This window comes from Mytilus edulis, chromosome 4 (assembly GCF_963676685.1).
Source record: "Mytilus edulis chromosome 4, xbMytEdul2.2, whole genome shotgun sequence".
NCBI classification, from domain to species: domain Eukaryota; kingdom Metazoa; phylum Mollusca; class Bivalvia; order Mytilida; family Mytilidae; genus Mytilus; species Mytilus edulis.
The window spans coordinates 20,900,791-21,189,148 of NC_092347.1; the positions used below are offsets into that span (position 1 = coordinate 20,900,791).

The window sequence follows — 288,358 nt, forward strand, 5'->3', positions numbered from 1 at the left end:
AGGTGTAATTAGTAAACAAATATACTGATTGAGAAAGTAACCAAACATATCAAATCAATATCTCAATGTTAATATATATATAATCAAATGAGAGCTGGCTTCTCAGTTTCAAAGTAATTAACTTTTCAAAACACTAGCATAAATTGATAGGGAATTAATAAAGGAATCAAAAGAGCAAAAAAAATATATAGGTCACCGTGCTTGTTTTCAAGATATTAGCCATTGAAATTTTGGCGGAAAAATGTTCTCTCTTGACTTTCCATAGATTTATCATTGACAAGTTTAAGTCTTCAAAAACTATTAAAAAGTAATTAAAATTTTATAAGACTTTAACAGACAGCTTATAATCATACATGTTAAAGAATTATAAAAAGAAAAAATGGGGGTCACCGGGCAAATTTTGTTAAGACATTCAAATGGGTAAAACCAGAGGATTCCGAAAATCTGACAAAAATTCCAAAACATGACAAGCGAGCTTCCTTAAAAAAGAGGGATGAAAGATATCATAAATTTAGTCAAACTCATAGATCGAAAATAAACCGACAACGCAATGGCGAACAATGAAAAAAGACAAAAAGACAAATAATAGTACACAAGACATAACATAGAAAACTAAAGACAAAGTAACATGAACACCACCAAAAACTGGGGTGATCTCAGGTGTTCCGGAAGGGTTAGCAAATCCTGCTGCACATGTGGCACCTGTCGTGTTGCTCATATTATTCCAAACCCGGTAAATAGTCTGATTCGGTAGGTCACATTCGTGTTAACCATTTTTGTTTTGAATTCATAAAACTTATTACTATATTATTACTAGTCAGTGACGTTCAGATCAAAAATATATATAAAGCTAAACAAGTACAAAAAAGTTGTGCAAAATACGTTTTTTTAGAATACGACTGAAATGCTAAAAACTATTCTTGCTGAGTTCAAACATCCACTTGCTTATCTTATTGTTCTACTAAGAGACATCTCAGTCTGTCTGTTTGAATACCGATAATCCAAATTCTTATTATTGCATATCTAGAGTCTCATTGTCTGAAACATTTTAAAATTTCAACTTTGTGTTGGTGCCGTCTTCATGTCTATATGCTTTGTTTTGTTCAAATTTTAAAATCGAAATTAATTGAAACGTCATATATAAGTGAAAGGTTTTGTCTGCTATAAAACCAGATTTTAACCGCCTTGTCCTACATACGGAAATTTCTGTACAGAGTCCAGAACATGAGTTGTTTTCAATTTGTTTGATGTGTTTTAGCTGTTGATTTTGCCATTTGGCAAGGGTCTTTTCTATTTTAACTGTATGTGTAAAAGTATGAGGAATACAAGTTCAACAAAACTGAAATGTAATACGAAACGCGCGTCTGGCGTATAAAATTATAATCCTGGTACTTTTGGTAATCGTGAATTTTCTTATACTTTACAATGTTTGAGAGTGTCAATTGTTGAAAATGCACTTTTACCTTAGTGCGCGATACAAGCAAATAATGGTACAATTTCAACAAAATATTTCACATGTATCTTATCAACACTTATAATCATTTCAAACCTCTCTTAACGTCTGTAAAAAAATGTAAGTGTACTAAAGAAGTTTATATAACAATCTTCTACAAATTTTATGACAGTTTCGGACATGGGTTATTAGATTCTAGAACTGTTTTTGACAGTTCTAACCTACAATGTAGAACAAGTTTTGGATAACTTAAAACAAATTATGATACTCTATCACTAGTTCTTTTAGACATGCTTACCATAGAACACTTTGGAACATATTTACCTTAAACAAGTTATGACGGTTCTGTGTGTCCAAGAACATATTTTTGACAGTTCTATCCTACTACAAAATATTTGAGTTATACCCTAGAACAATTTTTGTAGTTATACCTTTTCACATATTTTGACAGTTCAATTCTAGACAAAATAGATAGTTCCTTCATAAAACAGGTTTGACCAACTCTATTATATAAAAGATCCTCACAGTATACCATAAAAAAAGGGCAACCACATAAACCATTTTTAACATTCCTAATAGTTTTATACATTTCTACCCTACAACATTTGTGAATAATTCTACTCTAGAATAGTTTTTGTCAAGTTCTTACATAAAACAGGTTTTGACAGTTCTATCCAGATCCGTTTTTGACTAAATTAGATTCCTACAGTTCTACCCATTATCAGGTTCAAAATCCTCCTATCTGTAGAAGAGTTTTGGACAACTATGTTTATCTATCGGTTTATTTGTTTACACTTAGTAATTTATGTATCTGTTTTATTTATCTGTCGGTAAATAGATAGATCTTTATTCTCATTATCTGATTTACATAGTTACAGCGATTAAATGTATACAAAATAACAGATTAAACATATGTATTTCATACCAGTTTTACACTCGGGGAACTAACTTAATTTCAATCATCAAATAAGGGGGAAGTCATTAAAAATATAACAACAACACTATCATGATACACGTGTTTACATATATACTATCACATCTCAATTTTTCAAGAGGTTATGCGGAAATCATATCTTCCTGTCATTAAGTATCTTCAATTATATGAGACGGAACCATTACAGATATGAAACGGTAAGATAATATTCAGCAGATATTTATTATTCATGTACGCGTAACATTCAGTTTTATGATTTTCATGATTATCAAACACTATTTGCAGCATATATTACATATTTATATCATCACAATTTAAGATGGGTAGAATTCTTAATCGCATCTGGTAGAAGGTAAATATGATCATTCAAACCTATGGCAGCGAAACACATTCTCAGATCTATTTGATCTTCACAAAATGCAAGCATGTTATGGAAAGCAATATATTAAGCAAATGACTATGACAGAAGTAAAATGAAACTACAACCAGGTATTTATTAAAGCTATTGGATTACGCCATCTGTCCGTCTTTTCAGAACCATTTTTAATATCTGCGCTGAAACCAATTAAGAGACCGAGTGTTGCCAAAATGTCATGGAATGTAGTATGAAATATGAACCGCATCGAAGAACGTGGCCAAGATGCTAAAATTAGAACAGGTCTCCTTTTTCTGATGTTTCATTATAAAGCTAATAGACAAAAAACCATGCGTTGTGATAGATGATCAGAAGATTAGCTTTCTCCTACGGAATTTTCATATCTCGGAGTAATTGCTCTGAAGGTCACTAGTTAACCAATTTCTCTTTTGTTAGAATGCTCGTAACAATACATTAAAACTTAAAATAGAATTAATTGAAAAATAAATCTATGTTGTTTTCCTCACCCTGTGTTGGATTGATGCCATGTGTATCCGTATCCGTAAATATGGACACAGCTGCTTACAGTTGACCCTAAGTTAAAAGTCAGACAAGAACATTTCTAAGGTGTTGACATGAATATGAATTATATGGTCAATTTTAAAAATTCCTTGTTTACAAAGCTATGAATTTTTCGACAAACTAAAAACTAAGGATTTTCTTATCCCAGACCTAGATTACCTTAGCCGTATTTTGCACAACTTTTTGGAATTTTGGGTTATCAACGCTCTTCATTTTTTTTTTATACTTGTTTGGCTTTATATATATTTGTGATCTGAGCGTCACTGATGAGTCTTTTGTAGCGTCTGGCGTATAAAATCATACTCCTGGTATCTTTGGTACTTATTTACACCACTGGGTCGATGAAGATGTCGGTGGACGTTTCGTCCCCGAGGGTATTACCAGCCAAGTAGTTAAGATTTCGGCGTTGACCTGAATATCAATTATATCGCCATTTTCATAACTTTTCTGTTTACAAAATTATGATTTTTTCGACAAACTAAGGATTTTCTTATCCAAGGCATAGATTACCGTAACCGTATTTTACACAACTTTTTGGAATTTTGGGTCCTCATAATCTGCAACTTTGTACTAGTTTGGCTTTATAACTATTTTGGTCTGAGCTTCATTGATGAGTCTTATGTAGATAAACCGCGCGTCTGGCGTATACAGTTATAATCCTGGTACATTTGATACTTAACTACAACTTCGTTCAGAGGTATTATCCCTAAAATACCATATATAAAAGTTTTGGCTTATATCTAAAACTTCATAAAGGAGCAATAGCGACCTGATAAAAAAGTTAGTAGACCAAAGTGTATCTCCTATGAAATAGTCAGAATAATAAACAACCCGATTACTTTGAAGTTATTGCCCCGGAAATGTTGAGGTTGATACCTTAAAGTGGTCAGTCAAAATAAGATTTATAGATAATTCAGCATAGACGAAATTGTAAAAAAATCAAGATTGTTCTGGAGGTAATCTAGAAGGATTATACATAACCATGGAAAGTTCACAATTCGGGTCTAATTCAGCTCTTTTGTCGTTATATGTTTGTCCCGAACCTACCTTTATTGTTATTTTTTTTCCATATATTTTGAGAAATGAGTCGGATACAATGCTCTCCTATGCTTGTAGCCTGTTATATTTTTCTTGCATGAATAGATAATTCTCGTATCACACTGCACGGAGTGTGTCCAAAAAGTATACGAAAATTTGCGTGAATGTGATTTGCTTATCTAGTACACTGTATCACACGATGATATTGCAGCGTTTAAATTAAAGATAACAGAAATGTATTTTAAGCTTGGCTTTATAAAACGTAGATTTGTGTGTTTAGCTTACCTAGCGACGCAGATATCTGCGACAGTAAAATCAAGTGTCTATCCACTCTCGACAGTTACAATTAAAGATATGTTAAGCCAGCCGCGTGTTTTGAATTTGAAAATTTAACTGTCTCGAGTTAATAAACGTATTTACGTGTATATGTAACACAATTGCGTGTTTGATATTTTGATCCGTTCCACCTGTTTAGGATTAATTTATATTTAATTTCATAAGAAATATATCCTACATCTTCACAGGAATCTGGATGTAAATAAATTCATTCAGTCGAATTTCTATTTCAGATTATTAATTTTCGTTTGGACGATGGACTTGCATATCCTTTCATCAGTAATACTTTTTCAAACTAACATTTACATCAGCTATAGTATAACAGCTCCACTGATAATGAATAACGACAAACTCAAACAAAGGTGTGATGAACGTAGGGTGACGACAGCTGTATATGTGGACTGTTCAAACAGAAATTTGACATCTATTCCGCCATTACCAAAATTGGCTACGTCTGTAGATTTGACAAATAATCTATTACGTATGATTTTGTTTCGGAATCCGTTTCAGGGAATGTCCGATTTACGAGAAATAAATTTATCGGATAATCCATTGGAATATGTTTCCGTCAACTTATTTACCGGATTGTTTAACCTCTCAAAACTTATAATCAGAAATTCCCTTTTATACAAGCAAACAACGCTTGTACTAGATTCGTTACTAGCAGGATTATATAATTTGAAAGAATTCTCGTTAACTTTTGAAATACCAAAGAATAGAAAATTCAGCCCTGTCCCGTGTTCTTTCAGGTACAAAAGTCAACCGTTTGAAAACATTGATGCTATCGGATTTGCTGAAATCTTAGAGATAGACACAGCATTGTTAAAATGGCAAACGAATGAAACATTTAAAAAGGTTATATATCAAACCAAATCACTACACCTTATAAACGGTTTTGTGTGCTTTTATGGTACATTAACAAATCGGCAATTTTATTATATGCCTTTTCTGGAAATGATAAAAATAGACAATATTTTTTTAACAAGTAAACTTACTGATAATTTTATTACCACACAGAAACATTTACAACATCTTGCGATATATGGTCCGAACACACCATATGGATACGCCATTGATCTAATATACAATGTGTCGGTTTCAATTTCTGATTTGTACAAATTAAAAACACTGCTTTTAAACGGGATCTCAAATGATTTAAGACTGAAGTTCCATTGTAGTCTAGGATTACATAACCTTAGTGCACTAAATTCTCTTCAAACTGTGTCAATAATTGGAAACAGTTTATCGTTTAATTCCGCAGAAGAATGTGACAACTTTCCAAAATCTTTGCAACATCTTGATTTACAGGATAACTGTTTTTCGAGTTACGATATAAATTACAGTGTTCTTTTTTTCAATAAGCAAATCAAGACCCTAAATGCAAGCAACCAGAACAGATGCTCGTTTAAGTCCCTGCACAAGGAATGGAAACAAACACAGTTTCCTACACAACCTGCCGTTGAAACCAAAAATGTGTATGATTTAGAATGGTTTGTTTTGACAAATTCCAAAGAGCCGTTGGATTTTGGAGAATCCAATGATTTCTATCCGAACCTAACATACATGGATTTATCATCTAACTTCAAAGTCAACAACAAAATTCCTTCCTTCTTTTCTTCATGTCGTCCTAGTATGATATTTTTTAATATGTCAAAATGTAAACTTTCAGAAATAGAAGAATATTCATTGTCTAATCTCAGTAAATTAGAAACACTGGATCTGTCATCTAATATGCTTGGAAGTATCGGTTGTGTCCTCAGTGATAGATTGAGCAATCTTGTATCTCTAGAAGTACTTAATATTGCAGATAATCAAATAAATTGTTTCAACTCCGTGAGGTCCATGAGAAACTTGCAAAGATTAAATATGTCCAACAATCAATTGCAAAGCTTCGATGCATCCCTGGAGTATAATTTAAACCTAGAATACATTGATCTCTCAAATAATAGAATATCAAAACTTTCAGAAGACAATATGAGGGATTTAACTGCAATTGCTGGACAACACAATGTGGAAGTAATTCTATCAGGAAACGTTTTGTTGTGCACGTGTGACACACTACAGATACTGGAATGGATGATAAAGACAAAAGTTAAATTAGTGAAGCGTAACGAGTATCTATGTTCTTACAGTAATGGGAGTATTTCCACTCTGAAAGAAATATCTCACATATATAGTAGTCTAAACAACGAATGTTCACATAAATCAACTTTGATCATTTTTATTAGTGTCATTATTGCTTTTTTTCTTGTAATGGTAAGTGGAATACTTATGTACAAATTCCGATGGCAAATACGGTATTGGTACTACAAAAATAAAATTAAGATTCCGTACAAACCAACGTCCTACGGTTACGAACAAATATTTGAATACGATGTATTCATTTCGTATGCATCTGAAGATTATGAAATAGCTAGATCTGGGACTCTGAATGAGCTAGAAACTAAACGTGGCGTACATGCCTGCATTCATGAAAGAGATTTTCAACCGGGAGAATCGATAGCTCTGAATATTTCAAAAGGAATACGAAATAGTAGGCGAACTATTTTATTTGTATCTGATAGTTTTCTCAAGAGTGAATGGTGTATGTATGAATTAAATATAGCCCGGATGGAATCACTGCATTCAAAACGTAAACTGATATTAACTGTGATGATTGAGACAATTCCATATGCATCTATTCCATTTGATGTGTTAGATATCATAAACACTTATACGTACCTAAAATATCCGGCAAATAAAAATGACAAAGATATAAATGTGTTTTGGAACAAATGTGCTGAATTTGTACTTGAATCCTGAATTACGAAATATATTATGTTCATCTTTAACTGTCACATGGAGTAATCTCTTGCTACAAGTATTTCAGGATCAGGTCTGAGTTCATAATTTGACATTCTTTGATCAGTTAATCATCGTAATATGTTCTGTAAGAAGTGTATGATGTTGGGATCACCATTAAAAGAACAATGTCAGTAGAAAATTGTCATTATTAAAGATATTATACTGTGATCATGAAGGGGAAAATTATAGGGTCAGTTTCCATAAAGGTCTGTACGTACTAATATAAATCTATATTTGCAAAGTGCCAAATTCCAATTCGTACTAAATTCAGAACGTAATAAAACGTAGCAAGAAACTCGATAAGTTTATTTTGGTGTAGATTCTGTTTTCCGTTTAGCATTGTTCATACTTTTGAAAAATCTGTTCTTGCTTTGCGAATCTGAATACCTAAATATTCAAAATCTATTCTCTTTGCAACGGTGCAAATCTCAACTACATCTACATCATGTGTTTCGTGTGCACTGAATTCTTATTTGTTGTTTTATGCAGTCTTATATGGTTAAAGAGTAATTTTCTTAGAAAGTTGAACCTGAAGCTCAATCGTGTAATAGTCATGGATCAATTTATTTAAACGTTTTCTCTTGATGGGAGCTTGTACTGGAGCAAGATATGATTTCCTTTTCCAGATTCTTTTGTGGAAAATGTTGCTCAATCTTTAGATTTACTTGTAGTGTTTTTGCAATTGTTATCTTTATTTTCTTCGACTTATTGTGATTATCGCCTTCATCTTTTTCTTTTATTAAAAGATCAATAGTTGCCTACTTTTTTGCAAAATTTTAACATCAATTTTCCAGTCACAAATAATGAAATATAATGTCACACGAGTGAGAGGTTTCGCTAGCTATAAAACCAGGTTTAATCCACCATTTTCTGTCTACATACAAAAATACCTGTCCAAGGTCAGGAATATGACTGATTTTTTTTTTCGTTGGATGTGTTAGAGGGTGTCTTCCTTGAATGCCAACATTTTATATATTACCTATTCTTTGAACGCCAACACAAATATTTCAATAGCTGTTTATATATCAATAGGTGTTTTTATAACTATTTAAATGTATTTAACTGTTAAAAAAATCATTAGTTAATTTTATAAATTGCAACATTTTATCACTTTTTCAGTAGAAAAAATTGTAGCTTTTGGGGTTTAAATAATTATGAATTAATACATGACATATTAGAAATTTTAAAGAAGTTTTAGTAAAATATTCAAATAAAAAAAGGGATACTAGAGATTTATTTAATTCAACATCATTTCAATCAATTTATTAGTTAAAATAAGAACTTATAATAAAAAAAATGTTATATTATAACCTGAACAACTGAACAAAATAAAACATAGTAATCTAACACGAGATACAAAGTTTCATGGAATTACATTAATTAATATGGGAGGATAAATAAACTCATCATAGATACCAGGACCAAATTTTGTAAATACGCCATCACGCCAGACTCATCAGTGACGCTATTACAGATCACACAACTATAGAAAGATTGAAAAGAAACATCAAAGTTCAAAGAGTCTTATGTAGAATTTGTGCAAAATGGCATTCCTGACAATATGCACATTTTGACTTTGTGATGTAACACTTTTCAAAGTTTCATATTGGTTCAAACAGTAACACCAAAAAATGATTTTCAACAACTTGACAAACATAAACATTTTTTGTGGTGTAATATTTAAAAGAAGATAGATTTAGCTACATGTAATTTAGCTACAGTATCTGTTTAATAAGTAGGATTGTTTTGATAAGCATGCACTTTGTAAAAACTACCTACACCTATTCCTCGAATGCCAACATAAATTTACAGGTAAATTGTCGGTAGATCAAATGATGTTGGCAATCAAGGAATAAACCTGTTAGAGCTGTAAACTTTGTCATTTGATAAGGAACTTTCCGTTTTGAATTTTTCCATGATGTTGTCTGTTTATTTCGACATTTGAGTTTGAATTGGCCCTTCGTCGGTATCTTTCGCTTCTTTTTTTCGGATCAAAATGTAATGCCTGGTATAACAATATGAAACATCAACAAACTACCCTGTTTTACAAAGGATTTCACAATCATAGGTACTATTTTCTCGCCAAATACTTGCTAATGGATAAGGTTTTATGTCATATATATATAATTGAATGCATGCTTTTTAATTTTTACATTTACTATTTAGTATATGACATTCTTTGCTTTCCGTACAGTTCAATTTTTGCTTAATATCGTATTCTTATTTCTCAGACATGCTAAGGTACCAGTGCCGTAGTTAAACATATCTTGTCATTTTTGAAAATGTTAACGAAGTAGGTATGATTTAAAAATGAGATGCTGATAAGGTTTTTGAATTGCAAAAGTCCGAATAGGAATGCATTTCAATAAGGTAAAACAAGCAGTTTAACATTGGTTAAATGAATTATTAGCCTGCATTTCTGAATAATCTTTAAAGTAAAAATTCAAAATGAACAAATAAATTATACAAATGTATTTACACAAACTATTATAACGCTTAAACATCATCCATCATAACGTATGCCCTCCATTTATTTTTACATGTATTCACCATCCATCATAACGTATATAAACCTTCAATTATAACGCATTTGTACTGAATCTGTTGCCGTATGTACATCATTATTTAAAGCGTATATAAACCATCCTTTATAAGATATTTATACCATCAATTTTAACATCATTTATAACATATGTATACAATACCATGTAACGTATGTATAACATCACTTGTAACGTAAGTTTTCATCTCTTATAACGTATGTATGCTATTACTTATAACATGTGTTTCCAACCGATTTAACGTATTTAGGTGCTTATACAGTTTCACTATTAAAGAATGTACACCATCACTTACAATGTGTGTACACCATCACACATAACGCATGTACACCATCACTTATAACGTATGTACAACATCACCAATAAAGCATGTACACTATCAAAAATAAAATATGCACATTATCACCAATAACGCATGTACACCATCGTTTATAACGTATGTACACCATCACCATTAACTCATGTACACCACCGCTAATAACGTATGTACACCATCACCAATAACGCATGGACACCGTCACGTAAAACGTATGCACAGTTACTGTATGACCTTTTGTCAAGACAATCTTCTTATATTTTGATAGTCGTTTACTGCAATTAAGAAATGAAATATTGTAAATAAAAATCATCTAGATATTTCTTATTATTCAAAGCTTGGTAACTCCTTTATGTGTTTGATGAACAGTACAACACACACATATATAATTTTTTAAAGTATCATTTGTGATTGTCATATTTTCTTTTAATAAATATTTGAGATCTGAAGAAAAAACAATCAAGAATAAAGCTTCTTACCTTTTACATCGAGGGTACTTTGTGGTTGGGTTTGTTCTGTAGTAGATACTGAATGACTTCCATCAAAACGTGCAATGCGTCCTAGGATATTATCTTCTGTAACGCTATCATAATGATTAGTAGTCTCTTGTCTAGAAATTGTGGAAACATGAGGTGGTGCAAAAGGTCTTTCATCTAAAAGAAAAATGCGATAATTGAAATTCAAACGAGACTGTAAATATCAAGATGTAAAATCACAAAAATATTAAACTTAGAGGAAAATCAATTCGGAAAGTCCATAATCACATGGCAAAATCAAATAACAATCGCATCAAAAACGAATGGACAAGAACTGTCATATTCCTGACTTGGTACAGGCATTTTCAAATGTAGAAAATGGTGGATTAAACCTGGTTCTATAGCGCTAACCCTCTCACTTTAATGACAGTCTCATCAAATTCCGTTATATTTACATTGATGCGTTAAATAAACAGACACAATAAATAAATTAGTCAAAATATGGGTACATCAGTTATCATCGTATAACAATTTTAAAAGGAACAATTAAACAGAACACAAAAATATCTACTATCTACGAACATATTGATTGATTTGAGTGTCTGACGTCAGAAAAATGTATACGTCACAAAAATTTGTCGTTCAATGTGCAAACAAACAATTTTAAAATTTACATAGGCAATGTTAGCATACAGGGTTAAAAAATCAAAAGTGTGTAAGAATAAATTTCAGAAATAGACCGAGATTTAATCTGGTCCAAAAGTTATATATAGAATTTATAAGAATCCAAAAATAGTTAATTCCACTACGCGATTGAATGATTTTGACGTTTGTGGTTCAACGTATATAGTAATTCATAATAGAAATATATCATAATGACATATAATAGAACAATATCATACTGACGGGATCTTTTAAAGTACAGAGTCACGTTATAAGAACAAAAGAGATACAAAAAGTCGCATATACAAAACAAACCACCAAAAAATGAAAACCAATTCAAACACATTGACGAGATGTACCGAGTACCGAGTCACGTCAAACGGATATCACATAAAACTATTCAACAGTAAAAGTAATATTAATAATAGAACAAAGACAAATGAAGAACAATAATAAAAAACGGTGTTAAGATGATAAACAACATCAGTACGCAGAATCATTACATCAAGACCATCGTGTATTATTTGAGAAGTTGGTACGGAATATTCATCAACAAGGTCTTTGTACCTTCCGATGAACTTTTCTAGAAAAAGGACGATACGTTCTTTGACATACCCCTGGTTCATCAACTTTATACTCAGACACTGATGACGTTTTATAAAGTCTGAGTAGAGCTGCAAGCTCTCGAATATCGAATAAGTTGGGAAATATATATCCAATATGCAGGTGAAGTTGGTATATTGCTACTAAGGTGGGGGAAATTTATAATTTCAAAATTAAAATCGTCTCGTTTGTCATAGATTCTGGTACTGAGATGACTGTGTAAGTCAAATTCGAGATATAAGTCTAAAAATGAGGCGGAGGAAGCCGTGTTTGTTGTTTATTTTATCTCTAGTTCTGGGGGATATATTAATGGAACCCAATCAGAAAAGTTCGGATTGTTTATGGAAAGGAGTTGTGGTGTGATTGTCGATGAGACAACTCTCCACTACAGACCACAATACACAGAAATCAAGCCTTTTGGTAGGAAACTTTTGATTCATTTCAACGAACACCATCATCACAGAATACTGCTACATCATAGAAAGAAGTAAAATAACAAAAATACTGAATTTAGTCTTAGATGCATGATTTTTTTATTAGTCGTTTGTGGCTTTGAACTAGCTGTCAAATAACTGCAAGTACTCTCAGATCTGTTCCGAATGTCTTTTTGTACAAGTACCCGGCCACGTCCTATTGGGTTTTTGTCCATCTGATGCCTTTTTTAACTGATTTTTATAGTTCGTTCTTATGTTGTACTGTTATGCCACAGTCCCAGGTTAGGGGGAGTGTTGGGATCCCGCTAACCTGTTTAGCCCCGCAACATTCTGTATGTATGTGCCTGTCCAAATTCAGGAGCATGTAATTCAGTGGTTGTCATTTGTTGATGTGCAACATTTTGTTTTTCGTTCATTTTTGTACATAAATTAGGCGGTTAGTTTATTCGTTTGATTCTTTTTACATTTATCATTTCTGGGCCTTTTATAGCTGACTATGCGGTATGGGCTTTGCTCATTGTTGAAGGCCATATGGTGATCTATAGTTGTTAATTTCTGTGTCATTTTGGTCTCTTATGGAGAGTTGTCTCATTGGCAATCATACCACATCTTCTTTTTTATATGAACTTAGAGGAAAATAAAATCGGAAAGTCCCTAATCATGGCAAAATTCAAATGACAAAACACATCAAAAACGAATGGACAACAACTGTCATATTCCTGACCTGGTACAGGCATTTTCAAATGTAGAAAATTGTGGATTAAACCTGGTTTTATAGCGCTAAACCTCTCACTTTGTATGACAGTCTCATCAAAATTCCGTTATATTTACAGTGATGCGTGAACTAAACGACATAATAAATAATATAGTCAAAATATGGGTACAACAGTCATCATCGTGTTACAATTTTAAAAGGAGTAATTGCTTCGCGTGTCTGACGTCAGAAAATTCTATACGTCACATATTTTTGTCGTTAAATGTTTATACAAACAATTTTATACTTTCACATGGGCAATGTTAGCATTTAGGGTTAAAAAAATCGAAAGTATGTAAGAATAAATTTCAGAAATAGACCGAGATTTAAAATAGTCCAAACGTTCTATAGAATTTATAAGAATCCACAACTGGTTCATTCCACTACGTGATTAAATAGTTTTGACGTTTGTGGTTCAACGTATTTTCTAATTTATAATAGAAACATAACAAAATGACATATTATAGAACAATAACACACTGACAGGGTCTATTAAAGTACAGAGTCACGCCACAAGAACCAAAGAAACACAAAAGGTCGTATATACAAAACAGAATCAACTCTTTATGCTCTATTCAAGAACTTGATGTACGGGTTTGATAAAAGATAGTGCTCTAGAACTTTAAGCCTGCTCTAAATTTTCAGGCGGCCATCCCTTAGTGTAACTGAACGGAGTGGCAATGTTGTTAAAACGAGATGAACGTACAACCAATTGACTTGCCATACTTTGAGCTTAATAGATAAGTGATATAACTTGCTGTGATAGGGTGTCAATTACAAACTCACTGGGTCCGTTGGATGCACGTTCATTTGGTCCATACAGACCTAGCTCGACGTCAGTACGTTCTTTGCATGTCTTTATTCAGTTTGAATACGATCAAAATTTTTAATAAAAAAACTGACAAAAATTGTTTTGTTTTTACACAATATTATAAGTTTGCTTTGTGTTCTTATGAACATCTCCTTTTGGTAACGTTTGTTGCGTGATTATGCAGTTTTTAACATGTACATACAATGTGCTATACAATAAGACAAAGTTTGGTATACAAACTAACTGGTTGATCTTTTTTTCGTTTGGTTGCATACTCAGAAACATAAATAACTTTATAGTTCTGGGGGCTGTGAGTAAATCCCGGACTTTTGATAACCATTGTGATGTGACTGAAACTTTACAGTTTTAATATTTATAATGACGATGTTGATTCAAAACAACTTACAGTGAAGGTCGTCTGTGGAAAGCCCATTGCGAATCGATAAATCATCAAATGTAGCTCTGTTCTGGTATGTGTGATGAATATTAGAACGGTTGCTTGGATTTATGTTCTGTAATCCCATGTAACTGCTTGGGACATTCAAGTGAACGGAGATATATGTGTGATCTGAAAGGTCATCTGTTGATATATTTGTTTCTGACTCTAACTGATTCTGCCTAAAATGAAATTGTCAACGAGTTTTTTTGTATGGTTGATAAGACAAGTTGTAAAGGTAAACTTCTCGTAAACTTCTCGCTACATGCCTATTATTTGTATATGTTTGTATCTAGACTACAGGAGTGAAGGGGACACATCCAAAGATAAAGAATTTATGGAACAGTTCGAAAACTACTGAGATGAAAGATATTTAACTTCTTTATGTCAACGATTATTTTCTAAACAAATTTTATGCATAAGCAGCAAATATTAACATTTGTTTAGATTTTAGTGTCACAAGCTTCTCGTGCAATTATCTCGATAAATACTGAAATATTACATCGTGTACAAACATGTTATGTACATTTCTCATAGCACAGTTCTTCAAATAAATTCTTTAAAATGTAAGATAAATGTTTAGAATAACTTTTCACCGGCGATGTATTAAAATGAATGCTCTTTTGTTCTCAATTTCCACATTTTTCACTGTGTACATTTCCATTATACTCTATCCCAACATAATTAAACAAAAAGGGAGGATATATTTCCCTTTATATTAATTTCACTAACAATGATATTGTTTTTTATTTAGATTAGACCGTCGGCTGTTATACACTAGTTATTTTGGGCCCTTTATAGCTTGTTGTTCTGTGTGAGCCAAGTCTCTATGTGGAATACCGTACTTCAACCTAAAATGGTTTACTTTTACAAATTGTGACTTGGATGGAGAGTTGTCTTATTGGCATTCATACCACATCTTCTCATACCTAATTATATGTCTTAAGGGGAGTAACATTGTTGGACATGTTTTATTTGTAAAATAACGTACGCTCTACAAGCAATACGAACATAAGTGTTCGGGATCGAATTACACATAATACAATTTGATATGTTCATAGATTGATTGCTTTATTTATTGATTAGTTGACTTCGAATGACAATTTATTCCTTTATATTCAGAACCATACAACATACAACAATGGTCATAGCTATACAGTCTTGATAATATATCATACCTCACCGCTCTGCTTCTTTTTCGTCTTCCTTAAAAAATACAAACCACTTCAAAATCAAAAATGGCAATTTAATAGTTTCAATAAAAAAGGCACTTTACACGCGCTATTCAAAAGCACATATTTTTATTAATGCTCATTAAATGAATTATATGCGGAATCATCATCACTTTTTATCAGAAAGATTTTAGAAACATAACAATTGTAACTTCGTAGTTGCCTTGTGTCCCTCTTTGACGTCTTATAGTATTTTTAAAATATAATTTTTTTTTTTGTGTTTTTAAAACATTAATACAACATTTTCTTAAATATCAACCGTCTTATAATAACAAGACCTTTTTAAAAAAAATTGAAGACGTTACCTCTTCTCTTGCAATGTACAATAACTGCAGTTAACGCAATAATTGATACAATAATGAACGCAGCGACACCAGCAGTTATAAATATATAGAAGTTGTCCCAGCTGTCGTTTTTTCCTGTAAGTATATTTAAAATATTCACATATTATAAACAGGTAAACATAATATTTTGCAATGAAATTTCATCTTGTAATATGTAAACACAATAGATAATAATAATAAGGGGACAAAATATTTCTGAAACACGTCTTTGTGGTTCTTCTATTTTAATCATGAACAACTAAGCACAAAGCTATGCAATTCGTTAGTATTCATCAGACTTATGAGTAAATATAAATAGAAGAACCGGGATATTGTATTATAAAAACTCATCATAGATACCAGGATTGAAATTTTGTGTTTGCGCCAGACACAATCATAAGTAATTTCCAATGCTATGAATATATGTTTTATCATTTGGAATCCGTGTTTCTTTTGACTTGTATGTTGGACTTGTTGAATGTGATATTAAGAGTAAAATGTGCTTTAAATGATTTAGTATTCTGAAGTAAAAAGAACCCGAGAATGAATGAAAAGAATATCGTTGGCTGTACCAATTAACAATGCAAAATACTGTATAGATTAAATTTTTATCAAAATTATTGACAAATTTCTCATTTAATTACTGAAGAGAATGAAAGATGTATGAAAAAGCAAATTTAGAAATGTATATAAAATAACTCATCATAGATAACAGGATTAAAATTTTATATTAACGCCAGACGCGCGTTTCGTCTACTAAAGACTCATCAGTGACGCTCGAATCAAAAAATGTTTAAAAGGCCAAATAAAGTATGAAGTTAAAGAGCATTGAGGACCAAAAATTCCTAAAAGTTTGGCCAAATAAAGCTAAGGTAATCTATTCCTGAGGTAGAAAAGCCTTAGTACTTCAAATATTCAAAGTTTTGTTAACAGTTAATTTATATTTATAAACATATCAATGATATCGCTAGTCAACACGGAAGTGCTGACTACTGGGCTTGTGATACCCTCGGGGAAATAGATCTCCACCAGCAGTGGCATCGACCCAGTGGTTGAAAATAAACTCATCATAGATACCAGGATTAAATTTTTATATTTACGTATATTTATGTACCTGTAATAAGTGTCAAGCAAAGTTGTAAACATACCTGGGTACTTAGGAATTGAAATGTCATTCTTCTGGCAGAAATGATGTCCTGAAAACAGTTTAAATCCATTATTAATCTAAAATGTATTAAATTATGGAAATTTCATTTGTATAGATATCTGTTTCAAGAGAACATTTTTATATAACGGTTTTTATAACCAAATCCAAAGGCCTCAAACAAAACAGCCAAATCAACTTTGTCTGAAAATGTTACAACCTTATAAAGTAAAATAACATAATTCATTCACTGACAATTTATCGTCATACTGAGTCGTGCAAATAAGAAGTTTTGGGACTGTTCAGACCATTCTTCTATAGACTATAAGTCCACAAGAAGAACCAATACCAGTGGTCGAAATACGAACGTTGAAATAATTTGGAGATCCATAAAATAAGGCAAAAGTAGTAAACCGATATTATAATTTTATTAATCGACAACACATTTGTGAAAAAAAACCTTAAAAACCCGACCTTACTGAAAAATGTTCTTTATTCGATTATTTAAAGTTGTGCCTTCATTCTCTCAACCTTAATCGTCAATGTTCATCATTATCTGTCTGCCTGTGTTATATCTGTTTGAATTTCCTTTTTTTATATTATTACATGATGCATATCTGTTCACTTCAGTACACGCATATCAAATTTTGCTAAACTGACGACAAAAATTGGTTAATGTCAATCCCTAGTTTAAGGTGGTAATAAAATATTTAGATAAATTTTGCTCGTTTAATTTTCATAAAATTTTGACAAAGTATTTACTTTGACCCTTTGACAAAAATATAAAAATTTCAAAACATCTGAACCAACTATTTTATCAGAAAAAGTACACTGGTTATATAGCAGGTTGACAAACACTAATTTTGATCATTTAGAAGCTTAGTATTCCCTTAACAACACACTGTAATTAAAACGTTTAGCTGATTTTACAGAGTTATCTCCCTGTATTGTAAGGTACCACCTTAAGAGATCTGTGATAACTTGGAAAACATGTCATGCATGTTCTTTTATATTTCATTGAGAGTAGAAAGACGATTTCAAAAGTGTTGCGAGAACAGCTGGATTACTAGAACGCTTGTGTTCACCTTTTTTTTGGGCTCATTTAGTTTGTGTTCTGTGTATTGTTTTGAGAACCATTCTCCGTCTTTTATCTTTACATGTATTATCTTGAGAATAGTGTTATTAGTATTTCTTCAATTGATTCCACCCTATTCAATCTATCTATATTATGTTTGATATTAATTCTGCAATTAAGAAATTAATTAAAACTGAAAAATTGAACGTCTATGAGTTTGACTGTCCCTTTGGTATCTTTGGTCCCCCTTTGAGAATGCTCTGAGTGTGAAGTATATTAAGTATGAATTGGTTCTCCCTCTTTACTATCGATGTGCTTTTTGTAACTAAAACATGAAATATCACTGACTTACGAATTCTGCAGCCTTGACATACAGTTGTTGAGCATTGGGTTACTTCCCCTGATGTTCCTCTAACCTTTGCAGTATAGTTCCCGTAATCACTTGGCAGAAATGATACCGGGAACACCAATACTGAATTAACATTTTGTATACATTCGGACGTTACAGGAACAACGAATTTTGAAGGAGTAGTCGTAAAGCCCTCATTTGGGTGAATCATAACACCTTCATGGAACCATACAATATTTAAATTGTAAACAATCTGTGATGAACAAAATGTAAAAGTCAAATTGCAATTGATATCTTGTAAAAAGCTGCATCTTTCAGATTGTTTTAACTGGCAACAATTCGAAGCTGAAAAATATAATTATATCTATTGATAAACAGTCAAATTGAACAAGACAATATCTTCTCATAATGTTTTTAAACAACATGTGCGTCTGCAATATACATTCTATAATAGTAAAATAACGAGGTCCAATTTGTCAGCCGTCATGGAGAAAAAACGACAAATCAAAGAATTCAACTTTATATATAGCTAATATAGGACAGTGTTGTAGATTAAAAATTACACCACTCCAGACCCTTTTGGTTTCCACATAATTAAAATTGCCAATAATTAACAAGTTCCGGGTCGAATCCGATACCGATACCAGAAGTATTTTCATCTGTTACCTATTACCTTATCTGTACGTTCCGCTTTTGACAGGCGCACCACCAAACGCTGTATTTAGGGTTTTGCTATATACACGGGTCATAATCACAGCACAGGGTTGACACTACTAAATTCAATCATTGTCAAATTGTTCCCTATTGTAGTATTTTAATCAGTAGGACTTTTTAAGATAACAATACGAATACTAAAAATCTGGACTTAAAATAAGGCGTATAGATACAGTTTTCAATTTGTTAGCGGGCATGATGTAAAATAGCGAATCAAAGAATTCAACTTTATTTATAATTAATATAGGACAATGCTGTTGATTAAAACTTACTCCATTCCAGGATCTTTTGTTTTCCAAATAATTAATATTATCAATAATTGATAAGTTCCAGGTAGACGGGTTCAAACAGAAATCAGAGAAAACTGTGCATCTTATAATCGGCATCACTTTATCATATGACAATACTTATACTTAATTAAGGCTTACGCATAGTTATATACTTTAATTCAGTCACGGACCCGCGATATCACGGGTGCGTTCTAGTATATATATAAAATCGAAGAAACGTAATTTACATCGAGGTCCGTTGAATTTAGGGAAAAAAACTTTTCGAGATTAAATAATTTTGAATATTAACTTTTCATGAAAACTGTAACTGTATTATTATACTGAATTACATGTAGAGAAAGATAAAGTTATTGTTTGGCCAAATCTTGAGTCGACAACCCTATTTTCCAGACGTCAATAAACTATTTGACGTAACTGGCTAGTTTTATTTTGAATTAAAATGAGAAAAGATTTTCGAAAAAGTTATTTTTGCTACGTTGATATTCCCGAACAGCTAATTTGCCTAAGCACATTTCTCCAAACAGTTATTTGCCTATGTACATATTAACAAATAATTATTTTGCATATGCGGTATCTGCCCTGTGAATAGGGTATATTCTTCATGATGGGAATAAAAAAAAAACATACGGTAATATCTCAATACTTTATTAGAGGTTGCTAAAGGTGTGTATGATAATAATGAATACATAAGGCTCTCCATTACAAACCAAATGTATCCAACGTCAAGATTAAAATGTAAAAGAAATAATTGTAGCGATATTTCATGTTATCGACAAATTTCAAAAGTTTGAAAGATGCAGCAGTAATCTACATCAAATCCACATATGAATTATTAGTAAAAAAACAAAATGAAAACGTCTTCTATTGGTTGTGAAAACAAAAATAAAATTAATCCAGAGGTTAATTAAATAAAAATACAAAAAACAACGGAAGAGGCGAATTATTAAGAAGAATTGTGAATTATGAATGGAGTTATGAACTCGAAGTTAGATTAACTTTAATAATGTTTGGAGTCATTTGAAGTTGTGGGTAACAGAAGATTTAAATGCAAAGACTACTATTTATATATATGTAATAGGCATTCAGATTTTGAAATGGTCAGATTTAGAATAATTTTAAGGGGTTTAATTGGCCAATTTGTTTAAAATCTACTTGAGCCTATGACAATTGGTTAAGCCACTAATCTTAACACCAATTATTGGTTTAGGTATAATACAGTATTTGTTTTACAACACGATTTTGTATTGAATTATCATGTTTACGTTGCAATTAATTCATCATATCATAATGAACAGAGTCACAGGAAGTAAATCCACTTATCTTTTACCACAGATAACACAACATCTTTTCATTATATTTTTATATACAAGGAAGTTATGACAAGCAATATACTAAAAGGCATCAAATTATTAAGTGATTTTTATCAAACTTTATTCACACATAGTTCATTGAGTAGTTGAAACCATTATAACTGTTTTCTTTTAAAGTATACACTGTTGTTTGTTCTCTATTAAAAAAAACACTATCAGTTGAATGGAGCTTCCACACCATCGAAAAATAATAACACACTAATAGACAAACAATATTCAAAAAGCAAATGAATAGTGTGATTAATATTAAAACCTGTGCGAAAATGCGGGAAAAACTCTAGAATTCCCAGACAAAATTAGTCTATATTTACTTCTTTCGATATAAATTATAAGATATAAATAATGCGATGATTTTTTTTAACCTTTTTTCTCATACATAGATTAAGAGATTGGTTTAAAATTAGCAAATTAAGATAGTTGCAAATAGTCATATAATTGTTAAGATTATACAGCATTTAAATTTTATATTGTTTTGCATTGTGAGTTTTTTTTTTCTTATAGGTTACAAATATTTTCGTTATCAAAGTATTACAGCAACCAAAGGAATTTTTACAGATTTCAATTCAATTTACCAGTATCAAAACATAAAAACAACTTGCATATATTTACTTACATGACATATCTGGAAACGTCAATGCAAATATAATGGACATTATCCAAACTTTCTTCATTATACGTGCTAAAATAAATAATGTGTTAATAAATGTATTGTCATACAGAAAACTAACATATCATAGCATGTTGGATGCTCCAAATGCGTATGGATTTTTCCGCTTGATTAATCAAAGTTTTTGTACATTTTGTAAAATGGAAAATTAATTAAGGATATGAGTTATTACATACACGACTCCTACATTCAATAAACATTCATGAAACTCAATAAATAAAGATGATCTTAAGTTTACCTTTGTTCTTGATAAGAGGCACCCGTCTTAATTATAATATTCGTATTAGTTTGTATTTTGGTCTTCAATTGTTTCAATGGAACCAATCGGTCGCCCAATATACAATTCATACAATCGACTAAAACGACCACTTTATATTATTGGAGTTTGATGCGACTGTCTTATAAGTGAGAGGTTTAGCTACCTTTAAAACCAGGCTTAATCCAACATTTTCAACATAAAAGATGCCTGTACCAAGTCAGGAACATGACAGTTGTATGGAACGCCACAGCTGTCTTATGTGGAACTCTGATATAACTTTATGTTACATAATGATAATTTGATATAACTCAATATGGACTTGTCATTACTTAATAATGTTTCGATATTACACGATATGGTTTTGTATTGACTTGATATAGTTTTGTCATTACTCAATATGGTTTTGTCATTACTCAATATGGTTTTGTCATTACTCGTTGTGGTTGTGTCATTAGTCAATGTGGTTTTAACATTACTTGATGTGAATGTGACTTAACGTTATGTAGTTGTTTCATTACATGATGTGGTTTTGTTATTTCGTAATGATGATTTGCCTATTCTTTATATGGTTTTAACATTACGTAATGATGTTTCAAAATTTGACGATTTTACACTAATTGATTATTGTTTCATTATTTGATGTGGTCGTGTCCTTCTTTGATGTGGTTATCCCATTACTTGATGAGGTAAAACCACGTGACAAATTAGGAAAAATGGGGTTTGTGTTGCTTATTCTTTAGTTTTCTATATTGTGTCATGTGTACTTTTGTTTGTCTGTTTGTCTTTTTCATTTTTAGCCATGGCGTTGTCAGTTTATTTTCGATTTATGAGTTTGACTGTCCCTCTTGTATCTTTTGTCCTTCTTTTGTTTGATGTGCTTTGGATGGGAATCGCTATCCATTGAGTCAAAGTTCAAATTTAAGTTCGAGTGGTTGTTCAGAGTTATTTGGTATAAAAAAAGGGGAACGGCAGACAATGAAAGGAAAAAAAGTACTGAAAAAATTACATTATTTCGGACATAGTTGGGATATCCCCAAACAACTTGGTCCTGCCGTTTTTTTTTCTCTCTTAGTTTTAAAATGGAAGCAGTATTATAGTAAATTTGTAAAATATTCCGCGGAACCCAGTGTCTCGCCTGATATTGTTGATTTCAGTGCAAAAGCGTAATGTTGACCGGCTGTACATTTATCGATACATTTATCGGTAAAAACAAAATAAAAAAAGTTTTTCGTAGATGCTTTTCTTGATATTGAGAACACAAATCAAGACTTGTACTTTATTGTTTTCAAACAAATTAGACACTTTAAATCAACTCACACTAAATTATCGGGACATGAAGGAGGGGGGTGTCAGGCTCGGACTAAGCGACAAAGCATCAATACTATAAAATAACAATTCTCCGATGTTTTTTTAGTGTGAACGATCATTTGAACATATACAAATATCAATCTTTTATTTTTAGCAATTGAATTTTCTGATCTACCTCGCACTAATTGAAAAAAACCTGTTTGAAATATCTATTTCAAATGTGACGACGGATATGTTTCAGTTGTCGTAACCTAAATACTGTCATATTTTCCTCCAATGTGAACTACCAAATAAAACCAAATCAATGGGTTTGTATTTTCCAAAATAACCCGACGGTTGCCACTCGTTGAGCAAAATCTTCTTCTAACCTTTCTTGAGCACCCGATATCCCCCCCCTCCCCGATGAATTTGTATTACCCCGTCCTATCGATCTGTTGACTCAGCCAATTGAAACTTTTTTTTATGCCCCTGTAACTGAAAGTTGGGGGCATATGGTTTACCCCTGTCCGTCCATCCGACCTATTATGGGTATATAGTTATTACGCATACTAGTAACTCCTCGTACAGTTCGATTCATAGGAAGTTTTCTCTTTACTGTCTGTTTGTTCATATATTGAAGGTGTGCATGTGGTCGGGTTTTTTTTTTATAAATATTTGCTCTTTTGGGAAATAGTTGAACTTTGTCATTTTTTTGGAAAAGGAGTAGGTTCGATAAGGCCCTAATATGACCCCTGTTTTTGGCTTTAATTCTAAATTAGGATTTATCGGCCAATATCACAATGAATTATTGCTAATACATTTGACTAGATAGAAAATATGTCTTTTTGTTGAAAAAATTACGTTCCTGCGTTTCATTCATGACGTCACAAATAGTACTCAGTTTGATTTTTAACGAAAAATCAATGAAAATGTCTAAATTTCCATTGATTAGTGGGACAGGAAACATAGAGCGTATACGTCGACAAATAAAGATCTTTGAAATTAATGTGTGTTATGACATTTTACATGTCATACTTGAATATTTAGTTTGTCGACGCCTGCGCTCTATGTTTCCTGTCCTAAATTTGGCTGAAATTCGGTCAATTTTGTTAAATTTCGCCAAAATCCCTTGTTTTGTCCTAATTGGGATGTAAAAATCAACGCTTTAGAATAAAACTTTGACAGAGATAGTTATATATAACTTTCTCATATGTCTTTAAGTCAACTTCTTTTATCTTGCGACATTGAATTTTAAAATCGGGGCGAAAAAGGACCCTTACCTAACTTACTCCTTTACTTGCATTAAAGGAACATTTCCAGATAACTTCTCCAATAGTTTGAATCCTAGGCAGTTTTCACTCTGCTGGCTGTTTGTACATATATTGAAGGCGTGCATGTGGTGAAGGTTTTAAATTTAAATAATTTTTGCTCTTTTCGGAGATAATTGAACTTTGTCATTTTTGGGTTATAAGCGGTTAAATGTTATAGTTATTTTAAAATATCACTATGCATCTGCGGGGGCATCAATTGTGTCTCCCAGGCAGAATTTTATGTCAGAAAAAGTCCTAAATTGACTATGTTATAATACAGCTACTTTAGAGAGGAAAGCGGGGGGGGCATCACTTTATCTAGTTTACATATTTTTCTCATGTTGTGCTGTTACACTACTGTAACAGTCCGATGTTAGGTTAGAATTTATCGGTCACATACATGTTAAACACGTTCAATTGTCGTCGTTGTATCATGTGTGTCATATTTGTTTCATTTTTGAAGATTTTGTTTATTTATAAATTATACCGTAAGTTTTTTCGTTTGATTTTCTTCACATGGTGAATGGTTTTTTTTTTTTTTTGTACCTGACTATACGCTGTGTTAAAGGCTGTACCGATGGTTGCCTATACATGATTTCTTATATCCAATGCATTTAAACTCTGGTGGATAGTTGTCTAATTGGAAATTACACCACATCTAACTTCATTTCAATTTCTATGTTGCGTTTTGTATACTGTTACATTGTTTATCTTTGTACGCATACCCCAGAGCCCTCTTTTCGGAAGCCCGAGCAAAAGCCATTGTCCGCGATAGAAAAATTAATTACAACTTAGGTAGCTCGAATTCAACTCGAAATCTTAACTAATCTACATGAGAATTAAATTCAAATCTCACACAAACTCTACCTCAAAAAGTGACTCAAATTCAAAGTTGTAACTAGAAATCTACCTTTAAATGTGACTCTAACTCGAAGTCCAACTCGAAACTCAATGCCAAGTAGAACTTTAATTATAATAACGGCCTGAATTCGAAATCGAAGACTAACTCAAAGTTTAACTCGAACAGTAACTCGAACTTTAAATTGAACTCTAATTTGATGGATAGCCGTAATCATTCAAGGCACATACAACATGGTAATCGATCTAAAAATAGAATAGGTTTTTCCTAATTGGTCACGTGGTTTTACCTCATCAAGTAATGGGATAACCACATCAAAGAATGACACGACCACATCAAATAATGAAACAAACACATCAAGTAGTGTAAAATCGTCAAACTTTGAAACATCATTACGTAATGTTAAAACCATATAAAAAATAGGCAAATCATCATTACGAAATAACAAAACCACATCATGTAATGAAACAACTACATAACATAAAGTCACATACACATCAAGTAATGTTAAATCCATATTGACTAATGACACAACCACATCGAGTAATGACAAAATCATATTGAGTAATGACAAAATCATATTGAGTAATGACAAAACCATATTGAGTAATGACAAAACTATATCAAGTCAATACGAAATCATAACGTGTAATATCGAAATATCATCAAGTAATGTCAAAACCATATTAACTAAAGACAAAGTATCATCAAGTAATAGTAAAACAACATAAAGTAATATCAGAGTTCCACATAAGACAGCTGTGGCGTTCCATACAGTTGTTATCTATTCGTTTGATGTGTTTGAACTTTTGATTTTGCCATTTGATTAGGGACTTTCCGTTTTGAATTTTCCTCGGATTTCAGTATTTTTTTAAATTTTACTTTGAATATAAATCAAGTTGACTTTGATTTCATCTGTTTATTCAAACCGAAGAGGATTTCATTACAGGGATAGTTTTGTTGGATAACAAATACAAATCCTATCAAATATTAAATGATACTCAGTGCTTTAAAATATATTTTTCAAAATCTTCGAAAATTCCTCTTTATATATATAATGCTGATTTTATTGCCGTATATAATATTTGAAAATTACACTTCTAAAAGTTTGTGCCTTCGAATCTATAATTAGTGATTTTTGTTTTATAAATTGTTTACACAGGTGATTGATAACGAAATTTGATAGTTTTGATGGAAAAATATTAAATATGAAAAAATTGATAATTCAATCTTACCCTGATCAGCAATTTTGTATCTATATTTCATTTCTTTTTACTTTATGATAAGTAATACCGCCGGAAAGCCTATCAATAATAAAAACCTTTCTTCCGACTGTCTCTTAATATGAAGTGTTCTTAAACACATTTACGCATGACAAATCTGAAGAACACACTTCACATATTTTATGAATAAATGGTATGGACACTTGGAAAAATAGGTTACTTGTATTTTACGTCAAAGGTGATGGTTTTAAACTATTTGACAGTGTGTAATTTGAATGTAATAGTTTTTATATCTGTTACTTATATATGATAAAATTCATAAACAGAAATTAGTAGCTGCAATGATAACAATAAGCAATGAAACCATGGAATGAAAAACATTGTGACGCTAGCTGTGATAATCTTGAATATTAAGGCATGTAAATCTGTAGTCCCGTCCTTTTTGGAGTTTATGCGATTTCCTCATCATTTGTTTGTTACACGGATACGTATCTTCTTTGTCGACTTGTCAGATTCAAACTGCTGGTTTTTTAAATAGTTTCGTGTAAAAATCTCATAAATCAACATTGGTGAAAAATATTATACAGTGGCAATTATTAAATGTTTTGGTCTACCCGAAGACAGTTATTTACTTAAAAAAAAGAGAAACAAATACATTCTTTTACTGGCTCATATGCATTATGATATTGAATCCATGCTATTTTTGCCATGGTAATTGGTGTTTTATTTGTGACTTTTCATTGGTATGGCTGTATTGTTACATTTATGATGGTGCTGTTCATTTCTTTCAACAAATCAATGAGTTGATGTGATTTAGATGTTTTGGGAGATATTTCCTCTCTCTCCTGAATTTCGAGCCTTGTTATTTAAAATTTAAAAGAAATTAATGATTAGTATCATTCTTTGATAAGTGATTAACGAGGACAAAATGAGTCAATTGTGGTGTACCACAAATTTAACGTATCCTCGTCATAATGTTGCCCTCTTAACGTGACTGTTTGATGATCTATTGCCTTCTGATTGCCATTCACTTTATATTACTCTTTATGTTAATCATTATATGTTACAAAATTTTGCAAATTATTAACAATTAAGAAATGAATCTCACTCATGCAAAGCTCTGATTCCCTGTCAAGTTTTGGCTATATTTTTTCCCCCTTTTTTAGTTTATAGCTCATCATGTTTTAATAATCTTTAATCTTTCAAATATGTCAGCCTCGAGCATCACTAAAGAGACATTGATGATCAAAATGCGCATCTGGTGCAGAAAGTTGGTACTATGTATGGTATATAGGCCAAGGCCAATCCGTTCTACTTTTAAACATAGCTGTATAGCACAACATAAGGTACTGATGAAATCTCCAGAGAGGTAACACGGATAATGATAGTCCCATTAGATGTTACAATAAGCAGAAAGGAGAGGGGTTAAAATGAACATCTTCGTAGTGAACTGGTAGCTTTTCAATATTGGTCATAAGGAATTTCAAAGTACTTATTCAATTTTATTTTGGAACAAAAGGTTTGGTCGTTGTTAACAGCATTTTTTTTAAAGTTCAGTATGCCTTTCCAAAGCTTACTTATAGTTGATATCGTTATTTAGAAACATCTCACAACAGTTTACAGCCTCATATAAAGTAAAAACCGACTACAGCTGTTGATAGCTTTATAAACCGTTAGTTTACATAACTTGCTCCATACTAATTGTTTGTAAAAGAAGATATCAATTAAAGTGATCCCTGCTATTACGAATTGATAACAACTCATGTGTACCGATGATGCTTGCAGATAACAACTGATATGAACTGTTTGGCAATGATGTAATCAAATACTGCGAGCCGTATCTTCATGTTGATTTTAACTCCTGTGAGCCGTATGTCAACGAGAGTACTACTAATTTCTATGTTGTTTTTGTCCATGAGCAACACTAGTGTTAGTTGTCCATTCTGGTAATTACTGCTATAGATGAATTAGGTTGATCGGGTTTTGGTTTCAGATCTGTCGTTTTAAAGGTTATACAGATAAGGTCATGTTTTGATCGGGTTTTTTTTATATTTGTTGGTGGTAAAGGAAGTACATGTGCTGTCCAGATGATAATGCATGTAACATATAATAAATGTTGTAATTTTCTTACTTTTTCTTCATTTTTATTAGAAACGTTATATGATTGTCGACTTCGTATTGTTTTGGCCTTTATTACTTTTTGTATTTGTCACTGATGGGTTTTTTTTTTGTAGACTCCACACCATAGTTTGTCCTTAAATGGTAAAAATATACCTATAAGTAAAACTCATAAACATCTGGGAGTTAATTTTAGCAGTGACGAAAAATGGAACAACCATATTGAAAGTTTAATTACAAGTATAGAGAAACACTTAAATGTAAATACCGGCTACCTCGAAACAGTTTAAGAAACTATACTTAGTTTTCTATTCAACCCATTTCTTAATATGCCACGGAAGTGTGGGATAATTGTAGGATAGGCTACTCACATAAATTAGAAAATTTGCAATTAGAGGCTGCCAGAATAGTAATCGATCTACCAATGTTTACTTAAACTGAAACTATGTTCTGAGGTTGGCTGGGAATCTCTTTTTGAGAGAAGAAAATTACAGATGTTTTATAACATGAACCAAAGGCATGCACAAGAGTACCTATTTAATCTTGTTCCTCGATGTGTACAAAGTACAACCAACTATCCGTTGCAAAATGGTCATGATAGTATTGATCCATTTTGTAGACTTTCCCTTACTACTGAAGCGTTTATTCCCTTATTCTTTTAACAGTTAGATACAAAAATGTTAATTTGCGGACACTTGGAACTTTCAAACAAACAAAATATTCAAATGCTCGAACATGTTCAAAATTTAATAAATGATCAAACAGATTTTATGCCTTGATAGATCGTTATTGGTACTTGCACGGAACATCATCGTCATCATCAACACATACGTCATCATCATAGAATTAGATGACTTTTCAAACTTTTTTCTTTCTCTTCTCTTTTTACCTTTGAAAGAAAGTAATATATTCTATAAATGGTTTGCTTTTTATGCATGTCCATTAGTATATTATTGTAATTTTATATTGTATTATGGAGAAGACTTCATAAGTATGATTTACTTGTGTCTTATCCATTTTGCTTTCAGCAAATAAAATATGTTTAAACTAGTCTTTTGTAGGCGCGTCACTGAAGAGTCTTTTGAAGCGCAAATACAAAATTTCAATCCTGGTATAACTTTATTTGTGAGTTAATAGTAAAAACTAAATCAATGTATGTGAAATAGATAGGTTTCAGCACAATGTTGTGGTCTTGGCATCAGTTTTATTATTATATTATTATTATTTTGAATCAACTTCATTTTTCTAAAATAAATGAAATACAGTAGGAAGGTTCTTTTAAGGTAAAAAAAAAAAGTACGAATAACAAACAAATATCAAAATACGATTTATGACTATTAGTACAAAATAACAATAAAATAAAATAAAAAAGTACAATTCATTGATAAATATATACAAATAATTTATTTTGTAAAAACATATTGAGAGTCATATGTTTGCATACAAATGATAGATATAGGAAGATGTTGTGAGTGCCAATGAGACAACTCTCCGTCCAAATAACAATTTAAAAAAAAGTAAACCATTATAGGTCAATGTACGGCCTTCAACACGGAGCCTTGGCTCACACCGAACAACAAGCTATAAAGGGCCCAAAATTACTAATGAAAAACCATTCAAACGGGAAAACCAACGGTCTATTCTATATAAAATTTAAAAAAACGAGAAACACGTATAAATTACATAAACAAACGACAAGTACTGTACATCAGATTCCTGACTTAGGACAGGTGCAAACATTTGCAGCGGGATTCAACGTTTTAATGGATCCAAACCTTTTCTTTTTTCTGAAACAATAGCATAACTTCCCAACATAGAAAAACACACGGTAAAATTATTGGCATGTTTAACTCAATCAAAACACGTACATTAATACACTATAAACGAATAAATTTGATCTGCGATATCTGAATGCAAATGCACAATTAATAAAATATTAGGGACAAACATTCAAGGCCAAAAAGCAAAAAAACAAGTCCAAACAAAGCCATAGCAAGTCATCACTGCGAAATATTTAACCCTTCGAAAATATTCACTTTAGAAAAAAACCGGTTTTAAAAAAATACAGGTAAATCTTGAAGTTTATACAAATGTAGTAAGAAGAAGTGAAAGATAGTATTGTATACTATTATATGTTATATGCAAAAAAGAAGATGTGCTATTATCTCCAATGAGAAACTCTCCACACTATACCAAATGACACAGAAACAACTATTGGTCAGCGTACGGGCTCTTGAAATGAATAAAACTCATACCTGATATTCAGCTTAAAAAGGCTCTAAAATCAAAATGTTAATCAATTCAAACAAGAAAATTAACGGCCTGAATTATGTACAAAATAATGACAGAAAAACAAATATAATAAACAACAACAAACTACAACCACTGAATTCTATGGTCTATTAATCTTTTCTTTGAGCTTTTGAATATGCACTTTTCTGTTATTCCTTCTTTCAATAACATCACAGAAAATGTGTCACGACATGAAATGAAAGTGTGTTTTACTTTTCCAACGTTGTTGATATGATGCCACAGTATCATGTAAGTCTCTTTGTTCTCCTGATATTCAGGTATGTGACTGTATCATGTAAGTCTCCTTGTTCTTCTGATATTCTGGTAATCGTGTACTAAAAACAAAAACAGAAATGTTCTTGTTTATATTTTGAGTGGAAGACAATCTTTATACAAATAAAGAAAAACACAAAAGTTGAATGAGAATATATTTAATACTGAAATCTTTTATTTTTCTCAACAAAAAGAAACTTCATATAAAACAGTTTTGTTTGGGTTCGTATGTCTCAATTCTTATTTCTTTTAGTTCAGATTTAAGGATTTTTTTTCTTCATTGTGGTTAATTTGTTTTCATCCTTTGAACTGCGCATGATAAATTGCATCTGTAATCTTGAGTTCAATATATTTATTTTTTAATCAATATAAAAATCCGTTTAAAGACAGACATTTGAGAGTAACAGTTTGTTCAAGACAAAGATTGGTGTAGAGTTTTGCGGATTTATTTACACTTGTAAGTATTGTTGACCCCCTGATATATTGCAATATATTTTTAATTATGGCACCAATTGTCCAAGGATCCCATGTCCCTTATCGTAATACTTGTCAATTCGAAAAAACGTGGGTGTGCTTAACTGTTTTCTTTGTGTATAGTTAGTATGAAATGGTTAATAGATATATGCTACACATCAAATTATACCTATATAACATGACCTCCCGTCTTTTACAGGTCCTAATAATGAATCAACAAATGTAGTTTGTTTAAAAAGATACAGTATATGTAAAACGGTGAATCATGCATTACGTGTTCATTTGTCGGTCATCTGGTTGATAATATTTATTGCAACTGGCATATGATTTAACTGTTCACTTGTATATCAGTACTGGAACGGTGAATAGTAATAACTGGTAGTATATTATTACAAAAAAGGGAAAAGCCATACCTAGTAAATTAGGCAGACTCTGGTTAGTTTGAATCTGCTCTAATCTTGATACTAGTATATTGATTGGTGTGCGCGTCAGTTGTGGTTCCTCTGTTCTTTCTGTTTGGTGGTTGTCGTCGTTCTGGTCAGAACTTAAAATAGTAAGTGCCGAAGCAAAAGCTGAATCCCCTTGACTCTCATCTACAAAAATACGATTTTCTGGTAATGTACAATTTTTATTTAAACTAGAACACACCCGTGATATCGCGGATCCGTGACTGAATTAAAGTATATAACTATGCGCAAGCCTTATTTTAGTAGTATTTTTTATCTGATAAAGTCATGCCGATAATAAGATACACAGTTTTCTCTGCTTTCAAATCTTTCTGTTTGAACCCGTCGAACTGGAACTTATCAATTATTGGTAATATTAATTATTTGGATAACAAAAGGTCCTGGAATGGAGTAATTTTTAATCAACAGCATTGTCCAATGTTAGTTATAAATAAAGTTGAATTATTTGATTCACTGTTTTATGTGTAATATTAAAAGAGGGACGAAAGATACCAAAGGGACAGTCAAACTCATAAATCTAAAACAAACTGACAACGCCATGGCTAAAAATAAAAAAGACAAACAGAAAAACAATAGTACACACGACACAACATAGAAAACTAAAGAATAAACAACATGAACCCCACCAAAAACTAGGGGTGATCTCAGGTGCTCCGGAAGGGTAAGCAGATCCTGCTCCACATGTGGCACCCGTCGTGTTGCTTAAGTGATTACAAATCCGGTAAATAGTCTAATTCGGTAGGTCATATTCATGAAAGGGAAGGGGATTGTAGTTACGACGTAAGGAACATATCCGATATCATTTGTGAAACGGTTATTCCATAACGGTCAACCAACTCGTGATGGCGTCCGTAAAATTTACGAAGGGATGATTTCAACTTCACCATTTGGAACTCTTGGTTTAATAGCTTCCTTGTGAGCAGCAAACCTCTATCAAGAAAATCATGATAGGAAATGCAAGCACGGGAATATCGTATCAATTGGGAGATATATACCCCGTATGCAGGTGCTGCTGGAATGTTGCTACTTAGAAATGGAAAGTTCACAATTGGAAAGCTGAAATCATCTCTTTTGTCGTAAAGTTTTGTTTTCAACCGACCCTCATTGTCAATTTCTAGATGTAAGTCAAGATATGAAGCCGACTTAACTGTATCTGTAGTATTTAATTATTGGATAACAAAAGGTCCTGGAATGGAGTAATTTTTAATCAACATCATTGTCCTATGTTAGTTATAAATAAAGTTGAATTATTTGATTCACTGTTTTATGTCATGCCCGCTAACAAATTGAAAACGGTTCCTATATACACCTTATTTTTAGTCCAGATTTTTAGTATTCGTATTGTTATCTTAGAAGGTCTTACTGATTAAAATACTACAATAGGTAACAATTTGACAATGATTGAATTTAGTAGTGTCAACCCTGTGATTATGATCCGTGTATATAGCATAATCCTAAATACACCGTTTGGTGGTGCACCTGTTAGATGCGGAACGTACAGATAAGGTAATAGGTAACAGGTGAATATACTATTGGTATCGATATCGGACTCGACCCGGAACTTCTTAATTTTTGGCAAAATTAATTACGTGGAAAACAAAAGGGCCTGGAGTGGTGTAATTTTTAATCTACACCTTTGTACTATATTAGTTATATATAAAGCTGAATTCTTTGATTCGTCGTTCTTACGTGATGACGGCTGACAAATTGGACCTCGTAATTTTAGTATTATAGATATCATGCTGTCAATAGAAATTTGAATATTACTTGAATATATCTTAGAAGCAAAAGGAAAATTTATGGACAGCAAAAAATGTTACAAAAAGAACTTATCAAAGAAACTAGTTCGCTATGGACAATCAAAAACTATTAAAGACACAAGCTATCGCAAAATTAACAGATACCTTTCCAAAGTATATTTTGGAATAACCAACAACATTAAATAAAGGCAACAGTAGTATACCGCTGTTCAAAAGTCATAATAAATCGATTGAGAGAAAACAAATCCGGGTTACAAACTAAAACCGAGGGAAACACATCAACAACTAGAAGAAAACAACGAAACAACAGAAACACTGATGTGCAACAAAAAAACCAAAAGACAATGTTTCCATCTCCTATTCAAAATCGCCATCAATAAAAAAAAAATTAAAACATATCGCCATTTCCTTTCCTATTGTTCATTTTTCTTTTAAGCATGGATATGGATATTATATTGCGTTCTAACAATATTTTAACAACTGAATACCTCAACATTATGATTCGTTTATCATAACTTTATGTTAGTTTACCAAGTGTAAGAGTAAATTCGGATGTACATGTATCTCTAATTTTGCTTGAATTAATGAAATTCATTGCACATCAGCTGTATATACTTAATAAGTAAATAAAACATAGATAAAAAGACTTATTTTTCCTCGTTTCAACCTTTCGAAAATAAACTCTTTCTTATCTAGAAATTGTAGAGAAAACAATTACACAGTATAGTGTTGTGTGTTCACTACAAGATCCCATTTAATTTAACATATTTAACATATCTATATATAATCAGACATAGATACATGCATCAAAATTTACAATGCACCAGTTGATACAGTTGCCAAAGTAAGATATAAGAAAGCCATATTTGACTGGTGAGTGGGAAATAATGTACCAAACTAACTTCTGTGTCCCTACTACCATGGTATCTTTTTACAAATGTCGCATTGGTCAAGCAAAATGGCTACTTTATTTCATTATTTGACATACATTCACCGCAGCTTTAAATCATGCGCGTCAATATCATGATAACCGTTTAACATTCAATTCACCTAACTTACTCTTCCTTAATAAAATACCATAATTGTTAAAACTAACATAACAACTTGCTTTAAATCACCTTGAATATCTTGAAATCTTGGGTTATTGTAGTGATGTCGACTGACGTTTCTTGATAGTAACCCCTGGTATCTACTGGGGACACTTAATTGGACAGAAGCATATGTGTGATTTGATACAGCTACTGATGGCTCGTCAGCGGATACTTGGTCATTAGATATAATACTTGTAGGTCTGAAAATATAATACTTTACGGTCTGAAAATATAATACTTGTAAATCTGAAAAATATATTACTTACGGTCTGAAAATATAATACTTGTAGGTCTGAAAATATAATACTTGACGGTCTAAAATATAATACTTTACGGTCTGAAAATATAATACTTGTAGGTCTGAAAATATAATACTTGACGGTCTAAAATATAATACTTTACGGTCTGAAAATATAATACTTGACGGTCTGAAAATATAATACTTGTAGGTTTGAAAATATAATACTTGTAGGTCTGAAAATATAATACTTGACGGTCTGAAAATATATCATTTGACGGTCTAAAATATAATACTTGATATAATACTCGTAGGTCTGAAAATATAATACTTGAAAAATGAATTAAAACAATTAAAATACAACCATATCGAATTGATAATCTTTTTATATAAAATGGTAATAACTGATCTTCTGATACTTTGATGGATTGTTCTATTTTCAAACTTTTTATTTGAACGACAAGTATCTTTTTAATACTCTTTTTAATTACACAGAGGCCAATTTGTATAAATTAACAGATTATAAGCACCCATTGTTTTATACATATTTGAAAACAAAGGCATACAATACCTCGTAGGAATCTGTACAGGTCTTCTCCCGGCTGTAAAAGAATAACGATTGAACACATGTGTGTCAGTTAAAAAAAACTCATAAATTATGATTGTAATACACAAGTTTTCAAATATTTGCTCATTATGAAATGTGTTTTTGCATATTCAAAAGTTTTTCACGTGAAGTGACTCGCGAATCACTTAAAAGTGCAATCTATTATTACGTGCAGATATCATGTTAAAATATTTCAAATATACGTGCTCTTTCATAAAATATACAATACGGTATTCTTAACATTAGTCGACTTACTTCCCCTTGTGTGTTAGTCGTCTCAAGAACTTAAATACAGACGAAACGTGCGTATGGCGTACAATATATATGTGTCTTGGTATCTATGATAAATTTATTATTATAAGCTTTCGTAGATCAAATGTTGCTATCAGTCTTTTCTAGTTATATTGTGTTGCTCGGTTTGGGTCTCGTCTTCCCATCTCTTTTAATTAGTATCCATCGTAAAACGATAACGTTTGCAAATTGGCGTTGGGTATGTGATACCGATTCCAGTGCATAAATGTCTCATTGAGTTTGCCCGAGAAAAAAAACCAACTGTAATCGTATATGTAAATTCAAAACTCATCGAAACCAAAACGATATCTAACAGAAATACAAATTGAAGGGAAACTTTATCTGTGATAAAATACGGATAATTACTTTTTTATATAACAAGTTTGTAATTGTAAGACATTTTAAACAACTAATCTATGATATGTTATTGTTTTATTTCTTACCTTTCTTCCTTACTACATGTAATACAATCGTACAACTAATTATAACTGTCATCAAAATTAAAACACTACCAGCGATGATATAAATGTAGATATTGTTTGTTGTATCTGTTAAACAAATGAAAGAAAAATACATATAAAATGAGTTTTTATATGAACTATATAGCAAACAAATACTTTTGGCCAGGTACTGTAGTTGCAGATAAATATTGTGATATTTAGATAACAACCATTGAGACGAGTAAATAGATCAATGTTTTTGTAAATTGAGCAATTCAAGCAATATTTTTTAAATGTTTTCTGTAAGGTTTTATACATTAAGTTGCTCTGCAATAATATGTATTTGTATTGTCTTTGAAGTCTTGGTTAGTTTCATAGTTGTGCTTGTTGGGTGTGCTAGTTGGATTTTTGTATTTGATATTATTGAGACAACTAACGTGTTAATTGACTCATTAGAAGGTCACCAAGGACAAAACAACTACATTGTTACATAAAAACAAAAAGACTATTGATACCGAATCAAGACTATTATATATTTGTATTGTAAAGTAGCATATTTGTAGAACAAAGCATTTATTTAAATGTTACCACTGTAAGACAATTAGTTAGAAGTTTAGCTAACTATAAAACCAGGTTCAATTTACCATTTTGTACATAAGAAAATGTCTGTACCAAGTCAGGAGGAATATGACGGTTGTTATCCTTTCGTTTAATGTGTTTGAGCTTTTGATTTTGCCATTTGATTATTGAATTTTCCTCGGAGTTCAGTATTTTTGAGATTTTACTTTTTACAATTATAGTGTACTATGTGTTTCTAAAATTGAGCCATGTGATTTACAGTATGATTAACCACTACATGTCAATCACCAACCGTATATTTCACATATATATAATATATAATGTATGTACCAGTTGATACTGTATGATCTTCTTCCTCTTGCTGATCATCTGAATAATAAATAACAAAAGTGAATAATGATATGTTGCATTGTATAGAATTGCAGAGTTTAATTCTTCCGTTTTCCAGATAATCGAAGACCAAATTAAGTATGACTGTCTCTTCGTCTTTGAACATATTTATCGTTTGATTCCCTTCTTATGTGTATTGTTTAACACAATTAAACGTTTACTTTTCGTGCTCTCTTATGACCTTTTATGCTAATTGCTTTTTTATAATGCGAATACCATCTTCTCAATGTTATTATTATATAAGGAATGCTATAAATTGTTGCACATAGGAGCCTTTATTAATTACGGTGACAATACTGACCTATGATACAATTTTTACAAACTGGCGTAGAACACTGCACTTGTTCCCTGTCGTTGTACAGTTTTACTGTATACATGCCATAGGCTTCGGTAGTACGGGGTAATTTTAATGTAGCTTTCACCATCATTGCACAAATTGATCGAGACATACAAGGGCCTTTGTATTCAACTTCTGTAAAATTACTATTTGTTTTGGTACCATTTATTCTCCAGTAAATGAGGTACTCTCCTTTAACAAGAGACTTTGACAAATGAAAAGTAACATGTAAAGAACATTGAGTTAAGGTATTACATCCAATCGATGACCTCACCTTACAGGAATCTGGAACTAAAAAAGATAGCAAGATAATGTAAATGCATATGCAATTGAAATCGAGCGTTAATATAAATTAAGGCAACAGCATTTCCCAATGTTCAAATCTCGATAATAAATTGAGAAGACAAAAAAAGGTGACGAAAACAAATAAGGAAGTTTACATTTTTTCCATAAACAAAATAGAGGTGTTGAAGTTTATAAATACCCGTAGAAAACAGAAAGTGGACAAACATTACAAAAATAAGAAAGAATGTGCGACTTTTGGCATATAGAAATTGGCACTGAATTGTGTAACTTTTGTTACGCGTATGTTATGTGTCTCAGCGGCATGAGTGATGAAATAAAGTCTAGTCAGTCCAAAAGGTACCGAAATCAGGACTAGGTTTGTCGACAGTGTTAGCATCACTCTCCTGTTGTGTATTCTTTACTCGCAGTGCGATTTAAAACTCAATCAAAATGTCACAATTATAAACATTTGATATTCATATGATGAAGACATAATCTTTCAATCAGTTTAATTGAGGTTTGGAGCTGGCATGTCAGTTAACTGCTAGTAGTCTGTTGTTATTTATGTATTATTGTCATTTTATTTATTTTATTTTCTTACATCTTCTGACATCGGACTCGGACTTCACTTGAACTGACTTTTTATGTGCGTATTGTTATGCGTTTACTTTTCTACATTGGCTAGAGGTATAGGGAAGGGTTGAGAACTCATAAACATGTTTAACCCCGCCGCAATTTTGCGCCTGTCCCAAGTCAGGAGCCTCTGGCCTTTGTTAGTCTTGTATTATTTTTAATTTTAGTTTCTTGTGTATAATTCGGAGTTTATTATGACGTCCATTATCACTGTACTAGTAAACATATTTTTTAAGAGGCCAGCTGAAGGACGCCTACGGGTGCGGGAGTTTCTCGCTACATTGAAGACCCATTGTTGGCCTTCGGCTGTTGTCTGCTCTATAGTCAGGTTGTTGTCGCTTTGACACATTCCGCATTTCCTTTCTCAATTTTATTTGAAATAAGTTCATAATATGAATTCACAATACATTTATACCAGTTGCTTCTTGAACGTCAAGTGGCATATTCACAATGCTCTATTTATAAATATCAACAAGACACACACTCCGGAAAGTGTGAGCAACATCATGTAGTATTCTACTTGACTAATATTTGTAATTTGACAATATATGTTGATTATATGGGACTACTGGAAATAAAATCTTAATAATATCAATCAAATTGTGTTTATAAATAGTATCATCATCAATATTAGATTGCGTGAAATGCTTGCCACTGGACGTTTTACATTTGTCATTTAGATGTCATTTACAATCTGACTATGCGGTATGGGTTTTATTCATTGTTGAAGAACGTATGGTGACCTATATTTGTTAATTTCTGTTTCATTTGTTTTCTTGTGGAAAGCTGTCTCATTGGCAATCCTACCACATCTTTTTACTTTCATATTCTTTTATTTTCTGCAAATTCAATTTTTATTTTGATATTCTGCCTCTATAATAAAAAGCTAAATATAGGTCCAGAACTTATGTATTTACCCATTGTGCCGCATGATTTGAGAGACAAACTTTAATGAAAATAACTTACGAATTCTCGTTGTAACAGTACATTCTAAAGCAAAGATGGTCAGCAACTGTAAAAGTTTCTTCATTATACAATCTGAAACACATTAGAAACAGTAAATTGTTACTACTGTATAACAAATATTCACCTGGATATAGATAAAGAATAAGCCTTATGCTGTTACTTTCAAACTCTATAAAATTGGATCTTTTTATTTTGGGAATAGTTTCTTGATTTTTTTTACTTTAAAGATGACGTAAGTTAAAAATAAAATTTAAAAAATGCCGAACACCGAGGAATATTCAAAACGGAAGGTCCGTAATCAAATGACAAAATCAAAAGCTCAAACACATCAAACGAATAGATACAATATAACAACTGTCATATTCCTTACTTGGTACAAGCATTTTCTTGAGGCGCTTTAGCAGATTATAGTTCACTGTCTTTGTGTCGACATCCCTGCATGGGAAATGTCAAACACCAAGTATTTCATTGGATTTGAAGTCAGTCTAAAAAAATAAACAACTTGATCAATTTTAAATTGATACCTCTGGTAATGTTGACTTGATTTAAAAACAATCTGTACCAAAGTTTATTTTACATATCCGGCTGTCTAAAGAAACTAGCCGAAAAAGTCTTCGATATTCCTTCATTCAATATCATTGTCTTTTTTTTTTTTATTGTTGTCCGTTAACTTATTCATTGTTTTACTGTTAGTCAACATATTGATTCCTAATTTGGATATATTATATGGATAATGTATGTTGGTCACATTGATGATCAATGACATTTCAACGAAATAAAATTAGCATCCACCAAATTCTTGAATATTTGAATAAATTACGGAGAAACAGAACCGTTTCACAAAGATCAATCATTCCCCTAACAATATGTAATTTAAAAAGAAATGAATAGAAAAGATGTGAACACTTACCCTAAGTTTATAATAATATTAGTAATTTAAAGTGTGAAGGTTAACTGATTTAACCGGAAAACCCATCGATACAGATGGGGTTATTTCTTCCGACTGTCAACGAGTACATGTAAGACTGTCGTGAGGATAGTCAACACTTAAAAAACAAAAACTTGTTCTTTGTAGTTATTAAGTGTCCGACCAGTGTATCCTTAAACTATACCGATCTATTAGTCATAATTTCCTGTTATACATAAAGAAACTTTTGCTTTATTAAGACAGTCTCTTCATTTTTCATATAATCAGACGTTTTATTTTGCATGAACCCCTTTCAACAAGTGACAAAACGTGCTTACTTTTCAAGATTTCTGCGTGAAAAAAAAATCTATGACTACTTATATGTTCATTTCATTCAAAGTCATATTTTGCCAGTTTTATTGGGGAATCGTTAATAAGATCGTATTCATTTTCATCTTCGCAGACGCTAGTAGCTTAATACCATGTCGTACAAAAGCAAATGTGGCTTGTATGTTTAATTTGATTTGATTTTTGGTGTTTTAACGCCACTTTTAAGCACCGCATCTCGGCTGTTTCGTGGCGGCCAGTTTTTATTGGTGTAGAAAGTCGGAGTACCCGGAGATAACCACCGACCTGCGATCGGAAAACTGACAATCCTAGTCGAGTGCACGAGCGGGGTCAAACTCACGACCTCAGTGTTGACTGGCTAGTGATTACAGAAGTAACTACTTAGACCAATCGGCCACCGAGGTACCTCGTATGTCAAAAGAAATTAACAAGATTCCAAGGTGGCAATAACTTCAAGCCTTTTTGTGTTTTCGATGTGCGTTTTATACAGAACTTTTAATTGAGAACAGGATGGGTTAATTATCGTACCTACCTTTTGATTTTACTGTATGCAAAACTGACATTTTTATTTTTTTTTTTGTTAACCGTGAACACACAATTTACATTCCTGCTTTTCGCTAGCCGGGCTTAATTTTCTTAGTTTCATTTCAAACCAGCTTTTTCATTAGCGATATCTTAACATAACTAAATAACAAACACTCTCAAGTTGTGGTCACATTGGTGTGTTAAATGAAATATCAGAAGGTGTGACACAGCAGGTCATGAAATATAAAATATGAAGTAGTTAAGTACTAATGCAGGAAAGATAACCCAATTATAATTTCATATATTAAATGACATTCAGCATATTTTACGCATTTTCTAGTTTTATTCGCCTTTTGCTTTTGTATGTATGAGACACCAGTGTTTTCTTCTTTTCTCAAAGCTTATTTCATTTTACATTGTATTAGTACTATTTTGCACGGGGAACATTGCTAAGTTGCTATATACATCCTAAAGCATATCTCGAGGATTCTCAATTATGCTATGATTGCTTTGATTTTCTAAATGTTCCAGTCGTTTGACAGACTATATATAGTAGTTAATAGAATAACTATCGCCGGAGGTTTTTAAGCTCGTCACTATTAGCGAGCTTCAGCATTCTAGAGCTGCCTTTTTTGGTTGCGTTCTTCCATTTTCTTCATACTTTCTACATATGCATATATTTGGATATCTAACAATTCCCAATATTTTCTTTCAGTCTATTTCTTTCTATTTTTTTTAAGACTTAAGCGTTTATTTCTGTATCGCTCATAGTTGAAATGCTACTATGATCTTTTTATGTCCGTTTGCTTTGTTCACAAATCGTTCTAGATATAAGGAAATTTTATGCGACTATCATACAATCCACCGTTTTCTACGTTTACAAATGCCTGTACGAAGTCAGGAATATTGCAGGTGTTATCCATTCGTTTGATGTTTTCATTTGAGCTTTAGATATTAACGTTGGGTAAGCGGGACTTCTGTTTTAAATTGCCAAAGGAGTTCGATATATTTGTTGTTTTACTTTTTTTTAAACATACGTTGATGTTTATATTGTAATGGCATCACTTTTTCCAAATATATTCAATTTGTTCAGATGAGCAATCTGAGAATCTATATTAATATTTCCACACTCTGTATAGAGCAACATAACTCGATCTGATTTTACACTAGAAATGTAAGAACAATATAATATCTTAACAAAATACATATCATATGGTATGTTGACTGGGAATCCACTTCCTTTACAAAACAACATGTAACAAAACCCTGGTATTTTTTTCAATGGGAAACAACTATTCAAGGAGAAGATAGAGTTTGTATAAGTTGCAATCTGAGGACGAATATTACTTTGTTTTATCATGTCCAGCGTATAGAACTTTTACCTATCTGTTACTATTCTTTGCCAAATCAACTAGATTTATCATTAAGCAGAATAAATCAAACATCAACAAGTAACATATTAGTAGGTGGTGATTTCAATCTAGGCCACATTGACTGGTCTGTCCCTGAAGTAACACCTGGGAAACCAGATCAAGAACAGAATAACTCACTCTTAGAACTATTAAACGATCACAGTTTACATCAAATACTGAACATACCAACACGGAAAGAAAGAATTTTAGATTTAGTACTAGTCAATAATCCATCCAACATTAACAAGGTTAGTACACTACCACCAATAGGCCTTAGTGACCACGATCTTGTCTATGTAGAATTTGACATCTGGTTGCGCAGGGTGAGAGAAAAACATAGAAAAATATTGAAATACAACGGAGCTAACTGAAGTAACATCAAATCAGATCTAGAAAAAACATACAAAGATCTACTAAACCTAGAGGACAAAACAAATGTAAATAACATGTGGAACACATTTAAAACAAATCTCACAAAATCAGTGGAAAACAACATTCCTCATAAGTTCCTAACATACAAAAACAGACTACCTTGGATTCACAACAATCTAAGGAAAATGATAAATAGAAAAAACAAGCTATATTATAAAAAGAAACAAGACACCAAGTATGCTGAAAAGTACAGACATCTAAAAAAACAAGTACAAAAAGAACAAAGAAATGCATACTGGGGTTATATTGAAAAAATGATACTAGACCTACTGATAAAAGAACCAGACCAACAGTGCAACAATCAATCTAAACCTAAAAAGCTATTAAATCACTGCACACAGATAACATCGGTGTCGCACCACTCGAAAAAGAAGGACAGTTAATAACTGACACAAAGCAAAAGGCAGACATCCTCAACACACAATTCCAATCAGTGTTTACAACTGAATCAAATAACACCATTCCAGACAAAGGTCCTAGCTCACACCCTGTGATAACACCACTTGAAATATCTTTACCTGGTGTCAAGAAACTCCTACACAATATAAACCCACAAAAGGCAACCGGCCCAGACAACATCAGCGGCAGAATACTTAAAGAACTCAATGACCAAACAGCTCCAATTCTCACACTTATCTTCAAAACATCACTTGAAACTGGCATTACACCATCAGACTGGAAACACGCCAACGTAGCACCAGTATTTAAAAAAGGGGAAAAATATAAACCAGAAAATTACCGTCCAATATCATTGACATGTATTTCCTGTAAACTTATGGAGCATATCATCATTAAACACATCATCAACCATCTTGAAAAGAATAATATACTGTATGACCTCCAGCATGGCTTCCGTCAGTCTAGATCTTGCGAAACTCAACTCATTTCATTCACCCAAGAACTTGCAGCTAATAATAACAACAATACTCAAATAGACTTAATTATAATGGACTTTGCCAAAGCCTTTGACAAAGTCCCTCATAAAAGATTACTCTATAAATTACACTATTACGGTATCCAAAATGAAACTTTAAACTGGGTCTCTGCCTTCTTAAATGACAGAACACAAACAGTTGTCCTGGATGGAGAGTCATCTGACCTAGCCCCAGTCACCTCATGTGTCCCTCAAGGCACAGTTCTGGGCCCAGTATTATTCTTGGTATACATTAATGACCTACCAGAATACCTATCATCCAGTAAGCTCAGACTGTTTGCCGATGACAGTATCATCTACAAAACTATCAAATCTCAAAGTGACTGTGATGCACTACAGTTAGATTTAGATGCAGCTGTTAGGTGGGAGCAAGACTGGTTGATGGCTTCCCATCCAGACAAATGTACAGTCCTTACAGTCTCAGAGAAGAAAAACCCATTAAACATGACTATATCCTCCACAATTACAAACTGGAACTTGTCTCTTCGGCTAAATATCTGGGCATTACACTTCAAGCAAACTTAAAATGGTCAAAACATACAGACAACATTATAGCTAATGGCAACAAATCTCTGGGCTTTTTAAAAAGAAACTTAAAAACATCATGTCAGAACATCAAAACTCAGGCATATCTGGCACTAGTCCGTCCTAAACTGGAATATTCATGTTCAATATGGGACCCTCACACAGTTGAACAAACCTCCAAGATCGAGATGGTCCAAAGGCGAGCTGCCAGATATGTCTGTAACAGATACCATATTATAAATAAACAAACAAATAAATTATTTTTTCTACACATTAATTAATTTTATATTTTGTAAATAGTATTTTCGGAAAGAGTGTGGACACCTGTGGTGTAACAACTTCTTGTGTACCAGGTGTCAAATAAAACTCTTTTTAACAGGTTGTGATTTACCTGACCATCGAATAATTCAAGCCTAATATACATGTCACACTGTGAAATTATGGGAGAGATCTGTTTGCGCCAAAAATGCCTCCTTTTGCGCCACAACTTTTTTTCTACAATATTGATCAATATTACATTTGCGCCACCTGTTTTAAAATTACATGGGATCATTACGCCAAAAATAAAACATACGATTGTGCCAATAAGAAGAAACATGATTTCCCTCCTCCTTTATTTGGACTTGGAACAGGCAGTTTACACGGCAAATGTTTCCTTTTCTGAAACATACTTTCTTCTTACTGCTGCTACATGGGTACGTCATCCCAATTTAATGTAAGTAGTAGCTTGTAACTTCACTTTATTGTCCAAAAAGACAAACATTAAAGGATGAAATGCATAAAACAGTTCAGAATAATTCCTGTGGAATACTTCTGTTCCATAATATCTCAGATCCGGACATCCTGGCATTTACATTTTTCAGGGGGTGATGGGAACAGGAATCCTCTAGACTTTTCATCTATTTGAAGGTGATTACTGATTATTTATATTGCCAATTATTTTTTAACCAGAGGTTATAGTATGTTAAAAATCAAAATGGAGATATTATAAAGTGTCTTTAACAATATTAAAAGAGTAAAATTACTATATTGAACTGATAACAATATATATCAATTAAATTAATTTGCATTGAAGTATATGGAAAGTCTAGAGGATTCTTATTTGCATCACCTCTCAACATTGTTTATATTACACAAATTCTAATCATTGATTGGTCAGTTACATGTTGTGATGTCACTGCAGATCTGAGACCATATACGGATGATGGGAACACAGCACTGTGTCATCAACATATCCCATGTGGCTAAAACATAATCAGCAAAAAGCATCTATTTTCTTCTTTTTTGACACATCTTGTATTTTATACCCAGCAAAGCAATAAGTTTTCTTCTCACTCTGTACGTGGACTGTCTAATGCACTTTAAGTCATTTCTCTCTAGATGCTCATCTCAAGGATTTGTATACTATACAAATCCTTGCTCATCTTCATAGTGAAATATCTCGGAACATGTGATACCTTTTACGCTTAAGACAAACATAATACGGGATTTCGCTGAGTTGCCAATCTCTTGTATTATATGTCTCTGATAAAAGCAATCAATCAATCATTTACCAATCAATCAATCAATTAATCAATCGGGCAACCAATCAATCAACTGATTTTTGTCTTTGGTACAGTTATAAATCAACAAGCTTATAAGAATTGATAAGTTTCCACATGTTTTACATGTATCATGCTCAGACTGCATTTTTTCATTCTTTAATATTAGATTTTTCTGGCGAATCTTGGGACGATCTTGGACTGAAAACTGAAACTGATCGATTGTGTTGCAATCTTTCGAAGCAAAATTATCTCCCTTGTAAAAATTGACCCATTATGGCGACGACTGAGGAGGAGTTTCGATGATTACATATTTACATGCTAAACATGTGATGTTAACTCAAAAGAAGTAGACAAACATGAACCGGCATCAGGTCCTAACGGGTGCATGTAATCCTGGTGATCAGTGCTATGCTGTAGGAAGCGTTGAAGGCATACATTTCACGGTAAATGTTTGTAAACATGACTTGTATCAGGAAGCGATCCTGATCACGACCAGCCAGTGTCACCTGATCATAACATTCTAAATTTTGCCGTCGTGTAAATAGATTTCTGCAAATATTTTACAAGCTCATTAACCAAGAAAAAAGCAATAAAACGCTGTTCATTTGATTTAAATTGTCATCATTTCCTGACACCTGTTACACATAACATGTGTAATAAACAGACTGGATAAATAAATTAATATTTGGCCATTTAAATTAAGACCCCATACTATCAACTTTTGTAGCAATACTATGCAGTTGAGGACCAATACTCAAGCTCAACAACAAAGTTTTGAAATGTTAAAAAGCTAAATTGCCTATAAAAATAATTCTCATAAAGTTGGAAACATAAACCCTTCCACCAATTAGGCATCATATATATATTTTATATTCTAAAAGTGAAAGTATGAAGCACATTCAAGTTGATTGTGTGTCATACAACAGGGAAGTAATTGTGTATTGTTTCATCCAGATTTCTGTATTCACGCTATTTCTGTCTGAATACAACTTCATTCTAATGCGCAATAACCATGATAACCATAACAACTAAAGTTTTACACTTATCGCTATTTGTCCGCCATAACTAATAATTTCAACTGTTCCCATAAGATTTTGACGTCACAATGCAAAATATTTAACACCACAATGGAAAAGATGTTGTATGACATCGATAGTTCAAGCAGGGCAGATTCTCAGGTCAACCGGGACAGATTTCCAAATAGAGATAGGTGTATTGGAAAAGTTTAGTATTTTTCTGTGTTAAATACATGTACTTGTCCATAAATATAAACATTTACATGAATTGCCAACAATACAGGAAAGTTAGAAAGTATGTCAGGAGTCGGTTTCACAAAAAAACTTACGACTAAGATTGGTCTTAAGTCATGAACAAATCAGTATACTTACGATCAATAAGTCGTTATTTATTATGTAAAATCGACTGCAGACCATTAATATAATATTGCGGCTACATGTACAAACACATGACTCCCATGAAAAAAATCTGTATACAGTCAGTGGAATCCCCTGTGCCTTTGACGTATGTTGAGCTGGTGATATTGCAAATAACCTGCAACAATTATAAATAGAATTGTTCTTGAAATGTTTCAGTCTCCAGAATGGTCAGAAGAGGTTAAAAATAATAAGTGTAAACATAAATTGATATTATCATGATTATATTTTTAATCAAAATAATGATTTTTTTTTATGAAAATACACTTACCCATGGGATAGTTATACCTTACAATTTTACTTTCACTCACTAGTTTTTACTTTCAAGTGGACAGACACCTGGTATTTCTATGTCCCCCTAAACATGTTACACAGCCAGGACAGGAGACAAAAATTAATTTACATTTTGTATTTCAATCATTTAATTCTAAATGTAAGAGTTTCTTACCTAATCTTGTTGACTCATTGTCCATTTATTTGTCTACAATGTACCAATGAAATATTGTTGTACATACTATCAAGTTTGTCGATACAATTCTCAATGTTCCCCCCTTTTCTGTACATTTACATCATTTACTTTTAAATACATGTATGTATGTTATCATGTTACATTTGTACATGTATGACAACAGTTTTGTTTCGAAGCATTATGGTAATACATATTTCCCATTCCAAAAACAATAAATCTTTAGATTAATTAATAATCTTAGGGTAGAGTCGTTATAGTTGTAATAGTCATCCTGATTGTTGAATGTTTTCAACTACATTGTTAATTTGTATAAATAGTAAATGAGGTCAATATCTACATAAAAAAATAACATAAGATACTTGAAACTTGTACACAATGCACAAATATGCTTATTACCACAAATAACAGATCTATCTAGTTTGAATTTTGGGGTTGTCACAAATCCTAGAGTTATGCTCATTTACAAAAATAAAATTTGCATCAATCAAATTTTATGGACCATACACCATGATACACATTTCTTATAACCACAAAACTCAGATCAAGTACAAATTGTTGTACGTTCACTTCTGTTGTTCCTTTACTATATATAAATAACACATAGCTGAGAGAGTGATAGAGCAGATTGTTACCCCGAGAAAACATTGTCAACTGAGGCGACATTTAGTCATAAAAGGACAAGTTTTGATATATTTAGATTCCAGACTAGTAGATGTAAAAGTTTTTGGTGCAAACTGTGAATACAGTAAATGTGAACAACAAAGAGGAATACAATCCAAGATCCATAAATCTTGAAATGACCAAAACCATCAATTGACTCTTTACACATGTCAGAGTTATTGCCCCTTGACTTCACATTATTCTGAACTTTTGATTATTTTAGATGTGATGCTGGATTGATTATAAGCAACTAAATATAATTTCAGTAGTATTTTATATTTTGATGACTGTTAATGGTTGTCCATGGTTTTGGAAATTTTTGAGAATATAATTTATGGTCTCAGTCATGCTTCAATGACCATGATGACATTGAAGTTTTCTACTGTCATAGTGAAATTAAAGCTTTAATATGAATTTATGTGAAGAAGATGTTTTTTTGATTGCCAATTTCTCCACCAGAAACCAAATTTGTCACTGTAGAAGTTATTGACTATGATCACCATACAACTACAAACATGACAAATATATCAACAAACGAGCAAAGCCCATACCATATATATATCAGGTATCAGGTAGTAAACTATAAACATGATAAAAAAACCTGAAATTACAAATTTTGAATAATTTAAACAAAAACAGGCTTATTTATGTACATGTACAATGTATGTAATAAGATACATGTATTATAAATGAAAAACAATTATGATTTACAGCAATAATAGCTATACTGAATATTAAAAGATTTGTTATAGATCATCATCAATAAGACCTAACCTAAATCCAGATCAAATTGATAATTTTTATCATGTTTATGTACATTGTATTTTTATTAACCGGATTTTTGTGACAAAAATTTCGGTTATTGATTTGGGGATGTACGGCAGGCTGGCGGGCGGGCGGCTGGCGGGCGGGCGGGCAGTCGGTCGGTCAGGCGGGCGGCAATCAAATGTTGTCCGTGCATTAACTCATGAACCGTTCAACCAAAGCTTTTAAAATTTTAATATGTTGTTACTGACAACTAAATGAAGGTCAAGTTCAATAATGGCGATTTTGACTTTTACCTTTCAGGAGTTACGGTTCTTGAAAGATTGAAAAATGGAGTTTCCAGTCGTGTCCATGCATTTAAGCATGAACTGTTCTACCTAAGCTTCCCAAATTTTAATATGTTGTTACTGATGACAAAATGGAGGTCAATAGATATAGGAAGATGTGGTGTAAGTGCCAATGAGACAATTCTCCATACAAATAACAATTTAAAAAGTAAACCATTATAGGTTAAAGTACGGCCTTCAACACAGAGCCTTGGCTCACACCGAACAACAATAATGGCGATTTTGACTTTTACCGTTCAGGAGTTATGGTTCTTGAAAGATTGAAAAATGGAGTTTCCAGTCGTGTCCGTGCATTTTCTCATGAACCATTCAAAGCTTTTGAAATTTTTATATGTTGTTACTGATGGCAAATTAGAGGTCAAGTTCAATAATGACGATTTTGAGTTTTACCGTTCAGGAGTTATGGTTCTTGAAAGATTGTGAAATGGCGTTTCCATTCACGCTGTTGCATTTACTCATGAACCATTCAATCTAAGCTTTTCAAATTTTAAGATGTTGATACTGATGACAAAATGGAGGTCAAATTTGATATTGATGATTTTCACTTTCACCATTCATCAGTAATGGTTCTTGTGATATTGCCAGGACACAAATAAATATTAATAAATCCAGTTTGCTGTCGTTGTGACAGCCTCTTGTATTACTTTAATCCAAATTTGTAAATAGTTGAATTTGGTATGATTGCCAATAAGACAACTATCCACAAGCTTTCATAATATTACATTCATAAATTTCTGTTCTTTTGCTTTAGTTAGTATACTTTTCCTAGTTGAATGCATGATTTATAAAGAATAGAACTACATGTATATACAGAATTAATAAATGACAGCTGCAAAATTGGAAATGGTTTAATATTTTTTTCTCTTGAATGTTTAATAATATCCAAATTGCAATTAAATTCTCTGTTTTGTGTAAGAGAATAGCCTACATGGCCTATGGCTATGTTGATGATAATATTTGGTTTGCTGCAGTATTAGACTAGTATTTTGTTATAGTTTTATAGATTATAAATGTTTATTGACTCCATTAGTTAAGGTTAGGTAGCTGTAGAGTTATTACAATGACCAATTTACTGATTAATAAAAGGCTCTGTAAGCTGTAGACAAATGATTAATGATTAGACGCCTACAATCAGAATTCTAATACAAGGACACTGTTTTCATGATGCCACATTTTTAATGATACTAAAATTTCTCTTTACTTTTCATTTTGCTTTTTGACATATACACATGATATATTTTACAACTCTAGCTATGTCATGTATGTTTATATATTACATGTAGTTGAATTTGATTTCTGTATTACTTTGGAATTTCACTATAATTTCACCAGTCCATAATAAAGACTTTTAAATCCCTAGTTCGTGATGTCCAAATCCATGAAATCTCTCTGAAGCCTGATAGAAATGTGAATTATAAACATTTGTATACCAAACTGTCAGCTGACATGTTGATTTCTAGAATTAGTTAGAAATATGAGAAGAAATTGAGGGACATTTGATAGCAAGAAAAGAATTAATGATACAAGACAGGCAAAAGTAAATATCTTTATTGAATTTTACCAATAAATTATTTAAGAAATGTCTTGTATTGTCAGGCTGTTTTAAAGCCTTTCACTCTGTACGTTGATTGATTTCTTCTCATCACAGTGAAAGTTTTTTTTCTTCTGTAGAATTGATTATTGAATATTGAATATAGTCAGTTTAATATGTAAATATTTGATGAAAGTGTATTGTATTTTACTAAATTTTATGCATACATGTAAATATTAAGTGATACATCCTCATAAAGGTAAACCTTTATAGAACTAAAAGTAGAGTTGCTAGATTTTCTATAGTCAGATTCTAGTGCAGTACCACATGTATCTCAAATATTTGTATGAGAATCAGTTCATAGGCTTTGACTCAAAAGTTTTCAGTGTATTTTATCAATATGAAGTATCAATGTGTCAAGCTGTTATGTATCAGTCTTGTTGTCATCGTCAGTTTTATTCCATGAAATAATTCAGTCCTTCTGTTATGATTATATAAAATCAGATTCCTCAGAAATGTTGAGATCATATATGCTATGAATCAAGATCAGTCATGTTTTGTGCTGAGTCATCAGTATTTCTAATTCATTTATTGTGATGTTTCATACCTAATGTGTCATGATTTGTGCCATGTTGGTTTTTAATTTCTTTTCCGTCATATTTACATTGTTGTGTCCCTTTTTGTGGTTTGTGTCATGTTGTGTTTCTTTTCCATGATTTGTGTCATGTTCGAATTCATGTTTCTTTTTCATGATTTTGTGTCATGTTGTGTTTTTAAGTCATGATTTGTGTCATCATGGTCATGTTGTGCTTCTAAGTCATAATTTAGCAAAAAAGTTTAGATCATGTTGTGTTTGTTCCATGAATTGTGTCTTTGTGTCATGTTGTGATATATTACCATGATTTGTGATTTCCATGATTTGTGTCATATTGTGTTTCTTTTCCCTGATTTGTGTCATATTGTGTTTCTTTTCCCTGATTTGTGTCATATTGTGTTTCTTTTCCCTGATTTGTGTCATATTGTGTCCCTGATTTGTGCCATATTGTGTTTCTTTTCCCTGATTTGTGTCATATTGTGTTTCTTTTCCCTGATTTGTGTCATATTGTGTTTCTTTTCCGTGATTTGTGTCATATTGTGTTTCTTTTCCGTGATTTGTGTCATATTGTGTTTCTTTTCCGTGATTTGTGTCATATTGTGTTTCTTTTCCGTGATTTGTGTCATATTGTGTTTCTTTTCCATGATTTGTGTCATATTGTGTTTCTTTTCCATGATTTGTGGCATATTGTGTTTCTTTTCCATGATTTGTGTCATATTGTGTTTCTTTTCCGTGATTTGTGTCATATTGTGCCTGACTTGTTTTGAGTCATCTTTATATCTTTGATTTTTAATATAAGAGGGACAGAAAATATATATAATATTAGGACACACAATAATAATTGATTTTGGATTTCTATTATGGTTTTATTTGATTTTTATCCTGAACATGCATGAAATATTTGCCACTGGATTTTAATTAAACAACCAACAATCAATTGATTCCTTATTAAATTGCATTAGTGGAAGAATTACACCTTTGATCTTTGTATCTTGAATATGTACCAGTAATTAATATGAGATTTGTGGTTCCAAGAACTTCTATGACAAAGGGTATTTTAATTTGATCTATTGGTGAAATATTGATCATCAGTAATGGCTTAGATCAAATTCCTATTTTGTTCCATAAGTAAAGGAGACTTTTTGTTTTTGATGCAAAATATTTAGTACTATTAATTTGTCAATAATTGATTTCAACAATTCCTTTATTATCTGCTAATAAATTGCTTAGAAAGTTACATTTAAGATCAATCTTGTTGACATATCTATTGTTAATTGAAACTAAATCAGTTTATAAAACATTTTACATTGATAGGAAATGAATTTGAGGAGGGGTCCTGATCCCGAAATCCCGGGTTTAAAAACATGAAATCCCAAAATCCCGGGCTTAAAAATACAAAATCCTGAGGTCCTGAAATTAGAAAATAAGAATTCCCAGATCCCGAAAGGGTCAATCCCGAAATCCCAAGCTTAAAAACACCCGATCCCGGAATCCCGATAAAGGTCCTATCCCCCCTCAAATTTGTAAGCTTAAGGTTAAAGTTAAGTTTCATGCTACAAAAAACTATTCCAGCCCTAAATTTTATGTTTTGATAGTGAAATCTGTTTGTTTTATATATCCCAACCTACTAATTAATAAAGAAGATAGAGAGAACAATTAACAGAAAAAAATATCAGCACTGAAAGATCAACAAACGAGATTTTTGTCATAAATTCTATTCTTAAACTACTTAACTAATCTATAATGTTGGACAGTGGCCATAAGTAAAAGATGTGCATAACCCTAAGGGTCCAATAACTTTACTGTTTTGTGGACAAAAAAAGGATTAACTGCATGCAAGAGAACTTTAAGTCGCCTCGTACAAATAGTTTAAAGCTTAGTACTCCTGAAAACATTGAATTAGCCATACAAATGTATGACATATCTGGTATTAAGAAGGACATGTACAGTTATAATAGAGTGATAAATTTCACATGCAGTTTATAAAGGTATAATTGTTTTCTTGCCTTTCTGCTGTAAATTTAAAAAGTAATTGACATGTATACATGTACATGTTTGTGTGTTTCTAGGGAATCTTGAACAACCATTAATATTACAATGTCATGAATGTTAAATGATATAAAACATTTATAACTGAGTGGAAAAGCAGTGTGATGTACACACATGTTGTTATACAATATTACTTTCCAAATTAAAAACTAGTTTCAATTATTGCATTGGTCATCCCGTTGATTTTTTTGCATTTAAAATTTTTTTTCTTGGAAGCTCATTTCAACACACAAATCATATAGATTCTCCTGGCTACTAATTAAGTGCTTATTTTCTACAGCTGACCAGAAGTCATTTGTTAATCAATACTTTACTTCATTGTCACTTGTGTGTCATACAAAAAAAATAGCCGTAGACTTAGTCAATACATTAATCCATTGATGTAAACAGGATAAAATATTATTTCAATGTCAGAAACCCTAAGGGGAGTATCGGTGGAGATACACTCATGGGAAATGAAGAACTGTTTAGCTCATAGACATCATAGTGTGGTAATGACATAAACTCTAACGTCTTTGGGAAGAGTGAACACATTGAATCAGTAGAATAGACTGAATGCTACCAGCTGATACTTTATTGGAATATTTGTTTCACACTGGTTAAGCTTTTAAGAATAAGGAAATGTGGTATAATTTCCAATGAGACAACTATCCATCAAAGACATAAGTACAAGATCTTAAGAAACAACTTACTACATGTCACCATACAGCCTTTAAGGTATAGAACCACTAATTTAGGCCCGGTTGGAAAGAACATACAAGATAGTAGTACATATTTTAAACAAACCTTAACAATGAGCAAAAAACAATGATGTGAAAATAAAATCATGGTCAATTGAAATCTATTTCTCTTAAACAGTAAGCAATGTCAGTATCTGTAATGTGCTGGTCAAAAATAACTGTTCAATATGTCTTGAAATTAAGAGAATTTATTGCAGAAATCTTAATTTATAACAGATTTAAAACATTAATTTCAAACAATATTTTTCATGAGTGTACTACATGATCAAGGCAGCTATTTTATACTACCCATTTTATTCAGTATGATAAGACAACTTATTTACAAATGTAGAAGATACCAGTCTGATTTCATTACACTCCCTTTTATTTTAATACACTACCATTTAGGATCTTTATTTTCTTCTATAGGTGTTTAAAAACAGATTTATTACCTAAAAGTACAAGTTTATACATTTTGTAAAATTTTATCGCATATAAAACATGAAACATCATCCCATGATGATGATGATGATATATGATGATATATCTGTTTCTATTGCCTTTCACTAAATGAAAAAATTCAATTAAACATTCCTTACAATTGTCAGAATAAAATATTTAAATCTTTGGAATTTTTGAGTTTATTAAATCTTTAGAGGTTTTGAGTTGACATGTAATTTCCTGAATATTCACAAATGGATTTTGAAGCCTAAAACCTCTCTTATAAGTACAGTTATTGGGTATGTCTTGATTAAAATTGAGATCAATAATTTATTGAAATTCAACAGCAATGAAGCTGAGAACAATTACAACATCCTAACATCAATCATCTTCTTAACAGAACATTAGTGTTATAAAATTAAACTAAAAACTGATAACCTTGGAAATGTTGGAGGTTGAAACTAGATTAGTGTAATAATCTAATTAAACTTAAAACTGATTCTTTCATTTTGACCTTGGAGGGTTGAGACTGCTAATAATCTGTTCATTTAGTATTGGATAAGGCATAATGACTTATTTGCATTTTGATACAAAACCATATTCATTTTGTAGATACTTTAAAGACTTTCATAATGTTATATTTATAAGAGTGACAAAAGATACATTTTTTTGTACCAAAGGGACATTCAAACTCATAAGTTGAAATCAACCAACAACAACTTGGCAAAAAACGGAAAAAAGACCAAAAGTCAAACAACAGCAACAAAACACAACATTGAAAACTAAAGACTGAGCACCACTAACCAGTCCAAAGTCACTGAAAAGAATACTGTAAATTCAAAAATTATTGTGTATATTTATTAATGTGATTTTGTCATTTAAGACTAAAATGACATTATAATTTTTGCGAAATTGAGAAAAATCTGCCGCATTTTTCGCAATGATAAAATAGATTTACAGTATTTTCATTTAACACATTTCATGATGTCCACTAAACACCTATTAATTACAAAGCTTTTGATCAGAAACAGTCATGTGTAAAGAAAAAATGTATCAATCATGTATTTCACCACCATTTGTAATATAACACTGCAAAGAGTTCCTGAATGTCATTTCATTTGGGGCAAAATTATATTTGTGACTAAAGATTTTATTTTATAGTGTTACTATGCCAGGCAACTTGAGTTCTAAAGATGAGTTATTTGTGAATTTTCAGGCCTATGCTGCTGGATGTGATATTGTTATTCTAGCCAGTGATTTCCAGAGAGTACAGATTATTCCTGGTGTCACCCATGGCAACATAAAGGTCAACTGTATAGATTGTTCCACAGATTCAGGGAAGGTAAATGACCAATGACAACTATATACAAACTATATACAAACAGATTGTTGTACAGATCGAGAAGGGGACTGTAAAATGCATTAAAAAACCATAAAACATATTAGATCATAATGGGGTTACCATGATTTAATAAATGTCTCAATACAGTGTTTCTCAGTTTGAAAGCATATTACTTTTGACTTGTGCAGCTATTACTAGGGGTTGTTTAACAACCTTGATGACCAATGAGGGTCTCAAGGTCAGTTCTTGTGCAACAAAAGTTTTATCAAATTAAATCTAAGCTAATTTTATAATTTCATTTTGACACAGGTATAGCTGTTATATTTGATCTTTGTTTTAGCAATTAAAAGTCATTGATAACATATATATGTACAACAGCATACTTGTACAAATCATTGATAACATATGTACACCAGCATACTTGTACAAGTCATTGATAACATATGTACAACAACATACTTGTACAAGTCATTGATAACATGTGTACAACAGCATACTTGTACAAATTATTGATAACATGTGTACAACAGCATACTTGTACAAATCATTGATAACATGTGTACAACAGCATACTTGTACAAGTCATTGATAACATGTGTACAACAGCATACTTGTACAAATCATTGATAACATGTGTACAACAGCATACTTGTACAAATCATTGATAACATGTGTACAACAGCATACTTGTACAAATCATTGATAACATGTGTACAACAGCATACTTGTACAAATCATTGATAACATATGTACAACAGCATACTTGTACAAATCATTGATAACATATGTACAACAGCATACTTGTACAAATCATTGATAACATTTGTACAACAGCATATTTGTACAAATCATTGATAATATATGTACAACAGCATACTTGTACAAGTCATTGATAACATGTGTACAACAACATACTTGTACAAATCATTGATAACATATGTACATCATATTTGTACAAGTCATTGATAACATATATACAACAGCATACTTGTACAAGTCATTGATAATATGTGTACAACAGCATACTTGTACAAGTCATTGATAACATATGTACAACAGCATACTTGTATAAATCATCTGATTTTGATTTTAAATGAATAAAATTGAGAAGGGAAATAGGGCATGTGTCAAAGAGACAACAACATGACTAAAGATCAAAACAGCTGAAGGCCACCAATGGGTCTTCAATTCAGCAAGAAAATCCCTCACCCGGAGGCGTACCTAGCTAGGTTGCATGAATGAAAAAGAGCTAAGATGGTCATCAGGACTTTTAAAAGAAATTACAGGGATTGGACCGATGATTTTTTGAAAGAAAGAAAAATGAAGTTAGGACAATGTAGGACATCAAACCAGTAACAAAACAAAAGAGATTTTGATTAACAAAGAGAAGTGTGTTATCTAAATGTACAAATTTAAAAAAAAAAAAAAAGGGAATAGTTGTGCTTGGAAAGAGTACCTGATAAAAGTACATATTGATCATGGAACTATGTTGGTTATTTTGTAGATTGCAGCATCATATAAAAGTAAAGTGTACATCTTTGAACCAACACCACTATTACACCATGAAAGTACACATGTAAGTGTTCTGACATTTAGATGATCTATATTGCTTGTACACATAAAACTTTCATACATTTTATTCTCTTTGTGTTTGCATAACTTTCTTTAATACCTTTGAGCTTTATTTTTATGTTAAAATCACTCGTAGAATTTGATTTAGTTTCTAATCTATAAACCTGTGACTGCTCTAACATATTTATACATTTTATCTGTCGCTAAGAATCAACCTCTTATTTCCAAAAACAGCAACACACAGTTAACTCTTGGCAACAATGGTTTTCAAAGAATTATGCCCCCAGAATATTCTATGTTAAGGATCTATGTTAGTTTTCTGCATCTTGTTTAAAAAAAAATGAGGTAAAATCATGCTTCTTTGAAGATCAATTAGCTGATCTTTGAAACCAAACAAAAAATCATGTCCATGATTGCATTTCTTTTTTTTTTTTTCCTTTAGATAAGCAATCTTTTTTTCTGCTTTTGTCATTTCTATATAGTAAATTTAGATGAAACAAATCCCACTCAATAATTTTTTTTAGACTGAAGTTAAATTATTGTGTAAATACATGTATACTGAAGAATTTATTCACATACATAAATCAAGCATGTAACTAATTTAGTTGATTATTGGAAATCATTCCCAAACTAAGTCTAGCAGTAATTATCTATTACATAATTCTTTATGAGAATTCATGGGCTGATTCCTTTACTAGTAGTTCATATAAATAAATTTACATAACTTTCAGTATTCATTCACTGATACTTTAAGCAATATTTTATGTAAATAAATTTACATATATTTCATTTACATGTATTTCATAAGTATTTTGAGTTCACCTAATTAATAAATTTTTGTGTTGGTTTCAGCATCTAATGTCTTGTATCTATATATATTTTCTTATTTCTTAGTACTAGTTTTACTTTTTTAGTTGTACTTATATTTTAGGAAGAGGATGAGTGCACTATTCATCCACATGTAATTATGACTTCGTGATATTTTGATCACGACCTAACATTTTACTAACATAGCGTATTTGGCATGTTGACCCTTGATATATAATTTAATTAGATATGGTATGCCTGTAATACATGTACAGCCTTAATTGGAATGATGTTGGTAATAGGTATCATATATATAGTCCATGGTGGTATGGAGGTTAATGGCTATAACATATATTTAGGTATTGGAGGTAAATTAAATTCATTACCGATTTGAAGATTTCTAGAACTACCGTGGATTCATCTATTTTCGTGGGTACCAATTTTGTGGATCAATGAAAACTTGCATATTTATGGATATTTAATTTCGTTAAAAGTCTGCAAACATTCCTTTTGAAAATTTGTAATTCATGATAAATTTTAATTCGTGGTTCACCTGTTCCCACAAAATCCACAAAAATTAATATCCAATGAATATTATAAATCCAGTCCCCAGTATGATGTACCGGTATGTTTTTTTTTGTGATATCTTTTTTTCCGGAATTGAAATGACATCTTTTACCATACATCTTTTTTCATATTGCTTGAAATATAGCAAATAGATGAACTTTAAAAACAAAAGCACGAACAGTTTACTTAGTTTTAAAATAACAATAATTTTTTTTTTTTTAAATTGATTGGAAAGCATGAAATTTATGGAAGAAATAAATGTTTAAATGGATAAAAGTATTTAATATAAATGATTATGAAATACTTAATAGGTATTAGTTTATTACTCCTATTTATCTTGTTAACATTAGCCAGTCCATACATTGTTAACTGGACTAGGACAGTAGGCCCTTGGTTATAGATATCATAGGTGAATATTAGTATATAAAAAAACTTTTTGAAAATGAATTGAAATTTGTATTCAGGTCTATAACTGGTACAATATTTCTACAAAGCTATTTATAAAAATTCATAGCAATTTTTGTGGAACCTGTTTTTAAAAATATTAAATATTTGTGCGAGTAGAATATTATACTTGTACATAAATTTATAAAACATATTTTTGTTATAAGGTTAAAATGAAACCTATCCATTTTGTTTAATAACTTTGAACACTTCTCAGTAATAAATGCAAAATAAAACATCACTTCTGGTTAAATATCAGTTTGAGTATATATACTCTTCCGATTATCCTCCCTAGACTATATGGACAAAGTGAATTTAAGGAAGATATGTCCATGTACTTTCAAGGAGTTGGCTGTCCAGTCCATTAGCTGTCATCAAAATTTGATAATTTGGACTAAGTAATCATACGGCAAGAAATATTTCAGATGCATGACTGCATGAGCTTATGTTTTTATGCATTATAATATATAATCAGTATAAAATGTCAGTTTTTCATTATAATACATTCAAAAATGTATCATTTAAGCAGTTCAGTAATTAATTCCCTCAAGTTAACCTGATATTAAACAATTATCAAAAAGAGCTTCTTTTGTATAACAATTTGATTATATTTATACAGAATCATCGTTTGGGAAAGGTTTGTAAATCACTGGCTAGACCATGCTTTGATTCTTAGCTATGATGTCATAGCTATAAATAGCTAGATTATGCTTTGACACTTAGCTGTATTTGGCAAGGGTCAGTTTTGTCTTCGTTATAACTTGTATGACTAAACACTGAATGCTTTACTTTGCCTCACCACAACTCTTTTGTATGACTAGGCTATTCATCAGTTGTTTGAGCAAAACAAGGATTTAATTTTTGCCACTGGACCTTTAAGGAAACACCAATTCAATTTCTGGAACAATTCTCATACAGAACTAACTTTCACCATTCAAGAAAATTCTTGATTCTACATTTTGAACAGCACTAGCATGTAAACAATGATTAATTTATACAATTCTCAGTTTCCTAAAAAATTGTTTTTAACCGGATTTTTGTGTCAAAAATGACAGTTATTGATTTGGGGATGTACGGCAGGCGGGCGGGCGGCAACCAAATGTTGTCCATGCATTTACTCATGAAGCGTTCAACCAAACCTTTTAAAATTTTAAAAGTTGTTACTGACAACAAAATGGAGGTCAAGTTCAAAAATAACGATTTTGACTTTTACCGTTCAGGAGTTACAGTTCTTGAAAGTTTAAAAAATGTCGTGTCCATGCATTTACTCATGAACCAGTCAACCAAACCTTTTAAAATTTTAATATGTTGTTACTGACAACAAAATGGAGGTCAAGTTTAATAATGACGATTTTTACTTTTACCGTTCAGGAGTTACGGTTCTTGAAAGTTTAAAAAATGTTGTGTCCGTGCATTTACTCATGAACCGTTCAACCCAAATTTCCTATTAGAAGTTTTGGTCCTTGTAATATTGATAAATGCCAGAACACAAATAAATGTTAAAGAATCTCATTTATTTTGTATGAAATTCTGACACCATTAGAAACATGCTAAATAAAATTATTTTCAAATTTTATATTTTCCAATTTTTAAATATTCTTTAATTATGAATATTTGGATTTAAATTCTTAATTCTACTAACTTGGTTCCTCAACTAAAATGGTCTCAAGGGACAAAAATAAAACAGAATGGTACAAGATTTTATATTCCTTAAATTCATAAAAGCCATAGAAAAACTGATCAGCATAAAATCTTCAGAATGACAAGAAAGAAAAAAAATCGTTGACAATTAGCAATACGGATACCAGATCTTCAAAAAGCATGTAACTGTAAATTGACCCCTGATAGTAGTTACTGCCCTTAAAAAATTTCCCCCTGAATTTTCCAATGATATATTTTTTTCCATAAGAGAAATTCCGATTTCTTGGTGCCTTAGATTTATATATTTTTTTTACCTGTATCTATAGAATACATGGTGAAAGTGTTTAGATAAGATTTAAGGATGCAAAATATGTTTTTATGTATATATATATATATATGCTATGCTACTATTATAGCAATGAAATTTCTGCATACAATTTGTTATGAATAAAAGGAGAAAGGGGTATACATGTACATCATCAATGAAACAGTAAACCAACAACTAAAATAACCAAAAGACATCTAGAGAAAAATTTACATATTTAAGCAATAAACAGGTGTCTACACTTTAGTATTAAACGTCATTTTAAAATGGACGAAGTTACTCACAAACATATCATAAAAATGATATGTTTGTGAGTGACTTCGTCCAGTTTATACACCAATAAATTCCTTTAAAAAGGTGTTTAATCCTTATAATTTGTTCAGATTGGAGATTGGGAATATATTTTTCCACACTCGTTACCTCTATTACACGTAAATTGTATATTTATGTCACTGAATAAGCCTGGCGCATGAATATATTTGTTGGTTAACGCAAAAATATGTACTCACCGAAATTTGCTATCTGATAAAAAGCAAACTGCAAAAACTCTTATCATTCAAACAAATGTTTTGTGTGTTATTTTATTTTATTATATACTTAGTAGTAAATACAGATAAATTGTATGTGTAATACAATCGATGGCAAGCGTGCTGTATCAGCCAACCGTGATGATATCGATATCAGCACGGTTGCAAAAGCTTTATCACACCTTTAATCTGTATGACGTCACATCATCGATTGCAGTCACTGTTGCAAAGTTTTATCAAATCCCTAATCTGTATGACCTCATGTCAAACTTATAATCTGTATGACGTCATTTCAAAACTCCTTATATATCTGTATGACGTCATGTCACATAAAAAAAACCATCTGCTTGAGGTAAATGTATATAATAAAGTGTATATGATATGGCCTTTTCAATATCGCATCCGTATCAACCCCGAGACACCAATATAATCCCAAGAGCTCTGCTCGTTACCTCTATTACACGTAAATTGTATATTTATGTCACTGAATAAGCCTGGCGCATGAATATATTTGTTGGTTAACGCCAAAATATGTACTCACCGAAATTTGCTATCTGAAAAAAAGCAAACTGCAAAAACTCTTATTATCATTCAAACAAATGTTTTGTGTGTTATTTTATTGAACAATTAACTTGCAGTGAAAATAAATTTTGTTGACGTCGTTGTTATTATCGCCGCCATCTTGTTTACAATGGTAACAAAAAGAAGTTCGGTCAACGTCGTCTATCGAAAAATAACCAACGTCAAGATCAACTACCGGAAGTTCTCTCGACCAATAATATCAACATATTCCTTAATATGCAAATCATAATAGAATTATAATATGACAAACTCTGTATAATCCAGTTTTACTTGAACTATCATTTATGACTTCTGTAAAAGAAGATCATTAAAATTTATTAACACATACTCTTCTTTAATTTATTCAATTGATCAAATGTCTGACTTAGGAATGTTAACTTTTGTTTCATAAATGAATTCAAAACTATGGTGACTTTTCATCTAGTTTATAATCAGTTGTTGGCCTTTTATATCATTTAATTCATAAGAACATTATGTTGACAATATTAATAAATTTTATATCGAGTATAATTAGCAAACTTGACAACCTTTAAGTATATTTTAATAACTCCAACTTTGTTTTGGGCAAATTAAAGTGTTTTTTTAACAAGATTTTTTTTAGACTAAATATTTTTTGATAAACAGATCAGTTTGTTAGATTTGAGTAGGGTACATAGTGAGTAACAATTTGAAATATGTCATTGTCTTTAAATTGTTTATTTGTAGAAATTGGACTATCAGTGGTATCAGACAGCATCTTTTGAAGCAGAAAGTTTGATTAACTGTCTAAGCTGGAATCTTGAAGGTAAAGTAATTATAATTTTTACAGTTACAAAATATTGGTCCTCTTTTTATTGCCATTATTTGACTGTTTCATATGTAACCAATCATGCCAATTGCAAAAACAGAAACTCTTGTCATAAAGTTATTACTAGAAGATGCATTTGAAATCTAGGTATAACTTGACAAGTGACGAAACAAAGAGTGTGGACACAGTAATAAGGTGGACACAGCATAGATTTAGTTAAATGCATTTATTTCTTTTAAAGAATTGAAAATTAGGAAATTTATGCAAAAGACCCAATTTGAATAATGCAGCAGTACGTCTGAGCATGCAAAAAAGCCTTTAAGACACTGATCGATAACATTCTCGGATTTATATATTTTCTCAAAAATATGCATTGTTTGTTGAAACAAAGAAAAATTTCAAAAACAAATTTATAAAGCACAAAACACTACATTTATAGATACTATTACAAGTATTTAAATTTTTGTATGGTTTCAGAAGAGTTGTGGCTCAATGGAATCGGTTTCTTCCTTAAGTAGTACTCATAGATAAATAAAATTCACATTGTTCTCCAATGCTCCACTCATCTCAAAAGATGAACAAATCTTATAAAATATCTTAATCTGAATTTTCTTTTTATCTGTGTGCAGGGTCGCGTCTCCTGACAGGAGGTGATGTTATCCAGATATGGCACCTAGATCATGAGCAGCATGATGAAGAAAATAAGGGTGTCAAGTTTTCTGTGGGAGACCATGAGGAGGAGGGGAAGGTACACCATCTTTATGATGAAGATTCACTACCAGTGTGGGACTGCATCTGGAGAATCAAGTAAGTTTTCCTTGGGAGACCACGAGGAGGAGGGGAAGGTACACCATCTTTATGATGAGGTTTCCTTACCAGTGTGGGACTGTATCTGGAAAATTAAGTAAGTTTTCTGTGGGAGACCATGAGGAGGAGGGGAAGGTACACCATCTTTATGATGAAGATTCACTAGAAGTGTGGGACTGCATCTAGAGAATCAAGTAAGTTTTATTTTGGAGTCTACAAGGAGGAGGGGAAGGTACACCATCTTTATGATGAAGATTCATTTCCTGTGTGGGACTGCATCTGGTGACTCAGGTAAGTTTTCTGTGGGAGACCACGAGGAGGAGGGGAAGGTACACCATCTTTATGATGAGGTATCCTTACCAGTGTGGGACTGTATCTGGAGAATCAATAAAGTTTTCTGTGGGAGACCACAAGGAGGAGGGGAAGGTACACCATCTTTATGATGAAGATTCACTACCAGTGTGGGACTGCATCTGGAGAATCAAGTAAGTTTTCTTTGGGAGTCCATAAGGAGGAGGGGAAGGTACACCATCTTTATGATGAAGATTCATTACCTGTGTGGGACTGCATCTGGAGAATCAGGTAAGTTTTCTGTGGGAGACCACGAGGAGGAGGGGAAGGTACACCATCTGTATGATGAGGTTTCCTTACCAGTGTTGGCTTGCATCTGGAGAATCAAGTAATTTTTCTGTGGCAGACCATGAGGAGGAGGGGAAAGTTACAATCTTTATGATGCAGATTCACTACCAGTGTGGGACTGCATCTGGAGAATGAAGTAAGTTTTCTGTTGGAGACCACAAGGAGGAGGGGAAGGTACGCCATCTTTATGATGAAATTCACTACCAGTGTGGGATTGCATCTGGAGAATCAAGTAAGTTTTCTGTGGGAGACCACGAGGAGGACGGGAAAAGTACACCATCTTTATGATGAAGACTGACTTCCAGTGTGGGACTGCATCTGGAGAATCAAGTAAGAAATATCTTGGTGATCTGATTTGGAGACTGCTAGGAGTGTGTCTTGAGTATCTATTTTAAATTAGATTTTATCATCTGTTGTAGTGATTTGTATGAATATATACATGTATAAGTTTATCATAATAAAATTCGGAACTATAGTACTGTATATCCTACAGGGGTGTATCTGGAGAAATACAGTTTTGTATTCACCATGATCCTTTGGGCACATTGACAATGAATATATAGATACATTGTATTTAAAAAGAAACAGGATACCGACAAGTTATTTAGCTAGTTAATTAAGAAAGTCAAATTTCCACGTTAATTTTGGAGAAATTGCTTATAAAAAATATTATACAAAATGTATTTACAGGTATATAAGTAAAAGGTAAATCTTGATCAGAGTCTTTAAAAAATGGAGTCATCAAATCTTGTAAATGTGACTCAGGATTTGATAATTAAGGGTACTCCAATAGTTATTCACTAGCTAGCTTCTTTTAAATGATGTAAATGTTTTGCACTATAAAGTAGGTTCAACTAATCTTAAAATGTACTTGTACACTTGTATATATTTACAGACCAGCTACTCCTGTATATTTCCTGAAGTACTCACATGATGGACTGTTGTTTGCCTCTGCTGGACAGGTCAGTACTACAATATGTAGACACTTCTATTTAAGAAGACAGTTTTAAAATATGGGTTTCTGTCTACTGCAGTGTTCTCACCAGATATTTCATTAAGCATCCTGGTCAACAGGTGAAATTGAAATACCATCTTGTTTCTAAAAATTATAGCATCACATCCATAACATAATCTATAAGAAAACCTCTTCAGATAGCATCTCATTTAAGATTATAGCAACACATTACCTTGATGCTAATAGGCCCTGGGGAAAACACTGTTAGCTGGGATGCACCACAATATGTAATCAATGTACTGATAGATTTAAAAGGGTTTTCTTTACATAGCATATTCCACTACCTGTGCAATAACTTTTGGATAGTTAAACAGATGATATGATAGCAAAAACATTTAACAATTTGCAATAACTTTCATAAAAATGACATAAACTAGATAAACAATGACAATGAGACTGGTGCAAACTTCTCCTGTTTGTCATGCCTTTATATTAAATTATCAAATAGTCTTTGTATTGCAAACTTAAAAGAAATATGAAAGCTCTGGTTATCTTTATCATGTTTATTTACCCTCACTTCACTTAAGAATCTTAACTATTAGCTACAATGCATATGCTGTTAAAATCTTAATATGCTTCACATGCTATTGAGTTTTTTTTATGTCTTTAAAAGGTTTTTACATTATAGAAATATTTACAAATTCATTAAGTAGCCTACTATTGGTTCAGCAGAGAACCATACAATGTTTTTAAGTATTTATGAAACTGTCTTGGTAAGAGGTCTATCTTGGTCTGTGAGGGACTACAGAAATATTATATTTAAGAATATATATTTTCTTACAGAATGATCGTCTAGTGAAGATTTGGTATGAGGACAGAAAAAGTGAGTATATATAATTATGTTTAACATGAGTGAATTATTACATTACTATAAATATGTTTTACATGGTAATTTTAATTGGCAGAAATCAATCATTAGGCATTATAGAATTATATTTTCCCCCAAATAGAATGTAACATTAACATGATTAAAGGTGTTTGCGTGTCTAAATCAATTTTTTTTCTCATATATAAGATTTTGCTGTTCATTTTTATAAATGAACTTTATCATATCCTTAATAGAAAAATGAAATAAAAAAATCGAGTCAACATTCATTTAAGCTCACAATCTGCCTCCAAAGGAGCTTACATTTTTGTTAATGTCCTTTTTTTTCTGTTGAACTTATAGGAGAAATAGAGGTAATATCGAAATAAAAAAAGAACTAAATTACAGAAATTGCTAATATTTTACAATTATTTAGTTTATGTACAGCTTATTTGAATATAATAATAAAAAGTATAGGTCACCGATGAATAAAAAGATATTTCAATTTTAAAGCCAAAAAATGGCACCAAAAGGAGATGATTTGCTTCCTTTTACTACGTCACAAGGGTAAAAGGTTAAAGATCTGGTTTGGTGTGTTTATTTAGTTAAAAAAAAAAGTTTTATGCATACACATTTACATCATTTCATTCTGATATGTTTGTAAAACTTGCCATAAAAGTACATTGTTGTCAGAAAATGACATGAATATTTATCAGTAAAACAACTTATACAAAATCTACTGAAATATCAAATACAGCTATCCTTTGATATTTTGTTGGTCTTTATATTTCATGACTTAGAAAATTCTAAACATTAATTTTTACTGGTGAAAATGATAGGAAATGCATTACTAATTTAAATATGTCTTTTTACAGTATCATTTCCATCGACCTTAACAAGAGGAGACAGTTTGATAAGTCCTAAGAAAGAAGAGCTCCATTATTCCTTTGTATATGTGGCACACCCTAGGACAGTGACAGGATTCTCTTGGAGAAAAACTAGCAAATTTATGCCAAGGTTTGTACATGTATTACTTTGTTCTAGTAGTCATTATAATTTGAGCTTACATGTATGTCAAATTATCGCTAGTCAAAAATGGACCATCTATGAAGAAATACTATCTATACTAACTGAAAATCTACACAAAATATTGAAAATTTTTTTAAACTAGAAAAAAAAAATTCTACATGCAAAATTGAATATTGACTGTCATCATGGTCATTTATTTTGTATTTCCATTAAGAAACTTGAATGACTTAATGCATGTTGGTAGTCAACATATTTGTTTTGTCGATATGTTTTTGATTTCATTATAAAAAAAAGGAAATAAAGAAAAAGGAAACACATATCTATATAATATCTTTATTTGATATAGATAATGTAAAATTAGCAGAAAAAAATGTTTTATATTTGTTCATACAGAAATATACATTTCAGGGGATCTGTAGCTAACATGTTGGTATCGTCTTGTGCTGACAATGTCTGTCGACTGTGGATAGAGACAGTGCTCCCTGATGATGGATTAGTGGATTTAGAACAGTTTGATCCCAGTGCATCATTTGATCCTAAATACCATACACACAGACATAAGAAACGTTTCATGCAAAGATTAAAAACAATCAGGTTTGTAGATACTAAAAGTTCATTTCATCTGTCAAATAAAACTGATAGAGTATAAATAACATTTAAACCGATAGGCTATTTTCATATTACCGACTTTCAACTCAAGATTATATAATTTTTTGACAGGTACCTTACTCTGGGGTAGGACGTATTTGCTTATATGTGACCAAATACCAGGATGTCCAAACACAGAGAAGGTGACATGTGGAAAAATCATAATCTCTGGAGTAAAAAGTTGGTAATATGAAAATGATCTATTCAGAAAATATTTTTATGTAGATTGCATTGTATGTGCTAACAAGGTTTTAAGGATTTTGAGTGAGCAGATAATTGCTTTATATTCATTTAGCCAGGTAGTTGGTTTTGATAGGATATGTTGTGAATTTTTGCTGGGAAAGTTTTGCTTTGTAGAACTAACAATTTATTATTTAGCTAATAACCCATACAAACATGATTGAGTTTATATTTTACTAACTAACTATTATATTTATAAATTCTGCTTTGGTACATTTTACTAATATACAATGAGACCTTTTAATTTCCTATGTTACTAACAAAACTATTACATATCAAAACATTCAGCTTCACATTGCTATACATTAATCTTACATGCAGTGTTACTCACATTATTTATGCCTCCACCTTAGTGGAAGGGGCATTAAATTTTACCCTTGATTAGGAAATTCTAAATAATTATGGTCACTTTAATATAGATTAAAAGGATGATATGAATTAGTTGGGTTACATGTCACATTGCCTATTGAAGATAATTTGTTCAAGAACTGAGCTAGAAGGTCAATTTATCAGACACTTGGTCCATTGCATTGGCTATTTGTAAAAAGTTTTAGTGTTAAATCAGTGACCTTCATTGGTATGTTTAAGTATTTCATTACTGTGTACAGTTTTTCAAGGTTCGAAATAAAGTCCAGAATATTTAGTGAAACATTTGAAGGAATGCAATTTCTATTTAGTTTTAAAAACATCTCCATATTGAATGATTATATTTTTTGAATTTTACAATGTATTTTATCCACCAGCTTAGTTATTTAGCATGTTTTAATATTAAGGTAGGTTATTTTGTTTGTATGTCTGTTTATTACAGAAGCAGTTCAAAGTTCACACTTAATAAAATTAGAGAGGTAGCAAAAAGTGTCAAACCAGAAAAGATACCAGACATGTCTTCTATTGCTGAAACAATTTCTGACAGCGATAGTTATATTTGTATATCCGAGCCTGATTCTCACGACAGTGCCGATAATCAGTCGGTGTTCAGTGACACATCCACAACACCATTATCACCAAACAGAAAATCATCAATGGATTTGCCGACTTCTCCTAATCAGATAACATCAATAAACTCCGACTATGTTGTTGAGCAAAATAAATCTGACATTTCTGATTCCACAAAACTGTTTAGAATTAGACCTAAAAGGAGTTCCTCTGCTGACTCTAAAAAAAGATTATCAATTGATTCAAAGAGGAAGTCAGCTGACTTTTCTGATACCTTCACTCAAAAGACTTGGTCTCAAGGCAACAGGGCTAGGCTGTCATTAGGAAATTTTGAACAGGGGGACTCAAGTACACCCCAGTATTCAATGTCAGCCAGGAGCTTGTTCCTCAGTAAAACTGAAGCCACAATGTCAAGGTTTTAATTTTGTTCATTGCTAGTTTTTGCAGCCTTCTTTTATTTGAGAAGACTCTTATACACTATCTCTTTCCCATACCTTGTATTAAATCCTACAATTACCTTTTGCCATTATGTATCTATTAAGTACTATGGTGTTAGAAGCTAGACTATTTTTATTTTTATGATTGAAAGGAGTTTGAATATCATATTTTAAAGACATTTACTATGATCAATATCTTCTAGTTTTATTTGAAGGGGAACTATGCCATTTATTATGAAACTTGTCAGAATTCATGGAAGTGCTTTTTGTTAACAGGCTGTCGTAATAATTGCAAGCCTTAGAAATACAATTGCGATCAATGAAAATAATGCTCAACATGTTGCTTTGGTACCTTGATTCCTTCCAAGAATTCTACATTTCAGACTGGGAATCTAATTGTAAACATTTATTGACTTGAGAAAATATTATTTTTGTTGAAAAAAGTAGTTTTGATACTTTTCACCTTTATTAGATTTCTTCATATTTCATTGAAATTTTCCATTTAGCTGAACAGATCTTAATTTTCATCTGTCAGTCTGTCAGGCATTTTGTGATTACAAATCAGCTATTTCTTTGAAAAAGTTATCCATAGCTAGGCCTCAGATGCAATTTTCTTATAACCGACCACATCCTTTCCATTCTGAAAAAAGTATCCTAACTCTACAATACTTTGTCTTTTAATGTAATAAGAGGCCAGTCAAACTGTGTTGTATCATTACCTGAATACTGTCTGAATGAGCAGAATGTTTAATTTAAATTCTGCCATTTGTTAAAAATGTTCAAACAAAGGTAATGATACAAAAAAACTTTGATTGTCTGTAGTGCAGGTGTTGGTGCACTGCTTTTACCCATTCTATTACCATAGAATCTGCATATACCAGGATATCACAAGTTAAAATTTAGCAATCAGGTCAGCTAGTAATGTAATTCTACTGGGTAGTGGCCAGACCTAAACATGATAACAATAAAATCACTGCTTACTACACAGCCTCAGTATGGATATTGAAATAATTGTAAATAATTGTGTTACTTTCACTTTCAGATAAATAAGTTAGTGTATATAGTCATGTTTAGTTGATGTCAAATTCAATGTTACAATCCTGATTTTCATTTTCAGCTAGAAATATTATATAGTTACTATAATCAGAAAACACTAAAAATTGTGTCAAGTCAATAGATACCCATTTTATATATCAGATAGAAATCGACCTTATGCAAGTGCACCTATGCATGTAAATGTGTAAAACTTTGATTGATTTTGCAACATTCAAATACAAAATTTAAGATGAACTTTGATATGTTTTGTAGGGTTCTTATACATGTTATAATGACTCAATGTTCAAACAGTTACAGACTTTTACATAGAGATTTTTCATTCTGAAATAGGTCAACTGTTGTACAGTATTGACCTTCATGTTCATAAGTTTGATTTCTATCTGATTTCTATCTTATGCAGCTCATATATATTGAAATGGTGAATTTTCTTTTCACAGGATATTTTTTTAATTTGCTTTTCACAAGATATTTTTTTAATTTGAAATAGGGTGACTTTGGTATTCAAATTTAAAGTATTTTGGATAATCTTTGATGAATATATCAAATAATCTATTATCCTTAAGATAAACTGGTGTTAATCAGACAAGGGAGACAATCTGTTGCATACTGTTCTTCTATGCCTTTCCATTTGAAAATAAATGTAATATTATCTTCTTCCTTCTTTTGGTTTACATCACATTAGTGTAAAATCATATAGAAGGAGTTTATCAACAAAGTAGCTTTCTTTATAAAGTTGCTTTAGACAAGCTTGAAATTAATTAAACTAATGATAAAAATTATATGGTTTCAGACATGCTATTCACAAGAGAAGGAAGCACCACAAGTTTGGACCAGAAACAGTAATGAGTGTACCACACTTAGACAGTATGGGTAGTTCTCAAAGTGTCCATGACTTTCACAAGTTCGCCATTCATCAGAATGGAGTGTGTCCTACTCTCCATTTCCATTTAGCAGGCAGTATTAACCCAGAAACAGGTAAGCCTAACATGTGCACACTCATCTAGATATTATAAGTTCTTTAAATTTCTTTATACCAATTTTCGTGGATTGAGGAAAATTTTGTTTTTGTGGATATTTGGTTTTGTGGTTTGAAAAAAACAGTAATAATTAAACTCATCAAAGATACCAGGATTGAAATTTTGCATTTGCGCCAGGCGCGTGTTTCGTCTACAAAAGACTCCTCAATGACACTTAAATCAAAAATACTTTTATATTTATGGTGCATGTTTACCCACAAAATTAACAATAATTCATATCATTATTGACAATTTGCAAAACCCATACTGGAAATTAGCAAGCTATATAAGACCCCAAAATGACATTTGAAAACAACTTATTGTTATGGTACATTAAGATATACAACTTTTGTCAGATGTCATGATAACTAATTTTATCGCCATTTTGTGCATTTTGCCTTTGATCTTTTTTTTGTGATAATTTTTCATATTGTGCTACTCGCTTGAGATGGAAAATTATTGCTAGAAACTAAGAAGGCATGTGGCATTGCTAATGAAATTGACAAGAAATTGACAACGTCATCATAAGTAAAATAGCGATAAACAGATTATCATTGGTCATCTCAACTCGATTGGTTTTCTCCCTTTTTCCGTGCGGACTCAAGCGAGAAAACCAATCTCGCTCAGATTATCAACAATAATCCATAAATATTATTATTGTTTTCGTAGATATACCACTTTTACCAGTTGTCAATACAGACGGTGATGTCCAACACAACTTTCAGCTTCACTGGTTGAACAACAAAGAATTACAGTTTACAATGGAGGCTGAAACCATACTCCAGGAAATGCATAAAGGCACCATGTATGAGGGACAGATGGATAATCATGAGTTTAACATTGGGTCAGATAGCGATCCTTACTCAGGTCATGACCCTGATGACCAGGTCGATATGGATGGTAAGTGTTAAGGTCATAATTTAAGTTTAAAATTAGGAAGATGTGGTTTAATTTCCCATGCCACAACTCTCCACCAAATACGAAATGATAGAGATGTTTTCAACAAAAGGTGTCAATATGACCTTCAACAATTAACATTATCCATACCACATTATTTAAGTCAGCTATTAAAGGCCCTGAAATAACTGACTAGGCCTAATATGATTGTGCTTTTGATGGAAAGCTATTTAAATCAGATGTAAGACAGTTTTGACAAGCTTCTATTAAAAAACTTATATTCAAAGGAAAGTTGGGGAATATAATATTTCTTTGCTTTTATGTTGTGGGTATATCATTTTGATTCTAAAACTTGCATTTTTAAGAATATAGGTATTTTGTAAAATCTGTGTTTAATTTATATCTATTATTCAATTTTTACTTTTTATTCAAATAAACTCATTCAATTGATCAACATGTATATGTCGATTACAGTACTAGTTATGGAATGCATAAAGCAATATCTCTTTTCTTTTAAACATAGTTCATGCAAAAAAGAAAAAGAAAAAACATTCCAAGAAGAAACAAAAACTGAGAAAGGAGGAATTAAAACTTGGAACTAATTCTGAGAGCACTGCTAGTTTTCAGTCAACTGATGGCTCTGATGGAACAGGAAGTACCCCAACTTCACCTGAGGTATCAGTAAGTTTTATACTAAGCATGTAGGTAAGAGGTACTAACAACATGTTACCTGGTTATTAAATATAGTAGTAGGAAAATCCCCAATGCCACCTGAGATATTAGTAAGTTTTATACTTTGGGTACTAACAACATATAGCATATAAAGAAATAGGAAATACCCCCTAAGTTGCTTGAGATATCAACAAGTTTTATAATAAGCATGCCAGTAAGATAACATTTGTACTAACAACATGTTTTTAAATGTGGTAACAGTTAGAAACATTATATTACCTGATGTACACAACATGATTCTACACTGTTCTAAGTATAGAAATAGGCAGTAATTTTACGTCACATATATAGGGTGTAAAACATGTTGCGAAATATAGAAATAGGAAATCCCTTGACATCAATCAAGGTAGCAGTAAGTTTTATACTGAACATGGAGGTGTAAAAGGTACTAACATGGTATAACTATATTTAGAAATTTAAAAATAAATCTTTGATTTTTTATATGTTCTCACATTTTCAGTCAGTTTAATTTTAAAATTTATTAAAAATTACAATCATTATTTTTATAAATTCATATATATGGCAGAGAAAGGTGAGTTTGATTTTAAGATAATGATGAACATTAAAGTACTTTAAAAATAAATTGTTCATTGTATAGAGATTTTATGTTTTATAGAATTATATATTGTCATATTAAAATTATGTAAATTATAGGGTTCAGTGATAGATGCTTTAGACAGGAAGATAGAAGGACTATTGAGAGACTGGCACCAAAGTCCTGATATGTTGTTTAGTATACATCCTATTGATGGTAGCTTTCTTGTTTGGTTAGTATATAAACTTATTGATTTAATTAAGGGGTCATCATTTGTACTCTTTACCTTTATATGAATGCAGAAGGGGCAGGGAGCAGATACATGTACAATAACAGACAAATTATGGTTATAAACTTGTCTTCTATTTAATTAATCATTGAGGGAATTACTTACAAACTTTACCAAATTATTGATAATGGAATATTAAGATTTTGTATAGTATACTATTTTTAATTCTTATCCATGTTTTTCATTTAACAGGTTAGTGGATTGGTTGGATGAGTATAGTCCATATTGCTTTCGACAGGCCCAAGTCAGCTTTTCTTCTCGTTTACCACATGCTTTCCCTGTAGCTGATGCTAGGACAATGGCGACTAACTTGATGTTATATTGTAATTATAGTAAAATGGATATTAAATCAGCAATGAGGCTGACAGAGAGTAGGTTAAGTTCAGAGAAAATCCCATCACAACCTGCACCTGCCTCAGGAAAAAGCTCTCCTGGACAGAATGATAATATGCTGATTCCAAACGTTTTAATGATCTCAAAACATTTTAATGGAAGTCTTAACCAATGGCAAATTAGTTTTTCAGATACTTCTAAATTTTCTACTGTGGTAAGTGTGGCACATGCCTCCAGAGCTTGTGGCCATAGATTTAGGACTAATAATGCTGCATGCCACCCTGTATTACCGTTACTGTTGACAACATCCCATCACAATGTTCCAATCAAAGATAGTAGGGAGAATTTAGAAACAACAGAAGAGGATGATAAGAAAGGGAACATTGAGTTTTGTAGTGAGTTAATATTGTGGAGAGTTGATCCTGTTGGCCCATTGTCAAAATCAGGTGGCATAGTTGAATTGGCCAGGATTAATGCCCCAGATATTTCTGCTTTTATAGATGTGGCCTGGGTGCCGACACTACTTCCAAGCTCTACATTAGGAACCTATAGTAACTCACCCAGTGCTCTGTTTGTAGCCTCAGATGGAGCTTCATTAAAGATGTATCAAGCTGTGATAGATGCCAGAACCCTACTGTTAGATCAACAATCTACAAAACGGGAGGTTAGTTCCATATTCCATAATAATATCTGATGTAATCTTAGTAAAAATGTATCAAGCAAAAGCCTAGAGTTGGTTAAAATCCCCTGGAATGTATCGAGATCCTCATTGCATAGTGCAATAAGACTTTAGCAGTGATAAATAGAAATACTATAATTTGGGTTAGATATAGTTCTAGCTCATAACATACACAATTGACTTCAAACGAACAATTTTTTCGCCCCTGCACTTTCCTTACCTAATAAACAACAATCAAAACTCTGTATAAATGCAGCCACTTGCACACATCAGACAATTAAATGAATACACCATTTTATGTATTTTAATGGGTTAAGTTTTACAAGAATTTAGATTTTCAACAAATTACAAATTCACTATAAGCATATATGCATAATTTTCTTTAACCCAGAACTAGATTATATATGAACATCAGATTTTTCCTCAAGCAGTAAAAATATGTACACTCAAAGATATATGAATTAAAAGCCTGTAGAGTTTAAACATTATCTCTCTTATTTCAGCCTGGGATGAGTTTTTCTAGTAATACCAGTTCCGGTTACAGTATAGAACCTCAGAGGGCCCCTGGGGAAATGTTTAACATCATCAGTCTGCAATCTTCGGCCAGACCAGGATGTATTATTGAACTAGAACCTCTAGCTGATGCAAAACAGGTAAGTGGTAAAAGATGTAGATGGACCCAGAAATCAATTGGACCAAAATATTGATGTTTAAAGTAATATTTAAAATTAGAGTGATCTTACTTTGTCAATAGTTTTAGTTGAACCGATTTCATTTTTCCATAATCGTAGTTCGACCAATTATAATATTATCTCCTACTCATAATATTGAATTCAAGTGCTTTGTTTTTTGGGACACGATTGCTTTCAAGTAATCTGTAGACTTATACCAGTGGCAGAGGACAATGCCCTCACGTCAACCGTTTTATTCTAAATATTAAGGACCATCTCAGATTCTTTATGATTGTCTTTGTTTAAAAAGTAAAAACAAACAAAGGAATTGAACTTATACAACTTTCCTATAATGTTCTTTTCATAATCTTCATGTTTGATATTTCCCTCGAATTATATGCATGTTTTTAACAACATGGAAATTCAGAATTAAGCAGTATTTATACTTAGTGTTTTTATAAATTTAGAAACATGTCAGAGGGAATTCCTTAGTTTTGATAAAAATGTGAGAGTTCTCTGAATTCCGATAAATCTATTTCTGTAATATAAGAACTGAAGTGGAGTTTTACTTATATGTCACCATTATTAAACTGATATTTGATATTGTACTTCAATAAAACAAAAACAGAGAACCATTTAGGTTTAATATACATTCTTACTACAGTTTTTTTTTAGGTAATTATGTACATGTGTATAGTTTTCTTGACTTCAAGGGGTACTAGGTTAAATGGTTGCTCTTGATTCCCCACTCAATTGATTAATTTATAACTCATGAGATCCTTTCTATGTATGTCTGCTATTGAGGGTAATTGTTGTTGCATAATTTTAAATCATGCTTTCAACACCCTTTCAGGCGAAATGGAGTCTTTCATATTATCGTTTCAAGTTGTCTCCCTTCCAGAAGTCACTTCCGTGAATTCTGAATCAAAACAACACGTTGAGAAAAATTAACTCGTTATGTTGATAAACATTGTATTATATTAAAAACGATCGCAATTTTAACCAAGGAATGTGTACGGAAAGGAGTCATGATTACTGACCCAAAGGAAATTAAATATTTAAAGAGTTAGGAATGGGATTCCTCCTAGAATTAACGTAGGAAAATCTGTGATAAGATACGAAGTGTAATAGTTCTCTCACTCTGAGTCTCAGTGACTGCTGTGGAAAGTAAACTTGGAATTGATAGTACAAAAATAAAACACAATAGGCCTAAGTACATTGTTCATACACTTTTAACCGGGATTGGCTATTTTGTAACTATTTAGATTACGTAAATTACATTTTACATGTGCTGTTGAATTAGTTGTGAAAATAATATTATCCAGCTACATGTATACATGTGTCAATGAAAACGATGGCAATTGTATCCCTCAGAGCAATCTGCTCTTTGATTATTCAAGCGTCACTGATTAGTCTTTTGTAGACAAAACTTGCATCTGGTGCAAATACCAAATTTGAAGTCTAGTACCTATGATGAGTTTATATAATAGAATGCAGTGTTGAAATTTTGACAAGTTCCCACTGCTAAATGAAAGCAATCTTTACCACTCTATACTTACAAGCACTTTCTTTCGTGAGAAAATTCAATTGAGCTTTCAAAATTAAAGTCTTTCCAACTATCTAACTAAACAGAATTATTTACTAACATCTAATAGCTATATGAAATTGACCTCTTCTTTCAGAATTGGCAGAAAACCCAACTTTTACATGTCTTCCAAGAGCAGTTATTGACGGGATCATCAAGTGGTTCAATTGGTAACCTGGAAGCTATTGTTGATCTCAGTAATTCTGGAAACTTCTCAGAGAATTTTTATTTGGTGGTTTTGCAAAAAGATGAAGAAAATCATGGATCAACACTTCATATGTGGAAAATAACCATTTCTTCTCAATTAGAAGCACAAAATTCCACAGAAGGTTGGTATAAAACATGTATCCATTTTTCTTCAGTAAGAATGAAACAATAATATAGATGGCTGATTTAAAAAAAACATTTCTTAATTGTGAAGATTCCAAAATAATGTTTGGTAATTTTTGGAAAATGAAAGGAAATATGGATACATTATTTGTGTAACTCCTTCTACAGAGAAAGAGTGCACATATGTTGATTTGTTTCCTGAATTTCCCCCAATTTTCCAAGCCTGGGTTATTGTGATTTTCCATCAAATTAATAAAATACTACACCAATTTTGAGTTATTAACTCCTCCTTCAGTTTTCAATCAAAATTTGTGAACCTTCACAAAATGATTGCACAAACATTGTAGTTGTGCACTTACTATAACAATGTATTATGGAACCTTTGGAATGATTTGTTCTCAATTTTCCTGACGTCATTTTTCGACCATAAAAAATCAAAAGATGGTAACTAAGATCATTAGTATTACTGCAAAAGATCCAAGGTTCTCTCCAGGTACTCTGGATTACGACTGCCCCCCCCCCCTTTTTCTTGGAAAAATTTGGTTTATTATATAGGGAATCACTGAAGCATGACCTGAGTGGGCCCCCTCTTAGGCAGTCAGTGGGCCCCCACTTATGAAAATTTATAGATCCCCAACTGAACATTAATAAATATGGACTGCCATGAGATACCGGTAGTCAATAGTGCTGAAAATTATGTTGAACATGTTGAACACCAATTAATTAATGTTTTATTTTATTCTGGAGCATTTAAACTATACAAAGAGTTTGCAAACCTATTTAGGTGGTGAACCTTTCTTTAAGGAGTTGTGTAAAATGTTTTTTTGTATTTTTGTATTTTATATTTCCATTTTTTGAATTTCAGTTTCAGACCATTCTATTGTCTCAGAAACAATCTAAGTCCAAATCATTCAAGTCCTTGATCAGTTTCAGACCATTCTATTGTCTCAGAAACAATTTAAGCAACCAAATCATTCAAGTCCTTGATCAGTTTCTTAGAACTGACTTTCAAGACTTGGCATTGGTAGTTACAAATTATAATTAATCATCTTGAAAACAAAAGCTTCATTTGAAAAAGTATATCAGTATATGAAAGCATGAGTAGATCACAACATAACCATTAATATGACAATACACTTTGCTTAATCATATCTTGTCTTTACTTAGCAGGTGGTGATCCCAAGAGGAGTTATGTACCAGATTATAGTTATGTGGATGATGATGGGTCTAATCCCCCATCCAGAAGTTCCACTCCAGAACACTTTTCATCCAAGCCCATGGCTGTTGTCAAATTATGTTTTTCAACAGCAAAGGTTAGAATCTCTATATATATAATTTTTTATAGTTACTGTCCTTTGTGTGTTAATTAGTCTCATAATATACTTTACTTGATATGACAACAATAGTCTTTTTATTTTTATATAGTTACTTCTCTTTGTGTGCTATATTCCAAAATTTAAAAGTTTACCTTGAAAGTGAATTATAAAAAGGTTGTAAAACACTGTCAGAAATGACATCAACAGGTCTTCAATGCAATGAGAAATTTTCGCACCCAGAGGGGTCCTTCAGCTGGCCCCTAAACAAATATATACTGGTTCAGTGATAATGAACACCATACTAAACTCCAAATTGTACACAAGAAACTAAAAGTTAAAATAATACAAGACTAACAAAGGCCAGAGGCTCCTGACTTGGGACAGGCCCAAAAATGTGTCGGGGTTAAACATGTTTGTGAGATCTCAACCCTCCCCCTATTCCTCTAGCCAATGCAGAAAAGTAAATGCATAACAATACGCTCATTTAAATTCTGTTCAAAGAAAATAAACAAAATGACAATAATACATAAATAACATCAGACTACTAGCAGTTAACTGACATGCCAGCTCCAGACTTCAATTAAACTGATTGAAAAATTATGTCTTCATCATATGAATATCAGGTACAATCCTCCCCGGATTACACCAAAACAAATTTGATTGGTTAACAAATTCCCAAACAAAAAATGAAAACAATGTATATTCCTGTAAATTTTGAAACAACCAATTATGAAAGAGAATATTGACAACATTTGAACTTTCCATTTACTTCTATAGGTGTACACACAGAAGCTACCATTACCAGAGGATGTGGACATTGTCTCTGCTGAAATAGCAGCTGGGCACCTTAGCTCAGCTTCAATTTACCCAGCATGCTTAGCTCCATATCTCTTAGTAACAGCATGTTCAGATGGAACTCTTCGATTTTGGAGGTGTGATTTAACTTCTATAGAGCCAGTATATTCTGGACAAAGTTTGTCTCATACCAGTCACAGTGAACTAAATATGAGTACTGTAAGCTTTGAATATACAATGGAAGAATTTTGCATTTCCAAGAAACCATCCATTTCTACCTTCACAAGGTCAGAGGTTACTGATATCAGATATGATTGGTGTGAATGGAAAATGATGACACAAGCTGATGACTCTAGTGCAGTATATATACCAGGTATTTTAGTTATTTTTATAAGTTTTTAATGTAATTGGCATATATTATGGTTTAGGTATTTTACAATTATTAAATTGAAATATCGCATTAGACTAGCTGTTTATGCACCAAGAAAAGAGGATACAAAATAACAGAAAAAATATCAACATCAGGTGTTCTAAAAGGATAAGAATATCATGTATAAGTAACAGATTTAAAAACATAGGATTATGTCTGCTGGTTGGATAAATTTACTGATGGCCCACTTAATGGCCATGGAATATATCTATCTGTTGCAATTTTGTAAAAACTCATCAAAGATTCCATGATTATAGTTTAGTATGCCAGATGTGTGTTTTGTCTTCATAAAACTCAACAATGGCGCTCAAGTGAACACAACTTCGGAAAGCCTAATTAAATTCCAAGTTAAAGAGCATTAATCATTGAACATTTCGAAAAGTTGTGCCAATTACAGCAAAGGCAGTCTACTTTGAATAGAAAACCTTAACTGTGTTTATATTTGACATGCATATACATGTACAATTAAGCCATATCAAATTCCAAGTTAAATAGCATTAATAACATTAAATTCTGTAAGTTGTGCTAAATACGACTCTGGCAGTCTAAACTTGGAATAGAAAACCTTAGCTGTAATGTTATATTCAATATACATGTTAAATATATGTCATATTTAATATTCAATTGTTATATTTATATCAGGCAAACCAATAGCAGTAAGCTGTGCCTACAGTGGTAGATTGGCTATAGCCTACAGAATGGGAAGTGTCAAAACCAAGACAGACAAGTCCAAAGGAAAAATGGTCAACTTGTATGTTGCAATATATGAATGTGAATCCACAGGTAACATTTTCCTACAAACATATATTTGTTACAGAAGCAAAGACTTAAGGAAAACTATGCCATCAAATAAATGCATGTGCTACACATGTCCTTTTCAAATGATATTTTCAATGTTGAAATGTATCCTATTTAGACTATGTCATATGTATCATTGAGATGTTTTCTAATACAAAAATAAAAGAAATAAAGGGAGGTAATTGAAATGAGAGAAGATATCTTATCAAGATAAAATATATGGTAAATACACACAATAGTATTCAGAGAAAACCCACCAGCCTCTGGCAGGAAAACGCACATCCATAGTCAATCAAGATTGGGAGTAATTTTCAGTACTTAAATAGAATTGAAACAGCAAATTAAATTTTATTTGAAGAGGTGTCACTGGTTTTCAAATACAATGTAGATAATATATTTTGTAGGTGGATCAGAATGGCTGTTAGAAGATACAATAGAACTTAAAAACATAAATGTGCCAGAAAATAACCCTGAAATAGATTTAGACTGCATCTATACTCCAAACAGTCCTCCTTCCAACACCCTTGAAATAACAGAAGAGGACAAGAACAAAGGGATGTCCCCTTCTGCTTCACTTGTCAACATGAATCGTCTTACACATGTTCCTAGTATGAGTACCATTTTCAGTGTTAAAAAAAAATTATCAGCACAATGTGATAACCATGGTATCCTTCAGCAGAAACAACTAGTACAGCTAGACTGGGTCTCAACTGAAGACGGGTCACATATACTAACAGTAGGGGTGGGGTCTAAAATTCTTATGTATGGACAAGTGTCAAATGATATAGTTCAATCATGTCAAAAAGCTAAACAGAGAGAAAAGAAACAAGACGGTGGTGTTAAATCAAGTCACGGATTCATGGATGCCTCTTATAGACGCCAGAACTTTGTAAAGTCCAAATCTATAATGATAACTAATATACATGAGGATATTCAATGGATGAAGTTACGATCGATAGAACTAACAACAGCAGATGGATTACCTCCACTGCCTATGCATTTATCATGGGTGAGAGGAGGAATTCTGGTTGTGGGCATGGACAATGAAATGCATGTGTATTCCCAATGGAGGAATTCGGCTAAGAATACTGATGTAAGTGAAGCTGATTTTGATAAGAGGACACTTGATGATGCTAGTTTGACGGTTTATAGTCTAAATAGTCTGCAAGCTTCAAAATCTGTTGCAAAGCTAAAGCCATCGTATTCCATGCCAAGTTTTAAGCATCTTAACAATCTGTCTCGTAAAAGTTCTGATGCAAACTTATCCAAATTTAATTTGAGTAAATCCAAAAGTGAAAGTACAACTAGCCTCTCTGTGATACAAGAATTTGGTTTATTTGAGGCATATCGTATTGCTAATCCTGTTTTACCACAATACCATCCTAAATTACTTATGGAACTATTGAATTCTGGGAAGACACGACGAGTAAAAGCTATTCTGTCTCATTTAGTGCGCTGTATTTCTGGTGGTGATTGTTACCTTGATTCTGTAGAGCAGGATGAGAATCGTTTAAGCAAACCACGGACAGTTTCTGTCAGTGGTGGCAGTCCTGTAGAAGTACCTGTCATTCAGGAAGAGAACCAGTTAGACTACAAAGAGATCTCGTCTATCCCAGCTCTTCCTATGTATGCATTGTTAGCTGCTGATGAAGATAACACGGTGGCACAAGCTGAGATGATTAATGCCCCTGCCACAAATCTACCCAACCAAGATTATACCAATTTGTTCGACACAAATATAAATGATGAAGAACTTAATGTAGATGTTTTCTCAACCAGTCCAGAAAACACTGCCACTAGAAAAAGAATTCCATCCTCTTCACAAGGGTACCAGAAACCAACATACTTTGGTGCAGGTCACTCACGATTATTAACCCAACACTTAACCCATACCCAGTTACCCGGTCTGACAAGTCTGGACCAGATGTACCTGTTAGCTCTGGCTGATACTGTATCTCATACTAAAACAGACTTTGCTGACAGATTTGAGGCTGAAAGTAAATCAGGTAATTACAACTTCCAGTGTATATAGAAAAAAAGATTTGTAGAATTCAATCAAAATACTTTACAAAAATACTTTCTAAATTTCTGGTTTGTTTTAATATTTGCCCTGCTTAAAATTGGATAACATTTGGTATAGGAAGGAAAAAATCATACATTTCAAGGAATTTATTTCAGGAAGGGGTGATTTCAAAAGTTATGCATACAAGAAATGAAATGTTTTATATTTTTTGTAGATCTTCAGGCAGCAGGAACAGCAGAGAGTATAGATGATTGTGGCCTGAGATTCCTTCTGGCTATAAGACACCATATCTACCTGATCAGAACCCTACCCCCAGTACAGAGAGCCATGCTGCGTCAGCAGGGACTTAGATCAGCTAGTCTAGTTTGGGCATACCATTCAGAATCAACTGAGGTATAATTCCATATTGCATACACATTTGTTAAGCAGATTTTTCAATTGTGGTCATTCAATGCACACCTCAAGGCTTAAATAGCTCACTAAGTACTGATCATGCAAGACAAACCTTCAGGCTGGAATATGCAAGGAAAAAGTGCATAATAAAGATAAATCATGACTTGAATTTGCGTTCAAAATCCAAAAATTATGATCCTGTAAAAATCTACCACCCTCCAAAAAAAAAAGAAGAGCCAGTGTGTAGTATAAGGACTTTGAATATCTCTAAAAGTTGAATCCGTCTGTTATGTTCTTTTCATAAAAAGATGTGGTATAAGTGCCAATGAGGCACATCTCCATCCAAGTCGTAATTAGTCAAAAGTAAACCGTTATAGGTCAAAGTATGGTCTTCAACAAGGAGCCTTGGCTCATATCAAACAGAAAGCTATAAAGGATCCTAAAAATGACTAGTGTAAAACCATTCTGACAGGAAAACTAACAGTCTAATATATATATGTTGACTTTATTCCTGGTATTATAACTATTTTCTGTTATCTTTATATTTATAGGAGCTATTGTCATATATACCGAGTATGCAGAAAGGAGAGCCAGTATGGGCTGAGCTGAAGGAATTTGGAGCTGGTTGGTGGATAAATAATATTAATATTTTAAAAAGAACAATGGAAAAGGTAGGAAACTATGTGATTGGTTGTCACGACTATAGTTTTTTGTTTGTCTTCGTCATTTCCTCATTCAAAGTTTAATTTTATAATATATGGGTTAAAGTTGCATTTTAGAATCCTAATTGATACTGCTTTGATATCAAAATCTTTCAAGGTTTATAATTACCTTTGAAAGTCATACAAAATATTGCAGTGAATTAATCATTCATAAGATTATATCCAACAAATGGCAAGCAAATATATATCTAAATATTATTCAAGTTGCAATATGATGCGTATTTGAATTACCATTTACTTATCAAGAAAACTTTTGTTTACTACAATTACACATGAAATGCATGACATATGATTCTGAACATTATAAAGATATAAGTTATAGATCAATACATATATTCCTACATTGTTTGTTTATATTAAATTTTCCAGGTGGCCAAAGCAGCATTTCAAGCCAACAAGGATCCTATGGATGCAGCTATATACTATCTAGCTATGAAAAAGAAAAGTGTACTCTGGGGCTTATATAGGTATATTTATTAACTTTTCTTCAAAATAAAGGAAAATAGTACTGTGTGTTTTATGAAGCTTAATCCTTAGGCTATGAAGAATAAAATATGACATTTCATCACCAAAATATAAAGGCATTTGAATTTGTAACTGCCAATAAGTTTTCAAACTGGGTTAGGAAAAGTTTTTATTTCAACATGTATAATCTGCCTCTTGTTCATGTTATCAATTGCAAAATTACAAACAAACACCTTTACCATGAACTGGACTTTCAAAACTCATTTTGTATCTTCAGTTTCAAATATTATAGATCAGTATTCCTGTTGGCCAAAGCCTTGAGAAATCTACTGTTTAGTAAAAAAAAACTATCACATTGAAAATTGAAGTAAAGAGTAAATACTTTGTTTAATTTGTTTAAAAAAACCATTATATTTCTGTAACAAAAATGAAAATGAATTAACATTTTTCCTTTAATGATATTTTAGGTCACTGAGTAACAAGAAGATGGTAGATTTCTTCAAACAAGACTTTGATCAGGATAGATGGAGAAAAGCAGCTTTAAAAAATGCATTTGACTTACTTGGAAAACAAAGATTTAGTCATGCTGCAGCATTCTTCTTGTTAGCTGGTTCTCTAAATGATGCTATCGAGGTCAGTTATATAACCTGTATAGATGTAGCTTTTCTATTGAGCAACAGGTGCCCTTTGATGAAACTGTAAGAAAAGTTGTCTATTTTTCTTTGACTTAGTTTTCCTGCAATTTTTTGCTGTGTAACATATATAAAACATATGGTCTTTATTATGCTTTGTATTGATTGATTAATTTATAACGATAATATGTAAATAAAATAAGGATCTGTTTTGTTCTAAATTGACCTGCTGAAAGTCATGAAAAAGAACAATACTGTAAGTTATCTGTTTGACCCCTCTCTAGGTAACTTCTGCCTCTGAATATGACCTAATAAATTCAGTTATAAAAGTCACAAATATCAGTTTTGTATTATTCAGTTTGGTCTTGGTTTTTATAAATCAATAAATGCACCAATTTATCCTTTAAACTTGCTTTTTGTATTCACTACAGAGGTCACTGTTCCATAGCCTGGTTGATGAAAGCATATATATTAATGGTAAAAATGCCGTATAGTACCTATATTATGAATTTAACACCAAAACAGATAGGGCATGTAATACTTTCTTTTATTACATGCCCTTTATCAAAACTTAACTAAATATGATACAACATAATTTTTCAAGGAAATTTGATAACATGTTTTTACACAACTAAGCCATATTACTTTGATGAATGTTATATGTTAATATATGCTTTTCTACTTAGGTATGTGTGAATAACCTGAATGACATCCAATTAGCATTAGTGATATGTCGACTGAATGGTGGAGAGGATATGTTACCGGACAGTGTTAAACAAATTCTCTACACACAAATTCTTGGTTGTGATAAAAATGGTGATAATTATGACATTGATAGAATGCTTATTGATCCTTTCCTCAGGAGCATGTCATTATGGTCTATGAAAGATTTCAGAGGCTCACTAAACACTTTATTACAAGATGCAAGAAAACCAAGTAAAATTCTCCGTAATACTGATACAGATAGTGTTAATTCTCTTCCAAGTGTGTTTAACTTCTACAATTATTTACGAACTCATCCTTTACTTGTTAGGCAGAGAATGGCCAATGCTGGAACTGAGATGAGAAAAAAGAGTGTTATTCCTGGATTTACTCGACAACAGACTGTTGTACTTGACGACAGTTCTGTTGTAGTTGATAAAGTAACTCCATTAGAGAGACGTTTGTTTTTCACAACTGCTCATACTCATTATAAAAATGGCTGTCCATTGTTAGCTTTAGAAGTCTTATCAAAACTACCTCCAGTTATAGAGAATGCATCAGCAAAAACCTTAAGGGATTTTGCTCCGGTCTCGTCTTCTGCTGCCATAGAAACAGGAACAATAGACCCATTTAATAAAGAGAGTGAACCTATTAATAAATCCGACAGTCTTAATTGGGGTCAGCCTATTACCAATGGTTTCAAAGAGACTAAGAGTAGTGTTGACTGGAGTACACCAATAAGTAAAAAGGTTGATAGTTCTGATACTATTGACTGGGGAGCACCTTCTCTCAAGTTTGACTTGGAGGAACCTAAATTTGATCTGAGTTTTAGTTCAGAAGAATCTGATACAGAATTAGATTCAAAAGAACAGAATGGTGAGGAGGACAAAATGATAAACGATGTACCAACTGTTGTGGTAGATGAGCAGACTGATTCTAAGGATCAAGGGTCCAAAGGTCATCAGAAGATTGACATTTTTGCTCAACAGTATGCTTTTATTGCATGTCTTAAAGTACTAATGGAAGAAATGCAGACTTTAGCCACGGGTTTTGAAGTGGATGGTGGACAGTTAAGATTTCAGTTATACATCTGGCTTGAAAAAGAAGTGGAAGTTCTACAGTTTCTAAGTAACTATGGCAACAAAGATCATACAGCCACTGACATTGTATCACCTGTTACATCAAAGCCACCAGAAAGTAAGTTTGCAGAATATAATTAATTTGTTGACAAGAGATCTTTAAAATTTTATTTTCCTGTTTTTGTTATAAGCCAGTGTGAGTGAGCTGTAGTCATTACCTGGTTGTGTGTTAAACCTGTTGACACATTATAGTTCTTTTAAAATTTCAACGTAGAAGACCTCTCCAATAAATAGCTGAGTAAATTATAGCACAAAAGTTATGATATGTTTTCCAACAAAGTTGTTCATGCAGTAATCAATAGTATAAGTTTTGGTTCCTGTTCTCTTCTTATTTGTTGTGACGTTTGGATTTTTGTTGTTGAACCTAACAGGTAGACATGTATAATGTTTAAAGTCATTTTATTCTCATTAAATGTGTGTCCTAGCTCTAGGAGGTCTATTTCATGAATCCTTTCACACATTATAATGATTTGATGACCACACAGTATACTACACTGCAAAAATATTATTGTTTACAGGCACTACAAACAAGTTTTGTTTTAAGGCCATATATAAGGCCTCTGAGGTTCTTTTGTTGTTTATACTAGAAGATTCCTTGGACAGTGGAATTTAAGACCAGCTTTCACTTTATTTTTGTATTATAGGTCCTTCAGACTATGGGTTTGAGGATCAGCCCTCACTAGATGTACCAACCAGACCAGCAAGGTCTATGTCTGTTCGATCTGATTCCTCATACAAACCAACATTACATGAGGTCATCTTAGCAGAGAAGATGGACTTCCAGTCCAAGTTAGAGAGAATGGCAAACAGAAAACAGTGGTTAAAAACACATCAGCAATTGTTACGTACCCTAGCTAGCTATTGCATGTTACAAGGGGCTGGTGGAGGAGGATTGGCCTCTGTTCAGATGGAATTACTGCTGCTTTTACAGGTGAGAATTATTTCCCTTATCAAGCATGGACCAAACTGACTTCACTCTGCTAGTAAGACCCCATCTCAAATGGAATTCCTGCTCTGATTAAGAGAGAATTTTGGTAATCTCTAAACTCAACAATCAACAAACTTTTAAAGACAATGAGCCTCTGTTATGACTTCCACTTTTAAGGTGAAGAAGTTGTTGGACATATGGTATGGATTACTGTAAATTCAAAAATTATTGCGAAGTTTTTATTATTGCAAAAAATGCGACGGAGTTTTAAACACAATAATTTAAACTCACATTTTGAAATACTTTATTTGAATTAAACAGGATTTTTCTCAAAATTGTAAAAATTAAAATTGCATTTAAGTCTGAATTGACTAAATCGTAATACTAAATGCACGTTATAATTTCTGAATTTACAGTATGTTAAATTATACTATAAAAAAAATTAATGGTAGAAAACAGAGGATTTGTTATTTCATGCTGTTTCATACAATATTAATATATCTATCTTTAGGATGCAATGTTATAATGTATTTTTCAGGAGGGCACACAACAACAGGTAAATTACCTTGCCTTTTCCGACAATCTTTCCTCTGCCAAGAGCATTTTTGACTTGATTTCTTAATCTTCCAAGGGTGATCGCTGCTTTTGCATTACTCAAAATATAGTGCATTGATCTAAACATTCTAAACATCCTATCCATGAAATTTATCATTGAAATATATACTCAGATATTCAAGTTATGAGGTTATACATTTGTACTTGTCAAGAAAATTACATAACTTGTGTAAGATGCAGAAATCTAACATCTGTTCCAAAAAATTTCAATGATATCATTTTTAAAGTAATCTGTAAAACAGGAAAAGATGTAGTTACAGTCATTATGTCATTTTCCATTTCCTTCCATTGGCACTATACTTCTGTTTTAAAAATTGCTTTGCAAGATTAAAAATATTAAAAATATATTTTTCAGGAATTACAACAAGAGAAAACACAGCAGCAGTTATTGTCTCCCTTGCCATTCCCTACAACACTTCCTTTACTGTCAGCAGCCATTGCTAGTTCTAAAACTGTGATAGCTGATCCTATCCAGCACATACAGTGTATGTCACAGGATCTTCTGCATTCTGTCATAGAGATAGTGGCTCCACCTGGTGTGGATAGTGCAATAAACACAATATTTACGATGAGAAATCTGAGTATAGCATTGTCCTCATGTATATATCAATGTCTGTGCGACTGTGATAGTTTTGTTGTGTCGCTGAAGGAAAGTAATGATGCTAGTCTTGAAGGTTTTACTAGGTAAGTTTAATAGGGATGGGATATTTATAATCTTGAAGATTAAACTACCTAATAAAATTGAGAATGGAAATGGGGAAAATGTCAAAGAGACAACAACCCGACCAAAGAGCAGAAAACAGCCGAAGGCCACCAATGGATCTTTAATACCGCTAAAAAATCTTGCATCCCATGGCATTTTTCAGGTGGCCCCTTAACAAAAATGTGTATAAGTTCAGTGATAATGGATGTCATACTAAACTCTGAATATATTAGTGGATTAAAATTAAAAATCGTACAAGACTAACAAAGGCGTGAGGCTCCTGACATTATTATGCTTTTAAGTGTTCCTGTTTTTTGGTGTACACTCCACCACTCCTGTGTGTAATACTGAGTCTACTCAAGAAATATAGGTTTCACTCACACTAAAGGAGGTATCATATGGAATTCCCCCTGATTATCCTAGTTTTATCATTCCTGATACTGAAATCAATAAATCCATAGTTTATAAGCTATAACCTTGTTGCTGCCATATATCAGTAGGTTTCATGGAAAACAATACTTTAACACTATAACAAAAAACAAACAGTTATAATAAATTTGTTACTACATGTATATTGAAATTTTATATTATATTATAATTTTAATTTTATTCATTTCAAGAATATTGTAAGTAACTTATTATTATCAATCAACTTGTTTTTCCTAGTCATAATTTTACCAGTAGTCAGGCAGGACATTTAATGGCTGGAGTGCAGAAGTATCGTAGACGATCTAATACAGGAGATGACATCATTAATACCTCACCTGTAAAGTGGCCAGGTAGGTATTCTGTTAGATCTTATGCTGCATATCAATTTTGCTATTTCTGTTGAGAGTCACATCAGTGATGAATTTACTCCTTTAAAAAGTTCATTTTGACAAATAAACAATGAGTATATACTGAAAGCATCCTTATAAATGTGTACTTTGCTGTATATATAAAAAAAGTAGATGTGATGAGATTGCCAATGGTACAAATCTTCACAAGAAACCAAATGACACAGAAATTTAAAACAGCTCTATGTTACTGTATGGCCTTCAACAATGAGCAAAGCTAATACCGCATAGTCAGCTTTTTTTCTACATGTAAGGGTAAAAAGAAAAAGAAGAAATAAAACAATGTTATTTTCCAGCTAGGTAAGGTGGTACACTCTTTAATTATCTTCTTCCGTGATACTTTGTTTAGAAAAAATTACTGTTAGTCAGATGAAAAGAAATCACTCAAGTGAATAGATGTATACTTTTTAGAGTCAATAGAAGCTTTTATTAACATCCTTCTATTGTTTAAGTCTATCTTTATTACAGGTGTGACATCTCTTAGAGTGTTGTTAGCCAGAGAAAAAGATGAGGTAGCACCCAAGTTAAACATCCTCCTATGTGAGTCTATGTTAGCTGTGTATATCAGCCTTCTAGTCAATGCCCTGGCAGCATATGATTGCCACATGTTGTACAGGCTGGTAGCACATAGATTTCATCAACAGCTATGGGCAGCTTTGTTTGGGGGAGGAGTTAAAACAGCTTTAAAACTGTCGTCAGGGACGCCATTACCTCGTAAGTACTTCATACATCAGGATACAAAAAGTTAATTTTTTAAGGATAACTTTTCTTTGTTTGTACTTTTAAGGGAGAACAAATTAAGGTCCGCCTAAAGATGTCCACATAGACATGCTTACATTACAAGACATAGTAAGGTTAGTGGAACAGGTCCCCAGTTATCACAGAAAAGTACTTTTGATGATAGAATATAAGAGTAGTCAAGGCATTTACTCTGACAGTTTTAAATATGTAAAAAACAACATTTTTATGCCCCACCTACGATAGTAGAGGGGCATTATGTTTTATGCCCCACCTACAATAGTAGAGGGGCATTATGTTTTCTGGTCTGTGCCTCCGTTCGTCCGTCCGTCTGTGCCTCCGTTCGTCCGTCCGGTTAAAGTTTTTGGTCGAGGTAGTTTTTGATGAAGCTGAAGTCCAATCAACTTGAAACTTAATACACATGTTCCCCATGATATGATCTTTCTAATTTTAATGCCAAATTATAGTTTTGACCCCAATTTCATGCTCCACTGAACATAGAAAATGATAGTGCAAAGTTCAGGTTAAAGTTTTTGGTCAAGGTAGTTTTTGATGAAGTTAAAGTTACATCAACTTGAAACTTAGTACACATGTTCCCTATGATTTGATCTTTCTAATTTTAATTCCAAATTAAAGTTTTGACCCCAATTTCACGGTCCACTGAACATAGAAAATGATAGTGGGAGTGGGGCATCCGTGTACTATGGACACATTCTTGTTTCATGTATTTCTAAACAGTTACACATTATTATTAAACTGCTGAAATTTACGTTAATGAACTTTATATGTTAAATTTGGGTAAATGCCATGTAAGTCAATTTATTGACCATATGACATCAAATACATTTAACTGAGACAATGATGAGATAAGCATAAAAGATAATGTTAATCAGTAAATTTTTGACAGGAGCTTTATGTTAGAAATAGCTTCTGTTGTTATAATTGCAGAAGACTACAATCAGAGAAAACAAAACATTAAAAACATGAAATTCTATATGGAAAAACACTGCTTTACAGTAACTACAGTTAAATTTTAGTCAAAATATTTGACAGTGCTTATATTTTCTTGTATTTGAAAGGAGACACTGATATTTACTCTGATGCAGGTGAGCCATTGGTTATCAGTTTTGATTTAAGACATCTTTCTGGTTGTCCCATTATGTTTTCTATCCATTTTCCATGCTGGAAAGCATACTTACAACTGCTTCAGAAATGCTGATATATGTATTAATTTCCTTATCAAGCAAGCTGATGTTATTTACAGCTAATGGGACTTTTTTAAATGAATTTTCTTCTTAAACATTACAAATTTATGTAAAAAAATTTAAACAGCTGGGGAACACCAAACAAAAAAAAATATGCTTATTGAGTAAGTCTTAAACTGACTGATTTTGTCTACGTCTTTTGAATGGTATACAATGTCTTCCATTGTGCATGTGCTACCTTTTTTTCTGTTTTTATTCTCAGCAGTGTTTGCTTTTAATCAAAAGGTATAGGAAGAAAATTAAGTAATCCCAGGTTTAGCCTTTGCCTTACCTGTGTAAGAAACTGTCAGCACTGGAACTAGAAGTGGAACATTAAGTCTTGTTCAGGGTTTGGTAGCCAAGCAGACCACTTTCTCCCTTGTTATTGATATGAATACTACCTTTTTTATGTCCCCACTACAGATTAAGTTTTAATTTTGGTGGCTTTAATTTTACAATTCTTTTTCTTGTCCCTTTATCATGTTTTATATGCAGGAGCATCATCTGTTTTAAGGACACATTCCCAATTCATTTTATTAAGTGGTGTTTGGTTTTAAACTTTCTTGTTGATAAAAAAGTAAAATGGTGTGCATAGACATTTGGTAATGTTCATCTCATTTATATGCATCTTTGATCATTTTAAACTCATGTAGTACTTTAAGTGTAGCCTTTAACCTTAAAGATTTCTATCATAAAATCAAATATTTCAGTGTGTTCAGTAAATGCAGCCCAACATCGCTTTACATGAATTTTCTAATGGCAAACTTATTAAAAAAAGAAATTGCTTCATACATGCATGTATACAGTTTACTCAAGTTTGGACAGACACACATTCTTTGAGATATAAGGAGTTATATGTAATCCATATTTCTCAGTTAGATCAAACTGTTAACTTTGAGATAACAGGCTTTTTGAGGTAAAAGAATTTGATATATTTAAGAAAGGTATTAACTTAAGAAACAAGGTTGTTGATAATTTAGACCTTAGTCCTTAACAAAAATTTTACAAAATAAATATTTGAATTTAATTCACTACCATACATAATTGATATATGTAGTTGATAAATACATGTTGATGTAAAACAAGCTTTAATACTAAGTTGATGCTAATCATAATTATTTTCCTGGGTTTCAATGACCTGTTTCACAGCAATAACAGTGCTTTGATTTATTTCTTTTATATTGCAGAGGATGATGAACTATCCAGACAGAGACGAAGGTTACACAATAAAGTACTGGGTCCACATGTGCCAACCAAGGAAAAGACAACTTTCAAAGAAACTTTTCTACCACCAGAACTTAGTATGATCACATTCTTCATGACAAAGGTACATAGTATTCCTACAAAAAAACCTAAACAGAAAAATAAACATGTTTATTTATGATCATGGTATATATAGGAACTTTGACTGTGTCAGAATAAATAAATATTTATTACTTGATGAAAAGATTCAGCAGACTTGTATGGTATAATGTGGTTGGTAGTACAAAACGTTTTACATTGAGGTGATTTCTTGATTTGGTTTGTCAGTACACACTAAATTCCTCCTACATAACTGTGATCTGTTTTCACACAGGATCTGAATAATTATTTAAGGGCATATAATATAAACAAGGTCTCAAATCAGTTTTCCCTTCCTTTGTTTTGTAATACTCTCTTGTAAATATTGAAAAAAGAATACACTTTCAGGGCTGCCCTTTCCAGTTTTTAAGCATTTTTTGTGGTAAGCAAACAAGTGATTTTTCACCCATATGTTCCTGTCATTGAAAACCACAAAGTTGTTCCAATTATGGAATATAAAAGTTCATAAATAAACAGGGCAAAAAATCAACCATATAATAAAAGTTTCAATTTATATGAAGGCTTTCACCAAAATTAGTTTAATTTTCATACGACCGCAAAAATTAAAAAAATTATTGTATATTGGTAGTCGTCGTCATCGTCTTAAGACGGATAACTTTAATATAAGTGAATAGAAATCAATAAAATTTTAAGACAATGTTTATAACCAGAAATGGAAGGTTGGGATTGATTTTGGGGTTATAATCCCATAGGTTTAGAAATTAGGGGCCGAAAACAAGCATTAATCTAGTTTCAGAACAAAAAGTTGTGTATAAGTATTTCAATTGCTCTGAAATTATTCCACAATGTTCATACTATTAAGTAGAAAGTTGGGATTTATTTTAAGGGTTATGGGGCAAACAGTCTAGGAATTAAGGGACAAAAACAAGCATTTTAGTAGTTTCAGGACAATAAATTATGCATAGCTATATGGATCTCTCTTACTTTGTACCACAAGGTTCCATATAACAAAGGGAAGGCTTGTATTCAGTTTGGGGTTAATATCCCTGAACAAATAGGAATAAGGGACCAAAAAAGGGCAAAAAAAAGAAGCATTTTTCTAGTTTACAGACAATAACTTTAGTTCAAGTGTATGGATCTCTCTGAAATTATACTACAAGGTTTCTTACTACACAGGAAAGGCTGGAATTGAGTTTTGGGGTTCATGCTCCAAGGAAAGGGGGTTCAATAAGTGAGGGGCCAAAAAAGGGGCCCAAGTAAGCATCAAAATTCAGAGCTGTATCAAGCTTGAATGTTGTGTCCATACTTGCCCCAACTGTTCAGAGTTCAACTTCTGCTGTCGTATAAAGCTGTGCCCTGTGGAACACCTGATTGATTTATATCTTGCACAACTAATAAAAATTTACCATATAGGTAATAATAATAAGTATATGAATTGTATATTAAGTTTGATATTTTTTCAGCCATTTTCAACAGGCTCTGGCTATGGAGAATTTAACTATGACTCAGAGGAGTCTTTGTCGTCAGAAGAGGAAGATTTATCAGAAGAGGAAGATGAAGATGATGATACATCAATGAGACCTAAAACACTGTTAGTAAATCATTGTTCATCATTAAAGAGACCTTTCACATAGTTTGTAATCAAACAGGCCTATCATATAGTTTTTATTCAAACAGACCTTTCACATAGTTTGTAATCGAACAGACCTTTCACATAGTTTGTAATCAAACAGACCTTTCACATAGTTTGTCATCAAACAGGCCGATCACATAGTTTTTATTCAAACTTACTTCATGATCAATTAGACCTTCTACAGTGTTAGAAATCAAAATAGATCTATCATATTGTAAAGTAACTAACCATGCATATCTACATCCTTCATACAAATATGTAATACATAAGCCAAAATTCATTACTTAAGAAAAAGAGGAAATAATTGTCATAGAAAACTTGAAATCTACATCTGTTGTATAACTATATATAGGTTAGTCCTAAAAGGAAATTATTGTAAAAATTGTAATGCCCTCACCACTCAGTATACATAGCTGTAGCATATAAAATTACTTTTTTATGGCCCCGCAACGAAGTTGTCGGTGCCTTATAGTTTTATCCTTGTCCGAAATTCCAAATTATGTAATTCCGTCATTCCATCATTCCGCAACAAACCATTATACAGAGTTTTTTTTCTAAACTCCTTTAGATATTGGGCTCATTTTTGGTATGTGAGTTAACCATGATGAGTTACAGATCAAGTATAAGTTTCTTTCCGCTCCACTAATTTTTGCCGAAATTCCGGGCTTTGGACTTTGAGAAATTGTTGAAAATCACAGTTATACAGACTTTTTTTCTAAACGCCTTCAGATATTTGGCTAATTTTTGGTATGTGAGTAGACCATGATGAGTTACAGATCAAGTTTATGTTTTGTTCTGCTCCACTAATTTTTGCTGAAATTACGGGCTTTGATACATTATTGAATATCACAATTATACAGATTTTTTTTCTATATGCCTCCAGATTTTTAGCTCATTTTTGATATGTGAGACTACTATCATGTTTGTGTCCACATGTGTTATTGAAATTGCAGATTTTTCAACTTTTGAGGACTGGGCCATTTGTGTCGTTTTGACACATTTGTGTCGTTTTGACACATTTAGTTTACATTTATGACCTTCTGTCAACAAAAATTCTGTCTATGTTGTCCAGAAATATTTTGTTAAGTGAAAATTTATTAGGAACTTTTTTCGTTTTGAATTTTCCTCAGAGTTTGGTATTTTTGTGATTTTACTTTTTGCATTTTTTAGTAAACATAACTAAATGTTGTTTTTTTTAGAAATTTTTCAGCAGCTGTACAACAGCATACAGATCCAAATTCATATTCATGGTGCTTAATAAGATATACAATTGTTAAATTGGTGCTAAACAACCTGTTATCATTCCTTCCATTGATTGGTATAGAATTACCAGGTAATTAACATAATGTTCATTGATTGGTGTAGAACTACCAGGTAATTAACATAATGTCCATTGATTGGTGTAGAATAACCAGTTAATTAAATTTAATGTCCATTGGCATAAAAAAAATTATAATTGAAACCAATTACAGAACATTCCTTGTGAGCTATTGACAAGGCTTACTGATGATCCAATAAATATGTTCTTTGGCAGGAAAAGGATATGTATAAAATTGAGAATAGAAATGGGGAATGTATCAAAGAGACAACAACCCAAACAAACAGCAGAGAACAGCCGAAAACCACAAATGGGTCTTCAACACGGCAAGATAATCTCGCACCTGCAGGCATTCATAAAATGTCCATTCATGCAGCTATTCGAAATTCACTGATTACTGTTTACATTTGGAACACAATGGGACAAGATCGCTCCCTACAAGATACAAAGTTATTGTGAGGCATATCAAACCTTACATAACAAGATCATTACCTGAGTCTTCATTGGAGTCATTGTTAATTTTAGTGTATGTAGGGCATTATCAATGTTTACTGTTAAATTGAATGAAAAAACGTTCAAGTTTGTCTTTACATCAGCTTATTTACCAATCTTTATTTATTTGATTTGGTACAGTGTGTTAAAAATGTTTAGGACCCATACAGCTGCTGCTTCCCAAGTGCTTGATACAGAATCTACTTGACAACTATAGTGAAATAGGCTAAACCCAATCTTGTATAAACAGAAAACCAAGCATGTTCTTAAGACCAGGAATATCAAAGCGTGTGTGTTGTGAACCTGATAAAACCGAACATCTGCCAAACCGAACAAAAGCTGAAGTCCAAAAGAGATTTTGGTTTAGACAGGTTTCACTGTAGTTTGTTATCAATATGAAAGTGTACCTTCGAGTGATAACACAATTTTTTACTTTCAGAATTACCAGTGTGTTCACCATTAATGCATGCTGTATTTAAAACCTTAGAACAGTGGTTAGAAATGCTGCTGAGTAAATTAGACATGTTCTCTGGTCCACCAGATGAGTTCTTGTCATCCACTGCATTAGATACAATCCAGGGACAGCCTCATTCCAAGTACCAGGCTCTACTTAACACCAATAATACACCATTTATGTAAGTTAGGCTGCATGATTTACAGACTTCTCTATATCTTAGTTACTGATATATTTCTAGATGGTTTTGAAAATGAAAGGGAGTTTGATGGCCTCAGTTTCATCAAAGGGCTAAATGGCCTCAGTTTCATCAAAGGGCTAAAAGGCCCTAAGATAATATGTAGTTGTGAAACTTCATCAGGTAGGAAGACCATAGAAAACATGTTTATTACTATTTCATGAGTCAATAACATAGACTTTTCTCAACGTGTTCTCACTCTTCTGGACTGAGAAAAAATTTTATCAGTCTTTTCCCTTTAGATGAAAAATAATAACACAAAACAATCCAAGCAAAATGTAAACAAATAATGTGTAAACTGGATTCAGTTGCGAGACTTTTGCCTGATTTTGGTCTATAGTTAAATCACAGTGGAGAAACAGCATTATTATTGACTGTATATATTTAGTCAATATCACTAGTTCACCAGGTGATAGTTATTTCTTGCCCACCCAGAGAGTACTCACAGTTACTGACATAGTCATAGTTCATAGCCAAAAACAACTAATAAAAAAAATCTTGCATCTAAGTTTGTGTTTAGTTACCTCCCTTTGACTGAATTATTGTATGATATGTTTTCGTTAAATGTTGGTTTTAGAGTTTTGTATTTTGTACCTGTCTTTCAGTGATAATAATTCAACATTAGCTATTAAAAGATTATGGTTCCATTTGATAAGACAAGAATGTTTGAAAGAAATATTTCTGAGATATGTGTTTGGCAAACGGAAAATACAGCACCATGACTCAAAAGTATGTATGCACAAGATATATGTGAATTTCCTGTCTGAAAGGAGCTTCTTTCCCAGGTTTTTGATATTGTGTTATATTAGATAAACTAAGAGTGAAGCATTTCTTTTATTGGTATCGAGGGTAAAAGCTTAAATCAAAACACAAGGAAGATTCAAATGTTTGCAGTATTTAATCAAGAACTCATTTCTCAATTATGTTGATACATAATGTTATCTCAGATTATTTTAAATTGTGACAATGATATCAGAGTAATTTTATTTGTTACAGTTTTCTCTATGTATTTTTCAAATAGATATAAATAGAAAATAGTGAATAGACTTATGACGAAGGAAATAGCACTTCTCCCTTACATTGCTATTACCCCATGCATCACAATTCCAGCAACAGAAATATAGCAGGGATCCATAAACATTTAATAACTATATTATGTTACATCACATGCTATATGTTACAGGGAGAACAAAGTCTACAAAGTGATTCATTAGACAGCAGAATAAAAGAACCAATGAAAATCATCCACAAAGAACAAGATATTATAACAGCCTTTGCGATCAATCAGGTGAGACTAGACATTGTCTGGTGTAAAGATTCAGATTTCTGTTGACAAATTAGATTCAATGCTAGTTGAGATTGCACTTCTGTCATGACACACGTCACTTATACTGTATAATTTTTAAATTGCTTGGTCATATCATGCATGGTTGATCATTGCATCAAATATTTGTCTTAAAACTTATTGGAACAACTAATTCACTGCCTGGTGTACAATATATTTTGACATGAGCATTTAACAGTGATACTTTTTTTAGGTCTATATCCTTACATATCACCATCAACTTTAATTTATAAACATTGTATATAAGAATGTTTGCTTGGGACAAAGTTATTTTAAATAACATGAAATGTGGGGAATCATCAGTAAGATTGCAAAATATAAATGTAAAAGGTTTACCCAATTAATAATGGGGATATTTGTTGATTTATTTGTAAGTACATAATATTTACTTGACAAAATTAATTCAGGGTAACAACATGGAGGTAAAAGTCACAACAATTATTTTCAGCTTCTCTACTGACAAATTAATATGTCAACTATTGCACTTTAACATCTTATCCACATGCATACAGGTATACTAAGGTTGTTGGGAAAGATATTTTTTATGGCAAAATTACTTGTCAGTAGCTTGTAAACAATATTCTGTGGCAAAAAAAGTATAATAATAGCACACATACATGTATATAATATTTTAGATCATGTAAATACTAGCATATTGTGATAAGGCATTTGTGTCAGAATAAACATAGTAATTAGTAGTTCATTTATGTTGTACAATGAAAATATTGTTGTATTTGATTTACTCTTGTTACAATTGTAACAAGATTTGTCCAAAAGCAAATGGTCACTGTTATTTTAATGATACAAAAAGACGAGATTTATCCAAAAGCACATGGTCACTGTTATTTTAATGATACAAAAAGACGAGATTTATCCAAGAGCACATGGTCACTGTTATTTTGATGACATATAAAGACAAGATTTATCCAAAATAAGCATTGTCACTGTTATTTTAATGATACAAAAAGACAAGATTTGTTCGAAAGCACATGGTCACTGTTATTTTAATGACAAGACACAATTTTTTTAGAATTTTTTAAAAATTAAATTCAGTTGGCATCCATTGCCAATCTCATATTAACCATTGCAAGAACTCTTTTCCTCTGAAACTAAAGAACCTTTTGAAATACAATTTAACTAATCATCTCATGTGTGCATGTCAATTTTAAATAGTTTGTCTCATGATTTCACCAGCCACTTTCATATATCTGCTGCAACTGAAAATAGAACGCATGGTCAAAAATCATTTAATGGACCATTTGAAATATTAAAATTTGGAAAGTTTTATTTGTGACCTTCGGAATCAAGGTATATTACCTTGGTGCTGATTAATAATTATTACTGCCCCCCAATACTTTTATTAATAGTTCTTAGCCTGCTCTTATTGTATCATAGTTATATGTTAAGAAGTCAGTAGACTCACACGGGCTACTTCTTTTAGTTGTTATGCATGTGACTGATATAGGATTCCACATTTTATGTATTAAGAATTTCCTATATTCTTATAATCAGTGTAATTTTAGGTACAAAAGTTGAAATGATAAAAATTTTTAGCAACGAACAGCAATTTCAAGAAATATCCCTTACAAAATATAAATGAATCTAAATTTATTTTTTGAAGATACAAGGATCAGTAAGTTATCTGTGCTTCAAGTTTTTGTCTGTTGCTTTTTATGATTTATAATCAGGGCAATTGATATTTAAGAACTAATTTCATCTTAAAATAAAAGTTATGTGATTATTTAGATTCTTTCATTTGATCAGCCAACATCGAGTCATGTTATTGTCATCAAGTTTGAAGATTGAATAAGAAAGAACCAATGTATAAAAACTATAGCTACATAAATGTAGTTTGTACAGTGACCTATAGTTGTTGTATATCATAATTTGGTGTCTATAGTCTAATGAAGAGTTCTTTCGTTGGCAATCATACAAGGTCTTTTTATTTTTATATTTAATGATATAAGTCAAATATGACTGAAGTTTATATGATGTTGATATTTTAAAATTGCTTACAAGAGTATATATGGGGAGGTGAGTGGAGACATCAAGGATTTGTGGGTTGCTTAGCTTTATTTCATAGATCCTTACTTATATTACAAATTATTTTATATTTATAATGTGGGTATGGACAAATTTAGGGCAGCTGATTTAGGGCAACCAGTTTCTAATCACACAAGTCGAGTTCCAATTTGTACAAATTCTTTACTAGATTTAAGATACCGTAGTTGGGAGTCAAATTAAATTGAATTTTTGAATACTTTGCCAAAATATAGTTTATGTTTTGCTTTCCCCTTAAATATAATTTAAAAAAATGGTGAAGCTTTTTATACGACCGCAAAAATTAAAAACATTTTGGTTGTATAATGGTATCACGTCGTCGTTGTCAGCATCATCCGAAGACAGATGGTTTCGGGATAATAACTTTAGTATAAGTAAATAAAAATCCATAAAATTTTAACACAATGTTTATAACCACAAAAGGAAGATTGGGATTGGTTTTGGGGATTATGATCCCATAGGTTTAGGAATTAGGGGCCCAAAAGGACCAAAAACAAGCATTTATCTAGTTTCAGGACAATAAGTTGTGTATAAGTATTTCAATTGCTCTGAAATTGCACCACAATGTTTAATATTATAAGTAGAGAGTTCGGATTTATTTTAAGGGTTGTGGGGCAAACAGTCTAGGAATTAAGGACCAAAAAGGGGCCAAAATCAAGCATTTTTCTAGTTTCAGGACAATAACATGTGTGTAACTGTAGGATCTCTCTGATATTGTACCACAAGGTTCCACATAACAAAGGGAAGGCTGGGATTGAGTTTGGGGTTAATTTCCCCGAACATGTAGGAATAAGAGGCCAAAAAAGGGCCAAAAAGAAGCATTTTTCTAGTTTACAGACAATAACTTGTGTTTAAGTGTATGGATCTCTCTAAAAATATACTACAAGGTTTCTTACTACAAAGGAAAGGCTGGAATTGAGTTTTGGGGTTCTTGCTCCAAGGGGGGTTTCCACCAAGGGGTGTTTCATTTAGTTGGGGGCCCAAAAAGAGGCCCAAATAAGCATTTTTGTAGTTTTTAGTCAATAACTTGTGTTTAAGTGTATAAATCTCTCTGAAATTATACCACAAGTACCTATACTACAAAGGGATTGTTATGGAGGGGTTATGGCTCAAATCATTTAGCAAATAGGGACAACAAAAAGGGGAAAAACAAGGGTTTTTCTGGTTAAAGGACAATTTAGACAATTTAAAAGCAGACTTAGCAGTATAAGGGAGGTAATCTAATTCTATTTAAAGAATACTGTTTTATATATATATATATATATTTATATTTGTTTGATTACCTCCCTTACACTGCTTTAAAATTATGTATTAAGAAATGATGATTGTCTTGAGATGATTAGCTGTAAAAAAAATTAGAGTTATTATTAATTTTAACCATGAGGCATGACTGTATGACATTTTATATTTTAATATTTTATGATGTATTTAAATAAATATTTATTGTTTCTAATTCCATTAGAAATTTTAATTGAGATTATTTTTGGAATACAGGAATATGGGGAGGGGTACAATTTTTCTCATTTTAGATTTCAGAAATTAAAAAGAAAATTTCTTCACATATTTGTTTTTTTGAGGGGATTAATATTCAACAGCATAATCAGAAACCTATGCTGTGTCAACTATTTAATCACAATCCAAATTCTGAGCTGTGTCCAGCTTGAATGTTGTGTCCATACTAGCCCCAACTGTTCATGGTTAAACCTCTGCCGTCGTATAAAGCTGTGCCCTGCGGAGCATCTGGTTCAAGCTTAAGGTTGTGTTGAATTGTTATTTATAGATTATACAAGGAAAAAAACACATCTTCTCTGTTAATAGAACCAAACAATAAAAATTTTATAAGAAAATATGAGAAGATAGCCCTTGTAATAAATCCTTTCAGAAAATAAATATGATATTGTGTCAAAATACTCATTTTCTGTGTACCCATCAAAATCATGTAAAGTTTCATTGAACTCCCTACAAAAAGCTTTGTTTAAAAAATTAAACAAAGTAATAATAATCTGCATTAGTAAAAACAGTTGTAATAATATTATAAATCAAAATTTAACATCTGATCTGCTTTAAATGTTTACAAATTTACCTAATTCCTCTTGCATGATCGTGAAACTTGTCTTCATGCATTTAGGGAAGATTAAAACACCAGAATTTTAAGTGATTTTTTTTTACTGTTAAAACTAGATAACTCTGATACAAAGCAGTTGGAACAAAGATTTCATTTTGACAGAGCATTTCATATTTTCTAAATGATGTGTTAGTAAAAATCTATTTTGTGTCATTTATTCATTTGAATTCTGATATGGTGAATTCATATCTCTTGTCAGAATCTCTTCCATTTTGAAAAAGAAGATTTGAAAACAGTATGTAATTTGCACTGCACATTAATGCTATTATTAACTAACATGTATAACCTGTTCACACTAATCTCCTACCCAAAGTAGACCACAGTCTCTGTAATCATAGTGACAGCATTTGTGTTTGTGATTCCATTTCCTAAAAAAAACCAAGAAAGTTGATGCATAAAATTCAATTCTGAATAAATAAACTATTCTTAGGCTCATGCTTGGTAATTCTCCCAACCATCAGTTTTGTTTTGTTAGAAGACAGCTTTTCAGGAAATAAGATTACTAATAACTTCCAAGTAACCAAATGTATATAATTATATTCATTCATAATATTTAATCACATGAATTATCATTCAAAAGTTCTGTGATTTTATCTCTTGGACTTATGGCATGGTAACTGTGTTTGTCCTAATATCCCCCCCCCCCTCGTAGGTGGCAAAGTACAAAACCATGATTTGATTTGGTGTGAGAACTGGCAAATCACTTGTCTGTATTAGTACATTTCAAATGTATTTACGAAAAATAAAAAGTTAGTCAAGTTAAATCAACATGAATGATTTATTGTTGACAATCAGTACAGCAACCTGTATCATGTTGCTGAAGCATGCCTCCATGTGTGTGATTTACTTGCTGTATTGAAGACCCTTTGGTGGCCAATGGCTGTTTTTCTGCTTTTTGGTTGGATTGTTGTCTCTGTGATACATTCCCCATTTCCATTTCCAATCTTATTTATTGGTTTGAACACATTTATATCTCAGCAGTGTTTTTAAAAGAATGCAAACTTATTTAAAGTTGTCTCATTGGCAATCATACCACATCTTCTTTTTTTAAATAACCTTATTTTTATAAGATTACAAGATAAGGTTACTTTGTTCAGTTCACTTTCTTTAATTTCCCTTTGTCTGGTGAAATAATTTAGTTAATATTAATGATATAATGATTGAATACAGCTTTAATCTCCTTAATACCTGGGTTCTGTATAAAAAATAATACATGTAATCTCTTTGTGAAATTTATCTAAGGATTATCACAATAATATTTGTTGCAGTAGATTAGGTTTTTTTAACACTGGATGTTATTTATATACATTTATATATTTGCATGTTAGAGTGGCATGATTTAGGAATTATTTAACAACTGTTATTTGGATAAGATGACCTATACTACCAATACAAGCTCTCACAGCAACCATTTCAGAGGCGGATCCAGTCATATGTCCTCATTCAAATGCATTGATCATCCAAAAAAAGGGGGACGGGGGTCCAACCCCTGGATCCTCCACTGTATTTGTTTTTTATGTTTCTGGATATTATCATTCTTTTAAGGCTGAAATTGATAAGATCACTCCAGTATTACTCTCTTCTTTCGCCTAAGAAACAAAGCCATGTTCTATTTCCAATAGAATATGAAGTGCATAAGCATTTTAACAGTTAAAGAATTGCAAAATCTTATGTTATGGCTTGCTTGGAAATAAAATAAAATCTTAAATTAACTTTTAGATTATCGTTATACTTTCTTAAACCTAGTGTTATGAATTACTTTTCAAATCAGAGCATTAAGTTTGTATGTAGAACTTTAAAGTCCCTAACTTATTTGAAACTATTAAGCTAAACTTTCATTGCATTTGTTTTATCATGTATCGTTGAATGCAAGACCAGGGATGCTTATTCCTTTGAAGTATTTCTTTTGTACACAAACTTGAAGATGTAGTGCAAACTCTGATAATGACTTTTATTAGCTTGTGCCCTTCTTAAGGATATTTGCTTGAAAACAATAAATACCATTTTTTAGAGATGATAAAGAAGGAAGAGAAGTTGTATTGAGAGAGATTGTGTATGTCATCTAGTTCTATTTACAGACAGTGTTATCAATTGTTTATGCATGTCACAGAGTTTTTTCCTAGATAGTTGGGATAGGGAGGGGAGTGTAGTTATAATCTATTATATTGTTTAAAACATCTAAGTACTTCTTACAGACACTATACCCAGTGGTTTATGTAAGTGGGACATTTTGTTTCTGGATGGTTTGATGGTTTAATTTTTGGTAAGGGTGGTTGCATTAAAGAATATACAAAAAATTTAAAAAAATGAAGATTAAAAAAGACACTAGTAAATTTTATATGTTATTCGACAAATGAACATGAGATTTTTCCTTTATTTATTCTTGCATGTACTATATTTTGCATGAATCATAATTTAATTTTTATTTGTTTATAATTTACTTGTAATTTTTTTATTCTTTGCTAAAGATGTATGACTAAATTTTGTGTTAGTTCACTTATCTATTGAAACAATGACACGTGTTTAGACTTTGAGGGCATTGATATCCCTTTTACAATTAATTTCTCCTTGCTATTTTATATTGTAATATATATTTTTAGTCTAATATGTAAAGTGTAAAAAAAAATGCAATTGACAGGTCAATAGAACTTTCATCAAAGATAAGTTTAACTTCAGTATGGAGTTCTTAAATAGTTTTGCTTGGCATTTATATACATGTAATATAATTGGTAGTTGCAAATTTTAAAAAAATGTGAAAGTGAAAATAGCAGGGAGCCTTATTAGATATGTAAAAGATTCACTTTACACCAACAGCTAAGTGCTATCTTAAATAATTCTCCTTGAGTGCAATGCATGTAGACAATTGTCTGTTAAGGTTTAATTTTTGTTTTTCTTCCTATTAATTTGATTATTGAAAGTCAAGTAGCCATGACAAAAAGTATTTATTTTAAATAATAAAAATTGATTAATAGCTTTTTTACTAGAACTTCAGAAGGAAAACTGCAATAAAACACCCAACTCAGATCCAACTTATTTATTGTTTAGATTCATGATTTCATTTGTGAGGCTTCCGTATCAAAATTCACGATATATATAAAAAAAAAAACCAACACAATAAGATACTTTAATTCATTCATAGATGCCAAACTTATGCATTAAGCTGATGTAACAAAGAGATTACTTGTCCTAGATACACTTTATTGATGGAAAGACAACTCACCAGAACTTCAATAAGTAAAACACAAGAGAATTCTGAAGTTTTTGTTTACATAAGTGAATTTTGCTCCTACAATTACATTTTCTTCACCACTATAAGTATGACGTTGGGTAAACTAAAAGTGGGTTTTGGTACTCTCTAAAAGTTAACCAATTTACATTAACTTTGGATAAAAATTTGTATTTAGCCTGTTTATTAATACTAAATTTATTATTTCATGTTGATAATGAAATATATTTTATTCACAGGCTAATTCCAACTGTTTGGCATTATCAACACAAAAAGAAATCATTGAGTTGGACGTTGGTCCAGTAATCAACCCACCAGTCTGGTTAGACGATGATAATGAGATGGATATTGAACAGTTTAAAAAGTAGGTGTTATTAAGCAATGACTGTAATATTGGGTTTTTTTCATTGAAGAAATAACATAGCGTGTTATTTAAAATTATCCCCTGCTTAGTATATTTCTAGGATTTTGATTGGTTAACGCAGGTCGTTACAGTATCCATATAGCCCCTGAGTGTTGCTAACCCATAATCCCCAGACGTTGCTACCCATTACATCAGAAAAATTCATGTGCGTTTTCCTTAGTTTCATGGTTGTTCCTTATGAAATATTGAATTCTGTATATTATCCATGATGTCTGTGTAATTAGAAACTTAATCCACCAACAATTATATCTTATTAAGTTTTGATGCCACAGTGATTTTTGAACAAGAATATGCATATAACCTATTTTTCACCTCAAACATGTCATAAAAAAATACCTTCATGTGCTGCTTTTAGAGATAAATGGGGTCAAAATTTTATACATTTACCTTCCCTGTAACTGTATCCTTTGCCCTTAAGCATTGTTATGGCCACAATCTAAGCAATTTGTTAAAAAAAAGATGTCTCTTTTTATTTGATTGATATTACAGCCAAGATCAGGATGTGATACCAAGATGACTGGTCCTTATAAAAGGGTTGGTCTATAATCTAGTCCCACCATCATTGTTTTATATTTCATTTGACAGTCCAGACCAGGGTACCACAGGAGAGATTGTAGACTTCTATGTAGTACAAACCCATTCAGATGGACAGTCTCAAGGAACCTCAAGCCCTCAAACAGGAGCTTCAACTCCTACATCTGGTGTTCAGTCAACCATGACAGGGAGATCTACAAACATGGTTAGTAGGCAATCAGTAGCTAGACATATTGTTTTAAATACTTTGTTTTTAAAAAATAACTTTTAAAGGAAGACTGCACTTCAAATTGAAGATTTGCATCTGATTATTTAAACTTGTTCCATAAAGAATGTTTGAAACAAAATTATTTGATACTGACCACCTCTAAGCTTATAAATTTGTTTTGTGAATAACAGATAGTGACTTATTACTTTTATATTATGTTGTATACTAATGGTAACATTGAGGGTGCTAAATATTATATTTATATAGATAGGAAAGTGTAAAACCTTTTCAGATGGCTTCATAAACCAGTTTTAGATTTTTTATTAACTTGGAGACCATGATATGAAAGCTAAAATTAAATTTTTTAACTGAAGACTGAAATTCATTAACATTTACATCCCAGCTCCTTTGTTCTAACAGGGGTGATCTGAGCCGGATCACCCCTGCCAGATCACCCTAGTTTGAGTTTCTTTGTTATGCATGCTTTCCTTTGTTCTGTAACATTTTGGCGGGAATGTCAAATCCAATATAAAACTTATAATTAATTTTACGGAAAAGACTATCTATCAAAATTCACGTAGAAAAAATCCAGTAGATATGCTGGGATTCGAACTCAAGACCTTTAGCATATCAAGCCACGACACATACCACTACACCAGGACGACTTGATACGAAATAATAGTAATTTGACATACTTAAAGGAAGCAAGATATTTTTATTAGTGGGGCGAGTTGTCAAACCTTTATTCAGTGGGGTTTTAACCTTTTACGTTAATTTGTGAGTTTTCAGACTGATTGTTCAATTTGATTTTACACTTTTTCAAAGTGGGGCAAGTCGGTAAACAAGATTGGGACGATATTTTTATAAAGTGGCGATATAGCGTGGGCCGATTGGCAAGTGGGGCGAGTTGACATTGTTTGATATCTACTCATCGTGTTTGGGGGTCAAAAAGGGTATACATCATATAGTAATATATAAAGTATATTGTTATGGTTCTGTGGCGTTCTAAACTAGATTTTATGAATTGTAAATGGTTTTTCGTCTGATCTAAAACAGCTGGGATGTAAAATAGTTATCCCAGTCGGACTTGGTGTGTCAGTGTTAGATCACCCTCTGGCCTCCGGCCATCGGGGTGATCTTACACTGACACACCGCGTCCTTATAGGATAACTATTAATTCTCAAGGTTTAATTTGGGTAGAACACTGATCATGCTGATTAAAAATAATGTGTAGGAGTGAATCAGACAACTAATAAATACTGTGTCTGGCTAAAGTGTAAATAAACAATTATCAGATTCATATGTTATACAGTTTAACGAACCAAAGGTTAACATTGTTTTGTTCACCTAATCAATATTTTATGATACTAATGACATTTCAAACAATGGAAAGAGTAATATTATTTTTCCCAATAGAACAAATCTATAGTGAGTATTTAAGTGATAGATGTGTACTCCTTCTGTAAGCTAGTATTTGTAGTAGTGCAGCTTTGCTCTAAGTCCATCAGTAGTATCAATACATGCTATCTCCTCTTTAGTCAAGCAATACTCAGTTTTGTCTAAAAAACAGGATCTTCAAAAATATCACCTTGCCAATTTCATAGGTCATATAAAGGTGTCATCTTTCTAATCTCTGAATTGAGAGATCTTTCTGAGGAAAAGGTTTTAGTCATATATCTGTCAAAGAAGTTATTTCATGGTGTTTTGTTTGACATTTTATCATACTTAATTTCATACTTTATGTACTTAAAATAGTTATGTTAAAAAAGTTAACAATCAATATTAAATTCATGAATAATTTCCTGAAACAAAGGAGATATTGGATGATTATTTCTTTTTAGTGGGAAATGAATGATATTACATGTAGTCTGGTCTCTATAGGTAGCTGTGCAATTTTTTTATGGAAGTTTGTTTAGGATGCCACTGATACATTAGAAGCAGGATAATACACTTGTAATTTGAAATTAAAAATTAAAAGATTGATTTAAGTGATATTCATGTATGAGTTCATTTTTAAACATCATGTTTCAACAAAGCCTACTGTTGAACATATCACCAAGAAATAATTCATCTTAGGAAGAAAACATGCATGGCTTAGCTTCTGTGTTTTTATTGCAAACCTGTTTTTTATTAATCAATGCTTTAATGTGTTATGTAAAAGATAAACCCATCTCCTCCGAAACAACTCTTACTGTTTGTCTTTTCTCTGAAACCTCTACATCATCTATTTAGCACATTCTTTAAAATCTACTGACTGTCCAGTATATCTGTTTGAAAACCAGTCTATAAGTGTTCACAATATACAGTGAAACCATATTGACTTTGTGTCTAGCATTGCTACTGTGAAATCCCTGTACTTGCATCTGTCTAGCACACATCCTCTGAAACCAAAATGGTAATGTGTCTAAATGTCTCCTTTGATACCAATTTAGCTGTGAATGTCTGTCACATATCTTTTGAAACCATGCTTATGTGATGTCTAGCATATCTTCTCTGTAAAGACTAGTTAAAAGTGTCTGTGTAGCATAAATCATCTGAAACCACTCTACTTAGATGTCTGCTTGAAACCATGTTGGCTGTGTGTCTGGAATATATCCTCTGAAACCACTCTTCTAATGGCTGTCTTAATTAAATTCTCTGATACCATGTGAATGTACTATTTCTATATTCTATTGACTCTTTCGTCTTCTTCACGTCTGAAAAAATATGCCTTTTTAGTGAGCTTTTCTCATCACTTGGCGTCCCTCGTCCGTTGTCGTTAACTTTTACAAAAATCTTCTCCTAAAACAATTGGGCCAAATTTAACCAAAGTTAGCCACAATCATCATTGGGGTATCTAGTTTAAAAAATGTGTCCAATGCCTTGGCCAACCAACCGAGATGGACACCATGGCTAAAAATAGAACATAGGGGTAAAATGTAGATTTTGGTAATATCTCTGAAACCATAGCATTTAGAGCAAATCTGACATGTAGTAAAATGGTTGAAAAGGTCAAGATCTATCTACCCTGAAATTTTCAGTTGAATCAGACAACCTGTTGTTGGGTTGCTGCCCCTGAATCGGTAATTGTAAGAAAATTTTGCCGTTTTTTGTTATTATCTTTATATATTATTATAGAAAGAGATAAACTGTATACAGCAATAATGTTCAGCAAAGTAAGATCTACAAATAAGTCACACTGACCAAAATGGTCAGTTTGCCCCCTAAGGAGTTATTGCCCTTTATAATAAATTTTTAACAATTTTTTGAAATTTTTGTAATCTTTTACAAAAATCTTCTCCTCTGAAACTACTGAGACGAAACTTGTCCACAATCATCACTAGTGTATCATGTTTAAAAAATGTGTCCGATACCTTGCCCCCAAACCAAGATGGCTGACATGGCTAAAAATAGTACATAGGGTAAAATGCAGTTTTTGGCTCATATCTCTGAAACAAATCTGACGAGATAAAACTGTGCATTAGGGGAAGATCTTTCTGCCCTGAAATTTTCAGACCAATCAGGCAACCTGTTGTTGGTTTGCTACCCCTGAATTGGTAATTTAAGAAATTTTTGCAGCTCTTGCTTAATATCTTGAATATTATTATAGATAGAGATTCACTGTAAACAGCAATAATGTACAGCAAAGTAAGACCTACAAATAAGTCAACATGACCAAAATGGTTATTTCACCCATTAAGGAGTTATTGCCTTTTATAGTCAATTTTGTAAATTTTTGTAAAATATTTCCCCCAGTAGCAACTGGTCCAAGTTCATTATAGATAGCGATAATTGTAAGCAGCAAAAATTTTCAATTAAGTAAGATCTACAAAACACATCATTGTCACCAAAACACAATTTTGTCTTGAATCCATCTGTGTTCTTTGTTTGATATGCACATAGACCAAGGTGAGCGACACAGGCTCTTGGGAGCCTGTAGTCTATTTTATGCAAATAAACTTGACATCAGATGGATTGCGATTTGTTAAACATATGCTTGCAATTATTGATCATAAAGCGGATGTAGAAGAAATCAATAAGTTAGAGTTGGTGAAATTGATTAAAAATATGAGAAGTCTATGCTTACAGCCTGGAATTTATGGTGGGATAAATGTATCATGGATAGCACTTAAAAAACAATTACCACTGTAGATGCTAGAGCTTATTAAATAAAGACAATTGTAAAGAATGTGTCCTGATCCTATTTGATCATTTATTCTGATTGTCTGCATTACACATTGCCATTGGTAACTTAATTCAATGGATCTAATCCTAATTTTACAAATAGATAGCATTGATTCTGTTTTGTTACTGAAATCATTAAAATATTGATTGGCTATTTAGGGTAAAAGTATACATATACCAGGGATAACCAATCCACAATTCTCACAAAAAATTTTGGACAGAAGTCGTCGTCTGCTAAAAACGGTAAATTTTGTTGTAATGTGGTAGAATGTTGTTGTCAGTGTGAGCTTAAAAATGTTGTACAATTTGTCATTTTATCAACTTAAAAATGTTGTACAAATTGTCAATTTATCACATTTGTTTCAATGTACTACATTAAGTTAGTTTTCTTTTCATTAGATTTTTGTTGTGTCTGAATACATTACTTTTTAGATATCATAGAATGGGAGACAACTCTCTAAGCAGTTTCCATATTTTGCCTCCAAAACATCAGAAATTTAAATTCAAACTAATTATAGTAATGCAGTTAGAGATTATAGTTGCATTTGTCATTTTTGAATTTAATGACTTGCCAATACAAATGCATATACATTTCTATGTAAATAAAATTTAGTTATTGATATATTATAAATAGTTCGTAAATATAAATTTCTATGGAGTTGAATTAGAAATGAATTAAGTACAATAGAATCATAAAGGAATTATAAAAAACACCACATTTTTTTTTAATTTACTTTCTGAATAATTTAAATGCAGACAAAAATAGTTTCTATAATATGACCAGACAGTTTCTCCCCATGATATTGACCTTTTTTTTTAATTTACTTTCTGAATAATTTAAATGCAGACAAAAATAGTTTCTATAATATGACCAGACAGTTTCTCTCCATGACCTTTTGTTGATATCTATATAGAAACTGTAGGAGGATAGGTGAAGGAGAGTATTCAAGGATTCTTCAGGTTAAACTAAACAACAATGATTATCTTGTTTACTTGTTCAATTAACACATCAAATCTATTGGAGGAATATTAGAATCTATTTAAGGACCATTATTTTCTATTTGAGGAAAATAAGATTCTATATGAGGAATATTAGAATCTATTTGAGGAAAATTAGGATCTATTTGAGGAAAATTAGGATCTATTTGAGGAAAATTAGGATCTATTTGAGGATAGGTCAAGGAATTTATTCACTTTTCTGCTTTTAAATAATCTAAGTAATTTTTGTCAAGTTTGTGTCAAACTATAGGTTAGACTTGTTTACCAAATTTTTTTTTACAATATGCCATGAGTTCAGTGTAATCAAATCACTGTCATGATTAAGAATTTAACTAAACATATATTTTAAAACATTTTATAAAACAAATACTTTTAAAATATTTATTTACAAAATGACTAAACAGAATTATATAATCCTTTCTTGAAGAGTTTGAATCAAACTAGAGTGAATTAATCTAAACGTGAACCTAGAGATTGAATGGAAAGTAATGTGTGTGCATGAACATGGTAGCAAAACTACAGCTGCAATTGATAACAAAAAGGGAGGAGCAAAATAAAAGGGCTTATAAAATTGAGAATGGAAATGGGGAATGTGTCAGAGAGACAACAACCCGACCAAATAAAAAACAACAGCAGAGTGTCACCAACAGGTCTTCAATGTAGCGAGAAATTCCCGCACCCGGAGGCGTCCCTCAGCTGGCCCCTAAACAAATATATACTAGTCCAGTGATAATGAACGCCATACTAATTTCCAAATTGTACACAAGAAACTAAAATTAAAATAATACAAGACTAACAAAGGCCAGAGGCTCCTGACTTGGGACAGGCGCAAAAATGCGGCGGGGTTAAACATGTTTGTGAGATCTCAACCCTCCCCCTATACCTCTAACCAATGTAGAAAAGTAAACGCATAACAATACGCACATTAAAATTCAGTTCAAGAGAAGTCCGAGTCTGATGTCAGAAGATGTAACCAAAGAAAATAAACAAAATGACAATAAGACATAAATAACAACAGACTACTAGCATTTAACTGACATGCCAGCTCCAGACTTCAATTAAACTGACTGAAAGATTATGATTTCATCATATGAACATCAGGCACAATCCTTCCCGTTAGGGGTTTAGTATCATACCATCATAACATATATGAGAAGAACATAACCCGTGTCATGCCAACAACTGTTTTTAGAATAAATGTGTTTAGTTCCGAAGCAAAGACCTTATCAGTGACTCAATATTAACGCCAAAATATGCAATCTTTAATGACTTGACAAAAGTATCGTAATTATATCCCTTCTTAATAAGTCTATTCAAAGGTTTTGCAAGTTTCTGAGGTGAATACTGACACCTTTGTGCTTTATAAAGAATATTTCCATAAAAAATTGGATGTGAAATACCTGAACGTATTAGAAGTCTGCATGTTGAGCTGTATTTACGAATGATGTCTTTATACCGATGATAAAATTTAGTAAATGTTTTGACTAGTTTGTGATATCGAAAACCCTGGTGTAATAATTTTTCAGTAATACATAAATTTCTCTCGTTAAAATCTAAAACATTGTTACATACACGAGCGAATCGTACAAGTTGAGATAAATAAACACCGTAAGATGGTGACAAGGGAACGTCACCATCTAAAAACGGATAATTAACGATAGGAAATGAAAAATCATCCCTTTTATCATAAATTTTAGTATTCAGCTTTCCCTTAGTGATATAGATATCAAGATCGAGAAAAGGGCAGTGGTCATTGTTAGTATAAGCTTTATTTAAAGTAAGTTCAACAGGATAAATTTCATTAATATACATACTGAAGTCGTCATTATTGGGAGCCAAAATATCATCCAAATATCTAAAAGTATTATTAAATTTGTTTATCAGATGTTGTTTCGATGGGTCTTTGCTTATTTTTGTCATAAATTGTAACTCATAACAATACAAAAACAGGTCAGCAATAAGTGGTGCACAGTTAGTCCCCATTGGAATTCCGATAATCTGACGATATACGGAATCCCCAAAGCGAACAAAAATGTTATCTAGTAAAAATTCAAGGGCATATATAGTATCAAAGCATGTCCAATTAACATAGTTTTTTTGTTTATTGCTACTAAAAAATGACCTAAAAGAGTTTGAACATATATATTCACATTCTGATTTTTTGAATGCCCATTTAATTAGGTGTGTGAATTTTTTCTTAATGAGAATGTGAGGCAATGTGGTATACAGGGTAGAAAAATCAAAACTTTGAACAGATTCAAAATCACCAATATAAGCATGCAATTTATCAAGTACTTCCAACGAGTTCTTGACACTCCAAAAGTAATTTATTCCACTATTTTCGAAGGCCTTATTTGAACAATTTATTATCAGGTTTTTAATTGTACCAAGTGTGCTGGTAAGAAGAATAGACAATTTAGTAGTTGAAGAATGGCTTGAAGACGAAATAAATCTATATTTGTAAGGGGTTTTATGTAGCTTCGGAAGCCAATACATAGTTGGGACTTTCATTGTATTTGGCTCTGCTTGTAAAGCGGTGGCTAAAAGTTTATGTTTGTTACAGATTTCGTTTTCTGAAAATGGAGTCAGTTGGAATGTTGGTGAATTGGTGATTTCCTTTTTCAGAACCTCAATGTAAAATTTACGTCAAACAATAATAACATCATTAGGGTTTAAATGCTAGATTTTGTAGGACATGGAACATGCAATGTATACATGGTATATGTGTGATCAAAGCATCACAAAAGTCCTATTTACACCTATTATTGTTATAAATGTTAAAACTTACAACAAAGCTTTTCTTGGCATAAGTTATTTGGTTAGTGGATAAATGCCAACTTATTCAACAAAATTTATCATTGAGTATTCTTATGTTATAAAAACTTTCTCAAAATGTTGAATTGTCCTAAGTTATAAGTTGTATAATCATTCACACAATTTTAAGTTGTCCTAAGATACAAGTTGTATGTTTAGATATCAAACCATTATCCTGAACCATTGGTTGTAAGTACCTTTATTAATTATCAATTTATTAACAAAACTAACTGGTAGTGTAACTAGGCTAACATTACACATTAACATCAAAATTTACACAATACCATAAAACATTACACAATAACACAAAATGCACAGTTACATAAAACATTACACAGTTACATAAAACATTACACAGTAACATAAAACATTACACAGTAACATAAAACACTATACAGTTACATAAAACATTACACAGTAACATAAAACATTACACAGTAACATAAAACATTACACAATAACAGAAAACATTACACAATAACATAAAATGCACAGTTACATAAAACATTACACAGTAACATAAAACATTACACAGTAACATAAAACATTACACAGTAACATAAAACATTACACAATAACAGAAAACATTACACAATAACACAAAATGCACAGTTACATAAAACATTACACAGTAACATAAAACATTACACAGTAACATAAAACATTACACAGTAACATAAAACATTACACAGTAACATAAAACATTACACAATAACATAAAACATTACACAATAACAGAAAACTTTACACAAAAACATAAAACATTACACAATAACATAAAACATTACACAAGAACATAAAACATTACACAATAACATAAAACATTACACAGTAACATAAAACACTATACAGTTACATTAAACATTACACAGTAACATAAAACATTACACAATACCATAAAACATTACACAATAACAGAAAACTTTACACAAAAACATAAAACATTACACAATAACATAAAACATTACACAAGAACATAAAACATTACACAATAACAGAAAACTTTACACAAAAACATAAAACATTACACAAAAACATAAAACATTACACAATAACATAAAACATTACACAAAAACAGAAAACATTACACAATAACAGAAAACTTTACACAAAAACATAAAACATTACAGAAAAACATAAAACATTACACAATAACATAAAACATTACACAAAAACATAAAACATTACACAATAACATAAAACATTACACAAAAACATAAAACATTACACAAAAACATAAAACATTACACAATACCATAAAACACTATACAGTTACATTAAACATTACACAATACCATAAAACACTATACAGTTACATTAAACATTACACAATACCATAAAACACTATACAGTTACATTAAACATTACACAATAACAGAAAACTTTACACAGTAACACAAAACATTACACAGTAACATAGAACACCACACAAAACATATAACATGAACATTACACAATAACATAAAACATTACACAATAGCCTAAAACATGAACATTACACAATAGCATAAAACATTACACAATAGCCTAAAACATGAACATTACACAATAGCATAAAACATTACACAATAGCCTAAAACATGAACATTACACAATAACATAAAACATTACACAATAGCATAAAACATTACAAAATAACATAAAACACTTCACAATAGCATAAAACATTACAAAATAACATAAAACATTTCACAATAACAGATAATGACTTGCAGGATTGATTGGGTAAAGTTGATTCTTACTCTTGACTCTTGGAACACTACACAAAAGTAAAATATTTGAATAATATAAAGTAATAATCATGTTTAAATATACTCCATGTCGTATAGAAAGTTTTAATAGAAAAACTGGGGAACCTCTGTGTGTTCTTATTAGAAACATCTTGTATAACTACAAAAATATGTATTAAAAATATTGTCACTGCAGATCACACGTTCCTGAAGTGATAAATGTGCAGAATATTTTTTACCTGTTTTCACCTTTAATCTTCTGTTTCGTAGTATATTTTTAAAAACAATTATTTTTAAACCATTGAAAGGTGTGTACTAACAAGGTTATAACACTTATGATTCTTCATTTACAAATGTAAATTTTTCTTAATTTGATTTGTTTTAATATCATTTTTGTCATGCACTGATTCATTATACTATAATTCATTTTAATTGTTGTTCCAAGAATGAAATGTGTAAAATTAAATTCAATCTGCAATCTATCACATTTGCTTTCAACTTTAAAAAAAATGATACAGTGATATCAGGATTACAAATACTCAATAATACATGTATCATGTATACAACAAATTTAATTCATTCTCTCAAACTAATTGGTTAATCTGAGGTAAATGTTTCATTGAACGTCAACTGTAGACTTGAAATATGAAAACATGTATGATGTACATATCTGAGAAATAGTCACTACTTCTGTACTTTCAAAAAAGCAAACCTATTCTATTTTATTATTTCTTTAATTGTTAAAATCATATTTTTTAGGATTAGTTAAGGAACTTGAACTTGTTCAGTATATTTCTATTGTCTTATTGTTTTACATCATAAGATTGTTATATGATTTTTTTTTTTTTTTTTATTGTGATGACATAACATGAAACCCCTTGTGGGGACAAATCATGAACTTTAGTCGTTCCATTGACTTCACATCTCCTTGAAGTCATGGGCACTACACCCCCTTGAAGCCATGTTTACAGTTTACATAAAAGTACAAAAGTCCAATACATCTTTCAGATCATCTGAAACATGCTTAATTCATGCTAGAGTTATTGTAGACAAAAAGAAAGTATTTAATGTTGAAAGTTATACTGCAGTTGGAGGTGGTTGCATACATTAGTATATACTAGGGTTAAGCAATCAAAAACATATCAATCAATTATTCAGTACCAGTATGTCAATATGGTATAAAATAGAGAAAAAATATACAAAACAAAATATCCTGAAGGTCAATAAACAGTTAGTCACGTTTTGTAAATAGCCTTATATGGGCATTAACTCTGCATGTGGAAGTTATTTTGATATTGTTCATTACAGAAAATCACAGTTTTATCCTCAAACATCCATGAAAATTCACTGCATGGGATCAAAACACTTTTTAAATTATTTACAATCAGACCTTAACATTTCTGCAGATTTACACTTGAGAGACAAACTTTCTTTTATTCACAGCATCACCCCAAAACAGTCTGAAATATCAATAATATCAGTCCCAAACATCCCCATAAATTCAAACCATCAATCACCTCTCAAAAACCCTCAAAGAAAAGTTCTCTGATAAGCAAGAGATTTGCCTGTTATTGAGATGACATGTCAATTTATATTTTATTATAAGGTATACTTCTGAATATCATATGCCTGAAAAATTTACCGCTAGATAATTATTTGCTAACAATCAAACATTCATTTATCCTACCTCACATTATAAAGTTGCTCAGGGTATACTGTGTTTGACCTGTCATTAAGTGTAATTTGGTTTGTCATCTATTTGGGGATGTCAGGAGAATGCCACTGTTATTTTTCATTGTGTCCTCTCCAAATTTGGAATATCCAGAATTAGTTACATTTTTTTACATCCCTTTAAAAAAAATAATAAATGAAGGACTGTTTTTTAGGTGGAAGCTTTTTATAAATTCATGAAAAATGGTTTCATATTATACTTTTGAATAGTAATTATTTTTTTTAGTAATAGCATTCTTGAAACATATAGTTTAATATCTAATATTAGTTAGTTGTTGTTTTTATATGTTGATGCTTGAATTATTAATTGAAAGTAATATTTTCACAAGATAGCAGTATTCCATAGTTAGGTTAGATTAAAAATCAATCTTTAAATTCATTAATTATGTTTAACTCTAACAATCCAGTATGAATATAGTGCTTACTAACAATCACTTTATGACAGGGACCAATATAGTGCACTGTTATTATTTGAGTACTACTGCGGATAATATTGTGAAAAAAATTACAGAAAATAAGTTTCAACACATTTTTGAGAAATAGTTATTTTTATTAATTATTTTTTTTACACACTTTTTCTCAGGTAATTGTATGTCAATAATAGTAAAACCAGGTTTAACAACTTTTCAATTAGGTTTTTGTCTGGTATTAAGTATATAGTTATATCATATCTCAGATTAATTTCTATATATTACACTGGTTATTTTTTTGGCTTCAGAATTGAAGTGAAAAACAAAAATGTGATTTGCTGACATTAGTTAATTTCAAGTAAATTTCTTTAAATCACTATAGTAATCACAATTACATTTGTACCTCCACTGAAAGCTAAGTACATGAAGTACTATGATAAGATATGAATAAAAATCTCCTGATACAGACCTGACTTTAAATACAACATTATAATTTGTACAGGAACTAATAACATATTATATCTACTTGACAGATTCTGAGAAGACCTGTAGCTGGTGTTCGAAGGATAGGATCTCATCCAAATCTACCTCACTGTACGTTTATATTATAGTGTGATGTTGAAAATTGGTTGCTTACTAAGGCTGTTTGGTGTCATTAAGAGTTGAATATGACAAACCTCAGAAAAGTAAAATATGTGCTCCTCAATTTTATCAGACAAACAAAAATATACATACATTGCTGTATGCATGGTATAGGAGTATGTTTTTCTTGATGTGAAAATATATAGGTTTCACATTGCAGAAATTACAATGAACACACATAATATTTGGTATGACACAGTCACTGCAACTGAGACACTGAGACAAATATCCAGCAGGACGAAAGAACAAAATTGTGAATATTTTTTAAATACCCTTTTCAAATTTTCATAAGAACACAGTGTCATCAAGTTCTATAGTAAAAATTTCACATGTTATGATACAAACTCACCAAAAAAATAATAGCAAAATATTTAAACTGTTAGTTTACTCATTAAAATACTTTTTATATATTCTTTACCAGATAACCTGCAGCACTGGTTATACTACCAAACTGGCAGTAGTCAAGAACTACCTCTTGTACTCTTGGCTAATATCAATATCTTGATGGTATCCATATATTTGTTTTCACAGATCTAACAGGCAGTACAGATGGGAGTGTTAGATTGTATGAATGGGGTCATATTCAACCATTAGCCATGCTTAGACAGCCAGGAACTTTCCCTAAAGTCACTAAAGTTATGTTTAGCAGTCAAGGAAACAAGGTAGGAATATTGTTGGCAAAGATAAAGGAAATCAATTTTATAACAAATTATAGATTAATGTTGAATGGTTAAATTGATAAGGTAAAAAAGACCATATTTTATCCCATTTTGAAAGAAGTTAAGTATATGTTCAGTTTATCAAAGTATAGACAAGCTTTCATAAAAAAAAAAAGATATTTTTGTGCAGATGTTTCTTGATGACACTGTAAAGTCATGAAGTAGACAAACAGTTCAGTAGTTAATGGTCAATACCTCTAACTCTGAGGATAAAACATTGAAGGGAGACAAACAGTTCAGTAGTTAATGGTCAATACCTCTAACTCTGGGGATAAAGCATTGAAGGGAGATGCAATCATGCCATGTATAAAGCAAATCATTTATTGGATGAAACATTGGCCATCTTTTCACATCAATTTATCAAATGTCAAACATCTTTTCACCTCGATCTATCAAACATTGACCATTTTTTGCACATAGATTTATCAAGCATTGGCCATCCTAATATTGATATATCATTAGTGTATGTTCCATTTTCTTTCAGTGTTGTGTAAGTGACAGTGAAGGAGATGTATGCCTCTGGCAGGTTGGACTTGGAAGTAACTTTAACAAGCCTATTATGGTAAGATTCATCACAAGAGCATATCATGAAAAAAAGTAAAATCACAAAAATACTGAACTCTATGGAAAATTTAAAACTGAAAGTCCCAAACCAAAAGCTCATACACATCAAATGAATGGATAACAACTGTCATATTCCTGGCTTGGTACAGGCATTTTCTTATGTAGACAATAGACATTTTGTTGTTAAATAACCAGAAGATATAGAAATTATTAATTATAAATGTTTGTAGCTAAATTGACCAAGGAATACCTTTAACAAGCACAATTCAGTACAGCTTAAATTTAAGTAGTACCTATTGTAATATTTACCAGGATGTGATTTAAACAGACTTGTAACATTTCAAGAAGATTTTTTTTTTTTTATTGACAAGTATATTACATATATAATACTTTGGATGTAATGGGTATGCTAATCAAAAATTGATTTAACTTTTTCATAAGCTTGGTTTAATGCGAAAGCTTGAACATGCTGAAGTTAAAAAATCAAGTATACAATGGAATACATCAGTTACCTATTTAAGATTGATAATCTCATGTGTTATAGGCAAACATAAATAACTATTGTTGAAATGTAATTTCAGAGCTTGAAGTGTCACAACAAAACAACAAGTGATGTGGCTTTTGTTGGATCTTCCAGTTTGATAGCCACTGGTGGCCACTCATCTGAGAGTAGGAATGTGTGTCTATGGGATACCCTGTTACCACCCAGAAGTTCTTGTGTCCATGGTATATAGTAAAATATTTATAATGTGTTAAATTTAATGATGATTGCATTCATCTATTTCAAGAGATAACTAAAAGTTGCCCCAACTTTTTAACTCTTAACGCAAGAGGTTAACTGATATGGCTTATGAACACAGAAGATAAGTCTATTCTCACTGCTGCATGTCGATTTATTTCGAAAAATTGTTAATTATATGACTTTCTTGTCTGCTTCAGACACGAGGAGGACTGTGTAAATATCACAGCTCCTTGAGTACCGCCTCTTGGTCTCTGTTGCAGTAGGGAAACCTACACTAGTATTCTCAATACCTATTACTGCAGTATATTTTATTTGCTGTGAATATACATGAACTTTTCAAATTTGTGTTTGCTTTTCTGCATCAGATACGAGGAGGATTGTTAGAGCTTTTAAGTTCACAATCCTAGAGCATCGTCCCTTGGTGTCTGTTGCAGCTAAACAATCATTTATTTTTATACATTTCCAGCAAAATATTATAAAATCAAGTGAGAAAAAAAAAAAATTATAAATAAAAAAAAGTTTGCCACTTCTCTGGAGTAGCAACTCTTAAATACTTTTTTCATTTAACAAATGATACCTGTATGACTTTATTTCAATAGTTTATTTTATAATGTTATGTAAAATACTGTATGTTGTATCAATTAATTATATATATATGTTATGTGTATATGCCCCCTTGCCTGGGGACCTAATTTGGAAAAAAATTTATCTTATCTTATCTTATCTTATATATATATATTCGGAAGAATCCAGAGTGAACTTTCTTTATTATTATGTCATTTAGTTAATAATTGACCCCTCATGAAAGTCCATAAAAGGGATAAAACTCATTTCGCCTGCAATAAATGTTGCTTTTGTCATTAGGTGTTTCTTAACTGAAAGCATCTTTTCAATATAATTTTTTATGCAGTTAATCTGCATTATGCGAGCACCCTAGATTTGTGGTCTGCTGAAATACTTGCCATTGTTATTATCTAGCTGGCTACTATGTTATATATAACTAATTGAACACTTTTTTAATACTTTTTATTCTAGAATATAAAAAATATTACCATAAAAACGTTAAATGGTCGTCGATTTTCCCAAAAGTTTTGAAGTTGCACATAGGAAGTAGTGCTCATTAGGAATTCTTATGTAGTTTATTATCGCCTGTGCTTTTGGCTAAGATGTCAAAAAACAATTGTACGAAATATTTAATCGCCGAAAATCTTTTAAGACAAGTAGTTAAGATTTCCCAAATGGCAAAAGTCGCAGGAATATTATTTGTCGTCAATACGTAGTACAACTACGTCAGTAATAAGTTCAACTGTTCATGCTGTTGGCCGCAATTTCAAATTAGGAGACGAAATTCGTATCTTTTCAGTTTGGAGGCAGGGGTTCAAAATAGCGGTGGTCCGAGGTCCGCGACCTTCCACTTTCAAATTGGTTACTAGCCACGCCCGACGGGCCTTCCACTCTGAGACAACTATATCACAGTTATAGTAGTCTCAGTTCCACTTCGGCACTTGGAAGAAAATAAAAAAATAGCTTTGCAAACCTTTTCGCCAAAGTCTCCAAATCAACGATCTCAAAACTTATTTTAATCATTATTATTCATGACAGCGATGTCAATTTTGTTCAATCGCTAGCTATATACAGAAAATCGCCGACAAAAAATGTGTTAATACAAGTAAAATTGTATCTGACTGACAAAAACAACATTGGAACACAATGACAATGGCTGCCGTGAAAAAGACAATTACAATTTCGGATCCGATTCCGGAAGCGGATAAGGGTAATTCCAGGTTTTGGGCAAATCCAGGCAGGTGACAAAATACATCCATGCATGGTAAATGAATATAAACACTAGAATTGAAAACCAAAAGATATATGTAAAAGAAAGAAAATGCAGAAAATATTTTAAACAGAAACTCAAAATTACTTCTGACAAATTTTAATGTCAAAATCCAATACAATGTGACAGCTGGGAACAGTATATCTAACAATATATATGTTCCTGATCACAGTTTAAATTTTCTTTATCAGTGATAAATGTTGATAATGCATGTAAGATGCTTTTTAAGTGTAAACATATTACTGCAATTTTGAAGGATCAGTTAAAGTAGCTGGAAGATTCTTACTTTATTTTCACAAATAACTACCTGAATGTAGGCAAATCATATGATATATAGGTGTTGTCCTTTGGGCCACTCTACCCCCTCCTGTTTGATAACTTTGAAACGGATGACCTCTCAACCATATACATTCATGTATGGGACTATATATATAACTAATCAAATGAAATATAAGGGGAGTCCATGGGGTGACCCACCCCCTCCTGTTTGGGAACTTACGAAACGGTCGAGATCCCCACCCCTAAACAATATATATTCATGTATGGGTCAATATAACTAATTAAATGAAATATAGGGGGAGTCCCCCTACCCCCTCCTGTTTTAGAACTTGGAAACCGATGAGATCTCCACCCCTAAACCATATATATTCATGTATGGGACTATATATATAACTAATCAAATGAAATATAAAGGGAGTCCATGGGGTGACCCACCCCCTCCTGTTTGGGAACTTAAGAAATGGTCGAGATCCCCACCCCTGAACAATATATGTTCATGTATGGGTCAATATAACTATTTAAATGAAATATAGGGGGAGTCCCCCTACCCCCTCCTGTTTGAGAACTTGGAAAATGATGAGATCCCCACCCCTAAACCATATATATTCATGTATGGGACAATATAACAAATCAAATGAAATATAGGGGAAGTCCCTGGGGTCATCCTATCTTCCTGTTTGAGAACTTGAAAACCCTCGAGGTCCCCACCCCTAAACCATATATATTCATGTATGGAACAATATAACAAATCAAATGAAATATAGGGGAAGTCCCTGGGGTCACCCTACCCCTTCCTGTTTGAGAACTTGAAAACCCTCGAGATCCCCACCCCTAAACCATATATATTCATGTATGGGACAATATAACAAATCATTTACATTTACTATGGGCAGGTCAGTCAGACCTCACCTTTGATCCTTGTAGTAGTGAACATTTGTCTGATTTGTGTCGCATAACTATTGTACTATAGAACACATACTCAGTTTTCTTTACAGGGAAACCAGTCCATTCATACTATTACATGTTCATACTAAGTCAACACGTACTACTAACAGTCAACTAAAACCAACGTTAACTACCAACTAGAACAACTACAATCATTGCAAACTTGTACCACTGCAGACTCACCATAAAAAATATACATTTATATATTCATTGCTATTGAAACCTTGATAACATATAAATTATTTGCCTTAATAATTAATTCATTAGATAAACATAAATGTACAATATATGAATGTTTAATGCCACATCAGAGGCGGATTTAGAGGGTTTTTCAGTGGCCCCCCCCCTTTCCATTTTTGAGAAAAAATTTGGTTGATTATATAGGGAATCACTGAAGCATGACTGGAGCAGGTCCCCTGTAAGGCAGGGAATGGGCCCCACTTATGAAAATTTCTGGATCCGCCACTGCACATAATAACGTTTGCCTGGTTTTTGGTTAAATGCCTTTAGCGCTTACAGCGCTTTGATTTTTATAAGTTGGTACACTTTTGTGTTTCTGAGTTTAATATGTTGCCCTTTTGGTTGAATTATGATAAGCTATTGTTTAGGGGTTAGTTGAAGCCCTCCTCTGGATGTTGTATAATATTTTCTCTGCACTGAAGACCCATTGGTGGCCTTTTTTCTGCTCTTTGGTTTGGTCATTGTCTCTTGACACATTCCCAATTTCTGTTCTCTATTTTGTTCATTGACTTTGAGTGGTGTATGTTTTTTAAATTTGAAATATAAAGAGATTTTGATTAGCCTACTCTTAATTGTAAGATCTTAATATTCTCATGAAAAAACTTATTTTAAGAAACAGTTTGAACATTTGTCCCCTTATTTCAGCTTTTACTTGTCATGAACATGGTTGTCCTGCCCTGGTATATGCACCTCATCATCAACTGCTGATCAGTGGTGGAAGGAAAGGAGAGATTTGTATCTTTGATATCCGTCAACGACAGTTACGTCATACATTCCAGGCCCATGATGCATCAATAAGATGTCTAGCAATAGATTTAGAGGAGGATTACTTTGTGACAGGGTCATCAGAAGGAGATGTGAAAGTAAGTAAGAGTTGATGTTAGGTTTATCTATGTCTGAAGAAATCTCCATCAAATACTGTAAATTCAAAAATTATTGCAAGGTTTTGATTAATGGTAATAATGCAATTGGATGAATATTGCAAAAAGAAGAACTCTAATTGAAATATCTGATACATATATTAAGATGCACATTTACATGAAATCTTAATAATTAATCTGGCTTTTTTTGTCTATTTTTGAAAAAAAGCAATAATAAATGCCCATAATCATTTCTAAATTATAGTACTAATTGAGGAGGCAGTATTACAAATTTGACAGGTCGTCAAAATAACAGTTCAAAGCTATATACTATAACCAAGACTATAGTCAGGGGTGGTAATCTGGCAACACCCTTTTAATTTCCTGATATTCATGTCCCCTATTTATGTAATATATGTAATCATTATTATGTATTTGTTGGAATCAGTTTAAATTCCTGTAAATCAAGTTAATAGAACATAATGCATTTCTACATACAGTACTGTAAACATATTTATGTAAAAACAGTTGTTATTCTTTCTCTAAAGTTTATCACATGTTATTACTCTCAAACTACTAATGTTACTAAAAATAATCTCAGCATGTGTTCTCTGTGCTGAATATTTGTCCTTCACATGACAAATAAACAAATTATATTAGTGTGATATGCAGAAACAAATTGTTATGAAATGACCTTCATAGTTATGAAAGAAAGGAAATGCAATTGACTTTCATAGTTATGAAAGTAGGAAATGCAGCATCAATAAGATGGCAAACCAATGTTAAATATATTAAAAAGACATCTAGAGGGCAACATATAGTCTTCAACAGGAGACAGGTTAACTTTTCTAAAATATGAGATCCCCTTAAAGCAATAGATAATTAACAGAGAATTTAAAATCATCATAAGGTCAATTTTGTCTCATGGAGTTGCAACCTTGGCTTTTGCTCGTTTCATAATTTTATGAACTTGTCATTTACAGACAAAAGCCCTCATTTGAAACTAATTTAACCCTTGATAATATATAGTCTGAATGAGCAGCAGTAGCAACCCAGTACTATAAAAAAACACTTATGATATGATGTTTGTATGTAGACCATAGGTTTCTGGAATGATCTTCATTCTTTAAGCTCAAAACCCTCATTCAAGCTATTTTTGTTATGAAGGAACTAGTTATATTATAGTATCCCTTAAACTTGGTCATAAAGAAGATGTATCATTTTTTTCAACACCTGTATCAACTTGAGAAATCAATATAATTTCACGAGCTCTGCTCAAGATTATATTGGTTGAGGGTTGATAGAGTGTGTTACGTTGACAAAGCCATATCATATACACTTTATTATATACATTTGCCTCAAGTACAACTAATTTAGATGTTTTTGCAAGAACGTGATAAGGGTTTGATAAAGTCTTAATTGCAAATATGATGGATATTGATATCTTCATGATAAAGCTTAAGCCTGATTGTATAAAACATACATTTTTTATTTACTTTTATTTTTTGCTACTTAATATATAACAAATGAAAATAACCCATTATAATTGTACTTTATCAGATGTATTGGAATGTTTTGACAAACAGTTCACTTCCTAACTTTGTGTAGTACTACAATTCTGTAAACATATTTATGTAGAAGGTGATAGACCACCAATTCAAAATCCCTATCTGTTCAACCAAATTTTGCAATTTTCACAGCTTTCTAAATATTTTGCCTTAAGTTTAACTTCATAGAAACCAGGTATATCCTTAATTGTACATGTATCAGCTTTCTACATGCCAATTTTCACCATACCTTTAAAGCCTTCTAACAAAATAACTGACCATCAAACAGAGGTACTCCAAAACAAAAACCTGGTTTTCTGGAAATCTAAAATTAGTATACTATGGAGCGCATTAATCCTCAATTTTTAATGCAAACTCATAGACAAGTAAATTTTGGCTCAAAATGATCTAGATATATTTCTCTTTCACCAAAAGTTTCATTTCTGCAAATTTGTTGGTTAGTTTAAGTAAACAAGGACATCAAAAGCACTATTATGTGTCAGGGTAGGGCTACTTTTACATACGTTCTAAATTGGAGGGAGTAATTGGTGGTCTGACACCTAGAACCAAACTGTTTTCCAAACTATGAATGTTACTAAAAATAGACTCAGCAGGGTTTTATAAACTTCATCCTGAAAACAATATTATTTGTATAACTATATCATTGTTATTAATCCTAACACTTTCTTCACTAGATTTAACTGGTGTGAGTGTTTTTATGACATTATTAAAATTGCAGTGTCCCTCTCCATCTCAATTGAATTCATTTAAAGTGGGTGTTTTTGTTGACATTAAAACAAGGTGTTGATGCTGTTTCATAACAGACATGATTATTGAATAAAAATACATATTTTTCTTCTTCATTGCATTTGATACAGGAAACAGAACACATTAATTAAGATTGATTAAAACCCAGTAAGCAGCAGTGTAATACACATCAGTTGCCTGCATTAATCATCTCTCTCTAGGTGACAAGGGAATATTATAGTTATGTTTTCTTATAAATATAATTTGTGAAAAATTAATTATGAAAGGTTTATTCCTCAACTGATAGACTAGAAAGAACAAAAGATTCTACTTTCTTCGGGGTCTGAAAAATCTATTTACTTTTTGACTATTTAACTATGTTTCATTCCAAGGTTTAATCTTCGGAAAAGCTGCTATTTTGCATATATTGCACACCATCACATGAATGCCTTGATTGCTTTACTTTAAACTAGCTAAACTAGCATATTATTAAGAATATTGTTTTAGAATGTATTGTAATGTCGATGTGACTAACAGTAAACTTCCTACTAATTGAACTTTATTTTAAAAGTACCATAAGCTTGTAAACATATTATGTAGAAGCAAACTAGGTTCTTCAGTATATCACACAATAGCATCAAACTACCAATGTTACTAAAAATAAACTCAGCATGAGTACATAGACTTCCTCCTGAAAACATTATTTGTTTAACTGTATCATTTTGACAATTTTCTCTTATATCCTTCCATTGCTTTGCCATAGATTTAAAGAAACAGTAAAAATTTTCAGTAATTCAATATCTACACATATTTCAACATGATTCAAATTGTAAAACTACTTTGTTGCCCTTAAAAAAACAATTCAAACCCACTATTTGTATTTTTGCCTATTATCCTGAAATCTATAATGGATAGACAAAAAAACGATCTTGTCTTCAAGAATTTATTAGCAAGACAAGATAAGGTATGTCAAATGGAAATCACTTGTGGCAGGTCAATGATATTTGGTATACAGTTGTTTTACCATTGCCACATGTCACAAATTTAAAAAAAAATATTGATATACAAGACATTTGTAAATAAATGTAAAGAGGTGTGCCTCTCAAGCGCTTTGCCTGATTTATATTTATCCAATCAATCTAAGGTAATCTTTGACTGAGGGTGTTGGAACTCTAGTTTCTTCATAATTACTAAATTTTAAATATCAATGATGATTCAAGAAATATTTGTTATAAGTCAGGTATCTACAAAACAATCAACAACTAGGCTTATGAAACTGTCCTCAACTAATTACCCTCCAGCAAAAACATTGACACAGTGCTAAGTTATGAAAATAGCACTTTGTAAACGTGATCTAAAAGATGTATTATAGTGTTGATGTAGTTTACTTCCTATTTATTGAACTTTATGTAGAACTACAATTCTGTAAACATATTTATGTAGAGTCTAACTGCTTTTTTCAGTATATCACACAATAGCTACCAAACTGCAAATATTACTAAAAATAAACTCAGCATGGTTCAGAATTGTCCTGAAAAATATTATTTGTTAAATTACTTTTTAACAAAGATTACTTTTGTCCTTTCAGAGTTTTTGGGATTTCAATTGAAAAAAAATTATACAAATTTCGTAATGTCTCAAAAATAACATTGCATGTATTAAATCTTCATACAACATACAGTTTTGACAAAAAGACATGTGTCCATACAGTTTACAAAACTCTAAAGTTATTGGTCTATAAATTAATATAAGGAGATACAATCAAAGAAGCTTCCATTAATTCTCAATTCTCCAAATAATGAAAAAACATTCTACTATAACTGATCTGTGACCGGCACTTGTAGTGGGACAAATTTGTTATTTGAGATCTCAAGCTTACAGGCGCGTAGCTCCCTATAGCTAACACGCAGTTGCGTGCACATCGATTCAGCATGCAAAAAAAAAATGACAAAATAAAAATTTATAGATTGAATGTTAAAGGAAACACCTATGTTGTCACTTTTTATACAACCCAAAAAAAATTTGGGATCGTATAATGGTATGATGTCGTCGTCAGCATCGTCTGCGTTGTCGTCGTCCGAAGACACATTGGTTTCCGGATAATAACTTTAGTTTAAGTGAATAGATCTTTTTCAGAAGGTTCAATACCACAAAAGGAAGGTTGGGATTGATTTTGGGGATGATGGTCCCAACTGATTAGGAATTAGGGGCCCAAAAGGGACCCAAAACAAGCATTTTTCTAGTTACAGGATATTACTTGTGTAGAAGTATTTCAATTGCTCCGAAATCATACCCCAATGTTTAAAACCACAAGTAGAAGGTTTGGATTCATTTTAGGGGTTATGGGACCAAAGTTATGGAATTAAGGGCCAAAAATGGGTCAAAACAAGCATTTTTCTAGTTTCAAGACAATAACGTATGTGTAATTGTATGGATCTCTCTGAAATTCTACCACAATGTACCATATAACAAAGGGGAGGCTGGGATTAAGTTTTGGGTTAATTGCCCAAAATATGTAGGAATTAGGGGCCAAAAAAGGGCCAAAAAGAAGCATGTTTCTAGTTTCCAAACAATCGTGACAATAACTTGTGCTTAAGTGTATGGATCTCTCTGAAATTGTACTACAAGGTTCAATACTGCAATGGAAAGCATGGGATTGAGTTTAAGGGTTATTGCTCCAAGGGGGTTTCAAAAAGTTGGGGGGGTGGAGATTTTTGGTTTACCATTTTTTGAAGGGCTTCCTTTTTTTTCAAAATTTTTCAAATTTCGAAGAAGAAATCTTCAATTGCACAGTATTTTGCAATAGATTTGTTAGATCTTTAACCACATTAATTTTGTGACAACCTATATTATGTCAAAAACTTGATCACAATCCAAATTCAGACAGAATCAAGCTTGAATATTGTGACCAAATTTGCCCCAACTGTTCAGGATTCAACCACGGGTCGTATAAAGCTGCGCCCTGCGGAGCACCTGGTTTAATTGATGAAATATCATTAAATAACGGCATTTGGTTTCAAAATAAAAGTGTTATTGGAGATTTTGACAAAATCGGACAGTAACTTGTATCTTTTACAAGATTTGAATTTGTAATACTCAGTCTAAGACATGTAGTTTTTGGAGCACATTTTACAGTGTAGGGGTTCATCAGTTTGGAATGAGATGTACCAATCGGCATAAGAATTATCAGAACCCTTCGATATCATTGAAAGTATGCCGATGCGATGTGGTCGACAGACTACCAGAGCCAATCACCCTGCAAACACGCCAAAACAGTATTGGGTGCTATAAACAGTTTCGTATAAAAAACTAGGGGTTATTCCCCGACTAAAAATAACCATGGAGGGAAATCCCTGTTTATTTACTCAATTGGTGAAAAAGTATCATGTTTTTTGTATTTGATTGTAAAAATTAGTTAATTAGCTTTGAATTAAAACAGGTTGAATGATTGAAATAATTTTTAAAATTATATTAACTTTACATGTTTTGAGGGGAGACAACACTGTAAACAACCTGTTTTTTCGGCAGTGAAAATTGAAAACTTATTTGCAGCCACTGTAGCTCTTTTTGGAGCAGGAAACCGTACCCTGAAACAAGATTTTTTTGAAAGGCCAGGTAGAAACCTACAAATTTCATACAGTTTTGATTATGTAAAATGTGCATGGATCATGTCTTCATGGGTGTGCACATGACCTGGTTTCAAGTTTTTTTTGTTCAAATTAGACCTTTTTTCTCCCATGTTCATTGGATGGAATATTTTTAATATATTAAAAGTACACATTATTTTTATTTCATTATAAACTAGAGAACATTCTGATTCCAGTGATATCTAGTTTTATACAAGTATCTTTATTAATCAGTCCACCACTAAGGGTCACTTATGCATGGTCCCTCAAAATGTGACGTCATAGAAAAAATCTGTTGATTGCACCCATTGGAAAGTCTCATTATTTTTTGCGTATGTTGGAAACAAATGTACAATCAACAATGAACGACGACAGTTACTAGCAAAACTGCATATTTATCAGTATTTCAGTGTGAATATTGACAATTAAAGTTATAGAGAAGTTTGTTTCTGCCTAGATCCGAAGAGCAGATTTTGGACAATTTTGAGTAAATTCTGCATCACAAATATGTGTTGTTTATGTATTACTCTATTCAGACGATTTATTAATAGTTTTACATTCATAAATTTTTTATAAGTCCTATCTACATATAGCTCCTCTTTTAATCATCCTATGACCGAAAACTGGAAAAGAAATCATTTTTCTGCATTAAAAGGGTCCCAAAAATGTTTCTTTCTAGTTACGCCTGGCTTAGTTTGTAAAAGTTATTGTATGGAAACTTATACAACTTCAAAAACAAGTTAAGATAGTTGATATTCGAATACAACATTTTAAAGAGCATTTTACTCTTAACAACAACCATAAAAACCCTATTTCGTGTATCAAACATAAACTAAAAGAACTAGCCAAGGAATTTGTTTTTGTCCAGGCTGATAAAGCTGCTAATAATATCATTATTGTTTGACGTAAATTTTATATTGAGGTTCTGCAAAAGGAAATCACGAATTCACCAACAATCCAACTTACTTCATTTTCAGAAAACGACATCTGTAACAAACACAAACTTTTAGTTACTTCTTTACAAGCAAAACCAAATACAATGAAAGTCCCAACTATGTACTGGCTTCTGAAGCTACACAAAAAACCTTACAAATATAGATTTATTTCATCGTCAAGCCATTGTTCCACTACTAAATTGTCTATTCTTCTTACTAGTGCACTTTGTACAATCAAAAACCTGATAATAAATTGTTCAAATTAGACCTTTGAAACAAGTGGAATTAATTACTTTTGGAGTGTCAAAACTCGTTGGAAGTATGCATGCATATGTTTGTGATTTTGAATCTGTTCAAAGTTTTGATTTTTAAACCCTATATACCACTTTGCCGCATATTCTTATTAAGAAAAAGAATCACATCCCTAATTAACTGGGAATTTAAAAAGTCAGAATGCCAGTACATATGTTCAAACTCTTTTAGGTCATTTTTTAGTAGCAATAAACAAAAGAACTATGTCAATTGGATATGCTTTGATACTATATATGCGCTTGAATTTTTACTTGATAACATCTTTGTTCGCTTTGGAGATTCTGTATATTGTCAAGTTATTGGAATTCCAATGGGGACTAACTGTGCACCACTTATTTCAGACCTGCTTTTGTATTGTTATGAGTTACAATTTATGACTAAAATTAGCAAAGACCCATCGAAACAACATTTGATACAAAAATTTAACAATACTTTTAGATATTTGGATGATATATTACAAAAATTTAACAATACTTTTAGATATTTGGATGATATATTGGCTCTCAATAATGACGACTTTAGTATGTATACTAAAGAAATTTATCCTGTTGAACTTACTTTAAATAAAGCTAATACTAACAATGATCACTGCCCTTTCCTTGATCTTGATATCTATATCATTAACGGGAAGCTTAATACACAAATTTATGATAAAAGAGGTGATTTTTCATTTCCTATCGTTAATTATCCATTTTTAGATGGTGACGTTCCCGTGTCATCATCTTCTAGTGTTTATATATCTCAACTTGTACGATTCTCTCGTGTATGTAACAACGTATTAGATTTCAGCGAGAGAAATTTATGTATTACTGAAAAATTATTACACCAGGCTTTTCAATATCACAAACTAGTCGAAACATTTACTAAATTTTATCATTGGTATAAGGAAATAATTCGTAAATATAACTCAACATGCAGATATCTGATACGTTCAGGTATTTCACATCCAATCTTTTATGGTAATATTCTTTACAAAGCACAAAAATGTCAGTATTCCCCTCAAAAGCTTACAAAACCTTTAAACAGACTTATTAAGAAGGGATAAAGTTACGATACTGTTAAAGATTGCATATTTTGGCTTAAATTTTGATTCACTTATAGTGTCTTTGCATTGGAACTAAACACATTTTATTTGAAAAACAGTTGTTGGCATGACACGGGTTATGTTCTTCTCATATTTTTTATGATAGTATAATACTAAACCCCTAATGGGAGGGATTGTGCCTGATATTCATATGATGAAGACATAATCTTCCAATCAGTTGAATTGAGGTCTGGAGCTGGCATGTCAGTTAACTGATTGTAGTCTGTTGTTATTTATGTATTATTGTCATTTTATTTATTTTCTTTTGTTACATCTTCTGACCTCTGACTTCTCTTGAACTGAATTTAAATGTGCGTATTGTTATGCGTTTCCTTTTCTACATTGGCTAGAGGTATAGGGTGAGGGTTGAGATCTCATAAACATGTTTAACCCTGTCGCAATTTTGCGCCTGTCCCAAGTCAGGAGCCTCTGGCCTTTGTTAGTCTTGTATGATTTTTAATTTTAGTTTCTTGTGTATAATTCGGAGTTTAGTATGATGTCCATTATCACTGTACTAGTTTACATATTTTTAAGGGGCCAGCTGAAGGACATCTATGGGTGCGGGAGTTTCTCGCTACATTTTAGACCCATTGGTGGCCTTAGGCTGTTGTCTGCTCTATGGTTGGGTTGTTTGTCGCTTTGACACATTCCCCACTTCCTTTTCTCAATTTTATACTGTATTAAACAATGTGATTAGTTGATCAAGACAATCTCAAAGGATTTTACCTGTGGATTAGTACAACCAAACATTAGAAAATATATCCTCATCCTAAAAATATAGTTACCAACAGTATAATTGTAACTGTATAGGTATTTTAATAAAACCAAGGAATCATATTTGAAGGACGTATTCTAAATTTATTAGATAGATTGTTACTGTAAAAAGATGAAAGCTTAAACTACTTTTGATTTAATTCTAGCAATCATACTACCTTTATAAATCTCTATATTTGTAAGGGGGGACATGAATATAAAATTAACTGATACATGCTAATGAGCCTGTAGACCTTCACAGTCTAGGAGAGGACAGGTCCCCACATTTATCATAAATTTGGGTATGGAAACTACTTTATGAAATATCAATACCAAGATTAAGAACAGATATCAGTCACTATTGAAGTTTGATTAAATAAGAATTGAGTTAAGATGGATTTTTTTTATTTTAGAAAGTCTGAATTATTTACAGAGGATATATCATCTTGGTATCAGCTTGTTGTTCTGCTTGGTCTTGTGAAGCACATATGAATTTGTTGTTGAGGTGTTGATCAAAATGTTTAGAAATTTTACTTTGAACTTGAAGGTTGAGCTTAGTTATGCACACAAATTAGGCATTTAGAAATGCAGATATCTTCTTTTTGTTAGAATTTGACACTATAAATCAGTATTGAGGCCTATATGGTTTTTTTCAATGTCTGTATATGCATTAGTCCATGCTTAAAATAACGAATAAGTTATTATTTCAAAAACAGTAAAGCTCAAAGATGTGAACAATAATTGTTATAGGTTATTGGTTTAAGATGTAAATTTTTTAAATTTGTTTGTCACAAAAACATATTTATTGACAACATAACTGAAAAGTATGTTACAAGTACAATTTCTTATAGCTGGCTGACATTAAAAACAAATATATTTTCTACGGTATCAATAGTGTTATTAACTTTATCATTAACAAAATGTAAACTGTTAAACTAAAAGCTCTCATGCAAAGAAAAAAAATAAACAAATTAAAAAGTTATTAGAGAAGTTTAGCAGTTTAATTCGTAGGTGCACATGTAAATGCAAACAGTAAAAGAGAGGCATAAGATTACCAGAGGGACCTTGAAACTCATTAATAAAAAGATTACCAGAGGGACCTTGAAACTCATTAATAAAAAGATTACCAGAGGGACCTTGAAACTCATTAATAAAAAGATTACCAGAGGGACCTTGAAACTCATTAATAAAAAGATTACCAGAGGGACCTTGGAAACTCATTAATAAAAAGATTACCAGAGGGACCTTGAAACTCATTAATAAAAAGATTACCAGAGGGACCTTGAAACTCATTAATAAAAAGATTACCAGAGGGACCTTGGAACTCATTAATAAAAAGATTACCAGAGGGACCTTGAAACTCATTAATAAAAAGATTACCAGAGGGACCTTGAAACTCATTAATAAAAAGATTACCAGAGGGACCTTGAAACTCATTAATAAAAAGATTACCAGAGGGACCTTGAAACTCATTAATAAAAAGATTACCAGAGGGACCTTGGAAACTCATTAATAAAAAGATTACCAGAGGGACCTTGAAACTCATTAATAAAAAGATTACCAGAGGGACCTTGAAACTCATTAATAAAAAAAACGGACAACGCCATGTATTTGTTGAGGGAGAGAGAATCTTCATCTTGATATTTGCTTGTTGTTTTGCTGGGTCTTTATGAAGTGTTTCCATAGATTTGAATTTGTAAAGCCAAAAGAAAAAGAAAACAAATGCAACAAAAAGTGCACAGTTAGTATACATCCACCTTGATTCTGATAATTTTTAAGTGAACAATATCTCTAAAACAACCATGAATATTATCATTGGAATGTTTCCTTGACTTGAAAAATTTAGTCAGGGCTCTCACTGTTATAGATTTTTAATGCACACAGAATTATTCCCGCCATTAGGAATACAGTTATCTTCTATCTGTTAGAATTTGACAATAGAAATGACTATGAAACTCCATTGATGCCTATAGGATTACTTTTTTCAATATCTATACGATTACTTTTTTCAATATCTATACGATTACTTTTTTCAATATCTATACGATTACTTTTTTCAATGTCTATATATACATTAGTCAATGCTTAAAATAGCTCATGTTTTATTTTTAAAGCAGTAAAACTCAAAGATTTAAGCAATAATTATAGGTTATTGGTAAACATATTTATAGACAACATAACTGAACAGTATGTAACAAATACAATTCCTACAGAAATCTGACTTTAAAAACAAATGTGTTTACTCTATAGTGAAAGTGTCAATAACATTCTCATTAATAAAATGTAAACTGTTAGACTGAAACCTCTCCTACAAAGAAAAGAGAAGTTTAGCAGTTGAACATGTACGTGTAGGTGTACTTGTAGGTTTGAAATACATGTACATGTCTAATATATGCTGCAGCTCATACAGGTACATATAAATGCAATTAATTTAAAGTCATATGAAATAAGTAAGTGGTGAAAAATAATGTTTATCCAATTCTTGAACCAATGCATGTATATATCATAAACTTAGTCATCTGTGCACGATTTTATCAATTTTTACTCAAAATATATCGTATAATCGTCATTTTTTTTCTCTCTGTCTGTTATGATTTAAAAAATATGGCTGCTCATTAAATGCCGTGTTTTGAAGCCGAAGTATACCGATTGTCAACTTGTAGTAAACAAAGAACAAAAAGCATGGGTATTGAGCATGTGTTTAACATGTACAATCAGATGATTGTTAGCTCACCTGTCCCTTCGGGACAAGTGAGCTTATGCCATCACTTGGCGTCCGTCGTCTGTCGTCGTCAGTCGTCTGTCGTCGTAAACTATTTCAAGAATCTTCTCCTCTGAAACTACTGGGCCAAATACTTTCAAACTTTAACTGAATGTTCCTTAGGGTATCTAATTTATAAATTGTATCTGAAGTTTTGATCTATCAACAAACATGGTCGCCATTGCTAAAAATAGAACATAGGGGTCAAATTCAGTTTTTGGCTTATAACTCAAAAACCAAAGCATTTAGAGCAAATCTGACATGGGGTAAAATTGTTTATCAGGTCAAGATCTATCTGCCCTGAAATTTTCAGAGGAATCAGACAACCCCTTGTTGGGTTGCTGCCCCTGAATTGGTAATTTTAAGATAATTTTGCTGTTTTTAACCGGATTTTTGTGACAAAAATGTCGGTTATTGATTTGGGGATGTACGGCGGGCGGCCGGGCGGTCGGGCGGTCGGGCGGCCGGGCGGGCGGGCGGGCGGGCGGGCGGCAATCAAATGTTGTCCGTGCATTAACTCATGAACCGTTCAACCAAAGCTTTTAAAATTTTAATATGTTATTACTGACAACTATACGAAGGTCAAGTTCAATAATGGCGATTTTGACTTTTACCGTTCAGGAGTTATGGTTCTTGAAAGATTGAAAAATGGAGTTTTCAGTCGTGTCCGTGCATTTACTCATGAACTGTTTTACCAAAGCTTCCCAAATTTTAATATGTTGTTACTGAGGACAGAATGGAGGTCAAGTTCAATAATGACGATTTTGACCTTTACCGTTCAGGAGTTATGGTTCTTGAAAGATTGAAAAATGGAGTTTCCAGTCGTGTCCGTGCATTTATGCATGAACTGTTCTACCAAAGCTTCTGAAATTTTAATATGCTGTTACTGATGACAAAATGGAGGTCAAGTTCAATAATGACGATTTTGACTTTTACCGTTCATGAGTTATGGCTCTTGAAAGATTGAAAAATGGTGTTTCCCGTCGTGTCCGTGCATTTTCTCATGAACCATTCAACCAAAGCTTTTGAAATTTTAATATGTTGTTACTGATGACAAAATAGAGGTCAAGTTCCATAATGACGATTTTGACTTTTACTGTTCAGGAGTTATGGTTCTTGAAAGATCGTAAAATGGCGTTTCCATTCACGTTGTTGCATTTACTCATGAACCATTCAATCTAAGCTTTTCAAATATTATTATTTCAAAATGTTGATACTGATGACAAAATGGAGGTCAAATTTGATATTGATGATTTTCACTTTCACCATTCATCAGTAATGGTTCTTGTGATATTGCCAGGACACAAATAAATGTAAATAAATCCGGTTTGCTGTCGTTGTGACAGCCTCTTGTTGGTTATTATCTTGAATATTATTATAGATAGAGATAAACTGTAAACAGGAATAATGTTCAGCAAAGTAAGATTTACAAATAAGTCAAAATGACGGAAATGGTCAGTTGACCCCTTTAGGAGTTATTGCCCTTTATAGTCAATTTTTAACCATTTTTCGTAAATCTTAGTAATCTTTTACAAAAATCTTCTCCTCTGAAACTACTGGGCCAAATACTTCCAAACTTTAATTGAATGTTCCTTAGGGTATCTAGTTTGTAAATTGTATCCGAAGTTATGATCTATCAACAAACATGGTCGCCATTGCTAAAAATAGAACATAGGGGTCAAATGCAGTTTTTGGCTTATAACTCAAAAACCAAAGCATTTAGAGCAAATCTGACGTGGGTAATATTGTTTATCAGGTCAAGATCTATCTGCCCTGAAATTTTCAGATGAATCAGACAACCTGTTGTTGGGTTGCTGCCCCTGAATTGATAATTTTAAGGAAATTTTGCTGTTTTTGTTTATTATCTTGAATATAATTATAGATAGAAATAAACTGTAAACAGCAATAATGTTCAGCAAAGTAAGATCTTCAATTAAGTCAATTTGACCAAAATTGTCAATTGACCCCTTAAGGAGTTATTGCCCTTTAAAGACTTTTTTCACAATTTGTTCATCATGTTGACTTACTTTAAAAAATCTTCTCCTTTGAAACTGCTGTATCAATTTCAGCCAAACTTAGGCTAAATGAGTTTCAGAGTATCTAGTATAAATTTTATATTTTATTTCCTTGTATGTCAAGAAACATAGCTCCTATGGCTAAAATAGAACATAGGAGAAAATGATTATTTTTTTTGGCTTTTGAAGAAAATAGGACGATCCAAAAAACATTTAAATAAATTGAAAAGCCAAAATAATCATTGATGAGAGATTTAACCAAAAGAATTAAGGTGAGCGATTCAGGCTCTTGAGAGCCTCTTGTTTATTTTAATGACAGATCTAGATCCATGCGTATTGCGATCACCGCATTTTTACGAGGAGAGTTATGCTCAGGTCACTATGCATACGGAAAATATGTCGGCAAATTGCTTCCTGGAAGCAAGCTATTAAAACTAACTAAACTTTTTCTAAATGTGGACAAATTAAAGAATTTTCCTCAGAAAAAAGTATATGTACATAAGTTGTATAATGAAAACTATCCATTTAGTAATAAAAAAAAACATTTTCATTTTTTTTTTTAAATTTGAGGTTTATTATGACTTTAACAAAGATCTCGATTTGACTAGATTATCAAATCCGAAGAAAAATATCTAGTGTCCAAATGGCCAATTTTTGTTGAATTTCAGCTGAACTCAAATTCAGGAGAATAATTTGTTTTTGTTAATCATGCATGCTGAGTTTGTGGTCTAGTGGTTAAGACAGATGGCTACAGTGCTGAAGGTCCTGTCAGTTCGATTCTCACTCTGGGTGTTAAAAATAATGTTAGTACATCAGAAGGATAATTTTCACCCTCTCACACACATCACTGGTACATTGACCAGAGTTTTAACTAGTATGGGTACTTTAGGGGCCTTGGTTGCTCAAAGTTATCCCCTATTTTGACCTGGAGATCAATCTTCTGATATCTCTCTGGTTTGTTGGTTCTGACAAGTGGCCTGGTGGTTTTCTCCGAGTACTTCTGCTTCCTCCACCATAATAACCGACTTCCCAGGTGTCCTAGCACCCACTTTGTGTTGGGTGGAGGTTTTTTGTCCTTATAAAATAATTTGCAGAGGATATATCATCTCGGTATCAGCTTGTTGTTCTGCTTGGTCTTATGAAGCACATATAAACATGTTATGGTATTGATCATAAAAAAATGTATAGGAATTTTTACTTGAACTTGAGAATTAAGGCTGAACTGAGTTATGCACGCAAATTAAGCAATTAGAAATGCAGATACCTTATTAGCTCACCTGGCCCGAAGGACCAAGTGAGCTTTTCCCATCACTTTGCGTCCATCATCCATCGTTGTAGTCCGCCGTCCATCGTTGTTAACTGGGCCAAATTAAACCAAACTTGACCACAATCATCATTGATGTATCTAGTTTAAAAAATGTGTCCGGTGACCCGGCCAACCAACCAAGATGGCCGCCATGGCTAAAAATAGAACATATGGGTAAAATGCAGTTTTTGGCCTATAACTCAAAAACCAAAGCATTAAGAGCATATCTGACTGGGGTAAAATTGTTGATCAGGCCAAGATCTATCTGCCTTGAAATTTTCAGATGAATCGGAAAACCCGTTGTTGGGTTGCTGCCCCTGAATTGTTAATTTTAAAGAAATTTTGCTGTTTTTGGTTATTATCTGGAATATTATTATAGATAGAGATAAACTGTAAACAGCAATAATGTTCAGCATAGTTAGATTTAGAAATAAGTCAACGTGACTGAAATGGTCAGTTGACCCCTTTAGGAGTTATTACCCTTTATAGTCAATTTGTAACTATTTTTCGTAAATCTTAGTTATCTTTTACAAAAATCTTCTCCTCTGAAATTACTCGGCCAAATAAATCCAAACTTAGCCACAATCCTCTTTGGGGTATCTAGTTTAAAAAATGTGTCCGGTGACCCGGCCGTCAAATCGAGATGGCCGCCACAGCTAAAAATAGAATATAGGGGTAAAATGCAGGTTTTGGCTTATAACTGAAAAACCAAAGCATTAAGAGCAAATCTGACAAAGTTAAATTGTTTATCAGGTCAAGATCTATCTGCTCTAAAATTTTCAGGTGAATCGGACAACCTGTTGTTGGGTTGCTGCCCCTGAATCGATAATTTTAAGGAAATTTTGCTGTTTTTAGTTATTATCTTTAATATTATTATAGATAGAGATAAACTGTAAACTGAAATAATGTTCAGCAATGTAAGATTTACAAATAAGTCAACTTGGCCGAAATGGTCAATTGACCCCCTAAGGAGTTATTGTCCTTTATAGTCAATTTTTTACAATTTTCATAAAATTTGTAAATTTTTATTAACTTTTTCCACTGAAACTACTTGGCCAAGTTCATTATAGATAAGAGATAATTGTAAGCAGCATTAGACTGTTTAGTAAAGTAAGATGTGCATACACATTACCATCACCAAAACACAATTTTGTCATGAATCCATCTGCTTTCTTTGTTTAATATTCAAATAGACCAAGGTGAGCGACACAGGCTCTTAAGAGCCTCTAGTTTTTTTTAGAATTTGACACTATAAATCAGTATTGAGGCCTATATGGGTTTTTTTTTCAATGTCTGTATATGCATTAGTCCATGCTTGAAATAGCCAATAAGTTATTTTGAAAGCAGTAAAGCTCAAAGATGTGAACAATAATTGTTATAGGTTATTGGTTTAAGATGTAAATTTGTTTGTCACATAAACAGATTTATTGACAACATAACTGAAAAGTATGTTACAAGTACAATTTCTTATAGCTGGCTGACTTTAAAAACAAATATATTTTCTACGGTATCAATAGTGTTATTAACATTATCATTAACAAAATGTAAACTGTTAAACTAAAAGCTCTCATGCAAAGAAAAAAATTAAACAAATAAAAAGTTATTAGAGAAGTTTAGCAGTTTAATTCGTAGGTACACATGTAAATGCAAACAGTTAAAGAGAGGCTAAAGATTACCAGAGGGACCTTGAAACTCATTAATAAAAAAAAAACGGACAACACCGTTTAAACTAGTATGGGTACTTTAGGGGCCTTGGTTGGTCAAAGTTGTCCCCTATTTTGACCTGGAGATCAATCTTTTGATATCTCTCTGGTTTGTTTGTTCTGACGAGTGGCCTGGTGGTTTTCTCCGAGTATTTCCTCCACCATAATAACCGACTTCTTGGTGTCCTAGCACTCACTTTGTATTGGGTGGAGGTTGATTGTTCTTTAAAAATAATTGTCGTATAAATATAAGTTCAGTGAAATGGTGAATCTGTAATAAGTTTGCAAATAACATGATAAAAAAAGTTCTTCTTGGTTGTAGAATTTGTAACAGAAATAAATATAATGGTAAAATATTAAAAGTAAGAATATATATTTATCAAAACTTATAGTTATGTGGCTGTTTTTGCTTCAAAAAAAGCCAACCTGGTTGCTTACATGTCCTAAAAGTTTAATCATGAAATGTTTCTCAGTTGATTTTTCAATTCTTGTTTTGCAGAATTGATTTGTTCATGTAATTTACTTTATGAAACTGTGAAATATTCTTTTTGTTACTGCAAATATTTTTTTTAATTTGTTTGTTTCATGAACGTTCTCAAGGTGCATCCTATGACTCATTCATCATCCACTTCATTTTTTACAGAACATTAAGATTTACAATGTAGACTTATATCCTAAATCTCATTTTATTTATTTTTCCTTTTTAACAGCAAGACATACTTCATTCAAATTTAGGAAGGCTTTTAATAAACAAATGTATTTCACCCTAATGAAATGAAAAGCATATTTGGGTTGGGTTCAAGTTCTGTCATTCGCCAGTGCAGCTGAAATGTCTCTAGATTTATGAAGGCACAAGGGTTCTTTATCTCCCATACATGTGGACACTAAACTCACCATGGATATGTATTGTTTATTTTTAGATTTGGGCATTAGATGCACATCAGTTGATTTTATCATTCCAAGGAGAGCATAGTAAAAGTACATTCTTCAGGAACATGGGATCAGCATCAGGAGTGACACAGGTGGCTGTTAGTCCAGGACATCATCTCTTCTCATGTGGTGTGGATGGATCAATGAAGTTTAGAGCTCTTCCTGAAAGAGATTCCATTGTTAGATATTGGACATCTTAACATATAATAGATCAATGATATTCAGAGCTTTCTAGTCTAATATATATACTGCATGTATTTGTTTTACTCCATCATACAGGATTTATAATAAGAAATATGCATTGTGGCATATCTTTAAAACTTCTCATTTTTTCAGGCATAATAAAATTATTTCTGACATTCTTATGGAAATGACCTAAGGGTCGCACTTTTTGACATTGCAGTACATTTGTGTAATTCATAATTTGAAAATCTATCTAAATAACTGTTATTATGTTTTGTTAATAGAACAATTAATAATCAAAAACCAACTGTTGCTTTGTAAATGTTCCGGTTAAATATTTAAATCATGAGAATAATTAGATGTCATAGATAATACTTATTGACTGTGTGGCTGTTAGCATCACCTTAACATATGATCACATCAGTTGGCATGTAGCATTCTGTGTTTTAATGAGCTTGTCCTTACAGACCGTAGGTGTTTTCCATTATAAAATATATTTACTCTACATTCTAGAGGAATCCAGAAATGTGTTTTGAATTGTGGCCATGCAAACAAAGTTATTGCAAATACTCTGTACTGGTATATCTATCTTTCAATCTGTCCTTAAATCATGTTCCATTGTCTCAAACGAGAGAATATACTTCTTGAAATGGAATCACAGGGGACCAGTGTTTATTCAAGTTACTTCTACTTTTTTTATATTGACTCTCAATAAGACAGGGTTTAATGGATAAGTGTCATTGACTTTCGTGAATATTCAATTTCAACTTTGACAGTAGATACTATATATATATATATCATTTCTTAACTCGCACATGAGGATGAAACTATAGGTGATGTTATTATTGATATGTACTCATTACAGTTGTTGTTTGATTACAAATTTACTTCATGTTTTGTTCTATAAATGCTGAATACAGTTTTAGGTAAGTGATAACCAAAAATCTTGCTGTCATGGTAACAAATTCTTTTTTATTATTGTGTTTGGGGAAACCATAGGTTTATCAAATGGCTGGAACCATGACCCCTCTGTAAGGAAGAATATATGTATAGCTCTTATAATGTTGATGTTATGATATATATGTACTTATGATAACTATCAATGTGTATGTATGAGAAAATTTTGATTTAATGCATTATGTATGTGTTGTCCTTTATAACTACTTTGAAACATTTAAAAAAAATAATATAAACAATGGTCAGGTGCAGTATTGTTTCAATAGACCAGTTCCTTGAGTGAATTCACGAAATTGATTACACTTCTGGGCTCTCGGTCATAAAACTTTACCCAGTACTCCGAGTACAAAATAAGTGCTCGAAACACAAAATCTAGTATTTTGATTGGTTGATTCTTGAGTCTGAGTACAAAAATCGTGCTCGAAAGTTTTATGACCGCACGGCCTGTTCTGTCCTACGCCACTACCTACACGAGTAAACACCTTGTAAATAGTGCCCAAGTTTACACGTTGAATGGGAGTGGAAGTAAAAATTGTACAGAGGTGTAAATATTGTTTTAATTTATTTCATCGTTATTTTGTGTATGAATGACTTATGTTGTATTATGGTTCGAAAGGGTAACTTAGTACATGATATTAAATATCATTTTTTGAATCTACTGTCCTAAGAATGACTTGTGATAATGTGTTCAATTTAAATCTTTTAAATTCCAACCAATTTTACTTCAGATTTAAAACGTTTCCAATATGTTTATATTCATATGTGTTTATTGTCAAAGCCGTTGTGATTTCATATCTGTAATGAGTTACCCTGATGCATTAACAAGTTATCCATTCTGAATTATTGATATCATCAATTTAATCATACGGTCAACATATAACTAGTAATTTGAACTGCATAATCTTTATTTAACAAGGAAGTGGGATAACGAAATAAATACTTTTGGTTTTGGTCATTGCATGCATCTTGGTGAGTATTGTCTTAAGAAAAAAATGTATTTCCTAAAGTGTCAAGTGCATTCAATTTTTTGCAATGGACATTATTTTCCAACTCATCCATTAACCCTTATAATGTATGGGAAAGTTTAAAATGTCAACTCTTATATATTTTGTGATGTTTTATGCATATTGCAGCCTAACTATATCAATTATGTTCCACTGGGATATGAAGTTATATTACTATCTTTAAATGCATTTAATCTGTCCAAAGTTAAAAAAAATATTTCACACCTCTAAAATTACAGCCAGCTTTTATTGTTTTTGATTTAAACAAAAGTTTCAATAACCTAAGTCATAAGTTATATCAATTCTTTATGTCAGCATTTGTGATATTTGTTGTGTTGGTGATAAACCTATTTGTTATGTCCATTCTATTCTTACATGGCTGTGTCTCCATGCTATTAGCATATAGCTCTCTATAATGTTATTACATAGCTGTATGTTCATACTGTTATATCTATATATATATATTAGATTTGTTTTGTTTTGTCCTTACTGTTATTGTGTATCTGTGTTAGATTTTAAAAGGAATTCCATAACTTAGAAATAATTGATTTATCTTGATGGATTTGTGCACAAATTTATGTAGTAATATTTTATTGAATGTGTATGAATATAATTTAATTTAATTTAAAATCAGCAATAAAATGAGAACTTGATTTACGTCTTTACTTGGTGCTAACTTCTAGCTTATTTATTCAGAATTAAAACAAATTTGAATGCTGGAAATTAGGAATGAGACAATAATAAATTGAAAAAAATAAAAGAGAAAGAGAGGCTTCTAGAGGTAAAAAATGAAGTCCAAAAACCAGTTATGAAAAAGATGGTTTTTGTTTGCATTAAATCAGAAGAAAACAATAAAACTATCATGTCTTTTCCTACATTCCAAATTGCGTAAAATCTCGAAAAGCTGGAAACAGATAGCTTGATGTTTGGTGTGAGCCAAGGCTCCGTGTCGAAGGCCGTACCATGACCTATAAAGGCAACAGTAGTATACCGCTGTTCAAAACTCATAAATCCATGGACAAAAAACAAAATCGGGATAACAAACTAAAACCGAGGGAAACGCATTAAATATAAGAGGAGAACAACGACATAACACTAAAATGTAACACATATAGACAAAATCCCACGAGAATAACAAATATAACATATATATATAACATCAAAACCAAATACATGAATTTGGGATAGACAAGTACCGTGACACGTCTTATCGCAATGTGAATTTACACTCAAAAATAAGAGAAAACAAACGACACAACGTTATAATGTAATACACACAGAAACGAACTATGATATAACAATGACCATATTCCTGACTTGGTACAGGGCATTTTTAAAGGAAAAAATGGTGGGTTGAACCTGGTTTTGTGGCATGCCAAACCTCGCACTTTTATGGCCATGTGAAATATAACATCAAAATGACAACACAGGACTACAATATAAATAAATTGGAGAACACAATTGACAAAGAATCACACGAACAACAGCCAACAAAAGGCAACAAGTTCAAAATTTTAATACGCCAGAAGTGTATTTTGTCCACACAAGACCTATGTGTGACGCACAGATACAAAAGTTTGAAAGCCGAAACGAGTACAAAGTTGAACAGCATCGAGGACCAAAAGATCAAAAAGGTTGTGCCAAAAACGGCAAGGGTTTTCTGTTAAGTTACCAGAAAATCCCTATAATTTAGAGTAATTTATATTTTTGCAAACAGTAAATTTAATAAAATGAATATTCAAAAGATGTACATGATAAAGCTGAAGTATTAACTAATTACAGGAAACAACTGAAATACATTTACATAACCAGACATTTGAAACACAAAAGTAGACACATCCGAATACGTTTAAACCTCTACGCCAAGTGACGTCCTATTTGAAACTGAAAAATGACGAAAAAATGACGTCATTTGAATTAGTAAAACAGAGCATCAAAAAATGAAAAATGACGTCACATAAGAATGAATAAGATAGAATTAGGATTAATTTAAGATTATATATTTGAACTAAATACTGATATTGCATTTAATAACAAAGCACATTTTAATTCTTATTAATATAAAACTGAGGTAGCAATTAACTATATTATAAAACTATGTCAGGTTTGTTATGAATCTAACTTCAAACGTAAAATATCGTACTGATTACTTTGAACGAAATCAAATCTGATAAATGAAGGCGGTGATTAATTTTCTTTACCATAACACATAAATATAATAGAAAAGACGTCAACACATTTGACAAAATCCGATGAGAATTACAAATATAACATTAAACATTTAAACTAAATACATGAATTTGGGATGGATAAGTACCGTACCACGTCTTATAGTAATGCGAGTTCACACTCGGCAAAACAGTCACAATCGGGAATAAGTCACGTTTGGTAATTTTAAATGTCCTTAGCTAGTTTGGTCAACGAAACATCGTATGGATCCACCAAATCGTGATGGTGTCCATAAAATTTACGGAGTGTCAATTTTAAGCTGTCCTCCTCATAACTTTGTTGGAGCAGTTTCTGCGTAAGGAGCACACTCCTGTATATGAAGTCCGTATAGTGTGAACAAGCACGTGAATAACGTATCAATTGTGATATGTAAACACCATACGAAGGGGCAGAGGGTATGTTACTGCTGAGAAATGGGAAATTGATAATTGGGAAGTTGAAATCGTCCCGTTTATCATAGATTTTCGTGTGAAGTCGTCCATCTACGTCAATATTGAGGAAAAGATCAAGGTATGAAGCAGTCCTTCTAGTATCAGTGGTATCCTTAATTTCAAGTTCACTTGGATATATGAGATGTAAGTATTGTCTGAAATATGGGTTATTCAATGATAGAACATCATCAATATATCGGAAAGTAAAATTAAAGAATTTCGCAAGGTGCTTTTTCTTTTTGTCTTTTAGAAGGTTCTGAATGAATTCTGCTTCATACGAGTACAAAAACAAATCAGCCAGCAGGGGTGCACAATTAGTACCCATTGGAATACCGACTGTCTGTTGAAATATAAATCCTCCAAACTCAACAAATATATTGTCGATCAAAAAGTCCAGCATTTTGATAATATCATCTTCTGTATATTTTCTGGGAGATTCAGTGTGATTTTTCACAAAATATGAATTATTGTAACCCAAAACAAGAAATTTGTATCTACGATTTCCATTTTTATAGAAAAAGCTCTGTTTTATGAGATGGTGTAGTCGATCTTTCAACTGAGCATGGGGAATAGTAGTATATAGCGTAGAAAAATCAAAAGTTTTTATGTTGCTGCAAAATTGCAAAGATTGTGATTGAAGGTTAAGCAGTAGATCTTTCGAATTTTTGAGAATCCACATCTGGTTAACACCACTGGTAGAATATATCTCCTCACAATATTTTTGAAGCCCATCTTTAACTGTCGAAAGAATAGTAGTCAGTACTTTAGAAAGATGTTTGGTTGAACATTTTGAAGACCCAGCTATGTATCGTTCTTTATATGGGGTTTTGTGTAATTTGGGTATCCAGTATAATGAAGGCAAGTTTCTTTGATGTTGATACCAAAAGAAAGAAGGACAGATTTATGATTTTGTAAAATTTCGTCCTTGGTAAATGATGTTAAAGAATATGTAGGATTACCAGTAGTTTTATCAATTCCAAGCTCTGTAGTGAGACATTGCAAATAATGTTTTTTACATATGAAGACAATATTATTGGAGGCTTTATCTGCTGGAACAACGACATATTTGTCATGCAAAGAGGATAAAGCATCCACAACCTCCGGATTCTTGAAAGGGTTAGAAACTTTAGTACTCATATTACATCGTAGTTTTTGTATGCGCCTCTGAATGCATGATCGAATAGCTTTGATCCATTCAGACAAAGTGTCCAGTTCTGGTTCGTCTGGTTCGCGCTTTACCCATTTTCTTGCATAGTCCTCAACTGCATCCATCAGTAACTTGAAATTCTTTTTCCAGTTGATGGGCTGGGGGATTCTATATTTTGGTCCCTTGGCTAACAACTCTCTTAGTTGTTCATTGGTAACGATGCCAAGGTCTCCAGTAATAATATGACCAGCTGGACTGTAATTGTATTGTGACGATGCACATGAGCAATCCGGAGGCTTGGATTTTGTATCTTTGAGGTTAAAAGCCTCTAAAACTCTCTTGTGGTTGAAAATCTTGGATGCAATAGACTTGGTGTAAGTATAAGAAATAACAGGTGTAGCTTTATTTTTGAAGTAATCAGGTATAATTTTTTGTACAGATTTTTGATGGAAAATATTGCTAATATTTATAGCATCTAAACCTTTATTGGCGAATTCTACCTTAAAAAAATAACGTTTTTCCTCACTATTGGATGTAGTCGATACGGGTTTGAATAGTCTATGGTTAGCAATGTCCATGATAATTGCAACTAATCTATACAAAACAGAACGAGAATCAGTAACGGAAGTATTTTGGGCATCTTGAAATAGTAAAGAAAGTTTTGACAATGGAATGGAGTATAATTTAGTTCTAATATGATGAATTCCTAAAGGTTTTTGAACAGACGTTAAGAGACTATCAATTGTCACGGTGTGTACAGCAGGTGGTATATATTTTCTGTGACCATGACTTCTATTTCGTCGAGCAGAAGTATTAAACAATTGTAATGTATTGACAGTACTACACCTGGGACTAGACAAAATACCTACACCATCAATTTTGTCATTGCATCCATAGGGAATGGCTGTTCCCAACTCTCTTATCCAAAAGTCTTCTCTTTGTAAACGACATGGTGTACTCAATATGGGGTCATTTGTTGGATGACTTATTTTTTCTATAATCCGGACTTTCATTGAAACAATAGAATGGTCGGGCTGATTGAAATGTTTATAGAGAAATTTGTTGTTATTAGGATCATTTACATTAGACCGATGATCATTCATCCTAAAATTGAGTCTTTGTCGAGTTTCCCCGACGTAGATCAATCCACAAAGAGTACATTCAATACCGTATACAATATTGGAAGCAGTGCAATTCAAATCCTCATGACTATGTGCATTGTAATTTTTGGTGGTTAAATTACTTTGAAAGTGGGTATCAGTTATAAGTATATCACAGGTTTTACAATTTTTACGGTTACATTTGGAAATAGAGCAATATTGATGCTTGGGTGGAGAGTTGTCTCATTGGCACTCATACCACATCTTCCTATATGTATATAATATGCCATTGATGGTATATGTTTGTCGAAATATCACTTCAAGCTTGAAATTGATACGACTAATGATATTTGTAAATTTTGGGGGAGAAGCTGTAGAAACCAAAGAAAGAATTAAAACATATCAGTCGAAAAGAGACTGTCAAAATTCGAAAAAGGACTACAAAGCACTTCATGAAAATCCTAGCAAAAAATTTAAACCCCGGCAGTGATTACCTGTGCTCTGGAATAAAAAAAAAAGCATATCCTGCTCTTCCTGTGGGCAACCCTTGTGTTGCTCATGGTAAGTACACATCCGAGAGAAAGACTACGATTGTTAAACAAACAGAAGGGATGACCAAACCTTATTATTCAATGCAACTATAGACCTTAATTAAAAATAGATCTCGGATTCAATTTTCGAGCTGGTCTGAAAAATATGTAATTGTTTTTATTGATATTTATCTTTTGTCATTCCAGAGTTAACTGCTTAAAAAACCTGCAATTTTTTTTACATTCATATAATGCACTTTATCTCAAGTTGCCTCACTTCGAAATGAACCTTATTATTAAGAATATTTGTTCGATGAAGTATGGGAATGTTAATGTGACAAACAGAAATTCCTATAAATTGAACTTTATGAAGTACCACAATTCTGAAAACATATTTCAGTATATCATACAACAGCTCCCAAACTAAAAATGTTACTAAGAATAAACTATCTGATTAAAGTATAATTTGTTTAACTACATAATAACCTAAAGACAATTTCCACTTTTGTCCCTTAGTTTTAGAACTTCAATTGCGTTTTGATGACGAATTTTACCATTTTTTACCGTATTTGCACAACATCTTAAAAAACTTTAATGGATGGATATAAACTTGAAATGGTGTGCAAGACTAGATCGACAAATACCTGTACTGGCCGAAATCATCGGGCGACTTGTTATTTTAGTTCATATATTTTACATTTTTATTCAGTTGTTCCTATTATCTTTATAGCTATTATAGATAAATAGAAACTTAGAAAATGAAACCTTTTCTATAATATATGATCTACAAATATTTCAACATGATTGAAATAGTCAGATATCCATTACTGAAGTTATTCCCCTTCATTGATAGTGAAAAGGAGTTAAGCAACTTGTGTTCTTTACAGCCTCGAGTTTAAAATGTCAATGAGAAGATTTACAAACCTTACATAAAACACCAGAATATGAAAAGCACTTAACTTTTAAAAAAAGGTTTTACACCAAACACATTTTACTGTATTGCCGAATGCTACCAGTTGCTAAAATCAAGCTCAAAAGATTAAACCGGCTGGTTTGAACATAAAAACATTATCTTTTGCAATACCAACAAAAAACTTGGCAGAATTTTAATGCATACAGATATTGGACCATTAGAGACATTTCTATTTGATGGAATTTTAACTGGAAAAAAAGTTGTCATAGATACAAGGATTGAAATGTTGAACGCCAGACACGCTTTTTGTCTACAAAAGACTTATCAGTGACATTCGAATCTATAAGTTTGAAAAAGGCTAAACGAAGTACGAGGTTGAAGAGCATTAAGGACCGAAATTCCGAAAGTTTTTTTTTCCAAATACAGCTAAGTTGATAGTTATCAAAGGTACCAGGATTATAATTTAGTACGCCAGACGAGCGTTTCGTCTACATAAGACTCATCAGTGACGCTCATAACAAAATATTTATAAAGCCAAACAATTACAAAGTTGAAGAGCATTGAGGATCCAAAATACCAAAAAGTTGTGCCAAATACGGCTAAGGAAATCTATGCCTGGAATAAGAAAATCCTTAGTTTTTCGAAAAATTTAAACTTTTGTTAAGTTGACCTATTCCAATGGTAGAAAGTCTTTAGTATTTCTTAACATTCAACGTGTTATGACAGGTTAATTTATAATTATGACCATATCATAATACATTTGTTTACAACTTTTTCTTTGCATGGGAGATTTTAGTTTTACAGTTTATATTATATTAATGGGAATATTAATCATTTTGACCCTTTCATTATAGAGCAAACATGTTTTTGTTTTTAAAGTCAGCTAACTCCGTTTATTTTATACAAACTTGAAATTAATTAATATGAAAACGTTTGAAGGGCTATATATACATTAGGCAATGCCTAGCATAGCAAATGTTTTAGCTTTAAAGAATTAAGGGTTGAGTATCTAATCAATAATTTGTAAAGGTTACTGGTTTGATACATTAACTTCTTGGTCACATAATAAAATTCAGAATGGAAATGGGGAGTGTGTCAAAGAGACAACAACCCGACCATAGAGAAGACAACAGCAGAAGGTCAACAACAGGTCTCCAATGCAGCGAGAAATTCCCGCACCCGGAGTCGTCCTTCAGCTGACCCCTAAACAAATATATATATATTAGTTCAGTGGTAATGAACGCCATACTAAACTCTAAATTGTTCACAAGAAACTAAAATTAAAAATCATACAAGACTAACAAAAATGCGGCGGGGTTAAACATGTTTATGAGATCTCAACCCTCCCCCTATACCTCTAGCCAATGCTGAAAAGTAAACGCATAACAATACGCACATTAAAATTCAGTTCCAGAGAAGTCCGAGTCTGATGTCAGAAGATGTAACCAAAGAAAATAAACAAAATGACAATAATACATAAATAACACCAGACTACTAGCAGTTAACTGACATGCCAGCTCCAGACTTCAATTAAACTGATTGGAAGATTATGTCTTCATCATATGAATATCAGGCACAATACACCCCGTGAGGGGTTTAGTATCATACCATCATAACATATATGAGATGAATATAACCCGTGTCATGCCAACAACTGGTTTTTAAATAAATGTGTTTAGTTCCGATGCAAAGACCCTATAAGTGAATCAATATAAAAGCCAGAATATGCAATCTTTAATGACCTGACAACAGTTTCGTAAATATATCCCTTCTTAATTAGTCTATTTAAAGGTTTTGTTAGCTTCTGAGGTGAATACTGACATTTTTGTGCTTTATGAAGAATATTTCCATAAAATATCGGATGTGAAATACCTGAACGTATAAGAAGTATGCATGTTGAGTTATATCTACAAATGATGTCCTTATACCGATGATAAAATTAAGTAAATGTTTTGACCAGTTTGTGATATCGAAAACCCTGGTGTAATAATTTTCAGTAATACATAAATTTCTCTCGTTAAAATCTAAAACGTTGTTATATACACGAGCGAATCGTACAAGTTGAGATATATAAACACCGTAAGATGGTGACAAGGTAACGTCACCATCTAAAAATGGATAATTAACGATAGGAAATGAAAAATCATCTTTTTTTATCATAAATTTTAGTATTAAGCTTTCCGTTAATGATATAGATATCAAGATCGGGGAAAGGGCAGTGGTCATTGTTAGTATTAGCTTTATTTAAAGTAAGTTCAACAGGATAAATTGCTTTAGAATACATACTGAAGTCGTCATTATTGAGAGCCAAAATTTCATCCAAGTATCTAAAAGTATTATTAAGTTTGTGTATCAGATGTTGTTTCGATGGGTCTTTGCTAATTTTTGTCATAAACTGTAACTCATAACAATACAAACACAGGTCTGCAATAAGTGGTGCACAGTTAGTCCCCATTGGAATTCCGATAACCTGGCGATATACGGAATCTCCAAAGCGAACAAAAATGATATCTAGTAAAAATTCAAGGGCAGATATAGTATCAAAGCATGTCCAATTGACATAGTTTTTTAGTTTATTGCGACTAAAAAATGACCTAAAAGAGTTTGAACATATATATTCACATTCTGACTTTTTAAATGCCCATTTGATTAGGTGTGCGATTTTTGTCTTAATGAGAATGTGAGGAAATATTGTATACAGGGTAGAAAAAATCAAAACTTTGAACAGATTCAAAATCACCAATATAAGCATGCAATGCTTCAAGTACTTCCAAAAGTAATTAATTCCACTACTTTCGAAGGCCTTATTTGAACAATTTATTATCAGGTTTTTGATTGTACCAAGTGCACTGGTAAGAAGAATAGATCATTTAGTAAGCATGTCTAATTTAGTTTAAACATATTTAATTATAGTGGATTGGGAAACAAGTTTTGCAACTAATATTAATCCCTTTCCACTAAGCATGTTTATGGACAACATAACTGAACCAAATGCAATTTCCTACAGTTAGCTGACTATAAAACAAATATGTTTACTCTGTAGTGATAACATTAACATTCTCATTAATAAAATATAAACTGTCAAACTAAACTCCCATGCAAAGAAATGATGTAGAACATATTTATTTCATACCAGTTCTTTGCTATTTTTTTAACGAGATCACCCCTTATATTTAGTGGGTCTATTTTTTATTAAGGTCTTTCCCCTACATGAGGACCTTATTGTTTTTCTTAAGTTTTTTTTTCTTCCAGCATTTTTTGACATGCCCTCCTCTCGTTTCTATTGAAGTCATCAAGACTAAAAGTTGACCATCGATAGACCTCATTATGACCTATTACCGGATGAGGCTGTGTAGGATTTCATCATCCCCTTTGAGAGTTATATCCCCTTTAAGCAATTTCTTTTATTTGCAATTTTCTTAAAAAGTATTAGAGGTAGAATAGGAACAAATGGCAATGTTAATAAACATAAATAATCAGTAGGTTATTTGCCCTGATAGGGAGTTATTTCCCTTGAAAAATTATACATTTTTCGAAAAATTATATTTCCAGAACCGGAAGTCGTAGAGACTTGGGACCTTCACCAATATTCTTTGATTCATGTGACCTTCTATTTGTACCCAAGATCAAAGGTCACTGAGTGCAAATAAAATTACGCTTCAATTTCAAGCTTACATATTAAGAAAACAACAAGAGTTTGCTGAATACATACTCTTTATAAAATGTTCCTCTGGACGAGGTCTACATTTTATACATCAAGTTAAAAAATGTCCGACCATCTGTTCAAAAGTTACATCAACATAATTCTTAAAAGTTAAGTAACATGTGTATATCTTTTTTAAGGTAACAGATATCAATCAACCTACTATAAACTGCAAAGGTGATCAGTAAGTTAAGACTTTCAATTTGAGGTCAATGTCAGGTCATGATGAAATTACACCTCGATCTTCACAGTGTACTATGACCTTGACCATGTGATATTTGAAAGGTCAAGTAATCCTGAGAGTTGAATGGTGGTATTCCCATCTTTTTTGCGAGCGGAGGCATGCATTTGTGAATCAACAACAGCTTAATTACCACTTAAAATGATTTAGAAATTGAAGAGGTTAACATAGTTGATCATAGTTATATGTTTGACCAAATACCAAAAATATTCCATGGAAAAAAAAACACAAAAAAATCAGTTTGAAATTTTCAAGTGTTGCATTGACTTTGTAAATTTCATAATGTCTATTTATATAGTTGACAGTTCATCATTATTGGCACTTTGTCTAATGGGGTCATCTGATATATCAAATTGAAGGTCTTAATAAATTCTACTTAAAAATGAGAATTTTAAACCCCTTTTTCATCCCAGGGGGAAGGGTAGGGTCATTTAGTGCAAAAATTAAAAAATTTCTCAGATGGTCAGGTTGTCGCATATCAAATGAAAGAACATAAAGCGTACATTTCAAATTGACAATTGTGCGATCTCAATCAATGGTCACGTTTTATGACTATTAATCGGCTAAATATATTTTAGCAGATCAGTGACGTCATATGGGCAAGTTTGGGGAATAACACATATTTCGGGGAATGTATGCTCCAAACTGAGAATGTTTTGCCAAAAAAAGTAAAAGGCAAACATATAACAACTGTACACAGAACACAACATAGAAACCTAAAGACTGAGCAACACGAACACTTCTAAAATTAGGCATGATCTCTGATACCCCTGCAGGGGACGCAGATCCTGTTTCTCATGTGGAACCCGTTGTGCTACTCATGTTACTTCAATCACGGTAATATTTCTAATTTGGTAGGTTATATCCGGGAAAGGGAACGGTTTTGTAGTTACGACATTGGGAACATATACGCTATCATCTATGAACGGATATTCAATAACGGTGAACCAAATCGTGATAGCGACCATAAAACTTACGAAGGGGTGATTTCAATTCCACCAACTGGAAAACAAACTTTGACTTCAGAAAGAATCAAAACGGTTTCTTACTTGTCTCTCAAGAGTTAAATTAATGTGAATGTAAATCATTTATCAGATGGTGGTCTAATTATAAACATTTTAACTATTACTTTGTGTTCTTAAGAGTATAACCTTTGAAAAAGCTGCAATTTTTAACAAAATGCACATTATTTCAGTTATTTGTTTGAATTACTTGAAAATCCCGAAAGCCTTATATATATATTGTACCATGAACAATAAAGGTGACAGTAGTAAACTACTGTTCAATAGTCATAAATTAATTAAGCGAAATCAGAGTCACAACCTAAACCTTGGGAACACACTTCAACAATAAGAGGAAAACAATGGAATAACAGAAACTCTGAACTGAAACAAACCGAAATGCAGTTTCAATATATAGGGCAAACTGTAAAATATTTTTGCTAATTATGAAAATATTTTCCCGTCGAATTCCCTGAATCCTGAGCTGTTGTAAAGCGTAGTTTGCGCGAACTATTGATGCTTGCGAAACAGTGGTTGACAGGAAATTCGACGTGACTTGTCCTATCAACTGTAGTATAACTAATGAAATGTGAGTTGTAAGTTGATAGAACTTGGGGGATAAAAAATTGTAATTTAAAAGACTGACCAGTGATAAAAAAATGCAATGAATGGCATTGCAGAGGTATTGCTACGTAGCTGAGATCTCCCCGTCACATGCGGAATGAAGGCTGGCTGTCAGGGGCAGGTTGGAGGGATTATTTTTGGTAAGACAAGAACTGCTAACGAAACTGATCAAAAGAAGAAGACAGCGTTATCTATCAAAATAATTTCAATAATGATTATTTTAACGCCTAAGGTCTGACCGATATCTGACTGCTAAGCTATAAAATTCTCGACGAGACACAGAAACAAAAACAATCACCCGAAAGTCGTTATGGATCATTAAGAGAAGAACTCCTCAAACGAGCAATAAAATGCAGCTGTCGAAACAATTATTAACCAAATTATATGCTATATATTCAAATAATTTAACATATACCGTTTTCGCAGACCTAACAAATTATAATAAACGTATATTTATCTCGTTTAGAAAAATACAAACACAATATTAAATTTATCAAATTGCAACGTCCTCAATCCGTTCTTAAACAACCAGGACAATCGCATATTAAACGATTTGAATATTCTCGTAAACTATGTGAATCTTCTTTGATTAAACGACTACAGAAAACGTATCTATAGGTCTAAATGACAATTTCATGGGCCAGGAGGACATATCGAAAACTTCCTCTATTGATATCATGACTATTATTGTTAATAGACAATGAACTCATACATGTATGTATCATATCAATCGCATTAACCACAATCAATAAACTTGACACTGTTCTCATTTCAAACTTGATTATTTTTATCAATAACTTAAACTTAGAGAAGACAACAATTATAATGCAAACTGGGCATAATTCAAATTAGTAAATTACATAATGTTTATAACGAAGGTGATACAATATCGTTTTTATTATTCAAAACATGTGTGTGCATGGCTTATTACTGCTTTTTATCACAATAAATTGTTCCCACAAACATAACATAACATTAAGAAATGTGATTTAAGGAAGTATTATAGTGTTGATGTGATAAATAGTAAACTTCCTACTTATTGACCTTTATGTAGAACCACAATTCTGTAAACATGTTAATGTAGAAACAAATTTGTTTTTTCAGTATATCACACAATAGCATTCAAACTACAAATGTTTCTAAAATTAAACTCCGCATGAATTCATAAACTTCAATTTGATAAAAATACATAATTTGTTTAACTACATTATAACCTTTTGACGATTTTCATGTTTGTCCTTTCAGAGTTTAAAGACTTCAATTGTCATAAACTAGACACTTTTTTTAATATTTCAAAATTTCGAGTGAGCGTGCTCTAAGAATGTTTTTTTTTCTATAATCATTCAAGTACATGTTTATTGTCTACAGTAACATGCTGTCTTTAACAAAAGACATGTGTCCGAAAAATATTTTTAATACTAAGTTTATGAGTCTCCCATTAATACCCAACCCAAATTCTTCAAAATAATGAAAAATATAAAGATATTATATTCTACAACTGCTGACGCGATTTCTGACTTGGACAAGTATATGAAATGTAGTAGGGTACTAATACTAATGTTTGATATTCCGACCCATTCCAGCACCCCAGTGTAGGTGAAAATTACAAATCACATATTTGTTACGAATACGTTAGATTTTGCATAATTATGTAATAACCTCAAAATTGCCCGGGGCAAAAAAGAGTATATTGGTTATTGTGCCCTGATTCCAAATGACGTCACGTCATTGAATCATTAACGACAATTGATAACACTTTTGTGATTAAAATATTTTTAAAAGATTTTACCGGTTGTTATATTTCACTGAAATGTTACATTTGATTGTTTTCTCTTAGCTGTAGAACATAAATATGTTATAAATAGATTATAACATGTCTTTTCCATATTGGCCCTGGTATCATCCCTCGTCCCTCGGTTAAAGTCTCTGGCAGATATGGGAGTCTCGGGATGATACCAGGTCCAATATGGAAAAGACATGTTATTATCATATACTTAGACTAAATAACATATGATTTTTATTTTATGATAATATCATTAAATTAACGTTAATTCCATATTTTTTTCGAATTGGTGCTTAGCGGGCTGATATGAAAAGTTTATCACATGCTTCGATTATTATCACATGCCTTTCCGTAACGTTATCGCATGGCATTTCGGTAATACTCGGCAAATTCCGAAAAAATACACCTCAATGCTACGTTTTCAGTGAAAAATATTATAAAGTAGTGTACAAAACAATTCTTTGGATATACTGGAAAGTATATTGTGTAAAATAATAATATATATTTTAAAAAAATCAACAAACAAACAAACAAATTATTAAACAAATGCATTTTTAAAAGTTTCAAACATATAATTTAGAATGTTACTTTAAAAAAGTTGACTTTTCCAAACAGTGTTTTTATGTATATTTTTGTCTTTTCGTCCATATTAAAATCTTTTTCTTCTCTGTTGAGGCGTATGATAGAAAGATTTCATATCGAATGTACTAAATTTGGGGTCCGACGTCTGTGAACTTTTCACTTTTTGAACTTCTATTTAAGAACTACGTAAAAGGATCAATATATGAATCTGTTATTTTTCTCCATTGTTGAAGCATACGATAAAAAGATTAAAACATGTCATTTTTCATATCGCATGTATTATCAGCCCTCAGTCAATATCAGCCATGCGGCTCTTGTGCTGATATTGAACCTAGGTCTGGTAATACATGCGATATGAAAAATGCCATGTAATAATCTGATATAATCTATTTATTATATATGGTTGACCGTTATCATGGAATAACCTTTTCACAGATGATATCGTTATTTCGATTTCCTTATGTCGTAATTACAATCCATGTCTCTTTTCACCACAAATGTGACCTACCGAATTACTCTATTTACCGGGTTTGAAATAACATGAGCAACACGACGGGTGCCACATGTGGAGCAGTATATTTTACCCTTCCGGAGCACCTCAGATCACCCCCAGTTTTTGGTCGGGTTCGTGTTGCTTAGTCTTTAGTTTTCTAGCTTGTGTCTTGTGTACTGTTGTTTGTCTGTTTGTCTTTTTATTTTTTAGCCATGGCGTTGTTAGTTTATTTCGACCTATTAGTAATTTGACTGTCCCTCTGATATCTTTCGCCCCTCTTTTTTGTCAATTCTAAACAAAGATAGTTTCCATGATTGTTTGTAGACGTGACCAGATACAAGTATGTAAAATAGCGCCTGTCTCATTTTATTCTTTGAAGAACAAAATAAATAGAAGGCAACCACGGCATATATCAGGCTGGGTTTGGCCTTTTTCACTTTTGTTGCATTCGGGCGTCACTGATGAGTTTTATGTAGGTGAAACGCACGCTGACGCAAATACAAAGTTTCAATCCTTGTATTTAATTAAGATGAGTTTATTTGGTACGGTATGCTTTCTTTATAATTCCAAGTTATCCTTTCAAGTATTTTATTCCACCTCAAAGCTAGGGACTCTTTGGCTTAAAATATCAATATGAAGATTTCCAAGTCAAAATAAATACAAGTACCTGACAAGTACTTTGTAAAACAATGGTATTGGAAATTAAGACAAAATGAACATTCCCCATTTCCATTCTCAATTTAACAAGTCATACTGTATTGAAGAATGCTCTGAGTAACTGAATGCAAGCTCAAAGGATTTAACTTGCTTATATTAGTACACGAACAATTTGCAATACCAACAACAAATAAAGCAGAACAAAAAATGAATTGAACATTTTATTATTTCGTCATACACTAAATTAGAAAATCTTTCCGCATCCCACAAAATTCCAGATAGTGACTACCACCAATAATATAACCGTACCAGTAATTAAAATAAGCTTAGGATACATATTGCCGGATCGGAGGGACATGTTTTCAATTTATTATAGCTTCATCGGCATCATTATAATATAAAAACCATTTTCGATTGAATACCTGCAGTGATACTCCCTCAATAAATCTCTATATTCACAGGGAAAGATTTGCGCTAACTCATAATATTTAAAACATCCCCTACGAAAAAGTTATTTTCATTTAGATTTAAGACGAAATCTATAGTTCAAGATTTATCAGAAGAGTATTATTTAATCTGTATAAACTGAACACGCGTCTTATGTTTATAAACTCTTCATTGCCAGAGAAGTTATGGTTCAGGTGGTTTCCATTTTCTTTGTATGATAATTTAATACCATAACAGAAGATTTTTTAAAGGAGTTTTTAGAAATGCAAATATCTTCAATAAATAGATCTATTTCTTAGAATTCGATAATGGAAATTATTGATGAATTTCTTTGAAGCCTATATGTTTTATTTTTTCAAGGTCTGTTTAAACATTAGTCAAGCCTTAAAATAACCAATGTTTCAATTTTAAAGCAGAAAAGGTCAAAGATTTAAACAATAATTGTTATAGGTTATTGGTTTAAGAGATTAATGGGTTTGTCACATAAACATGTTTATATACCATATAACTGAACAGTATGCAACAAATGAAATTTGCTATAGCTGGCTGACTAAAAACCAATGTGTTTACTCTATAGTGATAGTGTCATTAACATTCACATTAATAAATCTAAACTGTTAAACTAAAATCTCCCATGCAAAGAAAAATTTGTAAAACATGTCTTCGTTTGCTACTTTTACTGCATTTACAGGTGCATTGTGTGTTAGAAACACTTACAAATGTATAGTTCAAATAACTCACTGTATTTTTGTAGCAATTTTATTAATCTGATATTTTAACATGTCCTAAACAAACTACCAGATATTCGAAAGATAGAAAATCACCCATGCAGAACAAACCATTAGTACAAGAAGTGATGTAACATAAATGGATGTTCAAATTACGCCATCAATAAAGTTTCTTTTTGGTTGTATCAGTAGTGAAAAGTAAAATAACAAAAATACATCAACCGAATGGGAAACAACCGTTATTTACGGACTAGCACAGGCTATAGATTCTATATTTTTTATAACTTTTTCAAAGTATACATCTTAAATGCATTGAGAAACCTCCTCGTAATTAGTGTTAATGTTCTATGTACTAACTGTGACCAGTTCGTTGGTGTGAATTATCTTCAGATTTGAAAACGGACACCCAAACATGTACATGTTGTACGAAAGAGTAAATCATAACATGGTGGAAGGATTATAAAGGATCTCCAATTAACTATTTATTAGCATTAAGGTATGATTCAGCATAACATAGACTGTTAAAAAAGCAATTCAAGATTTTTGTTTACCCTTAACGAAGTTGAAAAGCAAGAAACAGGTCTGATGTTTCCGGCGGCGGCGTCAATTATTTATTTGTTTGAATCTACAATTGGCACATCACATTTCAACGGTAATTATTTGGCCTGCCATTCAGTCATAGTTCAATGACTTTGATCTTTTGTTTAGTTGAAATGTATTAGTTTGTGATGTGACCAGTTTAAGGCGACCCATCAGTGGTCAGTCAATGGTATTTGGTATGCATATTTATTAGAATTGACACGTTTCCTCTTAAATTGAGATTATTTGGCTCCGTCCCTTCAGTCATGGCTATTGATTTTGAAAATTTTTATAATTTTAAAGTTTTATTCTAGTTCATTTATATGTTTCGGTGATGTCCATTTTCCCTAAACTAGAAAATATTTTTGTTTATGAGCCAGCTGAAACCGCCACCGGATTAACTTAAAGGATTAGGGATTTTTACGGTTGTGTCTAAGACACATTGGTGGCCTCGGGCTCTTTTCGGCTTTTTTGGTCGGGTTGTCTTTTCAAACCATTCTCCATTTCCATTCTCAATTTTAGTTTTATAAGCATGGCATTTCTCATTTCCAATAGGCTAAAAGGCCCTGCATCGTCAGACACACTTTGCAGGACTCCCCATTTAGAGATATTTCACAATTTCGCCAATTTGTAATTGGTCAGAGATGATTCGAAATGTCTGTTAACGTTGGGGCTACAAATTTGCCTGATATTGTAAAGATTTCTTTGTGAATCTTTTGGCGTTGTAAATTAGGATTTTAAGGTGTAAATGCAGATCCAAATCAAACATATAACTCTTTCAGAAATAGGAAACTATCTGTAATATTTGAAAAAAGCTTGTATTTAAGATATTGGGATGTTCTATACTGATAAGTATTATCAATATGATATAAAAAAACGAAAAAACCAGGAATGACCACCATGTTGCCAAATAACAGAATCATATGAGAAAACATACATACACCTCATAACAAACCATCACAAACATTAAAACCAGATTATGCACAACTGCACGAAGGCCGCTCCTCTTCTAATTTTAACTGTTACTACTTATCTAATTAAATCAAAGATGGATTCTGTTTGGAATAATAACTTAACTTCGAAACATATTGATATTGTTAATGCATATACATGAACTAGTACATACCATTTTCTTTGAAACTTTCTCAAACTTTTATCAAAATCTTAAATAAGTGATACAAGAATGACCATATTTGGTGCCAATCCAATCCAAAATAACTGTCACCAATCGAAACAGTGTATCAAAGAACCCTACTAGAAAGATATTCAAACTAAAGCATGCACCAATGAAACTAGAGTGATGGACACCATACTAAACATAATTGTAGTTTATCGCCTAAAATTCGTTCAAGCAATACCTTAAAATTCTGTTAAAAAAATGGAACACATATGTAATACCTCCATAATATTACTATGTGTAACACATGTACCAAGCTTATCGTGCAAACTTTGGTATGGGAGTCCTTTATTACTACACTGATATGTGTCCACACTTTTTTTTTGTGATACTAAAGATGAAAAAAATCAAATACTTTTTGTTAATGAAAACAAATTCATTGGCTATAACTAAATACCAAAGTTTTGATAGTTTGACGTTTTGCACAAATCTTTCGAATCATACAGGCTAAATGTTTTCTATTTTGTTACAAATGATTCGGTTGTCTTAAAATACCAGTCAAAAATACTGGCAAACAATTTTAGAATTAAAAAGAAAAAGGCATTCAATTTTCTAATACCTAACTTTAATAAATAAATTGTATTACACTCAACTGATATTAACCGAGACTCGAGCAAGTATTGTCCATATTCATACTTGTAAAGAGGGGAAAATATAGTAACGATAACATCACTTCTCTCAAAGCACGTTTGATATTAACACAACACAGTCAGAAGATGCTTACGGCTCTTATACATAAATGTTTAAATCAAGACATTGAGAATATTCAATAACGAGTAGGTTTTCCTCGAATGTAAAGGGTAATGGAGGTAGAAGGCTATTTCATAATCTGTTTATTTCTGTTTCATTTTGACGAATAAATAATCGGCGAATCAACTCCTCAAATGTAGCAAATATCACTAACTTTAGCACTTAGTATGAAGATCCGTCTGCAATCTGTGAAATGTATCCTGCCAGGAAGGAATCATCTGATCAACGTTGTTCGGAATGCTTTGTACGCTTACGTTTACGTTGACATTAACTGTAGATGGGTGAACGAAAGTCTGATGATCGTTAGATTGCTCAAATCCTTGATAATTTGACTGATCAAATATCTGATTGTTCCCTTGATAAGAATGTTGATACATTTCATTCGTTGCGTTGATATCTTCGGAGCTATTATTTCTACAAAAGTACCGGATCCGTTCCTCTGGGGATAGAATTGCTTCTACACTAAACATTGCAGTGAGATAATCCGTTGAGGCCCACGTACTCGTCATCGGAACGTATGCATTTTGTGGAACTATAGTACAGTATGGTTCATCGGTAACAGAACTTTTATCGTCATCCTCTTCGTCTTCACACGACACAAGCTTCTGCAGTTCTTCGTCACATTTTCTAACACGGCGACGCGCCCTTCTCCGGCGGAAGTCGCCATTTGCAAAATCGTCTATGTTAGCTGGGTGTATTGACCAGTAGTTACCTTTTCCGTTTTCACATCTCCCACTTTTTACAAAACATTCGTTTAAAGATAGGTTATGTCTTATACTATTTCGCCAACTTCTTTCTTCCATTTTATAATACGGGTAGTTTTCTGTGATCCAGTTATATATTTCAGACAGCAGCATCTTCCTTGGTGAAGAACTTTGTATGGCCAGCGAAATCAACGCTATATAAGACATACCTGGTTTTGGACTTGAGCATTTTTTATCTCCTGTCTGAACTTTGTCTTTTAAAGATTCAACTTTATCACAATTTTCTATTTCCATTGTTTAAGGTCCCCTTTCCAGCTTGCTTACATTAAAATTATAACAGAATTAAATCGAGATCTTAATATATATATATCACTGGGGTTACATACATGTAGTTCGAACATGTTTGAAAGGATATATTTAACATTCATACTGTAAAATTAAATTGAATTTCCCAAGACATTTTCTATGATGCCAAAAAGTTGTTCACATATATATCATATGTAATTATGTATACTGATTTTTCTTATCATTTTCTATAGTGAATATATCAAAATTATTAATTGTTATTATAAAAACTGCGAGAAACAATGTGCAACAAATCAACTGATCAATTCAAATTTATCGCGATTTTAACGACTATAACAAGTCAGAAACGGTATGATATAATATATCTAAAACAAACGTTCCCAAGTCAGGATACATTTCTATTAAAAATAAATTAAATTGAGAACTAGCTATAATTTTTTAAATTTAAATATTAGGTTTATCAAAAACTTTTTTTATAGTATTTATCACGACACAAAATGTTTTAGTTATGGAGTTCTTGCCTTAAATTGGTTGCTTAGAAAAGTTTCAGAACATTTAAAAAAACTCTTGAATTTAAAATAACCCATTGAAAAATTGGAATATTAAGAATTATTTGTCCTTTTCCCCTTTTTCTGGGGCAGCAGTCCTTTTGTGCCAATTACTGTTTTTCGGGGGTATCATTTGCGCCAAATATTCGGAACTCATTTGCGCCAATTTACCTGTACACATATCTATCATAAATATTAATGATTAATATATATATTTATTCTTATTTTTCGCTTAAAAAGTATTATATGTTCGGAGATATTTCGCAATGAAGATGAGCATGTAAAGGAAAATGACTTAAAATGCATTAGACAGTCAATGAGAGGAGAAAACTTATTGCTTTGTTGAATATTTGATAAAGATACGCCAATAGAGAAGAAATTAGAAGCTTTTGCTGATTATGTTTTAGCCGCATATGTTGATGACACAGTGCTTTGTTCCCACCATGCGTATGGGCTTTATTATCATTAGGAATTTTTATAATGAACTGTTTTATGCATTTCATCCTTCAATTTGTGTGTTTGGACAATAAAGTGAAGTTACAAGCAACTACATACATTAAATTGGGAAATACCCATGGAGCAGCAGTAAAAAGAAGATATAATTCAGAAAAGGAAACATTTGCTGTGTAAACTGCCGGTTCCAAGTCCTGATAAAGGAGTAGGGTAGTCATTTTTCTTGTAATTGGCGCAATCGTATGTTCTATATTTGGCGCAAATGATACCATGTAATTTTAAAACATGTGGCGCAAACGTAGCATTGGAGAAAAAAATTGTGGCGCAAAAGGACGCATTTTTGGCGCAAACGGATCTCTCCCGTTTCTGGTGGGGATTACTTTTCCTTGGGGATAAACATTCTTCTTTTGTTAATTATTTGCATGCTAAAACTAAAACTTTAACATTCATTTGTTTTACTTTCTTTACTAGAAATATGAATTTTATGCAATAAAGGTAATCGCTGTACCTATTTGTAATGTTTTAATTACTTGATAATTTTACTTGAATAACTGTTGACCAGGAATTAACAGACTTCATGTAGAAGTATCAGTATGATTATCCATTAGACAACTCTCCACCAAAGTTCAAATGAAGTAGATGTAAGCAATTATAGGCATAATCGGCCTTAACAATCAGAAAAAAACCATACCGTGGTCGGCTATAAAAACCCGACATGAAAAATATGAAACAATAAAAATGAGAAAACTAGCGGCCTACTTTATATTAAAACAAATATGACAGATATGAACCAATCACAACCACTGATCTACACGTACAAGCTCCTGAATTGGCCGGGGCAGGCGCATAAAGAGTGTAGCGGTGTTAAACATGTCTGTGAGCGTACAAATTGAGAACTAGCTATAAACAACAGTCAGAAAAGGCTTAACTCATCAGATGGATACACATAGAAATACATCTAACAAAACACAAAGTAGATGTTGATTCGTACTTGTAGACCCCCCCCCCCCCCAAAAAAAAAAACTACAAAAAAAAAAAAAATAAAAAAATAAATATAGAGCTGAGGGTTCTCATAGTTAATGACAGTTAGTTTAAAGCTTTTAAACTTATAAATAAATCATGTATCTATGCTAGACTAATATATTAATCAGTACACACCCAGCATCCAATGGATTTAGTGCAAAGACAGTCAGAGAAAAGCTTGTTTTTTTGTTATTCCTAATTCGTTATTTATGCATTACTTATTTCTTGTTGTTTACATATTCCCTTTTCCTTTTTTTCCTTTTTCTCCCTGTACCTTTATGATACCTTTATTCTTCTTTTTCACTGTAAATTCTTCGATTCAAATTCACCCTGTAACAGCATGTATCCGTTTATGCGCTCGATTGATACCCTGTTATGTATTCGCTACTTATTCGTTCTTTATTTGCTTTTTAGAAATACATTGCCCCTTTTTCTTATTTTTTTTTGTCTATGCAGATCACAGTTAAATATAGACAGTTTGAAGACCGATAAATAATATTTCATGATTGTTATAGGTATGAATATGATAATGTCGCAAAAATTGTAATATAATGGCAACCAAAACTGAAATGAATTCATGTAGTAGTTCTCAAAATCATTATGTCCTCGTATATCATAGAAACATCAGGGCTATGATTTTTTCTAATTCATTTATTACCTATGGCACAACTATTTGGTAGAACGTTTAGGGAACGACCATTAAACTTCAAAAGCCTGGGTTGGGTATGTTTTTTTTTTAAATATTCTGATCGTCAATAATGGAGAGAAAAAAAATCTGGTCAAGCAGATGGTAAAAAAATATTGTGAATGCAGATTTCCCCCATACCTCATAGTGTTAAATTTTGAAGAAGAACAAATAAAATTAAAAACCAATTGTTCAGAGAACCATTGATGGTCTTTCCACCAGTTAAGACCTTTTTTTAAATGAAAATATTAAAATTTGGTTTTAAATGTCAATTTTAGCGCCAAATGACAGCTTTTTGAAAGCTTATTAAAAAAATATATGGTTTCTATAAAAAAAAAAATATATTAAAGGGAGATAATCTTTTACTTCCGGTTTAGAAAGTTTACTTCCGGTATTGTTTGATAGTTTACTTGACACTGATTCCAAAAATATATGGTTCTATATACTTTCACATTGATTTAGTACAAAAAATAGCTACTTCCGGTTTATAAAAGGTCACTTCCGGTTGTGTTTTTTAAGGTCACATTGCTTACAACTTAATGTAAAAAATCCCATGGCTTTATCATGTGTACATATGAGGTAAAAGCAAAGGTCAAAATCTAGAACGTTTAATTAGCATATGACCTTGAGCTCAATTTCAAGGTTATAAACCAAGGACCTCAAATCAAAAGACTCTAGTCCTCTACTTTATATTGTTAATGAGTTATATTACCATACGTATGATATTAGATATAAAAAGGGGGAAAACTCGCGTCAAATGTCTACGTACCCTTTCGACTAAAATTTAAGTGTTACGACATGTCGTAACTAACAATTGTGTGAAAATATTTTGTCGATATCTTGTATGATTTCTGAAAATAAGAGATAACAAGCCAAAATCAAAAATTTGAACATGACCTTGACCTTTGACCTTGACCTCATTTTCATACTTTTTGAGCAAGGGCCTCAAATCAAAAGACCCTAGGCCTCTATCACTTATGGTTTTCCAGTTACAAATTTATTTCACTTATTTCAATACAAAAGGGGAAATTACTCTCATATGGGGTCTTCGTAAAGCTTCGGTCAAAATAAAACGTAACATTCTGAGGATATAACGAGCAATTTGGAAAAATAAATTTGTCGCTTTCTTTTACGGTTGCGGAGGAGATCTGATAACAAGAAAAACAGTGTTTGGGGAGATAACTCTTACAAAGAAAAGTGTTCGGTTAAACAGGGTGAGTTTCAAAAGCGTATAGACTGTATGATCTCATATACAAAAAAACTAAGCGACATCTTTTGAAACATGTTTACACCGCAAGAAAAAAATTAGGCGGAAGAAAAAAAAAATAATCAGAACAAAATCAGTAGGTCTTTCCACACGAAAGGTGGAAAGACCTAATGAAAACGTCGAAAAATTAAAAAGACATGTTCGCGATAAAAACATAATCCAACCATTGAAGTTAAAAAAAAAACCATGCATACATTACATAAAATTCAATACTTGTTGGAATTGAACAGGAAAAATTAAATGGCACAAAATAGGAAGAAATAAAATAAAATAAAAAAAACAAGAAGGAAAAGAATTTATAAAACAAAGTCACCAATAAAAAAAGGACGTACGAGGTCCAGTAAAGATGTATGTTGGTATCAAATCTATTTGCAAGCCATATCAATGTTACTAACATCTAAGCACATCTTAAAGAGCAATCAATATTTTCATTATCAGAAACTTTTACACCTTCCTTAACCCTGATCATAAGATTTCTTCTCCTAGAAATAGTTTAACATATAATTTCTGTCCTTTCTTTAAGTCAAAACAAAACATGACCTTGAATGATGACCGTATGCTAAAATGATATAGGGTCAGTATCCCTGAATTTATTTCACTGACCGTTATTTTCCTCGTTTGAATTCTTTTACACTTGTTTTTTTGTGTTTTTTTTAAATAGCGAGCTATGTATAGCTCCTATTGCAAAGATGCTATATATATAGTTTATTCCCGCTACAAACATGCTATTCATAGTTTGTTTCCTATTACACACATGTTATATATCGTTTTTTCCAGTTACAAACATTCTATATATAGTTTGTTGTCACTACAAACATGCTATACATCTGACTGTATATAGTTTGTTCCTGTATCTTATAGTGTGTTGCCATTACAAACATACGACTTTTATATTTTTAAATGCCTCAGTCAAGGCCTTCGAATCCAGACAATTGTATTGCTTTATGATATACTTTTTTTCTATTTTAAATTAACATGCTAAATATATCTCTTTTATAAACAGTTTATTGTAATATGTTTTTATTCTGTAGCACAAGATTTGATATGGTGATTTAAAATTGATGCGTTCTCTGCAAAGTGCTTGACAACACCGAAAAGGAAAGAAAAAACAACCACGACGTCGTGACAGCACATCACATGCATTCTATTTTGCGAGGTTTTGGTACACGAAAATGACTCATACAACAAAGAAAGAAAACTTGAATGACTTATTATCATTATATAGTGAAAATAATGAAAATTTAGAAAAAAGTTAATTCAAGTTAAATTATATATGATAATGATTGCGACATTTGCATGCATCCTATTTATACATGTGTATGTCTGTGTGCAGATAATAAATTTGCTTCACCTCGGAAAGTAGAAAGTTACTTATATTTTTTTTTGTATACTCATATGTGCTCGCATGCAGTTCTACATGTCATGTCTGCTTGATAAATAACAAAGGAATTTGTGAAATCGCTCATGTACGCTCATATTTAACTAAACTAACTGTAAAACAATATGTATATACATTGTATAAATCTAACGTAAACAAAATCACATTTCTATAATTATATCTTTCACGTTTTTTCTACAATTTATCAAACCGATAACACACCACAGAAAATTAAATGTATAGCCACGCTTTTATCGATTTTTATAGATCAATTTAATTGTGAAATTATTTTTTCCTATATGGAAATATGTTGCAATGATTTCAAAAGCCATTAACCTAATGCCTGCGTCACACATTTGCATATAGACCGACGTGCACCAGACGTACTTAAAATTTTTACTAAGTATGTATACGTTAGGTGCACGCAAGAGGAACGCTAAACAATCGTTAGACGCTCGTTGCATAAGTTTGAAGTAAGTCGAAATGTAAAGGTGAAAGCTATAACTCCAGGAAATTTGTATGCAACATAAAAATTATCATCTAGCTCTAGCTTTTGTCAAGCTTATACCTGTTTAAAAGTAAACCCGTTTGTTGTTACGGTCTTTTTTTTGCTGTTTTTTCCTAGCTCGTCAAATGGTAAAATGTATGGCTGACTCAAGACACGAATGATTACTTTCTTGTTTATATTTCAGATTTAAAAAAAATTCTAATGCAACATCGTTTGTAACCTTCACTCAATTTGGAAAACGAAACCAATTTTCATTGAATCAATTTACTATGAAAGACCATGAAAAGTACGCGCAAGCGCAGACGACGTATTACATATTCGAAATGTATGATTTGAAGCTGTTGTCGGAATGGAGATAACAATATTGTAGTTTAAGCTCAAACGGTATCAATCAAATACATTTATCTCATAATTGTAAAGTTGTGAATCCCGCAGTAATGTCGTAATCTCTCAAAATGCGTATAAATTTCGTAACTATTGTCGTCAATGTTTATCATACACCAATGTCGTCACTGCCTCATGCGTAAACATGACGTTAGTGATTGATGTCACCAGTGAGTTACGCATCAATATTGTCACTGTTTACAGAACAGCGAAATCGTCAATGCATTCCAAGCAAAGTCGTCATAGTACCACATTCCATTTTCATTTTCTTTTCAATGACATCTTTTAAATGTCAAACGTTGATGGCACGCTGACATGTAGTTGTTGATTCTACGTAATTTTGGTGTCTGGGGGTGATTTTTCTCATGAGCAATTATACCACATTTTCCTATTTTTATATACCAAAAGAATAGTGCAAAAAAAATAGTGTTAACATATTATCACTGACATCTTTTTGATTACCTGCAACAAAAGCCACGTTGTCGCTGCAGAGATTCGAATTGAAAATCGCTTATTCGAATGAAATTGAGAATGGAAATGGGGAATGTGCCAAAGAGACAACAACCCGACCATAGAAAAAAAAACAACAGCAGAAGGTCACCAACAGGTCTTCAATGTAGCGAGAAATTCCCGCACCCGGAGGCGTCCTTCAGCTGGCCCCTAAACAAATATATACTTGTTCAGTGATAATGAACGCCATACTAATTTCCAAATTGTACACAAGAAACTAAAATTAATATAATCAAATGGTTAGTTTAAACATATTTATTTATAGTGGATTGGGAAACAAGTTATTATAACTTATATTATTCCCTCTTTACTGTTCTCCACGGAATGGGGATCGAATCAAGAACCTTTGTGTTTGTAGTCAGATGCACCATCCACTACACCACTGCTCCTTTCAGTTTCTAATATTTCAAGGCACGCGACACAATTTTAAATCGGTTGTTTGTATCTATGTTGACGACAGTAACTTTTACACATAATAAACATATTCAGTGAGAGAGCTATGAGTTATGATCTAGGACTATTGTTTTATCATATTGATATCCGCGATATATGATTGTTTTTCTTTTTGTCTCTAAACTTCAATATCTGTACAGGGTTGTGGTGTGTTATCACACTCGCTAGCACGGGACAAAGGGGTTTGTGGCACCAACTGTGAAAAACAGTAATACAATATTTTTAATTAACTAATATAAAATTAACAGCTCAACTTCATTGCAGAATGATATTAAATATTTCTAATAAATGCTCAATTGTTGTACAGTTTTATCAAGAAATCATTTTTGTACGTAATAGATTGTTTGTATGGATTGTAAATAGAGATAAATGAATAAAGTATGTGTGGGATATTCTTCAACAAGACAGTAACCAAACATCATTTAAACAATTACAATTGGTTTCATCAATATGATGATGATGGTGATGATGAATGGTTGTTTAAGGTCATGCGGCAAATATCAATATCACATTAAAAAAAATGCTGTCTCAAAGACAAATATGAAACAATTTAACAAGTATGCATTTGAAGCAATTTTTTCTTGTTATGATATTTCGACGTTGAATCACAGCATACATTTGAGGTTAATCTTGTGGAGTAAAACATTATTTTGTTTGTTTGCATAGTAGAATAATTTCAGCGATGTTCACCCACTAATATTTCAACTTTTGTCTAATTTTTACGTTAACTGCCGTTTGAGGTGTTAACCACACAGTGACAGGTGATACATTCGCTGTGTGTGTCCCGGTGAGCCACTCAATGGACTTCATTGTGACATTCCCTTTTTACGCGCGTGGACAATCATCGCATTTCTTGACAGGTCTTGTGATAATTATCTTTCTAACGGTACCAAATAATTGGTGTTATTTCAATAAAAACTCAGCACTATGCTTAAACTTAACGCAAGTTATTTATAAGATTTTGTAAAAATCAATGTCCCAAATATACTTAATATATATATAGATTTCGCAAGTCTCATAATATTACGGAATAGAATAAGCCAAAATTTTTATACTGGAAATATAATCAACATTGAACTTTTTTTCATGCATAGTAAATGCTAAAATGTAGACTTGAATTATAACCTTTCAAATCTTTTTAAAATTCTGACCTCAACCAAGTTTTGTAAAGTTAGACTATACAAATCATTGCTCTAACAACAAAAGGAGTAGGTCCGGTAAGACCCCTTTTTGGCCCCAAAATATAGCAGTTTTACAAAATTGTTAAAATGTAAACTTTTATTTATTAATTGAACAGTAGAATGCTTCTGTTACATAAATATGGGCTGTTTTTGACAATATAATGCACATATATCGGGTACAAGCACCGTTAAGTCATGCTAAATCACTGAAATCTTCACAATTCTAGCATTTTAGTTAAATTTTAGACGGTTTTCGTGTAAAACGAAAGTGGCCGCATTCGTGTTCATCCTTAATATTAAAATGTAAGTTGTATTTTATGATAATACATAACATATATAAAGGTTGAGGATAAACACGGATGCGGCCACTTTCATTTTTGACAAAAACCACCTGAAAAGTGGCATTTTTTTGCATATTTGGTAGATTTTTCATATTTGAGCTTGAATCGGACCGTTTTTAATGACAAAATCAGTTCAAATCTTTCACATGAACTAATTGAATCAAATAAAATAGAACATTTAGAGTTTAAAAAGTAGTCAAAATCTTTCGTCAGATGAACCTGAAATTTGAGGCCAAAATCGGTCCTTACCGGACCTACTCCTTTGGATTATTTCAAACTATAAAAAGTAACCACCTTTGACCATTAAACTGTCTGTTTTGGCTGCTCTACTTCGAAAAAACAAAATGTTTATCATGTTTTCTCTTGGTTTCTAATTGGCATCCGTATTAAAGATATAACCAAAATTAAGATTCTAATGAAATGCTACGTTGGCTATAAAATGTGCATTTTTGTTTTGATAATAAAGTTATCCGAAAGAATATTAAGTAAGTTCGCCTGGGCGAGCTGACGAATATTATTTAGAGCTGTCCAAGTCCGTTTAAAAACTACAGGGTCGTTATTCTTTTTACCGGAATCTAGTCTCAACCACATGCGGTTTTTCTCTCTCTCAAGAATATGAAATTACATGAAGTGTTTAAAGAGAACTCTTTTACGCGTTAACATATTGATTTCATTGCCGCGAGAACTGACACGAACGACTTGACGTTACTGCATTGAACGTCTTTGGCTGATTTGTTTCTGTCTGTGAACCCAAAAATATGAGAAGCAGGATTAAAGGGAAAATGTACAGATTTACGTATAAGTTACTTGTAATTATCCTTTACCAAGATTTCAAAATGTATCACTAGAGATCAAGATAGCGTACATGGTGTATGAACGAAAACGTGACCTGTAGAAAAAGTCATCAATTATTTCTGTATATGCAAAACAATTATTTATCATAATCATAATGTCCTTACAAAATACTTTTGCAGCGTTGTGTATGATGCCATGCCTTATAGTTTTCCAAATAAGGCACTAGTGTTCTTAACCAAAGACCAAAAACAGTTTGTTTGCTTCATCCACTAATGTTAAAAGGCCCGCACGTACGGAATTAATTACAACACTATTTAAGGTTTAAAATAAAGTAAACTAATTTGAATTCGACTCAATTTTCCATTCATTTTAAATATATTGCCATTAAGAGTTTTAGTTATTCCAATTGCTTTAAATGACAACTAGTACACCGTTTTTTGAATAATGACCCCCGCAGCTGATAATGACCTGCCATACACCTTGTCCTGGTGTTGACAATTAAATTACAACAAATTGACCGATAAGTATACGCTAAGGAAACACGGAAGTGCTAATTATCAATCTTTTAAAAGATGATAAAGACATTTGACCACTTCCCTACAAATCATTAGTGAAAGATTAATGTGAATTCTTCAAAATTTTGAAACACCCGTTCTATGATCGCTTTTGTGTTAAAATGTGGCAGTTATAGCAAATGCATCTTGATAATTCGTAAAAATCTTCGAAAATTTTTAAAATATTATGACTCAAAAAAAAAAGATTCTGAACTATATATACCCACGTTTACATGTATGTTTGCCAATTATAATTATATAAATACTGTCGTCTTCAATGTATATTTATGAGATGAATACATGCTTCTCCAGACTTTGATATTTTATCTTACACTTAAGAAATCTTAGTAGAAATAAATATTTTTTTATTACACATATACGTTGACATTGATATATAAAACAAAATCATAGTTCGAGAAATTATGAAAATTCCAGGTTTATAAGAGATTGCTGCAACCATGCGTTTAAGGGACCTCAACATAGTTCAGGAATAATATGTTAAGACTGTTTTTAAAAGAAGCAAAACTATCAATTAAGGGTAAAACTGAGAATCCCCTCTTTTCGTACCGCAAATTATTCAGTAAGAAACAGAAAAGAAACGTTTTCTTTGGATATTCGGATTTGGTTGACTATACATGGTTCTAAATTGATTTGACACCATCTTTTAAATCCTATGATATTGGCTTGTAACGACAATATCTGGACTGAAATGCATGAAATACTTGCCACTGGACGTTGACGAAACAATAATTGATTTATCCATTAAATATCCAAAAAAACGTAGATTACAATATTGGCATGTATTATAGATAAGTCCGGGATTACCTGACGGTCTTTTTTAGAACTTGCTCGGACAGTCGTGGCACTAATTCATAGCAAAGTACAAATATAAAACATGAACATTTTAGCAAAAACAAAAGCTGTGTTTCCTTAACACACTATATCTGGAAAGTACGTTTGCAGTCTGCAATACATTGTGATCTTGAGTAATTTTTCGCATTGCTTGTAATCATACGAGCTGATTTATACACATATGTTAAAATGCGCTGCGTTTGCAAACAGTAAATTGATCGAAAAAGTAAATCTTTTTAATGTATGGTAGTTTTGATGATAAATTAAATTCTAACATTGTATACCCACGATTAGAAATAATACAGTCACATGCAAACATTTCAAAGTTAAAGGACATAGGGGAAATAAAGGGGCTCAGGGGATATTAAGCTTTTGTTTGTGGTAATCGGCGAGCTCAAAGTTATTATTTGTGGAGCAAATTCGGAAGGAAGCAATTGATGTCTGGGTATGGCCTTTCTTCGTAGTTTCTGTTTTGATATATTTGCCACTGACCGTTATGCACAAAGCACACAAATTATCTTTTACCCACATGTTTAAGTTCTATAAATAGTTTGTACGCATCTTGGTTCTCTGTGATTTAGTGCCTTTTCAAATACAATGATTTAAAAAAAAAAGAAGAGTAGAGATGTTCTTTAAGAGCCAGTCAATATTAAGGATGGGAATGGCTAGTTTCAACATGATTTTTTCTTTGCTTTTATTTACCGGTCACACGTGTACGTTATGACATCTTATCTCGTTACATAACGTTTCTCCTCATTTATAATGGTGTTGATTGTTCCAAATTAACCTTTGAAAATTTAATTATCAGATGTACCAAATCTCAACAGCACCCCATGCAATGAATTACATAAACTATGCTGTGTGGTGATCTATAGCTTGTACCATCTACGTCATTTGATCTCTGTATGATAGCTGTCTCATTGGCAATTATATCACATCTCCTTGTTTTATAAATATCTTCTGAAAATAAATTTGTCATATAACAGTTAAATTTTTGCTATACTACTACAGCTATCTAGATGAATGTAGATATTATTTTCTAAGGTTTAGCGTAATTATTTCGCGCCTACTTTTTGGTGGGGTCTATATGGCTCAAGTCTATAGTTTTTTTCTTTTGTGTTTTGTGTTCTGTTTTTTCCCCTGTTAGTCAACTGGTATTTTTCTTTTTTAACCATGGCGATGTGAGTTTATTTTCGACTTATGAGTTTGGTTGTCCGATTGGTATCATTAGTCTCTCTTTTAGTTATACTTTATTTTTGTTTTACTAAAGACGTTATATAATTGTTATCGTTTAACCGTTTTACCCGTAATTTGCTTTCAAGACCATTGGCATCTGGGGCCAAGACTTCACGTTAAGGAGTGAGCAATGCTTTATATTTTCGTACCGGTTGTAATAACGCTCATTGAATTTTCTTTTATAATTCATATCAAAATTAAATACAAAAAAAATCGTATTTCACATTATTTCCCTGCATAAGATTCATAACATTGATAAATGGACATGGTATTTGCTCATTGTTGAAGGCCGTACGGTGACCTATAGTTGTTAATTTCTGTGTTATTTTGGTCTCTTGTGGAGAGTTGTCTCATTGGCAATCATACCACATCTTTTTTTTTTATATTGGTATAAATGTATCAATATGTAAATAATCTAAATATATATTTATAGAATACAAAAAAAAAAAGTTTTTACTATTTTTATCGTGTTGACTATAATAAATCTTTTCCAGATAACAACATTAATATTTTCAAACCTTGCTTAATTGTTATTTAATCTAAAATAGTTTTTTCCTCGACCTGTAAAATAAATGAAATAAATAAAATTGTCAGTTTTCCTTAATTTTATAGTTCAAACTTTATTTTCAACATAACAATAATCATTTTTGCACCTGTCAAAATATATTTGAATAATGAAATGTCATTTAACAATATGAACCGTTATCTCATTAGAAATGGCATTGAAAACCAAACCACGTGACTACGAACTGTGAACAACTCAGCAAGTGAACTGGACTGTCAACAAGTTGTCGGGTATATAAACAGATTTGCTAACATAACAAGTTATTCTTTATTTCTTCTTCAATAGGATTGTACCTTTTGGATATTAGAAATCATGATTAATTCACAGTTCAGCATCGATTATTTGACCAGAGTCGACAGCGAGACAGTCCAAAGAGATTCTGCATCGAGCGAGGGCGATTTAGTCGAGACACCCTCTCCATGTACAAGTGAAAGTGAAAGTAGTTGCAGCGACAGTGCAGAATCTATTGCACAGGTATGTTGTCTCATTAATGCAAATCTTTAATTTGGGGGATAATTTTGGAGAAGGCACACTGACTACCTCTAGTAATACGCTAGGGATTTTGCATCTAGTGTATATTTGCAAAAAAATCCTAGTTCAATATATTTAATCATGCAAATTTTCTCTTCAAATTATTTGCATTAGCTAAATGAAAGCAACAATAACAAGTGCATTTATCAAAAAACATTTAATTGAAAGTATAACAAAAAATACAAAAGTAGGGACAAACGAGGGATGATGCATTTCTGTGAACAAAGTTTTTTTTGAAAATAATGTTGTGTGTTGTCTTAATTGGAGTAATTATAGAACCGTTTAAACTTCAATTTAATCGCAATTGCTGCAACACTTTAGGTCTTTGAAAGCAGAAACTGGTTCCTATAACTCTTTCTATAAAGACAGTTAGGACGAGATAAAACAATAAGTAAACAATTCTGGCTGCCATGCGTTCTGCACTTTATTTAAAAAAAAAAAATCGTGAATCGCTTCTTTTCATTAAAATATAATGCTATCCTTTTTACTTATTAATCGATTCCTCCACTCGACAGCATCCAAGTTTAGCCAGCTAACCAATCTCTTATAACAATACACAATAATAAAACAGACAGCATCTGATTTTTTCTTTCTTTTTAAATAATTTTAAAAACAACTTCTTATTTGCTGCTGATATATTTTATTTTTTCTATTTTGTTGTTGATCAATGTTATCTTTTTCTATTTTGTTGTTGATCAATTTCCGTGTTATTATTATGGTGTTTCATTTATAACATTCACAAGTATCACAAGTACAAGTAAACAACACAACATACCGCTATATATACAATCAGTACTGTAAATTATATTAGCAACAAATATGAATATGACATATAAACAAAAACACAATTAAAAATTATAATTTCAATACATAAGTTTATTTTCTTTGGTATAATAATAATAATAATAATAATAATAATAATAATAATAATAATAATAATAATAATACTTCTACTAATAATAATAGTTATTTCGTTATTTTATGATGCATATGTTTTGTTTAATTTTCTATAATATTTATTATTTGTTTTACAGGTTTTGCTATCATTAGATAGATCAATCAAGAATGGCTTATGTTCCAGTGACCCAAATGAGAAGCCACCTCACTCCTACATCGCTATGATATCCATGGCAATACTCAGTAAACTGGACAAGAAAATCTTACTGAATGATATCTACCAATACATCATGGAAAACTTCCCGTTCTACAATAACAAGGAAAAAGCATGGAGGAACAGCATACGACATAATCTTTCCCTCAACGAGTGCTTTGTAAAGAATGGAAGGTCCGATAACGGCAAAGGCAATTATTGGTCCATCCATCCAGCATGTATCGATGATTTTTCGAAAGGAGATTTTAGGCGCCGACAAGCAAGACGAAGAGCAAGAAAAAGTACAGTTAAATCTGTCAACGGATCTCCCAATGAAAACGACATCCGGTACAATTTGGGATATGTTCCTATGACATCATCACAAATTGGATTCCAACCCTACTCAATGAAAGGATCTCCAATGCATTCAAACCCGCACAACCCATACCAGATTTTCCCGTCTCCTGCATCTACATTCGGAATGTCAAGAAAGCCTTTCCCGGCAGCCATGCAGTCGTTTGTGAGCGATTCATTATTTCCCGTCGCACCGTCAGCGTCCGTGGGACGACCATTTAATGTACCATCTACATACTGTACGTCGTCATCATTCAACCCTAGCACGAACCCAGCATTTTATTCTTCGTGTCAGATACAGAAAGGGTTTTCTGAATGGTAGAAAAAAACGTATCCCACGTTTCACAATGTGTGACTTAAAATTTTAAAGTTCTTTGAAAGAAGAACATCTTCATGTGCAATGAAACCAATTTTTATTACGGTACTAGACAATTTTGTATTGTCGTCTGCAGGTTGGACACAAATGATTGTTTTAGGGAACTCGGAGCAATTTAATGAACAATTATTCAAGTAGAAACGCATTGCCTGTAATACACAGAATGGACTATAGGAACGTTTTTTGGAATAGCGATTGAAGAGCGATTGAAGTCGAATGGTTTTTTAAAGAATTTCTCAGGAAATCAAGGTGGACAAAGTGGCAGAAATATATAATATGGCGCGGACATATAGGAACATTTGAATTTTTGTTGTTGATATTGATTTGATTGAATATAAGATCATTCATATTTCAACAAATGTCTGTATACATGTATATCATATTCGGACAGTATTTATTAATCTTTGCTGTATATATCAACAAACTTAGAGACGATAGTGCTAAATTTTAATGATAATTGTAAATAAATATATATATATAAAGGTGCAATAAAATAATTTTTCTATTAGTTGTAGTGTTATTTAAATTATTATTCAAAAATGAAAATTAATAAGAAACTCATAATGACGATATATTACGAACCCTCTATACAAATCTTTCATCCTTCTACTGAGCGATACATAGGTATGCTGTTTAAAAATATTGAATTGGATTGAATTGTTTTCGGCGGCGGCGTCTTTAACGATGTATTAGTTTGTTATAAGGTCAGTTTATGGGGAACCACTAGTGGTAGGTTAATGATATTAGGCATGCAGTTGTAAAAGCACGGCACATCTCATTTTTCGAGAATATTTGATCCCTCCTTCTCAGTCATGTTCAATAGAAATTTTTGCTTAGTTTAAATCTATTAGTTTATGAATAGGTCAGTTGAATTAGGTATGCAGTTGTATTTGCATTGTCTCATTCCATTTTAACGTATCTTATGTAATAGTTACTGACGTTTATTATTTTGCATAACTCTGTTGAAGTATTGTCACTTTAATTTCAACATTTGTATTTTACTATCAATATAACAAAAAGGTGAGACATATCTATGTGTTAAGAGATATAAGTAATTGTTTTTGGTTTGTTGTTTTTCCTATCTTTCATGTTAGAGTTCGCCAATTGAACGTTATTCCTCAATTGAGTTGAAATGGTGGTGCGCAAAATGAATATTACACATCATGAAATAAAATTTTGACACGTCTTGTTGACACGGTTTGGCGGAAAATTAAAAAAAAACCTCATCAAAATACATGTACCCGTATTATTATTTTGTACGTCAGACGCGCATTTCGTATACAAAAGACTCATCCGTGACGCTGAAATCAATAAATTTCGAAGTTAAAGAGTATAGAGGACTTAAATTTCCTAAAAGTTTTTCCTAATTCTACTAAGGTAATCTATTCCTGGTGCAGTATACGTGAATTTCTATGATGTGGCTTTATCTGTCCATTTAAACAGTAATTGACCAGGTAGGAACGGGTTTTATTGTCTCGCCTGCTACGCAGTATACGAGACAGTTATCACTATTCGGTGGCGGCGGCGGCGTAAGCTATTTGTATATTTCAGGAGATAGAAGACCTGGATACACATATCTTGTAGGCAGATACTTCATATTACGAAGTATCCGTCTGTCATTTGTCAAATGTCCTTGACCTCATTTTCATGGTTCAGTGACTGCTTGATTTTTTTCTATACTTTTTTTTGTAATTTGAAGTTTTTACTTATTATGAGTAATGGGATAACTATATTTGGTATCTGGGTTCCCTGCAACATCCGTTTCTAAAATACTATTATCAGTAGAATAACTATATGTGGTGTGGAACGACTGTTAATGGTTCATGTCAGTCTGGCAGGTTTCATCTGACCTTGACCTCATTTCATGGTTCATTGGTCAATATTTTAAGTCTTTGTGCTTTGTCTGTTTTTAAAATACTTGTCTATGAGATACTATAAGCAACAACTATATTTGGTGTATTGCATGATTGTAAGGTGTACATGTCTGTCTTGCCTGGTTAATTTGACCATAACCTCATTATCATAGAACATTGATAATAATAATTTTATATGATATTTGTGGTAAAACCTTCATATTTATAGACTTTCAACAATAATTCTATGATAAGTAAAACAGGGGAGACTTTTTAGCGCGTGTACTCTTGTAGTAATGTCCACCCAACATTTCAATTCACCAGTAATTACCTGTGCTAGCATGTCCGTTTATTTTCCATCGTCCATGTCAATACCAGTAAAACAGGCGAGACTTTTCAGCGTGTACACTCTTGTAGTATTGGCCACTCAAAATTTAAATTCACCAGTAATTACCTGTGCTAGTATGTCACATCGGCCATGGCCACTAGTATTGACCGCTTTTTGACAACCTTGAACAAAATAAGCAGTTACAAATGTACTTCAAAAACAAAAACAAAACAACGAACCAAATCACTTACAAAACATTAACAAGCAAACAAAGGAAATAAAAACAAAAACAAAAACAAAAAAACACAAACAAACACAAGTCAAAAAGAAAGACAAAACACCAAGAAAGGTTACAATACTCTATTGCAAAGAAAATAGAACAGCAAATTTAATAGTGGAGTTATTCTATATAAAGGCTAGTAAGAATTTGGTTCGTAACAAGACACGTTATAAGAATAACCAGTTGTCTTAAATATTCAATACATCCTCGAAAGAAAAACAGTCAACACAATGTGGCTTAATATAAAACACACAGATTGCACAAAATTAGCAAACACCATTATTTATTTAACAAGTACACTTGTAAGGGAGACTACTCTACGGGTTTGTTCTAAAATGAGGAAGAAGATAACAAAGAAAAAAAAATCATAACACAAAACACAAAACACCACGATCATCAGTGGGTAATCTCAGGTGCACCGGAGGGTGCAGTGGTTCCCTCTGCATCAATGGCATTGCGATGTTATTCCAGTAACAATACGGGGATGAGTCGTATTCTATGCCGGTGATTATACGTCACAAAAAGCAAATTGCAAAATTATAACCTATCGGACAAGTACATTGTGGAACCCCAAAACATTGACCGAATGGGAATTGCTAAACTGTAGCAAATGGAACTAGCACAGAAATTGAAAGGTAAATCAGCTCTTATAACTATAAAATAAACCCGCAAGTTTTTAAATTAGCTTTCTAAAAACTTTGGAGTGTTCACCTATTATACGTTTAAGTAAGATGTGGTATCTGTGATTGTTTAAGCATATTGAAAACGTGCTATTTATACCCTTTTTGAAATAAGTCATAAAAGAGGCGCGAAAGATAACAGAGGAACAGTCAGATTCATAGATTGTAAAAAAAAACCCTGACAACGCAATGGCTAAAGAATAAAAAGACAAACAGACAAACAATTAAAGTACACATGACACAACATAGAACACCAAAGACTAAGCAACACGAACCCCATCATTAATAAGGTATTTAAAGCAGGTCTTAGATGGGACGTACGATAGTTCCGAATTCTCCATGTTAAAAGGCTTGTTCTTAATAATATAAGGGAGACAATTTACTATATCTAATGGCTCTGAGGGATATTTTTCTAATGCCACATAATAAAGCTGTTGTTGTCTATATGTTGATAAAAGTCACTCAGGAAGTGAGAGGTGAATTATACCAAATCTTTATTTCGCATATAGGAAAATGCTCAATTATTCACTTCTATAATATGTCAGTAGACTTAGTGTGCAGCAGTAGTTTGAATAAAAGCCTGCTTTTATTTGGATATATGTAAACACGGATGTAGAAAAAATATTCCTCGCTGACTCTTTTATATAGCGTTCTAGATAGTTTACCGCAGCACATGCAACTATCTCACGAAGACAGCCATACGTTAATTGAAGTCGTCACCAGAAAGGCTGATGTTGCCTCTAATGATCTGTACTTCGATGTCGCTTATGAGGTTTAGGGTTGATATGTGTGGATATTTATGGAATAATTACTTCTTTATAAACGATATGCGTAATTACCAGTAAAAACACTTTTTCTGAAGAAACCATGGGACGTTATGATATGAAATTTATCAAATAAGATTACCACTTTCTAAATGTTGTACGCTGAATGCATTTTTTCAATTCATCTACACCGGAATGTTTTAAACATTTACAGCCGATTGCATTGAGTGTGTAGGCAAAAGTAATATCTTTTGTTAGCTCTCTTGCTAGCTGAACCATAAAGTCATTATTAGGTAAGGTAACCTATCCTCCTTTAAGAGAAGACTAGTCCGACAGAAAACCAATAGATATGTCTGTACTACCAGGCTACTTCAAAAGGAGGGTAATATACCTTACCAATTGATGACATTACAGTTCAGCTAGCAAGCAAGCTAACCAAAGATATTATCTTTGCCTAACACACTCAAAGAAAGCGGCTCTAATGCTTCCTCTAGCTTCATGGACAAACCTAGCTGCGGAACCGTAGCTCTTAGGTCCTTATGTTATTTTTTGACTATTTGCGGACCATAGAGCTACGGATTTTTCCTATTTCAAAACGTTCGGAATTGCGACCCAGGTTCAGATTGCACTTATTTCTCAAAAAAATATTGTTTATAATCCATGCAAAACTTGTCAATATATATAGTTCGTTTCGTTAGATATTTTTCTAGGATATGACGTACCTATTTATGTTTGAATATTCATTTCCTTAACACTATTTAGGAGATAACTGTATTGTATTTTAAGCTCCGACGGCATCAATTGGGGATTTGATGGTCGCAAATTAAGTTTACTGGCGACGCGTTAGCGGAGACAGTAAACGGGTATTTGCGACCATCAAATCCCAAATTGATGCCGTCGGAGCTTAAAATACAATATTGTTATCTCCATTCTAATGAAACTGACAGAAAACAACGTTAAAACATGTATTTAAAATCTGTCATGTGCCGTCTGCGCTTGCGCGTACGTCCCATAGCATCAATTGTCAATTGATGCCATGTAAGAAAGTGACGTTATCCAATCAAAATGAACGTTACAAACGTTGTTGCATTAGAATATCTAATTATATCCATTTGTATACATTCTCCGCCTATTTTATTCGGCTATATTGAATCTCGTAGTGACGTCACGAGAATCAAGAAAAGATAACTCAAATATCCTCGATCTCCTATGTTGGAGGTGAGGAACGCCTACGAAAAACAAGAACAGATAACTCTTATAGAAAAACACGTGTTGGTGTGTTTACTTATTTCTAAGCGAGAATCGAGTGTTTTCAAGACTTTACAACATTAATTCATTCGAAATATTTAAATAGCTTGACAGAATTATTATTTCCATTAGTAGTTAACCTTAATTAAACGTACTTTCATTCAAAAAGTCATGAAAATAAAATAAAAGACAACGTAAACAAACCAACACGTGTTTTCCTATAAGAGTTATCTTTTCTTGATTCTTGTGACGTCACTACGAGATTCAATATGGCCGAATAAAATAGGCGGAGAATGTATACAAATGGATATAATTAGATAATAGTGTTAAGGAAATGAATATTCAAACATAAATAGGTACGTCATATCCTAGAAAAATATCTAACGAAACGAACTATATATATTGACAAGTTTTGCATGGATTATAAACAATATTTTTTTGAGAAATAAGTGCGACCTGAACCTGGGTCGCAATTCCGAACGTTTTGAAATAGGAAAAATCCGTAGCTCTATGGTCCGCAAATAGTCAAAAAATAACATAAGGACCTAAGAGCTACGGTTCCGCAGCTAGGACAAACCAATCTTAAGACAAATAGACAAACTAATGAAAATGTAATATTGCATTAGGGAAGTGCAAAAGTTCTTCTGAGAAAAAAAATTAAGCTGTTTGTAATATTAATAGAAACAGTATTCTAGTGTTTAACATACTCATTCTGATCATCAGGGCTACTGCAAGCTGAGTACGGACGTGTCGTTTGACAACTAGGTCCACCGTTAAATCTGTTAATGACGAAAACATTTTATACAAGTGGTGTCGTAACAAACCAAGATTAATAACACATTCATATTTTTAATCTTATGTGCCTTATAACAAAATGTAAGTTACAATAATGATAAAGTCTATATATATATATATCTACCCTGTATACCACATTGCCTCACATTCTCATTAAGAAAAAATTCACACACCTAATTAAATGGGCATTTAAAAAGTCAGAATGTGAATATATATGTTCAAACTGTTTTAGGTCATTTGTTAGTAGCAATAAACAAAAAAACTATGTCAATTGGACATGCTTTGATACTATATATGCCCTTTAATTTTTACTAGATAACATTTTTGTTCGCTTTGGGGATTCCGTATATCGTAGGATTATCGGAATTCCAATGGGGACTAACTGTGCACCACTTATTGCGGACCTGTGTTTGTATTGCTATGAGTTACAATTTATGACAAAAATAAGCAAAGACCCATCGAAACAACATCTGATAAACAAATTTAATAATACTTTTAGATATTTGGATGATGTTTTGGCTCTCAATAATGACGACTTCAGTATGTATATTAAAGAAATTTAACCTGTTGAACTTACTTTAAATAAAGCTAATACTAACAATGACCATTGCCCTTTCCTCGATCTTGATATCTATATCACTAACGGAAAGGTGAATACTAAAATTTATGATAAAAGAGATGATTTTTCATTTTCTATCGTTAATTATCCATTTTTAGATGGAGACGTTCCCTTGTCACCATCTTACGGTGTTTATATATCTCAACTTGTACGATTCGCTCGTGTATGTAACAATGTTTTAGATTTTAACGAGAGAAATTTATGTATTACTGAAAAATTATTACACCAGGGTTTTCGATATCACAAACTAGTCAAAACATTTACTAAATTTTATCATCGGTATAAGGACATCATTCGTAAATATAGCTCAACATGCAGACTTCTTATACGTTCAGGTATTTCACATCCAATTTTTTATGGAAATATTCTTTATAAAGCACAAAGGTGTCAGTATTCACCTCAAAAACTAACAAAACCTTTGAATAGACCTATTAAGAAGGGATATAGTTACGAGACTGTTGTCAGGTCATTAAAGATTGCATATTTTGGCGTTAATATTGATTCACTTATAGGGTCTTTACATCGGAACTAAACACATTTATTAAAAAACCAGTTGTTGGCATGACACGGGTTATGTTCTTTTCATATATGTTATGATGGTATGATACTAAACCCCTAACGGGAAGGATTGTGCCTGATGTTCATATGATGAAATCATAATCTTTCAGTCAGTTTAATTGAAGTCTGGAGCTGGCATGTCAGTTAACTGCTAGTAGTCTGTTGTTATTTATGTATTATTGTCATTTTGTTTATTTTCTTTTGTTACATCTTCTGACATCAGACTCGGACTTCTCTTGAACTGAATTTTAATGTGCGTATTGTTATGCGTTTACTTTTCTACATTGGCTAGAGGTATACGGGGAGGGTTGAGATCTCACAAACATGTTTAACCCCGCCGCATTTTTGCGCCTGTCCCAAGTCAGAAGCCTCTTGCCTTTGTTAGTTTTGTATTATTTTAATTTTAGTTTCTTGTGTACAATTTGGAAATTAGTATGGCGTTCATTATCACTGAACTAGTATATATTTGTTTAGGGGTCAGTTAAAGGACGCCTCCAGGTGCGGGAATTTCTCGCTACATTGAAGACCTGTTGGTGACCTTCTGCTGTTGTTTTTTTCTATGGTCGGGTTGTTGTCTCTTTGGCACATTCCCCATTTTCATTCTCAATTTTATATATATGACACCTGCTGACATTTTGAGAAAGTCAAGTGACATTTAAAAGCCACAAATTGCTGTTGATTTGTACTTCATTACTTTGTAACACCTTCAACAATATGTTGACAAGTAGTATTGAATAATAATTTAAAAATTAGCATGAAGGCCATAGAGTTATATAGTTTCTTCCCTTTAAGTCGCATTGTCTTTAAGTTTTCTCATTGGCAATCATATCACATCTTTAATGTTCATTGTTTCATTATTAAATGATACACAATATGCCGTATTATTTGAAAAAAGAAAAAGTATAACGTATATATATATATACATTATTTTATTGAACGTCGAAAGTGACAAAGTCCCATATCTTTTACTGTATTCTCATTTTTCTATGAAGAATACTTTTTAATATGATTCATTTTAATTTATAAGTTTTATGTGCGCAATATTTATTTGCATATATAAGCAAATCAAGTCTATCGTACTCTATTACATGTATAGAAAACATTGTAAAAATTCTAATAGCTTCACACAAAATGCCCATGAATTTGCTTTTAATGTGCAGTTAAAAATAAAACTTTCTATTATCTGCACAGATTTAAAAAAGGTTATGCAAAACCAAAGTTTTAGATGGATTGATTGTTGGTGTTTTAGCGCCATTTTTTAGCACAACATTTGGGCTATTTCGTGCCGACCAGATTTTATTAGTGGAAAAAGCCATTGAACCCAAAGAAAACTACCGATCTTCGATAGGGAAACCCAAAATAAGATTTGAGTCGAGTGCACCCATACGAGCGAGGTTCGAACCAACAACTCCCATGTTGAATGGATTTTGATTAGTAACCATTTAGACCACTTGGCCACCGAGGCCTCCAGCTATAAATTGAAATTTAATTCAGAGTTGAAGGTTATACTCAATGACACATACACATTTTCATAAAGTTATGTATAACAAAAAAAACTTACAAACACACACTCAATTTTGACAAAACTGTTTACAAAGTTTGCTTATAATACTTCTCAACTTCGTTATCAACTTGGGGTTTGATTCGATTTTAACTTATGTGTCTCATGTAGAAAGGTAGTTTGGACTTTTCAAAACATACACCTTAATGAGTCTTTTTTGTACCAATAAATCTAGAGCATTTCTAAAACATTCAAGATTACTACTTAGCCTATAGATATCACTAGTTTGTCAAATTTAGTCCACATGTTGTGGGGTGACTCATGTTTTTGTTTGTCGTTTATTTCCCTTTTTATGTCTTCATATTTTTCGCTCTTGATGGCGTTACTTTTGGTATTATCTAGTATATTAATAATTTCAAACAAAATATTTTTGATAATAATGAATACAATTTGTACTGCCAACTGTCAACATATTTTTATTCAACAATATGACCCGTTAATTTAAAAACAATGCCATTTGAATCAGATCACGTGACTCAGAACTGTGAAAAATAACAGGTTTGTCTGGTATATATTCTGTAACGCAAACAGTCTAAGTCATTCTGTAATCTTCACTCAACAAGATTGCTCCAATAAATTTAGGAATCATGAATAATTCACATTTACCCATTTATTATTTGACAAGAGGGGATACAGAAAGAGTCAAACGAGATTCTTTCTCAAGCGAAGGTGATGAATTGTGGACACCGTCTCTATGTACAAGTGAAAGTGAAAGTAACCACAGTGACAGTGATGAATCTATTGCACAGGTATTTGATATTATTAAATGAAAATATCTTATAATTGGTAGAGGAATCTTTTGCTATATTTAAAGAATGAAGATATTTTTCTTAGATAAATGATTAGCAAAAATAAAGGGCGAAGAAGTTTATGTATATATACATGTTTTCAACAATAAGCAAACCAACAGCTCAGTTGTATTTGTTGCAAAATGTCAACATTGATAATGATGCTAATTATAATCATCATTATTTTTAAATATCGATCTCTTTCATTTTATTTCTTATATATTTTTTGTTTGGTTTATTTTCTATAACATTTCTGTTTATTTCTGTAGGTTCAGTTATCGTTAGACAGATCAATCAAGAACATATTAAGTATTACCAACGACAAGCCATCACAATCGTACATCGCTATGATTTCAATGGCAATACTGAGTAAACCGAACAAGAAACTATTACTTAATGATATATATCAATACATAATGGATAATTTTCCCTTCTACAATAATAAAGAAAAAGCATGGAGGAACAGTATACGGCATAATCTTTCTCTCAACGAATGTTTCGTGAAAAATGGCAGGTCCGATAAAGGCAAAGGCAACTATTGGTCTATTCACTTAGCATGTATTGAGGATTTTGCGAAAGGAGACTTCAGGCGTCGAAATGCAAGGCGAAGAGCAAGAAAAAGTTCTATAAAAACTGTCGATGGCTCATCTAATCAATTCTACACACGAAATAATAATGGATATGTACCTATGACATCATCGCCAATTGGATTCTATCCATACTCAATGAAAGGACCCCTTATGCATACAAAACCTCACTACTCACACCAAATTACTCAGTCTCCTGTTTCTGCATTCGAAATGTCAAGAACGCAATTTCCATCAAACATGCAGTCATTCGGAAGCGATTCACTATTTCCCGTTTCGCAATCATTATCAGGAGGGCAATCATTCATTAAACCATCCACATACTGTACGTTGTCATCATACAAATCGAGCTCGAATTCAGCTTTTTATTCATCTTGTCCGATACAGAAAGAGTTTTCTGCTTGGTGATTTAAACTCATCTCACATTACCAAGTGTGAGTTTAAGATTTTGCTGCTTTTGAATAATTGAAAATTATCATTTACTAAGTAAGTGTTTGATTGAGCGTAGTGAAGATACTAGACAATTTGTATACGTCAGCAGCGTAGACTAACATAATTGTTTTGACGAACTAAAGACTATTTGTTTTGGAATGATACCTGCAAAACTGCATCGTGAAAGGACGCAATTGTACTTGAGTGATTAGACTATAGTTACAGTTATGTATAGAATTCTTGAGTTTGAGGTCAATAAGTAGTATTGACATTTAGCTGATATCAGGACAGATACTCTGGTACTTGGCACCGTTTCGACAGCTGTATATAAAATTTGTAAAAACAATTTATAACATTTGAATTTTTGGTTGTTTTTTCCCAGGGCAATATCATTTTTGTTTTATCAACTTATGGGCATTGTTATTTTCTTGATATTTTTGGGCTCTCGTTTGATGTCCACGACCTACTTCTGATCTTATTTAAAATTACTTGTATTAGCTCATTTATAATTTGCCCTTATTTATCAATCTTAGGATCATTTGAAGGTGCAATTAAAACGTTACTGTTAAGTGTTCACATGGAGCAGTGAATTCAAAAGTGCATACACTTTTATTGTGTACAGCTATGAAGGCATGAAAATAAACATAAATAAATTGGTTGAAATTTGTGGTGTGATTCATTTATTGATTTTTGTGATTGAAAGTATTTTGTAGGTTTTATTTCTCATGAAATAATCAAAAACGGCCCTAATTTTAATTTTAAAGCTGAAAAGGTTACTGTTATCACACATTATCATCAGACATACATGTTTATAACTTTTCATAGTAACCTTTACTTTGGCTGTATAAACTTACTGATAATAGTTAATTTTATTAAAATGCTAACTGTACTAGGGTAATAATAAGCTTGAAAATATATTTATGAAATTTTGTTTTATAGAAAAATATATTTTGACCGGCTCTTGCTTGTTTTTATTTTTTAATTTAGATGATATTTCTATGAAATAGCCGATGCTTTAGAATTGATTTGTAATTGCCTATCAATTGTATGACATTTATGCAGGAGATATCAAGTACAAATAAAAGAGAGGATGGGGTATAATAGCTATTGAGACCGCTCTCCACAAAACATCAAATTACACAGAAATTTACATTTGATTAGGGACTTGATTTTTAGTCGGAGTTTAGTATTTTTGTGATTTAACTTTATACATGTATAGTTCACCGTACGGCCTTCAACAATGGAAAAAAACCCATCCACGAGGCCCCAGTTTTATATTGCTTTTAATTTTTTTTATTTCAATGCTGCTTTAGAGATTAGGTTTTGATATGCGTGGATACTTATGGAGTCACAATTAATTCATAAACGAAATAGTGCGGGAAATTAGCTGCAAGAAAAGTTTTTGTTAAAGATGCAATAGTATAGTTTCACAATTCTTAATTGAAATTAACACTTTCTTAATTTTGTACGTTAAAGCGTTTTCGGGATTCATTTGCTACAGGAATGCTCAAATCGACAAATCAGGGAGGTATAAATACTAACGGAGCTTTATGGCCAGGCCAAGTCTAATACAATGTGAAACTAATCATTCTTCAGAGAATACGACCCTTATATCTATCCAATCGAACTAGAGATAAAGGATACTACAGATACAGTTAAGTCGGCTTCATATCTTGACTTACATCTAGAAATTGACAATGAGGGTCGGTTGAAAACAAAACTTTACGACAAAAGAGATGATTTCAGCTTTCCAATTGTGAACTTTCCATTTCTAAGTAGCAACATTCCAGCAGCACCTGCATACGGGGTATATATCTCCCAATTGATACGATATTCCCGTGCTTGCATTTCCTATCATGATTTTCTTGATAGAGGTTTGCTGCTAACAAGGAAGCTATTAAACCAAGAGTTCCAAATGGTGAAGTTGAAATCATCCCTTCGTAAATTTTACGGACGCCATCACGAGTTGGTTGACCGTTATGGAATAACCGTTTCACAAATGATATCGGATATGTTCCTTACGTCGTAACTACAATCCCCTTCCCTTTCATGAATATGACCTACCGAATTAGACAATTTACCGGATTTGTAATCACATAAGCAACACGACGGGTGCCACATGTGGAGCAGGATCTGCTTACCCTTCCGGAGCACCTGAGATCACCCCTAGTTTTTGGTGGGGTTCGTGTTGTTTATTCTTTAGTTTTCTATGTTGTGTCGTGTGTACTATTGTTTTTCTGTTTGTCTTTTTCATTTTTAGTCATGGCGTTGTCAGTTTGTTTTGGATTTATGAGTTTGACTGTCCCTTTGGTATCTTTCGTCCCTCTTTTATACTTCTCATAATATACATACACATATAAATATTTAGGGTAAACATTTCAGTGGTTATGAAAAATAATGGGCTTGTGGCAACAGAGGGTCTTGATACTTGGAAGAGAAGTGCTAAAATTGCACTATTTTTATAACAGAATTAAACTGCTTGTGAAATTAAACGAAACAGTATTTACGCGTACGAGATACTCATTTCGATTATGAAAGTTACTACAGACTGCGTGAGGACAATCTACAAATATTCACTACTTATATTCATTTTATAACGTCACTTTTTTCAATAAGTGGTGTCATAATGAACCCAAAGTAATAAATACTTATATTCTTAATCATAAGTGACTGATAACACATGTAAGTCATAATAATGATGAAGTCTATATATAGATGGCAGACGCTGACATTTTGAGAAATTCAAGTGACATTCAAATGCCTCAAATTACTGTTGATTTGTATTTCATCACTTCATAACACCTTCAACAATATGTTGACGAGTAGTATTGAACAATAATTTAAAAAAATTTAACACGAAGGCCATAGAGTGACCTATAGTTTCTTACTTTTACGTCATTTGGTCTTGGTTGATAGTTGTCTCGTTTACAATCATATCACATCTTTTTTTTATCTTTTTTGTTTCAGTGTTAAAGGGTACAACTTATGACTTATTGTTTGATGGTTTTCAAGATATTTTATTAAACGTCTTTTACTATTTTCTCTTTATTCTATGAAGCCAACTTTTTAATATGATTCGTTTTAAGTAATTGATTTTCTGTGCATAATCATTGACACAGATTAGTAATTAAAGCCTATCGTATTCTTGGCTCATTTTAGATAAACTTGCTAAACCTTTAATAGCTTCATACAAAATGAATATGAATTTGCTTTCAAGGCGTAGATTGAAAAAAAATTTACTATTTACCGCACATATTTATTCAGAGCAAAAGTTTATACAGAAATGGACACATACACATTTGCATAAAGTTGTGTATTACCAAAAAGTGCTTATAGCAAACAAAAAAAGCAACATTTTGATACAATTTTTCGCAATGTTTGATTATAGATCATTATAAAACAGTGACTCCTCAACACTTTATTATTTAAAATTTTGGGTTGAAATGGTTTGATTCGATTTGAACTGATGTGTCTTATGTAGATAAAATATAAGGTGAACTTCGCCTATGGTTTTACAGTCCTTGTAGTGTGTAAACTTCTTACTAACACCATACACATTTACACCATTCACCACGCATCAAAAAACATTACACCATACACCCTGTGCAATTAAACGTTACACCTTTGCACCATACACCTTTCACATTTTATATACATCATCCAATATTACCCATAATGCAATTTAAATTCAAAGAAAGCGTGCGACTACAAAATTATTTTTTCTACTTGAAACATCGATAAGCCAGGTGTAGATAGGACATAAAACTTTCCTGTTTTCAAGTAAAAAAAAATAACAATAAGGTTGACAATTTAAAAAAAAAAAATTATACAGCTATATGTCAACTCTTCGTTTACTTTCGAGTTCAATTGAAAGAGAAAGAGGTCTGCATTTATATGGATAGAACTTTTACTAATATATTAAAACGTATCTTATAGCTTACAAAAGTATGGATTACGATTGTTTTTGTCGAGCTAAAGACAATTCAAAATTTCAGATTTTGTAAAGATGCTGCACGAAAAACACAAATTTGTGAAAATTAACAAAAACAAAGGACAAAATTAAAAAGAAAACAAACAAAAAACAGAGGATAGCTTTTTTTAAAGTGCTTTAAGAAGATAGAAACAAAATTAGGGGTCATAGAACTCGTTTGTCTAGCTACAAAACACAATTGTTTAATTTATAACACATTCCTTTTAAAAGTTACATTATCTAAGTTACGTACCCTTATAAGGCAACATTTTAAAATTTATTTAAAAATATATTCTGTACTTCAATCACATTAGTCCTAATAAATGAAAAGTTTAACAAACGAATTACATTCTTCTCTTGATATTTGCAATTTTCTTTACAGATCTTTATCGATTGTTTTCTGCTTTTCACGATATATGATAGCCGAATGCACCATTTTTACCAGGACAAAGAAGTATGATAAAATCACAATACAGAATTGATTTAGTATTGCGTACACGACACGTTATTTCGTCTGCAAGTATCAAAAAAACAAATTCACCAAAATTATTGACAAACTAAGTTAAAACATTGCCATCTAACTATCTATTTGATTTTATTCACCTTTTGATATCACTTAAGTTATACTGTCTTTGGCCGTTAACTGCATGTAATATTAGTTCAGAGGAACATCAACTCAGTAATTTAAGAGTGCCCCTATTCATGAGCCTATTAATTATATAATAGTTCTTGAAAAATTGGTCATTATCGTGATATATGGACTGCCCACAGGACAGTGGTATTGACTAAGATAGTGATAATGACTGAGCCGAAGGCGACGTCATTATCGCTTTCGAAGTCAATACCACTGTCCTACGGGCAGTCCATGTATCACGATAATGACCAGTTTTCAAGAAGTATTATGTTTATTTCATTGAGAAACCATGTTTTGGAAAATTCTCATAAATTCAAAATGCCTACAGCAAACTCGAGTAGTTGTACGATTTCTATGGCAAAGAGTGAAGACCAGTCGTAGTAATACTGCCATTTATTTTAATGCAATTTTTCAGTATACAAATACTTAATCAAGTTATCTTCAGTTTTATAATTAACGTAAACATATAATAAACAATTCAACAATTTGAATATAATATTAAAAACAGAAACATGTGTTATAAAAAGTACATTTCTTTAAACAGAGAAACCACGCCCCACCGGTCATTAACAGAGAAATCACGCCCCAACGGTCATTGTCAGACGAAAACCACGCCCCAACGGTCATTATCAGACGAAAACCACGCCCCACCGTTCATTATCATGTAAAAGTTCGTTAACGACCGGTTTTCTGGTCCGTTTTTTTCTGTTAATGACCGATGGAATTTATTACTGAAGAATAATGAATGTCATGTGACCCCTTTTAATCCAATAAGAGAATCTTATTCTCAACCGATATGAAATAATTCCTAATATTTGTCGAAAGGTAATTTACATCTAAAGGTCTTGCAAATTACTTACATTGTTTATTGTATAAAAATGATCTTAAACAGAAAAATATATTTATGAATGTTGTTTAAATGAAAAAGCATTGCTTTGGACCCATTCATATTTTATTATGAATTTGATAGTGAAATTTGCTATGAATTAATCAGTACAAATACTAATATGGATATAATTGTAATTGCCTCTTAATATATATATTCATATTTGACAGAGAACTTTAGTTTCGGTTGATAAGACAACAAACGAGTAACACCTATTTATACAATAATGGAGGGCCTATATCAGTTGGTAAGTTAATTCCATACCAAATACAGGTTATAGATTTTAACGGATGGTATCAGACATCACCACAAACCCGCTAAGTTATTATTTTTTATAAGTCGATGATTTACATTAGTTGATGATTTTAGTATCTTCTAAATGTAAATGAGTATGAGGTATAAACAGGGTTTCCCCTGGGTCAATTATTTTTTTCGCCACCTCTTTCGCCAAAACAATATATTTTTCGCCACTTTATTATTTTTTTCGCCAAGTAACAAAACTATTTTTCGTTTAAAATTTACCTTTTTTTCTACACCCCCCCCCCTCTCTCTTAAATAAGATTATTTTGCCACATTGTGTCTATGATTGTTCTCTTAAACTTATTTTAGAGTCTACATTTTAATGAATAAACACCAAACATTATTTTTTTTACTTTAAAACAACAGAATTTTTTTTAACTTAAAAAATATTCATTGTATTTTAAACAGCTTTTCTAAATGAGGGTGCCACTATACTTTTAATAATAAAGAAGATAGCAGTCCTGGAATATAACAAAATTAATGGATATGTTTTGATTATATAACATCAGTATAGTTCGTAGGGAAAGTTTCTTTAAAAGAAAAATACTGATGTGCCCTTTTGTACTAAGAAGTGGTTTGTACAACAAGACAAAAGCTTTTATCACATGAAATTGATCTCTCATTTCATGTGTAGTCATTACATTGAAGGGTTACTCTCATTCTTCTAGGGGTTGTTCCCAACCTTTTGGATAGATTTTTTCATAAAGACAGTTTTCTTTTCTTGACCATTTTAAATGAAAAGGTTGAGACGTAAAACTTTTTTTTGAAACACGTGTGTCACTCAAACGACTTTAAAGTAGTCTCCCTACTCAATAACCTATATTAAAGTTTTAAATTGGATTTTTTTTTGCTTTTGAACATTGTTTCACAACAACAGCTTTCTTTTCTAAACTATCTTTAAAAGGAGAGAAGACGTCAAAAGTTTCCTTCAAACACGTGCGTTGCAAAGTGGTAAATAAATTCTGTATGTGACATTTAGCAGAAGCCATTTTGTCAAGCAATTCAATCAACACATTTAATAATTAGTCCTTTGTTGTCGATAGCTATAAAATGCAATCAGCTGATTATTGATTTTCTGTCCAAATCCTAATGAGGTCAAGGTGAATTCCGAGTATTGTCTGATCGGGTAAAGTCCGATAAACTCGAAAAAAAGTAAATAAACAAGATGGAGGAAATAAATTGATATATATATTTCTTTCGCCAAATTCTTTCTCAAATGACGAATTTTTATCGCCACAATTATTATTTTTTCGCAAATTCGACCGCCAGCGGAAACCCTGGGTATAAAAGCGAATGATATGGTGTTGATATCCACATCATGTGTCCTTGAATAAATCCATCAGAAACAATCATCCATACATCTTTAGAAGGAAAGTAATATTAAACGTTTGACAGTAATAAACAAAAAAAGAAATTACAAAATTGTCAAAAGGTAAACTTTTATTAAGGTAACCTTAAATCTGTAATAATAACACTAAAACTGACTCAGAAAAATACAGCCGGAACATATTACTGAAACACGAGATATTAGGCGGATAATACTCTAGCTGACTAATAATCATCCAGTATTGCTGCTTACCCAGTCAAGATAAAAGGTCCAAAGCATAAAAGATGTGTCTGGCAATGTACATATAATCTGCATAATTACTTTAAAGCTAATGCAAGTTCGCCAAAATTAGGTCGTTCGTTTAGCCCACTATTTGTGAGGTGGCTCATTTATTTTCTGAGTCTTTTTCCCCCCCCCGTTTTTTTCTATCTTACATATTCTTCTTCCGTTTTGTGTTTTTGATGACGTACTTTTGGTATTATATGAATTAATATAATCGAACAAAATATTTTTGATAATTATAAGTACAATTTGTACTCTCAACTGTCAACATATTTTTTATTCAACAATATGACCCGTTAATTCAAAAACAATGCCATTTGAATTAGATCACGTGCCTCAAAACTGTGAAAAATAACAAGTTTGCCTGGTATATATTCTGTAACGCAAACAGTCTAAGTCATTCTTTGATCTTTTCCCAACACGATTGCTACAACAAATTTAGGAATCATGAATAATTCACATTTAAGCAGTTATTATTTGACTAGAGGTGATACAGAAAGAGTCAAACGAGATTCTTTCTCAAGCGAAGGTGATGAATTGTGGACGCCTTCTCTTTGTACAAGTGAAAGTGAAAGTAGCCTCAGTGACAGTAATGAATCTATTGCACAGGTATATATATATATGTTATATTGTTATATGAAAATATATTTAAATTTGAAGAGGCACTTGATGTGATATCAAAGGAATAAAACTATTTATTTTCTTAAATACCAAATTAGCATAAATAAAGGGCGAAGAAGTTTATGTATATATGCATGTATTCAAGAATACGAAAACCAACAGCTAAATTTTATTTGTTGCAAAATGTCAATATTGATGATGATACTAATTAATATCATCATTATTTTTAAATAGCGATCCCTTTATGTCTATTTCTTATATATTTTTTTTTTCTATAACATTTCCGTTTATTTTTGTAGGTTCAGTTATGTTTTGACAGATCAATCAAGAATATTTTACCTTCAAGTATTACCAACAAGAAGCCATCACACTCGTACATCGCTATGATTTCAATGGCAATACTGAGTAAACCAAACAAGAAACTAGTACTCAATGATATATATCAATACATAATTGATAATTTTCCCTTCTACAATAACAAAGAAAAGGCATGGAGGAACAGCATACGACATAATCTTTCTCTCAACGAATGTTTCGTGAAAAATGGACGATCTGATAACGGCAAAGGCAACTATTGGTCTATTCACAAAGCATGTATTGAGGATTTTGCAAAAGGAGACTTCAGGCGTCGAAATGCTAGGCGAAGAGCAAGAAAAAGTTCTGTAAAAACTGTCGATGGCTCATCTAATCAATTCTACACACGAAGTAATAACGGATATGTTCCTATGACATCATCGCCAATTGGATTCTATCCATACTCAATGAAAGGATCATTTATGCATAAAAAACCTCACAACTCATATCAAATTACTCAGTCAACTGTATCTACATTCGGAATGACAAGAACGCAATTTCCTGCAACCATGCATTCGTTCGGAAGCGATTCCATATTTCCGGTTTCGCAGTCGTTATCAGGAGGGCAATCATTCATTGCACCGTCCACATACTGAACGTCGTCATCATTTAAACCGAGCTCGAATTCAGCTTTTTATTTATCTTGTCAGATACAGAAAAAAATTACTGCGTGGTGATTTTAATTTATCTCATATTACCAAATGTGAGTTTAAAAAATTGTTGCTTTTGAATAATTGAAAATTATCAATGCAGTGTTTGTCTGAACGTAGTAAAGATACTAGACAATTTGTGTACGTCAGCAGCGTAGACTTGCATGATCGTTTTGACGAAATAAGGTCTATTAGGTTTGAAACGTTACCTGCACAACTGCACCGTTAAAGAACTCAATTGTACTTGAGAGATTACTCTATAGTAACAGTTAATGTATATAATTCTTGAGTTTGAGGTCAATAAGTAGTTTTGACATTTAGTTGATATCGGGACAGATACTCTGGTACTTGGCACCGTTTCTACAACTGTATATGAAATTAATAAAAACAATTTATAACATTTGAATTTTGCTGCTTTTTATTTTGATTTCTTTTGGGTTTTATCCCAGGGCAATATCAGGTTTTTTTTATGAGTATCAACTTATGTGTATTGCTATTTTTGTGATATTATCGGGCTCTCGATGGATGTCCACGACCTGTTTCTGGTCTTATTTAAAATTACTTTCATTAGCTCATTTATAATTTGCCCTTATTTATCAATCTTAGGTTCATTTAAAGGTGCAATTAAAACGTTACTGTTTAGTGTTCATATGGAGCGGTGAATTCAAAAGTGCATACACTTTTATTGTGTACTGCTATGTGGGCATGAAAATAAACATAAATAAATTGGTTGGAATTTTTTGGTATGATTCATTTATTGATTTTTGTGATTGAAAAAAAGAAGGTATTTTGTAGGTTTTATCTCTCAGAAATAATGAAAGACAGCCCTAATTCGAATTTAAAAGCTGAAAAGGTTACTGTTATAACACATAATCATCAGGAATACATGTTTATTAATTTTCATTGTAACCTTAACTTTGGCTGTATAAAATTACTGATGATAGTTCGTGTTATTAAATTGCTTACTGTACTAAGGTGATAATAAGCTTGAAAACATATTTATGAAATTTAGTTTTATAGAAAAACATATTTTGACCCGTTCTAGTTTGTTATGAATTTTAGATGATATTTTTATGAAATAGCCGATGCTTTAGAATTGATTTGTAATTGCCTATCAATTGTATGACATTTATGAAGGAGATATCAATTACAAATAATAAAAAAAGATGTGGTATAATAGCTATTTAGACCGCTCTCCACAAAATACCAACTTACACAGAAATTTACATTTGATTAGGGACTTGAATTTTCGTCGGAGTTCAGTATTTTTGTGATTTTACTTTATACATGTATAGTTCACCGTACGGCCTTAAACAGTGAACAAAGTCCATCCACAAGGCCCCAGTTTTATATTGTTTAAAAAAAAATGGATTTCAATACTTCTTTAGAGATTAGGTTTTGATATGCGTGGATACTTATTGAATCACTATTAATTCATAAACGAAATAGTGTGGGAAATAAGCTGCAACAAAGGTTTATGCTAAAGATGCAATGGTATAGATTAACAATTCTTATTTGAAATTAACATTTTCTTAATTTTGTACGTTAAAGCGTTTTCGGGATTCATTTGCTACAGGAATCCTCAAATCAACAAATCAAGGAGGTATAAATACAAACGGAGCTTTATGGCTAAGCCAAGTCTAATACAATGTGAAACTAATTCAGAGAATACGACCTTCATACTTCTCATACTATACATGTACATAGAATTACATAGGGAAACATTTCAGTGGTTATAAAAAATAACGGGATTGAGTCAACAGAGGGTCTGGATAACGGATACTTGGAGGAGAAGTGCTAAAATTGTACTATTTTTATAACAGAATTAAACTGCTTGTGAAATTAAACGAAACAGTATTTACGTGTACGAGATACCCATTTCGATCATGAAAGTTACTACCGACTGCGTATGGATATGTCTACAATTAGTCACTACTTATGTTCATTTTATAATGGCAGCCGCTGACATTTTGCGAAAGTCAAGTGACATTAAAATGTCTCAAATTACTGTTGATTTGTACGTCATCACTTCATTACACCTTCAACAATATGTTGACGAGTAGTATTGAACAATAATTTAAAACATTAGCACGAAGGCCATATGGTGACCTATAGTTTCTTACTTTTACGTCGTTTGATCTTGGTTGATAGTTGTCTCATTTGCAATCATATCACATCTTTTTTATTTTCTTTGTTTCAGTGTTAAAGGGTACAACATATGACTTACTGTTTGATGGTTTTCAAGATTTTTATTAAACGTTGAAGTGATGAAGTCTCGTATCTTTAACTATTTTTTCTTTATTCTATGAAGACAACTTTTTAATATGATTCGTTTTAAGTATACTTGATTTTCTGTGCATAATCATTGACATAGATAAGAAATTTAAGCCTATCGTATTCTTGACTCAATCTAGATAAACTTGTTAAAACTTTAATAGCTTTACACAAAATTAAAATGAATTTGCTTTCAAAAGAGGAAAAGGTTATACAGAAATGGACACATTATCATATGCATAAAGTTGTGTATTACCAAAAAAAGCTTATAGTAAAAACAATTTGGATACAACTTTTCGCAATGTTTGATTATAAAACAGTGACTCCTCAACTTTGTTATTAATTTTGGGGTTAACTAGTTTGATTCGATTTCCACTGATGTGTCTTATGTAGACAAAAGGCATTTTTGACATTTCATATTATAAACCTTAATGAGTCTAAACTTGTTCTAATAAAGATAGTGCCTTTCAAAATCGTGATCTTTGACGATCCGAAAAATCAATTTTTGTGTAAATAGTTCTTTTTTTTACCAAGTTTCAGATTATATTTATACAAAATAACTATGAGAACCATTTGATTAATTCAATTAGAATGCCCTTATTCGTATTAAAGTAGTTTTCCTAGTCGAAATTGTGAAAAAAATCATGTTTGTTTACATTTTTAATGTCATTGAAATGTCGAGAAGCAATCTGCCTTTTGTTGTTTTGTAATAACTATGTACTTTTAAAACTGGATATTCTCACACACTGATCATAATGGTAAACCATTTTGACAGACAGTTTTATTTTGTCGTAAATTTGTCTGTGTAATTAATTAAATTAGAATATATATTGACCTTCCATATGTCTTCTCGATTAAATGTCTTTCACGATCCATTACCAGAACTTTCACGATAGCCTCTCAATACTTGACCGCCGTTAGATATTCTTTCACGATCATTTCTCTCGTTAAACCGAATGACACCCGTGAATATGTTGGCCACTGAAATACTCAAATCAACAAATCAGGGAGGTATTAACACGTCAGGAGCTTTTTGTCCAAGATAATCCTATTACAATGTAAAACTTATCTTGCCTGAGATAATCATGATAATTACGACCCTTATTTTCCTAATAATTTTAATATATACAAAAACGGAAAATTTAAAGTTCAGATGTTAAACACATTTAAGTGATGTTAAAAAAAGTGCTTGGATAGAGGGCCTTGCATGCTGATCTTTGCTGAAGAAGTGCAAAAATTTGCACTATTTTTATAAAAGAATTAATCTGTTTTTGATATTTAACCAGACAGTTTTACGTGTTCAAGAGAGTCATTCCGATCATTGAGTTACTATAGGCTAAATAAGAACGTGGCGTTGAACAACTAAGCCCACCTTAAGGTCTAGTTATTACGTCAACATGTTTTACAAGTGTGTCATTGTGAATCCAGAGTGATTACAAGTTCATACTTTTAATATTATGTGACTGATGACAAACTGTAAGTCATAATAATGGTGATGTCTTTAAATTCATGACATATGCTGACATTTGGAGAAAGTCCAGTGACATTTAAATGCCACAAATTGGTGTTGATTTGTATTTCACTACTTTGTAACACCTTCATTAATATTTGAATGAGTGGTATTGAACAACAATTTAAAAGATTGACGTGAAGGCCATAGAGTGACCTATAGAGTCTTACTTTTACGTCGTTTGATCTTGGTTGATAGTTGCGTAATTTGGTCTTTGACTAAGAGTTGTCTCATGGCAATCATACCACATCTTATTTTGATATCAGTAGTGTTTCAGTGTCAAAGGGTATGAGATATGACTTGTGCCATATTGCATTTTTTCAAAGAATACAACTTCTTAATATGATTGATTTCAATTTATTGATTTTATTTGCATAAACATTGACATAGATAAGTAATTACAGCCTTCCGTATTTTTTTAGCTTATTTGAGATACAGCGTAAAATTCTTACAGCTTTACACAAAAGGCACCTTGATTTGCTTTCAATGCGTAGTTAAAAATGAAACTTACAATAACCGCTTAGATTAAACAAAGCTTTTGCAAAGATAGCTTTAAATGGAAATCTTCTTCACAGTGAATGTTACACAGTGATGGACACATACACTTGTGCATTACAAAAAACAAATTACAAACACAAAAACACAATCGTGACACAATTTTAGAAATATTTGCTAACAATATTCCTCAATTTCCATAATTTGGGTTTAACTTGGTTGGATTCAATTTAATGTTGTGTCTTATTTGCCCTTATCTAATAACCGTTTCACCGATGATATTGGATTTATTCCTTATGTCGTAACTAAAAATTTCCCTCCCTTTTCACGAATATGACCTACCGAATTAGAATATTTTACGGGTTTGTTATAACGTGAGCAACACGACGGGTGCCACATTTGGAGCAGAATCTGCTTACCCTTCCAGAGCACCTAAATTCCCCTAGTGTTTGGTTGGGTTCGTGTTGCCTTGTCTTTAGTTTTCTAAGTTGTTTGTGGTGTTCTATTATTTGTCTGTTTGTCCTTCTTTTTTCTTAGCCATGGTGTTGTCAGTTTATTTTCTATCTATGACTATGACTGTCCCTCTGGTATCTTTCGTCCTCTTTTAGATGTGCCCGAGTTATATTTGATTGGTAATAAAATATTATAAGTATTAGTTTATATAGTTTAAGTCATATATTTAGTAACTTTGCTTAGTATATTTGATACAGCTATGTTTTTCAATCTTTAGTATTCTGTTTAATACTTTCCTGTATTGACCCTCAGTCATTTTCATCTACTGCACCTCATTCAATTTTCTGTCCTACAGACAGATATATTGGTTATCTGTCGGACAAGTCTATTCCTAAGAAAAGTAGTTTACCTAACATAAAAATGACTTCAGTGTTCACCTAGCAAGCAAGCGAACCAAATATATTACCTTTAGCTACACACTCAATAAAATCGGCTGTAATTTTCTAGTGACAGTATTGTTACTTACCTGTTTTACTTAGACAATATTTGATATTGGATATAATATACATATTTCATACTTCTGTTGGAATTCATTATTCATTTCTACAGGTCAATTATATTCTATTTTCTAACAATAACTAATATAGTGATGTTTTAACATAATAAATTAAAAAAATGAACGAATGAGTTGAATGATAGTATGCAGAGGATGTGATTAAAATAATAACATATATATTAAAACATAAACCTTTATTAGTAAAATTGGTAAACGTCAAATAGTATAAATCTTTTTAAACAGTATATAAACTTCATAGTTTTCTATATAATCGAAAGTAAACTATTACAGAGATCTGATACTAAGATAGACATTTTATAGAGTGCAGTGTGTTTTGATTAATTCAAGAATAATGTCCAAGTCAGTGGATTTATGAATGTTATATTTGTTTAATTCAGGTTATGATATATAATTGGCTATACTATAGATTTCTAGTAGACGGTTCCATGCATGACCCATATACCACATATATGGCAATGAATGTGTTGCATGTTTGAGTTTGTGATTGTCTTCTCTTTTTTGTAACTGTATAGTGTTTATGTAATTTCACTGGAAACTGCAATGTACTGCATTTAAATGAATATGTCGGAAGATTTAAATTGAGATCGGAAGTGCTTACTTGTAATACTTTATAGTTCATGATTATGAGACTTTATATGTGCATTTCATTTGAATATATTATAGAGAAGTAATAGCATTGTAATATATTTGATTTATTCCCCTTTGTCTATAATTTTGTTTTATGTTGTTATGTGTTGTCTATGTAATGCGTATTCATTATTGTTATTTATGTTGTAGGGTTTAATAATAGTATATACACTCAGTGAGAATAAAATTACTAAAGGTCCTTAGATAGTTCATTGTACTTATTGAACCTTTTGGAACTACTATATAGAAGATAGACAGTTTTAACGTTGAAAATCCGAAGCGTTAATCCTTGTTAATAAGTCCTCTTTTATACCAATAAAACTAGAGCTCTTCAAAGAAAAAACCCTACTTAGCCTACTTAGTGGTGTAAACGATAGTCTGTTGTCTCAGACAAATTCAAACACCTGAATGTACGAACATTTCAAGGATTAACCAGGTTTAAATTGGACTTAAAACTGTATAATTTAAAAAGACATTAATTGAACCACATAGGTGGACAATCTTTAGATATTTTATATACAGCTATATATTGAAAATCAATTTACTTTTGAGATCTATTGAATTAGATAGAGGTCTGCATTCATATCGATAGAACGTTTCGATAATTTACAAAAGCTTAGTTTATATCATGTTTTTTTCTTCTTCAAATTTTCAAATTTTGTATAGATGATACACGAAAAACACAAATTTGTGGGAAAGACCAAAACCCAAACTACTGAATTCAAAAAACAAATATATCAGAAGGTAGCTTATTTCAAGTGCTTTCAGAAAAAAAGTAAGGGTCACGGGACTTGTTTTTCCTAATGCAAAACACAATAGTTTGATTCATAACACATTTTTATATTTTCCACAAAATTATTGACAAACCAAGCAAGTTAAGAAATTGCCATCTCACTTTCTCTATGGTTTAATGTACTTATAAAATACTGCCGTTGGTCGGTCACTGCCAAGTAATATCAGTTAAGAGTAACATTAAATCATTACTTTTTAGTGTGCGCCTATTCATTACCCCCAAAAACCTAGTATTTGTCGAAAGGTCATTTTCATTAATAGGGCTTGCAAATTACTTACATTGTTAATTGTATATCAAGATGATCGTAAACAGAAAAATATATTTATGGAATGTTGTTTGAATGAAAAATATTGTGTTGAATCCATTCATATTTTATTATGAACTTTATAGTCAAAATTACAGATACAGTTAAGTCGGCCTCATATCTTGACTTATATTTATATAAATTGACAATGATGGTCGGTTGAAAACAAAACTTTACGACAAAAGAGATGATTTCAGCTTTCCAATTGTGAACTTTCCATTTCTAAGTAGCAACATTCCAGCAGCACCTGCATACGAGGTATATATCTCCCAATTGATACGATATTCCCGTGCTTGCATTTCCTATCATGATTTTCTTGATAGAGGGTTGCTGCTCACAAGCTTAAGGAAGCTATTAAACCAAGAGTTCCAAAGGGTGTAGTTGAAATCATTCCTTCGTAAATTTTACGGACGCCATCACGAGTTGGTTGACCGTTATGGAATAACCGTTTCACAAATGATATCGGATATGTTCCTTACGTCGTAACTACAATTCCCTTCCCTTTCATGAATGTGACCTACCGAATTAGACTATTTACCGGATTTGTTATCACATAAGCAACACGACGGGTGGCACATGTGGAGCAAGATCTGCTTACCCTTCCGGAGCACCTGAGATCATCCCTAGTTTTTGGTGGGGTTCGGGTTGTTTATTCTTTAGTTTTCAATGTTTTGTCACGTGTGCTGGTGTTTGTTTGTCTTTTTCATTTTTAGCCATGGCGTTGTCAGTTTTTTTAGATTTATAAGTTTGACTGTCCCTTTGGTATCTTTCGTCCCTCCTTTTACTTCCTACAGATTAATATAGATATGCTTGGTTAAAGCACTCGAAGTGGTGACTATGTATTTTTGATATAGGGTGTCTTAAAAAATATAGGACTAGTTACCATACATGGTTAGTTACCATATGGTGTAAGTAAGGAGTTACCTCCCTTTCAAAAAAAAAAAGATGCCACAACCCTTTTTAAAAACAACACGGTGTTGAGGGAAAATGTGAAAGAAATTAACAGACGAAGAAATTGATAATGAAAGATTGAAATAAGTTCACAAAACATAATTAAAGCTAACAAGTTGTAATTGTTCACATAACGGAGTTACTTCCCTTTCACAATAAAAAAAAGAAATCTGAAAGGATTCAACAGTCGAGGAAATTGATACATATAATGAACGATTGAAATAAATTCATAAAACAAATTTTAAGCTAAAAAGTTGTTATTGTTGGCATTTGTTTTCTATGTATAAAAATGGAAGTAGGATCTTAGTACTAAGTATTGAAGACTTACTCACTTTAATATGCCGTTAGTCAAAATACCCCATGTAAAGATAGTCGGTAAGATAAATTTCACGGTGTGCTAGTGACCTAATACGATATATATGACGATATATATGGGACCAGTAAATTTCATGTGGTGTGTGAGCGAAGCCCTCATATATATCGTATTAGGTCACTAGCACACCGTGTAATTATGTTATTGACTGTCTTTGCATGTGGTATTTATACTTTTGGCCGATCAAAGGCCGTGTTCACATTGACCTAAACTCGGTGTTGTGTAAGTGTAACTCACACGTAAACTAAACAAAATTACGTTCCCATTGATAAAATTCAATGTTTACATGTAGTGTAAAACATGTTTTATCTACATGCAGTCGATACTCGATGTAGGCCTTGTGTAGATTAAGTGTACACAAAACTAGGCATTTAAAGCATTAGTTTCACCGTGTATATTTAAGGGAGAAACAATTTTTGAATAAAATTGATATTTATAACAATTATTAATAAAGTTCTTTACAGAAATATTTGTCTAAACTTGATATATTTATTTGTTTTTGTTTTTAAACTTAACGTAGCTTTATTAAGCCCTTATCAAGACTCAAAGCAGCATCATTACCGAACACATAAGTCATTTAAAAATTAAAGTATTTCCGAATCGACTTGACTTGCACAGAAATGCTTGCCACTGTTCTTTACTAAAACAACGATTCACTCATAAATGCATTACTTAAAAAGTGTGAGGTAAATGTATTGTTTGTCTAGTACATGTCTCTTGGATCCGTTAAATTACCCTTAAAACTGAAAAAAAAACTTGCCAAATACTCCTTGGAGAAGAAATACCATTTGAAACAAACAGAAAAGATAGGCAAATAGTGATCCCTAATATATCATTCCTTTTTCTCCTTCAATCTCTATACCGATGTAATGCATTTGCGTTATGAGAATAAAAATATATATTCTTCGCCTGTAAGCACGCTGCTGCAGCCTACGTTTTCTAATGCTTAATCGAGACATCTTTACTATTTTTAAACTACTGCAAATCCTCAAAATGGCTTTCATAAAGAAGCAACCACTTAACTTAAAAAGGGGGGGGGGGGGGGCGGGGTATTTTCTTAATTTATCTGAGCCAGAAATTTTTCCGCGCAAACGTTTTATTCCAGGTTTTTTTCGATGCTGGTAATCAATTTGTTTTTCAACATTTAATACTTTAATGTATGGGGAAACTCTTGATAAAGAATATTTTTGTATCATCTGTAGGACCTTTTTTTTTTTATCCAATTGGGGTTCAGAATATTTCCATCAATACTCCCCCCCCCCCCCCCTCCCCGATTTGAAGTCAAATGGTCGTTCCCTTACTGCTAGAAAAGTTGTCCGAAAACTTTGCATTCGGTTCTACGTAATGAACATTAAAATGACATAGAGTTTACAAGTGTGAACAAATCTTATGTACAGGTAATTAAACAAGGTGTATAGATGTGAACAAATTTTATGTGAAACCAATGTCCAGTGCATTAAACTAATTGTAAACAAGTTTACTTTACATGGCGTTTGGTGTGAACACGGCCTTATTTATTAAGTCTTCAATACTTATTTTTAACATGTTTAAGAAATGACTTCTATTTGTCTATATAAAAAGAAAAAAAACAACAAAAACAACGAGTTAGCTTTAAATCTATTTTATGAATGTATTGCAATCATTCGTTATCAGTTTTTTCGTCTGTTGCAACCATTGAGATTTCTTGGTTGTTTTGAAATGGAAGTTACTTCTTACTTATCCCATATGGTTGCTTGCCTTATATGGTAACTTACAATGTATCGTTTAGGGCACCCTTTACCAAATATATATAGTCACCACGTGTAGTCCGTTAACCAATCATATCCCCATAAATCTATAGGGAGGTAAGATAAATATTAGTGTCTGCTAAATCTAAATACAGTCGACTCTCGTTATGTCGAAGTCAGCCGGCCCAGAGAAATATTTCGAGATACACGTAGTTCGACTCAAACGAACACCGGAAGTTCGACAATCTAAGGGACACAACTCTTGCTTAGCTTGTTAAAGCTAAAATAAATCCGGGTGAATATGGCAAGGGGATCGATATTCTAGTATCAGATCGATGTATTTGTATGTCACAGTCTTTTATTATTATAATGGCATTATTTTTACTTATTCAATTGTTTCAATTAAAAACGAATCCTATGGCTTTTCCAAGAGTTTAAATTCCAATCAATAGTTTCGTTATTGAGGTCGGTTATAGCTGACAAATTTGTTTATTCTCGGATACAAAAGATTTAAGAAAATTTTGATTTCTATTCATTTTGTTTTATCTCACTCTTTCTTTAAAAAAAAAAATATAACAAGATCAAAGACGCCGTTTGAGTAGTTTTTTAGGTGATCATCAACGGAAGCCATAATCCTCACTTTATACACACCCAAGCTCATTAGTGTAAATCACAAATTAATTGTTTTGTAAACATTTTAAATACTTTTTCATGAACATTAACAATGTATCACTAATTATTCATCAAAATTCTATAAAAGATAATCTTAGGTAAACACTCATGGAAATAGCATGTCATCAATCAATACAGTGGTCAATGACTGGAAATTTAATTACACGTGTATTGTCAGATTAACTCTCCAATCCATTTAAATCCTGGAGGTCATGTTTTGACATATGTGTATTAGTTCGAGATTAAAAATGAATTTTGAATGCTTTTGTTAACCTTGGGACTGTAGATTTAGTTCGACTCAACCGAAATTTCGACTCATCCAATTTCGACTCATCAGGAGTCGAATTACATACTTTTGTATGGAATAAAGTTCGGGACCACGTGAAAACTTCGACTCATCCGAAATTTCGAGTCAACCGAGTTCGAGACAACGAGAGTTAACTGTATGTATGCAATGTTAATGTCTGTATAATTTAGTATCGTTTGACTAGATGTCTTATTTGCAAACATACCACATCTATATTTGTTTTTATTTGTAAAATTTATCAAAGAACTAATAGGCAGTTTCAAATCAATATTAAGCACCGAACTTTTTAAGGAAATGTTATCTGTAAAATTCATAACAAGCTAGGAATTGGTCAAGATAATATTTGTCTATAAAACTTAATGTCATAAATATATTTTTCCGATTATTATCACCTTATTACTGTAAGCAATGTAATAGTATGTTATCAGTTAGTTTATATAGACAAAGAAAAGGTTACAACGACAATGTGTGAACCTGTATGCTTCATAAATAATAATGTGTAATGACAGTAACCTTAGCAGCTTTTAAGATAAAAATGAATGCTGTCTTTTATTATTTCATCAGAAAATACATAATTGTGTTATAGACAATTATAAATTGGTTCACAATAGACGTATCTTTCAATCATTTGTAGAAATCTTTTTTTAATCATTAAAAGCTATAAATAAATAAAATTCCCCCCGCCCCAAAAATCTATTCATAACTACTTATATCAGTACACGAAATAAATGTATGTATTTTTGAAATCACCTCTCCATGTAAACTCTAAACAGTAACATTTTAAATTGCACTTTTAAATGATCCTAATTTTTATAAATAAGGGCAAACTATTAATGAGTTAATTGAAGTTAATTTAATTAAGATCAGATGCAGTGCATGGGCATCAAAAGAGAGCCAAAAGATACGAAAGGAATAACTAAACTCATGAGTCGACAAGGAACTGATAATGCAATGACCTAAAAAAACAAGGAAAGACTCAGAAGAAACAAAAATAAACCGAGCAAAAATTCAAATATTAGAAATTATTTTTAATAATTTTATATACAGTTGTAAGATCGGTGTCAAGTACCAGAGTGTCAGTCTTGATAACAGCAAAATGGCAATACTACTTATTGACTACAAATTCAAGAATTCTATACATAAACTGTCACTTTAGTCTAATATCTCACGTATATTTAAGTCCTTTCACGGTACAGTTTTCAGGTATCATTTCAAATCAAATAGTCCTTAGTTCGTCAAAACGATAATGTTAGTCAACACTGCTGACGTATACAAAGTGTCTAGTATATTCACTAAGTTCAGCCAAACACTTCATTGATAATGTTCAATTATTCAAAAGCAGCTAATTCTTTAACCCACACTTGGTAATGAGGGGCAAGTTTAAATCACCAAGCAGAAAACTCTTTCTGTATCTGACAAGATGAATAAAAAGCTGAATTCGAGCTCGGTTTGAATGATGACGATGTACAGTATGTGGATGGTGTAATGAATGATTGCCCTCTTAATAACGATTGCGAAACCGGAAATAGTGAATCGCTTCCGAATGACTGTACGGTTGCTGGAAATTGCGTCCTTGTCATTCCGAATGTAGACTGAGTAATTTGAGGTGAGTTGTGAGGTTTTGTATGCATAAAGGATCCTGTCATTAAGTTAGGATAGAATGCAATTGGCGATGATGTCATAGGTACATATCCATTATTATTTCGTGTGTAGAATTGATAAGATGAGCGATCAACAGTTTTAACAGAACTTTTTCTTGCTTTTCGCCTAGCATTTCGACGTCTGAAATCTCCTTTTGCAAAATCTTCCGTACATGTTATGTGAATAGACCAATAATTGCCTTTTCCGTTATCGGACTTACCACATTTCACGAAACACTCGTTTAGAGAAAGATTATGTCGTATGCTGTTTCTCCATGCTTTTTCTTTGTTATTGTAGAAGGAAAAATTATCCATTATGTACTGATATATATCATTGAGTAACATTTTCTTGTTTGGTTTACTCAGTATTGCCATTGAAATCATAGCGATGTACGAGTGCGATGGCTTCTTGTTGGTAATACTTGTACATAATATATTCTTGATAGATCTGCCTAACGAGAACTGAACCTGCAAAAATAATAAGAAATATTATAGAAAATGAAATAAAAGATATATTAGGAAATAAAGAGAAAGGGATAAATATTAAAAAATAATGATGATATTAGTAAGTATCGTTATCAAAATTTTCAACACATAAAACTGAGCTGTTGCTTTGCTTATTATGGAATACATTTTCATTGAATATTGATACACAAATATTTATTCGCTTTTTATATATACTGTTGTTGAACTAAGAAAATGAATATTTTCATTCTTATATAAATCATAAGATTCCTCTCCATAATTTAACTGTATTGTTATTAAATAAGACAACATACCTGTGCAATAGATTCATTACTGTCACTGTGGTTACTTTCACTTTCACTTGTACATAAAGACGGTGTCAACAATTCATCATCCTCGCTTGAGAAAGAATATCGGTTGACTCTTTCTGCTTCTCCTCTGTTCCAATAATAAATGTTTAAATTTGAATTATTCATAATTTCTAAATTTAGTTGAGCAATCTTGTTGAGAGAAGATTGCAGAATGACTTATACTGCTTGCGTTACAGAACATATACCAGAAAATTCTGTTATTTTTCACAGCTCTGAGTCACGTGATCTGATTCAAATGGCATTGTTTTTAATTAACGGGTAATATTGTTGAATAGAAAATATGTTGACAGCTGACAGCACAAGTTGTATTTATCTGTTATTCAAAGTAGTTTGTTCGAAAATAAAAAAAAAGAGTACTTAAATTAACGTCATCAAAAGCATAAAATGGAAGCAAAATATATAGCACAATAAAAAGAGGGGAAAGGTCACAGATAAAGATGAGTCACCTCACAAATTATGGTATAAACGAACAACCTAAGGTTGATAAACTAGTGATAACTGGAAAGGAATTATGCAAAACACATTGCCATAGACGCATCTTTTATGCTTTGGACCTTTTGGTTTAACTTGGTCAGTAGCAGTGCTGGGTGTTTATTAGTCAACGAAAGTATGATCTGTTCGATTTTCTCGTTTTTAAGTTATATATACCAGCTGTATTTTTCAAGTGTCAGTTTGAGTGTAACTTTTACGGAACTAAGGTTGCAAGTCCTGAACAAAAGTTGACCAATGGTCAATTCGTAACAGCGGTATACTACAGTTGCCTTGATTGTTGATTACGATTGCCAGGTACGTCATGACCCTATAATTATATGTGCTTCTCGTTCATTTTAATTCCATTAATTTTAGAGGAACTGTTGTTCTTATGTGACCAGAAGAGCACCTACTTCCCAATAGTACAAATGCCGGCGGTATATAGGAGATGTGGATTGATTCCCTATGATATATCTTATTTGTTTAAACAAGGAAGGTGTAATCAACCGTAGGTGACCGTGCAACCTTCAATAATGAGGAAAACTCATACCGCATGCGGCCGATTTTATTCCACACAGTATTTCTTGAATTATTTGAATCTTAAATTTATTTTATACTTATTGAGATTAAGAATACCTAATAAATATATATCATCAACTTATGAATAACCAATGCATTCCAAACAACTAAAATATGTGTTTTTCGTTTGCTGTCTTATCAACGTAAACTACAGTTCTCCATCAATAATGAATATATCTTAGAAGACAATTACCAATCTGTCCATAATAGTTTTAGCACTGAACAATTCATATTTGTTTTCCTATAAAGTTCATAATAGAATATGAATGGGTTCAAAACCATGCCTTCCATAAATATATTTTTCTGTTTACGATCACTTTGATACAATAAAATATGTAAGTAATTTACATGCCCTTTAAATTATCTTTCGGCAGACTTTTTGGGAAAGCCAACCAAACCTTTAATCAGACCTATTCGATAAGGATAACAAGTTTAATAAAAGGTAATCAATATCAGAAAAATAAATTTCAACAAAAATTATCTTTATAAATGATTGCATACTAGTATGTAACCAATTTGTTATTGTCAACTACAAAATGATATTGAGTTGTTAACAATTATAGCAAATAATAAACTTTTGACTGTTCATTGTGATTAATATTGCCAAACAATCCATGAGTTTGATCTTAAAAGCTAAAACAGGTTACTGTTATTGCACATTCTTATTTCCGTAGCTAAAACGTTTACTTACTGTCCTGATGACCTTTACGTTGACTAACTGATAACACATCTTACAAACACATTGTTTATTGAATCCAGGTGATCATAAACAAGAAACTATATTTATGAAATTTAATTTAATAACAAGATATTATTTTGACCCATTCATAACTTGTTGTGAATTTGGTACAGATTTTCTTTGATGAATGTAAAAGTAAAATTACAAAAATACTGAGCTCCGAGCAAAATTCAATACGGGAAATCCCATCCTAAGAATCTATTAAATTTTGTTGGCATATTTGATGGATATATTAAGTACAAGTTGATTAGACATCCAACTATAAAAAAAACTCAAAATTGAAAATATGAATAAACATTTCTAATGGTCAAGGTAATCATAAACAAAAAAATGTATTTCAGGAATTTTGTTTGAATGAATAAAATTGTTTTGACCTATTCATATTTTGTTATGTATTTCGTAATAAACATTTCTATGAAATATGCAGTGCAAATACCAATACTGACCGATTGGTAAATTACTTAAAAAACATTCATGCTTGATGGCGATATGAAGGATGAGGTGATAACAAGTGAACAACATAAAATTTCATTATCAATATCATATGGTCCTTTGCGACAGACAAGGAGTTTTGCCAGTTGGTAAGCCATTAAGGTATATTCACTGTATACCGCTATCTTGAAATGTACAAAAGCAATGCAATCGGTCTAGGTCTGTGCATAAATCTGCAAATTTGGAGACAAATATGCAATTAATGTGTAAAATTGTTTATTCATATATAGAACAATACGCGAATCATTGCATTATCAAAATTATATATAACAAATACGAAATATTACTGATGTAAGAATCAATCATTTTCAACTTTGCCATATAAGTGTAGATAACTGTTATAGTAATATTTAAAAAAAAATAATATATTGAACATTTCTTTTATACTTGGCAGGAGGCGTACATATATTTAGTGTTAAAATGACTAACCTATTGAACTCAGCTGGTCTTAAATTACGAGTGGCACGTGAACTTCAACGGGAGTTTGTAGTAAATGTCATCATCGCTGTAAACTTATTCTATAAGCTGTCATCTGAAATTAAGTGGCCCAAATTCTTTGGGCTATTAATTAAGGCAGCGTTTCAATTTAACCTGCCATTCTACCTTTATGGCCCAACAAGGGCTCAAATACAGATACATATTTTGTGTTTCACAGTATATGGCACTTTTAGGGTCCAAAATGACAGAACAAAGTTTCAAGGCAATTTAAAATTTTGAGTTAATTTTTTGAACATTTTTGCACTTTGCACTTATAGTTGAAAATCTCATAGCCACATTTACCGTCGGAATTACTTATTTACCAAGCCCGCTTCGCATTAGTAGACAAGTGAAACTTATATTCAACACGGACTCTATTGTTATCTCCTGGGAAATAATCCGGTTCTAATGGCCGCATGAATCCTTGAAAATGTTAATACATATATGAAAGCGTATGGAATAATGCTAATGCGTACAACATGTGATTCTAGAAGAACTCTATATGGTACGGTCTATACCAATTGTTTCTTTCTTTTCGTGCTCTTGATGGATATTTTATTATCAATACTATTTGTTTTTTTTAATTAAATAAGTATTATCAAGTAGTTTCACTGCTAACAGTCAATACATTTTATAAATGTTATTTAACTGTTTGACCCGTTAACTGAACAACAATCCTATTTGAATCAGATCACGTAACTAAGAACTGTGAAACAAACAGCTCGTTTACTAGGCTAACAGTTTTGCCTGGTATACATCTTGAAAATAAAATAATATAATCAATTCTGTATTTTTTTTCTTATAAAGGTTATTGTTGTTCTTTATATCTTAAAGTGTTTTGTTAGTTATTGCTTTCTTTTTTTTCGCTTTTTTGTCGTATTTTTTTTTATGTCTGTGTTTGACTTTTAAACATAAATTTTTCGCTTAAAGTTTACTAACTTCAGGAAATGCGGGTGTTTTTCTTCATTATTGATTTTGAAGTAGCAGATAACGTTGGGCTAGATTTTGATAAAATGCGCAAATTTTGAGAGTAGTATGTAATTTATGTGTTAGACTTTTAATGTAAATATAAAACAAATGTGTGTTTTATCATAATTACGGCTGTAATTTTTCAAAAACACCTTATTTGTGTTTTATTTTTGTTCAACTTTGCCAAATAAAGGAAGAAAACACAGATAAAGGAAATTTTATAATATAGAAAGTGTTGTGAATTTACCTTCTTTAATCTGTAGCAAGAAAACGAGTTATGTGAACTCATTTCTTCTTATTATTAATATTTAAAATCATGTTATTAGAGCTATCATCTCTAATTATAACTAAAAATTATATCATGTAGTTTTCTCTTTATCACACAAAATTTGATTTCCATGCATTATCTTTACAAATTCTGACAACTTTGCCCCAACCAATAGCGTGAAAAAAGTCCGGTGACCCATACTTTATATAATATTTTTTTGGAAAAAGCATGATAAAATCTTCATTTTAACAAAGTATTAAAAAATTCTATCCTCCCTAACTTGTTTATGGTATTACAGATTGTAACTTTCCTTGTGGTGGGCAACACTACAGTTGTCACTCGTAATTCAAATATTCCAAGTTTTTGAGATAGGATTCGTGTTTTATAATCTTATAAATAAATTTGGTGTTTTTACTGTCTTCTGATTGGTTAAAATATTAGTTTTATTTTCAATGTTGTCAATTTTGATGGCGACACGCCCACTCTGACGTTATGTATTCATACGCTAACATGTGTGTACGTTGCCATTGTTAATATAAATAATATAAACAGTTTTTTTAGCCTTATTTTTGATAGAAATTTATTTATAATGAATGGCAATAATTTATTTTGATTTTATTGAACCATAAAACTAATTTTTGACTCTTCACATTTTACATAATCCGCTTCGCGGATTATTCAATGTGAAGAGTCAAAAATTAGTTTTATGGTTCAATAAATTCAAAATAAATAATAGCCATTCACTAAAAGATTTTGGTGTAGTATTTTGTTGACTATTTATTCTCCTTTTGATTTGTTCACGGTATTGTCTGTTTTTCGTGATAGATGTTTTCTGTTCAGATACACTACGTAATAGTAATGTGATGTTTAAATTGTCTTGTTTGCAAACAAATACAAATAAGTTGTGTACTGTCAACATACTTGTCAATACGGAAATATTATTCAACAATATGACCTACTAACTAGTAAACACTGACATTATACTCAGATCACATAAATTAAAACTGTGAAAACAACAGGTTTGTATGGTATATATTCTGAACGAAAAACAGTATAAGTCATTCTGTATTTTTCTCTCAGCAAGATCGTTCCTCTCAACATAGGAGTCATGAATTATTCTCAATTTAGCATCCGTCATTTGAACAAGGAAGACACAGAAAGAGTCAAACGATATTCTTTCTCAAGCGAGAGTACTGAAGTTTGGACACCGTCTCTTTGTACAAGTGAAAGTGAAAGCAGCTACAGTGACAGTGATGAATCTGTTGCGCAGGTATGTTGTGTCAATTAATGAAAAAAGCTTTAAATTTGGAGTGAAATTTTATGATGTAGCTAACGACGGAAATAACTATTTTCGTTAATTAAAAAAACAAACATAAAGAATATATGCATGTCTAATTAATCAATAAAGCGATGCAACAAACTTAGTTCTATTTTGTTTCAATTATTTCAGTTTATGTTTAAGGCACATTTGTTCATTATTTTGTAAAATTTAACTACTAGTATTATTTTAATTTTTCTAATATTTCGTTCTTGTTTTGTAGGTTTGGTTATCATTTGACAGATCAATTGCGAATGGGTTATCTTACAGTGATACTAATGAGCAGCCAACGCACTCTTACGTAGCTTTGATTTCCAGGGCAATACTGAGTACACCAAACAAGAAAATGTTACTTAATGACATATATCAATACATTATGGATACTTTCCCCTTCTACAATAACAATGAAAAAGCATGGAGAAACAGCATACGGCATAATCTTTCCATTAACGAGTGCTTCGTTAAAATTAGCAGGTCCGATAAAGGCAAAGGCAACTATTGGTCTATTCGCTCAGTATGTTTAGAAGATTTTGCAAAAGGAGATTACAGGCGTCGTAATACAAGACGAACAGCAAGAAAATCTTCTGTAAAAGCTGCTGATTGTCCATCTTATGAATTCTGCACCCGAAATAGTTATGAATATGTACCAATGACATTATCGCAAACTGGATTCTGCCCATACTATGTAAAAGGATCGTTAATGCATACAAATCCACAGAATCAACATCATAATCAATTGATTAGTCAGTCACCTTTATCTACATTTGGAATGACAAAAAAGCAACTTCCGGTAGTCATGCATTCGTTCGGAAGCGATTTATTATTTCCCGTTTCGCAATCCTCGTCAGAAGGGGTATCCTTCAATTCACAATCAACATATCACACAACGGCATCATTAAGACCGAGCTTTAAGTCAGCTTTTTATTCATCTTGTCAGATGCATGAAGATCATTTTTTATAGGTGAATAAACTTTTCTTAAACTATCAAGAGTACTATGTTTAACATTTTTCTGCTTTTGGAAAATTGAACGTTATCAATACAATGACGACTGAATTAAGTAGATATGTTGGACAATATTTATAAGTGTGCAGCGTGGACTTACATTATTGTTTACGGAAAATTAGAACACTTGTACCTAAAAATGATGCCAAATTTAATACATTGTGAAAAGACTCAAATGTATTTCAGAGATTGAACTTTAGTAATAGTTTATGTATAAAATTACTGCGATTAAAGTCAATAAATAGTGACGGCATGTGTCAAAGTAACAGACAACATCGTACCGTGTCAAAACTGTATATAAAGATAAATGAAATAAATTTTAAAAACTTGCTATTTTTGTTGATTTTTAATGAGTCGTTTGGTCGTTAATTTTCTATAGTATAGTCTGTTTGTTATTGACTTATGAGTTCGATTATCGTTTTGATCTTTTTCTCCAATGTTTATCCACTACATCCATTTTATTTAAGATAAAAAATATATTCTTTAATTTGATGTTTATCCTCATCTATTAATCTGATACTTGGTTTCGAAATCATTACAGGTTGAATTAAACGCTACTATTAAGTGTTTATTCATAGCAATGACTCCTGTTGCGAAATAAAGTTAGTTTGATCCATTCATAACTTTTTATGATTTATTTAGTATAATCATTTGAATTATTGAGTGCTGAGATAATTGAGGACGAATTGGGTATTGTGTATCCAAAAAATTGAAATTTTTCGTTTTACATTACATGATTTGCACTTATAGTTTAAACATATTTATTTATAGTGGATTGGGAAACACGTTTTGCAACTTATATTAATCCCTTTCCACGTTGCGGGTGCGCGTTCTGCCCTGTAGCGGCATTAGTCTACTCTTTTTCGAAATCTACAGGGGTGTCTTTAACGTGCAAGAGATAAGGCTCTCTCTTAACACTGGTCAGCCATTTATCGTCCCCTTCCGACGGACTATCATCGTATCCTCAAGACCATACTCGCAAATGGGGTCGAGGGAGAGCCGAAAATTAAGTTCATGAAATTTTCATCCCAAACGGGAATCGAACCAGGAACCTTTGTGTTAGTAGTCCGATTTTGCACTTAAAGCTTATAAAGGTTACTGTTATGACACATTATTATCAAACAAGCTAAAATGTTTACTTACTGTTCTTATAACCTTTACATTGGTTTTATTGACTTACAGAAATTAGTACATACAAATCCATTGTTTATTGAAATAAACAGATAAATATATTTATGAAATTAATTTTGATATAAAAATATTTTCTCACCTAATCTTGGTATGAATATGTTGATAAGCTTTTAATTACCATGAAAGTAGACAGTGTTTAAATAATTCTTCGGAATGTTGAAATTCAACAATCAACACTAAATATGGACAAACAATAGCAAAATATGAATGATTACAGATTATCACATGATAAATAAGATGGAATACTAGATGAATCTTTTACTTACAAATTCATATGTCAACAAAAAAGCAATGCATAATTAAAAACCAATTGTTCAAAGAACAATTGAAAGTTTCCACATCAAAGAAATTTTGATAACATAGTTTCTTCTTACTGATGCTATAAATAAAGTAATTATAATTTTGAGTGAAACAAGGGAGATAATATGCTATTTCCGGTGAAATGAATGTCACTTCCGGTCTCATATGATAGCTTCTTTCACACTGATCCCCAAAATATATAGTTTTTATATACTTTTGCATGTAGAATGGGAGATAAATGGCCACTTCCGGTTTATTGGAAGTCATTTTTAGTCTTCAGTTATCAGTTTATGTATCTATATGGCAACATATATGGATTCTGAGTACTTTTATATAAAAAAAATTGCAAAAAAGGCTATTTCTGGTTTTCTCAAGGTAACTTCCGGTAGTCATTTTTCAAGGTCATATGTCACTTAACCTTTGTACAAGGTCAAATGGCTTTGTACTGAAGTTAGTTGAAGTTATATTCAAATAACCTCATATCAAGACATTTCAGGGGCACTAACTCCTATAAGATGCCATTAAATTGTATAAGACTAAATGTAGCATATCTTCATTACAATAAAGCAGACATGTAGCACTTGTTCTTTTATATGTATCTTTCAAAGTGTCTGAGAAAATGCAAAAACAAATAAAAGTCACAATTGAGAACTTGACCTTGACCTTTGACCTTGACCTCATTTGCTAAGTTAGGACATAGGGGCCTCAAATAAAAATATGCCAGACTTATACGGTTAACGGTTGATGAGTTGAAAACACATACCGACAAATTTATTGTGTAGGGGTAGATAACTCCTATAAAATATCATCGAACCGCTTCGATTCAAATTAGCCAAAAATTCCTGAGGATGTATCGAACAATTTGTAAAAGGAATTTTGTCGCTATCTTTTTTTGTTACGAAGGAGATGCACACACAAGATAAACAGTGAATAGGGAGATAACTCTTACAAAGAAAATGATTTGCCTTAGCAGGGTAAAATTTAAAAGCGCATAAACTATATGATACCATATGAGAAATATCTAAGCGTCATTTTGCGAAACAAACATTTATCGCAAGAACAAAATTTGGCGGAAGAAAAAAAAATCAGAAGAAAAACAATAAGTCTTTCTACAGAAAAGTGGAAAGACTTAATTAAAACAAGTGTATCTAGAAATGTATTCCACGAAGAAAAGATCTTCACCGCGTCAAAAGCAACTTATCAATCAACGATTATACATTTTAAAAAATAACTGTTTATTGGTATTACAGATCAACCTTTAATTCTAAATAAAGACAATAAACATTAAATACAGACAATTTGTACCCTGTAAAACTGTTAAATATACTATTTAAAACAACAAATGGATACAAAAAGTAAAAACAAAGAATTATAAGCTATGACAAGACTACTCTTCACTAATTCTGTCTGTAATATTGATACCATCAAAATTGTCTATCGACATGGATAGTGTGCAAAATCATATGCGATTTCCTTCCATTCATGAACTTGACGATTTATTTTGCACACATACGTTTCACCATTTGATATATGTAACATTTATACCTAGATTAGATTAGATTAGCGTCAGGTTTTTTGTTGTTATAGGTATTAAAATTCCAAAGAATCTGAGGCAATAATCACTTATTTTCGTTGTATTAAAAACAAATCCACTTAGGGAAACTTCATTTCGGGGCTTTTTATAGCTGACTATGCGGTATGGGCTTTTCTCATTGTTGAATGCTGTACGGTGACCTATAGTTCTTAATTTCTGTGTCATTTTGGTCTCTTGTGGATGGTTGGCTCATTGGCAATCATACCAGATCTTTTTTTTTTATAATTAGTAGCAAAATGTAAATCACAAATATTCATACCCCGAGGAAAATTCAAACCTGAAAGTCCCTACTTGAATGGCAAAATCAAAAAGTAAAACACACCAAACACACCAAACACATCATACACATCCAGCACATCTAACGAAGCATTTATTTCTAAAACTTCTAATCTTTTTGGTAATTACGAGCTAAAGCCGCGGTCACACCTTACCGGATAGAACGAGCGGACGCCTAACGGATGAAAATAAAAGTTGTCCGTTGACAAAATTGTTATCCGTTCGGAGTCCGTTGATGTACTGACCGAATAAAACGGATGCATAACGGACACACACCGGATATGCAACGGATGTCGAACGTACATCCAACAGACGAGTACCGCATAAAACAGACACCTAACGGAAGCGTACCGGATAAAACGGATGAACAAGATATATGGAAAAATCAAAAGCGACAATGAAAATACATGTAAATCGCATAAATATTTAAAATGTTTCTGTGTAACTGGTTTTGGTTTGTTCTTCAAAATTCCACCAAAGGGTAGTGTCTGGCCTGAATAAGAACTGCTTGATTGTGAACACGTGCCTATACTCTAAGATTGATTATGAATAATAAGAATTCATAAACCTTAAGAAATCTGATATACCAATAACTGGCATTTCTGACGAGAAATTTTCAATTGGCATTTATAAGTTGTTCACGGATCATTGTCCCAAAGACGACCGGGACACGTCTCAAATACGTTCAAGAGACTTTTTTCCTTTCGTAGCGTGCATTCCATCTACGTTTGACAAACGCCAGGCATACGCCAACATACGTTACTTGAACGCCCGATAAACACTTAGGAATGCTTCTCGTGCGCCCAATACACGCTTAAAGCTCGTAGTGCATACTATATAGATATGATTGACAGGTTGAATGCATCCAAAATTACTAGCGTATTGGCAGCGTACAAAATTTTTACAACGCTCGGCGTACGTCGGAGCTATACGCTGATGTGTGACGCCAGTATAAATAGCAGTGTTTATTCAACCAAGTATCAGATTGATATATCTGTGAAAAAGGTAAATCATAGAACAGATTATTATCGTATATGAAATCCGGTGAAGTTTATAAACATCAGAAGGACAGGCGTAAAATACCAAAGTGATAATCAAAATCAAAGCCGATACAAAACTGACCATTCAATAACAAATAAACGACCAGAGACTCCGTAAAAATCAACTTAACAGCACTAATAGTATACATGGTGTTGTCTGTTCCTCTGATAAATGCATTTAATATTTCGTGACTTTATTAGCAGTAATTTTATATATAAACTATTATTAAAGTTCAATCTCTGAACTACATTTAATCTTTTTTTTTTTTTTTTTTTTTTAACTATGTAGTAAATATGGTATCCATTTTAAATGTAAGAGTCCTTGTGTTTTCTCTGTAAGTCCACGCTGCAGACTTATGCAAACTCAGTCGTCACTGTATTGTTAATTCTAAATTTTCTAAAAACAGAAAAACTGTTAAACCTACTCCTGATAATGTAAGACAAGTTTTTTCACCAATCAAAAATATATTTGTGTTTCTGACAAGATGAATAAAATGCTGAATTAGAGCTTGATCTGAAGGATGACGTCGAGTGATATGTGAATGGTGCATTACATGATTCCCCTTCTAACAAGGATTTCGAAACGGGAAATAATGAATCGCTTCCGAGCAAATGCATTATTGGCGGGAGTTGTGGTTTTGTCATTTCGAATGTGGATACAGGAGTCTGAATAATCAGTTGATTTTGAGGGGTTTTATGCGTTAATGATCCTTTCACGTAGTATGGGCAGAATCCAGATTGCGACAATGTCATAGGTACATATTCATATTTATTTCGGTTGCAGAGTTTATTGGATGCACAATCGACAGTTTTTACAGAACGTTTTCTTGCTCTTCGTCCTTGCATTTCGACGCCTGAAATCTCCTTCTGCAAATTCCTCTATACAGTCTTGGTGAATAGACCAATAGTTGCCTTTGCCTTTATCGGACCTTCCAATTTTTAAGAAGCACTCGTTATGGGAAAGATTATGCCGTATGCTGTTTCTCCATGCTTTTTCCTTATTATTGTAGAAGGGGAAGTTATCCATTATGTAATGATATATATCGTTGAGTAATAGTTTCTTGTTTGGTTTACTCAGTATTGCCATTGAAATCATAACGATGTACGAGTGTGATAGCTTTTGATTAGTATCGCAGGAAGATAACCAATTCTTAATATATCTGATGAATGATGACAAAACCTACAAAATAAAAAAGAAATATTAAATAAATTGAAATAATAGATAAATAGTACAAAATAATGAATAACCATTATCGTACATTGAAATAATTGCAACACATTAGAAAACAACTGTTGCTTCTCCCACGGGTGGGGGTAACTTCGATATATTTTTGGTAGGGGTGTGCCATTTTTGCCTAAAAAAACGTACCCATTTTAATATAACATTCACTGAAATTTAATACCTATAGTTATATAAATATTTAAGAAAGAATGACCTATACTTATATACAATATTTAAAATATGAAGTTCAAACGTTATTGAAGATCAAATCAGGAGACAAATTTCCGGGGTTCATTTGGGAACTTATTTGAAAGGTGGAATTAATAATTGACCATTAATAATGTAAGATTCTCAATAGCATATTTATATGATATGTAGATTATACCCCAAATTAATATCCAGTTTTCAAACGTAAATGCATTTTAATATAGGATGTCATTAAAAAGGAGGGTCATTCATATATAAAATCTCGCAAAATTATTACCCATATTTTTGGCACATCCCCGTATACCCAATAATTGGAAGTTACCCCCCGTGGCTTCGCCTTATTGCTTAATAAAGGAATGCATATATTTTCTCGTCTTTTATGTTTTTAATTTTATCTACGTGAATAATTATCTCCATTCTTTAGATGAATTAAAACATTCCTTTCATTTAATGACTCAACATACCTGTTGAATAGATTCATCACTGTCACTGTAGCTTCTTTCACTTTCACTTGTACAATGAGACGGTGTCCCAACTTCAGTACCCTCGCTTGAAAGAGAATCTCGTTTGACAACTTCTGTGTCTTCTTTGGTCAAATGAAAGATGCTAAATTGAGAATTATTCATGATTCCTTTATTGAGAAGAACGATTTTGTTGAGAAAAAATTACAGAATGAATGAAACTGTTTTTCGTTTCAGAATATATAGCATACAAACTTGTTGTTTTTCACAGTTCTAATTTACGTGATTTGAGTAAAATGTCAATGTTTACTAGTTAGTAGGTCATATTGTTGAATAACATTTCCATATTGAAAAGTATATTGCCCGTACATACTTTGTCTGCTACAAACAAGACAATTCAAAAGTCACACTGAAAACACCAATAATTATTATATCTGAAAAAGTTACAGTATGAAAAAGTAATGTGAACAACAAAAACCACGCAAACAAGACCAAGAACATCAACCACAACAACAGCAACTATTTTAGGCAAACAAAAAAGAGGATCGTGCAAATGTTATATTAATTGATTCAGAAAATATCCTTAGATTTGTAAAGCGATTATCGATTCATGATCATGGCATATTGACTAAAATTGTACAAATGACACCACAGCAATCTGTATGAACAATTTATCAATTTTTTTAATTAGTATAACTTCTTTTAAAAAATGTTCGTTATCAAGTGGTTCTAATAAACTTTTTAAAAGAGTTATGAATAAGGAAATTAAATCCAAAAAAATTATAGATAAAGCCATGAACAAATCAAAATATATCTATAAAATACTAAATAATCTATAGATTGTAAACACGAATTCTACTTACAAAACAAGGAATAACTTGGACGCTGATTTAAAAATAACAACTGTTGTGTTTCTCATCACAAGTAAAGTTATCAGCCGGACAGCAAATCTCATAATGGCGTCGATTTTATTATTCTGGTCACGTGATTTTCAATTAAAAAAATGGCATTTTTTAGCAACGGCAATGACGCCACGAAATCGACGGCGTAAAGCTATTTTGTGTATTTAGCATGCTTAACCAAATACATCATTAAATGCGGCAGGTTTCAAACTTTAACTACGTTATTCATTTAAGAATGAAAAAATAGAATTTCCTTGATTATTTGATTGGGAAAGATGAATAAACGTGCCGCGGCCGTGACACTTCTCGGTAAATAAATGTACATTGAAATGACACACAGAATGGTAACGTATTTTCCTTTATAGGGATGGTACCTCCTGATATTACGAACATGAAATGCCTATTGATACAAAAACTCGCCAGGTAAAACGGCATTGTGTCAATTCAACAGGCCCAAAACTAGCGACCGGCCAAAGGGAGATAACTCGAATGAAAAGTCGTTGAAGGGACGGCTGATCAGAAACGAGAGTAAATAACCATTTCACTCAATTTTAGTAAGTGAAATAGTTCATTCTGGGGTAAAATATCCAATAATTTATCAGTGTGCAAAGGAAAATGTGTAAATATGAAAAATACCTTGGATATTACAATTATTCATTGGAATGAGGGCACCTGTCAGGTATCAAGACCCAAACAGTGAGAGAAAGTATAATAGAATGTATGTCTGCCCTTATTAAATCACTATTTAATTACATATTGCATGAAAATCTAGAAATCGGGGAAATTGCAAATATTATTACATATTCAGTTTAAAAAATATATTACTACAGCTTTAGAAGAAATATAAAAAAAAGTTTTCTATATGGTTATTTTTTTACATAAAGTGAGGGGTTTTGGACCAGTAAATTGTTAGAAAAAAAATATTTGCCCAATTTGAAAGCTTTGGTGTTAAAATTCCATCATTAAAGGGGGGAATGTTGCAGAATATTCCCTGATTGCATGTGTATACCTCTATTTTGTCATATATATATACTTTGATCGAAATAGTTATTTCATGGCATACTTTTTAGAAGAATCATAAATTATTATTCTTGAATACACATAAATTCTTCATTTTGATTCAGCATTCAGTGATGCAGAAACATATTGTTTCTTAGTAGATCTACATAAAAATATATTTTATAAAGATTATGGGTATAAAATGTACAATTTTGCTGTTATATATTCTATTCTAGAATAATGTTTTTAGAGAATTTCTGTTAAGTTAAGACCCAATGTCAGTTATATCTGTGAACTTATTAAATGTTTATTTCCATTCTAAATATGTTTATATATGCAAGTTATTATTTTAATATGTGAGGCCTATTAATGATGAACACTGAAATGTAACAACTTCTAGTCACTGGAGATAGGATTTCATATATACCCTTGACAATTTTGATTAAAAATTGAATTAATCAAAGTACTCCATAAGAAGGCTTTACCAAAAATGTCATTTCTATGTGTTTGTAAGTAGCAATATTACAAAGTAACAAAAATTTAGAAAAAATAATAAATAATAAAAACAAAATCAGGGCTTTATTTCATTTTGTATTGAGAGACTGATTAAAAAAGTAAAATCTATTCCTGAAAAAATAAATGTCATAAAAATATTGCATTTTATATTGAACTTTGTTCTCTGCAGTGGTTTTTCATTCTAACTATATATTTAGATTTGGCCTGATAGTGACACTGTCATGTGTATTGTTGTGCGCTGTCTCATTTTAGAAAAGGGGTTATATTGAAAAACATTAATTCTGAAATGTAGTAGTTTAAACTTTCTGTTTTTTTAAATCATTTGGCTTAGGAGATATTATATAAATCTAAGCATAGAATATGGATACCCATACAGTCCTCTTGAGTCATGTCTGTTTAACATTTAAGATAAAGTAAATTTTATATTTTTCTAGAATAAAGTAAAACTGAAAATAGCTTTCTCGCTAATTATATGTAATTCAGTAGGATAGTAATGCATGTACTCAAATTGAAAAAAAAACAATCACAACATTCAACAGCTTGAGCCATGGAGTGTGAAAAATAATTATATAATGAATATAACCTTTTTATATAATTCATATAATATATAGTATAATATATATTGACATAATGTTCTCAAATAATATATACCATATGAGACATATGATATATAACCATTTCTGGTAACATATATATATAGACTGAAATATGTGTAATGCAGGGGCATGCAGCTTAACAATTGTAAAAAAAGAATGAACTAGACCAAGTATTCATTAATAGAGATTAATTTACTAATAGGTAAACTGGATGCAGATTGAACAATCATCTATAGAACAATTATTGAATGACTGCTAGAACCTGGAAGATGAATAGGGAACAAGCACAAGCAATATTATATTATGAAGTGATATCATCATCTTAATTCATTTGAAATTACATCTGAAAGCTACAAAATAAGGATCTGACTCTCTTCAAACTGTTTTCCTCTGTTATTTATCTATGATATATCTGATCTCAGAATGTTTACACTGGACATGTCATTCTTTCACTGATTCAGGACAAAACCTGACAAGTGTCACAATAATTTACACCTGGACTTCCCAAAAAATAATGCACTGCTAAAGGGATGTTATTGGGAGGTTTGTGTACATTTTATTACATGTTTAATGCGCTGAATTCATAACATTTGTGTGATTTATATGAAAGTAAAACAAATTTTGTTCATTTTTAGTATTTATGTGTACTGGGGCATGATAAAGGGAAATAAATTACACAAAAAATAACAGATTTTGTTCATTTCAAATGACATGTTGACTGTCTTTTCATTAGTGGCAAGTCTGTCATATTTCGGAGCTGTTTTAGTCAAGAGCAGAGCAGTTTCATCAAAAAGAGAAGGGAGCCCCAGCAGGGCCTTACCAATTTGTGATGTGTACTGGAATTGTGCTCATGTGTAAACAAGGAAGGGTAACGTCATGTGACTACCCCAGTTCTGTTCTCCATGCTCCAGTTTATCAATATAAACTTATCATATTTATTTTTCCTAAGTAAAACGGGTTTGTGTCAATTCGTCCAGAGTTGAATATTTGTCAATGACAGTCGATGTTGAAAAATGGCGGTTCCGAAGGCTGAAAATAAATGACTTGAATTTCTGATTCAACGATGAAATTATTTGACTTCTCATATCTTTTAAATACTTGTTAAAATTATCATATTATGCATACCGCTCGTGATACGTTTAGTTTCTTATAATTTAACAAATTCACGATTTCCTGCCGGGTCGTCTTCCGCGGGGAATTATTTTTCTACGCAGCGACATCTGTTGACGACGTTCTCTTAAATTATCTCCACTTGATTCTCGAATAATAAATCCGGGTTTTTAACGGACAAATCAGGGATTTGCTGTCCGGCTGTATATCCTTTAATATCATACACGAGCAAAAGAGGACGAGATTGTGGCTTGGATAAATCTCAATCAGTTATTTCATAATAGAGGGAAAATTGTCGACTCTATGGCTATGATGAGTCGCAATACGCAATGTAATATTCGAGGGTAAACGTGCGATGCAGTGGCAATGATAAGTAGAATTAAGTTATGTAAAAAGTAAATTGTAGATGAATAGTGAGAGATGCTGTGGTCCCATTAAGAACAATTGACCATGCTTAACTAGGTTATGGAAAACTTTATAACTGCAAGCCACATTTGACTAATATTTGGTCTACTCATATTTGAAAATAGTATGTTCTCTTTGCCAAAACATTATATACCGAATGGTTGTTTACACCTGCTTCAATTAATGTCTCAGTGTGTAAGTTGTGAATGTACGAAGTTTAGCGCTTATACGATTAAACCATTGATTTTAAATTCATATGTACAATTTATCTGCTAGTGCAAAGCAACCTCAAGTGCAGAATTAAAATTTAACAGTAAAAAACAGACCTACAAAAGAAAGCGAAAAGCGAACAACAGGAAGCAACAACATACAAAACACTCTACAAAAAATAGAATTAGCATAATAACCTTTATGAAAGAAAATAACAGAATGAATTATATTGTTTGCGTTTCAAAATGTATACCCAGCCAAACTGTTGATAACTACTGAAGGCGCTGTTTGTTTCACAGTTCGCAGTTATGTGATCTGATTCAAAAAGCATGTTTTTCAGATAAAAGGTCAAATTGTTCAATAACATTTCTAAAGTATGTTAACTGTTAGCTGCTAATATTACTTGATAATACTTATCTAATTTACAAAACAAATAATATCAATAATAAAACATAACAATGATACAAAGAGCACAAAGAGAAAGAAACATTTGGTATAGACACTACCTCAAGACGTTATTCTAGGATCACATGCTGTATGCATTAACATTATACCATACGCCTTCATATATGTAGTAATATTTTCTATGATTCATGCGGTCATTACAGTTAGATAAGTTTTACTAACCTACTTACGCGTAAAAGGAATTGGTAAATGAGTATTTATGATGGCAAACTTAAATTGAGATGTTTGCCTACAAGTACAAAGTACAAACGTTCAATTAAAATCATCTGAATTGAAAAAAACCCTTAAAACTCCTTTCTCGTTATTTTGACCTTACGAGTGCCCTATACTGCGAAATGTATAAAAAAATATATGTGCATTTGAGCCTGTGATCTATTTGCAAGTGCTCGGCTTTGTAGGTAGGTTGGCAGGTAAATTGAAACACTTCCTTGTTAAATGGAGAAAAAAAATGATTGAGGGCCAAACATTTTAGATAACGGTTTATGGTACAAGTTTACGGCCATGACCCTATCTACTACAGAAGTCCATTGACAGCAAAATATCACGTATTAATTATCGTGCAGGACCAGTTATAAAATTCAAGATGGCGGTATACAATGAATCAACTTTAAGGGCTTACCAATTGGCAACTTTACTTGTGTATCGTTCGAAACCCTCCGAAATAAATTGTTCAATTTTCTGATGTTCGTTTGTTATTAACGAACATATCTCTATCAAAATGAATATATTTTAAAAGGCATTTACCAATCGGTCCATAATGGTATTTGGACTGCATAATTCATAGGAATGTTTAGTACAAAATTCATAATTAAATTTGAATAGGTCAAAACAATTTTATTCAATCAAACAAAATTCCGTTATATATTTTTCTGTTTATGAACACCTTGATACAATATTAAAACAATATCTGAAATTTTCATTATCATTATACTGATTATCAACATTACGATTTATAAATAAGGGCACACTATATATATCTAACTGGGTTTTATCTTAAACGAACAAGTTTATATTATAATTTGCACTAAAAAAAACTTTGGTTTGCAATTGCATGTAGTTGCATGTTGAGTTATTTAAGAGCCAAATTAACCAGGCTATAAATGAAATCTTTTGAGGAATACAAAATCCTGATGTTAAGGGTTATGACAAAATCAGTATGATGTCATGTTTAAACTTAGACCGATTAAGTATATGCAATGATAGCTGAAAAATAATTTTGTTATTTTGTCTTTCATGACATAGGATTTTTACAAGGAACTGTAGTTGTTTGAGAGGTGGATGTAATTTTCAATTACGATGGTTTGACTGTCCCTCTGGTATCTTTCGTTCCCCTTTTAAAAACTTCATATCTTGAGTTATGTAATTGAAAATGATATATGATTATGCCCCACCTACGATAGTAGAGGACAATTATGTTTTCTGCTCGGTGTGTTCGTTCGTCCGTTCGTCTATCCATCCGGTCGTCCGGTCGTCCGTCTGTCTGGCCTGCCTCAGTTTAAAGTTCTTGGTCAAGGTAGTTTTTGGTGAAGTTGAAGTCCAACATCTTGAAACATAGTACATGTGTTCCCTATTATATGATCTTACTAACTTAAATGCAAAATTAGATTTTTGACCCAAATTTCACGGTCCAGTTAACCTAAAAAATGACAGTGCAAATTTCAGGTTGTAGATTTGGTTAACATTTATTTGTCATAGTAGTTTTTGATGAAGTTGAAGTCCAATCAGCTTGAAATTTAGTACACATAGTCCCTATGATATGATTTTTTTAAGTCAAATGTCGAATTAGATTTTCGACCCCAATTTCACGGTCCACCGAACATAGAAAATGAAAGTGCATATGGGCTATCCTTGTTTATTTGTGTATTCGACGGATACATTAAGTATCAAGTCAGGAATATGACATTTGATTTGGGACTTTCAGATTGAATTTTTTCTCGGAGTTCAGTTTGTTTGTGATTTTACTTTTTAAATCAAGTAATTCTGTCCTCAGTCACCGCAATATATATATGATAAAATTCAGAGTCATTGAGATACTCGCATTTCATTCATGGTGCAAAATTGCAAAACAGCTATCACTTTGGTTATAAAAGTTTTAAAAAGTTACTGTTATTGAAATTTTGATATTGTTTATAGTGTTTAAACTGTGTCAAAACTGGATCAATAAAATGTGTTTATTCTGTCCTTTATGTAATGTGATGTCGATACTAGCCTGTTGCACTCCTGAATATGTGAAAAACATTCTGTTATAGGTAGAAATGTCAAATTTACTTTCAACTACGAACCTTTTTGAAGGCTTCCTTCACAGATTTACGTATATATACACTAGACTACATTAACCCTTTCGTCGGCTTTTTTGAAAAATTCATTTGTGTTTTTTCTATTTAACTATAAATCCGTTATGTTGCATGTCTGTGGTGTATGTTCAGCTGCTTAATAAAAATCATTGTAACATTGATTCATAAAACCAGGTTTAAACCACCAATTCTATCGAAAGTGCCCATAATATGTTAAAAAAAATTTAATTGCTTTCCGTTTCTTCTTTTGGTTGATAAAGTCTAGCATTTACTATTGTCGGTTTTAATTGACCAATTGTCCTTGGAGATTTTGTAAATACTTTACATTACATATCTTCAGTAGAATTTTTATTACAAAATGCATTTTATAGGAATTAATTGGGGAATTTCCTTTAGTTGAAACACTTTTAACGTTAGATTGGATGTATACGATTCATTCTGTAAACATGCTGCTTCATAATAAAAATTGACATACGAAAAATCTGTAATGATCCATGGGTAAAAGCTGGAATGGATTTAAGAACAAGACCAGATGAAATGAGACAAACGACAAAAAGTACTGATACATAAGAGTCCTCGTAATTATCTTTATTAACCTTATTTGAACTTTTTCGTAATGAAATGATAAAATAGTAGGGGAATCACTCCTACTAAAGACTGAGTTACATGTCTTAACTGTATTTTCTTGTCATACATTTGAATCTTTACACCATCAACATGGAATATAAGATACCTATATTTACTAGGATTGAATCCAGGTATTATCAACAAAAATACATTTAATGGTTACCTTATAGAAAAATATGGTTCGACCCGTTCATAGCGTGTTACGAATTATATGAAGAATCTTTCTATGAATGATTTAGTACTAACACTATGATAAACCTATTGGCAATTGCATATCAAAATATTTGTTTATTTGATGGAGATATTAAGTTACAGTTAATAAGAACAAAACAAACGAACAAAATCTATAAAATAAAACATATTGAATAGTCTTCTACAATCAAATAGAAAAAAAACCATCTGTGTCCTTTGGTAGTTCTTAGTCAGCAAGATATGTTCATCGCCAGCATAAAAAGATAGGAATCCTGAACTCGTTGGTACATGCATAGACCACATGTTACCTTGGATGTAATGCGTTGGTTTTGAATAAGTACCTTTAAAATCATTATTTCTAGTGCTGCTCGAGACCTGCATAATCTAAAATTCTATATCATAAACAAATGTTGGAGATCTGATAGAATAGATAAGGAATTAAAATATGCCTTATCCCTTTAAGGAATAAAAGCATTGCATGACGGAAATATATAAACATTTTATAACATTTTCCAAAAGTTTATATCAGCAATCTTTATTCAATTAATATCCGCTATTTCATGCCAGTAACGAAAGCATGGCCGATCTTGACAAACATTAGTTCTTCAGTGAAACAAGTAGTCAAAATATCTTAAATCCAAGATCATATACAAACGCTGATGATCTGAACGGTATAGCGGAATTTGAAGTCAGTGCTACTATAATGAACATTTATTCAAAGTAACGAAAAATTGCAGTTAATACTGTAGTAATAGAGCAATAAGAAGATGTAATACGAAAAACACAGCTATGCACCTGAGCCCGAATTGACAAATTTTATCAGTTTTTCTGTAAAAGCAGGTGGTTCTCTTCAATCAGTTCTGTTACCTCTAAAATCAAAATTGTTTATACGAATATAAAAAATCACAAGCATAACAAATACTTGAAATATAGCCCCTAAATAATGAAAAAGGGAGGCGTAAGATACCAAAGAAACATTAAAATGTGTTAATCAAAAATAAACTGACAACACCATGTTTAAAAACGAAAACAGACAAAAGACAAACAATAGTACACAAAAAGCAAAATTGAAAACTTAAGACTGTGCAACACGAACCTCACCAATAAAACTGCATCCTATCATTATCATAAGCACACTATGTTTTTCTGCAAAGACATTCATAAAGGTCAACACGACAAAGCCACTGTGTATTCAGCTGGAGCTTTATTTGCAAAACAGATCTGTGAGTGGCGACATGTGTCTCAGCACTTCATCCTATTCTTTGTCCTTTTTCAATGTATTTTATCTTAGCTTTTTTCTCTCTTACTCCCTTGATGTCGATGTTGTATTTGTTATTTTTACTATTCTAATTTTCAATATAGATATTATAAGATATTATCAAGTGGTAATTGTTTAAATTAGATAATGTTATCATTTCTGTTGATAACACATATATACAATTTTCACAGTCAACTGTCATCATACATTTCAATACTGAAATGTTATTGAAGAATTTGACCCGTTAACTGAAAAATAATGCCATTTGAAAATTATCACGAGTTTTGAAACTGTGAAAAAAACAGCGCTTACCAGGATGTCAACAGTTTTTACAGCTATATAGTCTGAAACGCAAACAATATAATTCATTCTGTAATTTTCTTCAACGAGATTATTCTTCTTAATCTTGGAATCATGAATAATTCACAGTTCAGCATCTATCTAAGCCAACGGGAGATCAAGAAATAGTTAAACGAGATTCTATATCAAGAATGGGTGATGGAGTTGGGACACCGTCTCTTTATACGAGTTAATCTGACAGTAGCTACAGTAACATTGATGAATCTATAACACAGGTATGTTGTATCATTAAAATTATTCAAATTCAATGTACATCTAATAATAATCTCAAAAACAATAATTGATTAATAAATAAACTGGCAATGCCCGCTTCAGGTAAACATTTTTCTTTTTAATTTTGCTCTAAGAAGGCTTTTTTCTAAAAAGTCTGGTTAACAGTTCAAGATTGTGGCAATTTTTAGAGAGTTTTAGGTCAATATTATTAAACATTAGAATATATGTGCATTACAACTCAAACAGACATCTGTAAAAAGATCTGTTTGAAGGAACATAAAAAATGTGCTTTGTTGCACAGACTTAAAAAAAATGTCTTCATTGTTTTCTTTTATTTATCTTTGGTTTTATATTATAAAATATTTATCATTATTTTTGTAGGTTCAGTTGTATTCAGACAGATCAATTAAGCAGGGATTATCTTACAGTAATATCAAACAGAAGCCATCACACTCCTACATCTCTATGATTTCAATGGCAATACTGAGTAAACCAAACAAGAAATGTTACTCAGCGCCATATATCATTACATAATGGATAATTTTCCCTTTTCTACAATAACAAAGAAAAAGCATGGAGAAACAGTATACAACATAATCTTTCTCTTAATGAGTGTTTCGTGAAAATTGGCAGGTCCGATAACGGCAAAAGCAACTATTGGTCTATTCACTTAGAAGAATTTGCATAGGAGATTTTAGACGTAGAAATGCCATGAAAAAGTTGTATATAAACAGCTGATAGTTCATCAAATAAATTCTACACACGGATTAATAATGGGTATGTTCCTATGACCTCATCGCAAATTGGATTTCACCAACACTCAATGGAAGGATCCTTAATGCATACACAATTTCACAATAATTACCAGATTTTCAGCCTCCAGTATCTACATTTGGAACGATGAAAACGCAATTTCTGACGGTCATGCAGACGGCAGTGGATCTTCATTTCCTGTTTCGGTTTCATCGTCATGTAGAGAATCATCTGCAATATCCACAAACTGTACGTCTTTAACATTCAGACCGAGTTTTAACTCCGCTTTTTATTCATCTTGTCAGAAATAGAAAGAGTTTTCTGATTGGTCAATATACTTATCTGACATTAAAAGAGGGACGAAAGATACCAAAGGGACAGTCAAACTCATAAATCTAAAACAAACTGACAACGTCATGGCTAAAAATGAAAAAAGGCAAACAGAAAAACAAAAGTACACATGACACAACATAGAAAACTAAAGAATAAACAACACGAACCCCACCAAAAACTAGGGGTGATCTCAGATGCTCCGGAAGGGTAAGCAGATCCTGCTCCACATGTGGCACCCGTCGTGTTGCTTATGTGATTACAAATCCGGTAAATAGTCTAATTCGGTAGGTCACATTCATGAAAGGGAAGGAGATTGTAGTTACGACGTAAGGAACATATCCGATATCATTTGTGAAACGGTTATTCCATAACGGTCAACCAACTCGTGATGGCGTCCGTAAAATTTACGAAGGGATGATTTCAACTTCACCATTTGGAACTCTTGGTTTAATAGCTTCCTTGTGAGCAGTAACCCTCTATCAAGAAAATCATGATAGGAAATGCAAGCACGGGAATATCGTATCAATTGGGAGATATATACCCCGTATGCAGATGCTGCTGGAATGTTACTTCTTAAAAATGGAAGTTCACAATTGGAAAGCTGAAATCATCTCTTTTGTCGTAAAGTTTTGTTTTCAACCGACCCTCATTGTCAATTTCTAGATGTAAGTCAAGATATGAAGCCGACTAAACTGTATCTGTAGTATCCTTTATCTCCAATTCGATGGGATAGATGCGTTCCACATAGTCACCAAATTTTGAATTGTTTAGTGAAAGAACGTCATCTATATAGTGGAAAGTAGAATTAAAGGATATTGCTAACTTCTTATCTTTCTTCCTAAGAAGTTCCTGCATGAAGTAGCCTCATAATAATAAAGAAATAAGTCGGCAAGTAGAGTCTGTTGAAAAACATTATCTCCGAACGTAACAAATATGTTGTCAATCAAGAAATCAAGCATCTTGATAATATCGGTTTCAGAGATTTTTTTGTTTGAATCAGAGTGATTCTTTACAAAGTATGATTTATCCCTCCCTAAGACAAGATACTTGTATCTACGTTGGCCATTCTTTTTTATGAAGCAAAGTAATACCAACTCTTTCAATTTGTCTTTTAGTTTGGAATGTGGAATACTTGTGTAAAGAGTAGAAAAGTCAAATGTTTTAATACTGTTACAAGATGAAAGAGAGTTAGATTGTATGTACTCTAAAAGATCTTTGGAATTTTTAAGTATCCACATCTGATTCACGCCACCTCTAGAATAGGCAGTTTCACAATAACTTTGAAGCCCGTCTTTGATTTCTGATAAAATAGATGTTAATAATTTAGAAAGAGGTTTCGTGGAGCACTTGGAAGACCCAGCAATATACCGTTGTTTGTAAGGACACTTATGTAGTTTAGGTATCCAATACAATGATGGAAGATCCAGTTCTTCATCTTTGGTTGAAATACGAACGTTGGTAGGCAAACTCCTATCGACTTTATTTATCTCGTTTTTATACCCCCGCTTTAAAAAAAGGGGGGGGGTATAATGTTTTACCTCTGTCTGTCAGTCCGTCCGTCCATCAGTCCATCAGTCCGTCCGTCCGTCAGTCAGTCCGTCCCATGAAACTTTCGTTACATTTTTCTCAGGAACTACACATCCGCCCTTTCTGTAATTTGGTATCAACATTTATATATGCCAGCCACACCGTGTGATGCGTTTTCAGATTCATCACTTGACAACTTCCTGTTTACCGAACACTTGTCTGATTTTACACATGATAGCCAAGTTGAAAATTTTCGTCACATTTTTCTCAGGAACTACAATACAAGGATTTCTGAAATTTGGTTTCAGGATTTATATAAGTCAGCTATACCGTGTGATGCGTTTTCAGATTCATCACTCGACTACTTCCTGTTTACCGAACACTTGTATGATTTTACACATGATAACCAAGTTAACAATTTTCGTCACATTTTTCTCAGGAACTACAATACAAGGATTTCTGAAATTTGGTTTCAGGATTTTTACTAGTCAGCTATACCGTGTGATGCGTTTTCAGATTCATCACTCGACAACTTCCTGTTTACCGAACACTTGCATATTTTTACACTATTAATATTATCCACTTGCGGCGGGTGTATCATCAGTGAGCAGTAGCTCGCAGTTTCACTTGTTTTATGATTGTAATGCAGCTATTTGTGTTTATCATTGATTTTTAAAGGTACAAAACAGAATTGACATCTAAAACCAGTACAAAAAATTGTGTATCCTCATGTAAACTGTAATACATGATCATAAAACCACAAGAATAAAATAAAAAAAAAATAAAAAACTCACGGTTTATCAAAGCAAGCAAAATTGGCCGCATGATTAGTTCTTACCTTTAATCACTCTTATATTTGTTGTAATCAACCCAGTTCTTTTTATATACTTTCGACCCCACCTATAGAAAGACTTGTTTCATTAGCTTAAAGGCGACCACCTTTTTGTACAGAACTTCATCGTAGAAAAAGAAAGAACACCAGTTTAAGACATACAGTGTATGGACACCCAAGAGTGTTTCTTTGGTTTTGTTTTTATAGCAATACCAAGAACAAGAAACGCATTTTGTCAATGTCTCGCCAGTAATGTTCGAGGACAAAATATTTTAAAATTTAGATTATAATATAATATTAAAAGATAATGAAAGTTCGGTAAAGCTGGACAATGTCTGTATCAAGTCAGACATTTGACAGTCGTTTTCCATCCGTTCTGTTTATTGTTATAGTCGATCGTTTCATCTTGTCATGTTTAATGGTCACCTTCATCCTGAATATACACACCACACATTATTACTCTGATGCAGGGTATTATGTATAAATTACAGATGAAGAACATTCTGGTATGACTTTGTAAATTACTGAGCAACACAAACAAACATTAGGATTGATCGGTATATTTAATAGACATTTTGACATAATAGAATCATTAATGATCGGATTTTGAAGGTTAATAATTACATAAACGAATAAGACATTTAATTAGATATTAAATATCAAATATTGATCACATTTGATACATAGATATATCTATGATTAGACACAAGAACAAAATATGATTTATGAAGTTCCAGTGTTAGTTGACCTTGAATATAATCTGACATCTGATCAAAAGCAGTACCTACTAGTTTTACGTCAAGCCACATTCCTCGAGCGTTTACACATCTTTGACCTCTGACAATAATAACTGGACGATCCCATTCTAAGTAATCAATCAACCTGGTCAGACCAAACTCATATTATCTTTTTATCATTATCTGGTATATCAGGAAACACTGATTTTATTTTTTATATTGATATTAGAATTATCTGTACGGCAAAGTGTTAGACTTTTATTTTCGAAAACCCAACCATAAAGATTGTTCGTATTTGAGACCAATCGATAATCAATACCCAGTGGCTCTTGATTCTCGTTTTATTGGATTTGTTTCTTATAATCTTCAGTACATACTAGCATGGAAGTATTATATTGACAGGAACTCCAACGAAAAATTAACACATTCGCACCCCACTGATTTCTTTAGGAAAATAAAAGGTTCCGACTCAGTATGTCAAGTATGTGATAACTCCTTTGTGGGGTATCTGCGATGCCGCCCTCGCGTGTGTACTTTACAGAAACTGATCTTATCACGTGATCTGTTATCGATGGTCTAATCTACCTGCCAATGTAAATAAACACGGAAACTCCCGTGGCTAATTGCGAATCGCTACATGAATAACGACACCTGTTTCTATTCAATAATTAAAGACTACAGCTGAAACAATCTTAAAAATCGGTCCATATACATTAACAGAATGACAAAAGAAAATTAACTGTATTTGGAAAGAAGGTAAGATTATTTTTAGTTTTGTCTAATATGTTTTTATCACTAGAACTAGGAAATCGGAAAATATCGGATTATGCAGATTACATGACTCTGAAGTAGAGTGTTTGCAGAAAATAATTTGATGTCCGTGTAGTGTGCCTGATGGCGCCTGATAACTCAAATTTTAAGTTAAAGATTGTAAATTTTAATCGAGTGTAACACAAATATTAATAGTTTTCTCGATCGTAAAATGTAACTTTACATATTTATAGAAATTGTTTTAAGCACTAAGAGGTGGATAATTATACGCCCGTGATTGTCTCTCCATATAGTATGTATCAAGTTAAAACACAGATTACATGTACACCGTCTTTTTTTTTTTAAATTCAACCTGGTCCGAGATTGCTCTGGCGTCTGACGGATTTGTTTTGGGAAATTTATAAAATTTTCTTTTTCTTGAAATGAATGAAACATTTGACACCGGACTTTCAGTAAACAATTCAACAAGTGATTTGTTAGCAGTAAACCTCAATTATACATGCAGATTACAACTATTCGTTTCCTTACACAAGACATTTATTATAATTAAATATAAAAATAAGAAGATATGATTGCCAATAAGACTACTCTCCACCAGAGATCAAATGAAACAGAAGTTTTCAACTATAGGTCACCTTACAGCCTTAAACATATTTTAGCAAATCCATTTCATGTATGAAAAATTTTGTATTGCAGTCGGGTCCTTCACACGGAATCATCTTTTCTATTGAACATGTTTCAGATTTACAAAAGCAATAAAACTCTTCAATTTCTTCTCCGATAATTTTTTCAAATTCTTCATCATCAAAATCGTGCATGTCCATATTGATTAGTGAAATATTTGTAAATGTTGAGTTTATTAACATAGAAAACCTAAAAACTATAAATTGTCAACTGTCAAATATTGGCATGGTCGTTAAATGTCATATCCTTGACATTTATGTATACATCCGGTTACTTCGGTAAATTCCGTATTTACGAGTATCCCGAAAACGTCGTTGAACCCATGCATCGATACAACTAATTGAAAGATGTCAAATTAATTAACAGATACTTAACGATTTTGCGGCATCGCACTATAAACGTTTGAAGTCGGTTTGTTGGAGCTCGAGTTCCTGTCAATATAATACTTCCATGATACTAGTAAATCTGTAAAAGAGACAAGACCTCATCAAATAACATGTTGTCATATGCAAATATATATTATACATTATTATGTCCTATCTACCTGAATAATTGACCATTTGATGCCAAATTGAGTATCAAATTGTATGAATGTTATGTACAAGAAGACACCTTTTAAAAACTGAAAGTGCTTTCATTTGGTTGACAATAATACATGGGCAATAATCGTGCTCAACTGATTCTTAAACTATGGTTGGTAATTTTGTCAACCGGAAGGGACGTGCAAATGGCATTTGGTCTTTAAGGACAACTGTAACCACTGATAGCCTAATATAAAAAAAGAAGATGTGGTATGATTGTCAATGAGATAACTCTCCATAAGAGACCAAATGACACAGAAATTAACAACTATAGGTCACAGTACGGCCTTCAACAATGAGTAAATCTGATACGGCATAGTCAGCTATATAAGACCATAAAATGACAATGTAAACCAATTCAAACTAACGGCCTAATAAATTTACAAAAATGAACGAAAAAACAAATATGTAACACATAAACAAACGACAACCACTGAATTACAGGTTCCTGATTTGGGACGGGCACCTTTGTACAGAATGTTTCGGGGTTAAACATGTTAGCGGGATCCTAACCTTCCCCCTAACCTGGGACAGAAGGGGAAAAGTACAAAATAAGAACGAACTAAAAAAATCATTTGAAAAAGGCTTAACTCATCAGATGCATAAAAATCCAAATACTACAAAAAAAAGTAGATCTCGCCGAGTACTTGTACATCCCAACAACAAAAAGACGCTAGGTACAGATCTGAGAGTACTCTCAGTGATCTTACAGCTGGTTCAAAGCCACTAACAACTAATAAGAAATCATGCATCTAAGACTAAATTATCAATCAGTACACATCCAACATCGAATGGATTTAGTCTAAAGACGTAATTTAAACAGTCACAGAAAAACATATTACATGCAAGTAATGTTTAGTTTGCTTTTAATTTACTGATAACAAATCAATATAATAGAATTCACAATTTTGCGTCATTTGTTTCAGACGTTATGGGGCCTTCAGCGGACCACCAGTCCCCTGGCCAAAAATATTTTGCCTCACTTTTATAAAAGGCTAGTTATGGCCCTGATAGACGAATATTGCCCTCCAACTAATACCGATTAAGGTATTGTTATACTCCTCTGCTTCATTAAAATAGTTCTATTATCATCGTTTAGCATGAAATACAATTTGGGGTCTATTCAATGAATAGATTGCCCAAGTTTTATAAGGCAAAACATTTTGAAATTTTGGGTCCTTAATGCTCTTCCATTTCGTAATTTATTTGGTCTTTTTAACTTTTCTTTTCGAGCGTCAATGTTGAGTCTTTAGCAGATTAAACATGCGTCTGGCGTACATAATGTTAACCCTGGTGTGTATAATAAGTTTATTATACAATTTACGTAAGATAATTTATCTGTTCATATCGTTCCTTACATACACTTTATCTTAAAAGAAGGTATCAACAAATATGTATTGATAATATATATTGATAACATTGTTATAAATGTGTATCAAACGTCCATGGTAAAAAGGAGGAAGGTAACAGTTCGTTCATCCTTGCACAAACTAGGTAGGGTTTATATGTGCTCAAACAACGGACATGTACACTATTCTAAAAGATACATGGGCATTAACTTAATCGATGTAGCCTCGATTTTCTAATGGTACAAAATTGATTGACATTCGTGAAGGTCAAATCAGCAAATAGATACTGTATTTTCGTTTTAATTCTAATCAATTGATCACATTTATTGTGAAGATTTATGACGGATATCTCATGATCTTTCCATAGTTTGTGAAAAAAAGTTTTCTTTAGAATAAAAACAGAGCTTTTTATAAACACTAAATTTTCTGCAAAGCAGGATCCGCCCTTTTTACCCATACATTTTATTTAGTTGCGAAATTCAGTTTTGAGGCGGCAATTCCATGTTAAAATCTTGTTTAAAGATTGTCACATAGTTACTGGTCAATCCGAATAAATAATACTGACCTAGAAAGAACGTCTTGGGGTTTTTTATACAAAAATATCAGAATGTCATGATCAAGAACATCTGATAGCCAACAAAGTTGTGTCAGTCTTAGTGACACAGTACAGGCCTTTTACACCAACCGCAAGTCTCACCATGTTGAATTACTATCACATGGGTCAATGTCGTCGTAAAGTGCCTTATAGTAATTTACATCATCATTATGTCTTCAGATAATCATCTTTGGTAATCATTGGTAATACTTATATGTTTTATTATTCTTTCCATTTTTGTTTGCATTTTGTAGTATTTTAATAAAAGAGGGACATCTCTATTTAAACTTATAAAGGCGTTCTTATCCAAAATCTTTAAATAATACGCAAACACATCGATCTGATCATTTTTATCAATTCCGTTCATTGTATGTTTCGGGGATTTTTTTCATTTATATTAATATTTTTAAAATTAGTCAGACAAACATCATTTCAGATAGGATCGACCTACTAATTTGGATCAAAGAGCTTAATATAGTATACTCTACATAGAAATATCTGATACGTACGAGGATTGATGCTATTGTATATATATTTTCGGTTTAATTGATTGATAACAAAATCAAAATACATACCGATAAAAACAATATAAAATATTTTATTATAGTGTAAATTGGGTTTATCACATTGGTTGCACAGAATTATATTAATTTTCCATTGAGATAAAAACCGATAATTTCACATGTGAAATAAACGTGGTGATTGCACTCCTCTTACGTCATACAAATAGGCGTCGAGTACGTCGGATAAAAAAAAAGTGTAAATGCGTGGAAAAAGAAATAGTTCTCTACATTTTCTTCTTTTCTTTCATAAAAAGCCATTTGCCAGAGTAATAAAAAAGAATAACTAATCAAAGAATTCAAATATTGAAAAATATTCAACTCGTGGCCAAATAACACTACCCGCATTCGTGAATAATGTGTTGTTCGGTCACTTGTTGAATACATATGTATTTTTCCCTATTTGAATTCTTCGATTAGTTATTATATACATCTTTTATTATGAGTTTATTCAAAGGATTTAAAAGTTAACGCGGGCTTAGTTTTGTTATTATCCGCTCTTCTCATACGTGACAATTTCTTTACAAACCTAATTTGAACATCGTTCGGGACGAGCGGATAGTGAGATTCTCCTACTGGAAACCACGGTGCCCATGATTTTGTAGATGTACACTAAAAATCAAGATAAAAAAGATGATTCTTAAGGTTTTTTTTATTATTGGTCCAATGATTAAAACTTTACAGTAATCACAACTTGAACTGTCTTAACACAATAGCATAGGGTCCGATCTAAATAAGTGTTCTATAACTTTTTGGGTACAGAATCGTACACGGTGTCATAAAACATAATTTTGTAATTTTGAATTTTAAAGGAAAACGAATCCTCGATGCACACTCACGAATGATGCGGAAAATCATGAACTTTTTATAGACCAATTTCCTAAAGAAATAAAAGCAGAATTGTTTTTAACAAAGGCTCAAACAACTTACATCCCGGAATTAAATGCAATCAGTTTTAGATTTCTAAAAATATTGCCCTTTATAATTCGACTTTGAAGTCTCGCCAACTCTGATTTATCATTAATCACAGATATCTATCCTTCTATCTATTAGTTTAGGAAGTTTTGGCATTTAAAATAATTTATATATGAAGATTCTCAACATCTACACCGTCTTGACAGCGTTTCATGAGTGTGTTATGTCTTTGATTTGCTACATTAGTACCACTGTCATCATAAATATAATGAAGTAATGCAGAGTAATTAACTGTATGAAAAGTTGAATCGTATGAATAATATTGATCAACTTTGAATTAACTCTTATTCGAAGAATCATAATGTTTAGTATTTTACCCTTATAATTAGTTGTAAAATGACGGAAAGAGCAGTTTGGGAAAGTAAAGACAACGATGATTGCAGTGACGATGACGTCAATAAAGGTTCTGATGACGTAGAGAATGATGTTCCCAAAAATATGACAGACACACATTCTAAACTATGTAATAACGGGCACATACTATGTTATGGTACTATGGTATCTGTTATAAACATTGTGATAACGATTAGTATATGTGTGACAACAGTCGTATTCTTACCTGGTAAGTCCTTTTTCTAAACATTGTGCTAGCAAACAATCTTTCGGAGCACCAGAGATCACCCTAGCTTTTATTGGTGTTGATGTTTTTTTGTTTTTTATGTTGTTTTGTATATAAAAAAAAAGAAGAAGATATGATATGATTGCCAATGAAACTACTCTCCATAAGAAAACAAATGTCACAGAAATTGTGTATTGTTTTGTCTTTTTAAACCATACTGTAGCATTGTCAGTTCATTTTCGACTCATAAGTTTTTTTTATTAGGAATAAGTCTGATTTAGTTGCTTGAAGCCAAGCTATCACCTCGACAATAATGGTTACCTTTACTGAATCAATTTCTAAGCATAATTGTAAAGTCATTAAATGATTTATTCTTTTGCCTGTTTAGAATCCGATTACTTGTCATCATTATTGTTGCGAAATTAAATCTATGACAACTCGCAAATACTACAATTTTGTTTTTAATATTAATATCGATTTTATCTAGACTTCGAAACAAAATGATGTACATGTACTACTAAGAATTCACCATTTTGTTTTAATATCACAATCTATGGATGAAGTCAGTATCGTTTATTCGATATCATATTAAATTACGTTTATTTATAAAAGAAGAGGGGCAAAATATACCAGATGGACAGTCATTCTTTTAAATTAATAAATATTGTATTTGTCTCCCTTTCTATGTCCTGATTGTTGCAAGCGACATGTTTAATCGGGTGTATACCAAACAAAATATTTCTGTATATAAGCGATACCTAAGTAGCTCGTGCATTAAAAGGAAAGAATTTGAATAAGGACACATTGTTGCACTGTTTAACAAATTTTCGACAGACAAATAACCGAACACACCTTTCAAAATATATTATTTGTTAGTTGATAATATGTTTTATAATCAAAGATTTTGTAGGTAGTCTTTACCGTCGTCATGACTTTTAAGAATCATATTGTGATACAATGTAACATTTAATGATGGTGCTATGATAAACATAAATATGACCAACATGACAACTAAATGTGAATCGGGGATGAATCTCATTTAGTTGTTCAAAGCCCAATTACCATTTCTTAAAGTTGATTTAAACTGAACCAATGAAAAACCTTATCATAATATCATTAAATAAATATTTCCTTGTCCTGTCGAAAATCTTATTGGTTTTTTATTGATGAAACAAATATTAATTGAAACGATACATAGAAACTAATTATATGACATAGGTTACTTATTTTGAATTGACCAGCCTTTTTCATATCACAATTAACTGATAGTGTCAGTTTTTATCATTTTTATAGTCGATATTATAAATAATTAACACAAATACAATAAAAAAAATCCTCAAAATAACTAAAAACGGATCAAAATACAAAACCTGAAGATACGAATTCCTGTCACTTTCACTGTTATTTCAGCAGTATTCGTCTTAAGAGTTATTTCAAAGGTACAGAAAAACATGATATTTTTCAAATCGATAATATAACTTAATACAATTGCAAACGAGAAATAGTTTTTTATATCAGTCTTTTGTGTAATAATATAAATACATAATCACATTAGTAAACTTAAATCAATAGTTTGGTGTTAAAGATGTCATTTACGGATCCTTCTTCAATAGTAGTATTAGGCCTCAGTTCTTATGTATCTCATTAATTAACTTTAAATTTTTCAGATTACCAAAAGAATGGCTTTCATTTAAAAGAAGATATTTTTAGAATATCTGATCAGTTAGAAATTTTATCAACAGAACTGAAGACTTGTCGTTCAAAAACAATTGGGCCGACAAAGAATGAAAACGTTTTCCATGATAACCATGTTCTACAGAAACAAAACAGGAGACTGAAATCTGAGCTAAAAAGAGAAAAATCCAAAAAAGATAAGAGTTACTTAGGTATATTTTTATTTTCTTTCTGTATTCAATAGAACAACTTGTGAATATAGCAAATTGTGTTTGTTTTAATAACATTTAAGAACTAATAAAAAAAATTGAAGTTACCAAACAACTCTTTCATTTCTACTACTTTTCCCTAACATTTATTCATTGTTAGACTTACTGATTACTTGCTTAAAATCTGAACTATTCATGCATTGGTTTCCTTAACTTAAAAAAAAACAGTACGCTATCGTGTAAATATGCTTCCAGGAGAACTTCTATAACAAAAAACCTTACGTTTTGTTAAGTTGACTGAACAATCCAAAACATTTAATATTAATTTGTCGAACAGATATAACAACTTATCTATATTCTTATAAAAACATTGGTTATTTGATTTAAAAATGCTTTGAATGGGCGTTTAAATCTAGTCGACAATAATGTCCTTTCGATTGTCAGCATTCATAGATCTACGAAATCTTACAAAATATACTATAATTCAGTTAAATGATCCTTTAAATATATTAAGTATTCTGCTATGAAGAAAAGAGCAAACATGATATATACTTACATATCAATTTGAACTGTGATGGAATGATTAAAACGTTTACACAATAACTTCCTAAATAATAGAATTTGGTTTGAATTTTGATGATTCCACGGATACATATTTTTACATTATAATGGGATAACACGTTCTATTGTTGTTATATTATAGTTCGTTTCTGTGTGTGTTACAATTTGGCGTTGCGTCGTTTGTTTTCTCTTATTTTTGAGTGTAGATTGACATTGCGATAAGACGTGTCACGGTGCTTGCCTATCCCAGGTTCATGTATTGGGTTTTGATGTTGTGTTTGTTATTCTCGTGGGATTTTGTCTGATGCTTAGTCCGTTTCTGTGTGTGTTACATTGTAGTGTTGTGTCGTTGTTCTCCTCTTGTATTTAATACGCTTCCCTCAGTTTTAGTTTGTTACCCCGATTTTGTTTTTTGTCCATGGATTTATGAGTTTGAACAGCGGTATACTACTGTTGCCTTTAGCTATTTTTGATCCAACCATTATTGATACCGGAGTTAACTCCGGATTAGGAAATTTTCACCATGTTTTATTTATTTTGGTTTCAAACACTATTTATTTAAATCTAACATCAACATTCAGTCAATGTCTTGTTAAAACAAAACGAAATACGATTAAAAGATAAATAAGAATATACAAACACAACAACGACAACCGAAGACTAAACGACACAAATCCTTAAACAATGAAAGGTAAGGAAAGAAGAGCAAATTCTGCTCAATATGTGGAACCCGTCAAACTGCTCGTTTAATTACAACTCCGCTGATATATAATGTTAGTCTTATTTCGTAGTGTGACATTCGTGAAAAAAATGAATGAAATTTGATGATTACAATTTAAAAGACTACTTCAATTGTTGTTTTCATTTCAATAACACTATTTTCCCCCGTTTCGATCATCATTGCGGGAACATCATGTGTACTGTCAGTATGGTCAAGTCGTAGTAGAAGAAAGTAAATTAACGAAAATACCGAACTCCAAGGAAAAGGCTAATGTTAAACTGTTCGATTAAGGAGATGATTTGTTGTGATATTGAAGATAGGTTTTGAGGGAACGCTTCACTCTCTATCCATCCTTCGACCTGACAAACTTTATTAAATTTAAATAATATTTTATACATAAAATGTATATCAAAACATTACCTTTTGTCAACAGCAGTACAGTTAGGCAGAAAAAATATCAAACGTTTATAATCATCACTTAATTCTAGAAGAAGAAAACAGGAAACTAACAGCTGAACTACAAAAAGAAAAATTCTAAAAAGGTAACAGTTACTAACACATACATATATTTTATTTTCTCTGACAGAGGACCATTTTGAATCTTGCAACGTTAAATGTTTCTTATTTAGCGGATGAAAGTTAATGATTAACATTCAAATATACTGACTAACTTTCAATTTTCTTTTTTTCACTAATGATTATTCATAGGGATACTTTCTGATTCAATGCTTCTAATGTAAATGCTTTAGTTTACAATTTTAATCGCACATCTCATTTTCAAATGGTTAACAATAAAACAATATTTGAAGAAATAAAAACAACAACTAATCATACAGCGGATTGAGATCTACCAATCGAAAAAGCAGCCACCAGTGTGTTGGTGTTGTGAGGTAAATTCTTCAATGACGTCCCTTAGAATGATATGTTCTAGGCCGCAAGCTTACATTTGGACCGAAAACATATGAAAACTTTATAATGAATACTATGTTTTAGAAGAAGAAAACAGGAAACTGAAAGCTGAACTACAAATTGAAAAATTAATAAAAGGTAAGGGTACCGTACATTTACATAAAGTACAATATTGAATTTTATTAAAATTACTGATTAACTTTTCAGTTCTTCTTTTTACTCTAATGATTATTCATCAGGAGACGTACTGATTCCAAGCTAATAAAGAAAATCAAATTGAGACAGCATTGAAGCTTTGACTACAATTGTAATTTTATTGCAATAAAACATTTTTTGTGTCATAAACATATGTCTTCGGTATTTCAGAGCACCATTATTTTTTTTATCTGGGGTTTCTATAGAATATTTTGGAAACTTGAGCTTACATGGTTACTAAAACTTGTACACAGGTTAAATAAGGGGGAACTTTGATTGGTTAACTTCCAGTGATGGTTATTTTCTTATATGCAGTGAAATGTTATGCGATTTTTTTTCTATAGTACTGGACAGAATAAAACTTTACTCATGCCAAGTATTTCTTTATTTGAAACAACGATAAATTCTGCACAATGTTTTTAAAAGTGCAAATTTAACAAACATTAATGGGAGAAAATCATTGGTGGTATTACACCTTCAAATGGTTGATAATGAACTTTTTTGAAGTAATAGAAATACACAACAGGTACTAATAGTTCCGATATAAATCAAAATTATGAAATATTGCTATTTATGAACTAATTTTAACAGAAAAAAATATCAAATTTTAGCAGTTGAAATAAATTGTATTCTTATAGAATAAGGTATGTGTGTGCAATGCATCCAAATGATTTAAAAGGAAATTCAAGCCCATAAGTCGAAAACTAACTCTCAATGAAGTCAAAAACAAAATACAATAAAAAGATAGATAACAATATGCATAACACAAAATAGATAATTGAAAACCGAGCAACATTAACCCTTCATAAAAAAAACCTTGGATGACCTCATGTGGTAAGGAAGGAAGGAATTTAAATGACAATATTTGCTCACATTGTGATCAGTATATCGAGAAAATGATGTTCTGTCAGTATGCCAATCGTGAATTCTTAGTAGAAAATACGACAACTAAAATACTAAACTCCAAGGAAATGGCTGGTGTTGAACTGTCCATTTAAGGGCATGATTTATTTTGATTTTAAAGATAGGTTTGAGTGGTACATGTCGCTTCACTTTCCATTCGTCATTCGAACGAACACACTTTGTTAATTTAAAAAAAAAACATGTTTGTACATTAATTGATTGTAAAAACACATTCTATTCTTACCAACATAACAGTAGGTCAGTAACAATATGAACATTTTTTATAATGATCACTTTATTCTAGAAGAAGAAAACAGGAAACTAACAGCTGAACTACAAAAAGAAAAATTCGAAAAAGGTAACAATTTTAAGTAAATAAAAAACTATTCAATTAATGCTTGATAATAAACCTATTTTAAGAAATAAGAATACACAACAGGTAAATTTTATATATACACGTTCAAATGCTTTCTATGTAAATGAAAAATAATAGATGTGCTATTAATGAACTAATGTGAAAAGATAAAATATCAAATTTTAACAATTGCATTGAATTGTATTCTTATTGAATCATTAATGTGTGTTCAATGGAAGACAGCGGTACAAAAGGGTATTCAAGCTCATAAGTCGAAAACTCACTCGCAATGCAAGTCAAAAACGAAACACAATGAAAAGACAAATAACAATATTCATAATACAACATAGACAACTGAAAACCTAGCAACACGAACCCTACCAAAAAACCATGGATGACAGCAAGGACTGACGGAGAAAGTGCAGAACCTTCGTAATGGGTGGAACCCGTCATGTTGCTTATATAAATACAAATCCGATGATTTATTAAGTAAGTCTAATTTGGTAATGTGACATTCGTGAAAAAATACTGAACAGGACAGAAATTTGATAATTAAAGTTTAAAGGAAAACAATAACAATATTTTCCCTCATTACGAGATGTTCTGTCAGTATGCCAATCATCGAATTATAGAAGAAAGTAAAATATAAAAAAACCGAACTCCGAGGAAGAGGCCGATGTTGAATTATTCAAGTAAGGGGGTGAATTTATGTGATATTGAAGATGGGTTTGGGTAGTCACTCCACTTTCTAAACTTTAATTCTAAATAATGTTTTATACATTGATTGTTTGTTAAACCATTTGCGTTTGTCACCAACAGTTGGGCAGAAACAATATATAATTTTTATAATGACAACCATTTTCACTGAACTAGTACACATTGTTTTGGGAGCCAGCAAGAGTCCACCTCCGGATGCGGGATTTTCTCGCTTCGTTGAAGACCCGTTGTTGACCTTCGGCTGTTATTTGCTCGTTGGTCGGGTTGTTGTCTCTTTGACAGTTTTTCCCATTTTTATTCTCAATTTTCTTTAAATTTTCCTAAAAAATGTTTATGATTATCGCTTTGTTCTAGAAGAAGGAAACAGAAAACTGAAAGCTGACCTACAAAAAGAAAAATCCGAAAAAGGTAACAGTTACTTATATACATATATGTCATTTTTTTTTTTACGGAGAACCATTTTTGAATTTAGCAACTTTCGATTTTTCTGTCGGTATTTCATTTTTTTAGATGTTAAACTGTAAAGTAAAGGGGATAATTATTGTATTATTGAAGGTAGATTTGAATGGTAGCTAGCCTTCGTTCCACCGAGTAAACTCCTTTTCTTTAAATGATGTTTTTTTTCCGTCACTGATGAGTCTGTTGTAGACGAAACGCGCGTCTGGCGCATATACAAAATTTCACTCCTGGTATCTATGATGATAATAAAATTGAGAATGGAAATGGGGAATGTGTCAAAGATACATAAATTATACATAATACATTAAAAAATTACTTTGTTTTAGAAAAAGAAAACAGGAAACTGAAAGCTGAACTACAAAAAGAAAAATCAAAAACCGGTAGGAGAACTGTACATTTATATAAAGTAATAATAGTCATTAAAATTACTGTCTAACTGTCCAGTTTTTTTTCCCTTATGATTATTATTCGAGAGACGTTTTGATCCCACACTCACAAAGAAAATCAAACGGAGAGAGCATCGGAGCTTTAATGTACAATTGTGATCATATTGCTCAATTTTAAATAATTAAGAATTCAATTTGTTGGTAAAAAATAAAGCTATTTTAGGGAATAAAAATAGACATCAGGTACTCATTCATCTGTGTATGATCTTCAAATTGACTAAGCACCCAACAGTGTGTTTACATTGCCCGGTAATTGTATATTTCATATTTGTGTTGATGTGCTATGTAATATTTTTGTTATTATTGTCTTTTGTTTCTGCAAATGTGCTTTGTCTATATGCCTTGTTCATCTTTAAGGACACATTTACTTGGTTTTTTAGTGATCAATTCGACGTGTATCGGTACTTGTACATCCCGTCATTGTGTTGTTTTGCTATGGTAATAATTTGTATTCGTGTCTTTCGTGTTTGCTTGTGTGCTTTGTCTTGATGTAGCGAATTCACCTGACAATATCGCACTACAAACTGCTCAGAGTCTGAATTGACCAGTTTGTGTGCTCGACCAGTGAAATCGAACACACATTTTACTCGACTAGTCTCGACATTGTTTCGACTGTACTTAACTGTACTCGACTAGGTCTCGACTTCACTTAATTAGTCTGATTCAGTACTTGATGATCTTTGTGTAGTCTGAAATGGTCTTGACCAAGAATCGACCTGTCTCGACCTGTCTTGACTAGTCTCGACCTGTCTCGACTAGTCTTGACCTTCAAATTTAGTTTTGACTGGTGTAAATCAGCCCATCTTACTAAATTAAATATTGATCTTACAAAATTCATGCTTATTAGGTAGTTTGATTTATTGCTTCGAAATGAAAGAATTTAATTTTACAATAGGTAAAAATAAAAATTATTATATAAATTCAGATAGGCATCTTTAATTTTTTTTAGAACTTTTTCAAATCAACTTGGATTTTCATCAAACTATGCAGCTATCTTAGATATATATTACGCTTACTGAATCCCATGTCATTTTGTTTTTTGTTGTATTACTGTCAAATTCAAGAATTAAATTAATCTAGGTAAAAAAAAAGCTAGAATTTGCAGTTCCAACGAAATAGAGATAGTACACTTTAAATTTTTTAATAACTTTTTCAAATCAACTCGGATTTTCATCAAGTCAAGACTGGTTGAGACTGCGTCGAGACTAGTCGAGACAGGTCGAGATTAGTCAAGACAGGTCGAGCCTTGGTCAAGACCATTTCAGACTACACAAAGATCATCAGGTACTGAATCAGACTAATTAAGTAAAGTCGAGACCTATTCGAGTACACTTAAGTACAGTTAAGTACAATCGAGACAATGTCGAGACTAGTCGAGTAAAATATGTGCTTGATTTTACTGGTCGAGCACAAACACTGGTCAATTCAGACTCTGAGCAGTTTGTAGTGTTGGTATATTGGTATTTATTCATATTCTGACATGACGTTTTGATAATATTAAAAAGCCGACACGGGTAAAAATATTAACAATGTAAAAATATTTAGGCTTTCTTTAAATCTTAATTATTAGAATTTGATGTAAGGATACGATCAGAATTGTTTCTGAAACTGATAGAGGTATATAATTTTTAAACCACGATATTATATTAATATCTTAATAAATAACGGTAAAGGGGATAGTTATTGTGTTATTGAATGTGGGTTTGAATGGTAGCTACACCTTCTATCCGTCGTTCGATCGAGTAAACTTCGTACCTTCAAATGTTGTTTTACTTCTTTTGATTCGAATGTAACTGGTGAGTCTTTTGAAGACGAATCGTGCGTCTGCCGCATATACAAAATTTGGCTCCTGATATTTATTATAATAAAATTGACAAAGGAAATTGGGAATGTGTCCAAGCGACAACAACCCGACCATAGAGCAGACAACATGAGTTTATTTATACATAAATTATACATAATACATAAAAAAAAATACTATGTTTTAGAAGAAGAAAACAGGAAACTGAAAGCTGAACTACAAAAAGAAAAATCCAAAACCGGTAAGATGACTGTACATTTATATAAAGTAATAATAGTCTTTAAAATTTTTGACTAACTGTCCAGTTCTTTCCCTTATGATTATTATTCGTGAGACGTACTGAATCCACACTCACAAAGAAATCAAATGGAGAGAGCATTGGAGCTTTAATGTACAATTGTGATCACATTGCTCAATTTCAGATAATTAAGAATTTAATTTATTGATCAAAAATAAAGCTATTTAAGGGAATAAAAATGAACACCATGTACTCATACATCGGTGTATGATCTTAAAATTGACTTAGCAGCCAACAGTGTGTTGACATTGCTCGGTAATTGTACATTAAATAATTGTGTTGATGTGCTAAGGAAGATTCTTTATTAATGTCTTTTGTTTCTGCAAATGTGTTTTGTTTATTTGCCTTTTTCGTCTTTAATGACACATTTCCTTGCCTTTGTAGTGAACAATTCGACTTGTATCGGTACTTGTACATCCAATCATAGTGTTGTTTTGCTATGGTAATGATTTGTATTCGTGTCTTTCGTGTTTGCTTATGTGATTTGTCTTGGTGTAGCAAATTCACCTGACGATATTGGTATATTGGTATTTATTCATATTCTGACATGACGTTTTGATAATATTAAAAAGCCGACACAGGTAAAAACATTAACAATGTCAAAATATTTAGGCTTTAATTAAAACTTGATTGTTAGAATTTGATGTAAGGATACGATCAGAATTGTGTCTTCAACTGATTGAGGTATATAATTGTTAAACCACCATATAATAATAATATCTAAACATACAAAAGTAAAGGGGATAGTTATTGTGTTTTTGAATGTGGGTTTGAATGGTAGCTACACCTTCTATCCGTCGTTCGATCGAGTAAACTTCGTAACTTCAAATTTTGTTTTACTTCTTTTGATTCGAATGTAATTGGTGAGTCTTAATTGTTTTCCTTGTATCTATGATGATTTTTTTATTAGACGAATCGTGCGTCTGGCGCATATACAAAATTTCGCTCCTGGTATTTATTATAATGAAATTGAGAAAGGAAATGGAGAATGTGTCAAAGCGACAACAATCCGACTATAGAGCAGGCGACATGAGTTTATTTATAAATAAATTATACATAATACATAAGAAAAACAATTATATGTCTTAGAAGAAGAAAACAGGAAACTGAAAGCTGAAAGCTGAACAACAAAAAGAAAAATCCCAAACCGGTAAGAGCACTGTTAATTTATATAAAGTAATTATAGTCATTAAAATCACTGACTAACTGTCCAGTTTTTTCCCCTTATGATAATTATTCGCAAGACGGACTGGTCCCACGCTGACAAAGAAATCAAATGAAGAGAGCATCGGAGCTTTAATGTTTAAATTGTGATCATATTGCTAAATTTCAAATAATTAAGAATTCAATTTATTGGTAAAAATGAAACTATTTTAGGGAATAAAAAAAAACATCAGGTACTCATACATCGGTGTATGATCTTCAAATTGACTAAGCAGCCAACAGTGTGTTGACATGACTCGGTACTTGTACATTTAGTATTTGTGTTGATGTGCTATGGAGTATTGTTTTATGAATGTTATTTGTTTCTGAAAATGTGCTTTGTCTTTAGGCCTTTTTCGTCTTTAATGACACATGAGCTTAGTTTTGTAGTGATCAATTCGACGTGTCTCGGTACTTGTACATCCCGTCATTGTGTTGTTTTGCTATGGTAATAATTTGTATTCTTGTCTTTTGATTTTGCTTATGCGCTTTGTCTTGATGTAGCGTATACACCTGACGATATAGGGATATTGGTATTTAGTCAAATTCTGACAGGATGTTTTGATAATATAAAAAAGTCGACACGAGTAAAAACTTAAACAATGTCAAAATGTCCAGGCTTTAATTCAGTCCTAATTTTGTTAATTTGATGCAAGCATACGATCAGAATTGTTTCTTAAACTGATAGAGGTATGATTTTTAAACCACCATATTATATTAATATGTGAGCTTCGAAAGTCAAGTATACGTAGTTCGTGCATTTCTGCGAGTAGGGTTAATAAAATTTCAAACAAATATACTTTAATGTGGGTTAAAATTCGTTAGCTGTCATATTTCTATAGATTATATTGATTATGTATAACTTTCATTGAAGCTAGTGAATAAATGTTGTCTAAAATAATTCGTTTGGTGTGCTATATGTATGCAAGGGCGACATCACTTTGACTATGTTTAATTTGAGTGGGGTTGAGGTATCAAAAAACATATTTAAGCCCGCCGCATTTTTTGCGCATGTCCCATGTCAGGGGCCTCTGGTCGTTATTAGTCTTGCTTGATTTTCAATTTTAGTTTAGTATGACGTCCATTTTCACTGAACTATTAACCTATTTGTTAAGGGGCCAGCTGAAGGACGCCTCTTGATGCGGGAATTTCTAGCTGCATTGATGACCGGTTGGTGTCCTTCGGCTCTTGTCTGCTCTATTCTCGGATTGATGTCTCTTTGACACATTACCCATTTCCTTTTCCATTCTTGATTTTAAAATTAATTCCTAAAAGTCTATTAAATCATTAGGTGTAGTGTCTCCCTTGAACAGGTAAAACATGAGTTTATTTATACATAAATTATACATAATACATAACAAAAAAAATACTATGTTTTAGAAGAAGAAAACAGGAAACTGAAAGCTGAACTACTAAAAGAAAAATCCAAAACCGGTAAGATGACTGTACATTTATATAAAGTAATAATAGTCATTTAAATTTTTGACTAACTGTCCAGTTCTTTCCCTTATGATTATTATTCACGAGATGTACTGAATCCACACTCACAAAGAAATCAAATGGAGAGAGCATTGGAGCTTTAATGTACAATTGTGATCACATTGCTCAATTTCAGATAATTAAGAATTTAATTTATTGATCAAAAATAAAGTTATTTAAGGGAATAAAAATGAACACCATGTACTCATACATCGGTGTATGATCTTGAAATTGACTTAGCAGCCAACAGTGTGTTGACATTGCTCGGTAATTGTACATTAAATAATTGTGTTGATGTGCTAAGGAAGATTCTTTATTAATGTCTTTTGTTTCTGCAAATGTGCTTTGTTTATTTGCCTTTTTCGTCTTTAATGACACATTTCCTTGCCTTTGTAGTGAACAATTCGACTTGTATCGGTTTGTACATCCAATCATAGTGTTGTTTTGTTATGGTAATGATTTGTATTCGTGTCTTTCGTGTTTGCTTATGTGATTTGTCTTGGTGTAGCAAATTCACCTGACGATATTGGTATATTGGTATTTATTCATATTCTGACATGACGTTTTGATAATATTAAAAAGCCGACACGGTTAAAAACATTAACAATGTCAAAATATTTCGGCTTTAATTAAATCTTAATTGTTAGCATTTGATGTAAGGATACGATCAGAATTGTGTCTTCAACTGGTTGAGGTATATAATTGTTAAACCACCATATTATATTAATATCTAAACATACAACAGTAAAGGGGATAGTTATTGTGTTATTGAATGTGGGTTTGAATGGTAGCTACACCTTCTATCCGTCGTTCGATCGAGTAAACTTCGTACCTTCAAATGTTGTTTTACTTCTTTTGATTCGAATGTAACTGATGAGTCTTTGGAAGACGAATCGTGCGTCTGCCGCATATACAAAATTTGGCTCCTGATATTTATTATAATAAAATTGAGAAAGGAAATGGGGAATGTGTCCAAGCGACAACAACCCGACCATAAAGCAGACAACATGAGTTTATTTATACATAAATTATACATAATACATAAACAAAAAAACTATGTTTTAGAAGAAGAAAACAGGAAACTGAAAGCTGAACTACAAAAAGAAAAATCCAAAACCGGTAAGATGACTGTACATTTATATAAAGTAATAATAGTCATTAAAATTTTTGCCTAACTGTCCAGTTCTTTCCCTTATGATTATTATTCGCGAGACGTAGTGAATCCACACTCACAAAGAAATCAAATGGAGAGAGCATTGGAGCTTTAATGTACAATAGTGATCACATTGCTCAATTTCAGATAATTAAGAATTTAATTTATTGATAAAAAATAAAGCTATTTAAGGGAATAAAAATGAACACCATGTACTCATACATCGGTGTATGATCTTAAATTTGACTTAGCAGCCAACAGTGTGTTGACATTGCTCGGTAATTGTACATTAAATAATTGTGTTGATGTGCTAAGGAAGATTCTTTATTAATGTCTTTTGTTTCTGCAAATGTGCTTTGTTTATTTGCCTTTTTCGTCTTTAATGACACATTTCCTTGCCTTTGTAGTTAACAATTCGACTTGTATCGGTTTGTACATCCAATCATAGTGTTGTTTTGCTATGGTAATGATTTGTATTCGTGTCTTTCGTGTTTGCTTATGTGATTTGTCTTGGTGTAGCAAATTCACCTGACGATATTGGTATATTGGTATTTATTCATATTCTGACATGACGTTTTGATAATATTAAAAAGCCGACACGGGTAAAAACATTAACAATGTCAAAATATTTAGGCTTTAATTAAATCTTAATTATTAGAATTTGATGTAAGGATACGATCAGAATTGTGTCTTCAACTGATTGAGGTATATAATTGTTAAACCACCATATTATATTAATATCTAAACATACAACAGTAAAGGGGATAGTTATTGTGTCATTGAATGTGGGTTTGAATGGTAGCTACACCTTCTATCCGTCGTTCGATCGAGTAAACTTCGTACCTTCAAATGTTGTTTTACTTCTTTTGATTCGAATGTAATTGGTGAGTCTTTGGAAGACGAATCGTGCGTCTGCCGCATATACAAAATTTGGCTCCTGATATATTTGGCTCCTGATATTTATTATAATAAAATTGAGAAAGGAAATTGGGAATGTGTCCAAGCGACAACAACCCGACCATAAAGCAGACAACATGAGTTTATTTATACATAAATTATACATAATACATAAAAAAAAAATACTATGTTTTAGAAGAAGAAAACAGGAAACTGAAAGCTGAACTACAAAAAGAAAAATCCAAAACCGGTAAGATGACTGTACATTTATATAAAGTAATAATAGTCATTAAAATTTTTGACTAACTGTCCAGTTCTTTCCTTTATGATTATTATTCGCGAGACGTACTGAATCCACACTCACAAAGAAATCAAATGGAGAGAGCATTGGAGCTTTAATGTACAATTGTGATCACATTGCTCAATTTCAGATAATTAAGAATTTAATTTATTGATCAAAAATGAAGCTATTTAAGGGAATAAAAATGAACACCATGTACTCATACATCGGTGTATGATCTTAAATTTGACTTAGCAGCCAACAGTGTGTTGACATTGCTCGGTAATTGTACATTAAATAATTGTGTTGATGTGCTAAGGAAGATTCTTTATTAATGTCTTTTGTTTCTGCAAATGTGCTTTGTTTATTTGCCTTTTTCGTCTTTAATGACACATTTCCTTGCCTTTGTAGTTAACAATTCGACTTGTATCGGTTTGTACATCCAATCATAGTGTTGTTTTGCTATGGTAATGATTTGTATTCGTGTCTTTCGTGTTTGCTTATGTGATTTGTCTTGGTGTAGCAAATTCACCTGACGATATTGGTATATTGGTATTTATTCATATTCTGACATGACGTTTTGATAATATTAAAAAGCCGACACGGGTAAAAACATTAACAATGTCAAAATATTTAGGCTTTAATTAAATCTTAATTATTAGAATTTGATGTAAGGATACGATCAGAATTGTGTCTTCAACTGATTGAGGTATATAATTGTTAAACCACCATATTATATTAATATCTAAACATACAACAGTAAAGGGGATAGTTATTGTGTCATTGAATGTGGGTTTGAATGGTAGCTACACCTTCTATCCGTCGTTCGATCGAGTAAACTTCGTACCTTCAAATGTTGTTTTACTTCTTTTGATTCGAATGTAATTGGTGAGTCTTTGGAAGACGAATCGTGCGTCTGCCGCATATACAAAATTTGGCTCCTGATATATTTGGCTCCTGATATTTATTATAATAAAATTGAGAAAGGAAATTGGGAATGTGTCCAAGCGACAACAACCCGACCATAAAGCAGACAACATGAGTTTATTTATACATAAATTATACATAATACATAAAAAAAAAATACTATGTTTTAGAAGAAGAAAACAGGAAACTGAAAGCTGAACTACAAAAAGAAAAATCCAAAACCGGTAAGATGACTGTACATTTATATAAAGTAATAATAGTCATTAAAATTTTTGACTAACTGTCCAGTTCTTTCCTTTATGATTATTATTCGCGAGACGTACTGAATCCACACTCACAAAGAAATCAAATGGAGAGAGCATTGGAGCTTTAATGTACAATTGTGATCACATTGCTCAATTTCAGATAATTAAGAATTTAATTTATTGATCAAAAATGAAGCTATTTAAGGGAATAAAAATGAACACCATGTACTCATACATCGGTGTATGATCTTAAATTTGACTTAGCAGCCAACAGTGTGTTGACATTGCTCGGTAATTGTACATTAAATAATTGTGTTGATGTGCTAAGGAAGATTCTTTATTAATGTCTTTTGTTTCTGCAAATGTGCTTTGTTTATTTGCCTTTTTCGTCTTCAATGACACATTTCCTTGCCTTTGTAGTTAACAATTCGACTTGTATCGGTTTGTACATCCAATCATAGTGTTGTTTTGCTATGGTAATGATTTGTATTCGTGTCTTTCGTGTTTGCTTATGTGATTTGTCTTGGTGTAGCAAATTCACCTGACGATATTGGTATATTGGTATTTATTCATATTCTGACATGACGTTTTGATAATATTAAAAAGCCGACACGGGTAAAAACATTAACAATGTCAAAATATTTAGGCTTTAATTAAATCTTAATTGTTAGAATTTGATGTAAGGATACGATCAGAATTGTGTCTTCGACTGATTGAGGTATATAATTGTTAAACCACCATATTATATTAATATCTAAACATACAACAGTAAAGGGGATAGTTATTGTGTTATTGAATGTGGGTTTGAATGGTAGCTTCACCTTCTATCCGTCGTTCGATCGAGTAAACTTCGTACCTTCAAATGTTGTTTTACTTCTTTTGATTCGAATGTAACTGGTGAGTCTTTGGAAGACGAATCGTGCGTCTGCCGCATATACAAAATTTGGCTCCTGATATTTATTATAATAAAATTGAGAAAGGAAATTGGGAATGTGTCCAAGCGACAACAACCCGACCATAAAGCAGACAACATGAGTTTATTTATACATAAATTATACATAATACATAAAAAAAAATACTATGTTTTAGAAGAAGAAAACAGGAAACTGAAAGCTGAACTACAAAAAGAAAAATCCAAAACCGGTAAGATGACTGTACATTTATATAAAGTAATAATAGTCATTAAAATTTTTGACTAACTGTCCAGTTCTTTCCCTTATGATTATTATTCGCGAGACGTACTGAATCCACACTCACAAAGAAATCAAATGGAGAGAGCATTGGAGCTTTAATGTACAATTGTGATCACACTGCTCAATTTCAGATAATTAAGAATTTAATTTATTGATAAAAAATAAAGCTATTTAAGGGAATAAAAATGAACACCATGTACTCATACAACGGTGTATGATCTTAAAATTGACTTAGCAGCCAACAGTGTGTTGACATTGCTCGGTAATTGTACATTAAATAATTGTGTTGATGTGCTAAGGAAGATTCTTTATTAATGTCTTTTGTTTCTGCAAATGTGCTTTGTTTTTTTGCCTTTTTCGTCTTTAATGACACATTTCCTTTCCTTTGTAGTTAACAATTCGACTTGTATCGGTTTGTACATCCAATCATAGTGTTGTTTTGCTATGGTAATGATTTGTATTCGTGTCTTTCGTGTTTGCTTATGTGATTTGTCTTGGTGTAGCAAATTCACCTGACGATATTGGTATATTGGTATTTATTCATATTCTGACATGACGTTTTGATAATATTAAAAAGCCGACACGGGTAAAAACATTAACAATGTCAAAATATTTAGGCTTTAATTAAATCTTAATTGTTAGAATTTGATGTAAGGATACGATCAGAATTGTGTCTTCAACTGATTGAGGTATATAATTGTTAAACCACCATATTATATTAATATCTAAACATACAACAGTAAAGGGGATAGTTATTGTGTCATTGAATGTGGGTTTGAATGGTAGCTACACCTTCTATCCGTCGTTCGATCGAGTAAACTTCGTACCTTCAAATGTTGTTTTACTTCTTTTGATTCGAATGTAATTGGTGAGTCTTTGGAAGACGAATCGTGCGTCTGCCGCATATACAAAATTTGGCTCCTGATATATTTGGCTCCTGATATTTATTATAATAAAATTGAGAAAGGAAATTGGGAATGTGTCCAAGCGACAACAACCCGACCATAAAGCAGACAACATGAGTTTATTTATACATAAATTATACATAATACATAAAAAAAAAATACTATGTTTTAGAAGAAGAAAACAGGAAACTGAAAGCTGAACTACAAAAAGAAAAATCCAAAACCGGTAAGATGACTGTACATTTATATAAAGTAATAATAGTCATTAAAATTTTTGAATAACTGTCCAGTTCTTTCCCTTATGATTAATATTCGCGAGATGTACTGAATCCACACTCACAAAGAAATCAAATGGAGAGAGCATTGGAGCTTTAATGTACAATTGTGATCACATTGCTTAATTTCAGATAATTAAGAATTTAATTTATTGATCAAAAATAAAGCTATTTAAGGGAATAAAAATGAACACCATGTACTCATACATCGGTGTATGATCTTAAATTTGACTTAGCAGCCAACAGTGTGTTGACATTGCTTGGTAATTGTACATTAAATAATTGTGTTGATGTGCTAAGGAAGATTCTTTATTAATGTCTTTTGTTTCTGCAAATGTGCTTTGTTTATTTGCCTTTTTCGTCTTTAATGACACATTTCCTTGCCTTTGTAGTTAACAATTCGACTTGTATCGGTTTGTACATCCAATCATAGTGTTGTTTTGCTATGGTAATGATTTGTATTCGTGTCTTTCGTGTTTGCTTATGTGATTTGTCTTGGTGTAGCAAATTCACCTGACGATATTGGTATATTGGTATTTATTCATATTCTGACATGACGTTTTGATAATATTAAAAAGCCGACACGGGTAAAAACATTAACAATGTCAAAATATTTAGGCTTTAATTAAATCTTAATTGTTAGAATTTGATGTAAGGATACGATCAGAATTGTGTCTTCGACTGATTGAGGTATATAATTGTTAAACCACCATATTATATTAATATCTAAACATACAACAGTAAAGGGGATAGTTATTGTGTTATTGAATGTGGGTTTGAATGGTAGCTACACCTTCTATCCGTCGTTCGATCGAGTAAACTTCGTACCTTCAAATGTTGTTTTACTTCTTTTGATTCGAATGTAACTGGTGAGTCTTTGGAAGACGAATCGTGCGTCTGCCGCATATACAAAATTTGGCTCCTGATATTTATTATAATAAAATTGAGAAAGGAAATTGGGAATGTGTCCAAGCGACAACAACCCGACCATAAAGCAGACAACATGAGTTTATTTATACATAAATTATACATAATACATAAAAAAAAAATACTATGTTTTAGAAGAAGAAAACAGGAAACTGAAAGCTGAACTACAAAAAGAAAAATCCAAAACCGGTAAGATGACTGTACATTTATATAAAGTAATAATAGTCATTAAAATTTTTGACTAACTGTCCAGTTCTTTCCCTTATGATTATTATTCGCGAGACGTACTGAATCCACACTCACAAAGAAATCAAATGGAGAGAGCATTGGAGCTTTAATGTACAATTGTGATCACACTGCTCAATTTCAGATAATTAAGAATTTAATTTATTGATCAAAAATAAAGCTATTTAAGGGAATAAAAATGAACACCATGTACTCATACAACGGTGTATGATCTTAAAATTGACTTAGCAGCCAACAGTGTGTTGACATTGCTCGGTAATTGTACTGTAAATAATTGTGTTGATGTGCTAAGGAAGATTCTTTATTAATGTCTTTTGTTTCTGCAAATGTGCTTTGTTTATTTGCCTTTTTCGTCTTTAATGACACATTTCCTTGCCTTTGTAGTTAACAATTCGACTTGTATCGGTTTGTACATCCAATCATAGTGTTGTTTTGTTATGGTAATGATTTGTATTCGTGTCTTTCGTGTTTGCATATGTGATTTGTCTTGGTGTAGCAAATTCACCTGACGATATTGGTATATTGGTATTTATTCATATTCAGACATGACGTTTTGATAATATTAAAAAGCCGACACGGTTAAAAACATTAACAATGTCAAAATATTTCGGCTTTAATTAAATCTTAATTGTTAGCATTTGATGTAAGGATACGATCAGAATTGTGTCTTCAACTGATTGAGGTATATAATTGTTAAACCACCATATTATATTAATATCTTAACAAATTACGGTAAAGGGGATAGTTATTGTGTTATTGAATGTGGGTTTGAATGGTAGCTACACCTTCTATCCGTCGTTCGATCGAGTAAACTTCGTACCTTCAAATGTTGTTTTACTTCTTTTGATTCGAATGTAACTGGTGAGTCTTTGGAAGACGAATCGTGCGTCTGCCGCATATACAAAATTTGGATCATGATATTTATTATAATAAAATTGAGAAAGGAAATTGGGAATGTGTCCAAGCGACAACAACCCGACCATAGAGCAGACAACATGAGTTTATTTATACATAAATTATACATAATACATAAAAAAAAAATACTATGTTTTAGAAGAAGAAAACAGGAAATTGAAAGCTGAACTACAAAAAGAAAAATCCAAAACCGGTAAGATGACTGTACATTTATATAAAGTAATAATAGTCATTAAAATTTTTGACTAACTGTCCAGTTCTTTCCCTTATGATTATTATTCGCGAGACGTACTGAATCCACACGCACAAAGAAATCAAATGGAGAGAGCATTGGAGCTTTAATGTACAATTGTGATCACATTGCTCAATTTCAGATAATTAAGAATTTAATTTATTGATCAAAAATAAAGCTATTTAAGGGAATAAAAATGAACACCATGTACTCATACATTGGTGTATGATCTAAAAATTGACTTAGCAGCCAACAGTGTGTTGACATTGCTCGGTAATTGTACATTAAATAATTGTGTTGATGTGCTAAGGAAGATTCTTTATTAATGTCTTTTGTTTCTGCAAATGTGCTTTGTTTATTTGCCTTTTTCGTCTTTAATGACACATTTCCTTGCCTTTGTAGTGAACAATTCGACTTGTATCGGTTTGTACATCCAATCATAGTGTTGTTTTGCTATGGTAATGATTTGTATTCGTGTTTTTCGTGTTTGCATATGTGATTTGTCTTGGTGTAGCAAATTCACCTGACGATATTGGTATATTGGTATTTATTCATATTCTGACATGACGTTTTGATAATATTAAAAAGCCGACACGGTTAAAAACATTAACAATGTCAAAATATTTCGGCTTTAATTAAATCTTAATTGTTAGAATTTGATGTAAGGATACGATCAGAATTGTGTCTTCAACTGATTGAGGTATATAATTGTTAAACCACCATATTATATTAATATCTAAACATACAACAGTAAAGGGGATAGTTATTGTGTCATTGAATGTGGGTTTGAATGGTAGCTACACCTTCTATCCGTCGTTCGATCGAGTAAACTTCGTACCTTCAAATGTTGTTTTACTTCTTTTGATTCGAATGTAATTGGTGAGTCTTAATTTTTTTCCTTGTATCTATGATGAGTTTTTTATTAGACGAATCGTGCGTCTGGCGCATATACAAAATTTCGCTCCTGGTATTTATTATAATGAAATTGAGAAAGGAAATGGGGAATGTGTCAAACCGACAACAATCCGACCATAGAGCAGGCGACATGAGTTTATTTATAAATAAATTATACATAATACATAAAAAAAATACTATGTTTTAGAAGAAGAAAACAGGAAACTGAAAGCTGAACTACAAAAAGAAAAATCCAACACCGGTAAGAGCACTGTTAATTTATATAAAGTAATTATAGTCATTAAAATATCTGACTAACTGTCCAATTTTTTCCCCTATTATTCGCGAGACGTACTGGTCCCACGCTGACACAGAAAATCAAATGAAGAGAGCATCGGAGCTTTAATGTACAATTGTGATCACATTGCTCAATTTTAAATAATGAAGAATTCAATTTATTGGTAAAAATTAACCTATTTTAGGGAATAAAAATAAACATCATGTACTCGTATATCGGTGTATGATCTTCAAATTGACTTAGCAGCCGACAGTGTGTTGACATGACTCGGTACTTGTACATTTAGTATTTGTGTGGATGTGCTATGGAGTATTGTTTTATAAATGTTATTTGTTTCTGAAAATGTGCTTTGTCTATATGCCTTTTTCGTCTTTAAGGACACATTTACTTGTTTTTTTAGTGATCAATTCGACGTGTCTCGGTACTTGTACATCCCGTCATTGTGTTGTTTTGCTATGGTAATGAGTTGTATTCGTGTCTTTCGTGTTTGCTTATGTGATTTGTCTTGATGTAGCGAATTCACCTGACGATATTGGTATATTGGTATTTATTCATATTCTGACATGACGTTTTGATAATATTAAAAAGCCGACACGGATAAAATCATTAACAATGTTAAAATATTTAGGCTTTAATTAAATCTTAATTGTTAGAATTTGATACGATCAAAATTGTGTCTTAAACTGATTGAGGTGTATAATTATTAAACCACCATATTATATTAATATCTAAACATACAACAGTAAAGGGGATAGTTATTGTGTTATTGAATGTGGGTTTGAATGGTAGCTACACCTTCTATCCGTCGTTCGATGAAGTAAACTTCGTAACTTCAAATTTTGTTTTATTTCTTTTGATTCGAATGTAACTGGTGAGTCTTAATTTTTTTCCTTGTATCTATGATGAGTTTTTATTAGACGAATCGTGCGTCTGGCGCTTATTCAAAATTTCGCTATTAGTATTTATTATAATAAAATTGAGAAAGGAAATGGGGAATGTGTCAAAGCGACAACAATCCGACTATAGAGCAGGCGACATGAGTTTATTTATAAATGAATTATACATAATACATAAGAAAAACAATAATATGCCTTAGAAGAAGAAAACAGGAAACTGAAAGCTGAACAACAAAAAGAAAAATCCAAAACCGGTAAGAGCACTGTTAATTTATATAAAGTAATTATAGTCATTAAAATCACTGACTAACTGTCCAGTTTTTTTCCCCTTATGATAATTATTCGCAAGAATTTAAGAATTTAAGAAATTAAGAATTCAATTTATTTGTAAAAATGAACCTATTTTAGGGAATAAAAATAAACATCAGGTACTCATACATCGGTGTATGATCTTCAAATTGACTAAGCAGCCAACAGTGTGTTGACATGACTCGGTACTTGTACATTTAGTATTTGTGTTGATGTGCTATGAAGTATTGTTTTATGAATGTTATTTGTTTCTGAAAATGTGCTTTGTCTTTAGGCCTTTTTCGTCTTTAATGACACATTTGCTTGGTTTTGTAATGATCAATTCGACGTGTCTCGGTACTTGTACATCCCGTCATTGTGTTGTTTTGCTATGGTAATAATTTGTATTCTTGTCTTTTGATTTTGCTTATGTGCTTTGTCTTGATGTAGCGTATACACCTGACGATATCGGGATATTGGTATTTAGTCAAATTCTGACAGGATGTTTTGATAATATAAAAAAGCCGACACGAGTAAAAACTTAAACAATGTCAAAATGTCCAGGCTTTAATTCAGTCCTAATTTTGTTAATTTGATGCAAGCATACGATCAGAATTGTTTCTTAAACTGATAGAGGTATATGATTTTTAAACCACCATATTATATTAATATGTGAGCTTCGAAAGTCAAGTATACGTAGTTCGTGCATTTCTACGAGTAGGGTTAATAAAATTTCAAACAAATATACTTTAATGTGGATTAAAATTCGTTAGCTGTCATATTTCTATAGATTATATTGATTATGTATAACTTTCATTGAAGCTGGGAATAAATGTTGTCTAAAATAATTCGTTTGGTGTGCTATATGTATGCTTTGACTATGTTTAATTTGAGTGGGGTTGAGGTATAAAAAAACATATTTAAGCCCGCCGCATTTTTTGCGCATGTCCCATGTAAGGGGCTTCTGGTCGTTATTAGTCTTGCTTGATTTTCAATTTTAGTTTAGTATGACGTCCATTATCACTGAACTATTAACCTATTTGCTAAGGGGCCAGCTGAAGGACGCCTCTTGATGCGGGAATTTCTCGCTGCATTGATGACCGGTTGGTGGCATTCGGCTCTTGTCTGCTCTATTCTCGGATTGATGTCTCTTTGACACATTCCCCATTTCCTTTTCCATTCTTGATTTTAAAATTAATTCCTAAAAGTCTATTAAATCATTGGGTGTAGTGTCTCCCTTGAACAGGTTCATAATTTCTTCTTTACGAAATAAGTTCTTTGATTTAATATTGATGCTTTACAAACTTTATAAATTAAAAACATATATATCTTTGGTGTTATAGTGTATTACGAAAGTCAGCTGGCGGGCAGGTGGACTTGCAGGCGAGTGGGGAAATAGGCTACCTGTTTCGAGTTACAAAGGCCTTACCTAGACACTTTTTTCACTGTGCTAAATATAATCAGGCCTATATACATAATACTTACGCAACTCTTTTTTGGACTCATTTTGATTCTAGTAGTCAGGGTATTTTTCGATGTTTGAAACTTCATGAATTTTCGGCAATTGTACATATTATCATCATTACATCTTCAAGGCCTCAGTAGCCCATATTAGGCGCTGACAATATTTTATATACTAGTATATATATATATATATAATCATCTGTAAATACATACTCAGAACAAGAATAATTCGCTTATATTAGTACTTTCATGTTAAATGTGACTAGTTCGACCCAACGAATAGAGTTAGGTGATCTTTGGAAGAAGACAGCTTACGCATATGTCTGAAAAGTTTCAAACATTCCGCAGTTTGAAATTGCCTTACCCGTTTGGCAAGAATTTCAATCAGTTAGAAAAGTACCCTCTGTCATTGTTTCATTTCTGTAATTCTTACTTTAAATAAGTCTGAAAAATACAGGGCAGCCATATTACCAGTAGACAGACACCAATAGATATACATTGTAGAAGATGTGGTATTTGTGCCAAGGAGACTGCCCTCATCCAAGTCACAATTTTCAATTATCTTCAATTTCTATGGAAGATTGGGTGTAAAAATGCTAAAATCTAAATTTTCAATACCAGTTCTTTAACAGCAAATACATTCTCACAATAACAGATAACAATAGATAAAACTCCTATAACAGCTAACAAAGAATAAGACAATAACAGCTAACAGTTAATATATTTTCAGAATAACCGATAACAAAGAATTAAATTGCCCCATAAAAGCATAACAGTTAAACCCCTTGCCCCCTCCCCCTCATTCAAGGCACATACAACATGGAAATTTATCTAAAAATAGAACAGGTTTTTCAGAATTGGTCACGTGGTTTTACCTCGTCAAGTAATGGGATAACCACATCAAAGAATGACAGGACCACATCAAAGAATGACAAGACCACATCAAATAATGAAACAAACACATGAAGTTGTGTAAAATTGTCAAATTTTGAAACATCATTACGTAATGTTAAATCCATATAAAGAATAGACAAACCATCATTACGAAATAACAAAACCACATCATGTAATGAAACAACTACATTACGTTAAGTCACATACACATCAAGTAATGTTAAATCCACATTGACTAATGACACAACCATATTAAATAATGGTGAAACCACATCGAGTAATTACAAAACCATATTGAGTAATGACAAAACTATATCAAGTCAATACGAAACCATATCGTGTAAGTATAGATTATCGGGTTTTCTTCACATTGATATCGTAAAATATCAGCCGCGAGTCACAATGTTGACCTTTTTGGCGAGTGAGCGTAGCGAACGAGCTAAAAAGTTTAACATTGTGTCGAGCGGCTGATATTTTACGATATCTATACGTAGAAAACCCGATTATCTGTTTATCGTTCTATTAATGGTCTTTTTTCCTCTCCCTAAGACAGTTTCACGCTTGACGAAAGCAAGCTTGATAACGTCTCCTTTCGCATTGTGACGTCGCTGATAACTTATTCTCTCACATTGCACGACGTCACTGATAATGCCTGGTCTCGTTTTGAAGTCTTGATACGAGAATTACTGAGCGACAGAGCAGGGTGATATAGGTGTAGCGAAGGACGATAATATCGAATTATCATTAAGTAATGACTATTCCATATTGCGTTATATTAAAACATCATTGCTTAATGTCAAAACCATATTAAGTAAAGACAAAATATCATTAAGTAATAATTAAACAACATAAAATAATATCAGAGTTCCACATAAGACAGCTGTGGCGTTCCATAAGAATCCCTAGTTACACTCGAATGAATCATTTGAAAGTCTGAATCACATACGAAGTAAAAGAAAATAACACGCAAACCATTTTAAATAATTCTCCTATATAAAGCTGAGGCTATCTATGCTAACTGATGTTTCCCATTTCTTAATGTTTGTTAATTGATTAATTATCATTATACTAAGCAAACTGTTGACCATTTTCCTGGTTGTGCCTTTGGGAGAAACACAGAAATGGCAATAGCCTAGTAATGGTACAAAATTGAAAGAACCAAAGCTTATAATTTGGTCACTGGGTGGCGTTTCGTGTTTGTAAGTCTCAACACCGACACTCGAAATTAAACATTGGGAAGGCTAAACCGAATACAAAAAATGGCCTAATTTTAAAAAAAGGATTTAACGAAAGACGAGTATTACAGACATGAACAAACAACAACCACCGACCTAAAGACTCATGGCTTTGGACAGACACAAAAAGAATGTGGTAGGGTTAAACATATCTGTGAACGCTCAACCCTTCGTTATACAAGGACAGTGTTGAAACAGCACAAGTACAGTTGAAAATATTAATAATAAATTACAATCAAAAAGATAAAAAAAAATCATCATAAATATAAGGCTTCTCAGGTAAGGTAATTAATTTGTAATTCTTTGGATCGTTATTCATCATGCAGTCGGAAAGCAAACCCTTAGAAACGACCGTTGTTGCTTTTTTCTTAAGACAACACTGGGACTGACATTAAAATCCACCATTCTGAAATTTCGTTAATTTCGCGGAAAAAATGACGCCAATTTGGAAGTTTTTCTTTTTTTCTATTTCTTACTTGCCATTGGGGTCAGAAATATATTTCTTTCGATTATTTAACCATGGATTTTATTATTAAATGAAATTAATACTTAAACATGTCAAATTGGCCGTCTTTTAACAATTACGTAATGCCGTTGATGCGAAATTGTCTGTTATTTTTTCTTCTATTTTTCACAGATTGACAAAGATTATACTATACAAAAAAAAAAACATAATACGTATGTCAAAGTATAAAAAAAAATCAAGTATAACGTTCTATCCCCCCTTAGGAAACCCCGTTTGAACTAAATTAAAAAAAAACAACATTTTTTGACATTGTAGTTTTTTGGTCTTACACATCGATGTCACCTTGCGTCTGAACACAGTGTACAATTTAGTGTGTTTGTTTGAAAATTAAGGCGAGTTCAGCTGTGAACATTTGACTGGATTAATAATTTTGAGTCAGTGAAATGTTTGACTTAACTAAAACAAGGTAAGGAAATCTTATACTGTCTGTGCACGACCTTCAAGTTAACTGCTTTAGATGACTAACACAAAACTCATTCATTGTTTATGATAATATATTTTGTTTTTGTGATAAAAAAAAATGAAGGAATCCTGATCAATCCTGCAAAAATAAAATAAATAAGTCCTGTCCTAAATCTGAACTTAAAACAATCTCACTTCCATTCAAAGCATGTTCATACTGACATAAAGTGCGACTTATTCATGACTTGTGATCTAAAACATAATTGTTGACTTCGCACTCAGGAACTGCTCTGTAATATTTTTCTATATAATTATATATAAAATATATAAAAGTGCATAGTTGTTATTTTTATTTTAGATACTTTTAAATTGTTCTTATTTATTTTCGAGTTAATGATTAGAATCATTTATCTATTGGTTTAGTGGGTTTTTTTCATATTATAATGTGAGTCCATTCATTAGAATTTGCATGGAATTAATGAGATTAGTTATGAAAGGTACAAATACTATAATTTAGTACACCAAACGCACGTTCCGTCTACATAAGACTAATCAGTGACGCTCATATCAAAATATTGATAAAGCCAAACAAGTACAAAGTTCAAGAGCATTGAGGATCCAAAATTCCAAACAAATGTGCCAAACACGGCTAAGGTAATCTATGCCTGGGATAAGAAAATCCTTAGTTTTTTTCGAAAATTTCAAAGTTTTGTAAACAGAAAATTTATAAAAACGACCGCATTATTGATATTCATGTCAACACCGAAGTATGACTACTGGGCTGGTGATACCCTCGGGGACGAAACGTCCACCAGCTGTGGCATCGACCAAGTGGTGTAAATAGTTATCAAAGATACCAGGATTAAAGTTTAAAATTGAGAATTGAAAGGGGGAATGTGTCAAAGAGACAACAACCCGACTATAGAATAAACAACAGCAGAAGGTCACCAACAGGTCTTTAATGTAGCGAGGAATTCCCGCACCCGGAGGCGTCCTTCAACTGGCCCCTAAACAAATATATACTAGTTCAGTGATAATGAACGCCATACTAAACTCCAAATTGTACACAAGAAACTAAAATTAAAAATAGAACAAGAATAACAAAGTCTAGAGGCTCCTGACTTGGGAAAGGCGCAAAAATGTGGCGGGGTTAAACATGTTTATGAGATCTCAACCCTCCTCCTATACCTCTAGCCAATATAGACAAGTAAACGCATAACAATACGCACATTAAAATTCAGTTCAAGAGAAGTCCGAGTCTGATGTCAGAAGATGTAACCAAAGAAAATAAACAAAATGACAACAATACATAAATAACAACAGACTACTAGCAGTTAACTGACATGCCAGCTTCAGACTTCAATTAAACTGAGTGAAGATTTTGATTTCATTATATGAATATCATGCACAAAACCTCCCGTTAGGGGTTTAGTATCATACCATCATAACATACATGAGAAGAACATAACCCGTGTCATGCCAACAACTATAGTTTTTGAATAAATGTGTTTAGTTCCGATGCAAAGACCCTATAATTGAATCAATATTAACGCCAAAATATGCAATCTTTAATGACTTGACAACAGTTTCGTAACTATATCCCTTCTTATTAAGTCTATTAAAAGGTTTTGTTAGTTTCTGGGGTGATTACTGACATTTTTGTGCTTTGTAAAGAATATTTCCATAAAATGGATGTGAAATACCTGAACGTATAAGACGTCTGCATGTTGAGCTATATTTACGAATGATGTCCTTTTACCGATGATAAAATTTAGTAAATGTTTTGACTAGTTGGTGATATCGAAAACCCTGGAGTAATAATTTTTCAGTAATACATAAATTTCTCTCGTTAAAATCTAATACATTGTTACATACACGAGCTAATCTTACAAGTTGAGATATATAAACACCGTAAGATGGTGACAAGGGAACGTCACCATCTAAAAATGGATAATTAACGATAGGAAATGAAAAATCATCTCATTTATCATAAATTTTAATAGTTAGCTTTCCGTTAGTGATATAGATATTAAGATCGAGGAAAGGGCAGTGGTAATTGTTAGTATTAGCTTTATTTAAAGTAAGTTCAACAGGATAAATTTCTTTAGTATACATACTGAAGTCGTCATTATTGAGAGCCAAAATATCATCCAAATATCTAAAAGTATTATTAAATTTGTTTATCAGATGTTGTTTCGATGGGTCTTTGCTGATTTTTGTCATACATTGTAACTCATAGCAATTCAAAAACAGGTCCGCAATAAGTGGTGTATAGTAAGTCCCCATTGAAATACCGATAACATGGCGATATACGAAGCGAACAAAAATGTTATCTAGTAAAAATTCAAGGGCAGATATAGTTTCAAAGCATGTCCAATTGACATAGTTTGTTTTTTTATTGCTACTAAACAAATACCTAAATGATGAACATATATATTCACATTCTGACTTTTTAAATGCCCATTTAAATAGGTGTGTGAAATTTTTATTAATAAGAATGTGAGGCATTGTGGTATACAGGGTTGAAAAATGAAAACTTTGAACAGATTCAAAATCACCAATATAAGCATGCAATTTATAAAGTACTTCCAACGAGTTCTTGACACACCAAAAGTAATTAATTCCACTATTTTCGAAGACCTTATTTGAACAATTTATTATAAGGTTTTTAATTGTACCAAGTGTACTGGTAAGAAGAATAGACAATTTAGTAGTGGAACAATGGCTTGAAGCCGAATAAATCTATATTTGTAGGGTGTTTTGTGTAGCTTCGGAAGTCAATACATAGTTGGGACTTTCATTGTATTTGGTTCTGCTTGTAAAGCGGTAGCTTAAAGTTTATGTTTGTTACAGATGTCGTTTTCTGAAAATAGAGTCAGGTGGAATGTTGGTGAATTAGTGATTTCTTTTTTCAGAACCTCAATGTAAAATTTACGTCAAACAATAATGATACCATTAGCAGCTTTATCGGCCGGGACAAAAATAATTTTCTTGGCTAGTTCTTTTAGTTTATGTTTGATACGAGAAATAGGTTTATTGTGGTTATTGTTAATAGTAAAATGGTCTTTAAAATGTTGAATACATATATCAACTATGTTCATTACTGAATTAAAAAAAAGAGTCCACAGATTTTTTGTCAGCTTTTTCCTGTTTTCTCCATTTCAAACAGTAAGTATAGTACGCCAGACACGCGTTTCCTGTTCATTAAGACTCATCAGTGACGCTCACATCAAAATATTGATGAAGCCAAACAAGAAAAAATTTGCCAAATACGGCTAAGGTAATCTATGCCTGGGATAAGAAAATCCGTAGTTTTTCGATAAATTCAAAGTTTTGTTAACAGGAAATTTATAAAAATGACCACATTATTGATATTCATGTCAACACCGAAGTATTGACTACTGGGCTGGTGATACCCTCGGGGACGAAACGTCAACCAGCAGTGGCATCGACCCAGTAGTGTAAATAGTTATCAAAGGTACCAGGATTATAATTTAGTACGCCAGACGCGCGTTTCGTCTACATAAGACTCATCAGTCACGCTCATATCAAAATATTGATAAGGCCATACAAGTTCTATTTGTATCCATCTGATGAGTTAGGTTTTTTTAATCAATTATTATAGTTTGTTCCTTTGTTGTTCTATGTCACCACTGTCCCCGTTTAGGGGAGGGATGGGATCCCGCTAAAATGTTTAACCCCGCCACATTATGTATGTAGCTGTCTCTCCCATTCAGGAGCCTGTAACTCAGTAATTGTAGTTTGTTGCTGCCTTACATTGTTTTTCGTTTATTATCGTGAACATCAAGTAGGCCGATAGTTTTCTCCTTTCGGGGTCTTTAATAGCTGATTATGCGGTTTTGGCTTTGCTCATTTTCGTATGGCGACTTATTTTTTTCAATTTTTGTATCTATTTAATTTTTGTTATGAGTTGCCTCATTGGCAATCATACCACATCTCATTTTTTATATTCATAACAATTAGACAATCAATCTGGTTCAAATAAAAATTACATAAAATTGAAACATCAAGATGCCTGATTTTGCTATTGACAACATAGTTTTACGTGCAAATTGTCAGCACATAAATGTCGTTCCTATGGGAATCAACTATGCCTATCGTAATACCGCCTTGACCATTTATTCATTTGAGGTATACTTCATTAATTTGATTCATAAATATCGGATCACTGCTGTTGTATCGATTTATAAATGCGCTTCTCAGACATAATGAAGATGATATATTATCATCCTTAGAATTCACGTTCTACTATTAATACAATCATTTTATTTGTGAATGTAGCAAACGAGATTGGACACAAGATATGTCAACATTAGTGGCGTCCCTTCTTTATTTAAGTATAAACACATAAGTACATAAGATAATGATGAATAGCATATTTGTAATAAAAACTACCGATTTTTTTAAAAATAATACAATATAATTAGGAATAATATGTACAATTGGACTGAAGTTAAGAGTTCGAAACAAGAATTTAGAATGTTGATGAATTGTTCTTAATATTTGTGTACTTTTGATATATGATTGTACAAACTCACAACATTCTTGAAATGAAATGTCACCTTTACCAGCCAATAGAAGCTCAATAAATATAGAATTGTTTTTTATTTAAAAGAAACACTATTTCCTTTGCCTCGTTGTGAAAAGGGCATTTATCAAAATATTGAATACTATCCTCAGCAGGATGACAACAGCTGCATGCGGAACTGGGTTCAATGTTATTATTATACTATTACACAATATTAGCTTTTATTTGTTGAAATATTTGATAATATTTGATAAAAAAGAATAACATCGAAATGAAGAGAAAACAATAGTATGTGATTGACGTAATAAGCATACGTTGACGTTGCATATGGAAATGTTACTTCCTATCTGATCAAAATAAATCTCGCGTTATGTTTACTGCAGTGAATATAACGATTTATCGAGGAAGATTCCCTACGTTTTGCGCCAATGTGTAAAGAGACTTTATAATCCTATAATAAAAAAATCAATAACACATTTTAGTATAGTATCGAATAGATATAGCCGATAGTTTAAAGGTACGAGATTTTTTCGCTGTGTTGAATACCAACTGGTGACCTTTATCTATTTTTCGGCTCTTGGGTCGGGTTGTTGTCTCTTTGATACGTTTCCTATTTCCATTGTCGTCAATTTTATCATGCTTACTTTATTATAAGCCTGGTACCTTTGATAACTATTTACACCACAGGGTGATGCCCCTTCTGGTGAACGTTTAGCCCCCGAGGGTATCATCAGCCCAGTAGTCATCACTACGGTGTTGTCATGATTATCAATTATATGGTCATTTGTTTTATGAATTTACTGCTAAAGGATGAACTATTCAAAATATAAATGAGGTTCTTATCCCATGCAAAAATAACCTTAGGCTGTATTTTGGCACATCGTTTTGGAATTTTGGGTCATCAATGCTTTTCATCTTTGTTTTTGTTTGGCTTTCGTACTATTCTGATCTGAGCGTCACTGATGAGTCTTATGTAAACCAAACTGGCGTATTTTAAAAATCATTAGCCGGGTACCCTTGATGACTTATAAGGCTTACTTTATTTACAAATATATTTAATATGTTGATAAAAACTACCGAACACTGACAATCATCGAACATTTTTAAGTAACCAAACAACAAAAACCAAATACCATAATTTTTAGGATGGCAAAACCATGATTCTTATGGATGCCACTTTGGATCAAGTTCAAGCAATTGAGGATATCAACAATGGCCATACAAATACTTGTCGTGAGGGATTTCTACTGGTGTGCCCAAATCAACTTTGAAGAAACATTGTGTTGAACCTGGGACTCCAGCTAGTTCAACACCATATTCAGACTTTAGCATGGTGTCACCTACTAGTAAACATATTGGACTCTCCGAGTTGAATAAGGCATACTTCATGAACAAGACATCCAGCAAAACACATGTGCTTCAGCAGAATCCACTCTTAGATTTGATAGTGCACCTGGGGTAGCCAATCATAAACACAAGATACCCAACACTGGAGTTTCTGTTGGTTAGGGACCCTTGGCCCTACATATGGTTACTACTTACAGTGGACAAGAAAAGTCCAATATGAAAGTACAGTCGGACGTGAAATTCACACAACAAGAACAGTTGGATAAAAGGTCTACAGTTGGACAGGGACTTTTGACTCTACCAGTATCCTCACACGATGAGGCTCATTACATCACCGGAACCCATGAAACGAAACCAAATCACTTTGTTTCACAGAGTCACACTGGAATGGAGACTTTGGTTATGAACTTGTCTTAGTTGAAGGTAATCCTGCACCAAAATTATCTCCAAGTTCGCCTTACAGTAATCTGATACAGGTAGTCCAACACAAGGTTGGATCAGCTGTATCGAATGCTCTAGCTTTGTACTCGGGATCAAGTAAAGCCATTCCAAACATAATTGCAACAGCATTCAATTGACGACTCCAGTTGTTATGCCTTCCAAATTTTAGTCTCTGTTAAAAGTTTTTATGATTACACTAGTTCTAAATTCATTTATGTTTATAACAGTTGAATATTGGAGTCGTACACATCAGTGTTTTGTGTGTCGATTTGTGACACAGGACAAGATGAGACGTCATGTCTTAAAGACGCATTTTACAAGGTATTGTGAACAACATACAAACTGCTTGAGCTGTGAAGTTCAAAAGGCTCAGACAAGTTCTTTAGCTCAACGACATGGAGTAGAATGTACTGTGTTTGACAGAAAAGTCTTATGTAGACGAAACGCGCGTCTGGCGTACTAAATTATAATCCTGGTACCTTTGATAACTTTTACACCACTGGGTCGATGCCACTGCTGGTGGACGTTTCGTCCCCGAGGGTATCACCAGCCCAGTAGTCAACACTCCGGTGTTGACATGAATATCAATAATGTGGTCATTTTTCTAAATTTCCTGTTTACAAAACTTTGAATTTTTCGAAACACTAAGGATTTTCTTATCCGAGACATAGATTACCTTAGCCGTATTTGGCACAACTTTTTGGAATTTTGGGTCCTCAATGCTCTTCAACTTTTTACTTGCTTGGCTTTATAAATATTTTGATATGAGCGTCAATGATGAGTCTTATGTAGACGAAACACACGTCTGGCGTACTAAATTATAATCCTGGTACCTTTGATAACTTTTACACCACTGGGTCGATGCCACTGTTGTTGGACGTTTCGTCCCCGAGGGTATCACCAGCCCAGTAGTCAACGCTCCGGTGTTGACATGAATATCAATAATGTGGTCTTTTTTCTAAATTTCCTGTTTACAAAACTTTGAATTTTTCGAAACCCTAAGGATTTTTTATCCCAGGCATAGATTACCTTAGCCGTATTTGGCACAACTTTTTTGGGTCCTCAATGCTCTTCAACTTTTTACTTGTTTGGCTTTATAAATATTTTGATATGAGCGTCACTGATGAGTCTTATGTAGACGAAACGCGCGTCTGGCGTACTAAATTATAATCCTGGTACCTTTGATAACTTTGACGAAGACCATATGCATCTTTGGTGCCAGCTTATGCTGGGCTCACTTTATCAAATTAAAACTTGGTTAGAATGTTCCAACCTCGATGACCTATTGGATTACATCTTTGAGAGAGAACTCAACACTTCTGTGAAGAACCAACTTTCACCTCAAAAAATTCCGTTCGAATACTGTTCAGTAAACCACCCGTAAATCTACTAGTGAATTAAGTCGTTTTAGGATTTTTTTGCTGTCTGTGTGAGTGTTAACTCTTTATGACTGCATTACAAGGATTTATACCAGTAAAGTGGCTTTCCAGCCTAATTCGTCATCTGGTTATCTCGTATAAACACTGACCGATTGAAATATTTTTTAACGATTATGCGATATTGATGCGAAAAAAAAGAAAAAAAGAATCTTGCGCAGAAGACTATGATATATTCATGCATTGGTTCAAGAATGGTTAGACATCATTTTTCACCAGTTACTAATTTCATATAACTTTAAATAGTTTTAGCAGTAGGCAGATTAACAGAATATCGTTTTATATTAGACTTGTTACGAAAAGGAAAATATCGACACTGAAGTTGACAAATTACACTTAAAAAGTGAGGACTGTGTCAAAACATTGATTATTGATTGCAACAGGTACAATGTAAAACTCAATTTGAGTGATGTCAACCAGGTATTCAAAATTATACATAAATGTCATAATCCTACAATGCTGTACCCAAATTCTCAAAATTCTATAATTTCATATAAGATGCATGATTGGTGTTTCAATTAGTGTCATCAAAAGGAAATTGTCAATAGGGCCAATTTTTATTATATTATTATATTATCAGAATACAAACTGGCATGCATGTTTTAATTACATTTCCTGCCTCCACTGATTTTGTATTTTTGTATTTTATAAGTAAGTTTTATTATGTAGTCATTGAATAAAAATTCAGTAGTGTGCATATAAATATATATATATAAATAGCTTTTCAGAAAACAATGTTCTAAAAATCAAATTGGTATAAAGTGTCACTGGTGGCATTTTCAGAAAAAAATAAAAGATATCTAAACCATAACAAATGTATCCCTTAAATGCCCTTGATAAAAAATATCCCTATAACAAAAACAGAAACAAGTTATTTTGTTCAGAAAAATTCAACATGCATACTATAAATTATTGTACTAGTTACAGAAAGAAATCGACCAAGGCCGAACGTACTGCTTAACAGGCCAAAGTGCCATGTTTAAACAAATTACAATTTTCTAGGTCTATACCACCAGTTGTGCAATAAGATCATCGAATCATCTACTGGATTGGTCCTGAACTGGACTGATTTTCATATTTCATTTACTGTTGTCTGTTATTATCCCTTTTCAATTCCTTGTTATCTGTTTTAAGACAAATCAATTCACTGTTTTGCTGTTATTGGGCCCCCTTGCGCCCTTGAATGCGTGCACGGCCATCCATCTAATTGGTGTTCAAATTAAAGTTCGGGTTACTGTTGGAGTTAAATTTTGAGTTATTTTTCGAATTCAAGTCATGCTTAGAATTAAAGTTCTAGTTAGCATTGAGTTTCGAGTTGGACTTCGATTTTGATTCACATTTAAAGGCAGAGTTCTAGTTACAACTTTGAATTTGAGTCACTTCTTGAGGAAGAGTTTGAGTAAGATTCGAATTTAAGTCTCATTTGGATTAATTAAGATTTCGAGTAGAAAGGAGTAGGTTCAGTAAGACCCCTTTTTGGCCCCACAATTAAGCAGTTTTGCAAAATTGTGAAAATGTAATCTGTTAGCTATTTTTTGGAAAGTAAAATGCTTCGGCTAAATAAATATGTGCTGTTTTTGACAATACAATGCACATATATCGTATACTAGCATCATAAAGTCATGCTAAATTACTGAAATCTTCACAATTATAGCATTTTAGTTAAATTTTAGACGGTTTCCGTCTTAAATGAAAGTGGCCGCATTCGTGTTCATTCATAATATTGACATGTAAGTTGTATTTGATGATAATACATAACATATATAAAGGTTGAGGATGAACACGGATGCGGCCACTTTCATTTTTGACGAAAACCATCTGAAAAGTGACGTTTTTTGGCATATTTGATAGATTTTTCATATTTAAGCTTCAATCGGAGCGTTTTTAATGAATGAATCAGTTAAAATCTTTAGCATAAACTAATCGAATCAATTAAAATAGACCCTTAAGTGTTTAAAAAGTGTCCTAAATATCTCGTTAGATGAAACTGAAATTTAGGGCCAAAATCGGCCCTTACCGGACCTACTCCTTTGAGTTATTTTATATGTCTTTTTGAGTTCGTAATTTAATTTTCTATCGCGGAACAAGGGCTTTTGCTCGGGCTTCCGAAAAGAGGGCTCCGGAATATGCGTACTAAATTTACAATGTTGCAGTATACAAAACGCAATATAGGTTGAAATAAAGTTAGATGTGGTGTGACTGTCAATGAGACAACTATCCACAAGAGTTTAAATGCAATGGATGTAAGAAATCATATATAGGCAACCGTACAGCCTTCAACACTCCGTATAGTCAGATACAAAAGGCCACCATGCACTATGTGAAAATAAATTAAACGAAAAAAACTAACGGTCTATTTTATAAAAAAAACAAATATAACGCATATGTATACAACGACAACAATTGAAATTCATGCTCCTGACTTGGGGCAAGTACATAAAGAAAGTGCACGTATCGGAGTTTAACATGTACGTGAGCGAACATCGGACTATAACAGTAGTGTAACAGCACAACACGAGAAAAAAAATGTAAACTAGACATAGTGATTCCCCCGCACTCCACTCATTTAACCGCTTATACCCCAAAAAGGGCAAAGTTCAATTTTTCTCCAAAAAGCGGAAAAATGATAAAAAGAAAAAAACCTGACCACATGCACACCTTCAATACATTTACAAACAGCTAGCAGAAGATTAAATTCCTATCATTCAAACTGTAGAAGGAGCTATCTGGAAACGCCTTACTTATGCAAGTAAATCTCCCAAAAATGACAAAGTTCAACTTTCTCCCAAAAGAGCACATATTAATAAAAATTAAAACCTGACCACATGCAGCACACCTTCAATATATGTATAAACAGACAGTAAAGAGAAAACTTCCTAGGATTCAAACTGTTGGAGGAGTTATGCGGAATAATTATAAACCCATAATGGGACGGAAAGACGGACGGACTGACGGACGGACTGACGGACTGACGGACGGACGGACGGACAGAGGTTTAACACTATGCCCCCAACTTTTAGTTGCGGTAAAGTTGCGGTGGCTTAAAAAAACAGTTTCAATTGGCTCACTCAATAGATCGGTATGACTGGGTAATTTTTCGGGGTGATCTCGGGTTCCCCAGAAAGGTAAGGAGATTCTGCTCAACGTGTGGCACCCGTCGTGTTATTCGCGAAATTTCAAACCGAGTGATTTGGTTTTATATGGTTCATATTCAAGAAAAAGATAAAGGTATTATGGTTACGACAACTGGAACATGTTTATTTTTCAATTAGTGCGAGGTAGATCAGAAAGTAAATTGATTAAAAGAAAAAAATTGATATTCGTATATATGTTCAAATGATCATTCACGGTAAAAAAAAAATCGGAGAATTCTTATTTTATAGTATTGATGCTTTGTCGCTAATTATATAAGTCCGAGCCCCTCTCCCACGATTTTCCTGTGACTTAAGTGTGAGTTGATTTGAAGTGTCTCATTTGTTATCAAAAAGGTATTAGTCTTTTGATTTGTGTCGAGCCTGCGACATCAATGTAGCGGCAGTGAGAAACAACAACGTCGTCGAAAGTGGCGTCATTTCGGGACCTTTTATAGCGTACTATGGGGTATGGGTTTTGCTCATTGTTGAAAACCATACAGGTTTTTTTTAGTTAAATAAAACCGAATTAAACTGTTTTGACATGATAAATGTATTACCTCCATGAAGTGTTTTAAAACTTGTATAGGAGTTTTTGCTCAAAATCAAGAAAAATCATCTACAGAAAAACACTTTTTTTTATTTTTTTGACCGATGAATGTACAGCCGATCAACATTACGCTTTTACAATGAAAGCAGCAATATAAGGCGAGACACAGCTTTCCGTGGAATATTTTACAAATTTATTATAATACTGCTTCTATTTGAGAACTTCAGATCAAATAACAGGACGAAGTGGTTTGGGGATATCCCAATTATATCCGAAATACTGTAAATTTTTTAGTATTTTATTTTTTTTTTATTATTGTCTGCCGTTCTCCCTTTTTTTATACCAAATAACTCTGAACAACCACTCGAACATTATTTTGAACTTTAACTTTGGCGATACCCAAAGCACATTAAAAAAAACGACATATTGAAATATGTTAGAAAATAGATTATTTTTTCACATAGTGCATGGTGGCCTTTTGTAGCTGACTATACGGAGTGTTGAAGGCTGTACGGTTGCCTATATATGATTTCTGACATCCACTGCATTTAAACTCTGGTGGATAGTTGTTTCATTGGCAATCACATCACATCTAACTTTATTTCAACTCCTATGTTGTGTTTTGTATACTGCAACATTGTTCATTTAGTACACATATCCCGGAGCCCTCTTTTCGGAAGCCCGTGCAAAAGCCCTTGTTCCGTGATAGAAAATTCAATTACGAACTCAAAAAGACATATAAAATAGCTCGAATTTCATTTCGAAAACTTAATTAATCTAAATGAAACTTAAATTCGAATCTTACTCAAACTCTACCTCAAGAAGTGACTCAAATTCAAAGTTGTAACTGGAACTCTGCCTTTGAATGTGACTCAAACTCGAAGTCCAACTCGAAACTCAATGCTAACTAGAACTTTAATTCTAAGCAATGACTTGAATTCGAATACTAACTCAAAGTTTAACTCCAACAGTAACCCGAACTTTAATTTGAACACTAATTAGATGAATGGCCACACGCATTCAAGGCACATACAACATGGAAATCTATCTCGTTTAAATACATTTTGCTTGTTATTACATTAAATAATTCATGGAAATTACACACCATACGTATGTCGTGTTAAATGTCACCCTGTTTTAAGAAACGAGTCATTACTTTATACCGAGAAATCTGCTTTTCTTCGTACAAATGCTAACATTCGTCTGAAATTTCCCACAATGCAACTCGTTGATATAAGACAATATCGCTCGTTGATATAAGAAAAGTTTTTATCGAATCGCTTCTTCCATAGACTGATTAAGTTCCTTTCTTAGACTGGTAAATATACATTTTATTAAAAGTCTCACGCAAACAAGACCGGAAACGGAAGTAGACTTCTGCACA

The 288,358-nt window shown here is 32.1% G+C and overlaps 9 protein-coding genes and 1 long non-coding RNA gene across 12 annotated transcripts; 7 read left to right on the forward strand and 3 right to left on the reverse strand.

The window, feature by feature from the left end:
- The first annotated feature begins 2,514 nt into the window (after positions 1 to 2,514).
- LOC139519199 (toll-like receptor 4) lies at positions 2,515 to 7,681 on the forward strand. Its single transcript, XM_071311100.1, has 2 exons — positions 2,515 to 2,584; positions 4,932 to 7,681. Exons 1-2 carry the CDS (start codon positions 2,577 to 2,579, stop codon positions 7,498 to 7,500), a joined length of 2,577 nt encoding a protein of 858 aa, XP_071167201.1. The 5' UTR covers positions 2,515 to 2,576; the 3' UTR covers positions 7,501 to 7,681.
- Positions 7,682 to 8,790: 1,109 nt separating this feature from the next.
- Positions 8,791 to 26,851, reverse strand: LOC139519203 (uncharacterized). The gene is made up of 9 exons (XM_071311103.1): positions 26,711 to 26,851; positions 21,707 to 21,772; positions 18,723 to 19,064; positions 17,300 to 17,347; positions 16,134 to 16,247; positions 15,775 to 15,802; positions 14,567 to 14,778; positions 10,899 to 11,072; positions 8,791 to 10,694 (listed from the first exon to the last, which is right to left on the reverse strand). Exons 1-9 carry the CDS (start codon positions 26,739 to 26,741, stop codon positions 10,660 to 10,662), a joined length of 1,050 nt encoding a protein of 349 aa, XP_071167204.1. The 5' UTR covers positions 26,742 to 26,851; the 3' UTR covers positions 8,791 to 10,659.
- A 3,279-nt stretch (positions 26,852 to 30,130) lies between these two features.
- Positions 30,131 to 40,983, reverse strand: LOC139519205 (uncharacterized). 2 transcript variants are annotated; one of them, XM_071311107.1, is made up of 9 exons: positions 40,850 to 40,983; positions 39,940 to 40,011; positions 38,020 to 38,346; positions 37,659 to 37,697; positions 36,753 to 36,857; positions 35,983 to 36,013; positions 35,201 to 35,373; positions 32,269 to 32,448; positions 30,131 to 31,443 (listed from the first exon to the last, which is right to left on the reverse strand). In XM_071311107.1, the coding sequence occupies exons 2-9, from the start codon at positions 40,001 to 40,003 to the stop codon at positions 31,400 to 31,402; spliced, it is 963 nt and encodes a 320-aa protein (XP_071167208.1). In that variant the 5' UTR covers positions 40,004 to 40,011; positions 40,850 to 40,983; the 3' UTR covers positions 30,131 to 31,399. The 2 variants fall into 2 exon arrangements, with proteins under 2 accessions (XP_071167208.1, XP_071167207.1); XM_071311106.1 differs by lacking the exon at positions 40,850 to 40,983 and adding an exon at positions 40,310 to 40,839.
- Positions 40,984 to 46,813: 5,830 nt separating this feature from the next.
- LOC139519192 (dmX-like protein 2) lies at positions 46,814 to 147,876 on the forward strand. 2 transcript variants are annotated; one of them, XM_071311063.1, is made up of 50 exons: positions 46,814 to 47,009; positions 56,792 to 56,917; positions 58,422 to 58,493; positions 59,421 to 59,450; positions 64,088 to 64,166; positions 64,799 to 64,976; positions 66,511 to 66,577; positions 67,414 to 67,453; positions 68,311 to 68,452; positions 68,873 to 69,058; positions 70,161 to 70,703; positions 72,572 to 72,756; positions 73,467 to 73,697; positions 74,218 to 74,375; positions 75,081 to 75,193; positions 75,443 to 76,247; positions 76,766 to 76,915; positions 78,616 to 78,847; positions 80,019 to 80,161; positions 80,942 to 81,332; positions 82,032 to 82,172; positions 82,592 to 84,193; positions 84,425 to 84,603; positions 85,155 to 85,274; positions 85,695 to 85,792; positions 86,258 to 86,423; positions 87,109 to 88,321; positions 88,908 to 89,194; positions 89,730 to 89,747; positions 90,162 to 90,490; positions 91,176 to 91,288; positions 91,814 to 92,059; positions 93,163 to 93,189; positions 94,515 to 94,654; positions 96,093 to 96,220; positions 97,462 to 97,595; positions 98,512 to 98,707; positions 99,370 to 99,493; positions 99,948 to 100,052; positions 100,517 to 100,531; positions 104,495 to 104,530; positions 107,761 to 107,885; positions 108,531 to 108,684; positions 113,011 to 113,094; positions 121,069 to 121,129; positions 121,709 to 121,839; positions 122,381 to 122,458; positions 123,042 to 123,186; positions 127,146 to 127,363; positions 145,070 to 147,876. In XM_071311063.1, exons 1-50 carry the CDS (start codon positions 46,923 to 46,925, stop codon positions 145,277 to 145,279), a joined length of 10,581 nt encoding a protein of 3,526 aa, XP_071167164.1. In that variant the 5' UTR covers positions 46,814 to 46,922; the 3' UTR covers positions 145,280 to 147,876. The 2 variants fall into 2 exon arrangements, with proteins under 2 accessions (XP_071167164.1, XP_071167165.1); XM_071311064.1 differs by lacking the exons at positions 59,421 to 59,450; positions 70,161 to 70,703; positions 89,730 to 89,747; ... (1 more) ...; positions 100,517 to 100,531; positions 104,495 to 104,530 and having other exon boundaries at positions 80,016 to 80,161.
- An 18,617-nt stretch (positions 147,877 to 166,493) lies between these two features.
- LOC139521290 (forkhead box protein I2-like) lies at positions 166,494 to 167,336 on the reverse strand. Its single transcript, XM_071314764.1, has one exon. It carries the CDS (start codon positions 167,334 to 167,336, stop codon positions 166,494 to 166,496), a length of 843 nt encoding a protein of 280 aa, XP_071170865.1.
- Positions 167,337 to 180,274: 12,938 nt separating this feature from the next.
- Positions 180,275 to 182,940, forward strand: LOC139519184 (forkhead box protein L1-like). Its single transcript, XM_071311047.1, has 2 exons — positions 180,275 to 180,555; positions 181,647 to 182,940. Exons 1-2 carry the CDS (start codon positions 180,394 to 180,396, stop codon positions 182,376 to 182,378), a joined length of 894 nt encoding a protein of 297 aa, XP_071167148.1. The 5' UTR covers positions 180,275 to 180,393; the 3' UTR covers positions 182,379 to 182,940.
- Positions 182,941 to 191,682: 8,742 nt separating this feature from the next.
- On the forward strand, positions 191,683 to 193,226 carry LOC139518397 (forkhead box protein fkh-2-like). Its single transcript, XM_071309947.1, has 2 exons — positions 191,683 to 191,867; positions 192,176 to 193,226. Exons 1-2 carry the CDS (start codon positions 191,706 to 191,708, stop codon positions 192,899 to 192,901), a joined length of 888 nt encoding a protein of 295 aa, XP_071166048.1. The 5' UTR covers positions 191,683 to 191,705; the 3' UTR covers positions 192,902 to 193,226.
- Positions 193,227 to 200,771: 7,545 nt separating this feature from the next.
- On the forward strand, positions 200,772 to 201,895 carry LOC139521291 (forkhead box protein I3-like). Its single transcript, XM_071314765.1, has 2 exons — positions 200,772 to 200,933; positions 201,245 to 201,895. The coding sequence occupies exons 1-2, from the start codon at positions 200,772 to 200,774 to the stop codon at positions 201,893 to 201,895; spliced, it is 813 nt and encodes a 270-aa protein (XP_071170866.1).
- A 43,992-nt stretch (positions 201,896 to 245,887) lies between these two features.
- On the forward strand, positions 245,888 to 250,416 carry LOC139521292 (uncharacterized). Its single transcript, XM_071314766.1, has 3 exons — positions 245,888 to 245,954; positions 248,269 to 248,501; positions 250,166 to 250,416. Exons 2-3 carry the CDS (start codon positions 248,276 to 248,278, stop codon positions 250,414 to 250,416), a joined length of 477 nt encoding a protein of 158 aa, XP_071170867.1. The 5' UTR covers positions 245,888 to 245,954; positions 248,269 to 248,275.
- Positions 250,417 to 253,972: 3,556 nt separating this feature from the next.
- LOC139518398 (uncharacterized) lies at positions 253,973 to 255,581 on the forward strand. The gene is made up of 3 exons (XR_011663332.1): positions 253,973 to 254,028; positions 255,097 to 255,150; positions 255,528 to 255,581. It is a non-coding gene; the product is annotated as an uncharacterized lncRNA (long non-coding RNA).
- Positions 255,582 to 288,358: the final 32,777 nt, after the last annotated feature.

What these genes read in the sequence shown, in the direction of transcription:
- LOC139519192 (XM_071311063.1), top strand. Translation starts at nt 46,923, where the DNA reads ATGAACCGGCATCAGGTCCTAACGGGTGCATGTAATCCTGGTGATCAG. An exon ending in CTCACCTGTAAAGTGGCCAG is followed by an intron (nt 91,289 to 91,813) that starts GTAGGTATTCTG and finishes TCTTTATTACAG; the next exon opens with GTGTGACATCTCTTAGAGTG. An exon ending in CATCAGAAGGAGATGTGAAA is followed by an intron (nt 127,364 to 145,069) that starts GTAAGTAAGAGT and finishes GTTTATTTTTAG; the next exon opens with ATTTGGGCATTAGATGCACA.
- LOC139521292 (XM_071314766.1), top strand. Translation starts at nt 248,276, where the DNA reads ATGACGGAAAGAGCAGTTTGGGAAAGTAAAGACAACGATGATTGCAGT. An exon ending in AACAGTCGTATTCTTACCTG is followed by an intron (nt 248,502 to 250,165) that starts GTAAGTCCTTTT and finishes TAAATTTTTCAG; the next exon opens with ATTACCAAAAGAATGGCTTT.
- LOC139519205 (XM_071311106.1), bottom strand. An exon ending in TTGTAAAAATTGTATCATAG is followed by an intron (nt 37,698 to 38,019) that starts GTCAGTATTGTC and finishes TTTATTATTCAG; the next exon opens with ATGATCAGCAAGAGGAAGAA. An exon ending in AAGATTTCAAGATATTCAAG is followed by an intron (nt 32,449 to 35,200) that starts GTGATTTAAAGC and finishes GTATTTTTGTAG; the next exon opens with ATGAGAGTCAAGGGGATTCA.
- LOC139519184 (XM_071311047.1), top strand. Translation starts at nt 180,394, where the DNA reads ATGATTAATTCACAGTTCAGCATCGATTATTTGACCAGAGTCGACAGC. An exon ending in GTGCAGAATCTATTGCACAG is followed by an intron (nt 180,556 to 181,646) that starts GTATGTTGTCTC and finishes TTTGTTTTACAG; the next exon opens with GTTTTGCTATCATTAGATAG.
- LOC139521291 (XM_071314765.1), top strand. Translation starts at nt 200,772, where the DNA reads ATGAATAATTCACATTTAAGCAGTTATTATTTGACTAGAGGTGATACA. An exon ending in GTAATGAATCTATTGCACAG is followed by an intron (nt 200,934 to 201,244) that starts GTATATATATAT and finishes TTATTTTTGTAG; the next exon opens with GTTCAGTTATGTTTTGACAG.
- LOC139518397 (XM_071309947.1), top strand. Translation starts at nt 191,706, where the DNA reads ATGAATAATTCACATTTACCCATTTATTATTTGACAAGAGGGGATACA. An exon ending in GTGATGAATCTATTGCACAG is followed by an intron (nt 191,868 to 192,175) that starts GTATTTGATATT and finishes TTATTTCTGTAG; the next exon opens with GTTCAGTTATCGTTAGACAG.
- LOC139521290 (XM_071314764.1), bottom strand. Translation starts at nt 167,336, where the DNA reads ATGGAAATAGAAAATTGTGATAAAGTTGAATCTTTAAAAGACAAAGTT.
- LOC139519203 (XM_071311103.1), bottom strand. Translation starts at nt 26,741, where the DNA reads ATGAAATATAGATACAAAATTGCTGATCAGG. An exon ending in ATGTCAAGGCTGCAGAATTC is followed by an intron (nt 17,348 to 18,722) that starts GTAAGTCAGTGA and finishes AACTGTTTTCAG; the next exon opens with GACATCATTTCTGCCAGAAG. An exon ending in TTCAATTCCTAAGTACCCAG is followed by an intron (nt 16,248 to 17,299) that starts GTATGTTTACAA and finishes ATATACTTACAG; the next exon opens with GAAAAAACGACAGCTGGGAC.